The 288,358-nt window shown below is 46.6% G+C and overlaps 1 protein-coding gene across 1 annotated transcript; it reads right to left on the reverse strand.

Moving 5' to 3' along the window:
- Nucleotides 1-29,946: 29,946 nt before the first annotated feature.
- CYB5B (cytochrome b5 type B) lies at nt 29,947-233,401 on the reverse strand. The gene is made up of 5 exons (XM_085636934.1): nt 233,111-233,401; nt 89,197-89,325; nt 88,524-88,550; nt 70,737-70,771; nt 29,947-30,632 (listed from the first exon to the last, which is right to left on the reverse strand). The coding sequence occupies exons 1-5, from the start codon at nt 233,258-233,260 to the stop codon at nt 30,542-30,544; spliced, it is 432 nt and encodes a 143-aa protein (XP_085493060.1). The 5' UTR covers nt 233,261-233,401; the 3' UTR covers nt 29,947-30,541.
- Nucleotides 233,402-288,358: the final 54,957 nt, after the last annotated feature.

Consider the following 288,358-nt stretch of genomic DNA (forward strand, 5'->3'; position numbering starts at 1 on the left):
CCGGCTCTCGCAGGACGCGGGGAGCCGGCAGGGACCATGGGGGCATTGGGGCTCCCCCCACGGTCCCCAACGAATAAATGGCCTGAGGAGGGGGGCCACGCAGCCCCCCTCAATAATAAAAAAAATATTGGGCCATGCCCCGGGAGATGGGGTCCCCGGGGCCCGGAATTGGCCACAGGAGGGGGGCCCACGCTGCCCCTTTCCTATATATATATATATATATATATATATATATATTTTTTTAAATGGGGGTCAGGCCCTGGTGGATGGGGTCCCCAGGGCCCAAAAAAGTAAATGAAGGGGGGCCACACAGCCCTCCTTCCAAGAAAATTATTTTTAAAAACCCAGGAGCGTGCCGGAGGCCCCGCCCCCTCCCAGCAACACTCTGCAAACGCGCCCTTTGGAGCGTTTTAGGTTGGGGAATTAATTCACCTTCAATACTGGGGGTCCCTGGGGGTCAACTAGCCCACCAGGTGCCTCCAGTAAGCGCCACAGGGCTGCGTTGCAAAGAGGTGGTCCAGGCCACGCCCCTTTTTACACCTCTCTGGAATGCAGCTCTGTGGCGCTTACTGGAGGTACCTGGTGGGCTAGTTGGACCCCAGGGACCCTCAGGATTCAAGGGGACTTAATCCCCCAACTTAAAACGCACTACTGGGCGAGTTTGCACAGTGGTGAAGGGCGGGGCCTGAGGTGACATGTGTGCAAACACGCCCTGTGGCGCGTTTTAAGTTGGGGAATTAATTCCTCTTCAATCCTGAGGGTCTCTGGGGTCCAACTAGCCCACCACGTACCTCCAGTAAGCGCCACAGTGCTGCGTTGCAGAGTGGTGTAAAAAGGGTCAGGGCCTGGGCCACCTCCCTGCACCGCAGCGCAGTGGCGCTTACTGGCGGTACGTGGTGGGCTAGTTGGCCCCCAGGAACCCTCAGGATTGAAAGGTAATTAATTCCCCAACTTAAAACGCGCCACAGGGCGTGTTTGCACACATGTCACCTCAGGCCCCGCCCCCTCCCTTCACCACTGTGCAAACGCGCCCCCAGGCACGTTGTAAGTTAGGGAATTAATTCCCCTTGAATACTGAGGGTCCCTGGGTGCCAACTAGCCCACCAGATACCTCCAGTATGCGCCAGGGAGCTGCGTTGCAGAGAGGTGTTCAGAGGTCACGCCCCTTTTTACACCTCTCTGCAACGCCTCTGTGGCGCTTACTGGAGGTACCTTGTGGGCTAATTGGACCCCAGGGACCTTCCGGATTCAAGGGGACTTAAACCCCAACTTAAAACGCGCCACTAAACTGTGTGAATGTCTGTATCCGTCTGTCTGTTGGTGTGTAAGCGGCTGCATGGGTTTGTGAATACCTACATGAGTGTCTATATGAGTTATTGATTGGTTGTCAGAGTATCTGTATGGGTGCCTGAGTGTTTGTGTGGGTGGGGTGTGTGTGACTGTGCATAGATGTGTGAGTGGGTGATTCACTGGGTGCATGGTTTCAAGAGTGCATCTGTGATGGACTGTATGGGTGGGTGAGTGTGTGTGTGTGTGTAAGGGTGTGTTAGTGAGTGAATGTATATCTCAGTGGTACATGTGTGAGTAACTACATATGTGAAAGGCAGAATATATGTGTGTTTTAGAGTATATAAATGGTTATAAGAGAGAGTGTGTGTGATTGTGAGAGTGGCTGTATGGATGAGTGTGTGCTTGTATCAGTAATTGTATAAGAGCGTAAGAATTTGCTAGTATTTGTATGAGTAAGTGAGCTGGTGTGTGTATAACTGTATAGGTGAGTAAATAGGACTGCGATTAATTATTTGCATGACTGACTAGGTGTGTGAGTACCTCTATGGATGAGTGGCAGTGTGTGAGTGTCTATATAGGTGTATGAGTGCATATGATAGTCCAGTACTGAGAGACCGTAAGTATGAGTGACTGTATGGGTGAGTGAGTGGATGTGTGTGTAGACCCAAGAATTGGTGAGGGGTATGTAGTTATTGGTATTGGAGTGTCTATGGTTTTTAGAATGGTAGTCTGTAATTTAGAGTGGGTGTATCAAAAGTTATATTATGGTGTGAGAAGATGCATAAAATTATCACATGGATGATGTCATCAGTGATGTAATTTGAGATGTCACCAGTGATGTTATCAGTGATGTCACTGACCATGTCATGAGTGATGTAATATGTGACGTCATCAGCAGTGCATTGCGGGGGCGCGAGTTATAGTTAGCTGAACTTACTATAACAGGGGAATTTCTCTGGTTTTGTACAAGTGAAATGCCCAACTAACTATAACTTTCCCTAAAACCTATGTTTTTTTCAGTGAATTTCTAAGGTTTGTTAAATGCTAATTTCTAACTATAACATGCCTGAAACCTATAGTTTTTTCAGTGAGTAAATATATATATATATATATATATATATATATATATATATATATATATATTGCAAAGGAAATATTTCACAGCACTCCAGAGGTTGTGTGGTTTAAGATAGCTTTTATTAAAGCATAGTTACCACCACCAATACCACCACCAAACGTTTCGACCAAGAAATGGTCTTTTTCACGGTTACGTGAGTCCCTCTTTGCTTTCACCCTTTATAGTGTTATTTTGCGAGCCCAGTTCTGATGCATTCTGGGACTTGCAGTTCACAGTAAGTCACAGTAGATAAATTAACATGATATTTAGTTCTTTTGTTGTGGTTGGCACTATAACCATATTTACAATACACTCAGTGGTGATGATGAATCTATCAATTCTCAATTCATTATTTTTCAATTCCAATTAAGCAAACTTGTTTCGCCATTTGTTTACATTTCAATATTATCCTAAATCACAAATGAACACTATAAAGGGTGAAAGCAAATAGGGACTCACGTAACCGTGATAAAGACCATTTCTTGGTCGAAACGTTTGGTGGTGGTAATGGTGGTGGTAACTATGATTTAATAAAAGCTATCTTAAACCAAATGACTGCTGGAGTGCTGTGAAATATTTTCTTTGCGAGATAACTGCGAGGTATGGTCTAACCACGACACAAGCACCAGCGGGACAAAGCGTGCACCGATTGCGAACTGTTTGTTTCAGAAAATTAATTATATCGGCAGCGCCCGGCATTTGAAAGTCTACTTCCTAAATACGAGTGAGCGGCAGGTTTGGCACAAAGCCTCGGAGAGCAGAAGAATCCAGGAACTATCAAGCGCTCGTACGGCACACTTGAGAAAAGAGTGGTGAGCTGTGCATTCAAGAATAGGAAGAACACGGCGGACCAACAAAAGGGAAAGGGGCGCCCGTACAGCAGAACTCTAAACCTGGAGCGGGAGCACCAGGAAAGCGGAGCCGGAGGACACCGCCTGATCGGGAGACTCACCAGGTAAGGAGCCAGCTGAGGACGCTCAATAAACATACACTGTATAACGCCGCTGCGAGGATTGTTGTGCACACACAGACACAGTGCACAAAAGACTTAGAAGTCGTTATAAGCAAGCATACACCACGAATTTGAATGAATTACTGCTTAAAGTGAGATAAGTAATTGTAAATCATAATCATTAAAAGAATGGAAGCACGAGTTGCAAAAAGAACATCAAAAGGAGAAACCTTATTCAAGAGTGGAATGGGGGGGGAACACACTTGTGATAATGAAATTAGAGGAAAAGATATGTGACAAAAAAGCATTAAACAACTGTTCTTCCAGTAAGAAAAACTGCTCAAAAAGGAAATATCTAAAACCTAGGAAATAATATTAGAAAAGTATATCGAATTTGAACGTATTCCCAGAAGTCTCCAAATTTTCACCTTGCCCAACCATCCAGACACGAGACCAGAGATGCTCGAGGAGTGGGCAAAAAACAGCATGCAGTGTTCTAGGAACATGGTACTCAATTATTAAATATGCCAAACAAGACATAGAAGAACTTCACAAGGAAATAAAAATATTGGAAGAAAAGATCTCAGCTTCAAAACTAGAAGAGGAAAGCAATAAACTACATAAAGAAATGGAAAAAAACCTGGACAAATATGAAGAAGTGGAATTACGCAAACAAACAATATTCAAGCGTGAGGAATATGATTACGAGTCAGGATCTATTCTAACATTTGCGAAGCGCTTTGATGGTCTAAAGACACAACTACATGAAGGCAAATTAACACTAACTGAACTAGAAAAAACACTGGTTAGTGAATCCGAATCAGACCTCAGCGAAGAACAGACTATGAGAATTGGTGGTCGAACAACTTTTTTTGAAGAAATGAAGTTGATCTATCTAGATCGAAAGACCCGGAGGGAAAGAGGAAGAGGACGGGGTCACGGGAGAAGAAGAGGGAACAGCCAAACAGCCGCCCAAAACGAAGGAGAAAAAACACGAAGAGGCAAAGGAAAGAACAAGAGTGTATCCCCTACGCAACAGAATATCGAGAAAGTGAATGGGATAGGAACACAACAAAAAGACTATTTAATAATTAATCTCTCTGAATATACCCTGACAAAGGCGGAAACAAGTGTCCTCAACAAGGGCTTAACATTCTGCCCAGAGCAACATCAGGACCATGTAGAAACAAGAATCGATCTATACAAATACATCAGAAAATTCTAACTTAAAAAGTTCTTCACAAAGAAAACATGCGTAGAAAACCAAGATCCAAACAGTGCACAAGAAAAGGACAACCTGACCGTGGAAGATGCCACCAATTTGAAAACAGCTTATGATTTACTATTAAATCAAAATGGTGAAGAGATGACAGAAACACAGATACGGTGATTTACCACAACTACCTCAAGGCGGTGTTGAATCTGGCTCTGAGCGTGGGCTGGTGAAGCCTTGATGTTTGCCTAAAAATCAGTAATACCACAGTTTTTAATGGTTCCCTGGTGTATCGGCTATCCGGTCCAAAAGATAACTTTGCATCATCTGTGAGGATTTTTATGGAGTCCTGCATTGAGTTCCCAAACTTCACCCTATTTAGGGACTTTAATTTTCATTTGGAGCTCTGAGAAAATACACACAGGACACTTGATTGACTGTTTTCACAATTCTGATCTTAAACAGACAGTGAAGGAACCAACTCACAAGGCCAAACATACGTTTGATGGGATTTTTACAAATAACCCTGCATTGAGCTTTGTTGAAGCCATACCATTAGTCTGGACACATCACAGAGCAGTTTTCTTGAAACTTGCTATCCTAGATAAGAAATCTTGCTATTCTAATCCTCCTAAAGCTATAAAGGTTCGCCCTGGCAGAAGATAGATTGTCACGAGCTCGAGAGCATGTTGAAAAATCACATTACAGATTTAGATAACACCAACGAAAGTGCTACAGCGAACTTTACTAACTGTATAGATGCTGCTCTGGCAAGGCTAGCACCTGAAAAACACAAACACTCATAGAAAAAATCCCTCTGCTCCTTGGTATTTTCCAGAATTGAAAAAACGTAAACAAAAATGTAGAGCGCAACAACGGAGATGAAAAGAGATTACTGCTCGAAAGAGAAATACAAATTAGTTATTGTAGAATAGAAAAAGCGAATTAATTTAGAACAAATTAAGTACTTTACAGAAAAGATCAATGATGCTAAAGACTCAACAAAACTCTTTAAACATGTTTACCTCTCTTTTAAACTGCAATAACAATCATACTTATTCACCACATCAAGCCTTCTGTAATAAGTTGGTCGAGTTCTTTCAAGAAAAGGTGAATAGCATATATGAAGAATTTAACTCCAACAGAAATGTCATCTGTTCTGGCACTCCCCTACGCTCCCCTATATCGGGGGGGGGGGAATAATGATGGATTGGTACAAAATATCATGGATAGTTTCACTCCCTTAACTAAAGACAGAGTAACTAGGCTTTTGGAGACCACTAACTCTGGTTTTCCCACGGATCCATGTCCATCTTATGTGCTTCAAATGGTTCCCACCACGGTTTACAAGCACCTTACGATACTACTTAATAAGGTTCTGATATCAGGTGAGTTTCCGGTAGCTTGGAAAAAGGAGTCACTGCACTCTTTACTAAAAAAAAAAACCCTCTCTAGAACCAGATGAGACAAAAAATTACTAACCTATATCTAGATTACCAGTACCTCAATTAAGTCTGGAAAAGGCAGTAAATGAAGATTTTATATCATTTCTTGATGCTAATGACATCTTGAATTTCTCGAAGCATGGTTTTTAGACCACAGCATTGCACTAAATCAGCCTTAGTAGTAGCTACTGAGGAAATTCGAATGCAGGTAGATACAGGAGGTAGGGCTACACTGATTCTTATTGATCTCTGCCACGTTTGATACTGTGAACCACTCTATGCACATCAACCGGCTAGAGAGCATCAGAATCGGAGGCGCAGCCCTTACCATCCTTAGCGCCTTTCTCTCTAATAGAGAACAGACTGTTGTCTTTGGAGATTTTGTCTTAAATCCTTTTTAGTGACCTCAAGGTTCTTCTTTATCCCCCACACTGTTCAATATCTATGGAATCCCCTTGGCAAAAAGTATTCAGTCTCATGGCAGAATCATATGTAGACGACACACAAATAGTGGTGTCTATTTCATCTGCCACTGAAGAGATCGCTAGTAAGTTTATTTGGATGCAGGAAAACTGCCTTAAATTGAAATCTGGAAAGACCGAGGAAATCCTTTTTGGCAATAATGTAACTTTCTGGAATTCTTCTTGGTGGCCTTCTAATCTTAGCCCTCTTCCTTGTCCTATCCAGAAAGTAAAAAAATCTGGGAGTCATATTTGACTAACAGCTTTGTTTTTCTAGTCCAAATCAATCAATTTACCTAATCATGCTTTCACCTTCTCAGGGTTTTAAAGAACGTGTTTCCATTCATTCCTTTAAATCTACAGAAAATGGTCATCGGGGCTCTTGTGATATCCAGGATAGATTATTCCAAGAGGTATATCTAAGAATCCAGTAAATGCTTGCAATTAAAACCTCAGTCTCTCAAAAATGTGGCACCTCATGTGCTACTGAAAATACCCAAATTAAATTCTATCTCAAAAAGCATTGTCATTTGGATTGGCGACCTGTTAGTGAGAGTCAAATGTAAGGCTGTGTGTAAGCTCCAATAAGGCCTTACACAATGTGGGTCCAAACTATTTGCAGAAGACTTTTTTCTGGCATGCTCCCAATCCAAATCTTAGATCGGGCAATGCCAAATTAGTGGGAATCCCAAAAATAAAGAAAGCCAGATGGGGATGGAGAGGTTTCTCCTTACTAGCATGTGCGCTTTGGAAAACTAAGCCTCTTTCCTTGAGACCCCAATCAAACAGAGTATTTCAGGACAATGCTAATAACCTGTCTTTTTTCCATCCATACTAAATAGATATCTCTGCCCACTCATTCAGACATTAGTACTAAGATGCTTCGGCAGTTGCGTGCTCTACAAACGTTTTACTTACTTAGTGACAAAGAAGCAGCAGTACGCCTCTTTCCATAGCACTTTTTGACACTTCCTTTTGCATTTCTGTTCAGAAAGATTCAGATATTTCATAAGATTATTGTAAAGAAGTCTACTCAATCTCGAATTTAAAGGTGCAACATTCAGTCATTTCTAATTTTCATTGAAGATCTATCATAAAAGTTAAGCAGTGGTGTTCCATTGGTTCATCGTGTTTTTCCCACATGGGAACATGATGTGGGTGGGTGGTGGTGTGCAGTGTGTGGTGGGATGGGAATATGGCTTTCCTCTATCTCAAGGAATCCTTTTCTGCCTCCCGTGGTACTGAGATTTGTGTTGCTGTTGAGACGATACCTCTCCTCCTGAGCTCCTTCTGCACTGTGGCTTAGTAATATCAGGTATGGGGTCAGTTCCTTCTTTCATTTCCATCAGAGTAAATTTTTTTTTTTTTTTTTTTTTATCACATATATTTTTTTATTTTCAAGCAACCTTTTTATTGATTTAATTATTTTTAAAGTTAATTACATGCAATTTTTCGAATTATCCAAGCATTGACATTTAAAAAAATGTGTACAATAGCCTTTGCTCAAAACAAAAACCCCATAGAATTGCATGCAGAACGTGATTGAAAATTATGAAAAAAATAAGATAAAAAACAATTGCAAACTGGATCCTGATAATTGACTTATCCATTGCCCCACCTCCTATTACCTTAAAGTTTTCACAAAACATATTGGACGTGGACCTTTTTGCAGGGTTATCCCCAAGCTTTTTGCGTTCCTCCTGTATTTTTTCTGACCTGTTTTTGTTGGTTTTATGACTCTAGGAACAATGCCACTGCTGATAAGTGCTAAAGTGCATTTTCTCTCTCTTGTAAACTTGGTAAGATCGGTCTACACTTGTTTGCATATTTAATCTACCTGTAAGGCCCTTGTACAGCAATATCCCATATTCCCAGAACCTGTAAATTAAATGCTACGCTGCTTGCGCCACCCACAGAAGTAGCCTTTCAAACCTGTCTCAAGCCACTGTCACTGAGGGCCTGCCTGAGCAGTTTACTGCTGCAGTGATGTGACCTTTAAAGTGTTTGCCATGTCTGAAACTCCCCTTTTACTACATATAGATCACCCCTATGATAGGTCTTAGATATCCCAATGGGCAGAGTGCATGTAAGTAAAAAGTAGGACATGTGCCTGTGCTGTGTGGCATGTCATGGTAGTGACAAACAGCCTATTTGGTTTCTCACTGCTTTGAGGCTGCACCTCTATAGGGTTGTGCCTTCCTTTCACAATGCTTTCTCCGCCCCCTGTTGTGTGTATGGAACCAGTGCTGGGTTTTGAATGGGATTTTGTGCACTTCTAAGGTGGTATGAAGTGCCTCCAGAACAAAGACTTTAGGGATACAAGTACAGGAGCTGTGACCCCATGATGTAAGAAAGAGGGTGGACTTTTAACCAGACGCTGCTGGCTCTACAGAGGACTATTAGGACTGTCAAGGAAAACCTCCACTTTGACTTGGCTTTGCCGTGCTGACCAGCTAAAGAAGGACTGCGTCTACACCTTCCAAGGACCCTGTGTGTTGGCTGTCTGCACCTCTGGCTGTGTGACCCAGTGATCTTGCAGGGTTTGGTAACCTCCCCTGTGTTGCTGGAGCCAGCACGTGGTTAGCACTGTCAGTATCGATCCCCCCAGCATGTGCTGAGAACTGCAACCTGGTCCCTGGATAGGGGAGCATGTGGAGTACGGCTCCCTGCATTTCTCTTGGACCTATTACATGGTAAGCATGTTGTCTCTCCTTCCAGAGCACGCAGCTTACATGCAAGTGTCATTACCAGAACGCTTGTCAGAGTCCCCCTTGAGCGCACGCTCTCTTCCCTGGGTAAAGGGAGACTTGAGGCGTATGAGGATGGGTTGTGTGTGGACCGGCATGGAGCCAAACTTACCCATGTCCATGCAGGTGCCTCTACACAACTTCATTGCGGTCAGCATGGACCCGAGAGGACCCCATATGACTGCATTCCATGCAGGGACCAGCTCCCCGATAACAGGTGCCGCAGCAGCTGCGCCGCATGATCACGGGCAGCTACCTTTAAATGTTAACAAAATCGTCCCGCAGCACTGAAGTAAGTGTGTGCCCGCTCCGTGTTGGCACATTAATGGGGGGGATTGACCAGTGTCAGGTGACAAGGTGAAGCCTCAGCGGAGGTCTCAGGCCATCGATAGTGAGGATTTCCTTTTAATTTACCGTATTTGACAAAGTGTGCGTATTTGACAGAGTAAGGGCGCAGGAATGTCTGCAGGAATGTCTGCGGCCTACGTGGTGGGCAGGAATGTCTGCGGCCTACATGGTGGGTAGGAACACATCCCACAAACCTAAACTAAAGTAGACTAGAGTACGTACCCGGACACTGTTGTCTGGAAAGCTGGTGTTTCGTGGTCCAAGGTCCCAGAGGTGCTTAGGGAAATTGTTTGTAGTTTAGTGCCATGGAGGATGCTGGTTGTTTCATATGGGTTCCTGTACTCTGCCCTGAGAACCAGTACTTTCCGCATTGTACCAAATAGGACGGAGCCCAGGAGTGAGTTGCCCCATTGGCTGATAAGGAGGTTGATGGTAGTAATATGCATATGGTGATGATTTGGTGACACCTGTCTGCCTCCTTCCTAACCGCTTCATATTTTTTTTTTTTTTTTTTTTTATTGTAAGAGTTTTATTGCACTTTGTTAACACACATCCAACATGTCGAGAATCATTTATACTGCACTTGCCTACATCCACCTCGGGCCGGCTACATGCAATTACAGTTTTGCGCTACAATGCTAGTTGTACACAGCCCTTCAGCCGACATCCAGCGGACCGGCGGCGTGGTAACCTACATCATGCAGGTGTGTGTCAGTGCTCCGCTCGCTGTCTGGTACATCTGTAGTCTTACATTTTAACAGTTTTTGGTGTATTGTACGTGCATTTTCGTTTTTAACTGAAACTTATCTTAACATTACCTTCCCCAACTTATAGGTCTCCCCCTGCAACCTCCCCTCTGCGTCACGGCATCCTCCCTCCCAAGCGTCGGCACTGCATAACTGAGCACCCTGTATTGACATTTGTAGTTTTTCAGCTCACACAATTGCCGTGTCTGTGTCTGACTTGTCATGTTCAAGCAAATAGGCTCGCAAGTACCCCCAATAGTCTTTGGGCTTAGAGCCGCCCGGCAACTCCTCTTCATACGTGACTAGCGTATCTTGACAGTACACCATGTCTTCAAGCCAGCGTTTTACTTCTGGCGCTCTTTTACTCTGCCAGTGAAGCGACACCCTTCTTTTAGCCAGCAGCAGCGCCACAGCACAGAATCTACGCCTCAAAGCTTTCAGATGTGGAGTAATACCCAGCAGACAGACCTTCGCCTCGCACTTCACTGCAACCCCCAACATCTCACTCAAAACCTCTACGACCCGTTCCCAATATCCCGCCACTCTACGACAGTGCCATGCTAGATGCATGAAATCTGCATCCTCCTGACCGCACCTACAACATTTTGAATCATCTCGTAAGCCATGTTTGTGAAGCCTCTGAGGTGTGTGGTACACTTGATGCAAATACTTGTAATGTATAATTTTCAGGTTTCCGTTGGGAGTTAGCATTCCCGTGAGCATGCAAGCGGAATCCCACTCCACATCCGTCAGGGGTTCTGTTAGTCCCGCGCTCCATCTGTCCCTGGCCTTGTGCGTGTTGGTCCCTACCGCCCCTTGTATACTCGCATATAGTTTGGAGACCAGGTGAGATGCCCTTGGTGTAGTCAGGAGTAGTTGTAGAGGTTCCAGGGTAGGTGGTTCCTCCGGATGTGACGGGTAGTGTTCCCGTAGTGCCCTCTGCAGTCTATAGAAGTTAAAACTGAACAGTGGGGTTGGATTGCTGATGTATCGCAGCTTATCAAGTGTCTGGAATTCGCCATTTGTGTACAGGTCCCCCAACGTGTCTATTCCGGCCCGCCGGAACAGATCAATGCCAACCTTTTCTTGCGTTACCGAGAGGGCTGGGTGATGCGCTAGCGGGAGCGTGGGTGCATATAGCGGTAAGCAGCCTGCTTCCCTGCCCAGGAGTCTCCATGCTTCTGCGGTCGTGTTAACTGGGTTAATATCGCGATCGTGTAGCCTGGTGCGCCTATGCGTGAGCATACTGGGTAAAGGGACCGGATCGGCGTCTCCTGCCTCCACGGCCACGTGTGTCAGGAAGGGCACTTCGTGGTACCAGAAGTGCGCGTACTGCGCCTGAGCGCATAGGTAGTATAGGTAGAAGTCTGGGACCTTGAACCCCCCCCTCGCGTATGGCAGTGTCATTGTGCGTAATTCCATCCTCGCCTGTTTGCCTGCCCATAGCAAACTAAGGACTAGCGCCTTGATGTTGCGGAAGACAGCAGCGGGCGGTTTTATAGGGATATTGTTAAACGAATAGAGGAATTTCGGCAGCAGTACCATTTTCACGATCGCTGCCCTGTCCGCCAAGGACAGTGGAAGCCTGTTCCATTTTTTAATTTTGTCTTCCAGTGTTGCAATCGCCCGCCCGTAGTTCGTCCTGATTACCAATTCGGGGTCTCTATGGAACCATATGCCCAGATATTTGGTGGGTTCCTCATGCCACTCCAGGGGATAATCTAATGTGGTCGGTTTTGTGCTGTCTGTTAGCGCCAATACCAGGGACTTAGCCCAGTTTATCTGCAAACCTGCCTGGTGACCAAACTTTATATATTCTCTCAGAAGCGGATTCAGGTGCTGATCTGGGTGTTTAACATATAACACCATGTCATCCGCGTAGAGTGAGATGTGGATGGGTCGAGAGGGCATTTGAATCGCCGAGTGATGATAATGCTGCCGGATTTTGCAGGCTAGGGGCTCCAGCACTAAAGCGAAAAGCATCGGCGAGAGCGGGCACCCCTGCCGAGTGCCTCTGCAAATTTGTATGGGGTCCGAAATGTATCTGTTTACTCTGATGCGTGCTGTCAAGTTTGTGTACAGCATAGCTATCCATCTTTGAAAGATCCACGGGAAGCCCATACGGACCAGCACTGCGTGGATAAAGGGCCAACCAATCGTGTCGAACGCTTTAGCGGCGTCAAGGAGCACCGCCACAGCCTTCGTCTCCGGATCCAAATAGTGTGCTAATGCGAACAGCGTGCGCGAGTTATGTGTGGTGGCCCTGTCCGGGATAAAACCCGACTGGTCAGGTCTGATTAATAGCGGCATAAGCGGTTTAAGCCTGTCTGCCAGTAGACTAGCTATGATTTTCGTGTCTACATTTAACAATGACAGAGGACGGTATGAGTCGCATTTATCTATTTCTTTGCCCGGTTTCAGTAATGCAATGAGCAAGGCTTCCCTCATTGATGCCGGTAGTGTTTGGGCTTCATGTGCCGCCCCGTACAGGTTCACCAAATGCGGGGCAAGTAGGTCAGCGTATGCCTTATAGAATTCTGCTACAAAGCCATCCGGCCCTGGTGCTTTATTGTTAGGTAGGCGCCTAATGGTGTCTGTGACTTCTTCTACAGTAACCGGGCGTTCCAAGTACTTCCTATGTCCGTCAGCCAGCCATGCCAGCTCTATGTCTTCCATGTATTTCAGTAACTCAGCCTGTGACGGTGAGGGGTGCGCCTTGTATAGTGTGCCGTATGCGTTCATGAATTCCTGCAGTATACCCTTGGTGTCTGATATCACCTCCCCGGTGTCAGTGGTTATGGACGTGATATTTTGTGGTGTTTTGCCTGCGCATATCTTTGATGCTAGTTCCCTGCCAGGCCTACCTCCTTCCCCATATCTTCTCGCTGTAGCTCGCTTGGACACGTATTGCAGCTCTTCAGTAGCAAGTTTAGCATGTTCTGTCAGTAGTACCTGGATTTCCCCCAAGAGTTTGGTGTCTCCCGTCTGGGTATATGACTGTTCCAGTGTGCGAATGGCCTGTTCGCGTGTGTGCAGTTGTCGTCGCAGCGCTCTGAGGATGCCCGAGGTTGTACTGAGGCAGACTCCTCTGATTGTAGCCTTGAAGGCCTCCCATAACAAACCCGGGTCTTCCGTTGTCGGGCCGTTAAGGTCAAAGTAGTCACCTATCGCCTCCTGTATGGTATGAGCGTAGACAGGGTCATTTAGCGCCGCTGCGTTAAAACGCCAGGCGAACGGCGGTGGGTCATAGTACGGGACCTCAACCTCCAAAAGCACCGGGTTGTGGTCCGATAGTGTTCGGGGTAAGTGAACAACGTCGAGCACCCATGTGAGTACATTCTGCGTGCCCAGCCAGTAGTCTATCCTGGACCAACTGTTATTAGCCGCGTTTACGTGTGTCGCTGTCGTTACTCCTGAGTTACGCGCCCTCCACAGATCTACCATGTTTAGGTCTTCCATTGCATCCCGTAGCATTGTTCTGGCGTTCCCATGCTGTTCCGCAGTGTGTGCCGCTCTATCTAGCGCATCCTGTAACGTGACATTGAAATCCCCTCCCCAAATAACATGAGGCGCCTGCATGTTCGCGATGGTTCCCCATACCTTTCTAAAAAACCCCGGATCATCCACATTGGGGCCATATGTGTTTACTAATAGAATCTGTTGCCTTCGAATCTTGCCAGCTATCGCCACGCACCTCCCCGCCGTGTCCCTATGAATGTCGGTAATGTCAAAGCCCGTACCTTTCCTAATCAATATACTCACTCCCCTGGAGTAAGTGGAGTAGTTAGAGTGAGTGACCGATTCAGCCCACTTAACCCCCAGTGTGGAAGCACCGTTTTGACCCAAATGAGTCTCCTGCAAGAAAACAATGTTAATTCGCAGCCTGTCAAAGTAAGCAAACAGTTGCCTAATTTTCTTAGGGTTGCCCAGCCCTCTTACGTTCCAAGTGATTAATTTCAGCGAGTCCCTACGTGACATGCGTTTGTATAGGGTGATGAATGATCAACGCTAGCTGTTCAGTCAGAGTTCCAGAATGTGAGTGCACTGGTGTATACCCCATGGTAGGTGAATGTGACAGCGGCATACCTTGGGTGCAATCATTATACATGCGATAGTACCTTGCCAAGGAGTTCGCCATGCCTCTCAGACACAGAGGTTGTAGTCAGTTGGAGTCCAAATCCCCCACCCTCCCCCCACCCACTTTAGCCCCCGAACTTTGCCAAAGCCATCCCAAAAATAACTGTAACTTGAACTGTAGTGTAATTAGCTTCGAAATGGGGCGCACCCTCCGGGGGGTGTCGCCAGGTTCACACATCGCCATCCACTTAGTGGATGTGGGCAGAAGTTTGAGGCATGAGTATTGATTCACTTACATGTAACCTTCTACCCCCTCCCCCACCCCATATACTTTCGCAATCATGACCTCCGGCCCGGCCGTCTATGCATAAGTACGCCATATCTTAATGGTCCAACATCCCGGTGTACCCCTGCAAGTTCGCTTTACCTCCGGGTTGTGTTTTCTTGTTATTGGTGGGTCGCCACTTCCCAAGAGACTAGCGCCACCAGTGTCTCGCGCCATTGCGCCAGCAATCCACTTGTGCGTGTGCGTCGTGGTCCCCATCTTACCCGTAAGTCTATGACCACCACTCTCCACATTCCCAATGCGCTTACTGTACTCACTGCGATAGGGAACTCCTCCGGCCCAACCGATCTACTGTTCCAGGCAGGGAGTATATCATCAGTTCTTACTCCCACACTCAGTGGGAGAGCCGGGTCTCCCGGCTTCGCACTGGACCTCCAGCTCCATATCAATCGCAGCCTGCCCTGTGGAGCTCGACAGTCAGAGTACACCTAGATCCGGGTGTAGAGTAGATCTTACATTCGCCATCTCACGTGGTCCAGCGTGACCAGTAGTCATTCAACGTCGCTGGTTCTATCGGCCCTTCCCTGCGATTCCATCCTTTTTCCCAGCTTCTTGATATATTCCTGCGCCGCCTGCACTGTTGGGAGTATTATCGGCTTACCCGCTGACATGATCTTCAGTTTTGCTGGGTACAGCATCGCATACTCTAGTCCCAAGTCTCGTAATTTTTTCTTCACGGGGGTAAATTCTTTGCGGGCCATCTGTACCGCCACAGTGTGGTCTGGGTAAAATTCCAGGTTATTTCCTTGATGCGTGATTTTGCCCATTTCCCTGGCCATCCCGAGTGCTGTGTCCCTATCCCTGTAATTCAGCATTCTCGCTATTATCATGCGCGGGGGAGCGCCCGGTTTAGGCGTCGGCGCCAGTGACCTATGGGCCCGCTCAACAAGGAAGACAGGCGAGAATTTATCGGCCCCGAAGAGTTCTTTTAGTAATGTCTCCACATAGGTCTCCATCTTCCCAGTGTTTGTGGACTCTGGGAGGCCAGAAATGCGTATGTTGTTCCTCCTGGATCTAGCTTCCTGGTCCTCCACCTTCGCTCGCAGGGTCTCGAGCGCCTTATCGTGACCACTGCACATTTTCAACATAGCCATGGAGTCGTCTTCCGCTTTGGAGATCCTGTGCTCCGCCTCCGTCAGCCGCCCATCATGCTTCTCCAGCTTTGCCGCCATGGTGTCGACCCTCAGCATCACGTTGTCCAGTTTGTTGTTCATTTCTTGTAGGCTCTGCTGGATCGCCTTTAGTACAGCCTCCATTCCCGAGCCTTCAGACATGTCATAATCTCCCTCAGTTTCTTGGGTGGTCGCGCTGTTTTTGCCTTGTTTGCGGGTCTCGAACTGCAGCTTGGATTGGTGCTTATCCGTTTTACCCATGGTAGTCTCCAGTGTCCTGGTGTTGCGGGTCTGTGGGTCAGCGTGGTACTTGGCTATCTTCACGATTGGGGCCCGGCAGGTAGGCGGACGGGGCAGCCAGATCACCCAATATCTATCTCGCGGCTGTCTATAGGTGCGTCACCTCTTCCAACCTCGCTAACTTCGGCCACCGCCGCCAGTGTGTCTCGATTACTGCGACAAACGTAGGTGCATTGACCAGCGGTGGAACACCCCAGTCCGAGGTCGGCGCGGCAATAACCAGCTTTGCGGCGCTATGGGGTATCGCTCCAGGGGGGTCAGGCCGCACATCCCTCACCAGCCAGCATCTGCCCTCCAGCCTCGTCGTTGTCGCTGCTGTCCCTCCCCCGCCGCTGAATCCGCCGCATAACCGCGCTAGTGTGCGCGTTCCCGGGTATTGTCCGTGTCATAACCCGCCATTGGCCATCCGTCGTGCGTCTGTTGGGCCCGATAGAGCGATGGTCATGCGGTTCCCGTCCTTACTCTGTCTCGGGCCCGCAAGTAAGCTCCACCGCCATTTTGTGGTCGCCAGCTCACACGCTATGTGTCCGTACTTTTTATGCGCTTCAGGGCTCACCTTCAATTCCCACCAGCTCTTCGTTGGCGGCGGTCCGCTGTGTACACCATGGCGGATCCAGGCAGCCGCGGGCCGGGCGTCAGTCTTTCAGAGGCGGCGGCAGAGGCGGCGGCAGTCCCCGGCTGCGGGCGCGGCCATCTTGTATCGGCTCATCGGTTCCGTCCACTTTTTCGCTGGAAATACCTTGCTGCGTCGCCGGGGCAGCCCCGCAATCTCATTTCCTTAGGCACCGAGGCTTCCCACATCCATATCTGCCATTTTCGTTATCATATGGGTGGTTTGTGGGGGTGAAAGTCCGCGAATTGTCTTCCGCCCGGCGGAGCTGTCTTTCTCAGCCAGCCATACCGCAGTGCGCCCTCTCCATCAGAGTAAATTTCTGTTAAAAAGACAGTCAGAGAAGGGAAAAACCCAGGTACCTTTGGCTGAGCAAATAAGCAGAGTCCTAAAAGATGCAGGTTGAGTGGGCACTGACAAGAAAGGCCATTAGGTGAATAGCATGCCCATCCACAGACCCACTCAATACTTAATTGTTAATTCCCAATCTATTTACCATCCTCAAACTGCCTACCCAGGATTACCCTAGCACAGCCACAACAAACATTCTGCCCAACGGCATAATCTGTCCTGCAAGGCTGTGAAAGAAAAGCATACTTCCTGTGCACCACAAGACTATCGGAGCCTGAGAGTGGGTCACTTCCTAGAATTATAGGGTGTTGATGCAGGGCTAAAAATCACAAGTCTGTATTTAAAAGGCTTTGCTAAGGTGAGAGATAGGAAGGACTCCACACAAATTGTAATTAAATCCTGTTCGTTAATTACTGAAGGTGTCCGATAGTAGGGATTCAAAAATGGATCCCTGGACCTGTACTGCCAAAGTAAAAATTACGATCCTGAAGCTCTCATTAGAACAACATTAAATAATTTATCGATCTGACTCATTTTATGCCTTAGAATGCAAAAAGAGCTGAGAAGCTAATATGATCTATGCTTTCTTGGAGGAGCCTGCCACACTGGAGTACAATTTACACAAGACATACAGGTTCTTCTTCTGAAGCATATGTAGTAAGACCAAAGTCTGGGATAATGCTCTTTATAGTCTGTGGGGTGTAAACTTGTTCCAATGAAGGTAATCTAAAGTGAGAACAAGAGCAGGTCCATCAGGTTATGTTGGTGCCATCTGCATCTTTTTTTGGTCCAGCCACGCTGATTTCCTGAACTGGGAAGGATATGTTAACATTACAAATCTGAATGGCGAGTCCCATCATGCACTCAGATGAAGACCCCCAATATGGACCCAAAGCTTCACCCTGCTTCCCCATCGCCTACATCGAGGTGCCTACCATGTTCACTGGACCTCTCACGAAAGTTAAGCGGTCCTCCTGAGGAAAACGAGGGGTTGTCAGAATAGGTCAATGAAGGTGCAAGGTAAGGATTGGGTCATAACACTCCTCAACCTTTTATCGAGGCCCGAAAGCAATGAGGAACTATGGTTCTGGAGCGTTTTGTGACAAACTGGGCATCTGATCATGGTGTCCATGGATAATTAAGGACAGTTTCATCTTAAATGTAATTTTTCTGCAAGAATCAAACTAACGGCAAAAATGCGCCCATGTAGCTGAAAGAACACCTAGAAATAATAACACAACATAAGAAAAACACTGAAAAATAAACTTTACATCAACTTAGTGTTGCACATAAGTAAATCCTTAAAGATGTTGCTCAAGACCCAGAAACACAAAAATAGGTGCAAGAAACAAGGTCCATCTTTTAGGGTTGCTTTTGCCATGCAGTGAAAAAAATTAATTAAGGCTGAATGGTCACTGCAGGACATTGCGAGTGCTATATCAACACGATGTCCATATCAAAGACTGAAATCTCTACATTATGAAATTTCCATGTCTCCACTAGAAAAGAAACAACATAAAAGGAATGCACGTAAAAACAAATTGGCATTTGCCTATTACACAAATGAGTTCAGAAAGACGAGAGTAGGAGATGTTTCTAAGGTTCCTCACCAATGATCCACAATGGTGGCACAAGGTAGAGGAAAGAGAAGCCTCCATATGTACATTTTTGGATATGTGGAATCTTGGAGGGATTAAGATTGCAGGATCACAATGCATGAGCCAGAAGTAAAGAGAGACAGTCTAGATGAAAGAAAATTGTCAGCCATTTTATTCAGCGTGTGATATACTATGCAAAGTGTTTTGAAGGATGCTCTTTTTTTTTTTAACATTTCATTGAGATTTCCAACTTTTTAAACCACTAAAGTAAAACATTACCACCACAACATTTCGCTTTTCCCCACAAGCATTGTGCCCTCAGGTCCTAGCCTTGCTAGGGTATAGAGCCAGGTGCTACCTACTATCCGCCATCTCCTATATGCTTCAACTATCTTTAACTTGCATCATCTATCTACGTCTAGTCTATTGAGATTCCTTTCCCTCTGGTCTATTTTGGTGTTTGTGTAGACATCCCCTTAGTTTATACACTGATTGATTGATTGAGGTACTTATAGAGCGCAGCTATCACCCTACGGGCATCTTGGCGCTTGCATTGGGAACCCGTCCTGGTTTTTCCCTGTAAGATAACCCGTACTGGGCATCCCCAAGGTGAAAGCCAGGCATCCCGCCGCGGGGGGCCGTTGTGGAGATTAAGCAGGCTTGTTGCCCAGAGCTGCATAGTGTGAACTCGTGCTTAGAGTGGGCACCGAAGCGAGAATTATCGAGTCCGTGGACAGTTGGGTTCTGGACCCTGCCGCGTCGGGAATCGAACCCAGGTCCCGGGTCTGATCTCTGCTTCAGGGTATGCCTCCTCTAACCAGTGAGCTACACTGCTTCTTCAACAATCCATTCCTTTTATCCACTTTGAAATTGGAGGGGCTGCCGCTCATCTCTAGTGACTTGCTATAGCCCTCTTTACCAGCCTCCACTCTATTGCAATTAGCAATTTTTGTCCTCGGTTCCCATCCCACCCAGGAACACCCCGAGCACTGCCAGTTTTGGGTCTCGGTCTATCGGGATTCCCACCATTACCTCCAGCGTTTCGATTCACTGTATCTTTGGTTAACCGGGCACTCCCACTCTACATGTAACAGGGTGTCCCTAGACAGCCCCTAGCGGAAGCATTCCAGCCTACATCCTCTAGGCATCGACTACAATCTGTCTGGGGTGAAGTATATACTCTGTGGAAATGCTTACAACTGGCTCAACCTCAGCCAAGAAGGGATAACCAACACTGTAGCCACCTCTGTCCACTCCTCCTTGTCCAGCAGCCCCAGGTTGGACTCACACCTCTAACTTAGTTTTGTCATTGGGTCGGGACATTGATCACCATTGTTTTGTATAAACTTAAGATACCCTTTGCCCCAGTAGCGGACACAGTGAGTTTGACTTCTAGCAGACTATACTCTGGAAGTGCAGCGGTGAAGGCCTTATAAGTGTTCAGCGCATGTCTTTGCTATGTCAATAAATGTTACTTGCAGTTCCCTCTGGTAGGGGGCCCAGCTCCCAGGTCCCCCTACGGTGATAGTCAGTGCTATGCTAGGAAGAAGACTCAAGGCATTAAGGCCATTCTTGTCAATTGCCGCTCTATAAAGAAGCATGCACCTTTTATCCAGGATCTACTACTAGATGAACAGCACAATCTTTTATTTTTTACAGAGACATGGCTATCGGATGCCTCAAATCCCACAATTGCCGAGGCCATGCACATGGGCTATCATATCCTTAGAAAGGATCGTGTCAATGAAAGGGGAGGGGGGTTGCCATAATTTATAAGCATACCCTAGCCTGTTACCTCATCTTGACTGAAACCATTGAGAACACAGAGCACCTGGCCTCCCCGCTGTATTTTAACACCTCAACAAAGCATTGCAGGCGTGGTAATTTACAGACCTCCGGGTCCTATTAAAAATGTTATCACATCTTTAACTTCTGCCATGTCCTCTCTTGTCCTAAAATACAACGACTGTCTTATCCTTGGAGATTTCAACTTACGTATGGAGAATAGGAATGATCCCCAGACCACTTCTCTGCTGGAGTCGATGCTGACTTTTAAGATGTCCACATCTATCGTTTCAGCCACCCATGAGAAAGGGCACACCCTTGACCAAATCTTTCATAATTTTGTTATATCAGTCAGCCCTCCTCTGCCAATTACTTGGTCTGACCATTTTCTTCTCAAGTTTAATATCCCTCACTCGGCCTCGACTTTTCGGAGGTGGGCAGGGCCAAAGGCCTCCTGCTATAAAGCCTTCCATAAAATTCCTATCCCTAAGCTGGTTGATGCCCTTGACCGCTCCCGACCTGAGCTGTCAAACATCCCGGATGCAGATGCCCCCTTAATTGACTCTTGGCTTCGGTCCAACATTGAGGCTTTAGTTCCGACCGTTTCCTTTCCTCAAAGAGGACAACCGCTCCGGCCCCCTGGTTCAACGATCTCCTCAGACCCAGTAAAAGGAACTGTAGAAAAAAGGAAAGGAAATGGCGCAAGCTTTACCTGCCTGAAGACAGGAAAGCGTAAAAAGATTTAAAAATCTCACTATGCCATGCTAAAAACAGCCAAATCCAATTTCTTTCAATCAAAGATTGATACAGCCAGAAACGGAAGCAAAGAAATTTTCGGTATAGTTAAATCCTTCAATTCACCGAAGGCAGGCTCAAATGAAGGGCCACGCACAGAAGCATGGGCCAAGCAGTTCGCTGAATTCTTTCACAAAAAAATCTCCGTGATTCAACAAGCTTTCAGTAACACCTCAGAAGAGGAATTATCTTTCTATCATAATGCCAATCGCAAATTCCATCATTTGGATCCTCCATACCTATATGTCTTCCCGGAGCTCCAGTCTAGAGCCTTGCTCCGTAGCATTAAGTCAGGCTCTCCGTCTGATCCTTGCCCAGCCAACATCCTGACATCACTGGCTTCCACCATTCACTCTTCAGTTCATCAGCTCTTTAATGCCTCCCTCTCCACTGGCATCATGCCTAAACTATGGAAGCAGGCAAAAATACTCCCTCTGATAAAAAAGGCCAACGCCATCGTAACAGATCCAGCGATTATAGGCCAATCTCTTTGCTTCCGGGTCTCTCAAAGGCATTGGAAAAGCATGTAAACAAAGCCTTGCAAAGTCATATCGAAGGGGGGGAGGGGGGTGGGGCTTCTCCATGAATCCCAATCTGGATTTAGGGCAAATTTCAGTACGGAGTTTGCCCTGCTGGAGGCGACAGACTCCATCAGGGGCATACTGGACCAGGGAGGAAAGGCCGTTCTGATATTGCTCGATCTGTCGGCGGCCTTTGATACGGTCCCACATGAGAGACTCTTAACCAGGCTCAAAAGACATCGGCTCAAAAGACATCGGCCTATGTGGGACCGCCCAAGCTTGGATGTCCTCTTTGTTGGCTGACAGATCTCAGGATATTTGGCTCCCTCCGTTTACATCTCCGGTGCCTACCTCTGCTGTGGGTGTCCCACAGTGCTCCGTTCTCAGCCCTACCCTTTTCAACATTTATTTATCCCCTCTTGCATTCATGGAAGAGGGTGAAGGGGCAAAAATTCTCTTACGCTGTTGGGGCCTGTCTCACAAAGTTGTTTAACTGGTTCAAGATAAACCAGCAAAAATGCAATTTGGACAAAACAGAAGTGGTTTTCTTCGGAAACTCGGTAATGGTCGATTGGCGCTCCTGGTGGCTGCGGACTTCCCGCCGCCACCCGCAGAAAAGGTGAAGGCCAAATATTTAGGATTTATGATAGATAAAACTCTCTCTATGCGCCTACGTATGCTAAAAGAATTCCTGCCACTGCTTCTGCTTGAAAGTAGGAAGATCGTAGTGCAGGCTATGGTAGCCTCAAAACTTGACTATGTCAACAGCCTGTACCTCGGTCTTCCCAAATCCTTGATACAGCGCCTACAGGTGGTTCAAAACGCGACAGCCAGAGCCATTTGCAAACCGAAATTCAGATCTAACATCAACTCCGATTCTGAAATATTTACACCGGCTCCGCATCAAGAACCGGATAGATTTCAAAGTCCTGACCATCTTTTTTAAAGCATTCCACAATGTTGGAGCGGTCTATTTAAAGAAGCGGGTCAATAAATACACAACTCTGAGGCCGCTTCGTTCCTCCAAAGGCAACCTGGTCAACATGCCCAGGATACGTCTGGCCAGCACAGGCGGCAGATCCTTCGGCTTCCAAGGCGCAAAACTGTGGAATAGCCTTCCAGCGCCATTGAAGCTTAATTCCAACCTACTCTCCTTCAGGGAAAATTTGAAAACTTAGCTATTTAATCACCAGGCTGGGGCTTTCTCATTCCTTCCTCCCGCTGGTTACGGTGCCAGGACACTCTAGCTTGAGTAGCTGTGCGCCTAATACAAATACCTTCTTTCATTTCATAAGTACAGGAAGAACTGGGATTTATGCTAGTAATATTCTGCAGATGGTCGGTCACAGGATAACATATTATCAGTCTCCCAGACATCCCCTAGTTTGGGAGTGCCTAACCTGTCCCAAAGCTTAAAGCCTTTCAGCCATGCGGTTTCGGACAACGAGGTACCCATCCACAGCGGTGTTTCTTTAGTGAGCATCATATACTTGCCCATCAACTGCAGGGCCTCTCTTTAGCTTTCTATCGGGACAGCTATAATTGACGAATTCTCAACGGGGCCTCCAGCCATACAGCCAGGACCATGGTGTTGGCCTGGCAAAGGATGCCCATTCGAGTCTTGTCGCAGGGTCCTCTCGGTCTCCAAATATCCAATCATTGATTGGGAGCAACTGGGAAGACCGGTAGTACAGCCTCACGTTAAGTGCCCGAGCCCTCCCATCAAATGTTGATTCCATACATTTTTTGTGTGAAACTCTCGAACCAGTCCCTCCCCAAACATAGCTGTTCACACTCACTTGCTTATTTGGGAACCACCACAGAGGAATATTATATGGGTAATTATGTAAAACATACAGCATTTGCAGCAGAGCCAGAATTTTAAATATGGTGATTCACCCCAGCAGCTTTATTGACGCGGTGTTCCGGTGTGCCATCTATCCCCTGATTTTGGGGGTGAAAGGCGTGAGGTTCCTGTCCCAGTGCTCCTCAGGGTTCTAGAGATGTACATGCCCGTGTATTTAAATGCTCCTAGTTCTCATCAAATTGTGGGAGACCCCGGGGCAGAGACAGGGGAGGCCCCACCAACGAAAGAACAGTCAACTTCCCCCAATACATGCTCAAGCCGGCCGCCACTCCATATATCTCAAGCATGTGGATCAGCCTTGGGATGGCTAAGTCAGGGCACTTTACATATGTAGAGTGGCACCCGCACACAGAGAGATGCGGTCACTCTTAAGTTAATAGAAAGTCAGTGTATCTAAGTATGGTATTTGCTTCAATGTACTTCGTGTGAGGTGATCAAATGGGCACTTGATTTTGAAGAGCCTGAAAGGGCTGCATGAGGGACTTATTTATGATAAGATTAACTGTATGTATGTAATCTAAACATGACCACACACATTGCTATGAAAGAGTCACAGCCTTCCAGATTACTGAAAGGCAGGATCCTGAGAGTTTTCCAGTACTTGAAGGTGAAGGATGGCACATCTTAGTCAACACCTGAGTGAAATAATTTAGCCGATTACCAATGTTTTTTACTCACAAGCTTTTCATCACTAGGGTAGCAATGGAATTTTGTTAGATTTAATCAGGCCAGAGCAGGTTTGTATTTCTGCCTGCCACCAGCTTCTCGTTTTTATGGTCTGGCTTGACTGCGCAGCTATCACCAGTCAATTATGTGAGCATCACCAGGAGAGGGGCTTTGGCTCCACACACATATTGGGAGACAAGAGTACATGTTTTGATTGAGCAGAAGTTATGTGCTTCCACAAAAAAGTGATTGCCTACACACAGTTGTGATTATTTTGTTTATTTGTCCAGCTGCTTGAGCTGGAACTTTCAAGGGCACACACATGGGCATTGTAATGTTATTACATTAAGTTTAGCTAACTAGATACTTTATGTTGTTTTTCTATGGCAGCAGCGCAGATGGGGGAAGAGCAGTCATTAACCTACCTGGATTTTTATGTATGGGTTGACAGTGAAACTATCATATGACCTTTTAACCTACACCAATATTATTCTGAAGTTCTTGGCTTCCACACAAATACAAATGCATTGCCCTGCTAATTTCTTGTAATGCTGCACATTACCATACAACATTACTTTGAAGCCAGACCTAGTGGCATTGCCAATGCTGGTCTATCAATTTTGAGTATAAACTCCTTGCTTCCCACCTAGTTCCCAATCTCGAACAAACGACATAACATAGTGAAATCGGCAGTGGCATGGCCACTGAGACAAAACAGTAGGGTATTGTCTGTATAGGCGTACAGTTGGAAAACATAAGGGATGAGCGAGGAAGCGATTCACGTAAAGGCTAAACAAATAAGGCAACCGGGTGGAACCTTAGGAGCACCACATGTAATTGAAGAAAAGAATGCCTACATCAACACTGAGTGCAGGCTTAGAGAAAAGAAGAGAACCAGGTTTGAACCTGGCTGCCTAGTCCAGTCTATAGTAATTAAGAGGCAGTGGTTGAGAGTATCAAATGCTGGGGACAGATCTAACAATATGCGAGTACCTTCCCTGCTCCAATATGTCCATATATATATATATATATATATATATATATATATATAAATAAGAAAGGGGAAAAAAAGCCTGCTTCCCACTACCAGGCCGAGTACTATGGCTCAGGTAGAATCAGGCTTAAACACCATTAAGAGGGTTGGTGGCTTCAGGATAAGAGCAGATTGTTCTGGCAAGTGATGTTCAAAAAGCTTTTTAACTGATCATACAAGTGGGATAGGTCTACAGTTAGAAAGGGGTGAAGGTTTGAGGCCTTATTTCATTATTAGGGGTACAACCACCTCTGTTTTGAGCATGGTAGACTAGAAAAGCACCTGCTAAATGAGAAGTGTTCCAAATAGAGTCAAGAAGAGAGAAGATTGGGACCAATCTTATGTAAAAACATAATGCGAACTGTGTCCCACAGAGTTCTGAATTTATAGTAAATTAGAACCATCATAGGTTCTGTGGAAGAAGGCAAAGAAAGCTAGTTATGTTTTGATTGCGATAGAGAAAAGGAGAGCCAGTGTAGAATGTCTTTACGCTATGTCTCAGATTAATGAGATCTTTTTGATCGAGTAGCAAACAGCAACAAAAATGAGGAGGCGGAGGAAAACTGGAAATTGGGAACAGGAAGAATCGGTTAGTTCCGACACTATGTAATGAATTTCTTTGTTGCTGGAAGATTAGCTCGTTTAACAGGATCATATCCTTGGCACCAATTTATTTCTGCTTTCCAAGTAAGTCATTAGGTTTCGCCTACACAGCGCATGGCTGCCCTGCAAGACATATTGTTTACAATTTAGTGGGCTTACAACCTGCCCACAGCATACCATTTGTTTTTTATGTTGTCATTCTCAATTGAAATCTTCGATTACATAGTTACCATAGGCTTCCCTTCCTTTCTTGTGTTAGCTCCTCTCTGGAGGATGGACCAAGTATGTGTTTTTTCTTGTCTTTTTGTAAATTTTTTAAATACAACGGTTTGTGTATTATTCCTGGATGTGCAATGTGCTTTACCACTTTTAACATAGGCACACAACTTTTTATTTATGTTTCTTTCACCTTATCTGTCATCTCTATCAACACTTTAGTTACTTACACCCGCAACTGTACTACTCTACACCACACTATTCTATGCCATCCTACATCACTCCATCCCACTCTACTCTGCTGTACACCACAACACTAAAGTTTAGCCATGTTAAACAGCAGCTATGCTGTTATACAACATGGATAAAGGACATTGGTAAAGCCAATAACTCACATAGGCGAGACCTATTGGTTTTTTAAATGCTTGTTTTAGCAATTGGAGCTATTTCAATAACCAAGAAGTAGCTGTAGACTTATGCTTTTTAACGTATACTGGTAACAAGATAAATGGAATCTAAAGTCCATTAAATCCAAGTGCTGAAATTAGAGCAGTGGTTGCTGGCATTGTTTAGATTGTATGGAGGAGGAACAGCATAATGAATGTTGCTGTAAACCTCTTTTTCAAATTCCTAGATGCTTTCTCTGAGCTATACTAAGAAAGATGATAAGCAGAGATAGGAATAAATAATTGTAATGTGGTTTGACCTACCCACCCGAGAAGCTGACATGGAATGAACAGTTTTGGAGGGGCAAAAAGAAAACTGAGGGTGTGTCCAGCTACTTGAGCTGTTCTCCGCTAGTCCTCCATCGACACAGGAAGTGACATGTTGCATTTACCATCATTCCTCTGCACACAAAGGTACATCAAAGGTTGCCCGCCAAAAAGGTCTTTAAAAAAAGAAGCCAAGCAAGACACTTCATTTCCCATCATCCAGCTGCACACTGCCAATAGCCCCCAGCGCTCCTCACCACTCCCAGGCCCTACATAACAGCAGCCGCAGTGTGGGCGCATGCAGCGGATGTACCGCTGGCACACCAAAAGTGCGCCCAAGGCAAAACCCGTCTATGCCTGGATCGCTTCAAGTGCCAGGAAACCTGGTCCTTCCTTTACTCTCTGCTACTTTGTTGCACTTCTCTGTGCTCTTAACCCCAGCCGCAGCTCTGTGCAAGCTGCTACACTGCACTATACAACACGGAAGGTGCATTCACCTGCACCTCCTGATAGTTTCCATACACTCTACCATACCCACTATTCCCCCACCAACAGCACCCATCACCCCACTTGCTCACTCACAAACCAGCCACCTGCTCACACAGACCAGCCACCACCCACACAACACACCACATGCCCATGCATGCTCCTGAACACCAGCCCACTCATCCAAACACACCTCGGAGATAGGGGAGCTGTTGCACAACCACGCTCCAGGCCAGCTCTCCCTCAGAAACAAGGCTAAACCCAACATCTGCACCGGACATTACTGCATCCATTCTTGCCGTCACCATCATTTATTCAAAGACACCATCAGTTGCATCACCTAAACGGACAACCCCCACCAGCTATAAGGAACAGTTAATGTTAACAGTCAACTTATTACTAGGTGAAGCCCTCATATCAGACCACCAGGTCCCTGCACACATTTCGCCAACATCACGGACTTCGTTGCATGCCTCATCATCAACGCCAGCATCTTCATCCTCCTTGGAGACCTTAACTTTCACCTATAAGACTGCACTGACTCAAAACTACACAGCCCTTCTAGAAAACCTCAGTATCACCCAGCACGTTACTGAACCTACCCAACACTGCCAGACACCTATTTGACCTGATTCTCAACACAATTAGATACATCACAGTCGACAAGCCAGAAACTATGACATGGGTAGACCAAAAAATCACATACTTCTTTAGCCGGCTACATCTCTCCTCCGCTTCTCTTCCGACGAGTCCCGGAATGGAAGCAGGAAACAAAAAGGCTCCCCTAAGCCAATCACAGCACTGCTGTCACCAGCATATGACAGCAGTGTCGCGACTGGTCTGATCACCGTGGTTTGGCGCTCAAACAGGGACTATGAGCCTGTGAATATTCTCCACCCAGGCTGTACAATGCAGCCGGTGAAGAACATGCAAAGTGCGCGTGATGGTTTGGCTGGCCCAAGACGGCAGGCCAAACTGTATGCGTAGTTAGAAAGGGCCCCAACCACTCACCCCTTCCTCCCCCCCGATCTAGAAGCAGCCTAGCCCTGCCTACAAAACTACCACAGCCGCGAAAAATAAAATGATAACATTGCGTTATCATGATTTTATTTTTCCTTTTCAGCTTGCAGTGGGGCGACACTCCTCCTTAGCAGAGAAGCTGATGCTGACTAACACCCATCCTCAGCGCCTCCATCGACTTAGCCACATTACTGGACAGCTAGAAACATGCCATCGCCACGCCGCTCCTCAAGAAACTATTGCGGACCCACCCTCTCCAACTACAGACCAATCTACCTTCTACCATGCCTGACCAAGATCTCAGAGAAACTAATCAACTGATTCCTCACCGACCATCTCATCTGTGGAGTGCATCAAGGTTCCTCACCCAGCGCCACACTCTTCAATGCATACTTGATTCCCTTGGCCAAAATCAGTGCATATGACATTAACATCCTCTCCTACACCAATGACACAACTCAAACTCTCCCTCTCTGACAAAACCCCCAACACAAGAAACAAGTTCACTGCCTGCATAACCAAAGTCGCTAACTGGATGAAAGCCAATTGTCACAAGCTCAACATAGACAAGACAGCAATGTTGATATTTGGCAAGAACACCTCACCATTGGACTCCAACTAGTGGCCGGACAAACTCTGACCCACACCAAGAACCCATGCCTGGAACCTCAGAATCAGACAGCAAACTGGACATAAGTGCACAAGTCAATGCAGTCATTGCATTCTGCTTCCATACCCTGGAGATGCTGAGGAAGATCTTCAAATGGCTGCCAAGTAACACTAGGAAAACTGCCTCGCCCTAGTCACCAGCAAGTTGGACTACGAGAACGCCCACAATGCCGGAATCAACTAGCAATTCATCAGAAGACTACAAACTATCCAGAACTCGGCAGTCAGACATCCTCAAACTTCTACACCGAACTCACATCGCACCGCTCCTCAGGAAGCTCCATTGGCTCCCGATACACAATTGCACTCATTTCAAACTTCACCCAGACACCACACTTGCATTATTTAATCCTTCAGAAACAACTGAAAGAGAACTGTGGGAGGGTCAAAAAGAACGAAAAAGCACTATTTTAATGTTAAACGGTGAGCTGATAACATGGCAGGACACTTGCAGCCATTACCTCTGTTAACTTTTTAAAGAAGGAGTAATTTAGAACATTCAATGCCCAGATATTTGAAAGTCATTCAATTTCAAGTCTAAATACTTCCGAATTTTAAATGTTGGAAGTAAGTATCTTGCATGACAAGGAAAAAGGTTGTCAATAGGACAGATGCCGAGCAGAATCTAGTCCTAATTTGGACATAGGAAATGGAGTTGGGGATTCGGGGGAGAAAGTGCCTGCCAGACAGTGCAGGAAAACCAGTCTTCAAAAGTAAATGCAGAATACTCTCTGGAAGTCTGACTTTGGATGGTTTACTGGTAACACCCAAAATGGCTTAACTGAAGCATTGGTTCGGGAATGGAAAACTGCAAAAGGCTGGTTTACAGAATCACACAACACAGACAGCCGCCAGAAAATTCCATTAATCCAAACATCGTTTAATATTTGACAGCTTTCACTGATTACTTCCATAAAATAAAAGACATTGTTAACAGAGGCAGAAAGTACATTTCCTTTGCTTGGTACATGGGAAGGAGGTCAAAGGGAAGGGTGATATTCGATGACAATTTCAGCCACTTTCAAAACAATCTGAAGCTCAGAAAGTATGTAGCTAGCATCGTCATACACCTCTGTGAGAGTACAGAAAAGCAGCATATTGGAGATCAACATTTATAAGAACAATAGCATGATACAGTATTCATGGGGAAAGTGGCTAGAAAGTTCTACACATAACGGATGACAGCTTGAGGAATGTGTAGCAAGAAAAGTGTCCTGTGGAACAGATTAAAAAGAAAGGGGTAGGTGTCCACTGAAGGGAAGTAGATTCACTGCCCACAATCCGCTCATTGGCCACGACTGGTGCCATCAATCAAGTGTCAGGCACAGAATGAGCTCGTGTGTTGTGTTGGACACAGTGAATAAACAGTAACCAGCTGATTCCCATCCTCTTTTGCACACTTTGAATTGTTGGCCAATTTGCAGCTCCAGAGAGAGAGGGTGTGAAAGGCAGGTTCAGGACGATTTGCTCTCCAGAGTATAATAGCGGTACATGAATCCTAAGAGCAGCACTGCGATGGCAGGGATGAACCAGTTGGACCAATAGCTAGAGAAGAAAAAGAGGACAAGTAGTTAGAGACCCTTTCATCAAATCAGGAGTTCGACATTTCCACACAAAACACCAACCATGGGCATGTCCTTTGCACAATGAAAGTCCTTATCGCAGCCACAAACTCTTGTAACTACTAATTCAGTTGTAAGGTTCTTGAATTCATGATCAAAATACTTAGATCAATGCTCTCAGCAAATAAGTGTGTTTTGGAAACATGTTTGCTTTCTATCTATTAGAGGTTGACATACATATTTATGGTGTTATTATGGTCGCTGCCATACCATTATGGATGCTTAGAGTTAAAGCTGACAGGCTTCTATTTAATTATAGGGGCACATTATCTACATGTAAATCGAGAGGATACATTTATCGCTTTACTTGATTTGTCTGGGTGAGACTTGTCTCTCCAAGTGCAGTTTATTTTATAAAAATTAAAATCAGAGATCAGATACTACAAAAACCAAGTTATCGGACCATACATTGGTGTAGCTTTGGGCTCGGACATTCAAGCCTGAGATTACACCAGTTTGCAGAGATAGCCAACCTCGGTCGGGCCCCCTTCAGAGAGTTGTGCAGAGAACTGGCCTTCGGCCTGGCACTGCTTATCATTTCCAGGCCTGCGCTGTAACTGTGACAGAGACTAGCTAAACAGCTATTTCTTTTATTAACGAGAGAAGGTATGTTGTGCGAGCCATCGTAAGACACTCGATTTACAGGCTTGCTATTTTCTGCTTCTGCTCAAATTTAGCACATTTAGAAGTAGCGATTAGGATGCTAGGAACTTGTTAAATATGTTAGGAATGTTCTTATTATTTTCGCTGGCCATGTCACGCAGTGCTGCGTTTATTTTCTTTTTCTGTGTGGTTACTGTTCATATTTTATGCACTAGACTTTGGTTTTAATAATAAAGATTTTAAAATGCAGACCCTGTTTTTTAGAGCTATTTGAGTGTGTCATTCATGGACGAAAGAGGTTCTGGCGTTCCACTGTGTCCCTGAACTCATCTATTGAGACTGATTGTACCCAAAAAACACTTCTTTACACAACCCACTGAGCAGGACTGTGTAAGGTCGCAGTCCAACTGGGGGGGGGGGGCGCTCATATCATGACAAGTAAGGTCCTGTCTCGACCAGCATTAAAACAGGCATCCTAAAACTTTGGAAAATTCTTAGAGGGTCCTTGAAAACTCCCCCTCTCGATTTACATTCAATGGGGTATACATTCTGTAGGATCAATCGATAGCCACATTACAATTTCCACAATCTAAAAAAGTCACAATATCGAATGTGAAATTTGACACTTCTCTTTATTATTATTTTTATGGAATAAGTGAATCTTGTGAAAGTAAACACTACTGCAAATAATTTGTTTCGACTTCGAACCCTGTGGAGGCAGCTTAAGCACACTCATTTTAAATCCCAAAATGTTTTATTCATGTATACGTGCCTGTAGGAAAGGTATGGAAGTGCGACTACGAGAAAGATCGAAGAATAAATCAAAGATCACAAAAGCATCAATAGTAGAGTTTTCTTAATACATAATTGATTTGCCACTGCAGTATAATGATACAGAATATCTTAAATGTTACCCGACAAAAACATTGCGTCATACATAGTCTTCGCAAAAATATTGCCCCATTATGGGTAACATATCTACAGCCAATTGAGCCATATTTTTATAAACGGACAACAATATTCTGACAAGCAACAACTACAACAGTTGCCAACATGGTCTGAATGTTATGCAGACTACACGGCTCTGCAGTCTCTGCTATGTACAGTAATGGTCAACACTGAAAGTATACTGATGAAGCTGCAAACCAATCCTCTGACACAGAGTATAAAATAATAGTCAATGATTTAGGTAACCAAAGCTTACAAAAGCCTACAAGCCCAGGCTAACAGCAGTGGAGAGGAACTGGCACATTCTCTGGGTATGTTCTGCGTATATCCCTTCAGAAGGCTCCTAGATAATGCCCCAGGCACAATGGACTCATGATCTGGCCCCTGGGAAGGGACTCATGAGTAAGGACAGCGTGTGAGCTTATGTTTATGGCTACAAAACGAGACGGCCAGCTTATTGCAAGCAGCTTCTATTTTTTCACAGATTTCTGTGCCCTGCTCTCTTTTAGGCCCCTATAACATATTTTTGTAATTGTATTCCTGTAGGGCTTTTATCCCTGACGAAGCGTTGAAATGCTTTTCAGCGAGTAGCATCCTACTCCGGAACCCAAAGCATTCTTATTCTTAAAGAATTCTAGAAAGAATTCTAGGCCCCTAGAAAATGCGTTCCTCAGTGCTGCCATATAGGAAGGCTAGGAGGTGGGGTACTGGTAGCGTCATTGAGCCCTGGTATCAGAGAGCATCGGGGCCTACCCATTACGCCTCTCACAGAGGTCGTTCTCACACAAGCACAGGTTGTTTCGTAAGGAAGCTGCTACTCATACCACCAGCTCTTTCTCCTTCCAACCGTCGCTCTCCTAGTCGGGACTCTGTATGCAGATGTACTTACTGACAAGAGTAGTGAGTAGGAAGCCCTGCCTGTCCCTGTGGCTTTCCAGGACTACTTTCAGGATAAGAAAAAAATTGGAACAGGGAAACAGCATTAAGTGAAACACTCGCTCGTGACAGACAGGACAGGAAGCCTCAACTACTGTGAGGCTCTGATCACAGACAACTATCGCTGGCTCTGGTCGCAGGCAGCACCAGTGATCTCACAACTATTGGAGGCAGCAGAGCAATAAATATTGCAAGCCTACTAATGTCTCACTCAGTGCAAACAGCTGAACTACCTCCACTTATCACAGAAAACAGAGCTGTGCTTCTCTAACCAAAGACGACAGGGTCATCCTCTATAAAACTGAGTGATTCCTGTCTCACTTGACACAGACAATGCAGCTATGTCGGTGCTATTGATTTATCTCTGGCTAGGGGCAGATGTTTGTAACTCACCTGACAACCAACCCATCTATCTAGCCATCTCACCATGTTTCAATATCTATCCATCAATCCATGCCAACCACCCCAAGGGTGATTGTTGTCATGGTCTGAATCTCAGGAGTCAGTGAGGAAGGGAACAAGGACGCTTGTGGAAACAGAACTTCAGTGAGGACCACTCTGACGGGACAGGGAAATGAGGGACATTGGGCAGAGAGGCATAAGAACTCATATCGATGGACATTTGGTCAGGGAATACCAGACATAGTCAATGGTCTTCAGAACATCAGAAACTGGGCAAGAGGAGGGCAGATCTGTCTTAAGTACAACAAGTCATGAAAACAAAAAGCAAGAACAACATTTGTCTGTGAGAACCTCGCTAAGGAACAATACACCCTAGACAAGAAATAGAATAGTCCCATACTTTAATAGAACAGGTATGGCACCTTCTCACTTAGATCATATCGGAGAGCACAAGATTTGTCACCCATCTAGAGATCACTTAGGACTCTAAAATTGAAAGGTAGCTCTACCATAGTGAACATGGTTTTGCTGTAGAACTACAAGACCTAAAGCCTGCCTTTGGATGACACTGCTAGGATAGCCCACGACACAACACTCACTTCTCACTCAAATGGGTTAACAAGAAGGACCAGAAGACATACCTCTGCCAATAAACACAGACCGTCGCTGTACGAAAAAAACCACCTACAAACCCCAAACATCACACTTACTCTGTCCATAACAATGTTTAATGTTTGCCCCTCCACAGAGACCCTCCAATAGGTAAACTCATTTTGTTTCCAAGCAACTAATGCACCAATTAGCCAATGCACTGGCAAACACTGTCCTATACGAGAACTATGCAAGTGAAAATAACAAACCTAACACTACCAGTTTGATATGCCATAAGGCATAATTCAAATCTCAGAAGTGTTAAAAATACCAAGTGGGTATTTTGCAACCATGTTCAACTGGGATTTTGTCCCAGTTATGGTACCTGCAGAACGGTACCATAACTAGAGCATAAATGCTCAGAAAAGCATATACCTACATCCTTTTGGAAATTCAAAACCTGGCAAAGTTGGATATATGGCCTACATCATTTCTATTTGTCAAGACACAGCCATAAAAAAGGGCTGGCCTAATGTGCTATTATGTACTCTGCGTTGGAAATTTACAAATCTGGCCAAATAGTTTTTCCCCTCTCTCTTTACTTCATTTTTTTTTAAAACAAATACAAAAAAACTTGAAAGCAACCCATATACGTCCTCAAGTGTCCAATAAGGAAATTGACAGTAAGAAGCAATCCTATTGGGCAATGCTCAACAGTCCAGTCCTCCAAGGGGCTTTCCCAAATAAAATCCCTTGTACCACAGCTTAAGCTGGGGAATAGGTCACAATTTACACCACAGCATAGTCAAAAGAGAGGGAGATAAAGAGCATGAAGGACCAAACAAAGAGAAATCATTGATGACTATTAAGCATCCATAACTGGATCAGGGGAACGAGTTTGAATGAGAATCATGAGATTTTCCAGGAAAAGGAACTAGCTACTAAATCTTTAGACTTATTCAAATGTCATGGTCAGGAAGCAAAACGACAAGGGAAGTGTTCATCTGGTGTTTGTTCTAGGCTTGTTCAAACATTGGATAAAGTGTCTGGCACAGCAATGCGCTGACTCCCCAAAAGCGGAGGAGTTGAATCTAAATCAGTCATGTAGGAAAACCTAAAAACATCCATTGTAAGCCCACACATGTCCATTACAGAAATTGACGAAGCGGTCAGCCTGCAGAGCTACCTCCTATATTACATTCCTCAAAAGTTTTCCCATAAAGAATCCCAGGATCACCCTGGGTAACATTAAGCAAGGAAATGTGTCACAATTTGCACAACTTCATAGAGATCAAGAACTTCAAAGTACAAACATAGCGAAATTGTTAATGACCATTAAGCAGTCATAACAATCAAAATTGGATCAGTGCACTAAGAAGTAATGGTGAACAGAAACTGCCCAAAAGAATAAAGGGTGAAACTAATCAAACTTCAATGCACAAGGGAAATCGTACATGGATTAAAAAAATGGGACAGAGTCACCCTTAAATGACTGTCGTTCCCGTATTCAAACCAGTAGCAGTAACTAGTAAGCCATGTGATAAACCGGAATCTCCACTAGTCCACAATGCTAATGCAAGGCAGCAGGATTAATCAGTTGAGGAACCAGTCTATTCTTCTGCACAGTGAGGATGGGCCGCACTCACAGATTTGAGCTGGAGTATTCAGCATCAAAGTTCTTGTCCTAATCAGCATTCGAGCAGGATATTGTATCCACTATTGGTTGTTTTGCCGGTTTCAAAAATAAAAATCTATCTCCAAAACCGCGATCTGCTCCGGGTGCAGTTGCAATCAAGACTGAATCTAACTCTAGTGCAGTAACTTGGTGAGAAGTTGCAAAAGTAGTTTTAGGTTCAGGCTGGTCTACCGATCAGTCTTCACAGACTTTGAACACTAGGTAAAGGTGGGTTCCTTCCAATGCACTCGAGAGGGGGGTTCATTAAGAGGTCAGAAATGTAAAACATTATGTTCAAAGTGGAATAAGTGGATTTGCATGCATTTAACACGATTTTCCTATTTAGAGAAAAGTAGTACCACCAAAATGGCACGATACATCGTCCTTACAAAAAGTATATTTTACTGTTGGCATATGGAAATGCATCCAAAGCATTTGGCTGTACTATGAGAGAAAAAGACTAATTTTAATTTTGAACCAGAGACGACACAGAAAAATTAACCTATTGAGGGGGAAGAGTCTGAGGTGGAGGATTTGTTGGCAGTTTTAGTTCAAACTGATTTACGGCATGGACAGTCCCAAAGCAAGGGTAGGTTGAGGAAACCTTGATTGTTAGAAGAGGCACAGCAAATGTCAATAGTATGCTCCCCTGATGGGTGGCCTATTTACCACTTACTTGCGCCAAAGGCTTAGTTTAAGATCAAACACGTTCTGAGCAGGACTAGTTGAGTTAGCATCTTAATACAGACTACAGTCACCAAGCGCACACACACATTTAGGAAACTGATGGCTATACATCCAACTAACTTAGTTTTTCAAGGCAAAGGACTGGGGAAGAGGGTGGCCTGCAGACCAGCAGAATACAAACAGTACACAAGGCTGATAGTGAAAGCTGACATACTAGGAGTTCCTTTAGTCTCCTGCTCAGAGTGGGGTCAGCCATCGTATTCAGATGAGACTTGAAAATCACAGTGACTGCTCCTCCCATGCACTCCTTTCTATCTCGATGTATCGTATTAGAACCCAAGGGAAGTGCCTAAGCAATATCTGGCCCTGCCATTTCCTGCCCCCTTGTCTGAATCATACACAACATGTATATATAGGTATCTTGTAGCAGAGGATAGATTTCCTCCTTAGGCTTGAGTAGCAACCTTATATTAAGTGATGCTGCCTTAAGAGGACCTTAATACGACTGTGATTAAGCCTTTCTCGCTTATGGTGAAATATCCTGTAATCTTTTTTCTAACTCGTTTATCTTGGCCAAAATATTACGTTGAAAAGGACACCTAATATTGGTGTTCATGATCTTTGGCTTTTTCTTCTTGTGAATTTCCGCTATTAGGTGAGATAATAGCAATGTATCTGTAACTTCGAATTAAGGGTAGGATATCCTTCAATAAGCTGAAGAGGCCAAGAGGTCAGTCACGGTGTATGATGCATGCCATTTTGAAATGAATGTGAACCTCCAAGGGTATCTCAAAAAGAAGGGGGAAAGAGAGGTTTTTTACGGTTAGGTTCACCCTCCCATTGTATGTATAATTAAATAAATAATCTGAGTCGTCAGATTATGAGAACCTAACCAAAGGGTGTGAGGAAAGCACTTGTTTCCTGAAAAACCCAGGCAAAAGAAAGAAAGGGCAATTCCTTTCTTTAGTCCCCTCACTCACCAGGGTTTCCCCACGGTGACATGCTTCATCATTGGGGTCCTCTCAGTCCTCTACGGGCTGAGGCGTGCTGCGACTTGCGGATTTACGTAGGAGCACTGAACAAGACTATGTGTGGTGCAAGTGTTGTGGTGTGGAGTGGTTTAAAGTGAGTTAAAATAATTAACTAGTGGGCCAATCTAATTTTATTGTTGCTCCTAGCTAATTAATTAAAAAAGTGGGTAATGTGCTAGAGATAACTACTATAATGGGTAAGTGTACCTAGCATCCGTTGTCGACTAGTTTCAAGCTTCCCAAGCTCTTCATCAGGACTACACTGGGACCAGCCCAGTGTGAATACCACTCCTAGAAGACCTAAATTGGTGCATGAAATAAGTGAAAAAAACGAAAAACGCTGTGCAAATTTAGCATGCGTTACTCAAAATACATACGTAATGTACGTCTCATGGAATTCTGTAGGATGGAAAACAGACATTAAGGGAGAAAAGGCAGATTATGCATTATTGTCTTAGGATAAAAAAGTGAAAAACACTATGCACCAGTGTCGCAATGCTCATTATTCACAAATTATAATTGTGCCACTGTATAGTACTCCCGACAGTACATCTTTCATGCTGGCGTCTAGCTATATTGTGAATAAAGGTGATCGTGAATGCACGAAGTGCACATTTAATAACACACACAGAGTCAAGAAAAACATGCGTCTGACAACATAAATTACACACAAGACAGACAAAATTACGAAAATACATACATTTTAAAAGGCAAAACTGAGCCTCATGGTCGACTGAGGGGGGGTTGGACACTCGTACACCTAGGATAAAGGTATAAGCCATAAAGAAACAAAGTACTTCGAGCGCTGTCCTGTTAGGAATTCCAGCGCAGAATGAAGAGAGTAAGAATGAAGAACCATTTAGATTACGAAGGGGCAAAGGCAACCCCCTGCTGCGTGGTTACTCACTTGTACTCGTCAGGCCACCCGCCGGAAACACCTACTAGTGCACTGCCTCGCCGACCGCATACTGACTGGATGCGAGCCGGGTGCCTAGATATCTACCTGGTGGGGGGTGTGTGTGAAGAGGAAGAAAGGACTCGCCGGTTGCGGTCGTGTTCCATAGCCGCCATCTTGGAACTGGCAAAAATATCGTAAACATAAGGATTAAGAATAATTCAAAAAAGAAGTTAATTGTTAACAGGAACGCAAGGGATTAGCCATCCGCTGTGTGTTTCTAAGAAAACGGATGAGGAAACCTTCGCTGGTTGTGGTTCCCCTCGAACGCCGCCATCTTAGAGCAGGCACCAGTTGTCAAAGTTACTAAGACATAAAAAATTAATTTTAGGCATTGTCATAAGGGTTAAGTTCATCTGCTCCGTTCAGTGCATAAAAAACGGAGAAGGCTAAAGAGCCTTAGGGTGTCAGATCTCGTAACTTAAATTGGTTCGGCCATCTTAGGTAGGGGAGAACGAGTAAAACAAGGGTTACCAAACAGTGCCACACTAATTCTTTGGAAGTCAATGAGTTCAAAGCCCATAGAATGGGAAAGTAGTTGTCCCATTAGTTCCTCCATGATAGGTTTTGAACAAACCTCCATGCTAGGTTCTACACAAACCCATTAACACCTCTCATGGGTGAAATGAAAAAATAGTTACCTCAGTTGTAATCGTGATTGTAAGGACCACTTGTAAGATACCTCAGATTCTAGAGGATAGTTATATATCTCGTGTTATTAGACCCAATAAAACGCAATGGCGAGCTCGAATTGCCAAATATAATTTTTTAGGCTGATATATTTAGGGTGCTAAAATCAAAGTGGTTGGATAGCAAGAGGTTGCTGACAGATAACTCAGTTTGTAGTGAAATGGCCCCATGGTATATCATCATTAAGGCCGTGGTCGTCTGAACGCAGTTTAAACACCCAACGTTGTTCTTTTTCGTGTAGATTCTTCTCACTGTTGGGATAGTTACTGACATGTTCAAGAATGACCCAGCTGAAGTCATTTGGTGTATGTTGTTTTTCCAAGAAATGCGTCGTCATTTTGGTGTTATTATGTTTGCATCTGAAGTTACTGCGGTGTTCGACCATTCTCGTGCTCACTTTCCTTGTGGTCATTCCCACGTAGTGAAGATTACATACGCATGTAATGAGGTATACTACCCCGGTAGTGTTGCAATTCGTAAAGGATCGCAGATTCCACGTCATGCCATTGTTGCAGGTGACAGTCTTAGTTGCTGTGGTTAGGTGACATACACTGCAGTTGGCACAGGGGTAATGTCCCTCTGGGAGTGGGTGTAGTAGGCGTACTGGACCAACCGTCCTTGTTGAATTAGGTCTGGTGTGTACCAAGTAGTTCTTGATGTTTTTTGCTTTTTTATGGCTAAACATTGGTAGTTGCAGATTAAGACCCCCACTGTTGAGGATTCGCCAATGTCTTTTAATGATCTTGGTCACCTGATCTGATGCGGTGTTGAAAGTTGTGATGCAGATTTGTCGTTTCACATTCTTATCCGATGTTTTTTCAGGTTTAGGTTCCAGAAGCGCATCACGGTTGTTGTTGGATGCTCGTTTTTGTGCCTTGGAAACAAGATGTGGTGGGTAATGTCGTTGCATCAATTTTTTGGATAGATCTTGAGCTTGCCTTTTGTAGTCCTCTCTCGTGGTGCAGTTGCGTCTTAGACGTAAGAATTGCCCGAAGGGTAAATTATCTTTGAGACTTCTCGGGTGGAAACTCTCATATACCAAAAGGCAGTTTCTTGCCGTGGGTTTAAAATGTGTGGTCGTAATCAGGCGGCCATCGCGCGCCGATATGTTGAGGTCAAGAAAGACCAAATCTGATCTGCTCATGGTGAAGGTGAACTTTAGAAATGGATCTTGTTGGTTAAGCCAGAAAAAAAAGGATTCAAAATCCGTCTCGTTACCCTCCCAGATGAGGAACACATCGTCGATGTATCTCTTCCATAACTTGATATTGTTGATGTGTGGGTTGTTGTTATGGAGGATCTTGTGTCGTTCCAAATGGTGTACGTAGAGCCCAGCCAGGCTCGGCGCAAAGGTGCTTCCCATGCTCGTACCGTGGGTCTGTTTGAACAAAGAATCATTAAATTGAAAGAAATTTTCTGTGAGAGCTAGTCGACAGCATTCCAACACCACATGCCTGGGTGTGTGGTAAGCCCAATCATTTTCGAAGAGTACTTCCTCAAGGATGTCCAGTGTATCCTTGTGTGGTAAACTGGTGTACAAGCTTTCCACATCGAGGCTGATTAAGATGCTGGTTGTAGGATTGAAGTCTAGATTTTGGATTAGACACAGAACAGCTTTAGTGTCTTGTAGATACGTGTCGGTCGCTTGGACTAGTGGTCTCAGAAAAGCGTCGGCGAATTTTGACAGGGGTTCCAGAATAGAACCAATTCCTGAAACTATAGGCCTGCCAGGTGGTTTCACCATAGACTTGTGTATCTTAGGGATAGTGTAAAAGTAGGGGATGACTGGTTGCTTGTTTTCAAGAAATTCCGCCTCTTTTCTACTAATCCAGTCATTGATAAGGGATTCTTCAACCAAGTTCGCAATCTCAATCCTCAGCCGCTCAGTTGGGTTGGTTGGTATGGCTAGGTAGTTTCTTCTGTCGTCCAGCAGTCTGAGACATTCAGTTTGGTAATCCGATGTCTCTTGGAGGACTATGGCTCCCCCCTTGTCAGCTGGTTTAATAGTGACAGTTTCGTCTTTGGAGAGTTGGTGAATCGCCTCTTGTTCAATTTTACTCGTGTTATGGAAGACTCTTATGGATTTAGGGTCCAATTCCCTAATCTCCTTAATTACTGCTTTTTCGAATGCTAGTAATTCAATAGGAAGGGTATTGGGAGGAGGTGTGAAATTTGATTTTTTGTGCAGTCCTGTGTCCGTCTTAGATGTAAGGTCTGGTTCTTTGTCTTTGAAAAATACTTCCAACTTGATTCTGCGTATAAATTCTTTCAATTCGCAGATCAGTTTAAATTTATCCAAGGTTGCTGTGGGTACAAACCCTAAACCCTTCTCCAACACATTTTTTTGAATAGGTGTTAAAGAGTGGTTAGATAGGTTGACTATCAAGCTGGGTTGTTGCTCGTAGAGGGCAGATTCGGTGGGCCCATGCTCCGTGTGTGACTCCTCACTGATTCCAGTGGCTGCGCCCATTGGACTTGCTGGCCGCGTCTGTTTCTTCCTCTTGGGGGATTTTTGCCTCTCCCTAAAAAAGGCTGGTTGGATTCTTGATTCTGGGGTTCCCAATAAGGGTAAGGTTGTGGAGGATATGGCTGTTGAAAAGGTGGGGGTCCATAGAAGAATTGTGGGGGTGGAGGTCCATAGTGTGGGGCATTCTGGAACGGGGACCAGCCAAACTTTGCTCCGCCTCTATTCCTAGGGCGTCCTCCCCTTGATCTTCTGTTTCGGTTCGTGGGGATGTAATTACCACCAGGGTCTGAAAAATCAGAGCCAGTATCCGAGCCATCGCTGTCCGTGTTGTAACCGGGGTTGCGGTTGGATGGAGTATAGTCGTCCCTGGTATAGGGATACATTTTCTCTTGGGAGAAATTCTTTTGGTCTTTTTTTAGTTTTATGTACTTGGCGTCTTTCAAACCAATTTCAAATTCGGCCATGCTTTTGTTGAGTTCTTCCAATCGTTTTTTTAACTCCGCTGTAGTTTGGTAGGTCTTCAGACGAATCTCAAGATCATGGATTCCTATTTTCATTTCCTCAGATAAACGAGTGGCTGTTTTTATAATTAGCACTAACCAATCCCTGGTGCAGTGCCATGATATTAGAGACCAGTCTTTCTTGAATAGTTTATCATTTTGAAAAATGAAGGGTTCATTCCTGACAATTAACCCACGTGGCGCGATGTTGGCTCTCACGTACTCTGTCATCATAATACCATGTATTAGTGTTTTTATCTGTTCCCGCTTCAATTCGGTCAATTCGTCCCAGCATTGGCTTGCTTCGGATGTATCTCTGGTGTTAGTTCCTGCTAGAGGTAGCATAGACGCTATGATTCTGTCTACCTCTTCTTGTGAGTAAGTGAGGCCCGTCACTTCAGCCATGGTTGGTAAAAGTGTGAGTGTGGTGTGCAATGTTGGATGTCAGACTGAGACTCTGTGATCAAGGTACAAAATCCCTCAGCTGTAAGCTGTAATCAAGTATATCAAAAAGAAGGGGGAAAGAGAGGTTTTTTACGGTTAGGTTCACCCTCCCATTGTATGTATAATTAAATAAATAATCTGAGTCGTCAGATTATGAGAACCTAACCAAAGGGTGTGAGGAAAGCACTTGTTTCCTGAAAAACCCAGGCAAAAGAAAGAAAGGGCAATTCCTTTCTTTAGTCCCCTCACTCACCAGGGTTTCCCCACGGTGACATGCTTCATCATTGGGGTCCTCTCAGTCCTCTACGGGCTGAGGCGTGCTGCGACTTGCGGATTTACGTAGGAGCACTGAACAAGACTATGTGTGGTGCAAGTGTTGTGGTGTGGAGTGGTTTAAAGTGAGTTAAAATAATTAACTAGTGGGCCAATCTAATTTTATTGTTGCTCCTAGCTAATTAATTAAAAAAGTGGGTAATGTGCTAGAGATAACTACTATAATGGGTAAGTGTACCTAGCATCCGTTGTCGACTAGTTTCAAGCTTCCCAAGCTCTTCATCAGGACTACACTGGGACCAGCCCAGTGTGAATACCACTCCTAGAAGACCTAAATTGGTGCATGAAATAAGTGAAAAAAACGAAAAACGCTGTGCAAATTTAGCATGCGTTACTCAAAATACATACGTAATGTACGTCTCATGGAATTCTGTAGGATGGAAAACAGACATTAAGGGAGAAAAGGCAGATTATGCATTATTGTCTTAGGATAAAAAAGTGAAAAACACTATGCACCAGTGTCGCAATGCTCATTATTCACAAATTATAATTGTGCCACTGTATAGTACTCCCGACAGTACATCTTTCATGCTGGCGTCTAGCTATATTGTGAATAAAGGTGATCGTGAATGCACGAAGTGCACATTTAATAACACACACAGAGTCAAGAAAAACATGCGTCTGACAACATAAATTACACACAAGACAGACAAAATTACGAAAATACATACATTTTAAAAGGCAAAACTGAGCCTCATGGTCGACTGAGGGGGGGTTGGACACTCGTACACCTAGGATAAAGGTATAAGCCATAAAGAAACAAAGTACTTCGAGCGCTGTCCTGTTAGGAATTCCAGCGCAGAATGAAGAGAGTAAGAATGAAGAACCATTTAGATTACGAAGGGGCAAAGGCAACCCCCTGCTGCGTGGTTACTCACTTGTACTCGTCAGGCCACCCGCCGGAAACACCTACTAGTGCACTGCCTCGCCGACCGCATACTGACTGGATGCGAGCCGGGTGCCTAGATATCTACCTGGTGGGGGGTGTGTGTGAAGAGGAAGAAAGGACTCGCCGGTTGCGGTCGTGTTCCATAGCCGCCATCTTGGAACTGGCAAAAATATCGTAAACATAAGGATTAAGAATAATTCAAAAAAGAAGTTAATTGTTAACAGGAACGCAAGGGATTAGCCATCCGCTGTGTGTTTCTAAGAAAACGGATGAGGAAACCTTCGCTGGTTGTGGTTCCCCTCGAACGCCGCCATCTTAGAGCAGGCACCAGTTGTCAAAGTTACTAAGACATAAAAAATTAATTTTAGGCATTGTCATAAGGGTTAAGTTCATCTGCTCCGTTCAGTGCATAAAAAACGGAGAAGGCTAAAGAGCCTTAGGGTGTCAGATCTCGTAACTTAAATTGGTTCGGCCATCTTAGGTAGGGGAGAACGAGTAAAACAAGGGTTACCAAACAGTGCCACACTAATTCTTTGGAAGTCAATGAGTTCAAAGCCCATAGAATGGGAAAGTAGTTGTCCCATTAGTTCCTCCATGATAGGTTTTGAACAAACCTCCATGCTAGGTTCTACACAAACCCATTAACACCTCTCATGGGTGAAATGAAAAAATAGTTACCTCAGTTGTAATCGTGATTGTAAGGACCACTTGTAAGATACCTCAGATTCTAGAGGATAGTTATATATCTCGTGTTATTAGACCCAATAAAACGCAATGGCGAGCTCGAAATGCCAAATATAATTTTTTAGGCTGATATATTTAGGGTGCTAAAATCAAAGTGGTTGGATAGCAAGAGGTTGCTGACAGATAACTCAGTTTGTAGTGAAATGGCCCCATGGTATATCATCATTAAGGCCGTGGTCGTCTGAACGCAGTTTAAACACCCAACGTTGTTCTTTTTCGTGTAGATTCTTCTCACTGTTGGGATAGTTACTGACATGTTCAAGAATGACCCAGCTGAAGTCATTTGGTGTATGTTGTTTTTCCAAGAAATGCGTCGTCATTTTGGTGTTATTATGTTTGCATCTGAAGTTACTGCGGTGTTCGACCATTCTCGTGCTCACTTTCCTTGTGGTCATTCCCACGTAGTGAAGATTACATACGCATGTAATGAGGTATACTACCCCGGTAGTGTTGCAATTCGTAAAGGATCGCAGATTCCACGTCATGCCATTGTTGCAGGTGACAGTCTTAGTTGCTGTGGTTAGGTGACATACACTGCAGTTGGCACAGGGGTAATGTCCCTCTGGGAGTGGGTGTAGTAGGCGTACTGGACCAACCGTCCTTGTTGAATTAGGTCTGGTGTGTACCAAGTAGTTCTTGATGTTTTTTGCTTTTTTATGGCTAAACATTGGTAGTTGCAGATTAAGACCCCCACTGTTGAGGATTCGCCAATGTCTTTTAATGATCTTGGTCACCTGATCTGATGCGGTGTTGAAAGTTGTGATGCAGATTTGTCGTTTCACATTCTTATCCGATGTTTTTTCAGGTTTAGGTTCCAGAAGCGCATCACGGTTGTTGTTGGATGCTCGTTTTTGTGCCTTGGAAACAAGATGTGGTGGGTAATGTCGTTGCATCAATTTTTTGGATAGATCTTGAGCTTGCCTTTTGTAGTCCTCTCTCGTGGTGCAGTTGCGTCTTAGACGTAAGAATTGCCCGAAGGGTAAATTATCTTTGAGACTTCTCGGGTGGAAACTCTCATATACCAAAAGGCAGTTTCTTGCCGTGGGTTTAAAATGTGTGGTCGTAATCAGGCGGCCATCGCGCGCCGATAAAGTCTCAAAGATAATTTACCCTTCGGGCAATTCTTACGTCTAAGACGCAACTGCACCACGAGAGAGGACTACAAAAGGCAAGCTCAAGATCTATCCAAAAAATTGATGCAACGACATTACCCACCACATCTTGTTTCCAAGGCACAAAAACGAGCATCCAACAACAACCGTGATGCGCTTCTGGAACCTAAACCTGAAAAAACATCGGATAAGAATGTGAAACGACAAATCTGCATCACAACTTTCAACACCGCATCAGATCAGGTGACCAAGATCATTAAAAGACATTGGCGAATCCTCAACAGTGGGGGTCTTAATCTGCAACTACCAATGTTTAGCCATAAAAAAGCAAAAAACATCAAGAACTACTTGGTACACACCAGACCTAATTCAACAAGGACGGTTGGTCCAGTACGCCTACTACACCCACTCCCAGAGGGACATTACCCCTGTGCCAACTGCAGTGTATGTCACCTAACCACAGCAACTAAGACTGTCACCTGCAACAATGGCATGACGTGGAATCTGCGATCCTTTACGAATTGCAACACTACCGGGGTAGTATACCTCATTACATGCGTATGTAATCTTCACTACGTGGGAATGACCACAAGGAAAGTGAGCACGAGAATGGTCGAACACCGCAGTAACTTCAGATGCAAACATAATAACACCAAAATGACGACGCATTTCTTGGAAAAACAACATACACCAAATGACTTCAGCTGGGTCATTCTTGAACATGTCAGTAACTATCCCAACAGTGAGAAGAATCTACACGAAAAAGAACAACGTTGGGTGTTTAAACTGCGTTCAGACGACCACGGCCTTAATGATGATATACCATGGGGCCATTTCACTACAAACTGAGTTATCTGTCAGCAACCTCTTGCTATCCAACCACTTTGATTTTAGCACCCTAAATATATCAGCCTAAAAAATTATATTTGGCAATTCGAGCTCGCCATTGCGTTTTATTGGGTCTAATAACACGAGATATATAACTATCCTCTAGAATCTGAGGTATCTTACAAGTGGTCCTTACAATCACGATTACAACTGAGGTAACTATTTTTTCATTTCACCCATGAGAGGTGTTAATGGGTTTGTGTAGAACCTAGCATGGAGGTTTGTTCAAAACCTATCATGGAGGAACTAATGGGACAACTACTTTCCCATTCTATGGGCTTTGAACTCATTGACTTCCAAAGAATTAGTGTGGCACTGTTTGGTAACCCTTGTTTTACTCGTTCTCCCCTACCTAAGATGGCCGAACCAATTTAAGTTACGAGATCTGACACCCTAAGGCTCTTTAGCCTTCTCCGTTTTTTATGCACTGAACGGAGCAGATGAACTTAACCCTTATGACAATGCCTAAAATTAATTTTTTATGTCTTAGTAACTTTGACAACTGGTGCCTGCTCTAAGATGGCGGCGTTCGAGGGGAACCACAACCAGCGAAGGTTTCCTCATCCGTTTTCTTAGAAACACACAGCGGATGGCTAATCCCTTGCGTTCCTGTTAACAATTAACTTCTTTTTTGAATTATTCTTAATCCTTATGTTTACGATATTTTTGCCAGTTCCAAGATGGCGGCTATGGAACACGACCGCAACCGGCGAGTCCTTTCTTCCTCTTCACACACACCCCCCACCAGGTAGATATCTAGGCACCCGGCTCGCATCCAGTCAGTATGCGGTCGGCGAGGCAGTGCACTAGTAGGTGTTTCCGGCGGGTGGCCTGACGAGTACAAGTGAGTAACCACGCAGCAGGGGGTTGCCTTTGCCCCTTCGTAATCTAAATGGTTCTTCATTCTTACTCTCTTCATTCTGCGCTGGAATTCCTAACAGGACAGCGCTCGAAGTACTTTGTTTCTTTATGGCTTATACCTTTATCCTAGGTGTACGAGTGTCCAACCCCCCCTCAGTCGACCATGAGGCTCAGTTTTGCCTTTTAAAATGTATGTATTTTCGTAATTTTGTCTGTCTTGTGTGTAATTTATGTTGTCAGACGCATGTTTTTCTTGACTCTGTGTGTGTTATTAAATGTGCACTTCGTGCATTCACGATCACCTTTATTCACAATATAGCTAGACGCCAGCATGAAAGATGTACTGTCGGGAGTACTATACAGTGGCACAATTATAATTTGTGAATAATGAGCATTGCGACACTGGTGCATAGTGTTTTCCACTTTTTTATCCTAAGACAATAATGCATAATCTGCCTTTTCTCCCTTAATGTCTGTTTTCCATCCTACAGAATTCCATGAGACGTACATTACGTATGTATTTTGAGTAACGCATGCTAAATTTGCACAGCGTTTTTCGTTTTTTTCACTTATTTCATGCACCAATTTAGGTCTTCTAGGAGTGGTATTCACACTGGGCTGGTCCCAGTGTAGTCCTGATGAAGAGCTTGGGAAGCTTGAAACTAGTCGACAACGGATGCTAGGTACACTTACCCATTATAGTAGTTATCTCTAGCACATTACCCACTTTTTTAATTAATTAGCTAGGAGCAACAATAAAATTAGATTGGCCCACTAGTTAATTATTTTAACTCACTTTAAACCACTCCACACCACAACACTTGCACCACACATAGTCTTGTTCAGTGCTCCTACGTAAATCCGCAAGTCGCAGCACGCCTCAGCCCGTAGAGGACTGAGAGGACCCCAATGATGAAGCATGTCACCGTGGGGAAACCCTGGTGAGTGAGGGGACTAAAGAAAGGAATTGCCCTTTCTTTCTTTTGCCTGGGTTTTTCAGGAAACAAGTGCTTTCCTCACACCCTTTGGTTAGGTTCTCATAATCTGACGACTCAGATTATTTATTTAATTATACATACAATGGGAGGGTGAACCTAACCGTAAAAAACCTCTCTTTCCCCCTTCTTTTTGATATACTTGATTACAGCTTACAGCTGAGGGATTTTGTACCTTGATCACAGAGTCTCAGTCTGACATCCAACATTGCACACCACACTCACACTTTTACCAACCATGGCTGAAGTGACGGGCCTCACTTACTCACAAGAAGAGGTAGACAGAATCATAGCGTCTATGCTACCTCTAGCAGGAACTAACACCAGAGATACATCCGAAGCAAGCCAATGCTGGGACGAATTGACCGAATTGAAGCGGGAACAGATAAAAACACTAATACATGGTATTATGATGACAGAGTACGTGAGAGCCAACATCGCGCCACGTGGGTTAATTGTCAGGAATGAACCCTTCATTTTTCAAAATGATAAACTATTCAAGAAAGACTGGTCTCTAATATCATGGCACTGCACCAGGGATTGGTTAGTGCTAATTATAAAAACAGCCACTCGTTTATCTGAGGAAATGAAAATAGGAATCCATGATCTTGAGATTCGTCTGAAGACCTACCAAACTACAGCGGAGTTAAAAAAACGATTGGAAGAACTCAACAAAAGCATGGCCGAATTTGAAATTGGTTTGAAAGACGCCAAGTACATAAAACTAAAAAAAGACCAAAAGAATTTCTCCCAAGAGAAAATGTATCCCTATACCAGGGACGACTATACTCCATCCAACCGCAACCCCGGTTACAACACGGACAGCGATGGCTCGGATACTGGCTCTGATTTTTCAGACCCTGGTGGTAATTACATCCCCACGAACCGAAACAGAAGATCAAGGGGAGGACGCCCTAGGAATAGAGGCGGAGCAAAGTTTGGCTGGTCCCCGTTCCAGAATGCCCCACACTATGGACCTCCACCCCCACAATTCTTCTATGGACCCCCACCTTTTCAACAGCCATATCCTCCACAACCTTACCCTTATTGGGAACCCCAGAATCAAGAATCCAACCAGCCTTTTTTAGGGAGAGGCAAAAATCCCCCAAGAGGAAGAAACAGACGCGGCCAGCAAGTCCAATGGGCGCAGCCACTGGAATCAGTGAGGAGTCACACACGGAGCATGGGCCCACCGAATCTGCCCTCTACGAGCAACAACCCAGCTTGATAGTCAACCTATCTAACCACTCTTTAACACCTATTCAAAAAAATGTGTTGGAGAAGGGTTTAGGGTTTGTACCCACAGCAACCTTGGATAAATTTAAACTGATCTGCGAATTGAAAGAATTTATACGCAGAATCAAGTTGGAAGTATTTTTCAAAGACAAAGAACCAGACCTTACATCTAAGACGGACACAGGACTGCACAAAAAATCAAATTTCACACCTCCTCCCAATACCCTTCCTATTGAATTACTAGCATTCGAAAAAGCAGTAATTAAGGAGATTAGGGAATTGGACCCTAAATCCATAAGAGTCTTCCATAACACGAGTAAAATTGAACAAGAGGCGATTCACCAACTCTCCAAAGACGAAACTGTCACTATTAAACCAGCTGACAAGGGGGGAGCCATAGTCCTCCAAGAGACATCGGATTACCAAACTGAATGTCTCAGACTGCTGGACGACAGAAGAAACTACCTAGCCATACCAACCAACCCAACTGAGCGGCTGAGGATTGAGATTGCGAACTTGGTTGAAGAATCCCTTATCAATGACTGGATTAGTAGAAAAGAGGCGGAATTTCTTGAAAACAAGCAACCAGTCATCCCCTACTTTTACACTATCCCTAAGATACACAAGTCTATGGTGAAACCACCTGGCAGGCCTATAGTTTCAGGAATTGGTTCTATTCTGGAACCCCTGTCAAAATTCGCCGACGCTTTTCTGAGACCACTAGTCCAAGCGACCGACACGTATCTACAAGACACTAAAGCTGTTCTGTGTCTAATCCAAAATCTAGACTTCAATCCTACAACCAGCATCTTAATCAGCCTCGATGTGGAAAGCTTGTACACCAGTTTACCACACAAGGATACACTGGACATCCTTGAGGAAGTACTCTTCGAAAATGATTGGGCTTACCACACACCCAGGCATGTGGTGTTGGAATGCTGTCGACTAGCTCTCACAGAAAATTTCTTTCAATTTAATGATTCTTTGTTCAAACAGACCCACGGTACGAGCATGGGAAGCACCTTTGCGCCGAGCCTGGCTGGGCTCTACGTACACCATTTGGAACGACACAAGATCCTCCATAACAACAACCCACACATCAACAATATCAAGTTATGGAAGAGATACATCGACGATGTGTTCCTCATCTGGGAGGGTAACGAGACGGATTTTGAATCCTTTTTTTTCTGGCTTAACCAACAAGATCCATTTCTAAAGTTCACCTTCACCATGAGCAGATCAGATTTGGTCTTTCTTGACCTCAACATATCGGCGCGCGATGGCCGCCTGATTACGACCACACATTTTAAACCCACGGCAAGAAACTGCCTTTTGGTATATGAGAGTTTCCACCCGAGAAGTCTCAAAGATAATTTACCCTTCGGGCAATTCTTACGTCTAAGACGCAACTGCACCACGAGAGAGGACTACAAAAGGCAAGCTCAAGATCTATCCAAAAAATTGATGCAACGACATTACCCACCACATCTTGTTTCCAAGGCACAAAAACGAGCATCCAACAACAACCGTGATGCGCTTCTGGAACCTAAACCTGAAAAAACATCGGATAAGAATGTGAAACGACAAATCTGCATCACAACTTTCAACACCGCATCAGATCAGGTGACCAAGATCATTAAAAGACATTGGCGAATCCTCAACAGTGGGGGTCTTAATCTGCAACTACCAATGTTTAGCCATAAAAAAGCAAAAAACATCAAGAACTACTTGGTACACACCAGACCTAATTCAACAAGGACGGTTGGTCCAGTACGCCTACTACACCCACTCCCAGAGGGACATTACCCCTGTGCCAACTGCAGTGTATGTCACCTAACCACAGCAACTAAGACTGTCACCTGCAACAATGGCATGACGTGGAATCTGCGATCCTTTACGAATTGCAACACTACCGGGGTAGTATACCTCATTACATGCGTATGTAATCTTCACTACGTGGGAATGACCACAAGGAAAGTGAGCACGAGAATGGTCGAACACCGCAGTAACTTCAGATGCAAACATAATAACACCAAAATGACGACGCATTTCTTGGAAAAACAACATACACCAAATGACTTCAGCTGGGTCATTCTTGAACATGTCAGTAACTATCCCAACAGTGAGAAGAATCTACACGAAAAAGAACAACGTTGGGTGTTTAAACTGCGTTCAGACGACCACGGCCTTAATGATGATATACCATGGGGCCATTTCACTACAAACTGAGTTATCTGTCAGCAACCTCTTGCTATCCAACCACTTTGATTTTAGCACCCTAAATATATCAGCCTAAAAAATTATATTTGGCAATTCGAGCTCGCCATTGCGTTTTATTGGGTCTAATAACACGAGATATATAACTATCCTCTAGAATCTGAGGTATCTTACAAGTGGTCCTTACAATCACGATTACAACTGAGGTAACTATTTTTTCATTTCACCCATGAGAGGTGTTAATGGGTTTGTGTAGAACCTAGCATGGAGGTTTGTTCAAAACCTATCATGGAGGAACTAATGGGACAACTACTTTCCCATTCTATGGGCTTTGAACTCATTGACTTCCAAAGAATTAGTGTGGCACTGTTTGGTAACCCTTGTTTTACTCGTTCTCCCCTACCTAAGATGGCCGAACCAATTTAAGTTACGAGATCTGACACCCTAAGGCTCTTTAGCCTTCTCCGTTTTTTATGCACTGAACGGAGCAGATGAACTTAACCCTTATGACAATGCCTAAAATTAATTTTTTATGTCTTAGTAACTTTGACAACTGGTGCCTGCTCTAAGATGGCGGCGTTCGAGGGGAACCACAACCAGCGAAGGTTTCCTCATCCGTTTTCTTAGAAACACACAGCGGATGGCTAATCCCTTGCGTTCCTGTTAACAATTAACTTCTTTTTTGAATTATTCTTAATCCTTATGTTTACGATATTTTTGCCAGTTCCAAGATGGCGGCTATGGAACACGACCGCAACCGGCGAGTCCTTTCTTCCTCTTCACACACACCCCCCACCAGGTAGATATCTAGGCACCCGGCTCGCATCCAGTCAGTATGCGGTCGGCGAGGCAGTGCACTAGTAGGTGTTTCCGGCGGGTGGCCTGACGAGTACAAGTGAGTAACCACGCAGCAGGGGGTTGCCTTTGCCCCTTCGTAATCTAAATGGTTCTTCATTCTTACTCTCTTCATTCTGCGCTGGAATTCCTAACAGGACAGCGCTCGAAGTACTTTGTTTCTTTATGGCTTATACCTTTATCCTAGGTGTACGAGTGTCCAACCCCCCCTCAGTCGACCATGAGGCTCAGTTTTGCCTTTTAAAATGTATGTATTTTCGTAATTTTGTCTGTCTTGTGTGTAATTTATGTTGTCAGACGCATGTTTTTCTTGACTCTGTGTGTGTTATTAAATGTGCACTTCGTGCATTCACGATCACCTTTATTCACAATATAGCTAGACGCCAGCATGAAAGATGTACTGTCGGGAGTACTATACAGTGGCACAATTATAATTTGTGAATAATGAGCATTGCGACACTGGTGCATAGTGTTTTTCACTTTTTTATCCTAAGACAATAATGCATAATCTGCCTTTTCTCCCTTAATGTCTGTTTTCCATCCTACAGAATTCCATGAGACGTACATTACGTATGTATTTTGAGTAACGCATGCTAAATTTGCACAGCGTTTTTCGTTTTTTTCACTTATTTCATGCACCAATTTAGGTCTTCTAGGAGTGGTATTCACACTGGGCTGGTCCCAGTGTAGTCCTGATGAAGAGCTTGGGAAGCTTGAAACTAGTCGACAACGGATGCTAGGTACACTTACCCATTATAGTAGTTATCTCTAGCACATTACCCACTTTTTTAATTAATTAGCTAGGAGCAACAATAAAATTAGATTGGCCCACTAGTTAATTATTTTAACTCACTTTAAACCACTCCACACCACAACACTTGCACCACACATAGTCTTGTTCAGTGCTCCTACGTAAATCCGCAAGTCGCAGCACGCCTCAGCCCGTAGAGGACTGAGAGGACCCCAATGATGAAGCATGTCACCGTGGGGAAACCCTGGTGAGTGAGGGGACTAAAGAAAGGAATTGCCCTTTCTTTCTTTTGCCTGGGTTTTTCAGGAAACAAGTGCTTTCCTCACACCCTTTGGTTAGGTTCTCATAATTTAACCTCCAAGGGTAGTCAGTAGAGGTCAATAAGGCATAGGTATGATATTGTGCGATTCGTTGATGCCTGTAACAAGGTGATCAGCCATTCAAAGTATGGCCATAAGAATTGCAAGGCTGATTTAGAAAGGCCAGTAAGCAGCTAGATGTGAAAGAGCCAGTGTCTGAATCACTGTTTTTAAATCTGCTGGAAAATTGGATGGTTTCATCTTCCTCAGAAGGAGGAATTGAAAGGAACCTGTTCTGTTAATATTGGAGATATGACGAGATATATTTAGTATTGGGTTGCTCTGAATTTGAAGGTGACCTATGCGCACACCCCAACCTGAGAGGGACACATTGGGTCACTATTGTCTGGGATGGAACATACTGATGACAATCCATTCCATTGAAGAGGTTATCTAGGTGGTACAACCACTTGAGAGACTGTGCTGCATAGAGAGAAAGAATGATCCTGTCCTTCCATTTACTTCAGAACACACACCATTGGTCTTCCGGACATTCCTGTAATGTCTCTTGTGGAGGCAGCGTTCAGAACAAGAAACCTGTAGGATGCAATAGAACTCAGTAGTGATATAACCTAACTCGCACTATTGAATGGGTTGCTTTCAGCAGATTACGACCTTTCAGGTGTATAGATGAGGGTCTCTTTTCCGAAGATACAATTTTGCTTTTAAAGGACCCTGAAAAGCTACTCGATAGTGAAAAGACTGCACTGGGGATGAAGTCAATTTCTCGTAATTAACATACAGTCCTAAACGATTAAGAGTAGAGACTGTCATCTTGAAATGCTGACTCGCTTGCAAAGATGTTGATACCATGATCAGAAAGTCAATATTAGCCATTCTTTTGTGATGGAACTCCTCTCTTCCAGGTAGTTGCAAATGCTTCCTTCCACTGGAGAGGGTAATGGAAGAAGGGGGAAGTACAGATTCACTATTTTGTCCATGCAGGATGTTGCCCATTGTAGTAGACTGGTGACCTGCTCTAACTTTTGGTTGGCACCTTTGTTGGTGGAATGGATTATGTTACTGTTGTCGATGAACTTGACGCCACTGAGGCGTCTGAACCCTCTGTGGGTAATATCACTGATCATAAAGTCTGTTGGAGTGCTTCTTCTGTTCTTTCTTTTTCTCCAGATCAACCGCCTTTAACCCCTTGTGTGCCACGCCCTTTCCCCGCGCTGTGCCGGCCGTTACATTAGCGGGCGGGGTTCATGACGAGCTGGACTCGTCATGGGCACAGCGCAACCGCGGCCCATGACGAGTCCAGCTCGTCATGGGCACACAAGGGGTTAAAGTTACCATGTTGGCTTTCATACAGACTGTTTCGTCATTGCACAATTCCTTACTCAGGATCAACCCTCCCATTTTTACAAATAAAAATTATTATATATATGATATTTTCTTGGCTCTCTCCAAGGCAATCCAAAAACCCTTAGAATCCCAACTTGTGAGAAAAAAAGAGCCAAATTTGGCCTGGGTAACTTGTGGGGAAAAAATATTAAGGCTTAAGCTAGAATTGCCCCAACATAAAAAAATTAAATCTTAGGGGGTGAGATGTGTGTTAGGGTGGGTGCCTCAGTTTCTAAATGGTTAAAGCTAGGATTGAATTAGTTTGTTTTTTTTAAATTAGTTTTATTAATAAAAATCAGATGTGTCCTTTCCTTGAGGTAAAACTCACATACACCATTTAAGGAGCCAGCTAAAAAAAAAAAAAAAAACTGCAATTTTTCCTTCAAAGAAATTGGATTTGAAAAAGCAGTACTCAAAGATTTATAATTTTAGATGCACCAAAAATATCTGAGTAACTTTTGAAAATCTATCCAAAAAATCAAGTCACTTACCTTCCATTACGCCTCATCTGGTAGAGACTAATAAGCAGCAAAGGTAGGTAACTTGATCATCCGATGGTGGCTTCTAGCCGCAGATTCCTTACCTTAAAATAGATACCCAAGCAGTACCTGTCCTGAAGTGGGTCAGCAAACATAATAGAGAAAAATGTACTGCAGGACCGAAAGGGCAAAATGCCCGTAATGATGCACCTGATCGTCCAGGCAGTAGTGCTTGGTAAACGTGTGTAAAGACGCTCACATTGCTGTCACACTGAGATTCAGGACAGGTACTCCACAAGCTAATGCAATGGTTGCAGCCTTGACTCCGGTGGAATGAGCGCGAAAGCCCGCAGGAAGTTTCTTCTTGAAAAGCGTAGCAGATTTTCATGCAGAGCACAATCTATCATGAGATGGTCCGTTTCTGAACAGCCTTGCCTTTCTTTGCCCAGACATACCCAACGAAAAGTTGATTGTCCAGTTGATTGAAGGATTCTGGTTCAATCAATATAGAACAACTACACTCTTTTTGGGTCCAGACAGTGGAGTCTCATCTCTTCTTTAGAAGGGCAAGTTGGAGAAACAAAAGTAGGCAGGTGATATCTTGGCCTACATTGAAGGGTGTCTCCACATTCGGAGGCCTGGGTTTTCAGAACCAGTTTGCTTGGGTAGAGTGTTGTGTACGGAGGGTACACCGAGAGGGCCTGTAGTTCGCTGAACCTGTTGGCCGATCTTATGGCCACCAGAAAAGCACTTGTGCAGTGGCTCAAAGTGTGAACACATGAGGAAGGTTAAGATCACATAAAGGTCCCATTGGAGCATGATGAATGGTCGTGGGGCAAATAGATGTTGAAGTCCCTTAACAAATTGAGTCACAACAGTTGCCTTGAACAGGGAAGGTTGGTCCGGCAACCATAAGAAAGCAGAGATGGCGACAAGTATCCTTTAACAGTGCCCAAGGCAGAGGCTTGCTGGAAAAAAACAAAAAAAGACAAAACTTAGGATAAGGAAGCAGAAAGAAGGTCAATATTCTGGGATGCACACCATGTTATAAACTTGTCCCAACAGCAGGCGTATAACGGTCTTGGTGGAGAGACGCCTGGCTGCCAGAGTAACGTCAAACTTTAGGAGGAAGATCAAAGGCAGTCAACTGCCACCGCTCAATTTCCATACATGAAGGCGAAGGGTGCACAGGTTCGGGTGCAAGTCATGACCTTGCTGCTGTAACGGAAGATCCTGCCAAAAGGGTAGCCTGATCGGAAGGCTGATACTCGGCGGGTTGTTTCTGATCTTCTTGAGAACTCTCGAAAGGAGTGGAATCGGCAGAAAGGCGTGCAGGAGGCCTGAGCTCCACTTAAGATGAAAGAGCCTCTGAACCAGAGCCTCTTTGGAAACTCCAGCACGCAGAACTGCAGATATTGCTCGTTCTCAGCGGTGGCAAACAGATCTGACCAAGGTTCGCCCCAATCTCGGAAGAGCCCTTGCACTACCTTCGGATGTAGACTTAATTCATGATAAGCTAGACATTGACAGCGGAGTTTGCCCCCACTGGAGCTCAGAGAGCCTGCCAGATTTTGAACCACCAGAAAAACGCCCTGGCTTTCCAGCCATGTCCAGAGACACAGGCCCTTTTGACACAGAGTCCAAGGCCCCACTCCGCGCCCCGTTTGTTGCAGTACCACATGGCAGTGGTGTTGTCCGTGAAAACCTGATCTAGCCTTCCATTGATCAAAGGAAGAATCGCCCACAGCTCCAGCAGGTTGATGAGGAGTTGGGACTTCTCCCCAACCGAGGAGTGATATGCATCTGTCACTACAGACATCTCTGTGTGGGGAGGGGATAAGGGTCTGCCGCTTATCAAATCACGGTTTGTCTGCCACCAATCCAGGTCTTTTGCAGTTCCCTCTGAGATCTGGACCATGCCGGAAATATTTTGGTGATGCTGTGCTTACTAGGATTTGAAGTTTCACTGCAGAGCCTGCATATGACAACGGGCATGAGTAACCAGCAAGAAGCTATTAGGCCAAACAGCCTCAGCCTCACTGACATCCAGGATAGAGGCTGGAATCATAGCTTGGACTCGCCATTTGGGAGGTATAGGCCCAAAACTGCACTGTGTCCAGACCAGCTTCAATGAAAGGGAGCATCTGAGAGGGAGTCGAGTGTGACTTTAGTACATTGATAGTGAACCTCACTGAGCGCATGAGGTCCGCTGTAGTCTTGAGGTGGGAGACGACTGCCTGGGGAGCCCACCTTCAACAGCCAATCGTCAAAGTAAAGGAAAGTAGAAACTCCTGACCTCGGCAGATGTGCTGCAACCACCACCATCACTTTGGTGAACACCCAAGACGTGCAGGTAAGGCCAAAGGGGAGCACAGCAACCTTAAAGTGCTCGTGGCTCACCTTGAACCGCAGGCAACACCTGTGGGCAGGCAGGACAGTGATGTGGAATTAGGCGTCCCGCAAGTCCATTGCTACCATCAAGTCTCCCAGGTCGAGGGCCGACAGGACCTGAGCTAGCGTGAGCATCTTGAAATTCTCCTTCTTAAGGAAGAAGTTGAGAAGATGCAGGTCTAGAATAGGACAGAGGCCTCTATCATTTTTGAGCACCCGAAAGTAGCGAGAAGAGCAACCACGACCTATTTCTAAATCCATCACCCGCCTGATGGCTCCTTTGGCCAAAAGAGCCAGTACTTCCTGATGGAGCAAGGAGAGATGGTCCTCCATCATCCAGCCGTGAGGAGGTGACATGGGTAGGAGGGGGTCTCTAGAAAGGGGATGAGTAACCTCGCTGCACGATTTGAAGAACCCAATTGTCCGGTATTATGGACTGCCAGTGGGGCAGGTTAAGGCAAATCCGGCCTCCCACTGGGCGCTTTTGCTGGTATGAAGGCAAACTAAAGGGGTGCGGCTGCTGGGGAGGCGGTAGACTGGGCCAGGCTCTGGATGGTGGTCCCACATGGTTTGTGGAAACATCATCCTTGGCCAAGAAAAGGCTGGGAAGCCTGCTGGTCATGGCGGCTGGGTGGGATAGGACGCGGGTGGTAGCCCCTACCATAGCTACCGAAGGGGCGAAAGGCAAACTGGGGTTGACAGAAAGCCATGGATAGGAACAAAGATCTGGAAGTAGCCATGCTATCTTTAAAGCGCTCCAGTGCAGAGTCTGCCTTTTCGATAAAGAAAACATGAGCCATCACCGTGCTTGACGCTTCATCGATCTCAGAGCTAGGCAGGCAAAATAGAACATCCTCTTGCCAAAGGTGTCCAGTCTTTTGGATTTCCTATACAGTGTATTGGTAGGGAATGCTCCACAGTTGATTCGGGAAGAGGAGGCTAGGACCACCAAGCTCTTGGGGCGGGGTGAGGAAACTGGGATCACCAGGAGCAGGGCGATGCCAGTGGGCAATTGTGCTGTACACAGGAGCCCTTGTGAAAGGCTTGGACCAACCCCCAAATAGATCATCAGTAAGGGTTTCATTGAAAGGGAGTAGAGGTTTGGAGAGGGTAACTCCCAGCTGAAGCACCTCCTTCAAGATGTTAGTCTTGACTGCCACTGAGGGAAACTGAAGGTCCAGGATCTCAGCTGCCCTCTGTACTACCACTGGAAAGGAGGCTCCCTCCTCTGTAGCCACGGCAGGAGGAGACCAAACGTGTTTCCGGTGAAGTTTCTAACCCACTGGCATCCACCAGTTCCCATTAGCAGTTGTCCTTTGATTTATCTACTGGCTGGTGGTATGCATAAGGGTCCTCAAACAACCCTGAATAGTCTCCCCTCTCCAGGCCTATCAAAAGAAAAAGGCACTGGCTCAGACTCCAAAGGCATGGTATCGGCGATGCCGAACTAGCTCCGGATCATAGTTTGGAATGACGATGGGGTTGGCGCTGCTGTGGAGCATCGGGAAAAATGGCACTGGAGCAGGCGCTGTGAAAGGTCGCAGTTTCTCAGGTGGAGTTTCTACAGATACAACACTGGATCCATGGTGCTCGACTGTTGCCAATGCCAGACCCGCTGGCAGAAATCCAATAGGGCTCCCTCCTGAACCCATGGGGCCCGAAGGCACTCCAGAGGGGTTGGACCACGATGGCGGAAATCCAATAGGGCTCTGTCCCGATCCCGTGGGGCCCAAAGGCGCTCCAGAGGGGTTGGGCCACCCAAATATGAGGTACAAGACTTCCTAAAACTCCTTGGGCAAGGGTTGTTCCAACAAAGTCTGGGAGCGAGGCCTCAGCTGTGCTGTTGTTCCCGCACCTTGTTCAAGCACTTGAACTGGCATGGCGAGGTCGAAGAATGTTCCAACTTTTTTAACTTCTTTTGCTCGTTGGACTTGCCAGATGATTTTGGCTTTGTGAAGATCCTCGGGAGCGGTTGTTCAAACGGTCCTGTGACAGAGAGCATTGCGGGATAGTCCGATGTAAGGCAGCAAGGAGCTTCAGGGAACATTTCCTCAGCACTTTTGGGTTCATGGTGTGGCAGTCTGAGTTGTAGTCCCACTCCAAGCAGCTCAAACCAACCAAGTGTGGGTCTGTCACAGACATCTGCCTGTGACGGGCACCACAGGGTTCAAAAACTGCTGGTTTTTTTGGGGTGACATCCCTCGCACACCAGGAGAAAGACTTTTGGGGAAAATCCTTCGGGAAGAAGTCGAAAAAAGCTCAGTCAAAAAGTGACTGGGGTATCTTTTCCAGATCTGCCCTGACTGGCGAGAAAAGAAAATAATTGATGTCAGCACACTTGGGTGCTGGCTATATAGGCATCGTGCACATCACTTCTGACGTGGACAATGCAACCGCAGAGTCAAACAACGCCACCTAAGGGTATTGCTTAAGAATGACCACATATCCAGTCTGTCACCTAGGGATAATTCCAAGGTAAGGAATCTGCGGCTAGAAGTCTCGATCAGATAACAGAATGCAAATCCCAGAAGGAACTCTAAAAACGCTAAGACATCACTATCAAACAGACAGATAAAGATGGTGCAATAGTAGTACATGACATCACTGTCTATATTGGGGAATGTCCTAGACTGCTTTTAGAGTAGAGTATTTACCAATGACTATCAGGGACCCTACCAGTTCTGTTAAAATAATTTCAGAATCATTGTGTAAGAAGCAACTATGGACCCCCATATGGATTTCCAAACAAGAAGCTGATTTTCTAACAACGGATAACACAGTGACTCCCCCAAAAAACACAAGAACAAATTGCCACCACTGGGAAGGACCATGTTAGCAGGGATTGGTTCACTATTAGAACTGCAGACAATGCAGTGTATTTAGACACACAAAATCAAGTATAAGTATAGACTTTGGACTACAGTCCCAAAGGGAGGGAGGGGAAAAGGGAGACAGACAGACATACAGACACAAACGCAATATACAGTTACTTGGCCACGTGAAATATGTTAGACAGGCATGACCACTAGAAACCTTTTATTGACTATACATACATGAGAATAAGAGTACTATGTAATTGGCAAAATTGATTACTAAATTAGTAAAACATTATAAGCAGTAGGGTGACAAAGACAATAACACTACTTGGACAATTACTAAAAACAACATTTGCAGCCTAGACTGTCTCACTGTTTCTCAGATCTTGGTAAGAAAGAGTCAACACTCAATTTTTAGACAGACGTTTGAATGATTAAATGAATGGTGTCACTTTGGCACTTGAAATAAAAATATATTGCCTCCTATGGGCAAGTTAGGATCGCAAAATCATATTTTTCAAGACTACTTGAACATACTTTGATACCCAGCAAGGAAGCAACTTCTGAATGTAGCTAAACATCATAACAATGTCTGAGTGAAGGATCACATTGAGAAAACACTTTAACAATGAGTGTCACATGAAGGCCTATTACTCCCCCCCCACCTTTACTTATCTGATCATTTAGTATAATTATTAGCAGCACAATCCACACCTAGCGCACTATAAGTCTGATCATAACCCACCACATCCAACAATGTTTGGTGGCACCACGCTGTGAGCGACACCAATTTAAGAATCTTACTTACGGCAGCCCTGCTGACCTTTAAGGCAGGCAGGCTGCTGACTTGACTACACCAACAGGCATAGTTTAGCAGCAGCTCTTGTGTTTTAGAATGACTTGCATCACATCCTTGACTAAAAAAACAACAATTGTTTTTGCATCATTTTAGGTTATCCCGAAAGTGAACTGCTATTTTGCTTTCCCCATTCCTTATGGGATACCTATAATTTTACTTTCATAAGCTATTTATGTAGGCACAGCGGGGCAACGATTGAGATAGCGGAACCCTACCCCGAGCCCCACTGGTGGGCTTAATTTGTCCTTATAAAGTCGTATATGGCCACAGCACCCACCGGAGGGTAAAACATTAGGTAAACTAACTACAACCCAGCATGCAATAAAAATGGAACCCATTGCGGAAGGCACACCAGAGGCCTATAAATGAATGAGCAAGCAGAGGGGAGTGTCTAAACTAACATCAGAGTGCCTTTCCGAAATGCCATTAAGGAAGAAGAGAGTAACTTCGAAACGCGTCAGGCATGGGGACTGCAAAGGTCGGAGTGGGATTGCGCATTCATATGCAAATAAAGGGTTTCCCTACCTGCTGCGGAGTGCGCTCTCGAGAAAGGAAAAACTTTTGAAACTATATATATATATATATATATATATATATATATATATATATATATATATATATATATATACACACACACACACACACACACACACACACACCACACACACACACACACACACACACATCCGGGCCAAACATGAGCAGTCCGAAGGCTACACATGCCATAAACCCGCTCCTGAGACACTGTGTGAAATCATACGTGCAAAGCGCCCGAGCGAGCGACAGAAATCGCTATGGCGAGGGTCCAACCCCTGGTAGCGGAGTGGGAGGGTGACTGCCGCCCCCCCCCCCCAGGCAGAAACAGAGGAACAAAGCAAATATGGTGGCTCTTATTTTGCAGACCAGAGGTACAGGCATCACCGTCCATAGGTAGCTCAGATGCGTGACCGCTGTCCAGGGTGCGTCTACTGCCTCGGAACTCACCACGTCAATTGGAGGTGCTGTCGCTCCCCAGGACCGAGTGTGCTGGGAGCAGCTGGTGGCATCACATTGAATCAGTTGTGGGTCGGACGACACGCGACTGCCTGGGCACAGCGGAATGGACATTGCTGCGGCTGTGCCGTTGAAGAATGCTCCCTCCGGCTGGGTCTAGGGTACTGCGCACGCTGCTGCACGGGGGCCAGGGGAGAAAGCCGCTTGGTGACGCAGATATGAGCCTCTACAGCGAGACAGGACAAGTGAGGACAGAGCGAGTCGGTCAAGGTGCGACCCCCATGGGGGCGCTTGTGCATATAACGTAATCACTGGTGCCCCCCCGCTGGGTGTGGGATTGGTGGTCACTCCCCCCTGCGCTAACAGACTGTGGCAGGAACTCACGAAGGGGAGACCTGGAGGATTGCCCCCCTGGGAAGAAAAGGAGAAGCCCTACTAATTGCGGGCAAAGAGTCCACCAAGAATATATAATGGGGAAAACAGACAGGCAGCAATCCTGCCTTACCTTTGAGGCGACGAAGGTGCCCAAGCCAACAAGAGACGCCGCCCCAGGTGGGGGCGTCCCTGGAGGCGACCCTACTAGCCATGCAGCAGTGCCTGCAGTCAACAGACGGCAAGATAGACGCATTAAACACAAGTATGGATAATATGGACTCCAAGCTGGATAAACATGCTGCGCGCCTCACCGCAGTAGAGCAACGCATTATGGGAGCCGAAAAGGATATACAAGAGCTCAACTAGAAACAACTAAACATGGACAAGATTTTGGTCATCATTAAAGCCAAACATTAGGAACTGGAGGTGCGCTCGCGACGCAATAACCTGCGTATAATGGGCGTCCCGGAGCCCACAAACACAGGCCCCCTAGAAAACTATGTGGAAGAAATGCTAAGAGGATTGTTCGGAAGCAAAGAGCTGTCGACAGGTGCAAACAGTTGAGCACGCTCACAGATCATTGCTGGGGGGCCCGCCTCCCGGGACTCCCCCCCCCCCCCCCCCCCCACTCGCCTAATGCCAATCATTGCGAAGCTCCTGAATTGTAGAGATCTGGACACAGTGCTATGCCTCGCCCGTGAAAAGGGTGGCACACAATATAATGGAATGAAAGTGGCCTTTTACCCCGATTTTACCTTCGCAGTGCAGCCGGCGCGACGAGAGTTTGCCCAGAGAAGAAGAAACTACAGTTCCCGGGTCTCAAATACGTGATGCTGTATCCAGCTCGTCTGATAGTGGATCACGACGGCCGCCAAACCATATTCACCTTCCTCAAAGCAGCTATGGAGCGCCCTCACAATGTCTCCCTGCCAAACGACAAGGCCACTGTTGACGCTGGGGAATAATGGAACTGACCTGTACCAGTGGACTGCCTCCACAGATAAGTTCCATTCAGAGATATAATGATTTGTAATTTGGGGACTCGCCTTTTGTAATGCACTTTGCAGTAATAGATGTCAATAGATATCGGCAGTAAACGCTCAACGCAGCCGGGCGAGATCCCAGCTGGATGCCCAGAAAGAGAGCCCACCTTGTTGGGGCATCTTACACAATTACATATTACGCTCATGTGTGGCAGATGGTGTGTCACCTTAACCTGAATTTCTGTACGGCCCGATAACATTTTAAGTTCTCCCAGCCTCCTCTGGTCATTGGAGGGCAGCTGGCTTGAGGGTAAATACCACTGGAACTAAATGTATTATACCATGTGTTTTGATCCTCTTGGACCATGATGTTTTGTACGAGTATTTTGTAATTTTTTACAGTATTGGGCATAGCGTAGGCAGGTTTCTATCGTTGAAGTGAGAGGGGGTGGGTTTGTTAATGTTGGTCTGTTATTGACACTCTGATTGCATGCTACCCGATAAACATCCACATAGCTAAGCTCCCTACCCAACGACCCCACATACATTGCTATAGCATAACGTGAAGAAAATGAGTACCAGAAACGGCAACCTCAACCTGCTCATGTGGAACGTGCGCAGGTTGAATAACCCTAGAAAGCTTAGGCAAGTATTTACGTATCTAGATAGTCATCGGGTGCACACTGCATTTATACAAGAAACGCACCTCACCACCCAAGCTGTGACTAACTTGGACATACTGTGGGCACATACGAAACTGGCTTCCTCCTATTCTAGAGGGGTCCTTATCCTGGTCCATAGAGGCACCCCCTTCACCACATTGCACTCTGAAACGGATGACCAAGGGAGATATGTCAAATAGCAGGAGTTGTGGGGGGAGGGGAGGGGGGGGCACAACACTGACCCTAATCAATGTGTATGGTCCTGATCCCGAATTCTACACCACTCTCTATGCCCAGGTATATAAATTACAACCCTCTATTATCTGGGGTGGAGACTTCAACTTTTCATTGGATCCGGACAAGGATAGATCTGCGACACCACCTGGACAGACTAAGCAGCTGAACAGGGTGCTCAGGGAGGAGATGGTAGACTGGGAACTGACTGACATATGGTGGATCCAGAACCCAAAAAAACGGGAGGGCACGTTCGTCTTGACGGCACACAATATGTGGTCATGACTAGATGACTGGCTAGTGACTTGTGAGGTTAGCACCTGGACGCCTGACATGAGGCATCTACCCCGTACGTTGTCGGATCACTCCCCTGTGCTGCGGTCTCTGGCACTGCCGTCCAGGGCCCACCCGTCTCTTTCAATGGAAGCTCCAGGCTTCCACCCCGACAGATGCGGGCTTCAGGGACGGAGTTAAGACCACTATTATTCAATATTTTGACGAAAATAAAGGTTCTGTGGAGACGGCCGGGGTGCTATGGGAGGCCTTTAAGGCTACGATTCGGAAGAGATGTATAGGGTTCAGAGCGGGAGTAGTGCAGTCTCATCTGACTCATCTTGAAAACACACTTCTAACACTCGAGAGGAAGTACGAAGTCACCTCAGAGCCTAAGACGCTGGCAGACATTAGAACACATTTGTCACAGTACGCCGAGATGGCGGACCAAGAGATCTGCTACTTATCGAAGTGTTAGGTGGGGCAGGCATATGGTGAGGGAAGACAACCTGGGCGCAGTTTAGCAACTAAAATTACCCCCCCCCCCTACAAGACATACTCAGACTTGCTAATACCACACCTCCTTGAAATATACCATGAGCCATATGACAGCCAATCCCCCCCGCCACCCCCCCCCCAATCTCCAGGAGGTGCGGTTAATTACGCTATTGAAATTGGGGGAAGTGCCCGAACAAGTAGACTCATACTGTCCGCTTTCACTAATTAGTACTGATGTAAACATTTTCCGCTGCTACAATCCTTAGTATTGCCGGATCAGGCGGGCTTTGTTCCCTCTAGGTCCACCATACATAATCTCTGCTCCCTATTTGCCATCATTCATCAGCTGAATCCCTCGTTGCCATCCAAGTTCCATGATGCATTTGAATTATGGCTTAATCAATAAAGTTTTTTCACAATTATGGTTCTCCCTTCTAATCTTCTCAATGCATTTCGGGCAAACTGCCCTTCATCTGGGGGAAAAATCTGTAAACATAATACGAGGACTAATTAACACGAGGAAAATGACGCTTATTGCTATGCTGGTGTGAATGATCAAAAACCTTTATCGTGATCCAAATTTTAAAAAATCAAACGTGAAAGAGGGGTGTCATGCTTCTGCGGCGTGAAAACACTATTTATTAAGCCATAATTCAAATGCATCATGGAAGTTGGATGCTTCGTGAATGAAGTCAATTCATGTAACAATGGCTACAAATATATCAGATGAACCTACCTCTTGTTGAACTATTGTTATTCTTTAAAAAAAAAAAAGGATTTTTAAAAAGGATTTAAAGCTTCAGCAGAGGATCTTTGGTGCCTAGGGGGAAAATTCCCCTGGGCGGGGGGTGCAACTCTAATTAAAACTAAGGCACTGCCATATCGAAGCTGCGCGATCAGATGACCCGATGGATTTGACTCCCCTTTCACAAGCAGACAGACTGGCAATCATGAAGACGGTCGTGCTGCCTATGTTTCTATAATTGTTTGTTAACATTCCCATCCCCCTAACACAAGAGTTCTTTAAGACAACTAAAATATTGCATGATGTCTCTCACCTGGGCGGGCAAGCAGCCTAGAATAAGTTGGTAGCCACTCATGCACCCTTATCTACAAGGAGGGTTCGCCACCCCAGATCTCTATCTATATTAACTGTGCGGCCATGCTCACTAATGGTACCACCCCCACCGCTAAATGGCTCACATCGCTGTTGAGCATGATGAAGCCTACTCAGTCCCCCTTAACGCGATTCTGCCACATACGCAGCCCTACTGATACCCTCAATTATGTCAGTCCACTAAACAGTACACATATGCATGGCAGGCACTCGCCACACATGCACACAAGACTCCACTATACGCTTGGCAGGATCTCGCCACACGTGCACACTAGACTCCACTATACGCTACAAAACTACCATTACTTCACCATCCCTCCCTCTCAGTCACAAGGGAGGCAGGAGCATTAACTATATCACAGGAGGCGGAAGTGAGAACCATGGGTGACTCTTTCCCCGCTGGATCCTTTCTCCCACCCGCAGAGTTTATGGGGAACTGGAATTGTACTTTGATGCAGAGTTTTGTATACTATAGGCTAAGGGTAGCAATTAAAGCGTTATACCCCTGCTTTCCCCAAGAACCGCATGCGCTGCGTTCCCTACAGAACCTACTTACATAAGCTAATCGGAAAAAACTCATTACCAAACTGTACGACTCCTCTCAGATGGAACAATGCGGATCCATGGACACAGCTAAAGAGTGATGGAGCGTGATCCTAGATGCCCCACTTACACAAGCTTCTCAGGAATTGTGTTGTGTGCTTCTAGGCAAGCTTACGTCCAATTGCAATCTCAAAATAATACATTTCAAATATTTGCAACAAGACTATTATTCCCCTCTCCAGCTTCATAAATGCGGGTTGCAAACAGAGCCGACATGCATCAGGTGCGGGACTGCGGAGGTGGATTTCCTACACTTAGCATGGACCTGTGGCCCGGTGGCCCTGTACTGGACACAAGTTACATAGACCATATCCAAAAGGGTGCAAATACAGATAGATTGCTCTCCCACAGTATGCCTTTTGGGTCTTATTAAATCACTTGCACATGCGACTCGTAAAATTGTAGCAGTATCTTTATTAATGGCTAAACGCAGAGTGTCAATAGGTAGGGGAGGGAGGAGAGCACCAGGGCATGCCGAAAGGCTACACAATTTCGCATAGTTTAAAGCTCAACTGGAAACATATGCTGAAGAACGGCCTTCGTCATCGAGACCAAGACACTTTTGGGCCCCATACCTAGCCTATATGCTGTATGTAACTGGGGAATAGAGTGACTCGCCGGACTATGCTTGAAGTACTATGTGGGAAAGGCTGGGAAGAGATGGGGAGCAAAGTCAATGTTTATATCTTTTTTACTTGTGTGTGGAGTTGCTATGCTGGAGTCTCCTGTTTTTCTTTTTGTTTGTTCTTTGAATTATTGTACAGATGTATGCCTATGCTATGAATAAAACTTTTACTAAAAACACACTTTTCAACCTATCAAATATATAATTATGAGCTTATAGAGCATCACTGTATACAAACCCTAACATTTAAAACACACAGAGGTTTGTAGTACTTTTTTTACCTCTTATTTCCTCTTCTTCGATAATCGAATTCTCCTGCATTGGTGGGCTATCCACAATTCTTACTGCCCACTATTCATGTAGAAAAATTGATCCTAAAGCGTCTGCGATAACACAAACTTGCAACTAGACTATTTAAAAAGAGCAAAGTACACACAAAAAACAGTCTATGGTACCTAAATTTGCAATATTTTCATCCAGAGTAATAATTGTTCTTCCCAGTTGGTGGGCTATCTCATTCTAACTCCACACTACTCACATCAAGAGATTTTCAAAACCACCTATAGTCAGAAATAATCCCAACAATAATCATCAAGGCTATTTAAAAATGTCAACTAAACAGTCTGTTTATAAAATGTTATTCCACTTGTTTATCACTGGTTTTAAAAACGTCTGTCTCCCTCGAGAATCCAGGTTCATATAAAAAGATAAACGCTAAATCTCATGCTTTATTCATAGGGGAAATCATCAGGTAATAGAACTCATCTGATGCTAAACCATGTCCCTTAAGGAATCTAGACTGTTATTAACACCACAAGTAGCAACCTTCCAGGCATCAGGAAACAATGACAAAGGAGACACTTATATTGAACCATGGAAGCCCATGCATACAGCCACCATCTTGGACTGATGTATGACTAAACTAAATAGAATCAAATTCGACTGCCCTATACATTTCATGGCAAAATATTTACAAAAATAGATTTCACACATGCAAGTTGATTTATGTGGAAGATTCAAAATGTATGTCCTGAATTAGGTGGTCTGAATCATTTTTTAATATTGATGTATAATTGTGTAATATTTTAACAACTAATGTAGTTTTGTATGTTATTGTAACTTTGTGTTTTTGCAAATGTTACATGGTCTATTTGTAAGAACTTAGTTAGTGAACTGAGTCACAGAGGAGTTTTGAATTTTTTTCTGACATGGCAGAAACACACACAGTAAGGTTTCAATAGCCAAAGTATTTTTTTCTCCACTTATTACTATATGTAAGGGAGTTGAGAATAAAAACGAATGAAGCACCTTCAATTGCACGATTTCAGTTCTGACTACCTTGTGTAGCAAACCTTGCGCACTTCTCACCAGACTGTGTTAAAAAGCATAGCAAGCTGGTCACAATAAATTAAAGTGCTAAACAAGAGCTCACAGTGGGCATGTACCCACATTTGAGAGCCAGCTCGGTTATGAAACATGCCACATTATGTGGGTGAAATTCCACAATCCTCTTCGGAACCCTATACAAGAGCTTCAGACATGTACAAGACTGTACCCCTGAAAAGGGCAGCGTACTCTGTGGTCATTTAAATTCTACCGGGGAGGATGTTCCCATGTCCTTTAAAAAAAAAATCCTCTCAAAATAAGTCTGGCCGAACCGAGGCCCTGACAGCCTTTGTTGTGTAGCCCATAACCGTAGAGTTGGTAAAAAAAAATTCCATAAAAACAGGACTGCATAACTTTGCATCTATGGTTATTACCCTCATTGCAAGCAGCTGTACAGCAACCGCATACCCTAGGGATTGCCGAATGCTTATTATTACCTACCAGGTGGATTTACTAAGGACCCTTGAACACCATACGCTCATGACAAAATTAAATCCTTCAAGAGTAGCACACTAGACTGTGCGGAATAAAACGAAGGACTTTACTGGCTATTCAAGTATACAGGGATGTTTTGTAGTTTATGTTGGCACCTAATATGCAAAACCGTGCTCACTTATTTTTTTTTAAATACGCTTTAACACTGAGGTGTGCTTGGAAATAAATTCAACTTGTAGTTAAAAAGAACAAATCATGAAATAACATATACACACAGCAACGATAGATAGCTTTGGGATAAAGTATACACCCAGCAACAATGGATAGCTTTGGGATAAAGTAATTGCTTCTGGGAGGAACTCGGATGTCAAACAGCAGCATACTCAACATTCCCAACAGAAATGGTGTCATGGGACTTCTAAACCGGTAATGAAAACAGTTGGTTAATCAACAGCAGTAAGTGAGAAAAACAGAACAAAGGATAATGTTAAAGGATTATAAATCCCATTGTGCAGAGATGCATTCTATGGAAAAACGGCAAGCATGATGCTTCTCGCTGGTCAGACAGTTATAAGGATAATGCACCTGCTACAAATGTATACATTAAGTAAACGAGTCACAAAGTCAAATGCAAAGGAGAATTTCAGAAGTCGGTAAAAAGTGGGCCATGGAGTAAGGAGACTATCGTCAATTCATAAGAGCATTTACAAGCCTACAAAAGGTTCATTCAGTCATTACTTTGTACAAACTTCAGGCGCTGCGCAAACAAAGGAACACTGTACCTGGAAGTATTGGATGACGTGCTGATGAGAACATTCTGCAAAATAAAATAAATATTTTTAGTAGTTCTTGGCAAGGAATACAATTTGCCGTTGGTTTTTGCAATGAAAAGGTACAGTCAATGTTTTGAAAGTGAAATATGCCCAGTTTTTCTATTTCCATTGGTGCTCCTAAATCGAGTGCCTCTTTACAAATAAATATTGCACAGTGATAAGGAGTGGAGAGGTTCTTTAAATAATTTGAAAAACATCTGCACGCATGGCTTCCCTTGGTTGGTAAATACATTTGGTACCCCAAAGATCCAGTCTAAGGAAATGTGCACAATCTAGAAGACACAAAAACACGACTCGAGGAATCACAACAGCAAGGAAATGCAAGCCATGATCCAAAGATTCCAAAGAACCGGGTATGGGGTCCCTTAGTCCTGGACACTATTATCACCACAGGCAGAGAGGAGCAGGAGCAAGATTAAATTCCCGCGGATGCGAGGAGAAAATCCCACAGCTCTTCGGTCATTAAACATGTGAACCATTTCAGCAGACTAAATGATTGCAGTACTTGAAACAAAAACCAGAACGACATTTGCCCGGCTGATGTGAAAATCTGAATGAAGCGAATACACTTCTGCATCATCTTCGTAACGCGTATATGGTTATGAAACATGAGCACATCCGCATTTCACTGACTTTCTTGAGAGAACTACGTAGTGTTGAATAACAATGACCCTTCTAAAGGCAAAACCCTGTAATCACTGAAAAGATTTGTTAACATGGTAAAACACGCATTGGAAAAACAATATCTGGTATTGGCAAGCATGCATTTTTTCTCAAATGTTTTTTTTTTTTTAAGTATATACAATGAATAGAAAGTAAAAGATAAAAACTAATAATGCCACTGTACAAAACGTACCATAGCAGCACTGGGCCAATGAACAGTGGTGCTTAAGCAACTTGGTTTCAAACGGGATGTGCAACTGTGGTCAGGCAAAATGCCACCCCTTTAAGTGAAATACAGCCAATGGCTAATGTGGGCTGACCCAATGGCTATGCTGTTGCGCATGTGAATGACACCTGAGCAGAACAATGGATGAAAATGCTCGACCCAAATCGCATCATGTATGCATTTTTGTTATTTAGGATATTCTTTTTATTACATGACGATGGCATGAAACCTAAAGCAGTTTGTAAGCCAGATCTAAGAACTTTAACTGTGGTTCCATTTCACGATGGGACATGTACAAGACGATAAAACTTATTTTCTGCTGCACTGAAACGGGTACAACTCTTCTGGAATAATTTGGTAGATTCTAAACGCTTTCATTCGGTTCAAAGTGATAAACTGTTTACCAAATCACGTTTAAACTACATTGCAAATTGTGTGTTAAAAGGCAATTTGAGCTCATGTGGTTTATTATAAGAGCGAATGTTCGATCTTCGTCCATGCACTCTTGGGCCGAGATCTGGTTGACACACCGCAATCTGCTGGAAACCTCAAATTAGGCTAGCTTGGCAAAAGACCCTTCACAAACATGTGTTGTCAACTCAGCAATAGAATGTTGCTTAGAGTACTTTCTTCCGTAACTGTGATAAGAGGAGACGGGTAAACATTCCTGGGCGGTGGAAAAGTAAAACATCTTGTATGCTCGGACTGAGACTATTAGAATCATCAAAATATATAAGCTTGAAACCAATTTTCAGTATTGTTTTATAGATTAACAAACGGTGGAAATCTGGAAGAAATCCTGAAGTAGTAATGAAATCTGGCGAGAACTTTGCGCAACCAAAACTCACACAGTTTGCACTTGGAGTTGTGTCTTGGGTTTATAGAAAAGGTGAGGGATAGCAAGTGATAAATGGCTACGGAGAAATTCTGTAGTGTGACATTATGGCGGCTGGTAGCTCTTTGTTCTACTTTGTTGTCAGGTAAACCGTTTCAAAGGAGATGTGATGTAAAGCTCACTTAAGTGTTTTACAGGGCTAAAGAATGCGAATAAGTACCACCAATCTTACTCCTGTAGAATAGGTCAGTGGTGGAATTGTGATATTCCGTAATCATCTTCTTGTGGAGAGGTCAAAAAAAGATTTTAAGGCGAAGAAGACAAAGCTTCAACTGAACGTCATCATCCTACATGGATTGGATCCTCTGGGAAGAAGATTAGGACTCCTTTAACCAGCTACAAAGAGTCTTAGAGCCATCAACACACTGGAGTTTAAAAGTAAAGATGTCTGAAGAGGTACATTTTTAATGTGCGCACAGATATAGATGTGTGGAATTCAAATTCTTAGGTTGTGAACTTATCTTTTGAGTCCCTCTGAGTTAAGGCTTGTATCTTAAATGCTCGACCTGTCCTGCAGAATGTGTACACAGAGAAGAACAAGATACATACTGTCTTTATAGCCACAAAGCACACTTTAGCACACAAATCTGAACATGGCTGTTTCATTGTTTGTTATGATTCTTTTTGGAAGGAAGGAAGGAAGGAAATAATGATTTCCACTCATTATTGAAGAGAATATGAAAATAGTAGGCTAAACCATGGCTCACTGCTTAAGAGCTGCTGGTTGTGGAGCATGTTTAGGACTGCATGAAAGTTGTATACCCTGTGCCCGTACAAGTAGTTGTGTGGCGAGACTAACACATACACACTTTCTTCTTCTTCTTCTCTCTCTTACCAGAAAATGTATGTCTGGTATGTCCCTCGACACGATCTAAGATCTTCCAATGCTCGGCTGGTGGTCATCGCTAGGGTGAGGAAGGTCAAGTGGGGTGGTAGATGCCTCTCCTACTTGGCGGGCAAACTATGGAATTCCTTGCCTTCCTATCTAAGGTCTCGACCGAATAGGCTCCATTTTAGAAAATCTCTCAAGACCTGGCTCTTTGCCCCTATGTTCAAGTAAGTCTCTTCTTCCCTAGATCAGCGGCAGCATTGTTTTAGTGCTAAGACGCCTTGGCACTTGCGTTTTAGAAACACTTTACTCACTTACTTAATATTACTCGTGCCTTCACTCTTCCCTAAACATCGCAAATCATTACAAATGTTGCTCCAGCTAGTACATTTGATCCAGGGCCCTTCTGGTGTTTCTCTGGAGGGATGGTCACCTAGTGGTAGCCTCTCTTTTGAATCATGGAACTAATGATGTGGCACAACTCACCATCTTGGCCCTCTAACATGAAGCATTTCAACCACCTAGCAAGGAGGCCATCGGGAATCTTTCCCTCTATAGTCATATAAGGTGGCACTGTCCCCTAAGAAGCAGCTGATTAACTCTAGATGTTAGTTTCCCTTGAGATTGAAAGGCTGCATTTAGATGTCCGGAGGGACCCTCTCAATACGTGCAAAATGTGAATGACATTGGAACAGACCAATGGAAGAAGAGGGATAAGTGAAAAACCCTAGTGTGTGTGTGTATATATATATCAATTTTTGGGTACTATTTCTTAGCAACAGTTCTACGGCAGTGCCATGTGGCTTCAACTCCAATTCCAGTCACCTGATGTGGCAATATCCACGTTTATTAGGCACCAACTGGCACTCTAGTATCAGTTTTTATATTTTGTCCACATCCCATCTAAGCATGCACAGAGAAAGACAAAAATCAATGACAAATACAAAACATGACATGACTGTATATCTTGGGATCTTATTTTTTTACTACACTAATTCATCGAGCCAGGATGGAGGGTGGTAACAAATCTGTAAGAAGATTAAGAGCAAGGATTGGTCCCAGACCATAGTCCTTAATGGAGACCAGAGAGTAAAAGGAATAAAATCCTGAGCCTCTTTCTTTCAGGTTGTCCAACTTTATGGCCCCAGTGTGAAGGGTGCATCAAGTGTATTTCAGGGTCAGATGGGACAGGTCTGTCGCATCCTGATAATTGTCTGCTGAGTGTTAGAACTGAAAACGGCTTATTCCATGCTGCCATAACAGAATCCAGCAAATCATTGTGACTGAGCAAGTGTAGTTCTGAAGCAAACACATGGGGCTGCAGCGTAGTTCTGAAGGAAACACTTGAGGCTGCAGAATGTCAGCTAATACATTCAACTTGACAGCTGAAACAGGCAATAACATTACTAACATCTCCGACTACTCCCCAACAATGGGCATTGCCAGGTAGGCAGTGTCTCCGGTGACGTTTTAAGGCGGATACCATTCTGCAGATCTAAGAACACATCAGAATCAGTTGACAGAGAAGGAAACAAGTTATCCTTCGAATTATCATTCTCTGTACAAGCAGATATACCCCAAACATCAACACAAGCATATCCAGTTGGTTCTGAATGCAACTCAAATAAATCTTCTAGTAAGCAAAATTCTGGAACCTTTGGAGGCCTGTGCGTTCCTCTGGGCAGATGATGCAATTTGTTGAGTTGGAGACACACACTGAAGCATTACAGCCAACAGCTGAGATCAACTTCATCACAGAGACAGAAAAAAAGCGCCATAGAATGAGTTTATCCCAGTGAGGCAGGACCATATTACCTATACAGCTTGCCACGAGGGCAACTGGCACCTGAGCTGCTGAAGTCTGGGGTTCTGAAGCCATCTTGTGAACAGATTGAAAGCTTCTAGCATGGGGTAAAGGGGGGAGTGGGAGGTGAGCCAGCAATCAGAAAAGACCAAACATTGATCGCCTAAAGGTATTGATTTGTGAGGAATTAGTGGAGAGTTCTGGAAATTCCAGATACAATTTCTCAAGGATAGGAACTAGCTGAGAGAACAGTAAAGCCTCGGCTATTGAGACATCGTCCCAGACAGATTTATCCAGAGAACGGAATCGTTAGGAGAAGCTAAAGTAGACCTCGATTACTTGTGCTTCTTCTTAAGATTCTCGTCTTGAGGAAGGAATCCGCAGAGGAATGCTTCCAATTTGGAGACTTGCATGGAGTAGGTGGAGAATGGGACGGTATGCAATAGCAGGCCTGGATTCAAACAGCTTGGACTCCTGTTTACTAACTGCTTTGGGATGCATCAAGGTGAATTTGTCGCAGTATGCAGAGTATTGCTGAATGCCTGGGCACCATACACAGATGTCATGGTGATTGGAGAGAGACATACGCTTCCAGGAGGACTCGCAATACCCCCAAAAATTGAGTGGAGACATTCCTAGAGAGTACTTGAATATGACGAAATTCGAAAAGTAAACCACAAAAGGGAGGAGTAAACCCCTGGAATCATGTTGAAAAAGTGGAAAAAATGAAGATCTGACTCCATCATGCAGAGGGGTTCCTTGTATAGAGCTTGTGTCGACATTCCCAGAGACAGTGTGGAGCTGCAGCTTGAGTCGCATGTGGCAACACTGAAGGGCATTGTTGTGAAGTTTTCTGATTCAGTCTGGCAGCTATAGATATTCAAAAAGTGAGGAAAAGGAGGGATAGAAGCGGCCAGTAAAATTACTGTTTCACTATTATGGCTTTGCAGAATGCATTTTTAAAATCCCAAAAAATAAACAGAAGCCAGATTAAAGAGATTAGAAAATGTTGCCTTTTATAGGAGTGTTTAAATTTTGACTTGAACATTTAAACTACTTAAAGCGTACAAGGACCAATGGCTGTGGAAATATTTTACTGTCTATGGATAGCACAGAGTATCTAAGATAGGCCTCACTTAAATTCTCAACCAAAGGAGGTAAAAGAAAGTTAAAAATACATCCAAGGCAAAGAAGAAGGGTTATTGTATAGAATCCAGTTTAAAAACCTTACCCTATTGCTCTTGGGTTGGGCTCGAATACATGTTCTCCTGGCAGCACGTGACTGGGTATCGGGTGTCTGTGCCAGAAGGTCAAAGGTTAGACTCTTGGGTGCTAGGAGGCTAACTTGAGCAGTGAAGCACCTGCCTCTCCTGCTGTTAAAAGTGATCCACAGGGGGTGAAGAGCAGTTTCCACGGACACATTAATGAGTCTGAAATTTCAAATTGTTTAGCTACTGAAGTACCCTAATTATCATTGAGCATTCAGTCGGTCTCCCAATAAGAATATTACCTTGGGAACTAGAGGGAGGCAGGAAAATGTATACAGAGCGAACACAAGAAAGGGCCTGCCCTTCAGAAAGTGAAGGGAGTACATTTGAGTACTGATTGAAAGCAAAAACATCCACTGCTGGGGTCCCTATTAAGTAAACTAAAGGGAGCTAGCCAGGTTATTCAGCTCCCACTTGTTTAGAGTGGAAGCTAAACTGCTCACAAAGTCTGCCTCAGAAAGGTCCCATTTCACATGAAAAGGATATAGGGTATAAGAACCCAACGCCAAAGAAGATTCATCAATAACCCCAGGCAGACCTGCCATCGTAAGATTATTTTTCACTGTGTGAATTTACAGGAAGAAGGGGGCAGGGCAATGTTGAGTGAGCTTTATACTCATTGCTTTGCCTAAACAACCAAAACTCTCTTACCCCTCCCCCATAAGGAACTGATCATGCACAATCTTCCATTTCCCAAGGAAGTTTTAACTGGGGTCCAGCTGTTTAGACCATTCACACTAGAGCTTGAAACCACTTCTGGGCAAGGGTTGCCAGCTCCCTGTGTGATTGTACCGCTTTACCATATGGCCATGTGATGATACATGAAACCGCGTGTCACATGGTGGCACCATGTGAGTTCTCAAACTTACAGTGCATCACCCACAAATTCAAGTTGAAGGTCCACCAGTGATTTTCTAGCTTCTTCAAAGGGTGGTCCAAAATGGAACATGTGCACATGAATGTAACCCACATCTGTAGCTAGCAAGGATTCTACCTCAAGAAATATCTTCAGGGAAGACCTTTTGTCCACGCTATCTGGGGCATTACCATGGGCAAAATTGAGGCAAAGGAATTAACATGCTCTTCCAATTCTTGGCCACTGGGCTAACTCTTTTAAAGGGGCGGATGCCACTGATCCACATGGGGTTTGGTCCCATAAGGAGGACTGAAATTTGCCTGGCAACTCATCACAAGCCATTTTGCAGCAGACTGTATGTATCAGACACAGCTGGAACAGAGAAAAGCGGACCTTTGTACTTTTTTTCCAGATAGGTTTGTTGGCCAATGCGGTCTTGAACCATCCTAATATACATCACACCAAGGAAGTGATTTCGAGGCTGTAGAATGTAGGGCCAAGCATTAAATATGCAGCTCATGCCTCTAAGGGCTAGCATATTGTGTGTGGATTGGACTGTAGCTTGCCAAAGTCTTCCACCGCATCATCAACTGAAGCAGAGGCCAATCACATTCTGGCTCAAGCAATGGCAACTTTCCATTTGTCTGTGGTGTCTTGTTATTATTGGCTGTATCAAAGGGGATGATGGATGGAGCGTTTGTGCAAATCAAACACTCACCCCCAGTCAACTGATCTGGGTTTAATCCATCATCATTCTTTAGCTCACCCCACCACCCCAGTTCAGACATGTCCATATGCAAATCAGTCTGACGCTGTGCCTCATGGGAACAGTCCAGCCCGAACTGCCAAGCCAGGTCTTCCCTGGACCGGAAACCAGCATCCTGGAACCGGTTTCGGGTTCATAACCCTCATCAGCCAGGCTATCTTGAATCCAGTGGCAAAGTGAGCAAGGGACCCACGTCTGGGCATACCCTGCCAACTTAGGGCGAATAAAGCGATACCAAAGGGGATGATGGACGGAGCGTTTGAGCAAATCAAACACTCCCAGTCAACTGATCTGGGTTTAATCCATCATCATGAATGTGTGACATTGTTCTGCATTCTGTCCATCAACTGTTGTTTTTGCATTTGTCACCCCCAGCGGGAAGGGTATGCCCAGACGTTGGTCCCGTGCTCTCCATGCCACTGGAATCAAGCTATCCTGGCTGAAGAGGGGTGAAACCCCGAAACCGGTCCTAGGATGCTTGTTTCCAGTCCAGGGAGGACCTGGCTTGGCAGTTCGGGCTAGACTGTACCCATTGGGCACAGGGTCAAGACTGATTTGCATATGGCTGGGTTCAAACTGGAACGGCATGCTGAGCAAAAAAACAATGGATTTAGGCTCAGATCTCTGTACTGGGGTGAATGTAGGACATTGTTTTGCATTCTGTCCATCAACTGTTGTTTTTGCATTTGTCACCCCGAGTGGGAAGGGTATGCCCAGACGTGGGTCCCGTGCTCTCCATGCCACTGGAATCAAGCTATCCTGGCTGAAGAGGGGTGAAACCCCGAAACCGGTCCTAGGATGCTTGTTTCCAGTCCAGGGAGGACCTGGCTTGGCAGTTCGGGCTGGACTGTACCCATGCGGCACAGGGTCAAGACTGATTTGCATATGGCTGGGTTCAAGCTGGAACGGCATGCTGAGCAAAAAAACAATGGATTTAGGCCCAGATCTCTGTACTGGAGTGAATGTATGACATTGTTCTGCATTCTGTCCATCAACTGTTGTTTTTGCGTACTGGTATTATTAGCCTGTGTTGTTGGGTGGGGGAAGGGGGGGGGGGGGGTTAATTACAAGTTATTCCAATACAATTAGGCCAGGAATGTAATTCAATGCGAGTCCTCAGAAAGCTTAGTTAGTCCAGTTTTTTTTTTTTTTTTAAACAGCCTTTATGGGACATTTTTGAGCTAATTTTTCATGCCACCACAAAGCTGCTTTAAATAGTTCCACATACATCTATTTATGGGAAAATCACTAAGAAAGCAATAGTTTATTGAACGAAATACAGTAGTAATGTAATGAGTAATTAAAAGAAGTACAGGAAAAATCCAGGTCCAGAAATATACACCACGAAAAACCTACTAAACAGCAAGACGGCAAACAGCAGTACAAGTACTTACAGGAATCATTACACGGCTTTGAGTCTCTAACTACAGGAATGGCTTTCCACAGCGCCTGCGGGTCAAGCGTAACCATCCATGGGCTTTATTTCAACTTTACACTTGCAAAATCAATTACTGAAATGCAGCCCTGCACAGCACGGCATTTGTCCTTTTCATGTGTGAGCGAGGAAAGCCTTGTCGGAGACCTTGAGCTTGGTTCAAGGTCATTCCCAGAGAGCCAAGAACAAGAAACACTGATCACAAAGTAGTGAGAGGGGCCCCACATCAGTCACTCGGCTGACAGGTCTCACTCCGTTCAAGGTAATGCCAGGAAATCGCCGGGCTTCTCAGGACAGCTAGTGCCGCCTGTCCATCAGGTTCAGCCCTGAAACTTATGAGCACGGCTATGTACGTCCGCGAAGGTCGTCCACCTTCCATGCAGCGGAGACAGACAGACCGAGAGAGTGAGAAACAGAAGGAGAGAGACAGATGGGGAGAGAGAGAGCAAGAGAAGCAGAGAGATGAGACCGCGAACTAGAGTGACAAACACATGGAGGGGCATAGAGTAATCTAAAGGCGGGGAGAGACAAGGGGGGCACAGACCAGAAGAGAGAGGCACTCAGAGAGACACATTTTCATATAGAGAAACAGCGTACACGCGTGCGTGCGCGTGCGTGCGTGCGCGTGCGTACACACACACACACACACACACACACACACACACACACACACACGCGCACGCGCGCACACACACACACACGCACACAGGCACACACGCACCCCCCCCCCTCCACCTTGAACAGCTATGTATTAAATACACCTATCTGCTCTTCCCTGCCTGCCTATCTCCTCTTCATCCGCAGCCTCTTTTCCTCCTCTCGGTGGAAACCCAGCTGGCCGCCGTGATTGGCAAAAAACATATACAAGCACGAAGAAGGTACAAATGTGCCATAAGAACAGAGCCTGTTGTGGATGGAATAAAGCAGCAGAAGTTAATCAGTTTAGTAAGAAATGCAAGCACACCAATGCACAGGACCTTTCACTGCTGCACTAGCCCGCAGGTCAAGCCCTTTTCACATTCCACTGTTATGCCTCTCACAGGCATTTACTGGCTCCCAGAATCCCCTCCGACTTCAAGGTAAACCTCACTGCTGGTCTGACAGGTATCTGGAGGCAGGCGGAGGGGAAGGAGAAAGTTCAGTGACAGAAACTGGCACACAGTGATTCAAAGGCGGAGATGAATATAAACATATAAAACAAAGGTAAGGACAGAAATGCCAATAATGGAAGCCAGCAAAGCTGTAGCTGAAGTTTGTTGGGGCAGAAACCGGCCGAGCGATACAAAGGTGAAGATAAATATAGACAAAGGAAAGCAGAAAAATGCCCAGCATGGAAGCCAGCAAAGCTCTGAGATTTGATGGGACAGTAGCGGATAGACTCATACACATGTGAAGAGAAATATAGACAGATAAAGCATAGGTAGGGACAGCAATGCCCAGCATTGAAGCCAGCAAAGCTCTGAGGTGGGACAGTAGCCGATAGACTCGTACACGAGTGAAGATAAATATAGACAAATTAAGGACAGAAATGCCCAGCATTGAAGCCAGCAAAGCTCTGAGATTTGATGGGACAGTAGCGGATAGACTCATACACATGTGAAGAGAAATATAGACAGATAAAGCATAGGTAGGGACAGCAATGCCCAGCATTGAAGCCAGCAAAGCTCTGAGGTGGGACAGTAGCCGATAGACTCGTACACGAGTGAAGATAAATATAGACAAATTAAGGACAGAAATGCCCAGCATTGAAGCCAGCAAAGCTCTGAGATTTGATGGGACAGTAGCGGATAGACTCATACACGCGTGAGGATAAATATAGACAAATTAAACAAAGGTAAGGACAGAAATGCCCAGCATGGAAGCAAGTAAAGCTCTGAGGTTTGATGGGACAGTAGCGTATACACTCATACACGTGCGAGGATAAATATAGACAAATTAAACAAAGGTAAGGACAGAAATGCCCAGCATGGAAGCAAGCAAAGCACTGAGGTTTGATGGGACAATAGCGGATAGACTCTTACACGTGCGAGGATAAATATAGACAAATTAAACAAAGGTAAGGACAGAAATGACCAGCATGGAAGCCAGCAAAGCTCTGAGGTTTGATGGGACAGTAGCGGATAGACTCATACACGTGTGAAGATAAATATAGACAAATTAAACAAAGGTAAGGACAGAAATGCCAATAATGGAAGCCAACAAAGCTTTAGCTGAAGTTTGTTGGGGCAGAAACCGGCCGAGTGATGCAAAGGTGAAGCTAAATATAGACAGATAAAACAATAAGCTAAACAGAGAAACGTCCAGAGAGGAAGCCAGCAGTGCTCTCACTGAGGTTTGTTGGACAAACTTTGGACACGTGCGAATGATTGCACACATGCCAATGCCTTTGCTGAAGCTGTATCCTGTGCTTTCCTAGGGATACTCTGTGGTATTGTAGATGTACGCAACATGAGATTTGCGGTCGTCATTGCGATATGTTCCTGCCACTTTCCAAAATGCTTCAATTCTTTAATAAATAAGTACATGGTCCAGCATCGCAGAACCTCCTCGCCACCCACTGGCCCTACTGTGGTAAAGTGTCATTTCTAAAAGGTGGGATGCCCTTATCCCACCAATACCTATATTCTACCATAGGAATGGATCTTCTGTAGGTCAATGTACTCCAACTTCGCTTGAGGAAGTATTACTAGGCCCCTGTTTTGTACCCTGAGGCACCACATTTCAACTACTATGGACTTGGACTTACTCTGTGGAACAAATTGAACCTCAGAGTAAACATCTGAAGCTCAGACTGGAACGGTGTTCTTCACATAAGAGTATCCTGCTATACAGTTTAGGTTTGCATCAAACCCCATAGTCAAAAGCCCTTCATGGCATGGTGAACTATCAATTCAGTTTGTTTTGTGCATTCTGTCTGACCCAATGTCTTGTGGACTTGAATCTTGAACCCACTGGAAAGCTGTCTGCATGTTTTCTCTGACTGCTCCATTTTGCAGCATAGCCAAAGAGTACTCTTTTCCTTATAGGAGGGTGATTCCTCCTCCCACACGTCTCCTGGCCCAAGCGGTAAAATCTGATCAGTCTCGGACCACAGTTTTCTTCCCCGAGTGGCATGTGGTGTGCGGGCCTGCGATTCTTTCAGGTAACACTGTTGCTGCTATCCTTTTAGAAAGACACAGCAACTACGACTACAAATTGAGGAGCCACCTGTATTTTGAAAGTGGCAGCTTCCTTCATAGGAGACTGGTTTTCCATACAAAGCCCACGACTGCACCCCTGAGCCAGCTGCTCAAATTCTCTTTGAGATCTACAAAACCCCTCAGCACTCACATTGAGAAAGGCATTGATCAGTTGTAGGCCTAGACCACAGGTACGCCCTCAATTTCCATAGTTTGTGAGGAAAAAGAGGAGGTGAACTGCCCTGCAAGGAGAAAACGCGACTTGACTTCATGACTAGACTTGTGGTCCAAGTGACAGATGTGCTGAGCTGATCTGACAAGAGAGGGGAAAACGGCTGCCCAAATCCAGCGGATCATCTACCCAGGGTGAACCATAGGGGCTCTGCTCTCTGCTTGTATATCTATCTTTGACAATCTAGTGCTAGTCTTGGAGGTGTGCCAACATGGACTGCGGAAAGCAGGATTCTCCACCTAGTCTCCTCGGTGTAGAATCATTTATTACTCTTTCGTGGATCCTCAGAACCCTTGGCCATCTGCCCCAGATTACTAGGATGACAAACCCTCTTCACTTCCAGGAGTGGCCCGTACAGGTAAGAGCGTTGGGGCGGGGGGACTCGACAGATGAGGACGAGGGAACATTTATTACATTTTTCCTCATAGTCGTCTGTCTAGTTCACCCCCCAGCCCCATCGCTCTTGCCTACACAGACCGCTTCTGTTCACTTCAACCACTTGGAGTACAGGCAGTTTGAGATACAGCTACTTCGAGGTTTCTAGGCACTGGAATAGGCTAATCTCACAATACCTTTTAGATAAACATTATTTGCCAAAAATCCTTTAGCAAACATAAACCAAGAGGTTTCTGCGATTCTTTTAAGTGGAAGTCGGGGTGTTTCCAAACATGAAGCAAAGCAGAGCTGACCTTGGCTACCGAGGAACAAGTTGGCTGGAACTGGCAGAGATAGCGCTGTAGCTGAGCTGCTGAGATAAATGATCTTTTTGTTACAAGGGATGTACATGAACTTGGGATACTTTCTCTGGTATGTGCGTGAAATGCTGTGTTGAGATTACTTGTGTAAATCGGAGTGCAGCATGAGCCCGCTGGAGCACTGCCGACAACCTTATGATCACAATTTCTCTATAGTTTTCATGGAACAAGAGCTCAATGTTTACATTAAGGCAGCAGTGCTGTAACAACATTTAGGAATAAACCTCAGCCCTACAAAACGGTATGGAATACTGGCTTGTTTGGTTGAGTGCAGTTTTTACTGTTCTGTTAATCTAGATTTTATATGAAATACCTGTGGTTTCTGAACTAAGGTTCTGGCTGACCAGTGACTTTCCTTGAGTGTCATTTGATTGTCATACCGTATCTAAGTTTCTGATAACCACCCCCCTGATAGGGTATTCCTTCTTCTGACGTCGGGAAGTTAATATGCTAACAGGAATACTTTTGAGTGGTGCAAGGGTACCCAAGATGCTGAGACACAAATGGTAAACACCAGTTAGTCACGTGAGAAGTGCCCATAGTAACTAGTGGTTGCTGTAGGACCTGGTGAAGAGACCTGATAACATTTTACTGGACTTCACTGACAAAGCCAAGCTTCGACCCGCACTGCTGTTAATGTGTTTGTGAGACAACAGCACCTATTTACAAAAAGCAGCAAGCACAAAGCAAAAACCTGCAATAAGAAGGCGGACACTGGGACAGTGAAGTGCCATACAAAAAAAAAACTTGCTGTTTGCGAAAGGTAAACCAGTCAACATAACAGAAAGCATTTCTTCTGCCTTTCAGACTCACAAAGGATATGTGGCAGAGAAAGCAGTCTACGCCGAGGGATGAATTCATAATCCTTCTCAAAGGACTACCAGCTCAATGTAAAACAGACGCGCACAATGACATCAGCAGGCCCCATAGTGCTTTTCTAGCCCTGCAGAAGATTAGGCTTAAGGTATCAATGTAAGGTGACAGGGATTATCCATTCCCATTTCAGCGCTCTCTTCTAGGAGGGGCTTGTCCACTACCGTGAACTACAAATCACTGGGTTTGAATGTACAGCGAATCCACTCGTTGTTAGAGCTTTTTGGATACCTTGGTTTTTAAAAGTGTCATTCTTATTATGCTGCCTTTCTGCTATCTTTGGACTTTGGCTGATTGATTCGCGTGCCAGAACTTTGTAAACACTCCTGAGGCGGAAGCCGGGAGGTCTGTTTATTATTGCTTTTAAAACTTTGTTTTCGTTGTGTTTTAACTGAGCACTTACACCCTGAGCACCCACTGACCTGCTAGCCCTGGGAATTCGCGAAGCTCTGCTCTGCTGTCCCTAGCGTTGCTGCAGGGAGGAAACGCGCTGATACCTTCGCGCGCCCGATACCGCAGACACGCCCACTTGGGAGGCCACGCCTTTCCGCCCTCTATCAATGTGCCCTTTCCGGACGCGCAGCGGGCGAGCGCAGCGGGCGTGCCGGCATCGCGCCGAAGTCGAGCCAAAGTCAAGCCCGTCTGCGCCCGTCCGCGATCGTACGCGGTCCAGGGCCATACCCCATGCCCCCCGGAACGACCACATACGATGGAGCAAGCAGGATTTACTTGCCTTACGTCGTACGCTCACCGTGTCAGGCATGCACAAGCTACATGTAGAAAACACTGCAGGTTGTGAACACTGCCAATTCCACTATGTCCTTGACAAGAACCCGAACACCAGCGACCACATTATACACTGTGGACTACTCAACGTGCGTTCACTAAGGAAACATAAGTTGGACCTACATGATCTTCTCTCTGAGACTAATTGGGACCTTATGTTCCTTACAGAAACATGGCTAGATAATGAGTCTACAGCCGATGCCCTTGAGGCATTACCAGTGGGATTCACTATATATAGACAAGATAGACCCACTGGTAGAGGAGGAGGCATCGCAATTATTGGCCGTGAAAGTCTGCAATGCCAATTTGAAAGTGCCCCTATCCTGGACAGCGAGGCTGGGAAATTCACCATTAAAGTGAACAACAGCTACACGCTAAAGGGCATGCTAATTTACAGACCCCCTGGTCCCATTGCCAAGTTTGAGGAAAGCCTAATAGAAGGTATCATGGAGACTGCTTTATGCAACAATAAATTTCTGGTACTTGGTGATCTCAACTTGCATCTTAACAACCCATCAAACAGTACAAGCACGAACTTCAGCCAAGCATTAGGTGCTCTCCAGCTGACTCAAATAGTGAACGGCCCTACACATCAGTTGGGTCATCTTTTGGACCCCATATTTGCAAATTGGGAGGAAGTAGAATCTAAACCCCCTATTCCTATCCCCTGGTCGGATCATTATCTAGTTCCCTTTACCATTCGGATCCCTGGATATAGACCTCCGCAGCCGGCTTTGCTATATCATCTTAGGCGTAACTGGGCCACCTTTTCCCAGCGTAAATTCTGCGAGGCACTGGTTAATGGGGGAAGCCCGGGGGGAGCTGACGCAGATTCAGCCAACACTAATCTGTGCACACGTATCACCGAGGCACTTGATTGCACGGCTCCTCTTCAAAAAATCAAAAAAACTAATTCCGGGGGCCGTGTACAAAAAACAGCTCCATGGTTCAATGATGAACTTAGATCCTTGAAATCTGCACTGAAGAAACTCGAAAGAGAATGGCGCAAGACCTTCTCTAAAGAATCTAGAGCCACCTACCTAACCGAGAGGCGACTACCACGGTCAAATTAGAAAGTGCAAAACTGCATACTACACGCTTAGAGTTAGTGAAGCCAGTAACTCTACTAAAGAGCTGTTCTCGCTTTACAAAACCCTTTCGAGCGGGAAATCATCCAGTGTCCCAGATGACTGTTCCCCCGACGCTTGCAACAGAATCACCAATTTTTTCTCCGAGAAAATAGCAACAATATACGCAGCGTTCCCAACACAACCTAGAGCGGGTGCAGAATTCATCGAAAGCCCCAGGGAATGGAGCAACAGAATTAGACTGACCCACTTTGCTATCCCTTCACCCGAAGACCTTGTAAAGATCTGCAAATCAGTGAAGTCGGGTTCTCCTCGAGACCCCACTACACCTAAGCGCCTGGCAGACAGCCTAGTGGTATTAGAACCCTATATCAGGCACCTACTTAATACATCTTTTAGTAGCTCCACTGTACCTAAAGATTGGAAAAAGGCGGTGGTCCTACCCCTTAGGAAAAAACCGACCATCAGTTTCGAGAAACTTGAGAATCTTCGCCCTATTTCTCTTCTCCCCTACTTGGCCAAAGTAGCCGAAAAATTGGTCAACTCACAACTGATGGACTTCGTCGAAAAAGCGGCATTACTGCACAAGACACAATTCGGTTTCCGTCCCCGTCATTCCACAGAATCTGCTCTCTAAACTGCAGCGGAGGCTCTTCGTCAGGGGGCGGATGAGGGTCATACTATGGCTCTCATCCTATTGGACTTGAGTGCAGCATTCGACACTGTAGCTCATGCCAACTTGCTACAGTGTTTAAATGATGGGGGAATATCTGAAGCTGCACTCTTATGGATCCAATCCTTCCTGACTGGAAGAAGCTTCCAAGTCCGTCTGGGCGACCATTACTCGAGAGCCATGGGTCTGGGACAGGGCGTTCCCCAAGGATCGTCCCTGAGCCCAACCCTATTCAATCTTTACATCTCCCCAGTGGCTTCGATTGCCGCGAGTCATGGCCTGGAAATCGTGTCATACGCAGACGACACGCAACTGGTCATCTCCCTATCGCGAGAACCCGGACTTGCTTCAAGTAGTTTTAAGGCCTGCATGCAAGATCTTGCTACATGGATGTCTACCAACTGCCTTAAACTAAACGGAAGCAAGACAGAGGTGCTCGTGGTGGGGGGGAGCCCCTCCGCTTGGTCGTCTGCGTGGTGGCCCCCTTGCCTGGGGGAGGCTCCGGTGCCTCGTCAGGAGGTCAAGAACCTTGGTATATGGTTTGATGCTGATATGTCTTTTGGTCCCCAAATAAACCGGGTAGCGGGTGTTTGTTTCAGCGTCTTAAAAATCTTACACAAGGTCCTTGCCCTCCTCCCCATGTCCGCCCGGAAAACGCTGGTACATGCCCTTGTGACATCACGCCTGGACTATGGCAACCTACTTTATTTAGGTGCCACCTGTAAGGCAGTAAAACGCCTCCAGGTATTACAGAATGCGGCAGCCCGCCTCATCTTAAAACTCCCCAAAAGATCAGACTCCAAAGCTGCTCTTCATAGCCTTCACTGGCTACCTGTAAGACGCAGAGTGGAATTCAAGGCCCTCTGTACATGTCATCGCATTCTTGCACGGAAAGCGCCGGCACCGCTCCACAACCTTGCCATCAAGCATGTACCCTCGCGTGCTTTGCGTTCCTCTCACGGAGGTCTATTGGTGGTCCCTAGAATCAGAAAGGCTCGCATGGGTGGACGCTCTTTCCGTCACCTGGCAGCTAAATGCTGGAATGCTCTGCCTCTTAATCTCCGCCTAGACCCCTCGGAATCCAGTTTCCGCAAGAACCTAAAAACTCACCTCTTTTCAAAGTAACCGAACCCCTCCTCTCCTCTGCTCTGAGTTTTTGCAAATGTAGCGCGGGGACACGCTTCTGCGTAACCATGCGCTTTATAAACTTTCCTAATAATAATAATAATAATACTAACACCTCAAATACATACCTTAGCCTATTAAGTAGAGGTTTAGATTCACAGTCATCTCTGCCGTGACTCCCATATTCAGCATCAAGACAGAACTGCTGCACCCACCTGCCTCTCAGTCTTTGCAGGACAATATTACAGTTCAAAATATATGTAATGACAAATGGCATCCTTACCTTCGATCCTTTCCCCGTACGGTCATTCTGTGAAAAGAAAGAACATTTATTTGCACGCATGTTTGCTAAGAAAATCTTCAAATTACAACACAGAGAAGCAAACATTTGAGCTAAGTGATAACCAGTTCCATATCACCAGTCCTGTACTTCACAGGAAGTGTGCACAGACCTGCCCAAAGGGAAGGCGGGCAGCCATGCCAATACCAGACCCATACTAAAACCCAATCCAAACCAAGCTCCCCTTGCGCTTAACCAAAGCAAGAAATGAAAGCCCCAGTTTCCCCAAACCACGCGTGCTCAGCAACATGTCCCAAGCAAGCAAAAGCAGGTCTCCCAACATCCAGAACAACAGCACCCGTGATTCTGGACGAGCAAACTGTACACAGATTGATTCCCAACTCCGGTCCAAAATAAGTTCATCCAGGCATTGTCCATCACAACCAAATCAAGCAAAGACATAGGCCACCAATCCCACTAAAACCAAGCAAATCAATGCCCAAAGAGAGCAAGGCAAACCAGCTCTGAGCACTGATGACTAGAAACCACCGACCCTAAAGTCTGAGCAGCACGTCGTAAGAAAAAGTACACAAAATAGACACTGGCTGACGTTTCATACAGATTCAATACCAGTTGTAAGATTGGAAAATGTGTTTAAGTCCACAGCTGCACTTACCGGATGGACCTCTCCTATAAAATACTGCTTCAGCATTTCTCTAGCATCTATGGAATGACCAACATCTTCAAAGCTTTCTGTGGCATCTCCACCAGCCTGCTCAAATAGCACCTCTTCGCCACCTGGGTGCTGGAAAAGAGATATTCTATAATTAGCCAAAGAATGACAAAACAACCATCAATAATACTTCGTGGAAGAATGGAATTGATCATTAACGACCCACTAAGAATGGAGTTTGATTACCGATGCCCTACTCCACTACTGAGCTAATTATCTCTACTGAAATGCTCCGAAATGGCCACAAAGGGTCTCATTGGATCATTCCGAGATAGTTGCCAAAAGTGGGGCGGCACATGACAAATTGTTTTTGATCATTTTAGGATTATATAAATATTATATAAATCAAAAGAAACAAAATAAATAAAATGCCCAGTCATTTTTACAGGTGGTGAAGATTAACTTCCGTTTAGAGTGAAGGAAGGTGAAGATAATCTGGCAACTCAAAACACATGAACCAGACCAAAATCCCACTTGTTTTTTCAAGTATACACCACTTAAGCAGACGTGTAAGGATAGAGAACATGGAGCCATATTGTACAAAACATTTTTTTTGAGGTTGCAAACAGCCCGATTTACAGAATCGCGCCTTTTGCTACCGCAAAAAAAGATTTTTCATATATACAAAGTACAAATTGCGATTTGGTAACATGTTATCGAATCGCAATTTGAGTTTAGCAATTCGGTATTTGGACGGGGCGTATTTAGGGCGTCCCTTCCAAATACCAAATTGCAGTGCTATGTATGAATGTTTCGTGACCGAATTACGGAAGCAAAACATTAATTTTTTACCGACACCTCTAGGGTAGTAGTAACCATTCGCAAATAGGAAGGAGTTCCTATGGGACCCCTTCCCCTTTGTAAACGTTGAAACAAATATTTTGTAATAGCAGGCAGTGCTCCAAGGAACCACTACCTACGCTTTAAAAATGTTTAAACTTAAACGTTTCATTTCATTTTCTGAAACGCTTTCTGTTTTCCTTTAAACAAAAACAGGTTGCATTATAAAAAAAAAAAAAATATATATATATATATATATATATATATATATATATTTAAAAATGAAGATTGTTTTATTAGAAAAATCAATCACATACATGGTAGTCTATTGACCTCAACAGGCCAACGTCCCTGTGATGGCTGCAGTTCCTAATGGATCGCAAATTGAAAGCTAGCTCATTAATTTTTATGAGGCAGGTCATATTTGTGACCCCATTAGGAATCTCTTTCTGAAGTTTGTAAGTTTTCTTACATTAGGAATTACGGTTTCCCAATTGCTATTCCGTAGACATCGCAATTCCTATTTTTGTGCATATGGCTCCTAGTTCTAAAGTTTCAGGATAATGCTGTCCACATCAAAATCATCAACTTGTTATCTGTATTTCATTGCTGTCCCTTTAAGCAAGGCCAGACGTTTGCAGTTGAACATTTCACTCTTAATCAAAGTTCAATGTATGCTAGGCATACACTGATGCTAATTCTGATCTCATTCATCTCCAGTCTGACAGTAGATGAATATATTATGAAAAGTAAACTTAGAAATGGTAAAAAAATAAAAAAATAAAGTAAGGCTGTTGTCAAAGAATGTAACAAATCAGAGGGATTTCCTGGGGCACGTGGATGCAGTTTGACTGGAGATTCGTATTCCCCAACAGTGTTTGGCATGATTAGGAGAATAGACTGACTAGCATTTAAAATGTTAGAGTCAGTATGGAGCAGGTTGGCTGGCACGAATATTGCTTACTGATTGGTTCTATGGGTTTCCTCAATTTCCATTGTAGAAGCGATTGGGTGCTGTAGACCGCAGAGCCTAGATTATATGTACAAGTATAGTAGTACAGCTAGAACAGTTTAAGACTCTGGATTACTTCAGCAGAAGAGTAATGTTGCTGAAAAGAAAGGTAACCCATTTTTTTTATCCCCCGATGTGTCGAAATAGATATTGCAATAAATTGTGTGGGGAGAAAGGGTTATCAATTCACCACCATAGAGCGGCTAAAAAAAAAGCTAACCAGCACTTATTTGTTTTTAAGGTATCACAGTGGAAGAAGATATTACCTGGAATTCTGGATTTGCCAGACTTGTGACAATGTACATTTATTGGACCTCTAGATGACTTACATAAGCATTGCAGCCTGACCGGGCACTGATGTGCTTTGAATAGGCTTTTTCTCACACTGAGTATACAGTAAAAGCCATCAGAAAACAAGCAATGGCAAAGTCAATAGGTTTCACATATACAAGAGCTATTGAGTGTCAATTTTTTTTAGCCACGTTGATCAGCAGTGTGGTTGCTGTGCAGCATGGCTGAAAGTAAAGAAAAAATCGTTATGATGCAATCAGCGCAGAGAGGATTGGAAGGGTGGCAGGGGGCAAGCCCCAACATGGAGTAGAATAGGTGGGTGGGAGAGGCAACCAATAACATGGAGTGGGACAGGAGGGTGAGAGAGGGCAAGCGATAAAATGGAGTGGAATAGAGTGCGGGGGAGGGGGCAAGCAATAACTTGGAGTGGTACAGGAGAGTGGGATGGGGTTAGCAATAACAGAGCGGGAGGGATAGAAAGATGGGAATAATTCTTATTGAGTGCTATAACTAAAAGAAAAAAAGTTGACCAGGCCCAAAAGTGCAAACAGAGGAAGGGTACAAACTGGGCAAGGAAGTAGTACATCGTCCAGGGAAGGTACAAACACATGAAGAGGAGGTGAAGCTGGCACACGCTGACCAAAGTGAAGCAAGGAAATGGAATGCGAGTGACGTTGAAGTGAACCAATGGTAAGCAATGGGAGGGCTCCAAGTCCCCTTTAAGCTAACAAAATGTCTTGCAAGCAACAGCGCATGCGCCTTCTATGGCATGTTATGTTAATTTATTTTAATAATGCATACAGCTACCCAAAAAGGGTTTCCCAGCGCAGAGCTAGAAGGAGACTACTCTTAGAAGAAATCATAACGGAGTGAAATATGTTATTGATTAAATAGCCAAGTTTTTAGCTGTTTACGGAAATTTAAATACAAAGATTCCTTTCGCATCAAGAGAGGAAGAGAGTTCCACAATCGTGGGCCAAGATAGGAGAAGGAGCGACCGCCCATTCTTGCCAGCCTGATTCTGGGGATCTCGATTACTTCCTGAGTAGACAAGCGCAATGAACGGGCGGGTTGATAAAGGCGTACCAGATTTTTCAGATATTTAGGTGCAGTGCCATTCTTGATTTTAAACATATAGCTCAGGGCCTTGAACTGTGTTCGATTTTCCACCCTGAGCCAATGCAGATCTCTCACGGCATTAGAGATGGAAGACATTCAAGGAATTCTGCAAAGTAGTCTCGATGCAGAATTCTGTACCATCTGAAGCTTGCGCATCACATCCTTGTTGATACCCAAAAAAAGAAGGATTCCATAATCCAGTCGTGAAGTTACCAGTGCCTGGACTACAGTCTTTTGGGTAATAGCAGGGAGCATCCAAATGATTTTTCTTAACCATCGAAGAATAGTAAAACAGGTGGCTGCAGTTTTTACTGCATGTTGTCTCATTGAAAACTTTTTGTCTATGATGAAGCCAAGATTGCGAACCTGAGAAGAGGGCACAGGTAGATGCCCCATTTCAACAGGCCAATGTTGCGAGCCCCAGGGATCAGTGTTTTTTCCCAGAATGAGGACCTCCGTTTTTTCCCCGTTGAGCTTGAGCAAATTAGATTGCATCCAAGATACAATATTGCGCAGGCCCACTTGCAGGGTAGACGGTCCAGAACTCTTTTCAGCCGATAAGGAAAAGATGATCTGAGTATCATCGGTATAAGAAAAGAGCGACAGCCCCGCTTCTTCAGCAATCACTGCCAGAGGTTGTACATAATATTGAAAAGAAGTGAGCTTAAAACTGAACCTTGTAGTACCCCATAGGACGAGGGATACATCTTCGAGGAAGCCCTAGAAGAAAATACTTGAAAAGTGCGGTTGTCTAAAAAAGAGGACAACCAACCAAGTGCCAATCCCGAGATACCTAGGGATCGTAAAGACTTAATTAATACGTTGTGGGAAACCGTGTCAAATGCAGCACTTAGGTCAAGCAATATCAATGCCACTGCATTTCCTGCATCCAAACGTTGACGCAGCATTTCAGTTACGCCAAGAAGGGTTGTCTCCGTTGAGAACCCTGCTCTGAAACCAGACTGAGAGGGGTGTAAAAATTTCGAAGTTTCAACAATCAGAGACAGCTGGGTGTTTACATGTTTTTCCAGAACTTTAGAGAATACTGGAAGAAGAGAGATAGGCCTAAACTTAGCAGGCTGGGAAGGATCTGCATTAGCCTTTTTTAACAAGAGAAGGACCATTGCATGTTTCCAAATCGGCGGCATCAATTCCTCGCCAAGCGAGGCATTAAGTAATTCCATAACAAGATTCAAAGATGGCTGTTTAAATTAAAGAAGCACAGAAGCCGGAAGAGGGTCAGAAGGAGAACATCCTCAACAAAGGGATCAGAGACAGAAGTAACCTGAATAGGGGACGCAAGCTTAGTTCCCTCTAGCGTCAGGTAAATTTGTTCCACTTTATTTATAAAGAAGTTAGCAAGAGTGTTGCATTGCAATTCATCCAAAACAGGAGAGCAAGGTTGCGTATCCGAGCCTGTTAGCTTCTTGACCATAGAGAACAAGGTACGAGGGCAATTCTGTGCCCTCGAAATAGAGGAGGCAACATACTCTGCTCGAGCAGTTGTGCGTAGAGTTTGGTATCTTTTTAATGCAATTTTATAAGTGCATTTAGATTCAGGGGAGTAGTTCTTCCTCCACTGTCTTTCCATGACCTTGCACTTACTTTTTTCAATAGCTCAGTAAACCAAGGAGCAGGGGGTCGGTGTTTTTTCATTTTTTTAATAGAAAGTGGGAGACAAGCGTTAGCTGCCTCTGTAATCCAATTATAAATATTTTCCACGGATGTGAGTGAGTCAAAATAAGGGGCACTATTAGACAATATTAAATTACATTTTTCAATGTCCAGTTTTCCCCAATTCCTAGATTGGCCATGTGTGCCTATTGGCGGTAGGTTCGGGATTACTAAAGTTGCAAATTCAAATTTAACAGCAAAATGATCTGACCAACATAAGGGGAGTGCAGGAGGGCAATTAATTTAAGACAAGTTTGAAAAAATGGGGTCCAAAAAATGTCCGGCTATATGAGCGGGGCCACTATTACAAAGAAGTAAATTCATTGCAGAGAAGTCCGCAATCAGAGTCCTACTTGCAATACATTCATCATTTTCCAGATGAAGATTTAAGTCACCCAAAACTGAGAAATTAGCCATTTTGAGTAAGAAATGAGCTATCAAGTCAGGGAGTAAAGACACCCAGAAAAAGTGACCTGGGCTGTAAGAGTAAGTTTGAAGAGCGCAGCTTCACAATCCACCAGAGGAAAATCCTCAAATTTACAAGAATAATTAAAAAAAAAAATATTGCTATTCCTCCTTCTTTCCTAATAGTTCTATCTTTTCTAACTATAGCATAATTATCGGGTAGAGCAATAGCCACATCCGGTCCTGAACTTTCATTTAGCCAGGTTTCTGTTAAAAATTTGCATCCGGCTTTTCACTGTTCAGCAAATCAAACATATCCTCCTTATGTTTAGGGAGGAACAACAATTAACGACAATTAATATTCCCAAAATTATAGCTTTTATTTTTGCTTGAGGCGTGACCAGCTTTTCGTTGTAAATTGGGACAATCATTGGTAGAGCTACTGTGACACCTCAGCTCCAAAGTACTGAAACAGTACTTGCAACACACACATGTTGCACACACACGCACGACCTAAAAACAAATTCACATCCCATGCTTGACTAAAAGGCAACTTCGCTTGAACACTAGACTAACGGAAAGGAAGGTAAATCAAGGCTCACCCCAGCGTACATGTTGAAGCAATCTTACAAGACCAGCCTGGACTGTCGATAACTAGATTCTCTGGTGTGGAGACAGCAAACATTTGAGGAGCTTAAAATATCAGCAGTAGGAGCGCTGGAAGTGTATAGAACACTATAGTGACTGAAAAGGCGAACATTTTACAGCTCATATAAACTGCAATCCATATTTTTCTGACAGAGCAAAAGCCATACAATATATTAGTTGAATGCTGGCATCACAATGCATTATTTATATACTGTCACAGTCACACACACAGTCTCACAGTCACACACACACACACACAGTCAGTCACACAGTCAGTCACACAGTCAGTCACACAGTCAGTCACACACACACCCCCCCCCCCCCCCCCCCCTTATTGGGGTAGGTGGGCACAACAGAAAACATTCATATACTTGGTATCAGTTTATTCAATATGATTACTGGCTGATAGGGAGTTTCCTCATGGAGTGCCCCACAGTATTCTATAATTAAAACCCCTCCTCACCCCTGCAGAGCCGCTGTTGCAGACAATTGCAATAGGCACAGAGTCAAAAGCATAATCTAAGGCACTACATCAGACTGTGTTGTGCTCCACTCATTGGCCATCAAACACTAGTCTTGCTCATTACAGCGGTGAGATCAACCAGATGGAGATAGGATCAGGTGGATGTTGACTCCCCGGGAGGTCGGGGTAGGGAGGGGATGGGAGGGGATGGGAGGGGGGGGGGGCAAACACATGTAATGTAGTATATTTTTGCAGCGCCCAGGAACCCGGCAAATTGGGAAGATCATGAGCAGCCTCAAATGTGGTGGAGCACAGATCAGCAAACTGGAGTTACACAGATTTTAAAGAGGTGCACTGATACCCAGGTGGATGAGCACTCATGGCATGCATGACCGTGCATGAAGATACAGCACGCTTCTTTCTGGGTGGAGTGTAAGCCTGATGCTACATCGTAAGAGGCAGCACTCCCAATCTGCAGGGACCACTGCTCGATCAGGCCTTAGCTCCATGGAAAACTTGAGTGCTTAATGGAGGCAACCATGTTGGGGAAGTTGTGCACAAAAGATTAGACAGCAGCACAGGGTAAAGTCTCACACACAATTTAGCCTCAAATCTCACATTTTTATCAATAAATAGCCATTTCAATTATTAACAAGTGACCATATCATTTTTAACAAGTGACAATATCATTTTTAACAAGTGGCCATATCAAGCGTAGGGAAACGAAGATATGTATTCGATTTCATGTATTCCAAATCACCAGCCACTGGAATAAACAATAGAAAGTTTCAGCATCATTTCAACTGAGCTAGGTGAAGAACTGCTTTAACCCTAACAGACCAACAAAGTACAGAATTGCCAGCTTTTGAAACGTGTTACTGTTCCACAAGTTCTTCAGTAAAGTGAAGTCAACAAAGAAGCAATAAAAATCCAAGCTTACTCTATCAACAGGTTTCTTCTCAAACCCATGCGGCTGTATCCACACTGGACCTAATTTTAATTTCCACCCGTGCACTTCTAACACAAACTTTGAACGCAGTCGCACAGAAGGGACCTCCCTTTAGTCACACAACCACCAGTTAGAGAAAGGTTGTTGATCCAAACGGGTTTCACAAAGACTTAATTTCATGCGATAAAACATCCTCCTTACTTCATAACAGGCAGCTATCTCAGCAGGCGTGTCAAAGAAAGAAATACAGAAGGTCAAGCAGCCAGACTATGTTTTAGTTTACAGAAATTTTCTCAGATCACACCAGGCCTTTAAAGACCTACATGGACTTCTGCAGCACAGAAACTAAAGTTTAGAGTATCTTGCATAGTCTTCAAAGCTCACAGAGGAATCGGCCATAAATATGTCCAGTCGCTGTTCATCATCTATACCCTGAAGGGAATTCTGAGATCCAGCAACCTGCTTTTTCAGGTCAGATTCAACATAAAGTCCTATGTTGGCGAATAGGCAATCAGTGTCATGGCTATCCAGCACTGGAGCAGTTTAGACCGAAAGCAGAAAATCGACCCAATGTGGCAACGTTTTAGAGAAAAAAAAAAACCTTTAAACAAACCAGCTGTTTGGAATATGACCCATTATTTCGCATGCCATTAATCTGCGGTTATTACTTAGCATTAACTGTTACTACGCAGGTTTTTAGTTCACATACCATTACATTGAAAGTGTTAATGTATACGAAGTAAAAACTTGCCTAGAAATAAAAATGGTATGCGGAATAACCCATTTTTAAAAAACTTTTAAAACACAACACTACAATAAATAACAAATAGAAATACAGTACCCTACACATCTAAAAATGGAAAACACTATCAAAACACTCAAACACTACACTACCCTACACCACTACACTACCCTAAACCCTAAATCACTACCCCCTGCACGAACATATGCATTACCCCACTCCGGTCCCTACACTCATTCACTACCCATCACAACCCCCCGACACTACACTAAACACTAAAACAGTAACCTACACTAACACCACAACACTACCCTAAAACACTACCCCCAGCACAATAAAAAGTATTGCACCGGGCAAAGCGGCGGGCCCAGACGGCCTTCCAGGAGATTTGCTTTTGCATGATCCATCACCCTGGGCATCGTTTATTTACGCCATAATGAATGCTATAGTTAGGGGTTCCACAGTACCAGAGTCCTGGAAAGCCGCAGTAGTGATTCCAATGTATAAAAAGGGCAACAAAGAGGACCCTGCCAACTACAGACCTATTAGTCTAATAGATGTGATCCAGAAGGTGGTTGGCAGGGTCCTACTCATGACATTGAAGCTGTGGATTGAGAACAAGAATATTTTATCCCATCTTCAAGCAGGTTTTAGACAAAAGGTAGGCACAATGGATCAAGTTTTTAGATTTTATATGATTTATTGGAAAGTGGTAGTTTTAGGAAAAGGCACTTTATATTTGGCTTTTATAGATCTTAAGTCTGCGTTTGACCTGATCCCGCGCCAAAGGCTATGGCAGGTTTTATCTGAATTAGGTGTTCCCCCAGAGATTCTCGCTTTTTTAATGCTTTTACATGAGGATAATCACGCCAAGATTAGATGGGGTGTTCAGGGACAGCTCACAGAAAGTGTCACGGTGAACAGGGGGGTCCGCCAGGGCTGTGTATTAGCCCCCACCCTGTTTTCTTTATACATCAATGGGGTGGTGGATCTTCTTAGAGAGGACCCAGCTGATGCTCCAGCCCTGGCTGGTGAAAAAATCCCTACCCTCCTGTTCGCCGATGACACTCTTCTGATCTCAAAATCCCCAGGTGGCCTGCAAAAGATTTTAAATAGGTTTAGCACTTTTTGTAGGTCTTATGACTTGATTATAAATACTGAGAAAACCAAATTAATGGTAATTAACCCTACAAGACGTTTTTTACTTTGGATGGCAACCTGCTAGATATTGTGGACTCCTTTGATTATTTGGGTGTCCGGATTGCGAAGGGGATGAAGTGGAGCTCTCACTTAACTAAGATGCTCTTATGCCACAAGAGGGCTTCTGGTGCCATCATTAGAGAACAACATTGCTCTACGAGTAGACCAGTGGACCTGGCCCTTGTGGTATATGAGGCAAAAGCACTATCTTGCTCAATGTATGGAGCTGAAATTTGGGGCTATGAAAACATCCCTGAGCTAGTTAAGTCTGAGAATAAGTTTATGAGGGACCTTATCTCTCTTCCGACATCAACCCCATTAAAACCATTGTTCTATGATTTGGGTAGACATTCTATCCAAGACATCGTACGACTTCGCCCTTTACTATTCTGGGCAAGACTACGAAGGACACCGGAGCTCGCTAAGTATGCTGCAGCCCTAAGTGAACTTACATTAGCTGATACTGGGAACAAGATAAAATGGATCACTAATGTAAGACAATTGTTGAGAGAAATAGGATATGCAGACTGTTGGGAATCCCAGTTACCTCCCCCAAAATTGGATCTTAAGAAGGCCTATTGGAGATGGGTCAAAGAGAGAGAGTTAAGGAATCCTAATGTGGGGAAGCTGACTGAGTCTTAATTTGAGCACAAGACACTTTGTAAATTGGAACCATACCTTGATTTTATCCAGATTCCACAAGATAGGTCATTGTATATAAGATTCAGACTAGGAACCTTACCACTTAACTCCGTTACGGCTGGTTGGAAGGGTCACATACACACATTAACTGGTTGTCCAAGTTGTGCATCCCTGAAGGAGTCTATTCCTCACTTTCTCTTTGCCTGTCATACCTATGGAAGAGCGAGATCCAAGTGGCTGAGACCAATTTGTAGAATCCTGGGCTCTAGAGATTATGCAACTGTGTTACGTATTTTAAAAACAGATACATCATCTCTTTTTGTGGTATGTGGACTGGCAAAGTACCTGGGATGTGCTTGGCTGTTGAGGGGAAAAAAACTCGCCACACTTGTGCACTGAAATGTTGTCGAGGCTCGGCTGCACAACCCTTTTTATCCTTCTTCTACCAATCTTCTTATAATGAATTTCCTGTTTTTATTGTACATAGTATGTTATTATATCATGTGATGTAGTGTATTTCAGCCATAATCATGATAGCTGATCCTTTTTAACTTTTATTGTATGTTGTGCTTTTATGATATTTTTATCGAATAAAGCTATACCTACCTACCCCAAGCACTACCCTGCCCTGTGCCCCAGTCCTGTCCCTACTCCCAAACACTACCATGCAGGACACCCGACACTACCCTAAACCCTACAATAGTACCCTACACTACATAAACACTACAACACTACCCTAAACCCTAAAACACCACCACCAGCACGACCCTACCCCTACTCCCAGTCCGTTCCCTTCACTTAAACATTACCCTGCACGACCCCCTGACACTACCCTAAACCCTAAAACACTACCCTACACAAACACTACTACACTACCCTTAATCCTAAAACACTAACCCCAGCACGACCATGCCCCTACCCCGAGTCCATCCCCTACACTGAAACACTACCCTGTACAACCCCCAGACACTACCCTAAACCACTACCCTACACAAACAATACAACACTAACCTAAACCAAAACCCCAAGCACGACCCTTCCCCTACCCCCAATCTGCTCCCTACACTTAAACACTACCCTACACGACCCCCCCAACACTACCCAACACAAACAACACAACACTACACTAATCCCTAAAACACTCACCCCTGCACGACCCTCCCCATCCCCCACTCCTGGAACTACACACAAACACTACCCTACACGACCCACAACACTACTGCTCAAACACAAACCCTTCAAAATTAAATAGTCCCTCTTACCTCTCTCCTCTCAGCGAGTGCCCGGAGCCCCTCGTGCCCCTCCTTGGATGCTGTTGTCACCTGTTCTCATTCCACCACGCCGTATTTCTTGCCTCCACCTCACTGCAATTCGTCATCGCTGCCTCCTCGACTCCCCATCATCCATACATGCATTACAACGCATGCGTTGTAACAGCGCATGTGAGGTAATAACATGCGTAGTAAAGGCTACGCGTTATTACAGCGCATGCGTTGTAACGCTTGCGTAGTAATGGTACGCGGTGTAATGACCACGTACAAAAGGATGTTTACCGCGGTTTCATCCATGCATGAAAACATTGGTACTGCCTCCCACTCCCTTCTAAAATAGTATGTGGCCACTCTGGAAGCAGATAAAGACTGGATAAAACCTCAAAGTTGGTGTGAGGGTAGGGAATGTGGCCAGGACCGCAAGACAGTAGATATGTTGCTCTAGAGTTCCCCACACTACCTCTGGGGAACCACCGACCTTCTGGTGCGAAAGTGATGTACCCTGCTCTCAAAAGAGCATGAGAAACTGACAGACGGTACAGAGTGACAAAAAATTATCACAATTACTGGACAGGACCGCAATCACAGAGCACCTCCCATTCTTCAGCAGTGCAGAACTTTAGGAGTCCTAAAAAAGGCGGATCACTGGGACTGGCATTCCAGAAACCTAGAATACTGCAGCAGTGGCCATGGTGGTGCAGATGGGACACCTGCCACTCAGGAGGCAGCTAGTGCATGGGTTTCTGAGAACAATACAGACACGCATTGTCGCTAGAAAGTGTGGGAGCGGCTCTAGAAGTGTGGATTGTAAGAACCGATCAGAGCAAACTGTCAGAACGTGTGACTGAAACTGAATCCATCTTATTTATGTCTCTAGGGCGTGCCCGAAGAAATGGGCACACATATGGGGCCTTGGAATACATTTCGGGGGGATATATGTGAACCTCCAAGGAGCCGTGACGAAAATGGTGCTGAAGTTTGATAGTATGAGACTCCCGATGATATTCACAATGTGTTGTGATAGTGAGCTCTTGATGTTTTATCTTAATGTGTTTTACGGAATAACTGAACAATGCTGTGCTTTAATTGTTTACATGTCTATCTTCAATAAAAAGAGTTATAAAAAAAAAGATACTGAATCCATCCTTTCTACAATGAAACCATTATTTCTGGACACACAGAAGCAACTGTCTGAACTTAAATAGTGCTAGACAATACAACGGAAAGCCGAAAACAGAGGAGGACGCTCGTTACTTTACAACATATGCATCATGGGTATCCCAGAAAGGGCAGGAGGAGTGCTTAATGTTTCACTGAAAAGTTACATTGGTTGGAGACATTTCAGTTGTCTAAAAGACAAGAGGGAGTTGGATAAAGTTGTGAAATGGTTTGAAAATCAAACACCGACACACAGGGAAAATATAACGAAGATAAGCCTGGAATCTAGTGCAGAAGAAATGGGGCCACATTGGCTACAGGTAATCTGTGATAAGCCGAGATGTTTCGTAAATTTAACATACGGCTACAACAGTGGCAAAGAAAGAAACACACCCTGACATATAGGAGTACTAACTTTCCTGCTCAGTTCATGAGATCGGCACTTGATTAGACATGTTCACAGGCACTACAGACGCATGCAGTAAAGTAGTCGCTTCTGAAGATCTATGATGGACCAAATAGCATTATATTACATCATCGATGAAGATCGAATGATGCGTAAACACCCCAATCATACCAAAGTTTTGCCTACAGAAAGAAGCCCTCCAGGAGACCAGTTCACAGAAGCACCTCAATGAAACATATTGACTACTATTTTCAGGAAAATGAGGGAACGACAAAACACAGCAACCAAGTGGAAAGTCTTCAAGGCAGTACTAAGGGATTAAGCAAGTACTCTAACAAGAATTATTACACTCAGATCGACAGAGTCAATAATAAGAAAAATAGTCCTAAAATGATCAACAGGTGGAAGTTATGCTCTTGGAACGTACCAGATGCCTAAATTATAAAGAATACAGGACCAGGCAAAGCGTAAAAAAATTGTAGGTCAAGTAAGATGATGGCTTGGCTCTTCAAATCCAAGAATCCTAAAACCTAAATCATGAAATATGCACTGATGATGGACAAGTGTTGTATACAGCTTTTTCGGTTATCACACATTTAAACCTTGCTCCACTAATTTGGGATGGAACCCAGATACAAACATACTTAAACTCCAAATACCTACCTCGCACAACATCACAACAGATAAAATTCCTGAAGGAGATTTTCATGCTTAATAAAATTAAACTAGCCATAGATCAAGAGGCTAAACTCCCATGTAACCTCCAGAATAGTTCTATATTGGGCCGCAACACATTCTCCAATCTTAGAAGACTTCCATGCGATGAATGCGACGTCCAAAGATTGGACTTGTGCCCGTAGCAGTCTTATTAAATATACAAAAGGAATTGGACATTCTACTCTGGCCACATCTCTTCAAAGTTTATAAATACTGGAAACAAGGACAGAGTTTTAAAAAATGAATAGGTTTCCTATATGATGGGCTGATGACAAGGGTGAATATCTGTACAGTGGCCCACAGGCAGAGGAACCAGAAAGAGGGGTGCTCGCAATCCACACAATCGTTTTGTTCGCTCTGGCCATGGAGTCGCTAGCAAGTGTCCTCAGAGGCAACGGTCCAGACCTAACAAATACTGAAAGTAAGTGTTCTCTATATGCTAATGGACTGCTTTTCCTGAGGGACCCAGAGTAGAGTATAGAATAACTTATGGGTATTCTGGATGAGATGGAAACAGAATTGAGTTAAATCGGAAAAATCCTGTATATTCCCATTGAGGCAGATAAAGGGCTGGGAGTGAATCGAATTTCCCATAACCCCACTTTGTTGGAAAAGGGAGACATTCAAGTACCTTGTGGTGCGACATTACCATGATCTGGACAATATGAGTGCTGGAATCTAGAGTGGCGACTGGTGATAATATTGTTGTGACTTCTGTACTATTTTGAGGCACTGCCAATTAGTTTACACAGGAAATCCTTTAAGAAACTTCAAACTCCACTGGTTTAAGTAATATGGGGCACAGAATAGAAAAGAATGCCAAAATGTAAATACAAAGATTCATTGAGGAAGGGGAAGTGGGGCTCCTTACTTCAAAATATATTCCTTAGCAGTGCAACTTCCATTATCAAAGAGAAAGCTTGGGGGCAAGAATGACCTGAAAGAGATGTTATACAAGCTAAGCTACCCACTAAAAGAATACAGGAAGCAGTCCTGGGAAATGTGAAATTGACTGCCCACCCAAGACTGTTGATACCGACCCTTGGCTATAATATGAATGTACAATTTAGTATTTAACACATAATACAGACATCACATCACTGAATGTGAGAGGCAAACTGGGCATCATATTGTCTGGCCTCGAAAAATCCACTCGCAATTGCGAGTGAGATTTTATCAGGTCAAGCTATTTTCAGCATTTACTTATCCGTGCTGGCAAGTTAACTTAAGCTGAAAGCAACAGGTGTTCTGTTCATTCAAAAAGTGAATGAACAATAAAAACAGCTTTAAATCTTTGTCTTCACAAATTTGCGGTCTGTTCAAGGATAGGGTAAAATGTCAGTTTGTCTCTTTACTAATCTGTTCCTGGAAAATGGTGTTTAATTTTCTATTTCTTATTATAGTTAGTGCTTTTTGTCAAGTAAGTTATCTGACAATAATTGTGAAACAAAAGGCTGTAAAATGTCAGTTTTTTTTAGAACACAACATTTAAACAGCTTGCAAATGAATAGTACAAGTATTGAAAAATATATCAACAATTATGAAAGAACTTTGTTTTGTAATTCAGAAGTGAGATGCAAACGAAGATTTACATAGGAGCAAAACAAATCGGAACACTTTACTTTTGGTGATTTGCAAATGACAAATAATTGCAGAAACTATATTTCCAGACATTGTCCACTATATAGTTTTAAAATCACGTGAAAAGAAATTCTGTGGCATTTCAGTGTAAAATCTGATGATTGAAAATGACAGTACTGCTGTTTTATGCTTTAGTTTTGCTTTTATTAAAAGGCATTTTTTAAACATGATTTGAGAAACATTCCTGCCCCCGCACTTATGACAATGCATTTAATGAACTAAGGCAAGCCAGCGGTCATGTGTATCCTATATGTGGCTAGATTTGTATTATATATTGAGCAAATGATTAGTCTATTAAATCAAACAAAAGAGTTTTCTGTAAAGCGTATTTGAAGGTGCTTTCACGTGATAAAGAAGAAAATGGCATCTCAGTGAATTAAAATACTTGCCCAGGATGGATCACATAATTTGAAACCAGTTTATGGGTCAAGAGCATTATAATTAAGTCGAGTAGATTATTTAAGTCGCTAGACCTGAAGGTCTAGTAACATTTTTAGGATTTTTCAAGGCCAGATTGTGAACTACTGAAAAACAGCAGTTGCTCTGTTCTCGGAATCGACAGACATAGGGTGCACCCCGACTGCGTGCCTGCAAGGACAGATACCCAGATCCAAAAATCTGAAGGCAACAAGTAGGTCTATCGACTTATGCTATGTGTTAGCTACACAGAGTATAGCTATGGCTTGGAAAGCATCATAAGCTCCTTTCCATAAAGTATGGCTGAAAGATCTGGAACAATAGGCCCATGCAGAAAATGACACTCAGCAGACTACAAAAGATATGCTATCCTAATAATACTCTCCATGAAAAAGGATGAGTTACTCCGGAAAAGGAATGGAACTTCTGAAGCAGTAAGAGATTAAATTAACGCAACAAGTAGCCCAAAAGGAGGCAAGCTATGCACACACTTAATACATGTTTAACCATGCACACGTCGGAACCTTTTTTGCATTATAAAGCTAAGGGGGAAGCAGTGACTTTCAGTGCATTGAGGGTACGGCAGGTGCCTATTTTAAGTAAGAAGTTGGGCGAACCCAACAATAGTTCCACTGTAATACGATAAGTCAGATCAGATAGCGAATAATGTTTCATTTACTTTTGATGTGTTTAAATGTGGATATAATTACTGTAATGGCTCAAGATAATGCTTTAGGGAACCCCAATTGGATACAGGGTCTATCTAAAAAGAAAAAAAGAAAAAAAAGCCCACTGAATGAATTTTGAAAATGTTTAAAAACCCGAATGAGAGCAAAAAAAAAAAAAAAAAGAAAGTGTGTCTGTGTCTGCGTGTGTGTGCGCGTGTGTGCGCGTGTGTGCGCGTGTGTGCGCGTGTGTGCATTTGTTCAGGAGCTGGGAGATTGTAGATTTATCCTTTTGGCTCTTGATTACAGGAGGAGACTTGAACTTGGTAAAAACTGCACAGCAGGAAAGGACCTAACAACGCATAGGTGGAATATTCAAAATCTCAGTGGAAGGGAAACAATAGATTTTGTTCTTGTGAGTGTGCAATAGTCACAGCTTAGCAGTAAGGTATTCTCACTTCTCGGAGGCTAAACTGACATATGCCTGAAATGATGACTTATTTACAAATAAAATGCCTATTAAGTGCATTATACAGGATTGTTCAGAACCTGCAAACAGTGTCTGATCATGTTCTTCTTATAGTGACATAGTCCTATTACTCACTTAAGAATCCAAACCCTAAAGGGACATTGTGGCTGAATGAATCACTCTTAGTGGCCCGGATGGTTATTAACACAATCAAATAGTGGACCTCAAAATACAAAAGAATACAGGGGAGGTTTACAAGGAATCGTATGAGATGCCCTGAAGGAGATAATTTGGGACTCCTTCATACAACAGGCCATCCACCTTAATGCAATGAGGAATGCACTCTTACCTAAACTTGCACTGGAGTTTCTGCGCCTACAGAAGAGGCATAAAACAAACCTGTTAATAAAAATATGGCGATTGGTAAGACATGTTGGGGAACAGATATTCTCCACAGAGAATGACAAAGCTAGCCATATACTTGCAAAGATGGGTGCATACTTTCACTGTGAAGACAACGGGGCCTGTAGAAGTCTAGGAAACAGGCTACTGGGATGACAAGCATGCAGCTATATAGCATAGGTCTTATATGAGAGGGGATAAATCAGTGGGTCAAAGGGGAAACTATGGTAATGCCAGGATTTCCACCAGACCCTGTACATGGTAGACCCATCTAACATGCTAGCTTGGTGTGCATATCTGAATTTTGTGTCGCTGCCCAGACTTGGGAGATCAGAGGCAGAGAGTCTGGATGGACCAAGAATGAAGTTTTATAGGCAACAGGAAGCTTGAAGAGGGCTTAGGCCCGTGGCCCTGATGATTTAGCTGCAATGTTCTTGTCCACCCCACGGGCATTTAAACAAGCATTGTCATAGCCAATAGGTCTCGCCTTTGGGACCTTATACGTGTTTAGCCATGCAACAGTTGCATAACTAAATAGTTATAAGGTCCCAAAAGCGAGACCTATTGGCTATGCCACGCGGCCGTGCGGCCACGAAAGTGATCGCGATCAAACATCAAAGCGGCCGTGAAAGTAATCGCGGTAAAACGCGGCGCGCACGCCCACACATGCACTGTAGCTCTAGGCTGGCCTGGTAGCACTTTTTGGAGCCCTCTCAATAAGTCTCGCCAGACCAGCGCATGCGATGGGTCAGGCGAGACCTACAAATATGTGGCTAGTAGCAGCCTTTTTGCAGACAAAAATTATATGTTTGGTGATCTATCTCGATGACACTGCCCTTGTGACTCAGACTACAGGTTTTTTTCTCAGGGATACATGCTAATGACAGTGGGTCATTTGAACGTGTGCGATTTACTACAGAACTACAATAATTCAGACAGCTCTCCAGAAAGGCTGATGGATTTTCTGGGGTTTGTAAATGATCCTTACTCCTGCAGGAGAAGCTGCATCATATTAAAGATTATATGGAGGCAACTGTTACCAGACTGGTGATCAGAGGCGCAACCATCATTACTGTCGAAAAGGTGCTCCTTGAAATATGGGTCTTAAGCTACTTTCTGAACTGCACAAGTGACATTGCACGTATAGAGGGATCTTATTCCAGATACTCAAAACATATCCGGAATTGAAATTTACAAATTTAAAAGAATGAAAAATAGGAGTTAAAATACCTCCCTCTATGCACTGTCTTTCTTAGTCAAGCTACCCACCAGAGTGACTTAATATTTCAGTTTAAAAAACAGCTGGTGCACCAATTCTTGCTTCTGGTGGTGATCCACAAGGTTTGTCGTGGATGTGAAGTTCGAGGAGCAGCCAATGAAGATGCTTCAATGTGGCAGCAATTGGTTGTACTTTTTCAGTCATTTGACAAGTTGAGAAGCAGCGTGTAGCACACTCTTCTAAGAAATTAGAGTTAAGAGGAGTGAGCAATTAAGAATGTTTTTTCCCCAATCAGGTGATGAAAGAAGAATGATAGGAAGGTCATACTGAAGTCTACTTCAGAAAGTCAGTATTTTACCCCCTGTAGAATTAAGAGGTGGCACCAGGATTTCTTACTTCTATTGGCAATATGTACGTAAATTGCAAGCGCAAATACTTTGGATTTGGCTTATGTGCAAATTAGTGGAGGGACGGATGCATTCAGTTTCATGTGCAAAAGCCACTGCTGGCTGGACAAGAGCGTGTCTGCTGCAGCTTAGAATGAAAAGAATTTAGTCATGGGTGCATTCAAATTAAGGCAGGTGTCCAGTTCTCTGTGAAGGCCTGTCAGGTACTGAACCAGTCGAACTCACAGGAGAAAGTTACTTTTAGCCATCTCTTTCAGTCAATGGCATGACAAGTAATAAAACGATTTTTCATAGGGCCTACTGTTCGCATAATGTACTCTGGACACATGCTGAAGCAATAACCATCATTGGCCAAGCAGGTAGTTTTCTCGAGTTACCGTCTAAGCCTGGGGTATGATATCTAGGATGATCTAGGCAGATGTACACAACATTTTAGGAGGCATGGCTCTGTATTCAAAGACAAGACAGCACAGTGGAAAACGATGCATCAAGATGCAGCACAATTAGGAACACATTTAAAGGGAGCGTGACTTCTGGAACAACACGTCCGGGTTCTGGCTGTCTGCTAGTTACCTCACATTTATGAGCACACAAGTCACACTGTTCTATTGATCTTGTGAGGGGTTACAGAGAAACAAAATAATCACTGTACACCATTGCTCAAAGTGTCACACCAGGATATGCAGTACAAATTGTAAATGTTTGGCACATAAAGAGGAGGAACACGCACATAGGATTTCTTCCATCTGAGCTGGGTGCCACCCTTTATGAAAAGGGTTGATGTTCATAGTTCTACATCAATTTCATTTTTCGTCAGGAGTGGAACTGAAAATCTGTGTGTTGTACGAGAGAATGGCGGTATGAAAACATGAGGCAGTGACTGCTTCATATCTTTGCAGCACTGCAAAAAAATGGGTGTAAAAGGCTTCTACTACTGAACAGTAGGTATATCCGAATGAAAAGTAATCCCGCGAGTTTCTTGCGCTCTATTAGACCACAGCGTTTCTTTTCCCAGACTTGGCAGGGCCAGCTTCATACAGAGCCTGGAATGACGACAGAAGGTCCCGAAGTGGAATCTGGAGGAGTACAGCGGCCTTATCAAACACAACAATATTAACGTCCTTCGAGCGGAGGGTTACAATTTATTTTCTATAAGAAACGCCTCACTGGAACACAAACTTGCCAAGATTAGATTGTTTGCCTCTTTTACTTCAAGCAGGACAGCAGTCTTCTTAATCCTTCTACAGCGGTCAAGCATGAATATAGTCCGCAGCCCTAGAAAACGTGCATGTTTGTAAGGGATAAATTACACTATGCCATGCATTAGAAGGATACAGCAAGTCACCAAGGGGCCCCTCAAGCATACAGAGCAGCGAGGCTGAAGGCCAGGCTCCTTCATAAAGCCAAGGAAGTCCAAGTTGCAATAGTCTTAAAACCTACAGCAGAGAGCACTACATTCTACATACGTGCTGGTGCCACCCTGCTAACAAAAAGTCTACTGCAAGTTACTTCAAAAACAGCTATAGCTCATAATTTGTGCTAAGGTGCTAAGTAAGAGATTACTGCTTTCGTGTAATGGACTGTGGCTGGGCTTTTTTTTGCTAATGACCTAATATCAGAAATACAGATCAGAAGAGTGAAAATCTAGCGCCGATTCATTCCATGATGGTGTAAACACAAGTTCTACTTTTGCTCTTTGAGCCACGATGCAGCTTTGGCAGGAGGCACTAACATTTCACACTTCAAGTCTAAAAGGTCATTATAGTTGATCAGTTACGTCATTGCTTATTACAGGAAGCTAGTAATGACAAGAATATTGAAATAAGAAAAGTAGAATCAGATTTTTATACAGGGATTGCAGGCGCCTATATATTATTACCGTGTAATACATCTACTCAACGTTTTCACTCTAAGTGCATGGTCATTTTCAGGAGCCTAATGGGCACAGTATAGTTGTGCATTCACAATTAATCCAGGCCAATAAATACTCAACACAAAACGATTTCCTGGCCTCGATATAAAGCCCCATGATTTACTGCTACATCAAGGCTGGTTTATGAAAGTTTACTGTAAGCTTAGCAATAATTAAATAAAAGTCAGTATATTGGCAACTAATAATGGCTTATTGTTCAATTGTTGCAATACACCTTATTAAAAGGTCACATAACTGGCCCACTGTCTCAACTGACTGACGCCAGCCGGAAGGCCCATGGGTGGAGTTGGGCACGTTGCAACACAAGGACACACAGATGCTTACAGCAAATACAGTAGCTGCCCTCCATTGGTAAATCTGAGATTGAAGCACTTTACAGATCTCAAAATAAGAACATTATATGTGCGCCATTTTATCTCATTACACACTACATCAAATCGTGTGGCTATGCTCTGGATTACCAAAAATACAGCAAGTTCACAGGAGGTCTTTAGTCTTTTTCACAGGAGGTTTTGAGCCTTTTCCAAAGGCAGGCGGTCCTCCTAGGTGTCTGGAGTAAACAACAGCAGGACTAGTCGACTATGGCACAGTTTTCAGTGAGGGATGCAGACAGGTCGGCAGGGTTGGTAGCAGGTCAGCTGTTTCTTCCCTTCTCTCTGCCTCTGCAGCTCTTCGGTGTCCTCTCTTTTTAGGTAATCAGGATCCACTTCTCTGGTGCCAGGGACTCCCCTAAATTTAGAATTTTGGGGCGTTAGGGAAGTGTAGGGTAGTAGCCAATGGGCTACTGACCCTTGGGGTCATAACGCCCCTTATATAACCACTTCCTGTGGGAAGAGGACATAACCCTGACCCAGATTTGCTAACTTCTGAAAATCGTATCGACTTCTCAGTAGCCCACCTTATGGGTAGTACTAGCCTGGAGGTGACATGCCTACTTGAGTAGCTAATTTTCCCGCTTTTCCAGGGTCCAAGGGGGCCCTGGACAAATGGGCCAGCTTACTCTCCTGTGAGGGGGAGTCAGATTCACATTTCAAAGGCGGCAGCCCTGTGAGGCTTGCTGTCCAAGGAAGGCTAATCAGCAAGACATCCTGTGCAAAGGAGTGGTACACCCTCTTCCCGGACAGGCTTTTGTTCAGAGTCTCCTGAGAGCAGAGGCTCTCAGTCTAGGAGGTTAGAACAGTCTCTCAGGTGGCAGGCTGACAGAAACCAGTCAGAAACCAGTCAGAAACCAGTCAGAAAGGACAAAAGAGGCTGGCAGATATTCAGGGGACACCTAACAAGGTGCCCTCTGGGTGCATGTATTGATAAACCAGTGTGGGTTTACCAATACAAGATGCTTGATACCAAACATACTTATTCTCAGTGAAGCCATCATGTAGCTGAGGAACTCGTGTTCACCAGTGTCTAGCATGTTTTAAAATGACTTCCCTGGTCACTTGTACTGGGAGTAATAGGACTGACCAGCACAGGGGAATATCTGCTCATGCAGGGATGCTCTCACATGTAATATTCAGCACCCTGCCTTAGGGCTGCCAGGCCTGGTGTAGAGTTGACTTACAAATATTACCTGCAGTGTTACGGGACATGGCACACAGGGATGTTTGACATGTCATGGTTTCACTTTTGTCTGAACTAAGACACACAACCTGCAATAGAAGCCATGCATGTGCTTGGTGAGAAGTCCCTTAGGGTGCCACAATTTGTGCTGCTGCCCTTGGGGACCCTCGAAGTGCCTCAGGCCCTAGGTACCAGGGGTACCATTTACTAGGGACTTACAGAGGGGACTAAAGGTATTGACAATTGGAGGAAACAATTGAACGTTTTTAGGGAAAGAACACTGGCCCTAGTTAGCAAGAACCCAGTACACTTCAGTCAAAGTTGCATCACATACCAGGCAAAAAGTTGGGGTATACTGCAACAAAAACCCAGTTTCCTACACTTGTACAGAGGTAATTACAATAGTCAATTAAAGGATTGGCAAAGTCTCCAATCACAAAAGCAAGACAGAACATCATGCAACCAATATTTCTTTATTATTATGAAATCTGTTTATTGGCATTTCGTAGATATAATCACAGTACCCAGTACATTGGAGCAGCCGGACGGCTAATAATTGAAAAAAGACCAATGATACATCGATGGGCATGAGCATAGTGACAAACAGGATCAGGTGCTACACGCACCCATTAGGGAAAATGAACAGTACGGGCCTCCCAACCAGCCCCATTATCTCAGTAACTCCCTCTGCTCTCACATCGCTGGGTGGCTGCCCCTAGAGGAGCCACTCGTGATGCACCCGTACTTCCCCTTTGCATTGCAATAAACAGTTCCCTTAAACAATAAGAAGAGAGGGCAAAACAACAAGTGCCTCTATCTAACAACAGCAGCAGCTACAGCATTCACTGGAACATCCCCGTGTTCCGCCCCCCAGCCTGACCCCCTCCCTGCAATCCCGCATCCCCTCGTGCAGACAGCGTTATTGAACATGTCTTGCCACACTCCGGTACCACACCTAGTCATCTAAGGCCTTTTGAGACATCTGTCATGCCTGACTCCCTGTCCGACCTTCATCTCCCTCCTCCACAATAGGTGGATCACCAGCGTGTGTCCCATTGGAACCCAAGGTGTCCCCGTCTAGTTGTGTCAGGGTCTGTAAGAGTGTGTTCCACTGGGCCGCTATGGGCGTCGGCCTGAGGCCCACCGTTTCTTCTCTCAATAGGGCCACGCCCTCCGCTCCCGCCCACACCAGCATTGATCTTCGCCAAGCCCGTGCTCGGAGGGGTTCCTCCGCCTTCCAACGTTTGGTAAGCAACCACTTCGCCACCACCAGGCCCAGGTCGAAAAAGCGAGAGGTGACCTTCGTGGGAGTGGTGCGGCGAAACAGGTGTAGCAGGCAGACCAACCACTCCAGCGGCGCAAGCCGACCCGTGCAGGTACTCAATGCTTCGTGCACCGCCCGCCAGTACACGTCCAACGCAGGGCAGCTCCACAACATGTGGACCAGTCCAGCATCCAGCAGCGCGGACAACTCGCGTCTGTACGATGAAAATACCGATTGATAGAGTTGGGTGTAAGATACGCCCTGTGCAGAATAAAGTATTGATTTGGCGGACCCGCATGTTCCTGGGAATCCGCGTGGGGCCTTGCAGCGTCCTACTCCATTCCTTGTCAGCCATTGGACCGGCCAAGTCCGCCTCCCATTTACCGCGCAGCGGAGACAAGTCGGTCGCCGTATGCGTGCGCAAGGAAGCCGCGAACCAGCGTATCAGATGCTGCCCCCGCCCCGTGACATGCAGATATTGTATCGTAAGGTGCTGTTCCGGCTCCTCTTTGAGATCTCCCCACCTACTCGCCAGCGTCGCAATAAGCGACCGGTGACACAGAAATTGGCCTGCCGGTAACCCCATCTCTTCCGCCAACAAGGTGAATGGGATAAGAGCACCATCTTGGTAGAGGTCCCCCAATGTGTGGATATCCGCCGCGTGCCAGTCCACAAGCTCGGCCCGGCACAGAATCCTCCGCCCACTAGGAGAGCCTTCTATCAGCATGGCAGGGCGTAAGGGATACATTTCCTGGTTAGGTAGAGAGCACGACGATAGCATTTATAGGCCACTTCGACAAGGAGGGGCCGCGGTTTAAGCGCCCTGGCAGTCGGATGGAACGATGCAATGATGTCAGCTAAGGAAATGGGGGGGGGTTCCGCGGATGCCGTGTCATCCCGCTCCCTGTCCGCCAGCCATCGGGCCACCCATTGTAGTTGCGCTGCCAGATAATAATGCGCGAAGCACGGCATCGCGAGACCCTCCTGACCCGTGGGGAGGTATAACTTGGGCAGTGCCACCCTGTGGCGCACATTGCCCCACACAAAGTCCCGAAGCGAGCGTTCTAAGGGTGCAAAGAAGGATGCCGGAATATAGAACGGCAGGTTAGCAAAATAATATAAGAGCCGAGGCAGAGCCACCATTTTAACTAATGCGATGCGCCCCGTGACCGTGAGGGGAAGGGTACTCCAAAACCGCATCTGGGAACGGACCGCTGCTACAGCCTTACCCAAATTGCCCTCAACTAGTTCAGCTGGCTGCCTGTTTATTTGGACGCCCAAATAACGGAAGGTGTCGGATTGCCACTTAACTGGCACCCCCCCTAGGCGGAACTGTGGGTCCGGGGTATCCGCCCGGAACGCATAAAGGCACGACTTTACCCGTAGTCCGGAGAGCGCAGCGAAATCAGTCAGGACACGCTCCAGATCCCCAGGGATGTTCGCCACATCCTCAATGAAGACCAGGAGGTCATCCGCATAGAGGGAAACCCGATGGGTCGAGTCACCCATGAGAATGCCATTCGCCAATACCCTCCGCAGGGTAGCGGCTAGAGGCTCTATTGCGAGCGCGAAGAGGAGAGGCGAGAGGGGACACCCCTGTCTGGTACCACGACCCACCGGGATGGCGTCAGAAATGTAGGGACCGGTTTTCACCCGCACCACCGGATTTTTATAGAGGAGCGCCGCCATTTGGAGGAACCCGAGGCCCAACCCGTAATGCGACAGTGCTGCCACCAAATAGCTCCATTCAAGGCAATCGAAGGCCTTTTCGAGGTCCAACAGCATACAGCCTGCCCTTGGCCAACGTTGCGCCCCCTCCATGGCCACCCGGAAAAATCGTCTCAGTTTAAGAGAGGTGCTGCGCTTTGGCACGAACCCGTTTTGGTCCTTGTGCACCAACAGTGGCACCGTCGGGGTCAGCCGCTCCGCCAACATCTTGGCTAGAATTTTGTAATCACTGTTGAGAAGGGCGAGGGGGCGGTAGGACCCCAAATTGGTGGGATCACGTCCCGGCTTAAGTAAGGAGATCAGGAAGGCCTCTCTCATAGAGGCTGGCAGGGTGGCCTCCTCAAGGGCCGTGAGATATAGCGCATGCAGTCTGGGCACTAGGGACTCCCGGTAGGCCTTATAATACTCCGCTGGAAGCCCGTCTGGTTCTGGCGCCTTTCCAGAGGCCAGCGAAGTTACCGCCTCCCCTATCTCTTCCAACGTGAGGGGGGCCTCCAGCGTCTCCTGGTGGGCATCCGGGACCGCAGGTAGACAGGCAGCCTCCAGACACTGATCCAGATCCTGTGCCTGTCTGCGCCCAGTTGAGGCGTATAGGGATGCATAATGCGCTGTCAGTATTCGGTGGATCTCTCGCTGCGTGTGTACTAGCGTCCCGTCCGGCTCGCGAATAGATTCTATTGGAGCATGGACCGCCTCCTCTCTAATCAGCCAGGCCAACAACCGTCCCGCCCTATCGGATGTAGCATGGACCCGAGCCGAGTGAGCCGTGTATTTGTGGCATCGTAGACGCTCTATCAGCTCAGCGTGTCTCGTCCGAAGCCACGCCGAGTCCCGCCCTCCTCCTTCGCCATGGCGTTCACACGACAGCAGGCGCGACTCCAGGGAAGCGAGCGATAGCATGAGCTGCTTACGGATATTTCCCGTCGCACCCAGGCAATGTCCCCGCATGGTGGACTTGTGCGCGTCCCATTCTGTCAGCGCATTACCTGCCGTGCCCTCGTTGAGGTGGAAGAACTGCTCAATCGCCGTGCCTAGAGAGGCACGAAACTCTGCGTCTTCTAGAGCGGCCGGCTGCAGTCGCCATGTCGGAACGGGGGGCCTACCCGGGTCCCAGGATAGTCGCAGCCGAAGCGGATTATGGTCCGAATGAGTCCGGCCCAGGTATTCTGCCTGAGTTATCAAAGGAGTCAGTGAGGGAGAGCTCACCACCCAAGGACAAAATTATTAGCATTCAGGAGACATTTTGACCTTCAATGAAGTCGGCTAGTCCTGAGCAAGTCCCCATCCTGCCTAGGGCTTTTTCGATCAGTAGCTTCTCAGAGTTCTGTCCGATTGATTTGTCCAGCTCCCTCAAAATTTAAAGCCCTCAAGTCTGGCTCGCCGAACAATCCGTGCGCTGCCAGATTACTCTCGGACGTGGCAGATACCGCCAACACTGAGGTTAATTTCTTGGTCAACCAATCACTTAGGGAAGCACATGTACCCAGGGCATGGAAACATGCTTTAATTTTGCAACTTCTTAAAAAGCCATCCCTTGATCCGCTGCGCCCAGAAAACTATCGACCTATCTCGCTTTTGCCTAGTTTGGCCAAAGTTTGTGAGAAGGCGGTCACGTTCCAACTGACTAATTTTGTAGAGGCGGCTGGTGTTCTTCATCCGGCGCAGTCTGGCTTCCGTGCCACCTACAGTACCGAATCCGCTCTGTTGGAGGTTTCGGAATCCATTCGAGAGTGTCTGGACGCCGGCGGGAAAGCAGCATTAATACTGCTTGATCTCTCGGCGGCGTTCGACACGGTGCCTCACGCCATGCTCCTCGACCGCCTCTCTGACATCGGAGTATCTGGGAAAGCTCTGCTTTGGATCAGCTCTTTTTTGGAGGGTTGGATGCAGCAGGTTTGGCTTCCCCCATGTGCCGCGGTCCCTTTGAGGGTTACTACAGGGGTACCGCAGGGGTCATCACTTAGCCCTCTGCTTTTAACATCTATATGACTCCGCTGGTCTCTCTGGCGGAGTCTCTGGGGGCTAAAGTGATGGCCTACGCAGATGATACCCAATTGCTGTTTACTTGGAAGAGGGTGGACGACTCGGTGGTTAGACCTCATCAATGTCTATCTTCCGTCTTTCAGTGGCTGGCCAATGCACAGCTGAAATGTAATGAGGCAAAGTCAGAAGTCTTGCTATTCGGCTCTTTTTCCTCTGAGTTTAGATCAAGACTCTGGCCCTCCGGCTTTCCTTGTCCTCCGGCGATCAATGGAGCTGTTAAAAATCTTGGCGTCTGGTTCGACGAAAACCTGAACTTTGCCTCTCACATAAAAAAACTTGCTGGCACTTGTTTTGGGCTTCTGAGGAGTCTTAAGAAGTTTCTACCCTTGCTACCAGTTAGGGACAGGGAGACGGTGGTGCGTGCTTTGCTTCTCTCCCGCCTCGATTATGCTAATGCCCTCCTGGTAGGATGCCCGGGCTACCTTGTAATGAAACTGCAGGTGGTCCAAAATTCGGCAGCCAGACTTCTGGGCGGCCTGTCCCCCTGGCAAAGCGCTCGGGCTCAACTTCGGACACTTCATTGGCTCCCCGTTGAATCTCGTCTTAAATTCAAAATGCTTTCCATTGTTAAACAGGCCCTTTATGGTCTGGGCCCCAAGTATCTGCAGGACAGATTCTCCTTTTATATTCCTAGGAGACAGTTGAGGTCATCCTCTTTGCTGCTTATGGAGACCTCTACATTTAAGCGTGTACGTATGGGGGGCAATTCGTTTGCTCGCAGAGCCTGCCTCGCCTGGAACTCTCTTCCCTTGTCTTTGAGGGCTATTTGTGATCCGCACTTGTTTCGAAAATCCCTGAAGACATTGCTATTTTGCTGGATATCTGTAGTTTGGCCGCCTTGTTTGTTGTTAGCGCCAGGACACTTCCGAGTAGCTGTGCGCTCAATAAATTAAAATAACATAACATAACATAACCACCCTGTCCAGGCGGACATGAAGGTCATGCACCGCAGAATAGTATGAATAGAGACGATCACTAGGGTGTAGGGAACGCCATACATTATATAATGCCCAGCGTGCCAACCAGTCTGTGAGACTCCTCGCGTTCGAGACTGCCGGTGTGCTAAGAAGCGGGGGGTATGATCGGTCGAGGTGCGTGTCGAGCACTGCATTAAAGTCCCCACCCAGTAACCATGGAAGACCCACATACGGCGTTCACGCTACCGAAAGCTGGTTCAAGAACGATGGTTGGTCGACGTTCGGGGCATAGAGTGAGCCCAGGAGTATGGGTTGTCCATTGAGTTTCCCCTGAACCAACGTGTATCGTCCAGCGGGATCAACCACCGAGTCAATGCATGTAAAAGGTGTACCCGCTCGTACCCAGATCAGCGTGCCACGTGCATGTGCAGAGTATGTGGTCCCGAAAAGTTGCCCCCTCCATCGAGCACGCAGCCTATCTAGTTCTGGTTGGGTCAGATGGGTTTCTTGGAGAAGAGCGATGGCCACCCCATGCCATTGCAGGTAGGCGAAAACTGAGTAGCGGCGCGCTGGTGTGTGCATACCCCTTATGTTCCAGGTAACCAACCTAGTGTCCACCATCGAGAATGAGCGGGAACTATATGGGTCTCAAGGCCACGAGCGGGCCATCCAAGGAGAGGGGGGGGGGGGGGAATTGCCATTACGGGTGTCATGGCGGTCTGCTGCAAGAACATAAGAAACAAAGAACTACGGTGCATTGCCGAGTGCACTGAACCAAAATCAAAAAGAGAGAACTGTCGAACTATGAGGGCAAACCCCAGAACGGGTATTCGTCCAAACTTATAACTCAGTCGCCTATGAGATACTAGGCCAGGTGTTTGCTAGTGGGTGCTAAGGGCTGAGAGACGGGCCCCAAGTGATTAGAGCCCAATGTTACCCCGGTCTATGCCTTGTGTGCCGTCTGAGCGGAGTGCTGTGCCAAACCCCCACCAGGAGCGCAACTGTGCTGTGGAAGCGTGGGCCGCGACAAACATTCACCAGAGGTGCGGATGTGCGCCCCTCTGCAGGCCATCGCCTATCAACAGAAGCATGTGTATTGCCCAACTCCCAATCCTAATGCAGAGAGCTCCCCTCTGGTCCCCAGTCCCCAGGCCATCAGTTACGCCCCAGCCAGCCCGCATGCACCAGCACAAAGAAGAGTCCACAATCCCCCTCCCAGAGGCATCTGGCAATATGCACTCCACCTCCCCACAGTGTCCATACTCATCACTGTCCCTCCGAGCCAATGATCACACAATAGTGTCAGCTGTTTGGGGCGTCACCACTGGCATCATACGGTCATCTGAAAGCATGGTATGCGAAGAGGAAGATCCATCAGTCTCAGCATCGCTATGGTCACGGGCCGCCACGTCCCCTTGACTGCACACAGATCCCAGGGAGGCCACCGCCTCAAGGGCTTCCTGGCGTTCCAGTCGTATCTTCTCTGGGCTGGGGGCCGCGGGTGGGCTCGACCCTGCCCCTTCACGTCTTCTCCCTTGCCGCCGACGTCTCAACCGCTTCCCTCTTCGCCCTCCGACTCCCGTGTCCGAGGGCCTTGGACCATTGTGTTGCCCAGTTTCCTCCAGCCAGTCCCAAACATCAGACAGGGCGTCGAAGAAGCGTGTCCCTTCCTTCATGACCACTCGGAGGCACGAGGGGAACAACAGCGAGTACGGGATCTGTAAGTCACGGAGCCGGCGCTTCACCTCCAGATAATTGCTTCGCCTCTTCTGAACCGTCGCCGTATAGTCCGGAAACAGCATCACCGTGCCACCCCGTACCGTCAGGGCACTCATTTTCCTCGTTGTATCACGTCCCTGTCATGATAGTTGAGGAGCTTGAACAGGAAGGGACGTGGGCGCGCTCCAGACACAGGCCTCCGCGCCAGCACCCTGTGTGGCCGCTCCACGACGAACTACGGGGAGAGCACCCCCGGGGGGGGGAGTATGTCGCGCAACCACCCTTCGACGAACTGCTCCGGGTGACGACCCTCTTCGCCTTCCGATAGGCCCACCACACGTATGTTCTGGCGCCGAGAGCGGCCCTCCGCATCCTCAGCACGATCTTCCAGAGTGTGAGCTCGGTCTATCAAGTCCTGTAATGTGGCAGAGTGGCTGCGCATTATCGGCTGAACCTCTTGGAGTGCCTGGCACTGGCTAGCAACAGTGTCCGCCAGTTTACGATGGTCAGCATGAAGTAAAGTGAAATCTACCGTGACTTTGTCGATACGGGATTCCAATGAGGTTCTGGTTTGTTCCAAAGTGTTGCCCAGCCGGTCCACCGCCGCCAGCATGGCATCCATCTTGGCTTCCAGCGTGGACACCGGCGGATTCGCATCTCCAGCAGAGCATCTGGATGCCGGGTCAGGACCCTCCACCCTCAGCCGGCCCTCGTTCTGCTTGGTCCGCAGCCGCCCCATGGCCAGTTGTTGAGCTGACGGCATTCAGAAACACCAGTGGTGCGCTGCAGATAGGTGTGACCCTGGACACCACCGCGCCCAGACAGCAAGGGGCCAAACACCCACCGCCACTTTCGGCTTCAGGACAGGAGAGGAGGCGCAGAGTGTTGCACACAGTTCCTAATGAACACCTCACGAGGAGGATTCGCCCATGGACTGACCCTCCCTGGCCCCAACAACTGTGCCACTCGCCGGTCGGGTCCGATGGTGTTCCACCGTAGCCGTCAGTGTCCAGCGTGTAGGAGTCGACACCAGGCGTGCCACCGACCGTGTGGCCGCTCTGATACCGCAGTCCGGGTAGACCTCAGAAAACGCAGAACGTGCTCCAGCAATCTGCCGCCTGTTTCCAGAATCGCTTCTCTACTCCCCGTCGGGTTTGGCCGGTCCTCGCGGACCTGCGCTGGTTGGGTCACGGCTGCCCCACCATTTCCTGTAGGCGCCGGGCGGGAAGAGAATTGGGGGGCCCCAGCCACCAATAGACTACCCCCCGGGGGCCGAAACTCAAGGCAGTCCCACAGGCGTAGTAATGTTCGCAGCTCCCCACGCCTCCACCGCCAGTCAGTCCGAGGGCTGCCTTCGTGCACCAGAGCCCGAGCCACCAAGACCGCGGCACCCGGGTCACAGCAGCACCATCAGTAAGGCGCGGACAGCCGGCCTCCTCCACTGTACACTCAAGAGTGTCCGGTCAGATCGCTCCCCCAGCACTACACGCAGGGCCACACTCCGCGCCCCAGGGCGCACCCTCACAGTCTCTTCGGTACCTCTTACTCCTGATGGCGATCTCCCACTGCTCATCCGGTCAGTCCGCCAGGCGATCGCTGGAGCCCCATCCAATGGAGCACAGTCGAGGTGGAGGCTCTCGCTAATGCAGTCCGCCAGGCGATGGCTGAAGCCTCATCCAGTGGAGCACAGACGAAGCGGAGGCCCTCGCTGATGCAGCCGCCAGCCGCCGGATGCCTTCTCCCCCGCCACCAGTGCTGTTATCCGCAATGCCCTCCGTCGCGTTCCGGGAAGAACAGCGGCCGCGGCAGGCCCCTCAGGCACAAAGTTCGTCACATGTGGTATCAGTTCCGCCGAGCCCTGTGCTCGACCAGGTGTGCAGCAAAGCCCCAGCGGGACACCAGCCAGACGGCGGGCGTCCGCAGCGTGCGATGTGCGCGGCCTGGGCCCTTCGTGGCAGGCCGCGGTCTGTAGTGGGCCTCGCGGCCAGCCGCCACCTCCAGCGCGCTCCGCGCGTCAGACCGAGGGAGCCGCCGGTGGCAAAAGATCCGACCAGGAGCTGGCTTCGCCCCCAAAGTTTCTCCCCCAGGGCCGCCGGAGACTCTTAACCGGCAGTGGGCAGCAGCAGCAGCACCGGGACTGGACACAGGCAGGAGAATTGCCGGATAACGGCTCTAGGTTACGGGAGCCCCACGTAGTTGCAGCCATCTTGTCCGTGCGCCCTCTAGCGCCCCCATGCAACCAATATTTCTTTAAACCAATGCAGCTGAAAGAACAAAGACAGTATCTGTGGGTTGAATTCTAGGGCCCTCAATAAAATGGTAAAAATGACTTCTGTTTTTGCAACACTGAACTGCAGCCAGCTGCTTCTCATACGTTTCTCTACAGCACCAACCAAAACTGCAGCACTGCATGCTGGCCTAGAGTCCCAACCAGCATGATGAACAATTCAGTGTTATTGACACAGGAAGTGCAACTAGGCCGAATAAACATGTGATGTAGCAGAGATTGCATATTTGTCAAATAGGATACAAAATAATGGTGACCAAGGCAGAAATACACCCTCGAACCTGCTTGCAGTAGAACTAAATGCTCTTTGGCAACTAACTGGATTACACCTTTCAAAAATGAGGGGGGAAAGTTCAGCGCCTGAGATCTTCCTGCAGCAACCTCTGAACACTACAAAATCTTAAATTCAGCAGTGGTGAAAGTTTCCAAAAAGCCCAAAGGACAAGTGCATCATTCATTGCAGATTCTAGAAATGGCAGGACATTATCCGACACTTCAGTTAAACAAGTTTCCCCCCCACCCCATTATTAGCGTGGACTAAATATTGTTTACAAAAATATTGCACAACTGAAGTTAATAATTGAAACCCTACACATGATGGGACAATCTTTTGAAAACTGTAGTGAAGGAATGACACTCATGTCACTAAATAGTTTTGTCAAAGAAACTCCAACGTACAAACATTCCAGTATTGTTCAATAATTCTTACTTTAAAAGAAATGGTCCACCTCCTTCCTGAGAGAGTCAATCAAAGATGTTTAATAAATGGAAGGCTTGGGGGGAGGGAGGGTGCAGACTTTAGGAACCAATCTAAAGATCTAGTCGATCCGAGTTTTATTAGGAGCCAATATTCTAAAAAGGATTAGTTCTTTAATGGTTGTCTAAAATAGAGTCAAAGGACGTAATGAGTCCTCTACAATAGACTCCAGAGAAAGAGATTGGGAAGCACAACTGCACAAGAGCAGGCTTGGAGATCAAAAGTATCAGTGTCAAGTAATACTATTAGGGCGGAGTCCTGCTTACATCCAGAACGATCTTATCAGATATTTCTCAAAATACAGACACCTCTCTGCTATCAGACTGTTCTTTTGAAGGTAGAAGATCATTATTCAAAACACAGGGATGTCAAAAAAGTAAATCCACAAGAGTCTATATATATTTTCTTTACATATCTAACATTCATCTAGTCCTACTCAAGTCCGAACAGTAGATTAATGTATCTTCATATGACACAAAAACACACACACACACACACTTCACTTTGTCATTATTCATTAAACAGGTAAAATCAGCCAATATCCAGTAGCCTTACGTGACGAAGTAAGAGTAAACTGAAATTCAGTAACACAGTAAATAGCCTTTAACCAGGAATAAACTGGGAGTACATCTGGCCCAATCCTCCTGGCTAAATTGCCAAAACTCAGTGATGTTTGTACAGCTCTCAGAGTCTCACAATAGCATCTCAAAGGGTTAGACGTTTGGACTTCGACATTTCAAAATGAATAATCTTTTAAGCTCCTCACTTTTAAATTTTAAGATGACAGTATCTAGAGTTACAGAATTGTGGTAGCATTTTTTGATAATCAAGTAATTGTATGCAATTGTTTAGAGGCAACCGATTCCAAATACCTTTTTAACTGCTATGGAAGCAGTAAGGGTGCACTTCCTTTTTCAAAATAGATTGCCGACAGTTGGCTGATTTTTTGTTTTATACACGATAAAGTGGAATCTATGGGCTTAATTTGTTACAAAGTGAGACTCATCTACTGTTAGGAACATGTGAGGCCAGAAGATGTATGCCCTAAAATGTAAAACAAAAAAATACCAAGAGGGTGTATTTTCTTTATGGAATCCCCATTTATGGCATTAAGAAATCCTGAAAAGTGGGGGTATCTTTCAAGGTTGGTTCTAAGCTATTGCAATGATAATCTACCACAATCTACTCTACTTTATAGAACAGACAAGGTTGAAAACATAAGCATATTTTACTTCTAATTCTTACTTCTTGGTTTCTGAAATCTTTTGTTGTCCTTTTTAAGACTCGTCTACACAGCGCATGCGCTGTGAGACATATTGTTTACTAATCGGAGGCCTTACAACCCGACCACAGCATGCCACTGGCTGTTTTCGTTGTCACTCTCATTTGCAATCTTTCAACTGGTTAGCTCCTGAAGACTGAAAACAAAAATGTAATATATGGGTTCATCCTGTATAAAACAGATGATCACCATGAACAATAACAAATGTTTTCAGCTTAATGCCTTCAGGACGTCTCCTAACAAGTGGCCTGATAAAACAGACCAAAATGCAATTGTGTCACAGAAATAGGGCTTTCAGGGATAAACTAAAAACGGACAAAAAACGACTTACCAAAGGGCAAATGTTGAACAGCTGTTTAGATCTGCTACAAAGAAGCACAAATTCCAAACAAATGGGAACAGCAGAGGGGAAGAAGGCGAGAATAAAAAGAAAGACCATGTACTTTCGACAAGGGGGGTGGTGCACTGAAAGCTCAAAAGAGCTTCCCTCTCCCTTAGATCACCCCTTTGGGCTAACCCGAGTCCATCCGCAAGACCTGGTTAGCCAAACTTACAGCCAGTGTTGGCTTAATGTGGGTAAGGGAGCAAGAAACACTGTCAGCCTCCTATCAAAAGACTACCTCAGAAATGAGAAGCAACCGTCCAGACCTTTTCAAGAAGCCAAAAAATCTGGCAGTATCTAAGAGACCATGACACCTCGTTCTTTCAGAAGACTCACCTCCTGGTTCAAGATCAGTTTAGAATGTGCCACAAACTGGAACCTGGACATTTTTGAGTGTCTGCAGACTCCAAAATATCGGGGAGTAGCCATTCCGCTTAAGTATGCACTAATGGGTAATGTTTCTGATGTAGCCAGGGACTAAGAGGTGCGTTTTATTAGACTGCATGTACAAATGGCCACTGCAAATATCACGCTTATAAACATATACTTACCCAATACCATGCGAGATACATTTTTAGCATTTATTGCAGAAGTGCAAGGGGAAATGCAATAGTGGGGGGCAGAGTGGGGGAACTCTGACCTGGCTTTGGACTCACACTGGGACATCAAATAATAGACATCCTAATAGATCTGGGCAAATGGAGAAAACTATTTATATCCTCGCCGGGTAGGATAAACATATTAAAAATGAATATATTATCCAGGCTGCTATATTTATTTCAAGCCTTGCAAGTGCCAATTATGATGCCACACCTAGAGACGTTGCAGGTAAAGTTGATTGGCTTTGTCTGGGCAGGAGGAAGAACCAGAATTAAACACAGATTAATGGCTGAGAAAAAGATGGCCTAGCACGTTCAAGTATTATACAATACTACCATCTCAAAATAATAATAGCGTGGACTACTTGGGAATCAGATTTAAAATGGCTCTTAATGGCGCGAGCAGCTGCAAGGCAATCATTATGGAACTAAACATGGATAGCACAGAAACAGTAACTCCTGAACAAATACATATGCAGACATATTCCTACATTCCTAGAACTCTGGGACAAACTGACAAGGAAGGGACACTCGACCAATTTTACATCCCCCAACACCCCCCAAAAAAACACTCACTTTTCACAACGTCTACACTAGGAGAAGTTCAAGAAACGGCAGTCAGAAAATTGCACAACTATTTCTGACCAATTCCATAAAATACAAAAGAAAATGATTTGTGCAATGCAAGGTGGAATTCCACCTAAATGAAGCTTACAGATGAAAATATTTCAGGGGTTCGAAATGTATTAAAATATCTACATGTCCATGAGACAGGTTGCTTCATAAATCGACTAGTCCTGTTAACAAATCCACTTGTCCCTTTGGTGCCACGTAGTGCGGTGATAAATTATGGCAGCAATCTCACTATATAAGAGCTCTGGCAATAGCCGCTCTAATTATGCCAGGGCCAATACTATAGTAGGGTTTGAATTCTAGCAATTCCCATATTTTGACACCTTTCCACAGATCTATAACTGGTGCTGGAAGTAGTGTTAAGCAATAGTTCCAGGGCTGGAATGCACTTTTGAGTCTTTGCAAACCTACTAACTTGCATGTTTTAGGGGTTTTCACTAGCTTTTCTTTAATCTTTCCCCATACTGAGAAAGGTTGGAAATTTACTCCAGACATGGAGCATAAGCAAAATTTCTTCCAGAGTTGGGAAAAAAGTGGTTGGAGAGAAAGTCAACTTGTAAACGCTCAACAGATTTTCGCATGAGCAAATCTACACAGGAATATTTGCTCGAGCTAAAATGCAGTTTGCAAATATTTTCTAGGAGTATAATTTCCTGGCCTATACTGTAAAGTATTGTGAATTCATGAAAGACGTAAATCTGTACTACTGCAAGGACATATACTAATGGTGCACTTTTGTAACTTCATTTGAGAATTTGGTCCCTAATTAGGTCTTGAGTTAACGAAGACCTTTTGTTTTCATTAAAATATGTCTCCCTCTACCCGTTTGTAGGCTGGGTTCACTGTGAGTGACAGCATTCTGTTCGTTCACAAGGAGCATATCGGCACAAACAGAAGTTTTGGTCAACTTCAGGGACTAGCGTGGCAATGTGTACTTTTTGAGACCAAAAAATGTGATTGCTTTTTTACCAATGTTTGTTATAAAGGGAAGGGCGTGGCAGCTTCTACAAGAACAACGTTTTACAAAAACCATGTTGAAACAAGACATGCATTGAAAAACCAAAAGGCTGACCACCAATTTCAAACCTACTGGCTTTTCCAATGATTGTTTATTTTCCATGTTTCCCACAGTCGTCTTGAAACTGGTTGCACTGACAATCCATTCTGAATATTTTTTGGCAATACTAGCATGCATCAACATATTTTAATGGATGATGCTTCAAAGAAATGGTACGTAAAATTTCACAATAGTTTAGCAAAACGTTTTATTTCCAGGTTGCATTTTGTGAACTTTTTATTTTGAAAGCAAAGACTCATCAATCTTGCTTTCAAGCATCCACAAATATTTGCATCTAATCAGAGAGCATTCTGGGAGCACTTTAAGTAGCCTCATATACTTTGCAAACGTGTGTACACATTTTTATACTGGGCCTCTGTCAGCAGTGCAGTCCGAGTTTACAACATTTCCTTGGAGCACTCGCACTAATAATAAAGGCTTTGCATTAACAAACATGGAGGATTAGTACCCAGGATACACAGCAGTCAAGCAAAAGTTGAAATATCAATCCGACTGGAGTAACATACTCCAGAGGGAGGTGACAGATAAGGAAAGGGAGACACTGTGGAGCGATAGCTACAAACATTACATGGCAACTGGACCTAAGGAATCCATCAACAAGACAGTATATCATTACTACCAGAGACCTGAGAAACTAAGATGCGTTTACTCAGCTGCAATAGACAAATCTTGGAGGTCTGGGCGAAAGTCGAGGACGGGTGCTGTACATTTGGTGAAGCTCTATCAACATATTTTGGAAACAAATTATAAGTAACATTAAGGAGAAGTAGGTCTACCAAGTCCTGACGAAGCTGGCTTGGTATTATCAGAACTCTGTGGTGTAGACCAGTGGCAGCAGTTTCCCTTGAGAATGGTGGAGCATACATAGGATACATTTTTTCATATCACAAGGCCATCAGAAGCATACAGCTGCTACAAGGCTATTGTTTTTCCCCCCATTTTTACATAGTGCGAACTCGATCTCTCACAATAGGGGAGCGCTTAACATGAGCACTAGTTACGTTTACATTACACAGATGTAAATGTAACTAGTGCTCATTAAACAGGATTCAAACTATAAAAAAATAAAATTAAATTAAATCACCTTATCTCCTTTTCCACACCACGGGCCGACCCTTAAATCCACCGTGCTGTCTGCTGAACTGATGAACTCTGCATGTTGTGCATGAGGAAACTAGCACCATACACCTCCGCCAATGAAAGCAATGCTCTCCTGCTGTTTATAATGGTTAACAGCATAAGAGCACTGCGAGGATTGGCTGGGACAGACAAACACAGCGCTCAGTCCGAGACTAATGGGTCTGTGTGTCTGGTTCCCCATCTCAAACACTGAGATAGCCTGAAGTGAGCATGTCAGATTGGCCACAAACCAAATACTAGCCAAACTGACATGCAAAGTTCAGATACACAGCCCCAGCTGGTCACGGCAGTAAACTACGTCTCCAGCCATACATCTCATGTCTGCCGGCATAATGTGCGCAATATAATCACTGGCAGGCAGGGGTCAACGCCCCATTGCCCTTATGGGGAAACCACTCCTCGTGTAGGCATGGATGTAACAGCCATGCAGCACAGGGCAGTGTTCTTGCAGATGGCTGCTTAAATCCTAACAGTCATCATTTGGAAAAAGAAACAACCTCCAAATTTTATCCACTGGTTTCACAGGCTCTGGGGTCGCCTAGCCATGTAGAAATCCGTCTGCAATCTTAAGACTGAGGCACAGATATTTAGGAGAAAATGGACACCATACTTAAATATGGCCCAGTCATGCAAGCACTACAGCTCTTTGAAGACTAAGGAACACTCACCAATGTAAGCACAGAGATACTATGCCACAATATATAACTATGCTCAAAGCATATGCATAACCACCTTCTAAGGCGAAGGACCTATGGCAAAGATGGCTACTTAAGGAGCCACAGCTAATTACTTATTTCGTCTTTGCTGGCTGGGGGCTAGTGGCGGGCTGGGGGGAGGAAGGAGGTTGGATGACTGGGTGGGGGAAGAGGGTTGGAAGGGAAACTGAACAAGCATTCCTAATTGGGAATATCAAGTAATACATAACATCATGTGTATTGTACACTGCTCCCATGTTATGAAATTCAATAAAGAGAATGATTTAACAACTCTACACTCTCCAGAAACAAATCAGCCAACTCATGAAGGACACTACTCTCGTTATGCCATACAAATGACCAGTAATGAGTAATGTAAACATCAATAGTCAGTCACAACATGCAATACTAAGGTCACCTCCCGGTTCCTAGATCTGGGCATAGCCACGGCCAAACGACTAATTACAAAATGATGGAAAGCGTCAGATCCCCCACAAGTACAGGCTTGGAAACGTTCCACCATTGCGTGGGCCAGAGCAGAAGGCATAGCGATCAAGCAGGAAGAAATAGTACCTATAGCTGAAAACTGGGATATGATCCTGGCAACACTACAGCAATCCACAGACCTGCCAACCCAGTCCCTTCAGGCACCTGACCTAAACAGCCAACACCGCGCACGCGACCCTCACTCATAGACCGCATTTCCGCAACCGATCATGTGCCACAAGCTAAAAGATCCTACTTTGATGCACTTGCGCATCATAACCTTATGGCAATGGCATTGTTAAGGGGCACCCTCGGAGGCATAAATACAGCATTCTACATACTCCAACCTACGAGAGCATTCCAACCCTACTCCAAGTTCAACACCCCATGTACACAGTTATTGCCACATGAACAACTTAACCAATCTATCTGAATCGAATTGACTATTTAAACATAACCAGCTCCACAACATGTGCATATACACTAGATGTATTGGTTGTGGGAAAATACTGTACTATAAGTAACCGTACGTTAAAATACTGTGTCGAAAACAGCTTTTGAAACCTCACTGTTGTATTAAATGTATATTGATGTCCAGTGACGCACATCATCTAATGTCGCTACACACTGCAGAAAAGATGAAACAACTGCTCATGTATTTGTTTACTAAATGCGAATAAAAACAGATTTAAAAAAAAAAAAAAAAGTCAGTCACACCATTTTTGACTGAATGTACAGATGCTGAGAAAGTATGGACAGTCACACAGCCAACTATGAATAGGCTAAACTTCTAGATCATGGTAAGAATTTCTAAAGAGGTGTAACAATGGGAGTATCATTTATGGAGTGTCATAATTGGATATAAAGAAAGAACATGATAAAGTATTGTACCTTTTTGACATATGCTTTTAATGTGATTTACATGTCATTATAAAGGCCACCTGGTCCCAAGTCTCCCCCTTTTATCTAGTCGGTGTCATATACTCAATAAGCATGACATCCTAAGAGGATTTCTTTGGTTATTCCTCCTTCAAGGGATGGTCAACTTTTCCACCCTTGCCATATTCATGCTTTAAAGCACCAGTCATCTCCTTCTATTGGCACCAAACCAGACAGCATACTACCTAATCCCTGTACACATTCCTTACCACTGATGATTAAAGCATTACTGCACCCCCCACAACCAAACTAAGGCAACATCCCGGCTACTCCACATTCGGACACTTCCACAGCCTTTCTAAACAAATCTGCTCTACCTTCACATTTCAGATCTTCCAACCTGCTGGCTTTCCACCACTGGAATGCCTGCTCCTTGAACATTAGAACCTAAATCATCACCAGCATATTCAAGAACCTTCTGCAGCTGCCCCTCCCCCCTCTGAACCAAGGGCCATCCTGTAGTAAAAGTGCAACATTAAGTCATTGCTACTATTCCCATTCTACGACTCCCAACTCCTATGGCCAGTGATTCTCGGATTCTATGTTCGCATGGTAACCTTTAAATAGCACATATATCCTCTTTGTCAGGTGCTGAAATGCTTAGCATTTGCAGAACATTCTACACCAGTTGGGTATGTGGTTCAAAGTGTGTTGTCTTGGTTAGAATATATGTGGACAGTTTTTTCGTGTTATGAGTGATCAACCAGAGAGGTGAGCTTATCTTGCCTTGGGATTGAGTGCTTAACAATATGATGACATTAGCAGAGTCGGCCCCCGAAAATTTGACAAGGTGTGGGGGCAGTGGAGGTCCTACCATGGTTTGTTGGATGATAATATGGTGGAATTGGTTGGGGAACGCATGCCGCGAGATAATGGGGAGGATGAGGATGGACAGGCAGGGGTGCGAGGGGATCTTCGGGGTCTGGGTGTGTGCACATTTCTTGTTATTGTATTGTTTTGATGACAGAAAACAAATAAATATATTTTATTTAAAAAAACATGTGATGATTTTGAATGTAAGAGATGGATGCGCAGGGTAAAACTGTTGGCTGGTGGCACCCATTAGCTCCGCAGATCCTTAGAAGTTACAACTTTCTTTTCGGTTGCTTTCTACGCTGGCTGTAGCAGAAGGGTGACAAATCAAGTTATGGTGGTGCAGCAGTGTAAACCAGTTATAGGAGGGAGGACACTTGGAGATCTGTCTAGATGACTCAAATTACTGTCACCTTAGAGGTTAGAAACGGCAGCTTCAGAATGGGTCTGGATCTGCAGGGATGAAGATGGGATTACAGCCCTCCATTTAATAAAATAGACGGCGGTTCTCAACCACTACGAATAGCTGCAAGCCTACAACTTGAGTGTTTATATAAATTGGCTCTTAGTAGAAGATGGTACAGAAGCGATAATCCCCATTAAGCCAGTGGAGGGTAATAACTGGGCATTATAATTCCAGAAATCCAGGAGCCGATATAACCCACTAGAAAAGTTGGTGTTGAGTAATACCCAAGAGCAGTACATTTACATTTATTGCAAGTTAGTCAAAGCCATTAATATTTAGAGTAAATCGATACAAATTTGCAGCACTAAATCAGGTCATAAAACTAAGAATTCATTTGTCAAATAGTAAAATAGAAATCCATGCAAACTTCTGGGAGACAAATTTGTTTTCACCTTCAATCTTCAGATGCATTTTAATTTGGTCCTCAGTAATGAGGTATAAAATAATTTAAAATTATCCAATATATTGAACTAGCAAGAATGGAACACTTCTGGTGTTGGAACTGTCTGTAGCCACTTGCTCAACCCACTCAGCTAACTTGGTGAAACCCCCACGATTATAAACTATGCCAAGCAGAAATGTGTGCTTGGAACGCAGCCTCTTTCCCCATCTCCCTGGTTTCATTAAGGCATCTATTTGAATGCAGCAATGTTAAGAGTGACAGTGCTGTTTATTTGCCTTCTGCTATTTGTTATGCTAACTTTTTAGGCTGTATAAAGTGGGCTCCATACCTCTATATGTTTGTTGTATAACTGGTAGCGAGGCTACAAAGAATATCACTTAACTCGGCTTTGAGAGCCCTGGCGATCCCTGCATTAAGTACGTAAATAAACAAATATTCGAGGTGCTGGCTGTCTGGAGGAGCTTCTCTGGGACGAATGCGATGACTTCAGCGGGAAAATGCGGCAAAGTCTTTCCCACAATGAACACTACAGTAACTGTCTACAATATGACGTCACCTCATTCACCACGATGCGCTGTTAATAATACCTATTAAATGCAATGCAATGCAGACGGTGATCTCGGTTGAGACGACCCCAGGACGCCTGTATTCCCTGGCAGTGCATGGCTCGGAGAACGCAACGCTGCGCCTTTCAATCTGCATTAATCTTGACGAGATTACGCGCAGTAAATGTTCCCTGTTTCCTGACATTGGACATTGGGAAGCGCCATCTGAAAGGCTGCCCGCTTTGAGAGCAGCACCTCCGCACATATTAATTCTCCTTATTTATTGGACGTGTGCAGAGCTGCAGCCGGGCTTGTGCGCCCATGGGTGGCGTGGCCAGACGGTGTACTCTTCAGGGTTCAATGGGGACGGGGTTCAATGGCTTCCTATGCCACTCGTTGTGGAGAGGCCTTCCTGGGAGAGCCAGGCCCAGGGTGCGACAGCCCAGCTTCAGGCACACACACACAAGCACAGCACCGCGCGCTCACGCACAGCACATTGCACCAAGGGCACTTAAAAGCGACGGAAGAGTCCAGCACAATCACACATGACACACTGCACCAAGGACAAATAAGCACTTGCAGGGTGAGTGGCACGTTGGCATACACTCATATATCATACTGCACAAACAGGTACGCATAGGTATAGTGACACAATCGCAGACAGAGGTTATGTTCTGGATAATGCCGCTGCAGCAGTTTCTCACCAAGATTGTGTTTGCCCTTCTTCCTGTACATAAACAAGCATGGCGCGTACTGTACTTTGACAGAGGAATAGGTAATGAAATATGCCATAGTGAAGCCTGCAGCATGAGCACTATTGAATTATACAGTCAAACTGAGCTGCAAACAGTGCCCACTCACTTGCCAAATGCTACTGCATGCTGAGCTGAGGCAGACAACCAAAGCGACAGGTCAGGGGGACGGCCGAAAAGCAGAGGAAAGAGCTGGAGATAATGGCTTTTCAAAGCTAACATTTGCTTCATAGCTAAGAAATGTCAAAACGAATAAAGCACGGAATCAACTACTGTAGAAAACAAATTGATTTTGACCTTTTCCCATCTTTGATGATGCATTGTTTCCCAAACTGAAAGATCTGTAAACTTAAATGCAAATTACTGGGTAATGGAAACACACATTAAGTCTGTGTTTGACATGAACAGTGTGTTTTCATGAAATACATGCTTCCTTTGGTGTGTCAAGTGGAACGTCCAATCACAAACTTAACAAAAACTAGAATGTATCTTCATGATGCTCTAGTTTCAGGACTCGCAAACTCTCTCCAGTTTTTTTTTCGTGCTCTCGTCATCGCTTTTATTATTTCCTTCCCTCCTCTCTCCTTCCTACTCCCCAACACCTTCTGCACTTTCTTCTGGAATGATCCACAACACACAAACGGCTCGAACTAGCCAGCCTCTGAACAGCGCCTAGAAGCCAAGTCACTTGTCAAGAGTGCGCCATGCAAAATAAATGTCAAATATAAACTTTCACTATGATGACAAGACCAAGCGTGATGCTAATAGTGAACTGTAGTAGAGAGTGTGTATATTTTCGATTCTTTTTATTTCTACTCTCCGTCGATAAATAAATGATCGTGGTTTTAGAGATGAATTTAACTTACATTTTCTATGTGCCCAGCGCATCTGTACAACCTCCACGCTCCAGATAGGTGAAAGTGTTCAGGAGAGGGCAGCAAGGGGTAGGCCTTGCTAATCAGAGAGGTCTCTTTGAGCATCGAGCTGTTTACTCTGTATTTCAATTATTCTGAGATGAAAGGAGGTCGGCCTCTTTCATCAGATGCTGGACGCTTCCTATTTTCTTGGGGTGACTTCTGCTGCCCTGGTCAGCGCGTGCCAGCTTTGTGAAGGTGTGCTCTGTGCCAATCAACCCCTCTCACACGCCCTTCCCACAGCTCCTCAACCAGGAATTTCACCCAGAACAGCACCTTTACCACACATTACATTGTATGTCACACAGTGGAGTAGCCCCCCTACCTGTTCTGAAAGCGGTGCCGTGTGCTCCATCTTCTCTTCAAGGCTGGGCTCGCTTGGTTGGTTTCACAGCTGTCCCCACGCTATTTAAATATTGTTGGCAGCAGGGAAGGCCTGCACTGCTGCCAAGCCCTTGGGTAGGCACATCTCGGGGTCCACCAAGTGGCGTGCCAAGTGAACCTGGGCATCTGTGGGCTGTACCACCCTGGAGGATAGAGGTAAACACAATAGAAAACATCGAAGCCGATTCTGGCAGCAGCGGGCCGCCAGGGTGGCTTCTACTACCTTGTGTTTTTTTTGCAGAGTTTTATATAGCGCGAACTTGACCCGAATCCAATCAGGTATCAGAGCGCTTTACATAGCACCAGTTACGTTACATGAGGACACACATTCATTTTTTATTTTTTTTTATTAGGCACGGGGAGATTAAGTGATTTGCCCAGAATCACAGGATGTTAGGCGTCATTACCGAGACTCGAACCCTGTTCCCCCTGGTCCGAGGTCCAGCGCCCGCCCCTAACCCTTAGGCCAATGGTTAAATGACCATTCAACTCCATGTTACATGCGATGCCAGTCTGGCCACGTGACCTGGAGTCTGTGGAGTCATCCACTTAACTGTTGGGTGCGGCTATACAACGAGAACTACGGGCATCACTGGGCAGCCACAATGGCGCTTGTAGATGTCTTCGACTTGACGACTTCCCTGGCAAGGCGGTTCATCTGGGCACATATGTACTCGGCTAGTTCACGTGAATTCGCACATAGAGCTAGAGATCAAACTAAAAGCCCATGCATTTTAAATATCCAAATGTACTTTCATATTGCTTGCAAGGTTCTTTTTTGATGATTTTAAGGGGACACGTGCGTGTACACAGATATGTTCTTTAATGTAAGCCTTTCTTTAGTACTGCCGGCCTGTGCAAGTTTCTGTTTTCCTCTGGACTTAGCACTGTGGTCATTTGAAAGTGTCAGTTCCAGATCCCTCTCTTTAGATGTTACATGAAGTGTTGCCTGATGCGGTTACTTTTTGCGAGGATGAGAATAAGCTGAATTTCTGTTGGTTTTTGTAGTGTGTGTGGCTCGTCCCAGGAAGGCATGAGAGGACCTCTGAGTCTGTGGCTGCCGGCAGAGTGGAGTGTCGTCGGTCCGCTGCAGGGTAGTTTAACCTGAGCTTTGCTTTATTCAATAAAGTTTATTGTTGCATGTGTGTGAGAGAGAGAGTGTGGGACGGAATAGTGTTTATCAGGTGTGTTTATGACGCTCTGCCTGAGGTGCAACTTGTTTGCAATATTGGGTAAAACACAAATTATTTCCCTTAACAATCTCCTCTGAAGCAGTCGCGGCTCGCGAGGGGAGAAGAGGGGGGGGGGGGGTGTCACGCGGGAGAGGGGGCTGGGGGAGGGAGTTTTAAAATAAAATCAATCCTACCTGACCAGGTCCGCGCCTCCGGCCTCGGTCCGTTCTGGCGCCAACAGTGGAACAGCCGCATCACTGCTTGGAAGTAGCAAACCCCTCTCAGCCAATCCTGGCGCTGTAGCAGCACCAGGATTGACTTAGAGCAGGCCAGGGCAGTGTTACGCTTTGCCCGCCTGCCCATTAGGAGACCGAGGTTCGCTCTCCTAATGGGCATGCGCCAGCCTGAGCAGGCACCACTGCGCATGACTGGGCATGGTGAAAAATTCGTCTACCATCCCCACTCATGCGCACTTGTGCTTGTGCTGCTGCCTGCCCCTGACAATCATGACTGTCAGTCAACATGACGCCAGACCGTCCACCCCCTTCAGACTCTGAAGGGGGTGGGCGGTCCGACGTCATGCTGACTGACAGTCATGATTGTCAGTTCTCCCTTGGAGCCGCTGCGGCTGAAGAACTTAAATAAACTAAGAGTTTACGGTGCGGGCGGGGGGAACAACGCCCCAACGCCCCCAATGGACGCACCGCCACTGGACACGTATTAGGTGTGTCCTTTTGTCCAAAGGTTTCCAACATGGTGTAATTTCTACCCGACTACTTTGAAAAAACTATCAAGACTTCTTTTCACTTTTACACACAGACCTCCTACTTGCCATTTCAAATTCTGCTACAGAAACTGCATTAGTGCCGGTGTTTTCCAACTGAAACAGTGCTCAAGAGATGCATCTATCCGACGTTTGATCAGAACTCGTTTACACCACTTCTGGCAGAACAAATAAAATTACAGACACAAAATTGGGAAATATTCCACTAGTTCAACAATTTTTGATCACAAGAGCATTAAAGTGATCCTATAGGCAAATAGGCTAAAACCTCGGTTTTAGAGCAACACAACTGGATTCCCCAGTTGTAACTGCAAATTTCAAGTTAAAATCTTTCATGGACAATTCATCAAGATATGCTTCTAATTCCCAGTTCCTCTGATGAGCAATGTATAAATTTGATATGGAATTGCTAACAGTGACTCAATTTATTTTCCTATACTCTCGCTTCAGGTTTGTGGTTGCATATTCATTTGTGAAATGTCATGGTATTCAATCAAAGGCTAATACAAACATTTTGGAAACAGCAGAAGTAAAAAAAAAAAAGCCACCTTATTCCAAGTGTGGTGGCTTGTTAAGGGGTAACTGTGCCCAGGGACACTGCAACGTCATACTGGCTGAGAAGTTCAACACAACAGAGAGAACAATGCTGCCACCTCTGGTTGAGAAGGTAAGAGGCACACACTTCAGATGCTGAAGAAAATAGGAAATACGAGTATGTCCAAAGATTAAATTGAGTGCTCCGTTTAGAATTCGGTTATCCAATGTCAAATCAGTGCACAAATAAACAATAATAAAAAGGGGCAAAAGACAAAGTAATTGGCTATACATTACAACATTAAAAAAATAATAAAACAAAACAGATTTGAATATAAAGCAAGTGTATTTAATCTGAAAATCGAAAGCAGTTTCCGGAAACTGCATTCTGATTTGTAAATAGAGACCTACACACCCCGCCCACCACGCCTCACTAATGAGCAGGGAAGAGCAATTGTCAGAGCAAGGGGGAGCAGTTTCCCTCCTGAGACTGAATCTGGTCTCAAGGTGGACGGCGGGCGAGACTCGGGCATGTCATCCATAATTGATGACTGCAGCAGTCACATTCCGAAAACGTGCATCATGAGCTGCACCCAGAGAGGGACAAGAGGGTTGTGCACATTCTCATGGCAGGTTTCAACACTAACAAGCAAACATCTGCTGAAAAACAGGAGGAACTAAACTAAAAACAACCTTTTCTGCTGGCATCGGATGCGATGGCAGGGTAGTTATAGGTGCAGAGATTTGTGTCCAGCTATACATTTCCCCTCCTTTCCATTATTGCCATCCATTTTTAATAAAATTATCCTTAATAGACTTTCTATCAGTAAAATACCAGTATCAATGTCCAGAAATCTCACTATGCTAACGAAAAATCAAGGACAGTCGTCTCTCCCTCAAGGGAAATGTGTACCGTTTCCAACTTTTCTTATAACAGCCAAAATGGCCTGAACCAAAAAAGGGGAGGCTATTTTTATGGGGAAAAGCCTATTCTAAAGCGTGAATACACACTAGTAAGCAGAATTCAATTACGAACCACACGGGCCACCAGATCACCTAGGGATTGCGTTACACTCCTCCACCTTCTACCCCAATTGGCTTTGAAAACCGGTCACCCTCAGTAAAATGCAGGATGAGCTGAGAAGTCCGTGGCAGGGCACCAAGAGACCTTATGAACTGGTGATGTCCTAAGAAACAGCCCTTCTGAAGGGGAAATATTTGGTGTCTCTGCTAAAGCATTCATGGGTCGCCCCCACTAATATATATATCGCTGTTTGCAGCACTACAAGGATCAGAAATTGTAGCGTTAGGACTAGAGATGCGCTGCTGTAATCAATGTAGTTTATTACTTTTAGTTGTCAATGCCTGCTTTGGAACAGCCATCCTTTTAGGCAATTTATTTTAATTTGAAAATCCTACCCAACATGTTTTGCACAATGATGGAAGTGCGTGACTGAAAACTTTAGAGACTGATGATTGGGTCAATCTCAATTTTTTACAAGCATTGGCAAAGCCAACTGGTCTTGCCTATGAAAGATCTATTCGCTTTGTCAATGTTTTTTAGCCAGTGCAGCATGGCTGAAAGTAAAAATAAAAACAGGCGCTACGACGCAGTCAAAGCTGGCCGTGTTATAGAGATTGTTTTGCTTTACTTTCAGGCATGTTGCATCATGGCTAAGAAACATTGGCAGCAATAGATCTGACGTAGGCGAGACCCGTTAGCTTTGCCAATGCTTTTTAAGTATTGTAGTCCTGGTTTGTGCATATCCCGTTTTGGCGGGCAAGAGTCTTTCTGACACGTGTAGGTCTTTATCGCTAGGCCAGGGCACCTCCCTCGAGGATGAGAGAATGCATATGCATCGCTGTCTCTAAATCGCAGTTCAGGATGTGTTGCCACAATCTTTTCAAGCGCCTAAATTTATGTGTAGACATTTTTGACACAATTCGTGTTCGCTGTAGTACGGACACATCTCAGAAAAGGGACGCGGGCAGAAATGGTCTTCATGATGATTTATAGCGCCTCCCGAAATGTGTAACGTTCAACCTAATTCGCGGAGTTTTACATTAGCATTAAATTTTAGTTACGTGGGTTTCACTATAATGAACTTCTGTATGTTATCTGTGTAGGGCCTGGACTGTAAGCACTGCATTTGCTTACATTTTGGAGTTTTGTGCTCTCCCGCCCTCCTCTCCCCTACTCCCTTCTGTTGCTTCCCATTAAGTCAAGAGGAGTCGCCAAGCTCTTTTGCAGTCCTAGTTCCACAGCGCTCCTTCTGAGATTCCTCTTCCAGCTCCTCACTGCACCCCTGCTCCCCTCGGTTGCAGGAGGTGAAAGGTCTGGCAGGCTACCCTGTGTGAGGTGGGCATGAGTGAAGCATGAGTGCGAGCGTCTGAAGGCGGAGAAAGGACCGGAGGCAGCGGTGCTGCACTCATGCAAGACCACAGGTACACTCCTGTGGGAGGGGCAGAGAGAGGCATGGATAGACTTACACTGGGACCTGGACACACAGTTACAGTAAAAAGCACGGACAGAGGGACATTGGGACTTAGACAAACCGATATAGTAACATGCACGGAAAGACTAAACCTGGGACTTGGACAGTAACAGGCGCGGACTTAGACACCGAGGCACGGCGAGAGGCCGGAATAGACTGGCACTTGGACACAGGTACAGTAACCGGCGCGGATGCATGGACACTGGTACTTAGACATGCAGGTACAGTAACAGGCACTTCCACGCACCTACAGTAATGTGCATGGATAAACTGATATTAGGACTTGGATACACAGGTACCGTATCAGGCATGGATCGTCTGGCACTTGAACTTAGACAAATGTATAGTAATAGGCATGGATAGACCGATATTGGGACTTAAATACACGGGTACCGTAACAAGCACAGATTGATTGGCACTTGGACTTCGACACACAGGTACTTAACAGGCAAGGATAGACCGACTCTTAGACCTAGACACACAGGTAAATTAACAGGCACGGATAGACCGACTCTTAGACCTAGATACACAGGTAAATTAACAGGCACGGATAGGCCGACACTGGCATTTAGAACCACAAGTACAGTTACAGGCACGGATGTACAGGCACAGGAATTTAGAGGCAGACACAGGGGCAAAAGGACTTGACAGACTGCCACTAGAAGTTAATGCAGACACAGGACAGTGATACCAACACGTGGGGGAAGGCAATGAGGCATAAAGACATGGGCAGATTGGCACAGACAATTACAAATACAGAGGCTGAAAGGCATAAGGACCCGGAAACTTATAGTGTCAGACAAAGGGGAGAAAGTCATTGAGCAGCTGACATCAGTATGTAGCTCTAGGAAATGTGTCAAAGACACAGACAGAAGGATTTAGACACACACATCCCACCACAGACAGACACTGGATTGTAGAGAATTAAACATATGAGCAGGCAGAGACACAGACACCAAAACTAGAGCGGTTCTGGGAAGAAAGACGTGTAGACATGGACAGCAGAGTGAAAAGACAAAGAAATAGGGCACAAAGACGTGGTGGATAAGCTTGAACTAGAATTAAAGAGAAAGGCACGATGGCAGAAACAATTGATAGACTGGCAATGAATTTAAAGACACCGACACAAGGACAGCAAGACACATATGTACGGACTTTGAAAGTTAGAGACACTGGCGTGTGGTAGAGGGGTACAAAGCACTGACACCGAGGAGGGCAGAGATGAGGGTATGGGCCGAAAGACGAGCACACTGAGAAGGGAAGCTTCATCCTTCTAAGTCAGGCTTCTCCAACGAGGAGCTCATGAGCTACTTGTAGCTCTCCAGCTGCCTGTAAGTAACTCTCCTGTGTGCATCCCAGCCTACAAATAGGAACCTCATTTTTGGTTGAATAAATGTATGTGTAGTAAAATTGTGTATTCAATACAAAAATGCGTGTACTTTCAGCAGGATTCATGAGCTGATGTTTGGAAAAAAATGGCTGAATCTCCAAAATACATTTAAAGCTGATTTTTGAGTGATAAATTATGTGGCGAGACATTACTGTTTTCGTTACTTTAGTGCCAGAAGTATTGCAGCTGTGACTGCTTTACATTATTCATTAAGTGGCATTCCAAACCAACAAAGCCTTTTTTACATTACTGCTGGCAACCATGTCTGATGCACTGAAGTAATCACTGCTAGTAATTTTAAATATGATAGCCACTAATGTAATCTTGCCTGATGTGGTGAATATTGCAACATTAATATTAGTAGCTTTCAATGATTTTCACTGAACACAAATGGATCTTATTACACGAAAGGTTGGAGAACCCGGTTTTAAGCAGAGTCCACTCTTCAGCAAACGCCACAATCCGGCGGCAGTGCACAGTCCATATAGCCACAGCACTTTGAGGATGAGCGTCATGTTCCAAGCCACTGACATCAGATGCCCTTGGTGCGGACTTTTCAGATATGTTATGGGGTTGCCCAGTCAAGAGTACTTTTGGGCACAGATGGCGACAGACCTGGAGCGTACTCTCTTTCGTCCACAACTCTGTACAGCGGAGCTATGCCTGGTTAGATGGACAGAGATACAAGTAGGCGATAGGTACCTATACCTGGTTCTGGGACTAGCTTGTAGAAACATAGCATGCCACTAGACATCACCACATGGCCCACCTCAAATACCATGGTTGATAGAGGTAGGAACATGAGCTGCAACAGAAGGGGCTGAACCGTGGGATGAAGAATCCAGGGGTCTTTGCAGAAAACCAATTGCGGAGCTAGCTTCTTGTACTAAGACACTCAGGTCAAGCCGAACACGGACAGGGCAGTGTGAACGTGAGGGTGTGAATGAGGATTGCTGCCCTTCCCATCAGGAACCACTGGGGTCCCCCGCACTTCCTGGGCCCATCAAGGGAAATAGGATATTGCTGCTCTGGTTAGAGATATTTGTAGCCCGGACGACTTTCACTGAGCAATTTGATCTTTCTTAAAATGTTATACTCTTGTTAAAAGACACATGTTGGAATGCCCATTACTTTCTCTATGTACGGTAGGCATGGGGACAAGGGAAAACGATTAGTACCACTGAGACGGAATGTCGCCAATACAGCAGTGAAGGTTATGCAGGGCTGATCATAACAAACCCTTGGATAACAAGTGCATTTTACAAGTAAATGTTGAGTTTCCTTGTAATGCGATTGCAATAATGCCTACTGCTGTAATGTTCTCTTGTTCAAAACTCAATAAATAAATTAAATATATTTATATCAGAAGCAAGCCTTTTAGGAATTAACTAAAACCTCATGGCGCTGCAGTAACCGGTAGGAGCAAGAACAAAAAAAACGGAGGAAGCTACTACTAGACTTGGAGCAACAGGATACATACACCAAAATGTCTGATGAAGTGACATGCAAATCTAATCACTATGGAAATAATGCTGGACATGGAGACAAACCCCACGATGAAAACAACTACATACTAAAATCACTCCGATCCAGTTTATTACATGATGTATCAAAGCATGCAACACAAACTGCCACATTCTGTAAAAGACTGGTATCTCCATGAAACAGCTGAATGACACTAACACAGCATTAGGAAAACAGGCCCTGCATACATGGGGTGGCAATGCATTATTAAGAAGAACACGAACAACAAAAAGCCACCAACTAGAAATGGAAAGAGAGAAGCCTCGTCTGGAGGAAAGAAAGCATTTGGAGAAACAGACTTGCAATGTATGTACCTTAGGCCCACATAAATAAATTCAAACTGTGCTTATTGTGCATTGCTTGCTATGTCTGCTCCTTGATGCTACCTCCGAGATACATAAATACCCTCCATAAAACATGTGCATTCTGCAAAGGATATCCAATATTGCACACTATTTTTAGTTCTTACTAGGGTTGTAAACGTTTTACTATCCATTTAACTATACATTCAAACCAGGTGGTGCAAAGGTGGGGGCCCTGTCTACAGCAGGATCTCCGCTGTCATACGGTAAGTTCTGCCTGCGTCACAAAGGTTGCAACATAATCTGTTGAATCCACATCTGGACAGTGGAACATTATATCTTGGGAAAAACTGATCACTAGTAGCCAGGCACACGACAGAATGTGGGAATTTATTTTCATAATGGACTTAAAAGTCAAACACAGATTATAAAGTAACAAAATCGCTGCCTTTCTGGCCTCAACTCTTTCACAACCTTTTTTCATAGACACGTCTGTAGGATGGAATCTGGATCTCAACCCCAAGACTGAAAAAAAGAGCAACAGTCAATATCACTTTAAAAACAAATCTAGGGAAAGTTCAGCAAAGTAGTGAAATTTACAGGTACTGCCCCATGTTCAATTTAAATCCATGCCGTACTAGGTCGTTGAGGATTTATATTGATGTTCAACAGAGGAATTGCACATATTACACAAGCATAATAATGTACAAGGAGGCAAGACGTTCAATTTCTTAGATGTGTACAACAATGGTGAACTTTACAACATAGAACTCAATATGGGGTTACGCCTATTGAATATCTGACCTAAATAGTAAAGAAAAGACATGGGTGACGCTGGGAACAATAGTTGCCAAGCGGAACATTGCCAGATTGTGGGGATTTCAAGAAACCCAGGCAATTGTTGCATGCAAGAGGGACATGGACTGGTGCAGGTTAGTGAAAAGACCATATATGAATCAATATCGTGTCCCAGGAAGTGGTCGCAGATATAGGGTAAATGGAATGAATATAGGGGGGGGGGTATTTGTGAGCCTCCACGTGTGGTACAGTGTCAAGACATGCCATACTGTGAGTAAAACTGGTCAGATATGATGTTAATGATTAAACGGCATGAGCTTTGGTTTATGACTGCGTGTTCCGGCAAAGATGTACTCCACAATGTTTATATCTGTAATATGTTTGCAAAGTGTGAGGCTGTCATTAATAAAAAATAAAAATTTTTTTTTAAAAAAAACAACAATGGAGATCTTTAGTTCACAGAGGGCTGTCAAAGATATCCCATGGAGGGCCTATTCAAAGTGTCAACCGTTTAAGGCAACGCCCTTAGGTGGGAACATGGACTGGCAGAGTTAAGGTTAAGTTGAAGATTTGGCAGAAGGGGGCTATGGTAAAGCAGGGATACATATAGGTAAAACCTCATCAGGCTAGGTGTGACAGTCCAGTCAACTCATCTTGCAAATATCCATTTAGCCAACAGCAACAATGCCTCTAGGGCCACTTCCCTGATAATTCAGGGATTTATCACTGCATCTGAACACCGACCTCCCATTTTCTCATTACAACTTACTGACTTCATCAGTACAGACAATTTAATACATGAATGCTTTGCTAGCAAGACTACACACAGACGTGTAAGCAAAACTGAAGCATGCCTGACACCCATTGTGTTGCAACATTTCTCACCCTCAGTCAGTGATGAAAAAAACAGGCCCAATTTTTTTTTTTTTTTCAGAGCTCCACCGTCAGAGCACATTGAGAGAGAAAACAGCACGAGTTCTGAAACTGGGCTGCCGCATCATCCAGACCAGCTTACTAGTGGCATCCAAGTCTACTATTGATGGAAAATAGTGCAACATGGAGTCGAGAAATTACCCACACGGTCACCAGACATGGAAAAGCATCTTTATAACAGTTATCGGACTACAAGTTTTGCCTCTGGCAAATCATAATGTTGGATGTTAGCAACTGTTTAACATGTACCTCAGAAAATCTGTCCTAGAATCATGTACCCCATATAAAATAATCGGATTACACAGTAGGCCTTCAACCTGCTCCATTGCTAGAGCTTTCTCAAACAGTTACATTAAGAGCATATTACAAGATGATATCTCGCTATTCCATAACAAAAACAAGTTACTTATGAATTTTAGTACCAAATCATTATTTAATAAATGAATGGGTAAAAATGGAAAACAAAAGTGCACTGGGAAAAGAAAATAGCAAAAGCAATTGGTAGAAATGACAAGGAATTAAGCCATGTAATTCTTAAACCAATCTAGTTGTCTGCAAGAGCGGGATGGAAATAGGAGCACCCTGGATTGTGGAATCACAAGGCGACCTACACAGCTGCTGACATTGATACGCTACTGAAGGGTGAAGTTTTAATCCCAACGCACTGTAGAATGGACCACTTACTAGATATCTCACTTTGGATGGCAGGGACCTTGAGGCCAGGACACGCCACCTCAGCAGGCTCGCACTAATCTGGAGCCGCTACTCACAAAGTGAATCAGCACGACAGCTCAAATCACTGGGTCATAAATCTGAAGACTAAGCCCAGCCTGGACGGATCACCAGCAACGTAGCATACCCATACCTGGGTCGAAGAGAACAAGCTAAAGGTGTCACTCTAAAATCAAGGAAAAGGGGAACACAATACGCCCTGGCGAGAGCATCTTCCCTGAACACAATGCACAAGCAGACACCATGGCCGAAGATAAAGAAACTAAACAACAGAAGCAAGGCAAGATAGAGAGATTTACCAAAACGATGGGCCCACGTGCAGGCCCGTTCGAGGAGGCAGCCTCCCTGCCAGACAATGCGGTACTACTACAGGCGATCCAGGCCTCCAGGGAGACCCTAAAAGGACAAAAAGGAGAGGTCCGCTTTTGAAATCTCCCTCCTGTGCCAAGACCTTCAAAACGTATCATAGAGAGTAAACGAGGCAGAAGGTAGAATTTTTGAGGTTGAAGATCTAACCCAACCCCTACGCAAGGACGTCACAGATTTGTGAACTACCCTAAAAGACGTAGCCTGAAGGGTGAACGACAGAACTGTGCCATGTAGAAATAATTTTCACTTTGTAGGTTTTCCTGAAGGGTCGGTGGGATCAGATGCAGGGGCCTTCCTGGAACGATGGCCGAGAGCCTCCTTCCCTGCGCGGGGTTCCCCTCTTGCTTTGCGATTGAGAGGGCACACAGGGCTCTCGATGCTAAGCCACCAGGCTGGCACACACCCATTTCCTTTCATAGCATGCTTTCTCAACAACCAAGACGGACTTGATTCTAAGGGAAGGAAAGAGGATGAAAGATTTGTCACAAACATGTGAAAATAATGATCTTCCCAGACTATTCGCGCAAAGTAACAAACCAAAGACGCACTATTAACTCTGTAAAAATGAAGCTTTGTGCAATACTTTTACAATATATGCTACAGTTCCCGTAAAACTCAAGATCATGTTCCAGGGAAAGACTGCCTTTTTCCAAACCTGGGCGGAGGCCTGGTCTTGAGTAGAGGAGCGGCCTCCGCTGCACCCAGAAGGCACCACCAGAAGCAGTTATCATCAGAGTCTGCAGCAGAGGGAGAGACTGAAAACGAAAAAGATCAACAGGACACACCGGGAAATACCTCCTTCCGACCAGAGCAAGGATACCCCCCACCCTGCCAATCGGCAACTCCACAAACTGGGCATGTCTTCTGATACGGAGGGAGAGGTCAGGCATAGAGGAGGGGGGGACTGAAGGAGATGAGCAGAGAGGACACAACTACAGACCCATCTGACTATGTACATTCCAGGGACTCTGAACACCCATTGATGATGTCCATAACTAACATGGAACTGGAGCTGTAAACCTCTGCTGTTCCAGACCCAAACATGAATATGCCATTAGATAAGAAAGTAACAGAAACGCACCAACTGGCTCAGCGGGGCCTGGACGGAGGAGATGAGGCTTTATTGCCCAATTGCCATACCCTTGCTGAAAATTTACATTAGTTTAAAGTGTTTGATAATTCTTTTATTTTGCCTTTTCCCCTTTTTCGGTATCTATTTTTACTGGTTCATCTTCTAGTTACAGTGGGGGCTATTAAAGTTAAGGCAAGGACGGAGGGATACTTTAGATACAGGGGAGGGGTGGGTGACCGACTTCTCCAACCTACCCACGACACAGTTGTCATGTTGACAATACACAGTAAACGGGTGGGAGGCGTGGGGGAGGGAGCAGAGTTTAAATGTTGGGTAGGGAGGGTTGGACATGGATGCGACTGGAGTACCACAGACAGTGCTTTGTCTTTTTTTATTTTTATCAATCATAGTTGGCTCTGTGTCAATGTGCCTGTCACACCACCCAAATGAATGAGAATAGCAGGACGGAACAGGACAGATACTCAATGATGTCTTGGAATGTTAACGGATTTGGAAATGGGAGCAACCGGGGTCTAGTGGCCACGTACGTAAAGCGTTTACAATCAGACATACTACTCCTACAACAGACACACTTAAGGGGAACAAATAGATTCCTAGGAAGAGAGACCTATAAGACCCTTGCCCATGCAGGGCTCAGAACAGACTCTTGCGGAGTAGCAATCCTGGCTAGGAAAATACTGCCATTCTAGGTTGAGAGGACATGGCTAGATCCTAATGGGGCCTACGTGGCAGTTAAAGGACACTGGAGATGAAAATATATCATCCTAGCCAGTGTTTATGCCCCCCCCCCCACGACTACAGAAACCAACTCTAGATAAACTGATGTAAATAATAACTGAAGCAGACTCTCAATGCCACATAATTGGAGGAGATTTTAACAACTTAGTTGACTCAGCCCTAGATCGCATCTTTAGGACAACCCTGGGACTCTCTGATCTACGGCATCAGTGTCATCCACTGTCACGAGTCTACTCCTATTACTCAAGAGAACATAAGGTGTTGTCCTGACCTGATTACATGCTAGCCCCAGTGGGAGAGGTAGAAAACGGAGGGCAAAATACTTAGCCAGGGATCTCTTGGATCACTCACCCTTGTGGCTCACCTTGGGGTGGTGTTCCCAAAAGCCAGGAACAGGTTGGAAACTTAATACCTGCGATTTGGGAAATGAGGAGGTGACCAGAGTTGAGAGTTGACGTGCAACTTTATTTTCAAGAAAATAAGAACTTTGTGCCCTCTGCAGTCACACTATGAAAGGCGTACAAAACAGTTTTGAGAGACAGGGCGCAAAACATAATATCACACAAGATAAAGAGGGAAACTAGGGATATTGAAGAGCTTACAACAAAACTAGTATGGTTAAAGGGGCAGCCAGGGGCACAAGAAGACCCTCTGTGCTATGCAACATTGAAATCCTCAGAAGAGAGTATCAGCATTGGCACAACAAGAGACTAATGCCACATTCTAACCATGCAAGGGTGCAATTTTGACACTGGCATGGCTGAGCAGGCGAGAAACAGAAGCGAGATGTGTGGATGCTACACTAGGAGACAGTGGATTCGCCTAGTTCACAGCTGGGGACATAGCTAAAGAATTTGTCAAATACTATGCTGAGTTCTACAGAACATGTGCACTAGCAGCGGCTTCCCAGATAGAAGCGCATTTGGGAGAAGTGGACATCCCCACCCTTATGATAGATGCCTTGCAGGAATTAGAGGAAGATATTGCACTTGGGGAAGTGCTGACGGCGAAAAGCGATCTAAAGACTGGGAAACGCCAGGTCCTAATGGCATACCGGCAGAATTATTTAAGAGGAATGCTGGGCTGCTGAGTCCCCTACCATTTAAAATGTTTACGGAGGCAAAAGAAAGCGGAATCCTTCCACAAGACCTCCGTACTGCCTCAATAGTGGTAATACACAAGCTGGGCAAGCCCAAGTTAAGCTGCACCTCCTATCGCGCGATCTCCCTCTTAAACATAGAGACCAAAATCCTAGCCGCCATCGTTGCCACGAGGCTCCTGAAGGTTATTACCACCCTTAATAGCCACGATCAATCAGGCTTCATGTCCAACAGATCAACAAGGTTTAACCTCAAGAGGCTACACAACTGGCTTGACACCAAACAGAGTAGGAAAGACCCGCACATGCTACTATAACAAGATGTTGGAAAGGAATTTGATGCTCTAGACTAGCCCTTCCTCAGACAAGTTCTAATAAAGTACGGGTTTGGGTGGCCCTTCTATATAAAGACCAGACGGCCTAAGAGAGTAAATGGAGAGCTCTCGGCTGAATTCCCAATTGAGAGAGGGCACATGTCAGAGGTGCCCCTTGTCACCACTATTGTTTTTCCTTGCTACTGGAGCCGCTAGTGTGCATCATACGAGCACACCCAGGGATTCCAGGTTTCCAGGTTTCCAGGAAAGGGGAAAGGGGAAATGCTTTGGGAGATGAAAGGATATCTCTATATGCAGATGATATCTTGCTGTATATCATGAACCCACAACAGATGCAACCAGAACTTTTACATTTTTAGGACCTATGGGGCACTAGCAGGATATAATATTAACTGGAATAAATCCAGCCAATACGCAGTGGGCAGATATCTGGATGAGTGAGATGTCCCGTGACAACTATGGGTAGACAATGAGGGATTCGGCTACTTAGGCATTTGTGTGACCACATATAAAGAGGTGAACCTAAACCATAATTCCCGCTAAGTCCTTGCAGACTTCCAAGAGGCTGTACAGAGGTGGAGAATGCTGCTGCTGACAACACTGGGCAAGGCCACCATGTATAAGATGATCACATTCCCAAAAACTGCTATATATACTCCAAAATACAAATCACAAAATCCTGACAGACATCTTTGCCAAAATAGACGGGCCTCGATTTTGGCTTTCCTGGAGGGGATGCCCTGCGGGGGGCGACGGAGGACGCAGCGGCGCCCCGAGTGACCTGGCTGCACCGGAGAGACGTGCGACCAGAGGTACGAGGTGGGAAGCGCAGTGGACCCCCCCTCCACCGGATGTCCGACTGGACGGAGGCGCGGCAGCCCGGGGCTAGTGGCGGCGAGTGGACAGTGTCCTGGGCCAGTGAAGGAGGACGATTGCCTGTGGGGCCTGAGACTCCCCCTGGAGGGGTGCGACAAGGGTGAGACGAGCCCCCGAGAGGGGGGTGCAGTACCGCACTGTAGCCTGACGCGCTGGGTCCGGCTGCCCGGACGCCGGTAGGGGCCCATAGCGCTGCGGAGAGGCCGTTCCCCGGGCCTGCTATATAGACGCTACCCAGGGTGCCAGCGTAGGACTCCTTGCCTAGGCCCCGATAGACGCCGCTGCACCTGTGGCGCCCGGGAAGGCGTTGCCTCGGCGTGTGAAGGAGTAGACGGTTCCCGAGAGGCTCCAGGGTACTCTGAACGGGTGCTGGCCCGGGGATATACGAGGCGCTGGGGCGCAGCGAGTGGGCGCCAGAGTGACAACCTGCGCAATTGCTGGAGGGGGCAAGCGGGCGACCCAAGAAGGAACTGGCTACATAGCTGGAGACACGCGGCGGGCACTCGGGGATGGGGCGGTCCGACCCCCACACAAACTTGCTCACCAAGGACCGGTGAAACCGACAGGCCGCGCGTGGGAACACCCCCGTGGTAGGCAGCGGCGATAGCCGGGTCTCATCCATATTAAGGACTTTTGGAGGGGTTGGACCCCGCCCCCGCCTCTTGGATAAGATGGGGAGCAAGGGGCAGCGTTCGTCATCCCACAACAAGCTGGAAAAATACGCGTATCACAGAGGGCGCACCGAGACGCCGCCTCCGCAGGGCACGGCTGGCTCGGGCCCGTCGCCTGAGACGCCGCTGAAGATTACACTCAAAGATGTGATGGCTGCACTAGCGCAGATAAATGGTACTATGGGGACGATCTCGACTGATGTGGGGCTGCTTCGTGCAGACATCTCCAAAATGAAAGAGCGAGTCAAGGAGGTAGACGCAACCACAGAGACTTTGACCAAGGACGCTGCAGTCTTCAAAAGCCAGATACATGCACTGGAACAGATGCAGAAACAAATGTTGGACAAGCTGGAGGATCAGGAGGGACGGTCGAGACGGAACAACATACGCCTAGTGGGTGTACCAGAGAGCGTCCGGGGCCCGGCCCTAGATCTCTTAGTCGAGAAGCTGATTTTGGATCAACTGCAGCCTCGTGGTCTATCCAATTTCTTTTCCGTGGAGCGGGCGCACCGAGTACCTGGGGGCAGGCCCCGGCCGGGCGCCCCGCCGCGGCCGATCCTGGCCAGAATATTTAACTTTCGAGATCGGGACGCTATCCTGCAGCGGGCACGCGCCGCCCCCCCACTAAGGCTGGATAACTGTACCATCCAACTATACCCAGACTACACGGCTGCGGTGACCAAACAACGTAGAGACTTCCTGAACGTGAAAAGGGAGCTGCGTAGTCGTGAACTCAAATACGCAATGCTCTATCCCGCAAAATTGCATGTTGAAGCGGATAGGAAGACGTGGTTCTTCAACACGCCTGAAGAGGCCTCTGACTGGCTAGAAGGCTGGCGACCCGCACGAGATGTCCGGCGTGCAGATCCGGCACGCGTGTTGCGGCAGCAGACATCGTTGCCCTCAGGTGACAACAGTCCGGAACTAGAGGACGCGGCACTGACGCAAGAAGTCCACACAGCGGACTGAAGGGGTACGGCTGATGCGTGGGCATCAGCTACGAGCGATGCCGCTACTGGACCGATGTGTGGCTCAGCATACGCTGGGCTGTATAAGACTCATGGATTTTTGGACTCTCAGACTCTTGCAACGAATCGTGCTACAACTCGGCGGCGGCGGAGTGGCATGAAGAGACTCTTTCCCCCCTACGCAAGTATACAGTTATGGGAATCAAGCACTCTGCTGAGTTGGGGTGGCGGGTAGTTCGAAATCCGCCGGGCAGGGGAGCAGGGAGGGGGGGTGGAGGGGAGGGCACAGTTCTTAAAAAGTTACTATTGGTTTGCTTGGAAGTGTTGTTGTGACGCATAGGATTCTACTGTATGGCACCCACAGCGCTGCAGCGACTGGGGCGACAAACACCTTGGGCGGATTCGGGGTGGTGGGAGGCAGATGGGTTGCGATTGTGGACCCCAATGGCTGAGACAGGGGAAATTGTACAGACTCCCCATGCGCCCGCCTCACGGTGCTGTCCTGGAATGTCAATGGGCTGGGCGATAAAACTAAGCGAGGACTGGTACTGCAGTATATCAAGCGCAGAGGTCTGGCAGTTGCACTGCTCCAGGAATCGCATTTGACAGGCTTGACCAGTAAGGCCCTAGATAGATGGGGCTACAAAATGATGATACATTCCGACTTCACCACGGGTTCGCGGGGAGTGGGGATATTAGTGAACAAGCGCTTCCCGCTGATAGTCACTGACTCCCGGAAAGACGACCAGGGATGTTTTGCGGCAGTCACCTGCCAATGGGAAGGGAAGACTTACAACATAGTGGCAGTCTACATCCCTCCCACATTGCATCAAACCGCTCTACGTGCGCTGGGGGAGTTTCTCCTCTCCCTTCCACATGGCGACTTAATAGGGGGAGACTTCAACGCTACCATGGACACGTCCCTTGATAGGCAGCCCTTTAGGGGGCCCAATGCAGCCAGTCTTCAGCTGCTGGAATTCACGGAGGCTCTTGGGCTCGTAGATATATGGAGACTTCGACACCCCACTCAAAGACAGTATACATTCCATTCCGGGGTACACAACAGCCTTTCTAGACTGGACTATATTTTTACACTAGCGACTGGGACGAGGGGGGGTACAGAGGTGACGCACCTCCCTAGAGGCATATCTGACCACTCTCCAGTCCTCCTCACGTACACAGCGGTGGCCCCTCGGGGCGTAGGGTCTTCCCACTGTCTCCTGGGTATCTCAAAGTCCCGAAAATCGCCAAGGGGCTTCTCTTGACCACGAAACATTACTTTGCGGAAAACAAAAACACGGTTCCATTCCCGACGACATTGTGGGAGGCCTATAAAACGGTCCTACGAGGGCAGGAGGCCTATAAAACGGTCCTACGAGGGAAGGCTATCTCGCTAGTAGCAGATCACAAAAAGTCCCAGAAAAAGGAGGTTGAGGGGCTGGAACAGAAGGTGTCCCGGGCTGAAGCAGCGCATGCGCTACAGGTCGATGAGCACACGACACATCAGATGCATCTGGCGCAGCAGGAATATAAATCATATGTCTGGGGGATGGCGCACACTAGGCTCACAGAAACACGGCACACTGTATGCGAAGTGGGCGATAAAGCAGGTAAATTGTTAGCATGGCTAGACCGCAGGGAACGAGCCACTAGATGGGTGGCACAGATCCAACTAGCTGACGGCACGTCTACGACAGAGCCACAGCAGATAGCGGAGGCATTTGCATTACATTATCGTGGAATTTATACCCCGAAAGCCACAAATACCGTGGGCGACAACTTGGCCTTCCTCCGAGACATACATATGCCAGCCCTGGCCCCTACGGCAGTGGCTGCCCTAGAAAACGACCTGACCCCTGAGGAGCTTACGGCGGCGATAGCTGCACTACACACGGGGAAAGCGCTGGGACCGAATGGCCTACCTGTAGAATTCTATAAAAAGGCAGCGCCGCAGATTGTGCCCCACTTGTTGAGTATGTACACAGACAGCCTGGAGAGGGGGGCCCTGCCACGGGACCAGAGGTTGGCCACGATAGTGACTATCCACAAACCCCAAAAATCTCAGCACGAGTGTACCTCCTACAGGCCGATCTCCTTGATCAATGCGGAAGCAAAGATTTTGGCAAAAGTGTTGGCCACCAGGTTGCAGGTATATCTAGCCACCATAATACATCCGGATCAATCTGGCTTCATGCCTAACAGGAACACCGCCCTGAATCTACGGCGTCTCCATGGGGTCCTTGCGCGTCAGCTCACTATTGAGGAAGAGGCTGTTATTCTGTCACTTGATGCCAAAATGTCATTTGACCTAGTGGAGTGGCCCTTTCTTTTTGCTGTTCTTCAGCATGTGGGGTTCGGTCCCAAGTTCTGTGCATGGGTCCAATTACTCTACACACGCCCCCTAGCACAGGTTGTAGTGAACGGCCACGTATCGACCACTTTTCCGCTGGGACGTGGAACGCGGCAGGGGTGCCCCCTCTCGCCGCTTCTTTTCGCGCTGGTGCTGGAGCCGTTGGCGGCCTGGATTCGGCAGGACCAGGCTATCCGGGGTCTCAAATGGGCAAGGGGATGGGAGGATCGCATATCCCTATATGCAGATGATATCCTGCTCTATCTGGCGTCGCCGGCGAGCTCCATTAATTGTCTCCTGGACATCTGCACGTCCTATGGCCGAGTGCCCGGGTATACCATTAACTGGGAAAAATCGTGTCTCTATGTGCTCCGGGGCCCCCCACCGCGGCTTCCACAGGGATGTGGGATGCAGATAACGGAGGAGGGTTTCAAATATCTGGGAATATAGGTCACCACTGACAGGGCACAATTCGTCGCAAAGAACCTCGTGCAGCCCCTTATGCGGCTTCGCCGTGATGTCAGGCATTAGCGCTCCTTGCCGCTGACGCTGCTGGGAAGAGCGGCCCTCTTCAAAATGATGGCTCTCCCCCGTTTCTTGTATGCCCTACAAAAAACGCCCTTTCCGGTCTCACACACGTATTTTGCGACAATAAATGCTGAGGTTACCAGCTTATTATGGGAGGGGAAGGCACCACGAATAGCGATGCGTAAATTGACGAAAGGCAGCTATGATGGCGGCACCGCCCTCCAAGATATAAAAATGTACTACTGGGCTGCGCAGCTTGCGGTTGTAAACCAGTGGCTACACGCGCCAGGTGATGAACCACCGTACCGCATGGACCGGCATCTGCTGGGAGAGGGCGGGGTCCTGGGGGCATTATATAACAAAACTAAGAGACACACTCTTACAGGCCCGACGGCGCACACTGTTAAGGTATGGCATGAGGCGCAGAAAAACCTGGGTTGGGACGGAAAGATAACACAGGCCATGCAGCTGTGGGACATGCGGAGGCTGGGTAGACTGCGTAATACTAAAGGATTTCGACAGTGGGACCTGATAGGGATCTCACGAGTGGGGGACCTCTGGAGGAAGGGAGAGGTGATACCATTCGAGCAGTTGCAGACTGAGTATGACATGGACGATGCCAAAAGATTCAGGTATATCCAAGTCAGACATGCGCTCATGGCACAGATAGCGCCGGGCACACAGCTGGCGGAAGCCTCGCCCTTGGAGGATAGACTCCTCACGGACCACCTTACCAAACTAGCCATATCCCAGACATATCGCAAAATCATAAATAATCAACCGGACCCTTTGATGGCCCTGAAAGCGAGATGGGAGGGAGAGCTCGGTGACTTTGACGAGACGGAATGGCAGGGGGGCATAGCTTCCCCCAGGGAGGTAGCGATACCATCCAAACTCAAGCTCATACAGTTGAAAATACTACACCGCACATACTATACACGAACTCTCCTTTACAAACTCAAGCAGACAGATTCACCCCTCTGTCTTCGACGGTGCGGGCAGGAGGGGACCCTCTTTCATACCCTGTGGACATGCCCCATAGTGAGCCAATACTGGAGGGCGGTCATGCGTACACTTTCGCAGGCGACACACATCACGACGCTCCCGGAGCCCAGGAGGTGTCTCCTCAATATATGGGAATCCACTGATCTTAAGCGCGCAATGCAAACATGGGTAACAATAGGCATGATGGTTGCAAAACGAAACATAGCGCAGAAGTGGGGGTCCAGCCAGTCCCCTACCCTCCCCCAGTGGTGTAGAGACATGGATTTCATCATGGTTGCTGAAAAGGCAGTATATATCCATAGGGGATGCCCCAAGAAATGGGCACAGATATGGGGGACATGGAACAGTTACCGAGGAGACCTATGCGAGCCCCCGAGGGAGAACTCGGATTCAGAACTTAGTGAATAGGCATACGGGGGGACGGACTGGGAGATGGGTAGGCGCCGCTGTGGTCCTGGCTGGAGTGCTTACACGTAAAGCAGAGATACTGTACCTGACAATGATTGTAATGCTGTTTTTGATGTGGAATGATACTACGTATACTGATGTAATGATTCTCAAGGTATGCAATGTCACAGATTGTTCTTTACGTTATAAGAAAACCAATAAAAAGTTTTTTTTTTTTTTTTAAACATTCCTCTGCAGCATGCCTGGGCAATAGAGGGACTCCTCGAGCTTGAAAACATGCCGCAGTATGCACCCCTAGAAGGGAGACTGCTAACGGGGGAAATCCCAGAACAGGCAGTTTTGTGGACATACAGGACTATCACAAATAATAGACCTGACACCCTAGTGCACCTCAGAGCCCGCAAGGAAAGGGAAGTGTGTGAACTTGATGATCTGGACTGGGAGGCTGCTTTAAAACATCCTAAAGAATTTGCCATTAAATTACGGGTCTGACTAATAAAATGTAAAGTCCTACACAGGGTATATTTTGATAGGGCTGGACTACATATTTTCGGGAAATCTGAATCGCCTACTTGCCTATGCTGCCGGGCAGAAATGGGTCCTTCATCCATACAGTATGGGAATGCCCTACGATTCAGAAATACTAGACGGACATTGTTGAGGAACTGTCTGAAGTGTTGGGGAAAACAGTATCGATGGACCCCAAGTATATAATATTAAGTGGACCTCCCCAGAGCTCAGCTGCTACTTAGTAACTTAGGCCTGGCCGTGGTTAAGCTGGACGTGGCCAAACACTGGTGTGCACCCAAAACCCCCACAATCAACAAAGGGAAATCCGGGATGAACATGTATATGACCGCTGAGAAAGTCACATTTAAGGCCAGCGGGTGTCACAGAAAATTCACTTAAATATGGGGTCCCTGGTTAGGGTATTATGATATTGATATGGGAGATGGTGAAGGACCACCCAGTCCTACACAGCCGAATACTGAATGAATGTCTTATGAGGGTATATCGTATTTTAACTACTTGTCCATCAAATGTCTAAAGTCATAACAGAGTGTCTGTGTGCAATACGAAGAATGGTGTATGTCTTCTTCCATACCCATGGGCGTCTTTACCTTTCTGGTTATTAGACTCATTTGAATTCTGTCACAGAAAATTCTAATAAAAAAAAAATATATATATATATATATATATATATTTTTTTTGAAGGTTGGTTTGCCAAGATCTGGTGGCAGTCTGTAAGTTACCTATGGATAATACCATTGCAGTACTCTGTCCACATCAAAGCCATCAGCTAAGAGGAAGGCCCATGAAGTGTGTGTGTGGCATGTTGCAGAACATGCTACTTGCAGATTAGCAAAAAAGGCCCTGGCCAAGATGCCACATCTGAGGTCTGGGAGGCCTCAGAGGAGCCCAAACATTCTCAACCTAGGGTGAGCGAGCACCCTTCGGATAATAGAGTGTCTGTCTCTTACTTTGAGGAGACTCCAAGCTATTCAGTTAAGGCTCCCAGCCACTCGAGGGATTAACTGCCTAGTGGCCTCTCATCAAGTTGTTCTCAAAGATAACCCCTTTTCCAGGGGACAAGCAGTGGGCGGATTTTGCAGGTCTCCTTGTGAGATAGCAAAACAACTCATTAAACAAGTGAATGAGATTAACGTTGGAAAGACTGATGTCCTAAAGATACTTCACTGGCTTCGAAGAGATGAACAGAAGGACCTAGAACCGAGGACAAGCTTTAGTTATTTTTATCTGGGTGAGAAAAAAAGGCACCCACCCTGCCCAGCTTCTCCTATACCATCCCCAACTCAGAAGGGCACAATCCTTGGACACTATCCACTGGCTGTGTGAACAGTGCTCTTCTTTTAACAAAAGGTAGCGAAAATCTGTTATGGGGAACTGACTGCATGCTGGGCTTCGCCTACATCTCCCAATGCCCCCTCTGTAATAGGTATTAGGGGGAGAGACCGTGACAACAGAAAGCCAGAACTGAAGCCATCTCAAAGTAGAGAGTTCATTGTCCCACCACCAACCGTGGAGCGACATGGCTCAGTGAGCTGAGCTTGGTAAGGAATCTTGTGTGAGGCACTTGAAGGGCAGAAACCTGGCCTGACTGACGTGTTAAAAGTGACAGCTCAGTACAATCGCCAAGAACACTTGCCATTCCAGATCTCCATTTTTCAGCAAGAAGAATGTATGAACTTGCCATGCAAACAAGGGTGGCCTTTGAGAGTTCTGTGAGCGTCACCTCCCACGAGTCCATTGCTGAAGGTTGCTGGCTAGCGACAGGGATTCTTGTTTGTGGTAGATACATACTCGCCGAGGGCTACCAAGTCCCTTCGATAAGTCTAGTAGTCTCAATGATGAGTTTTCTCCCTCCCCTTTTAACCGTGCGCGAGTTCCTCGACTTTGTCTCTCAATATTACAATTAAAACATAATATGAGCGTGTTAAGATGGCGGATGTGCCCAGGACAGAAAATAGTTTAACCCCGCATAATGGGCATCGGTCTTTGAGGGCATTACCCCAGCTTTAGTTTAGGAGTTATGTTGTGGCTACAACGTCTGAACTTGGGGAGGAGCTCTTCTGTGTAGATCCGCTGAGCATCCAGCTCCAAATCCGGTTCTGTACGGAGGGTGGATTTGAGTGATGAAAGTCTGTGAACAACTTAAAATTCTTGAACATTCCTTATCTGCTAAAGTCTTTGCCTTCGGCAACCTTACTTGATGTGAAAGCAGTAAACTAGAGCGACAGTGACATCTTGAGGTATTAAAGAGAATCGCATTTAAGAACTGCAAACATCACGAGGGTGACAGTCTCGGTTATACAAAGTACGAAAAAAAAACGCGTGTTATTTTGTAAAATACACAAGGTAAAGGTTATTCAGGACGCGAAAACGAACCCGTCTCTTGAAATCGGATGCACTCCCATGATAAGTCACTTGATTTGCACTACACAATCTGCTCCTTGGTGGTTCTGCCCGCACTTTTTAGCACGTCAAGCGTCCACTAACCCCGCACTGCAATGTTTTCCAGCGTCACAGTGAAGCCCCTTCTCCCCCGTTCCACAACAGTGAGAAGTTCAAACTCCTAAACATTAACCAGATGGGAAGGTGGCGCTTTTGTGCAATCACTGTTGAGATAGCCGAGAAGCAGGCAACAAACAGTTTGACCTTGGCCAGTCCAAAGGCTCCCTGCTAAGCTTCCATTGCACGATTAAAAAAATAATAATACTACAGAGTGTATCATCTGTTTAAGGTCCTTTCCTGGGTGAAACTGGAGCACTTATGACACCATGCAGTCCCAGGTGATTATGGATAAAAGCAACTTTCTCACCATCAACTTCACCCCTCCCAGAACAACCACCACCATCACTCTCACCCGTCGCTGCTTCCACCTCTTGGCAATAAAAGCGGCTGCTATCTAACTTTTAGACTCTTACCTCCTTCATAAACAATCCTCCCCTACACACACTAGTGGATAAGAAGCACAATTCGGAAGGGCCGTGCTGGGGAAATGTCACAACAATTAAAACAAGCATTGGCATAGCCATTAGGTCTTGGCTTTGGGACGTTATAAGTGTTTAGCCATGCATCACATTATCCTGGGTGCTGTGCCTCCAGGGATTGAATAGCTATACAGTTGCTACACAGTGGGTCATGCAGTGTGATACTACTGGGAAGTGTGTGTTAAATGCAACTTTTAAAATGCCCTCTATCTCTCTTTTGATAGAGACATTGGTCTTTAAAAAGTAGGTGCTTAATACCATTGCAAAACCACGTTTCTGGGCTAGAAGTTGTTTGTTTTCCCACAAGAGTAGGAGTGTCAGACCACTAACCTTTTCAAGCCGGATACAGCGGGAGCAAGGGTTGTTGCGTGGTAACCCTATCCCCTTCACGGAGCAGCCTGGGAGGAGGAATAGCTGTCACTCAACAGACTGCTCCATAACCGGGGAAAGGGGAAAAAAGGGATGAAAGGAAACAAAAACGCGCAGCTGCAAAATCACAGCCAACGGAGGGAGGGAGATGCGTGGCATGGACCTCGGTTCTGTTCGGGACGTCCAAGTGTCTACCCCCTGTGCCCTGCAGTGAAACAAAGAGACACAACACACTTAACCTGGCAACCCCTCTGGAAACAGCGTGTTTATCAGGCATACAGGAAGGCACACTTACATGACAAGTCCGCAGCACCCCTTGATTATGCCAGACATACTGGCGGTGAGAGAAGCCATGAGAGCCATATATCAGGAAGGCACAGTAAATGACCATAGGGCACACAAACAGGAATTACACTTAGCTGAGGGAGGTCCTTGGTGCTGGAGACAGTTTCCTGGGTTGCGCGGAAACTCCGAGTAGTCAGAATGCTCCAAAGTTATGCCCCCTAGGTTTCTCCCTTCTGGTGGGGGGTGGTAGCGTTGCGAGGGTGAGTCCCCAGTCCTCGTGTGTCTCAAGGACGTTCCCAGAGAAGCAGCAGCTGAAGCACTCCTTCCGGAACAACAAAAACGGAAAACACTGTTAAACGTATCCGAGCCTTTCAGGCGGCTCTCCGACTAGCATTGGCTCGCTAAAACTACGGAGTCTCTACACTGGACGGAAGTCCTGAATATCAGGCAGGGGAGAGCGTTGTCTCACCATTGCGCTCCTCTGGGTCGGGGGAACGCGCGCAACGGTTTAACGCTCTCCCAGGGAAAGGAGCAGTCTTACGGCGTCGTCACTGAAAGAAAAAGGAATTGAGCGTTGGCGGCACTCGCAGAGTGCCCGACCCTGTTCTCGCTGGAAAGAAGGAGCGCGGTCCTCTGAGCACACAGCCGATCCGCCGGACCGGCGATCCGGAAGTACTTGATTAGCAAGCACAGAGTAGCCTGTGGGCGGTGCTTAAGAATGGTCCCATTGTCATTGCAATGACGCGGCCCACAGGCTCATGGGAAAGGTAGTCCACAGCGCAAATACACACCCCACATTCACACCTCCTGTGCTCCTCCCGCTACCTACGCAGGGACGTGACAGAACCCCCTCTCAACAGCCGGCGTTTCGACGGACCGCCAGGCTTTGCGGGGTATCTTGTGTGTAAACGTCTGAGTATATCAGGGAAGTGTAGGTGGGCCTTGGGTTCCCAGGATCGGTCTTCCGGCCCATATCCCTTCCAATCAATGAGGTAATACACTCTAAACCCCTTACTTGTTTGGATTCGAGAATGCGCTTTACTTCGTATTCCTCTTCCCCGTCTACATCTATAGGCGGGGGCCTACGGGGTAGTCTGGTCTGGGGGAGGCAAGGCCGTACCAATGATACATGAAACACCGGGTGTATACGCCAGGAAGAGGGAAGTTGTAATCTAATGGCCACAGGGTTGACTATCTTGTTGATAAGGTAAGGCCCTATACACTTGGGTTTCAGTCGTGTGTTCCCCTTCAGTTTTAAATGTGTAGTGTCAAGCCATACCCTGTCTCCCACCCTGTACGCTGGCTCTGAGGTGCGCTTTTTATCAGCATATGTCTTATCTCGGGTTTGAGCCTTGCCTAACTGTGTTTTGGCTTCTTGTAGCACCTTGCGGAGATGAGCATGATGGTCTTGGATAGTAGGGTGAGTGGAGGAAGCAGGCCACTCAAAGGGCAACATGTTTGGGTGGTAACCCATTAAGCAGAAAAACGGGGAGCAGCCCAATGCGGCGTGTTCAGCGTTGTTGTACGCAAATTCTGCACTCCAAAGAAGTGTACTCCATTCTTCTTCGTGTTGCAAGGAGAAGCATCAGAGGTATTGCTCGAGCGTTTGGTTCAGCCTTTCGGTTTTGCCGTCGGTCTGCGGGTGGTAGCTAGTCGACAGGTGGGCATCCACCTTCATGATTCGACAGAGAGCTTTCCAAAATCGTGAAGTGAACTGGGAGCCTCTATCGGTAATAAGCACTGCCGGGATTCCATGAAGGCGTACCACTTGCTGCAGGAATACTTGGGCTAACTCCACCGATGATGGTAGCTTGGTTAGGGCTATAAAGTGACCCATTCTGGTCTGGTGATCTACGACCACCAATATAGTGTTATAACCCACACTGGGTGGCATATCCACAATAAAGTCCATGGACAGCGTATGCCACGGTGTGGGGGGTATGGGAATCGGCTGCAGTAGTCCACTTGGCTTCCTATGTTGGGCCTTCCCTTGAGTGCAGATGAAGCATTCAGAGACGTATGCAGCGGTGTCGGTAGGTAGAGAGTCCCACCAGAAATGTCTTTTCATAGTTTGGATGGTTTTACGTGTTCCAAGATGCCCACCCAGCGGGGAGTCATGTACCTACTCCAGCACTTGACGTTGTAAGGAATTCCCAGGTACAAACAGCCTGTGGCCGTGATACAGCAGATTGTTGTGGGTCGAGCGGGTCGTAGGGTCTTTGTCTATCCAAGCCTGGATATCAACTTGTTCTATGTTTCTGCGTACGTCGTTCAAAAAGTCTTGGGTGGTCGTTGGAGCCAAGACCATTTCTGGAAAGGACGCGTTATGTAATATTACAGGTGGTTCTTCTGTTGGACTCTGCTCGATATCTGGAACGGAAACCGGCCTCGACAAGGCATCGGCCTTCCCGTTTTGGGGTCCCGGTCGGTACTTGATAGTAAAGTCAAAGTCCGAGAAGAACAGCGACCAACGCAATTGTCTCTGCGTTAGGACTCTGGCTGTTTTTAGAAACAGGAGATTGCAATGGTCCGTGTAGATCTCCACGGTGTGTTTGGCCCCTAACAGGTAGTGTCTCCACTCTTCGCACGCCCTTTTAATAGCCAGCAGGTCTTTGTCCGTAATACTGTAGTTTACTTCGCATGATGTTAGCTTTTTCGAGAAGTAGGCCACTGGATGCAGTTGTCCTGTACTAGGATGGCGTTGGAAGAGTATGCCTCCTATGGCGTAATGAGACGCATCCATCTCCACTACAAAGGTAAGAGCAGTGTCTGGGTGCCTTAACACTGGTGCTTGAGTGAAGCGTGTTTTGAGGCACTGGAAGGCTTGTTCTGCTGCGTCAGTCCAGAGGAATGGGGCGCCTTTTCTTAGTAGGTGTGTCAGGGGTTGTATGATGCAAGAGAATTCCTTAATGAATCTCCGATAAAAGTTTGCGAACCCCAGGAAACTCTGTAGGGCCTTAACGTTAGCGGGTGATTGCCACTGTACGATGGCTTGTATCTTCTTGGTGTCCATACAGAGGCCATTCGGTCCGATTATGTATCCTAGAACATCGATTTTGGTGGCGTGGAACACACACACTTTTCCAGCTTAGCGTATAAGGCGAACTGTTGCAGTCGTTCCAGAACAGTGGACACATGTTGGATGTGTTCTTCCACTGAAGTGGAGTAGATAAGGATGTCATCTATATAGACCATGCAATACACATCCAACAGCCCTCGTAAGACCTCATCCATGAAGAACTGGAAGGCGGCGGGTGCGTTGCAAAGTCCGAAGGCCATGACCTGGTACTCAAATAGACCGAACTTCTTCCGGAAGGCGGTCTTCTATTCATCCCCTTGACGCACCCGCACTAGATGGTAAGCCCCCCTTAGATCTAGATAGTGAAGATTTTGGCTACCTTCAATTGGTCCAGGAACACAGGTATCAGGGGTAACGGGTACCGGTTTCTGATGGTCACCCTGTTGATGGCTCTATAGTCAATGCAGGCCCTTAAGCCTCCCTCCTTCTTAGGTATAAAGAAGAGCGGCGAAGAAGCCGGGGAGAGTGATGGACATATAAAGCCGCTGAACAGCAAGTCCTTCAAGTACTGCCGTAAATACAGGGTTTCTGCCTTTGTCAGAGCGTACACGTGGCTGCAGGGTATAAGGGCTCCTGGTTCGAGATCGATCACGCAATCGTAAGGCCGATGCGGAGGCAACTGTCCTGCTTCTTGCTTGCTGAAGACGGAACGGTACTGGCAGTAAATGTCAGGCAGGAAAGAGGCGCAACAGACAATTTTGTTGCAAGCCCCCATGGTAAGCAGGCTCACAGGCCTCCCTACTGGTTCCGTGACTTCCACTATGTCTTTGGTGCAGTGTTCGGTACAGAAACTAGTGTTCAGAGAGACGGTACGAGCGGACCATTGCACCAAAGGGTTATCGTGAGCCATGGCATCCCCAGTATTAGCTTGAAGTGGGGGGCGTCTATGAGGTCGAACTGGATATACTCGAAGTGATGCACACCCACTTGCATGAAAAAAAGGTAAGGTGTGGAAACGTATCAGGCCAGATGTCAAGCAGAACCGTCCACTGCCTTCACTGGTTCGGGCACGTCCTTCTTGAATCATGGGATGCATAACTCCCGTGCGTACTGCTGATCCATGGAATTACCAGTAGCCCCGGAGTCCAACAAAGCGTGGGCTGTGATGCTTCCACCTGAGGGAAGTTCCAAGGACACACAAATATTAAGGTGGGCCACTGCGGTCTGGATCGTGTTGGTCACTGCTGAAGAGACCTCCTCTTCTCGGGGCCTCAAAACAAGGGGTCTCCTTGTTTGAGAACATCAGTTTCCCCGAGTCCCCGGCGGAGTACCCAACTGCTGGCAGGTCTTGGACCCCCGGGTTTGGTTTGCTTCCGAGACGAGAACGCATCTTGCATTCTTTAATGAAATGTCCCGGTTTGCCACAATAGAAGCACAGCCTCTGTTTGCGTCTCTTCTCTCGTTCTTCTGGGCTCAAGGGGCCACGTACCCCGCTAATCTGCAGGGGTTCCGTTGCATCGCTGGCTGGTGACCGTTCTTCTGAAGCCTGTTTGGGACGCGAGTAGTAAGGTTTCACTTCTGCTCGGTATCCCGGTCGCCTTTTCGTTCTTGGAGCCGACGGTCCAACTGGACTGTGAGGTTAATCAACTCCTCACACGTGTCTGGCATGTGCACAACTTGTGCCAACACGTCTTTCAGCTCCCCTTTGAGTCCCTGATAGAACATGGAAGCACGTTTATCCACTGGCCAATTCGTTTCTACAAGCAGCCGGTTGAAGCTCGTAATATAGGTAAGGAGGTCCTGCGAGCCCTGTTTAAGGGTGAGGAACTCACGGTCTAAGGACAGGTGATGCGCCTTTCTGTCGAACAGCGTACGCATTTCGGAACAGAAATCCGGGTAACTGTACAAGACTGGGTCATCGCTTTCGATCAAAGGAAAGGACCAACTAGCGGCGTTACCCCCAGAGGTAGGACATTATAAAGGCCGTTTTGGCCTGGTCGTTGGGAAATACGGCAGGTTTGCACATGAAGTGCAACCGGCACGGACTTAAGAAGATTCCGAACTTCTTTGGATCCCCAAAGAACCTTTCGGGGGAGCAGGGAGCAACTGCATAGGTTTTATCAGGTGCATTGAGGGCAGTATCGTGTCTGGTGTGCTCCCACCCAGTGTATGGTTTGTTCGTCTAGGGTCGGTACCATGGTGTGTTGCAGGAGGAGGTAGGGTCCATCCCCTAATGTATGAGCCATTTCCCCTGCCCCCCGTAGGACCTTCTCGGGATAAACCAGCCACCTCCCGTCTCACAGAGCTAAGCTCATTCCGTAACTCCAGGCTCTCCCCACGGAAGGCATCTACATCCAGGTGTAAAGCAGTCAGTGCCTCTAACACCGACGTGAGTATGGTGGAGGTCTCCATCGCTCAGGCTGTAGGTAATCGTGGGCTTGCTAATCTGTCAGACCACTAACATTTTCAAGCCTGATACAGCAGGAGCGAGGGTTGTTGCGTGGTAACCCTATCCCCTTCACGGAGCAGCCTGGGAGGAGGAATAGCTGTCACTCAACAGACTGCTCCATAACCGGGGAAAGGGGAAAAAAAGGGATGAAAGGAAACAAAAATGTGCAGCTGCGAAATCACACCCAACGGAGGGAGGGAGAAGCGTGGCATGGACCTCGGTTCTGTTCGGGACGTCCAAGTGTCTACCCCCTGCAGTGAAACAAAGAGACAACACACTTAACCTGGCAACCCCTCTGGAAATAGCGTGTTTATCAGGCATACAGGAAGGCACACTTACATGGCACAGTAAATAACCATAGGACACACAAACACACAAATGATGAAATCCTAGAAAAAGGAGAACAAAAATCTATCATGGCTTAACCCCCCATTTGTTTCGTAAATATAAGGTGGATATATCTCATAAGGGCCTTATCCACAGGAATGTGCATCCCTAACCAATGATCAACTGGTACTGACGACCAACACACGGCTCGACACATTTAGCCCAAGACAAATGGTAAAAAATACATATGTTGATCCCAACACATCAAAGGATCAAAGGTAATTCAGCCAAAAAATCCAAAAGGATTATCTGAATGAAAATGGCTTTACTTTATCGCTTGATCCCATGGAATTGACAAATTCAATCCCCCGATAGCTGTACCCAGAGTAAAAAATCCAGTACACTTCTCTGAATTTTCTAATATTGTCCATATTAGTTCCTACTTTCTTGCCGAAACATTAGGGGGTTAAGCCATGATAGATTTTTGTTCTCCTTTTTCTAGGATTTCATCCTTTTATGTCCTATTATGCAGTAGTGGTTTGTTGCAGTAATTCTGATGCGTACTTCACGCACAACACTCCACTCCAAGATGGCCGCGAAATCCGTGATCGTAATGCTTTCCTAGTAACTTTTACATGTACCTTAAAAATATTGTTCCATTCTAATATGGTTATGAATTTGGTGTTTTGAAGTTGTGTTTAGACATAGTCGCGGCACATTATGTGGAATGAGTTCTGTTTTTTGGGAGCTTTTGCATGTAGCTCTTATACGTTATTCCATTCAAATATGGCCGCGAAATTGGTGCCTTAAAACCGCAGCTATATACACACGCGCCCTCTAAATACGTCATTAACAAGGTCGATTGTATCGCCCCCCTCATATAAAAGACATCGCAGTACGCGCGTTCACCTCCGCATGGTGACACAGTGGAATCAGTTACGTACATCTTTGCCGTGATCCCGGTATGTATTAACAGTTAGACCCTCGTTGATTTGACTAGTTAGTCACTGTAGGCGTCTCTCCTTTGTGTATGACTATGACTTGGTCATGTAGTTTATAGATGACGGTTATAATGACGCCATTACTTGAGCTAAGGGTAGATTTATAGTTGGTTTTTCGTAAGTTTCAGTTCGTTTTCAATTTATAATTATCATTGCAGACATTTCACTTTAAATACAGAGGTAATTTTATGACATTTACCAGTAAAACTTAAAGAACATTATGCGAGATAGTTCTTATTAGGTACAGATGAAGTTTTAGCGGGAAACCTAAAATAGAACTACGGGCCAATCTGTGCTAGTTGCTAGGGGCTTAGGTCCTTGAATACGTCACCTTTTTTCATTATGGATAATTGAGGCTTCATTATATTTTACTTTATCCTAAATCTTGAATTTTATGTTTTGATTGCAGAAACATTCGTGATTGCCCTTTGAACCCCAGGATATCGACTGTGGTTATTATCTATATAATCATTGATCATCAATACGTAATATGACTCCATAATCATTAATTATGCTAGGGATGTGAAAAATTTGAGTATCTCTTTGAATATAACAGAGAACCCACAGATTATCAATATCCATTATCAAATATACGGGGTAAGTATGATTAGTTAGGTGATGCTTATAAAAAGGATTCTGAATTAACATACCGCATTGGTTAATTTAGAAACACTAGGGTAACAGCGTTAATGAGGATTTTCATTTCCTCATCTTTTTCAGGCTTCATATGTAGTGGATAAGAGTCAGGTGTTCTCTCACTTAGACTTACAACGGCCATCGAGTTTTGTCGCAATTTACTTTAATCTGGTAAGAGCTTGCATCATCCCCCTTTCTACCTCTGATTTGCGGGATCCAAATGATCCTATTCTATGCAGTAGAGCTAACCAGAATTACATATTCCTGCATTTTTCTTTGAAGATTATTGTTGACCGCTAGCTGGCTTCTGTATCAAGGAATTTTCTGCTTCTTGAACGAATAACCAACTATCCCATAGGTAGGAGACATATCAATTCTTTCCTATTCTGTAGGATCATTTTTTAGTTCTCTTTTTTTCACCTTTTTTCTTTTTCACAATGGATATTTGTGGTTGTGCTTTGTATTATTCATTAGTTACCTATCTGTACGTTTTCATTTCACAACACTACTTGGGTGTGGGTTCCCAGACGTGTACAGTGGCTCATACTGTTTTTAACATTTATAATGACCTAGTTGGAATTGAGTCATTCGACTCTTTGATTTGTCGTCAACGAAACTCGGTAACTTCAGAGTGAAATTATGTATATCAAAATTTTGTCGGCAAATTGTGTTTTTTTTTTTATATATATTTTATGTAAAGCAACAAAAAGAAAGAATTCCTTGTTTTTTACAGTAATCACTGACAAGAATATTCTGAAGAAGGCTTGGCCGAAACGCGTCATTTCACATTTCTTTGTTCAGTGTTTTATAATCTTACAATTTCGTGTATTCACTTATTGTTCTCATGTCATTGAATGGATTATTAATCAATTGAATTATTTCATTTATTTTTGTGATATGTCTAATGGTTGATTATTGATTGTCTTATGTGTGTGTTTTTTGTAACAATCTATTTTTGGATGTAAATCACAATAATCCTGTATATACAAGCATTTATTATGAACATCAACATGGTAATGAACACACAAAAAAAAGATTAAAATAAAAATATTATTCCTAAATGATTATTGTCACACAATTGTGCTGATTTTTGTTGTGCCTCTGAAGTTGCCACGTTTTGTGTCATTTTATCTTTGCACTTAGCCTGGTGCAACTGCTATTCTTCTATTCATTGTACTTCCCTGCTAAGGCTTATCCTTTTCGCAGGGGACCCCGTGTGTTTTCCAAATACTTATAAGAAAAGATGCCATATTTAGACTTAAACAGCTGTTTAAGGCTTTTTACTCAAATTCCTTTTTTTTTTTAACCCCCTTTGCCCGTTTAATCTGACCAGCTATTGGCCTTGCAGTCATGGTTGATAGCATTTAGAATCACTCAAAAACAACCAATTTCATCCACATTTAAAAATAAATACAGACAGGAAGGGAATCTTCTTCCGTCTGTATTTATCTGTAAAAATCAGAAAACGGAAAACAGGGAGCCTGAGTTATAATCACCGCAAAACACAAGAGGGGAATGATACCTAACACTGGGAATGTTAATCACGCATGGTTGCAGGTTTGACAACATCTACAACACCGTGGGAAGATATTTAGAAATCTTCGCAATGCGATATCAAAGGCAAACCGAACTGTGCGATGTAGAAAAAAAGGTGCGTGTGTTGAAGCATGGTGCTTGCTCCTCAACTTTAAGGTTTAAGTGGCACAGTTTATAAATAAATAAAAGCACTTAAAATCATGAACAATTACCAACAAATACTTCCCAAGCGACAAGGAGGCGGTGTTGGGGGAAGATTCAGAATGATTATGGGAACTAGGTCTGGAGGCAGTGCCGTGCACCCACGATTTGCGAGGAGAGGCACAAAGAATAAGTAGTACACTAAAAGAAAACATATGGGCACTAGTGAAAGGATCAAAGTAGCAGGGGCGGTCACCAGGGCAGTAACAAAACAAACACAAGGCAGGACAAGAGAACACTGTTTAAAAAATAAAAGGAATGGAATTTGTAAAGGTAGACCGAGCAACAAATCAAAAAGCAGGGGTGTGTTCAAACTCTACAGATAGATTACAGAATGCCACGCAGAGCAGCGCATGAGCACAGACTCTAGGTTTGACCTAAAAAGGCGAAGCACCCACAGCAGGTACAAGGGAAAAGAGAAGGGAACGAGAGCCAACTGCACCAATATTACTCCTGCTGTGTATTTAATTTACCATGCTGCTGTTTGCAATATATAGAATTATAGATGGGTATCGGAGAATAATAACAGATGTTTTCCTTGAGGGGTTCAGACTACATCAAATAGACAAGAGCGAAGCTGGAGTTGTCACTAAAATCCCAAAGTGAAAAACATCCCAGTTATTCGCTTTTTACGCATCTATAATTTTATGCTAGCAATGGTCCCCAAAATCTTCTGCCTTCAAGTGCTTCGCAGGGGCAGAGGAGTAATAGGGGGTCATACATTACATGGCTTCTCCTTCCTGTCTCGAAATGTAAAATAAAATCACTTGTCTCCACTCAACCCATCACCCTCTTTACCATCCCACCCCCATCTCGAAGCGGAGTCCCTCGCTTCCCAAGAGAGCAGAGAGCCAGCACTATGCTAACAGGCTCTCACAGAGCAATCAAGAATTTTAAGACGTTGAAACAGTGTGTTACCGCACAGAAGTAATTAACCATATTCAGAATCCAGGGCGTGACCTAGCAAGAAGTCTGGGGGGGTGGGTGGGAGACACAGTTTCTCGAGGCCCCTGTCTGACCGCAAATAAATCCTGTATCATACTGCAGCTACCTTCCGGAAAAGAAGGCGCTTGACTGTCCGCCGAGCTGAGCTGGAGCCCTTGGGTGCCTGTGTCTCCTGAAATTAAGGTGGGGGCCCGAACAGCTGCCAACTGAAGCACGGACAGGGCGATATGATTGCGAGGACCAGACAGGGCCTGCCAGCTGTGCTCGCGGATGCTTTCCCGGCCACCTGGGGCCAGATTCGGAAGGGGATTCCATTCTGCTCGCTTGGTGCTTCAACCTCCTGTGACTTGGAGGTAGTGGCAGGTGTCCAAGCCACGATCGGCAAAAGCAGTGAGCCTTTGGCAATGGAGGCCAGGAGCAGAGAAGCACCCTCAGCTGGCCGCCTCCCAAAAGGCGACGGGGACTCTGGCATGGACATGGAGGCTGCAACCCCCTGGGAAGGCATCCGGAGCAGCGGAGGCCTCTGTGGCTTGTGCTTTACAGGCCCCATGACAGATGTGGCTGGGTAGTTGCCCCGCACAGGGAAAAACAGCCAGAAGGAGAAGATCAGCGGCAGAGCCCGTGCAGGTGGGCATGCCCATTGAAGACAGAGTGAACGGGAGCTTTGGACAGCATAGGATTCACAGGGGGCACACCGAGGGTGAGTGGCAAAGTAGTGGCTGTGGAGGCTTCCTTCTCCCCCTTCCTCCCTCCAGACTGGAGGGTGTTTGACTTTGGTGCCGAGGTCCCATGGTGTCTTAGGGTGTAGATCGAGACATTCAGAGTATTGACTTGATCGAGGCCTTGTGGGGCAACAGCTGATTTAGGGGTGCTGGGGAAGACCAAACCTCGGCTGCTGGAGGTCTGAAGCATGAGGAAATATTAGAAGGCCTGCAGGGCACAGTTTCGGGTCTGAATCAGACTACTTTACACCGGCATTAGTGCCCTGTTTTGGGGGAGGGGGGGGGGGGAGGTCTCGATCTGATAGCTGGAGACTTGGCAGGGAGACTCGGCGGGGTTGTCCTTTGTCACCTCCAGTATGGGCTTGCCGGGAAGTGCATGAGTGGGGCATAGAGCTGGGAGCGGCACAGCACATCACATCACTATATGCAGATGATGCCCGGTTTTACCTTTGAGCTCCCAGGGGATCCCTCGGAATTTTGCTGAAACTGCTGGACAACTTCTGGGCCATGTCCAGTCTGCGGATTAACCATAAGAAATCTCTATTTTTCCCCACTGACTGCACTGGTCAGTACTCGGTGGAGAACTGTATGCAATTGACCAGAGGTGGGAGATGGACCACTTCCGATATCTGGGAGTGATGGTCACGCACACCAAGGAGAAACAGTTCCTGCTCAAGGTCGAGAAAGTGATTGGCTCGCTGCGTTCGTCGGTGTCCTTCTGGAATACACTACCGCTCTCACTAATGGGCAGAATAGCCATTTCTAAGATGGTGCTCCTGCCAAGATGTTTGTACACCATTCACAACTCCTTGTGCTCCTTGCCCTCGAAGTTGTTCAAGCAGCAAGGCACTATACTCACATCACTGATCTGGTTTGCCAGGCGCGCAAGGGTGGCCCGCATCACCTAATGGGTAGGTACGAGGATGGTGACTTGGAGGTGCCGAGCTTAGAGTTTTATTATTTTGCTGCTATGATGCAGCACACAGCCTGTTTGATGGCAGATGGCAACCACTGGGAGGAAAGACTACTGGCAGGGTTGGTGAACAGTGTCAAACTACTAGAGCTGTTATGGAGGGGCGGACATATCAACCGCTTTACCATATGTGGTCAGAAATAGCGCACAAGTGTGGAAGCGACTGGTGATGGTGTTTCTCCGGAGGGCGCCCTTCGACGTGTATTTGCCAGTGGAATTCTCGTTCAGACCGGACAGTCTAGCATGTCCTTCCAGACCTGGCGGGATGGGGTTTGTAGACTGCTAGGGCACTTGTACGCTAATGAACACTTAATTTCCTTTGAAGACGCGTAGGCGGAGTTGGGGTCTGGTCATTTTCTGCACTACGCTAGTCTGGCTAACCTCGCCAGGTGGATTTGGATGATGTTTCCCGTAGCTCCTGTGACATCAGACACGTTGGGGAGCTTTCTGACTTACATGTCGGGACGACATTTGGTATTGCAACTATACAAAGCAATGGCAATGGAAGTTGCCAGGTGGCCTGTACACACTATGTTACCCTACAAAAATGACTTAGACGCTTCTCTGACGGATGCAGAATGGGCTAGAGTGTGTGCCCCGGCGAGAACTGTATCTAGTAAAGCCCATTTCAGACTGGTCTATTTTAACTTCCTTCATCGCACCTACGTGACTCCTATAGCTTTTCACAGATCTGATCGGATGCATGCCCATGCTGTGGGTTTCTGGCGGCCGGAAGCTTGCATATGGCCTGGGGATGCCCACTGGTGCAGAGCTTCTGAGTCCAGGTGGTTGTTAGGCTCACACGTGCCACCAGACTGTGGGGTACCCTTGCATCCCAGGTATTGTTTGCAGGGTAATGTTAGCTGACCCAAGGGACGTAGGATGATGTATAAATACTTGCAACTGGAACTGGTGTTGGCCTGAACAGTGGCAAAAACAAAGATGGGGAGACTGGATAAGGGACCTGATGGAATGGTCTCTGGCAGAAGAACTTCATATGAAACTCAGCAGGAGGGATGACAGGATGGAGGATGACCTGGTAGCCGGAGGGCCCTGGAGGGAAGATTTGTGGCCACCAGGGCATGTCATCGATTGAGGAGAGTACGGACGTAACTGACTGAGGTCCTACATATTTTGTGTGATGGAGGAGGAAAGTCGGGGTGTCTTAGATGTTCCACCGTTGTGTTGCTGGTCGTTTGACATCTGTTCATTAATTGCTCCTCTATGGTTATGGGCCTCCATCTGCTCACAGTGTACTGTAACTGGTGTGTCGTGATTATTAATTTAAAGCTGAATAAATATAGTTTATAAAAAAATGTAGCATCTGGCATTTATGTTAGTGGCTCTCAATGAAAGCCAAACATAACAGTATAAACAGTGCATTGTAGCACATTTCTGCCACTGCTAGGCGCTGAAAAGTACAGGTGTCATTGTTACTCGGAAAAATGTTAATCAATTTAGCAACTTCAGAGGAATAGAAGAGAGTCTAATTTGAAGAGTAGAAGCACCATATCAGGCATAGGAGACCGCCCCAACAAGAGAGAAAACGGGGAGACGCAACATTCACTCTAATACTGAATACTATGCAAGTAAATCCTTTGTGTGCCAGAGAGAATGCAGACAGTCAGCAGATTATCAGTCTTGGACATTTCAACTGCCTTACAAAGTTCTAGCTAGATTAATCAATCAGTCCATGGATCTTCCAAGTTTACCTCAAGGGGTCCCTGTGTTGACCTGAAGAAAATAAGAATATTTTCAAACATAGCCTGACAACAGCCAAATCACCAAGGCCCTACCATATACTAAACTTGCCACAAATTTGCCTAAAATGTTTTATGATTTTGTAAACCATACTGCAAACTACTAGGTCGGTTCGAAAATTAAAGATTCGGAATGGGTCACAGTTCGCCTTTTCTCATCAATATGCAGGATATAGGTTGCATATCACACCAATTGGACACCCTCAAAAAGAGGTGGCTTGGTAGGGTCACCAGACCACCATGTCTGTGATTACCTTTCAATAAACATGTGTAAAAATATAATGCAGCCTATATTTCCTTAAGGAAACTAAGCTGTGTTACTTCCTTCTCATCCTGCGCTTCAAAATGTAATCATAAGAGATCTCAGATTAGCATGGAAATGACATGGTAGTTGATGAGGAACATTGAGGGATAGGTATAGCAGTTTGGAGAGCACCACCATTTTCATCAAAGCAACTCGCCCACAAATGATCACACTAAGCAAATACAGCAAGCTATTGGTTCAGTTATTTTGGAGAATGCCACACCAATATTATCCCTGACAACTTGATCCACATCACAATGAATCTGAATTCCCAAATATTTGATAGAAGACTCCCAACAATGTAGCACAAACGCCACATCACACATTTCAGGGTTAGAGGGTCGAAGATAAAATTATTGATTTCACAGAGTTCATCAAAATGCCCGACAGTCTATCAAAGCGCATGAATTCATAGGTGATGGGAGCTCGATTGGTAGCCTGGGTTCTAACGAAAAGTTAGAATGTTATCTACAAAACTGAATAACAGTAGTTAGCATGACTTTAAGAGTATAACAGGCAGAGCGATGCTGATGCAACATGCACCCCAGCAGATCAATGTTGGCAGAAAAAAAAAAAAAGTGGCCACACTTTAAAGTAACAAACCACCTTAAATTTACCAGTTGTAGTGATCTCAAGCAACTAGAACTTGTGCCCTAAAGTAACTATAACTAGAGTCCTCACCATGCAGTGTTGTTATCAGTGATGTCATTAGCAGTGTTATCAATTTATCCATTGCTCCTGTCTTGAGTGATGCAATATATGAGGGTACACGCACTGCATGGAGAAATTGTCTTAAAGTAAAATAGTCATATAAGACCCAAACATACCATCACTTTAGCCTTTGTTTTTTTCAGCGAATTTGTGAGTTTTCCCAGTTCTCCAAAAATGTAAGTTCTGCCGAACCCACGAGTCGTGGCACACTACAGGGTTTTTCACCCCATTATATGGTGGAACACCACCCCTTTTTGTAATAATGTTTTACTAAAGATCTGCAGTACGGTTTAAAAACAAATTCAAGCATTTTTTGCACCAGGTATCAACCACCCTCTCCCCTCCTCCCCACCAGGACAAGGTAAGCCCTTTTCCTACTGTGCCCCCACATGTTTTCTTTTTGTAAAGACAAAGGACTGAGTTTGTAAATCCTAAAATGGCTGCTGCAACATCTTTGTTGATATTGTGGCAGCCAATCACATCTTATCTTTTGAACTGATGGGTCCACGGTTCATAAGTGGTGTAAATATGCATACATTTTAAACCTTAATACCACAGAAAACAAGTTTTCTGGGTCAAGATCTAGGTGTAATTCTGTCCCATTGTTTTGGCTGTAGCTGTGTTTAATTTTACTGTGGAAAATTGAATGGGAAAAAAACACCAGGCTTCTAGGCCCCACATGTGACAGATCACCCAGATTACTTTCCAGGAAGGAGCAGAGGTGAAGGAAACTTCTTTTTGGAAAATTTCGTGAAAATTGGTAAAAAAAAAAAGCCAAATTTGTTACCAAACCCAAAAAAATCAAGTTCTTATTGAAACGTGGTTCTAGCTGTAACTACCCAGTCACCTCATGGCTGGGATAGGTATAGATATCTTTCACTGGCACCAATTGCTAGTGAGTGTCACTCCCCCACCCAACCCCATAGGATAACTGTGCCATTGTGTGAAATTGCAGCAAAAGTAAACAGATATTATGGTAGACAGGGAAACAACAAGCAGTGTGCAAAGTGACTCTTGCTCAGAGCAAATTCAAACTGTGCACCAATCAACATTAAAAAGGCTTACATTGGGATTGGGTTGAAACTATTTCAACATGTAAATGAGGAATATATTAGTTGTGGTTGAAAGCTTGAACAGTTATTTGAACTATAGGATATAACAACAGTGCAGTTAAAGTAACTATCTGCAGTATCAGCTCCTCAGACAGAATGATACCAATCATTACCCATCCCTGAAGATCATTTACCATATCATATACTGCTAACAAGGTTAGGTGTAATCATCAAAAAGACCTCCCAAAAGCCAGAAAAAACTGAGAAACAAGATCAACAACACTAGAATAGTAGAAATGATTCTCCTGTGTCAGTGTGGCCTGAGGAGCCCTCGTGGTTCCATTCAACTGCTACACCGGGCACTCCTCCCACATGAGTTTTAAGGAAGGCAACTTCCTGCCAGAGATCAGTCAAGAGATGGGGCATGATTTTTAGGTACAAAACATGGGTTATGGCTTACAGGATATTGTTTTGGCTTGAGTTTTCCTGAAGGTTATTAATGCTCAACTTCCCTGCTGGACCAACAATGTCTGGAGAAATGGATGACCATTGGTACGACGGCTTACACTTTTCTCATGATAGCCTCAGAATAGTATCCCAAACTCTGTTTCGCAGACACACTATTATGGGTCTAGTATGGGCAACCGGTGGAGGTCTAGGTAACTAGGAGTAATGAGCACGACTGTACTATAAACAGCGGTTCTAGAACAACAATTTGTAAAATACATCAGCAACCAGGGTTTCCATAAATGAATCAATTACATACACCATTTCTTCTTGAACAAGCCTCTAGGTCCTCATTCTTAGCTTTTAATAAATGTAAAATGTTCACCATCTGGAAGCCTTTTTCATTTCGTAGGGTTGCATCATCCTCAACATCCTAGATCCAGTGCTCAGTCATATCTTTGAGAGAATTATTTTTGTCTACCCACTCTTTCTATGGGCTGTGAGCATAGTAATCAAGTCTATATGGCTATTCGTGCTGGTGAGGTTTTGCTGTATGTTTAGCTGTAATAGTTTCACATCTACTTTGTCTGTCACTGACCAGTGTGTCACTGCATACCCACCTGGGACTGCTGCTCTCAATACCCTGACTTAGCGGATCATCATGGGTCAAAGAAGAGCTTGGACTGTTTTTGTCCTCCTTGACCATGGCCATCAAAACGAAGGAACAAGCCAATGGTGACAACGTTAAAATTTACTTGCTGGAAATCACATTTCAGCTATCAATATGATTTGTTGTTTAACCATTGAGGGTCTTCTAACACTCAGATCCAACCTTAAGGGTGCAGTAAATCAGAAATCTGATCTCTTAGACTGTCCCAAGTGAGCCCCTCCCCAAGAGTCAACTCAGATTAGTTGGCCAAAGCCATCAAGCCAGGGATGATTCCCATAACCTCACGTTGGGCACTCCTCGCTATATTTTCAAAGTCACCAATGACACCAGTAGTCGGGGCCTCCGAAGGTCTGTGCCAATGTCCGGTGGGGGACAACCACAAGACTCAAGTGCCTATGTGCCAGTTAGCAAATATGTTTTTGGTGTTAGGCCTGCCTTTTGTATGAACTGGCTATCCCCACGTGTGCACAAGCGGACCACTAAGATACTCAATCGTAACCTGAGAGCTCCTTGTTTGTGGGACCAACACAAAAAACAATAACCCAAGAAGCCTAATTCAACATACCAATATGTGAAAGTAACAGTTACGGTTTTTGTTTCAAAGACTGCTTGATCCCAAGTGATAGACATGTCCATCAAATCACCTGGTTGCCTTAAATCTGACAAAAGCTGGTAGGGTGGGTTTCCAGCCGATTTAAGTAAAAAGAGAAAACAATAGCAAATGCTTGATTGCCAATGCTAAGTGAAGCGGTGCCTCGTACTGCTGACCTGTTGGACATTCCCACCTTGTCTGTTTCCAAAGCAGGGGCTGCCCCAATAAGTGGGACAAGGCATGGGGCGATTGGCACGCCTATAAAGACTAGTTCTGTATCATCCTGTCCTTCTGTTTGACACCAAGTGAGTTTCTGTATAATTTGCTGGTCTCACGCATCCTGTGCTCTATTTCTATGTTTGCATGTATGTCTATTCAATATCACATGTATGATCTGCACCTACCGATGGAGTGTTCTGTGCTAAGCTAACGTTTAAAAAACAAACAAAAAAGAGATAGAACCCAGTTGTAAGCACTTGCTGTCCTACTAGTGCTCTTGCAATAATAGAAGGCAAGCAGCCTCTGGGCGTTATGTCAAAATGTCAAACACATTGGCAGGGCAACAGATACACAACTTCATGTGCTAGGGACGTCCCCAGCAAAGGCAGTGCATGCTCAGAGCCAATGCTGATCACATATCCCCTCTGCTCCATTTTCATGCCAACCAAGTCATGAAACACAATGTTCTGAGTCTGAAATTCAATGGACCCCAGAATCACAACAGGTATCTTAAGTCTGGCACTTGTCAAACCCGGAGCATTGGTAAACCCAAGGAACACAAAATTTCTATTTACTGAAGTACAGCAATTAAACAGTTTTAAAAGTTTTGCAGCCCTCGTATTTGATGGCTATCCACATAAGTACTTGACAAAAGGCATAGAAAGGAGAAAAATAGGAGGCCGATTTACAAAGGCATTTAGGAGCATGTGAAGAGTACTCCTGTAGGACTATTTTACATACTTCTGAGTGTTTTGGGAATTAAAAGGAGTTTTCAACTTGGAAAAAAAGGGGGAAAATGCAGAATCAGAGTGCAACAGGGCAGTTTAAATGTAAGGAGGTAGTGACCAAGAAGTGAGGTTGTGCTTGGGTGGTCCAGTTGTGTACCCCAAGCCCACCCTCAGTCAAGATGCGATCAGGCCTTTTAGGTGGTTATTCTTTTTAGTTTGTATGTTCTTGTCACACACAAGGGTTTTCCAGTACTCTTGATACCACTTAAGGGGGTCTGGGTAGTCTCGAACTATCAAGGTCAAATGTCCTCTCCTCGGTCTCTTCTTCCTGTGGTCTTCTTCATTATCAGGGTACGGTCTTCAGGAGGGATGCAGAAACCCAAAAGAAAAAAAACAAAGAGGGTTCAGAACTTTGCTTTCCTGAATTAAGGGGGTGGGGGGGGGGGGGGGGTGGAATTGTGCTCCTCCACCCGTGAGGTGCCGAGGTGCAGGAGATAATGGTGCTCAAGGCGGCATGGCCCTCAACCCCGCCCACCAACCCCTTAATGAGAAAGAACATGCAGTGGGCACTTGCCTGAGCCCACGACCCTCCTGGGCCATGGGGATGGGAGATCCAGCCTCCTCATCCCTCCCGGGAGTACTGGTCTCTATAGCAGTGCTTTGCAAGAGTGCCTGGACTCCTGGGTCTTCCTCCTCTCGCGAGACGTCCACTACCTCCTGTGGCTCTTCTCCTGTTTCTTCAAAGGCTCTGGTCCTCGCGTTTTCCTCCGGTCCGTTTCTTTTGTGACGCTCATCCTCTCCTTCGTTCGCTGACAACAACGCTCACGCAGTCGCCCTTCTTCCTCCTTCTTGATTCGGTGACGCTTCCACAACGCATTTGGACATCTAAACGGAGTCCCTAACTTCCGGGTTGGTCCATGACCGGTGCCATGTTGGAATTGCTGCTATACACGTGGGGTTCATGACTGGGCTTCTCACCGAGGTCTACATACACAACAGCGGAGGAGCCCTCACAGTATTATGACTAATACACTACCGTTAGCCACAGTCTTCTTCCTGCCAAGTAAATTGTGTAGAGACTTCAGCCTGAATGATAAGACACAGCATGCGTTGGATATTGTTATATTACATGCAATTTATGCTGTCTTACGTGCCGAAAATCTAACCCAACACCATCTCCTTGACAAAGCCTTGAACTACTGTGCTTTGTAATCCGTTATCAGTCCAAAGTAGTACAGGCCCCAGGGCAGCAGATGCCAGAGACTCCAATTACATTTGGATCCCAGTAGACCCTACCTGCCCCATGGCCCCGAATCAGTTCAGACAAAGGGGAATAGTTTATTTGGTAGGTAGAACGAGAAAGAAATAATCTATTTTATCCAGGAAAGGAAAGAATGCACCCTTATTGGGGGAAGCGAGGAAAGAAGAACATAGAAGGAGAAATGGCCTGTTTTCCTATTTTCCTAATTTTGGGAATATCTAGATTGAGAGGAGCAATTGGATGGTCTCGCCACATCACATTAATCCATATCCTGTAACAACATACCATAGCTCATGTTACTTTAAACCCAAAAAATATATCTATCATAATTGGTATTTGCTTTATTTCTGCATAAACGTTAGGGATACATGGGAAGCAACATTAACAGATGCATTCAGTAGTCAGTTTCGGATCATCAGTACAGTATAAGTACCTAGTACAGGATATACATCTGGAATATTAACTAAATCCGAATAAATCGAGCCTCCTTTGAGAGCAATTACTAGCCCATGAGTCCAAACAGCGTCTTCCCATAAAGTGTTGCACAGCAAGTGTGTCTCAAACATCTAAAGATTAAGAACAAAACATTGTAACTTCCAACCTAGACCTACCCAGCATTTCCTATAGCATCAGTTAACCTCTGCTGAAGCAGTTTCTACTAGCAGTCAAAGGTTCGGGGCACCTAGGTGCAGGGTAGACGAGCTAGAGGACAAGGGGGCTCAATGCCATTCAGTCACTCCTCTAATACCTCAAGAACATAGGCACCCTCCAGACATACAACTCAGCCAGGCCCAGCTCTGACATTATTCACTAGTGAGCTTGTGGTAGCAAAAGGCCGCCTAGTCCAAATAAGTTGTAGGTTAATGCTTGAGCTCTAGGAAGTTATCGGCCACCTCCCCCCATAAGTCCGCTTATCGTGGTTTGAATAGTCCTCTGTAGTCTTCAGCGCACAGTGTCTCAACCTCAGCTGCCGCCCAGGCTCTCACGCAAGCCAGTTATGGGGTAAGCCATAGGGAGTATTTTAGTGGCGGGCAATAGCTCTATGCGCTACCCCCAATGCCAAGTCTAAGAATCTGTTACCCACTTTCCGCTCAGATCACCCCTTATACAGCCTAAGAAGGCAGATTAATGCTGTATGTAACGGCTCACAATTGAAGTGCATTCTAGGTCCCCTGTGACTTGCAACCAGAAGCACATTATACTTGGGCACCTCCAGCCAATGTGGAGAAAATCCAAATCAGTTCATGTTGAATCGCAAGGTGTGAGATACATACAGTGCAGATAATTAAAATGTGTGTATTTGAAATTAGTGCTACTAGTGGAGGAGAAGGTGCGTTAAAGAGTGCGGGCCCATTTCTTTGCACAGAAGGGCCTGTCTATATTGGCCTCCCATCTAGTCTTCATAGTCGACGCTCCTCATGATCAGTGCGGATTTATACAGCCAGGAGACCAGGTGCCTACCTCCGTCAAACATCAGCATGGTCTGTAAGAGGTCGTACGTAGGTGTCTCCAGGTAAGGGGCCATATAAGTGGCTCACAGCGAGGGTTATCCCCCTATGAGTCAGGAACTAAGTTCCAAGCAAGCTGTACTCAGTCATTAAATGCCTCCAATGACCGGAAGGAGCCCTCTGATTAACTGTCCCTCACTGTTTCTACTCCAGCTTCTGTCCAAGGCAACATTCACCGAGCAGTGACATATCCATGTCAGGTGGTCAGCCAATTCACCACCATTATTGCTGGGAGATAGAAGATGGTCATCACCGCCCGGTGACAAATTACGCCCCCCCCCCACTCCTCCCTGAACACCTAAGGGCGATGAGGAGGGGTCTGTGTTTACGAGTCGGTGTGACTTTAACCCCCCCCCCAACCCACATTAGCAGACCCAGTAGCACCCATTCTTTGTTCAACAGACAACCGACCTCCTTCCTCAAAAAGAACAACATACTGGACCCGTCCCAATCTGGATTCCGCAGCAACCACAGCACCAAAACAGCCCTCATCGCCGCCACCGACATCACGGCCACGATGGACAACGGAGAAACCGGGGCACTCATCCTCCTGGACCTTTCGGCCACCTTCGACACGTCTGTCACCACACCCTCCACACACGCCTCCACAACGCAGGGATCCGCGACAAAGCCCTGGACTGGACCTCCTCCTTCCTCACCGGCAGAACCCAGAGTGTCCGCCTCACCCCATTCCGCTCCAAAGACACCAAGGTCATCTGTGGCATACACAGAGGATCGTCCCTCAGCCAGACACTCTTCAACATCTACATGGCACCGCTCGCCAACATTGCCCGATCGCACAACCTCAACATCATCTCAAACGCCGACGACACCCAGATGATCCTCTCGCTCACCAAGGCCCCCACCACCGCCAAGTCCAACCTCCACGAAGGGATGAAGGCCATCGCCGAATGGATGATGAACAGCCGCCTGAAACTGAACTCGGACAAGACGGAGATCCTCATCATCAGCTCCACCCCCTCCGCTTGGGACGACTTGTGGTGGCCGGCCACACTGGGAGCAGCACCGACGCCCACTGACCACACAAGCAACCTGGGAGTCATCCTGGACTCCGCACTGCCTATGACCCAGCAAGTAAACGCCATCTCCTCCTCCTGTTTCCACACCCTCCGCAAGATCTACAGATGGATCCCCACTGGAACGAGAAGGATGGTCACCCAGGCCCTCATCAGCAGCAGACTGGACTATGGCAATGCTCTATACGAAGGAACCTCGGCCAAACTCCAGAAACGAGAACGCATACAGAACGCCTCTGCACGCCTCATCCTCGACTCTGTAGTGTGCACAGTGAGGGCGTTGGCCTTCCATCTCGCTTCTCTGAGGAGTGCATCGAGGAATATGAACCAGGCCATCTAGGTCCAAATTAGAAGATTTACGAAGAAGTTAAGGACTCTGGGTATTAGCACCATTTTGATCAACGCTGTGCGTGCCAGGATGGGGAGTTGCAATGTCCACCAAAAAGCCCCACTACTCTGCAGGCCATGCATTACGCCCCTGAGGTTGCCCTCCCTTATGTCAGCACCAGTGTGGCATACCTAGGCTCTATAGTATTTAAGGACTTTGGGCTCCCATTAGATCCTGGAAGCGCAACTGACGCCTGCTGCCTCTCAAGCTCCACTGACACAGGGAAAGCGTACAATTTCTGCTAATTCATACAGAATCCAGACACTCGCCGGAAGTACTCCAAAAAGGGTAACGTTCCAGTCTCTCAGAAAAATAAGCGTAGTGCCCACATACAGCAAGACCACACATTCTTTGTCAAGTAGCAGGATTTTCTTACGGTGGTCCTACTGACGTAGCGCACAAGTAAACATCTCAATTGCCAGCGCTAACAACATTGTGAAAAAGGGGCAGCCCTGTTGTGTGCCCCAGCCAATCTCAAAGGGTTCAGAGATAGATCGGCTTGTACATACTAGTGCCCCCGCATATAGCAGAGTGACCCTTTATTCCAATTGTCTACCAGAACATCTTAGCCATGACCACCTGTAAGTATTCCAAGTGAAGGGTATCAAATGTCTATCAAATGTCTTTCGTATATCAATGATAGAGCATAGCTCGTTTCATCACACCAAACCATAACATATCACATTTCCAGACATTGTAACAGCTTACTACACCATCCAACATGTGACAACATCACATTATACCATATCATATCATATCCAGCAAAACAATCTCACAACAAAGCTCACCACAAGGTACACAACCACATTTAGCAGTCTAACTGCACACCATCCATTCCAAACTACGGCTTCATGATCGGACACCTTACCAAACGACACATCAACATACCTGCTATGACACCAAACGATGCAACATATCACCTTCATATCATACACCACTATAACATACTAGAACATCAAGCAACACCAGATCACAACACACCACTGTACTAATGCAGACACCACGATACATCACACTGCCCCTACAACACATCACACAACATACCCAACACATCACTCTACATTATCATAACCATCCCATTGAACAATAGATCATTTCACACCACACCACATCTAAAACACACCATTCCATACCACCTCAAACCATATAATACCCACTGTGCATGTGGCTACATTGCACCAGGGAGGCAGTTCAGCACTGTGTATTCACTATTGGCGGCATGAAGAGGATTTTATAAGTAAGGCAAACATCTCATATTACAAAGCTTCATACCTAAAACAGGAAAGGATAGAAACAAATAGAATACGTTTTTACAAAATAGTTGTGTGCAAATGGCAAACAAATTGTTAAAAACTCAACAATATTAAAGAGTGAGACCAATCAAACTTCGGTAGTTAGTCTCCAATATTTGAAAACACCGGGTCTGTGAGGATGACATAGGTTTTGGCGAAGGGAATATATGCATTTTTAGTTTTCATGGTTCAAAGACTTGACCCATGAGAATTTTGTTGATGAGTGGTCACAAGCAGGCAGGGAAGATATTGGAGTGTAGCTGTTTACTTCTATCCTCATTACTATTTTGCAGCGTTTTTGCATTTTCTGGCGTCTTTATGTTTTTAGTACGCCATAAGACTATAAACTGTCCAGTTTTGAGCCCCGGAACATAAGTGACGCGGGACAGATGAATCTTTACCAAGGTATTGGGTGATAAGTTACAATATTTATGTGGTTTAAATGAGATAATTGAGGTGAACTTCGCCACTGCATATCCACAGAAAATCAAAAGATTCAACGGTTGCTCACAGTGTATAAGGAGAGCACAGACCTTGAAGTGCATTTATAACCAGGAATACAATACTGCAAATGTATCTGTGCCCAGGGCATTAGCTTCTGTTTAATTTGTGGCACCAGGTAGGTATGACGTTTAACCTGGACAGTGTACTTCCATGACATTATCAACTGTGGGGGCTACTGAAATATATACATAATCTGACACCTGCTCGCAGGCCAAGGTCACTAAAAAAAAAGTATTGGACGGGTGATGGGGACAGCGGAGAGAAGAGTCTGCGTAACAACTGCTTCTTTCAAGATACAAATCCTTGAGTCAGGTAGCAATTGGCCATCCTTGAGGTGCCCCTTAAATTTCACTAAGGCTGGCCAACATGTGAAATGTACAAAGGCCTTGTGCCAATCAAGGAAGCCCTGACGGATGTGGGCTCCTCTGAACCAAAAGAGCTGCAGAGGCCGTAGTTGGTCTTCAGGCAAACGTGACAGGATTGTGTCACACATAGCAGTTGCTCTTCGGTCCTGCATCAATGTTACCAATTCTGGCCACAGTAAAAAATTTGTTTTTTATTGGGGCTGAAGTTACTGCTATAACAATCCAGGCACAAATGAGAAATAGTTAAGAAAGGCAGTCCTGCCCCCTCATGCATCTGGAGATGATTTTATACAAATGTTAGAAAAAGACAGAAGTACACAGGCAGTGAGTAATGCACAATGAGTGCCTATTGCCATATACCAAGTACTTTCTACATCAAAAACTCAGCTTGCAAAACCTGCAGGAATCTCTATTAAGGACACGAAATGAAGTATACCTAATGGCAGTCACCCTGGACAGCCATTGCAAACAAAATGTTGCCCCAAAATCTCTGGCTTCAACCTAAAAGCCCCCCAAAAAACACACACAAGACTGCTGCTTTACGTTCTATATTTTAGTGTTGGTTCTGCTGAGTGGTCAATGAGCCTACAATCCTGTATTCAATAAGCGCCATTACATACAAACAGTAATAATTTATGTTTCAGCTATTAAAAATTAAAAAAAACAAAAAACAGGATAATTCAATTATAAGCACATATGAGCTAGTTGTTGTTCTTTTAAAGCTCCTGGACTTTGGGGACAGCCTTCATTTGGACTATATGCAATAAAGAATTATTCTTCCACTCTGTAGCTATAGTTAGGTCAAAGTTTCCATGGGAAGAGCAATTTTTGTTTTGCTGATAACTTTGGAGCCATCGAACAAATCTGCACAAAACTTTTCAATCAATCCACCTCGGATCCTTCATGGCCAAGAAAAAGGGGACAGGGTCCCAAAACTTTGCTTTCACTTGTTGAGTTACATAGGATACTTTGCTCTCAAATACAGAAAATAGCTGAATAAAACTGCACCAAATTTGTCGAAAAGTTATAACTTTTCTCAGAAAGCATGCATTTGTGATTGGGTGTAAATTCATAGAGTAGTTTTTAAGAAATTTGCATTTAAAGAGGTGCTCAAGTGTAGCTTGAATGGGTAAAAAAAAAAAAAAATTCAAGCACATCTGAATGGTAGGTCCAGTGGCCGTCCCACAGTAACAAAATTTTCAATAAATTGTACCCTTTGATCTCCCAAGGGAGCTTTTTTTCCCCGTCTGCCAATTTGGTACTGCACGACCAGGATGAGTTCCGCAGTAGGGAACGATCTGAATGGCTGGCCACAACAGAGAAGAAAATGTTGTCACTGGAGGACCCGAGGACTCAGTCCCAGTTTCTAGAAAATGTTTTAAAAAAAATAGGGTATTAGGGTTAATAGTAGGGACCCCCGGACTTGAGAAGGGGCCCAAAGAATCTCCCCAGAGGCCAAAATATGAAGGAAAAAAAAAATGTGCCATTGGTACCTTCGTACTCCCATGGCCCCCCTGGGAGGTACCGCAATACTCCAGCAGGATGTGCCACTCAAGCATGTTACCTCAGTACCTTGGGGGTGTACTAGAAGTGACTTGTACTGTGGTACTTGCAAAATTCAAATAAACAAAATGTGGGCTGGGTGTCCCCAGGTGGGATGGGTGTTTGCCGAAAGCGGAGCACAACGGGAGGTTGGCCGCCAGCTGCAGAGTTGGCTCGAAGGAATCAGGGTTTGGCTTATTATCATGAAAAAGACCCAGAAATTAACCCCAAAAAAACTAAATGTTAGAGTGACGTTATAGTTAGGCATGGTAATAATATCTTAACATTTATTTTTTTTTAAACACGAGGAATTCACTGAAAAAGACCCAAGGTTTAAGTGACGTTATAGTTCGGTTTTGAAATAAAACAGAAAACTAAACTAAAGCTTAAAAAAACTCTGCAATTAATCAGTCATAGTTTAATGGGCTAAAAAGTAACTTGCGTCTTCACCATGCACTAATTATGACCTCACATCATTCATGTCATGTCAGAAATTATATTGTTTGACATCATACAAATCATCATGACAACGTACTAAAGGATTTGTGAACTAGAACCGATTCAAGATGCTTTCTATTCACCTTAATGGGATTACCCTCTCAACAACTTTACATGACTCACAATCAAGATGTTGACAAGTATACATTTGCCACTGAAAAGACCTTCTGCAAGGCCCCAAGGGCAACACTCACTTGACTAATCAAGGTGGGGCACCTCCATTCTATATTCAACAGTCAAAACTACGGGGTGTGGCCAAGTGAGCAGACGTGATTTGTGGTCCCTCCAATCCGATCCTGGCGATTTAGCCCGCAGCTTTGGCACCTGAGTGCAAATAAGTGCCTGCTAGGTCCTGGGGGTGCCGAGGAGTCCACTGGATCGGTGCAGACAAGAGGAGGATTACGGAGTGCGGAGACACCATGACGGAGCACCCCCCTCAGTGAGCCCAGGCCACGACGCAGGCCGTAAGACGAGCTGAAGCTGCGGAACGACACAACGGACTAAGGGTTGGGGGGCGTTGGCCATCCCCTGACAAGACCTCTCCCAACGGGCGATCGGCCCCGCAGACAATTTACCCCCCGTCTTGTGGCGCCCTGAGCGGGCTGGGTACTGGCTGTTGTGGGGCGGCCTGCGGGCTCGCTAGCAAAGACTAGCGAGCCCAGAGGCCTAATATGCAGTGAGGACGGCAGCGGGAGTAGGTCCACGCTGTAAATCCGGGCCATGGATTGCCTGCAGCGGTGAAGGACCCACAGGGAGTGGCTACTTTGGGGGCTGCCCTCTTTGCCCCTTGGATTTCGTACAGCTGAGATCTTCGGCGGGAGACGTCTGTGGCAGCAAAGCCAGGTCAGGTTGGCTGTCCCAAGGGCCTGAGCAGCATAGTCAGGTACAGAGTGGCGACATGGCGGAGCCAGCGCAGGTGAGCGCCAGAACCCGCTCTGAGGAGGACCCAAGAAACTCAGCGAGTGAGCTACAGAAGGGGGGGTCACGAGGCTGGCAGGACATGCCGGGGCCCCCTCCATTGCCCCTGGGACCAGCCTGGACTTGATGCTGGAGCTGCAAGGGATACAAAAGAGGTGTCGGAGCTGGGAGACAAAGTGGACACCCTGGAACAACACAAGGGCACCAGAGACTAGGACACTGAAGAGCTTCGGCAGGAACTCCTTCGACTTACAGACCAGCAAATCTATCTCCATGCCCATGCCGAAGACCTTAAATATAGGTCGAGGCACAACAATATTAGAAGGACATAGGAGAATTCGTATTGGCCCTCTTTGCGCAGATTCTAGGGGATACACAGGTGGAGGACATACGGCTGGACAGAGTACATAGAGTAGGCCTCTCTAGATTGCAAATATGCCATCCTTAGACATTCTGGCGTGCATTCACAGCTTTCACCTGAAGGAGCGGATCCTCTGCAATGCCAGGGACACCAACCAAGTACAATTTCGAGGTCATCAACTTCAGCTGTTCCAGGACCTCTCTGCAATCACGCTGCAGAAAAGACGAATTCCGCCCATTGACTTCCTTTCTCGGTGTCAAAAATATCACATACATCTGGGGCCATCCCCTTCGCGTGGTCTTTACTTGGGAGGGGAAGCTCCACCAGATCCACTCTCTTTGGGCAGCCTGTGATCTGTTGCAAATCTATGCTCTTGATGGCTCCTCCCTCGGTGCAGCGATGAGTGGTCCTGGGACTAGAAGACACTCGCGCTGGAAGAAGAAACTCTGCGGCACGGGGTTCACAAGGCCCAACCTCACCACGATAGCTTAGGAAAGGAAGACCGTTCTGGAGAGTCTTACGTGGATCAGGTGTCACAAAATAGCACCTTAGGTGATGAGGTGCCTCCCCTGGCAGTATTGCATACATCCACAAAGCTGGACGGGGCGGGAGAGGGGGGGTCCCCACACTGGAGACTGGCCAACCATGGACCCACTCTCTTTTTTTCCTGGATTGATGGGGATGCTGTTGGATGCCTTGTCACTTACAGGAACTCTGTTTAGATGAAGTTTTCTTCTAGTTCGGTTTCTCGTTGGGGATGTTCAGAGGGTACCAATATCCTTAGCTTCTAGGATATACATGATGAGGTTTACCCACATAGGGAGGCACTCCCGCGCTAGTTCATACAACTGGATGAAACAGGCTTGGGCCTTGGAATTTCACGCTAGAATGCATCTGCCCCTAGATGTCAAGTGACCTGTTGGTGATTTCCCTGAACATGAAGGGGCTTAACAATCCTGTTTTTGCATGCCTGGAGCATACTGGGGTAGATATCTGCCTTCTCCAGGAGACCCACCCAATCGCAGAGGACTGGCACAGGTTGAAATCTAGAGCATTCCCTCACCAATTTTTCTCTTCTACAGGTCGAAAGAGCTGGGGTGGCCATCCTGGTTTCACGTACATTTAAGGGAAAGGTTGGACATAAATTGATGGAGCTCAAAGGGCGCCTCCTGACATTTTGTTCAGTTAAGCACCCAGACACTCACCCTGGGCTCCTTGTATGCCCCCAATAAAGGGCAGGAACTCTTTCTACAGACAGCCATAGCAGTCATCCTTACCTTACAGGACTGAATAGTCTTCGTAGGGGGAGACTTTAACCTGGCATTCAACCTAGATCGCACAGCTAACAGAGAGGGAGGGGTGGGGGCCCTTACAAGGGAGAGCACAGCCTGGTTCTGTTAGATGGGCTTGATAAACTTGTGGAGAGAACATCATCATACTCATACACGTGACTACACTTTCTACTCAAATAAGTCTAGTGCCCGCCTAGATCATTTCCTGGGCTCCAGGGAACTCCAGAGGCTAGTCAAGTCCGTGGAGATTGAGCAGAGATCTCTCTCTGATCACTCTGTTTTCATTCTGCAGCTGCATTCTCTATGGGTAGGAGACGCTCCTCGACAGTGGAGACTCTAGGAGACGCTGCTTCAGATGCCTGAGGTGGTGAGCCAGATTAGGAAGGCCATTGTTAACGATTTTAAACTCAATGATCCACCCAACATGTCTGTGCCACACTCTGGGAAGTCCTGAAGGCAGTTATTAGAGGTGAGTTTATTGCGCTGGCAGAGGCAGAGAATAAGCTGCAGAAGGCCGAGAGGACTGAACTCCAAAGGCAGGTGCACAAACTTTAATATTTCCATCACAGTACCGTGGCCTCGAAGATATGGTGCAAGCTGGAAATGGCCAGAAAACAGCTGGCAGAGTTGGACTTAGTTATTGCAGAGTACTCTTTCCTTAGACTAAAGCGCTCCTTTTACGTGGGGGGGGGGGGAATAAATGTGGGAGGCTCCACGCAAACAAGTTAGAGCCCAGAGACAGTCGGCGAGGGTTGATTCCCTGCGGAATACTGAGGTGGCGCTTGTCAAGGGAGACAAGCTGATTTCATCTCAGTTCAGAGAGTTCTACAACGCCTTATATTCAGAGCAGTTCCTCCTCCTAGAAAATCCGTCCCGTTACCTCCAAACCACGACTGGGCTGAATGAAGCACAAGGGGCCTCACTGGACTCTCCAATACGCATAGAGTAGGTCATAGCTGCTACCTTCAGACAGAAACCTCTGAAGTCCCCAGGCCCAGACGGCTTCCCAACATGCTTTTATAAAATCTTTTGCCCTGAACTAGCGCCTAATCTCACGAGGCTTAATTCAATAACGGATGCAGCCACACTCACGCTCACGCTCACCCTAGATGCAGGAGGTGACCATTGTCAAAATTCCTAAGCCTGGAAAAGATGGCCGGCTTTGTGTGAACTAACGCCCCATTTCTCTCTTGAACGTTGATGTGAAACTATTCACCGGTGTCCTAGCAGTCCGTCTTAATCCCTTTATGCAGGATCTTATAGCTCCTGATCAGACAGGCTTCATTCCACAGAGGCAGTGCACGGATAACACAAAGCGACTCCATGTCATAGATAATGCCAACAGGGTCTACAGCGAAATAATGCGGTGATCGGTCAACTGAGTGCACTGGCCTTATCTGGAGGCGACATTGGCCCATTTTGGCATGGGGGCACAATTGCGCTCCAGGGTCCTCAGCAACTACGGAACTCCTCATGCCTCGGTGCAAGTCAATTGGTGAAACTCTGCGCGCTTTTCCAATCAGAAGGGGCACAAGGCAGGGGCGGCCCTTGTCACCCCTTCTATTTGCGCTCTACATGGAGCCATTTGCGCAAGGGGTGAGAGATTATACTCCCATTAAAGGAGTTCTCTTTGGCAGGAAGGAGCATCTGATCAGTCTCTATGCTGACTATGTCATGGTGATGTTAAACAATCCCCGCAAGTCTCTACCCCACTTCTTAGAGGAGCTGAGGGAATTTGGGGAGACCTCAGGGTTCCATATGAACCTCAATATGTCACAGGCCCTCAACGTATTTGTTTTGCCCACCAGGCTGGCTGTATTGAACCAGAAGTACTCATTGCAACGTTCGACACACTCCATTCCCTAGCTGGGAGAGAAAACAAAAATCCTTAATTATCGAAAATAACAGAGAGAGAGTGCGGGCTGACCTAGCTCCCTGGAGACACTATACGGTATCGCTGCTAGCTCGCATTGCTGCCCTGAAGAAGACAACCCTCCCCAAGATTCTCTTCCTCTTCCAGACTCTTCCCCTGACCCCGCCGACAGGCACGATCTCCGCCCTACAAGCTTTGTTACACCATTTTATCTGGGCGGGTAAAAGCCCCCGAATGCGAAAGGACTTGAGCTGGCATCCATCGGCTGAGGGAGGACTTGGAGTGCTGAGCTTACTCCATTACTACCGGACAGCCCAGCTTTGCTATCTGGTTAAGTGGTCCAGAGTTGAATCTGAGAAGCTGTGGTTGTTTATGGATCGAAATCTAGCTGGGACTTCACTGGGGAAAGTCCTGTTCCTTCTTCGCGCAAACAGAGCCCCCAGTCTCTACATGTCACCGATTATGAGCTCCCTGTGAGAGTGTGGAACACTTGTGCCATTAAGGGGACCCTCAACTTTTTCTCCTCACCTCTGAAGTCAGTTGTCGACAATCAGGCATTCACACCGGGTATGGAGCCCACCTTTCGAATGTGGCAGGAGGCCAGGTGTCAGGCGATTGGGCTCTTTTTTCATCAGGAGGGTCCCATTCCTTTCGAAACCCTATGGGTGAATTCCTGAGGAGGAGCATTTTCGCTATCTTCAGATTATACACCGGATCTTAACTTCATCTGTTAGGCAGGGGGCACAGAGGCCACTAACAAAATTAGAAAAATGGCTGCTTGCTATAAGGTCAGTAAAAGCACCTTATCACAGAATTATACACTTTCCTTCTCCCAGTAAGGTCTGTGGACAAATCACCGGCCCAATCACGTTGGGAGATGGAACTGGGAAGACAGCTCATCCATAAAGAGTAGCAAAACATCTTTTACAGAATGAAGCATACTGCACACAACACATCTGGCACAGAAACAGAAGTAAACATTGCTACCTCTTAGTACTTGATCCCCAGTGGGCTACACAGAGATAACTTGAAAATTCAATGGGAGAGCAAGGGTTTTGGGGCGCGTCCTGTTCCCCAGAAGCGTACTATACTTAAACAAAGTGGACGGGCCCACTATGTGTATGTAATTACTTTAGTCACTGTTTGTAGCATGAGCTTGGACCCATTAGGTGTGGTTAAAAGACCCCTCACACACTAACCTAGTTGGTGTCAAGCTTCATCATTGGGGTCCAAACCGGGCGGCCGAATGCCCCCCGGTTGTGCTACGACGCCCGATTACAGCGGAGCTGGTGTTGGTGAGCAAGTGTGATGTGATGTGATATTCTACAGTTAAAAATACCTATGAGAATCCTTGCCTTTATTTTTAATGTTGGCGGCTCCGGATATAGTTAAAATGTGTGGTGCAACTATTTAAGGAGCAATTACCTTTAAGTTGGCTTATGTGTGGCGGTCTACATGTTTCAGCCCCCGCTGTGTGATTAACGGGGCTTTCTTCAGGACCAGAAACGTGATAAGTGAGTGGCGAAAGGTGAAAGATGCCACGTGAAAAACCAGTGTGGTACCTACAACGCGCTAAGGTGTGTGGTTGAAAAAATGTCAGCGCACTCACAGACACTTTAAAATAGCAAAAAAATTCAAGACTAAGGAGTTTTTGGCAGTAATCAGGGCTCGAGGGAGGAGGCTCATCCCAGATCCAATTTGGTGAAGACGAGGGCTCCACTGCAAACCTAATTATGGTCCCCCGTAGTCCCGGCTGGTGTGCCGGGACTAAGGGGGACCATAATTAGGTTCACCAAATTGGATCTGGGATGAGCCTCCTCCCTCGAGCCCCGATTACTGCCAAAAACTCCTTAGCATTGACATTTTTTGCTATTTTAAAGCGTCTGTGAGTACGCTGACATTTTTTCAACCACACTCCTTAGCGCGCGTGTAGGCACCACACTGGTTTTTAACGTGGCATCTTTCACCTTTCGCCACTCACTTATCACGTTTCTGGTCCTGAAGAAAGCCCCGTTAATCACACAGCGGGGGCTGAAACATGTAGACCGCCACACATAAGCCAACTTAAAGGTAATTACTCCTTAAATAGTTGCACCACACATTTTAACTATATCCTGAGCCCCCAACATTTAAAAAAAAAGAAATGGCAAGGACTCTCAGAGGTATTTTTAACTGTAGAATATCGCATCACATCACACTCACGCACCAACACCAGCTCCGCTGTAATCAGGCGTCATAGCACAACCGGGGGGCATTCGGCCGCCCGGTTGCGACCCCAATGATGAAGCATGACACCAACTAGGTTGGAGAGTGAGGGGTCTTTTAACTACACAGAGATAACCCTGCCCGTAGAAATAAATGTTGGTGACAAGGGGCTATGGGAGCACTTACCCACATCCTCTGGGACTGCCCAAAGGTGACTTCATTTTGTGAATCCGTGTTGGATGACTTGGATACCTACCTGCACACCCAGCTCCCAAGATTTCCATTATATATCTTGTTGGGACTCCCCAATGTCCTCACATACCCACTCACATCACATAGAGGGCGTCACATCAGTGTAGCTCTGGTGGCGGCCTACCAAGCTATCTTAGCACTTTAGGGCACTAGTACGATACCGACGCACCTAGGGTGGCTTTAGTGCCTTTGGTGTGCTCTTGGGGTGGAAAAGTTGACCCTCGCCCTTTCCACACAAGCCGACACATCGAAAACCCTTTGGCTACCATTTAAAGCCATCTTGTCTCAAGAGTTCAGAGAACTAACCTTCCCCTGCTATTTGTGACTACTAAGTCTCGCAGACACTGCCTCAACAAGGGATACAGGTGGGGAGAGGGTGCTGGGATGGGGTTTGGGATACTTGAAAAGTTATGTTCTATGACTGAAATTTGATCTAAAATGGCTAGCCCACCATGCCATGTTCGCTGGCTGGGTAAGCAGATAAAGCTGTAACAATAAAAACAAATTTAAACTCGTCATAAAATACTTTGGAACATACCTTTGCAACCCACATCAGCGGTGCTCACCTTTTATCTTGTTTAACATGGAGTGATACTTGGAGCCCAACCTTTAGTGATTTGTAAACGGTGCACCATAGAACTAGCAACATGCACAACCACACTTGCCTCCAGGGCTTAAACAACTTTCATGCCATAGACCCACACTCAGTAACTCTATGTTGTGTAGGACTTTGTTGGTATCAGTGATGTCATCAATGATGTAATTTAAAATGACATTAGTGACGTAATATATGAGTTAGTAAGTAATGCATGGCAGGAGCGGAAGTTGTGTTAGGTGTTTACCTTATTTTAACACAGAACTATAATTTCCATTCGTTTTTTTCTGTGAATTTCAAATTTTCCTTAATTTAAGTCAAGATTTTATTACCATATACAACTAGAACATCAATTTAACCTTTACTTTATTTCCAGTGAGAATATGTGTATTGTATCCTCCTCTTTTCAAAGCCACAGCATTCAATTTGATGTTCTGCTCTTCATTTGCACCACATTAACCAGCGATGCAAATTCTCCGAGCTAACCCGAGCATTGCTCACAATAGAGACTGTCAGTTACTCTCACATTTTAAGTTGCCCACAATCCCCAAGAAAGAGATTTGAACATTTTCAGAAAAAAAATAAAAACTGAAGAAATACTATCATTTACATATCAAGTTGCCACTTCGATAATAATTGTAAGATTTCTTCTTAAAATGTTTTAGATACATTTTGCCTGGGTAGACTGATCAAATGGGCAGCCTATAGCGGAATAAGAGGAAAATACAGAGGGGCAGAGATAAAAGCAAACAAACTTTGATTATGATAGACCAAGGGTTTAAGTGTTTAAATTAATTAGGAAATTAAAATTACAGAATTTCACATGCAGTGGATAGAAATAACGACAATCCCCAATTCTCTAATCAGAAAAGCTTGGCTAACAGAAGAAGCAAACGAGGTACTATCCCCTGTTTGACAATGGGCAAATTACAGGCCAGTTGAGTAACGAAACCTGAAGGGGCCTCCTTGCAAAGTACATGCACCCCCACTGTCAGAAGTAGGCGCACCCAAAGCCTACTGTAACCATACTACTTGTTTCATGTACTTGTAAGTAGCAAGATCTAAAAATTACAAGATTTCCCAGAGTCACAATAAAGCACCACTACACCAATTACAAAATATATCAAGCAGATGACCTTCAGTCTTATACTGCAGAAATAGCTGTGCGATAGGTACAATTATTGGTGTTATTAAACTGCAAGTTAGCCACTGAGCCAATACCTGGGTGTTTTATTACTTATTTTGAACCTGAAAAGGAACATCCAAGTAATTGGCATGTGTCCCGGCAGTGAGAGCCAACTCAAAGATAAAGAGAAGTAACTTTACATCAGTATTAAATCAAGAAAAACACATAACCTCTGTGCCAGGAACAGGCTTGTTTTGAAGTACACTGTGTTGTCAACACTGCAGCGAGGTGGCAATGAATACAACAGGACACAGCCAAGTCTGTATAAACGACCATACAATGTATGTTTCTTCGTTAATGGGGTACTTTGGGTGAAGTTTATATTTTATAAGAATGACCAACCATATTTGGAAGTGGAACACATTTTTATGAATAAAAACATGCTTAAAAACTCTAGGTACTGTTAACTGCAAGGATGGACAAATCTTTGTGGCATCTCCATTTTGAATAATGGGACTGTCCTGCACAATGCCACTGTGGTTTGTGTTCACAATGTAAGCCATTCAGTCACATAAAATATAAAATAGTGACTGAATCTTTTACTTGAAAACAACAGAATGTCAAGATTATCCCCTTTTTAGTCTTAACAGTTAATTTAATTTGTATAGAGGGTTGGACAAACGGTTTCTAGACACAAAAAATATCCTGTGCCCACAGTATAATGTTTCGCAGTTACGCTACTGAATGGCAGCCATACAATTGTTTACATTCTGTTTATCCACTTCAATGCCCATCCTTGGTTACTCAATTTAAGCAATACGTCATCTCAAAATTAACAGCTGTGTTTTTTCCTGGAAAATGTCTTACTTAAAGAGTAGTTTGTGTTAGGGTCAGCCTACCAATATCGCAGTAATTAGGAGGAACGATTCCCTTGGGTACCTATGCCAGCTGAGGGTCCCATTCTGGGTTTTACTCAGTTGCTCAATAGCTCTCTGCATTCCCAAACCTTCACAGCAAACTATTACAATAAGCTTCTTGTTTTACTGGGCCAGTTTACAGTGCTCCATAGTCCTATCACTAGAATTTGCATTTGCTTGATAGGACTCTGAACAGCAAAAGTGAAAGAAAAAAACCATGCACAGGAGTAAAGTACACCGGAAGTAGGAGCACCAGAGACAGCAGACAGAAGCAATAAGACCATCAATACCTGGGTGAAAGCGGCACAACTTGGAGCACAGTCTCACTGACAACAGTTTCAGTTCTTTGAGCGTAATCTCACCCATTGTGTTTAAGCTTTAATTGTTGGGGCACAGCTTCACTATTTTTTTTTTTTAAGACCTTGCTGCTCAGTTTCTCTCTCTGCATCATCCTGGAGAGAAAGCGGGCCATGAAGTCCCAGATCAACGCAAACTCCTCTGCTTGCTTCTTCCCTGTGCGCATGCTACGCAAAATTTCAAATTGCTTTACCAGAGCACAAGACGCACCATCCCACAAGCCCCACCTTTCACCTCTGAATGCAAGGAGGTCATCTGCGGTGTTCCCCAGGGATTATCCCTCAGCCCCACTTTCTTCAACACCTACATGACACCTTGGTCAACATCGTGAGATCTCACGGACTCAACAGAACATCAAACGCAGATGACACTAAACTTATCTTCTCCGAAGACACCACCAGAACCAGCTTCCACAGGTTCATGACGAGGGTCGGCAACTGGATGATTGAAAACTGCCTGAAGCTCAAAACTGACAAAACATAAGCTGTGATCTTCATCAACAACACTACTCTCTGGAACGCTTTCTGGTGGCCCTCGGAGCTAGGACCTTCACCCACCCAGTCAGACCACGCCAGAAACTTCAACATCATCCTGGACAGCAAGCTGACCATGTAGTCTCAGATCAATGCAGTCTCCTCTACCTGCTTCTTCACTCTGGTATTCTAAGCAAAATCTTCAAATGGCTTCCCTAGAGCAAAAGATGCAACATCACAAAGTCTCTCATCACCAGCCAATTGGACTACAGCAATGCTCTCTATTCAGGGATCGGCGCACACCTCCTCCAGAGACTACAGACCATACAGAACACCACAGCCAGACTAGTCCCTGACCTCCTCCTACTAACCCATAGCACCCCAAACCTCAAAGAACTCCACTGGCTACCAGTACAGTAGAGATATCAATTCACGCTGTGGACCCACACATACATGGTCCTACACAACCAAGAACTTGCCTACATCAACCACTGTCTGAACTTCCAACACCCAGCCAGACCTATAAGCTCCACGTCCCTCTCATTTGCCCACACACCCCACATCAACCGAATCGGGGGCGGAGGACGCTACTTTTCCCACCTTGCAATGAACACATGGAATGAACTCCCCCTGCAGCTTTGGACCTGTGATTCTCTACTAGAATTCCAAAGAGCACTCAAGACCTGCCATTTGACGGAGTCCCTCGGACTCTGCAAGCACCTGGATACCCAATAAGGTGATAAGCAGTGCTTTACAAATCAACTGATTGATTGAGGATTGACAACTAGTATGATTTTAATTGGGGACAAAGCTAGCCTGGCTCCAAGATGGCCGCAATAGAGTAAAGCTCCGGCAGCCCAGCCGCTAGTCTACAGGAATCCTGGCACCACAGCATGAAAAATGAAATACTGACAAGAACTCAGTACAGCAAAATAACCAGCTATCCAATCGAGGTGCTGAAGTCTTTTCGGCGGTGTCCGTGAAGCACATTCCAAAACAACCGGACCTAAGGGTGCCGCCGCAGCTGAATGTGTCGCCAGAGTCGAGCCTGCTGAGGCAAGCGAGATGAACAAAATGGGAACAGACGGAGATTCCAGTCCATGACCCGAAATTATGATGGCCTGCGTAGGCGAAAGCGAGCGTAGCTGAATGCGGAGCGAGTAACACGGACACTCGTAGGCCTGTACGTGGCGATGAGAAGGTGGCACAGCAAGATCCCAAGTAAGCAGACTGGAAACATTGGGAATCTCACCAGTACAGTGAGTAACGAGGCCAAGTGGTCCTAAGACCCGAAAAAACAGAGCAATGCGCACATGAGTCACCATATTTACATGTATGCAAAGGAGTGTGCATCCACAGAGAGACCAAAGAAGCACATCTGAGTTCACTGAAAACACAGGGTCTGGATAAGACCTACAAAATACGGGAAGCGGAGGCCAGTTGCGAAGGGCGAGAAGACCTGCCCGGTTCCAGCCCTGTAGTTCCCATCGGCGAGGGCAACACTCCTCAGGCATCGGGATAAGAATCGGACAGTCACTGGACATGGAAACAGCCTAGAAATCACCAAATAGGCCTGCTCCTGGCTCTGGTGCACTTAAAAGGCTGCAAGGTGCTGGTCACTCAAACTTGTGCGGACGGTGCGGAAGACGACCCCTTGGTACTGGGAGGGGATGTGAAGACTGAATCGGGACCAGTGGTGGGTGGACACCTAGGGGCTCACACACCCAACACCGACAAGGAGCCACCTTGCAAGTGGAGCCTGGAAATATCCCACAGGTTTGCAATACTGGCCAGGGAGGGCCCAGAGGGTTGCTTTGATATAGTAACTACTGTGCATAGCAGAGACGCTCCATCTGGGCTATAGCACACCACTTACACACTCACAAGGCACCATGGGGAAAATGTATAAAACCCATCCCAAACTCCAATTTGAGGGGTGTTAGACCCCCCCCCCCAGCTTGAGAGAAGCCGACAAACAATGCAGAGCCAGATTCAGAAGCAGCAGACCCAGCAGCGGACACTGAACTCAAACCGATTCTTGCAGCAATGCAGCACAGCCTAACAAAAATCGATTGAAAGATAGATGCTCTGACATTCAGAATGGACAGAATGACAGAAAGGTAAGACAAGCATACGGATAGGCTGGACATGGTGGAGAGAAGGGTATCAGAAGCCGAAGATGTTATATCAGCAGAATCAGCTGAACATAAAAAGATAGACAAAATACTTCACACCCCAAGAGCAAAAGCTGAAGATTTAGAAGCACGCTCCCGGAGGAACAATCTGCGCATTGGGATCCGGAATCCACCCACATAAGCACATGGAACTCTTTGTGGAAAGCCTCCTGACCACTATTTGGGTAGAGATACATTCTCTGAGATCTTCGTTGTAGAGCAAGCGCATCGTTCTCTGGCACCCAAATCCGCCCCAGGAGCGACCCCTCATCCCATTATAGCACGTTTCCTTAATTATCTGGATCGGATGCTGCACTCCGCAAGGCGTGTGAACTATGGACCCTGCCATATAAAGGTATGGAGTTATCCCAGTATCCTGATTTCATGCAACAGGTCCAAGAGACGAGGCGACTGTTCATCCCGGTCAAAAGGAAGCTTTGTGAACTCCAGCTAGAATATAATATGCTGTACCCAGCTAAGTTGCACATCATGGCAGAGGGGAAGGCACACTATTTCACAGACCCAGAGCAAGTATTCCTCTTCCCAAATCAAAGAGGGGGAACCGGTTACAGACGCAGTTCGATGAGTGGGAATCCTGGAGAAGCCTGAGAAGCACTGGATGCGGAGGAACAATAGAAGACAATATATAGCCTGGTATGAAGAGATAGTCAGTTACCCCATGATGAAGGTCTAAATGCTACTTGAGACTTGCTCTGGTCCCTTCTTTCCCTTTTTCTTATTTTTTTAATGCTCTCATTTGGACCGGAAGCAGCATTGCAGTCGACAGACCCTGAAGGAGGGATCCCCGTTAGCGTCCCTGGACCAGAGTGCATAGGTAAGACTTTTGTGATGGTGTAGAGCGGAACCTCTCCAACGCCCGAGTGCAAACATAGACTATGCTCGTAGGGTGCCATTCCCCGTGAACTGGGAGACTGTAACTGCTAACTATGCTATAGTCATCCTGAAAGGGAAGAACTCGTGGAGGGGTTTCGGGAAGACACAGGGATAGAGTCCCGGGTTGAACTCTTTTCCTATATTCTGATTCCATTAGAACACGCTGTGGGTGAGATCATATATGTTGTATTACATTTGCCGGTCGTTACTTTGGACAATTAGACACTTACTCAGCCGGCAACACCCACCCCTATCTGTCCACCACTACATGCAAGTTGTAGAATTGGAATGTTTTTTGATGGGGGGCGGGGAAGAATACTGGGAAGGGAGGGGGTGGGAGATGTTAATGCTATGCAAAGTTGGGAGATACATAGAGTGGGAGGGGGGGGGGGGATTGTACATTTTTTGTTATTGCTAAAAAAAGGTGAAACATGTTGCAAGATAGAACATGACAGAATTAGGAGTATAATGGAAGTGGTATTGGGGACCTAAATCAAGGAGTGATGGACCACCCGGAAGTGCCATGTATACGGTTCCTCACTTGGAACATACATGGTCTTAATAATCCCAGGAAAATCTGTAAAGTGGTAGCCTATCTTAAACGACAAAGTGGATGTAGCTGTATTGCAGGAAACGCATTTAGCTCCCGATAACACGGTATAAACACGGCAGCGGATGCTAGGCCATTGCTACACCGCGGACTTCACATCTCATGCATGCGGGGTTCTTATATGGACGGACAATAGATCAAGGGTACAACTGACAGGTATGCAACTGGATGCAGGTGGTAGATTTACAATAGCTGTCTGTCGTAAAGATGACTTGGAGGCAGTATTGGTGGGGATATATAGACCCAACCATGATGACCCACAGTTTTATCATTCACTCAGCGCTCGTCTACTGCAATGGGGAGATCTCCCGTAAATATGGGGTGGAGGGGAGAGATTTTAATTGTGTACTGAACCCAGATTTGGACCTCTCTAAGGGCCAGACCTGTTGCACATCTGCAGCGGCTAAGGCACTGCTGGACATAGCGGATAACACAGGCCTTGTGGACATATGGACACATTACAGCCCTGAAGATGCAGGATACACACACTACTCCTCTATTTGCGACATTCATACACTTATTGACTACTGGCTGATATCCAGGAGTCTGGTCTCTCGTATAGCTGGATGCCAACCACTCCCACGTACTTACTACGACCAATTCCCTGTGATACTGGATGTAAAACTCAGGGCACTGCGGATCACCCCATTTACGTGGCGCTTCCCTCCCTACTTTCTGCTGGACTCATTCTTTAAGGCAGAGCTGGCACAGGCGATAGAAGAATTCTTCACTAATAACGTGGGCTCAGTGTTCAACTTTGCCACAATCTGGGAAACTTTCAATGTATACATCAGAGGGATCCTAAAATCTCTGAGGAACAGACTATCACATCTGGAAGGAGAGATAGCAGGCTTGGAATCAAAACAGACATTCGGGGGACACCAGAGTATTAAAGAAAATTAAAACTAAAATGGTGGAATACCAGGACACAGCCAATGACAAGGTACAACACTTAGGCAAATACTCCATAGCGAGAACATATGGGGAGGGGGTGCACCCGGGAGCCACTCGGCAACACTTTTGCATCCAAATAGGGAACATACAGCAATCATAGGTATATGAGATGAAGAGGGAAAACTGATTTTGGATACGGATTAACTCGGACAGATTTTGTCATTATTACGCCAAGCTATACCACACTTGAGTCAAACCTGATAAAGCAGCTATAACAGACTACTTCAGGGCACATAGTGATGACATGGCTTCCAACAAAACATTGGGAGCATTTGATGGCACCCTCCACAGATAAAGGCTGCACTAGCTAGAATGCCGGCCAGAAAAGCTCCGGGAATGGATGGCCTCACAGAGGCCTAATACAAGGCTTTCATGATCTCCTTATCCCACATCTAGTCACACTTTATGAAGAAATGGTAGAGATAGGCATTATGCCCCCTCAATGAAGGCTTTAATAATCACACTCCTAAAATCAGGTAAGAGCGCCGATAACTGCTCCTTGTACAGGCCACTGTCCTTATTCAATGTGGACACTACAAAAAATATACGCTAAAGTGTTAGCTTACAGGTTGGCTCCCCTGCTACTGGGGGTAGTACGACATGAACAGGCAGTATTTGTCCCAGGCCGTAGCTTAACGTATAATCTCGGCACACTATTCAGTGCCATACTGTATAAAACCCAGAGGTGAGAGACGCTGCTGTGTTCTTAGATGCAGAAAAAGCATTAGATTCGGTAGTGGGCCTTTTTAAGAGCAGTTTTTCGTAGAATTGGAGTGGGAGACATATACCTCAGGTTGATAGAGGTCCTATATAATAGACTAACTGCCAGAATATGAGTGGGAAATGCTGTGACAACCCCGATCGAGATCACTAGGGGCAATAGACAGGAATGACCGCTATCACTATTGCTGTATGCTATTGTGACAGAACCCTTGGCTTGCACTTTGAGGGAGTATCATAGACACAGAGGCCTGCAAATCCCTGGCTACAGATTTATAATTTCAGCATATGCCGACGACACATTATTGTATATTTGTGACCCCGCGAGGAGCCTCTCCCCAGTATTGCGGGAGGTGTAGTGATTCGGAAGTCTTTCGGGTCTCCAAATCAACTAGGACAAATACATCATATTTCCAATCACCCCTGCTAGTAGTGCTTCCTAGATTTTTATTTCGGTTTCAGAACATCAATCCTCAATCAGGCATTTGTTAAGCGCAACTACTCACCCGTAAGGGTCTCAAAGTGCTGGGGGAGGGGGGGGGGGGGTTAGCAGGCTCCAGTCCATCAAGGGGGGGGGGGGTCTGTCGAAGAGCCAGGTTTTGAGGTTTCCTGCGAAGATGGGGAGCGATGTTGTCTGTCTGAGGTGGAGCGGCAGGGCGTTCCAGGCTCGGGCTGCGAGGAAGGAGAAGGACCGGCCTCCCGATCTGGTCTTTCTGGTGCGGGGGACCACAGCGTAGGAGAGATGGCCAGATAGTAGGGTCCTCTGGGGTGCGTGGAATTTGAGTCGGCTGTTCAGGTATGCTGGTCCGGTGTCATGGAGGGCCTTGTGGGCGTGGGTGAGCATCTTGAAGGTGACTCTAGCTTCGATGGGGAGCCAGTGGAGTGTGAGCAGGTGCTGGGAGATGTGGCAGTGTCTTGGCAGGTCGAGGACCAGTCTTAAAGCAGCGTTCTGGATGTTGTGTAGCTTGCGGGTGAGGTTTTTGTTTATTCAGGCGTAGAGTGCGTTGCTGTAGTCGAGTCTGCTGGTGAGCAGGGCGTGAGTGACAGTTTTTCTGTGTTCGAGGGGGATCCATTTGAAGGTCTTACGTACGAGGCGGAGGATGTGGAAGCAGGACGACGAGACGGAGTTGACCTTGTGGTCCATTTTGAGCTCGGGTCCAGGATGATTCCCAGGTTGCGTCCGTGGGGGTGGGCGGGGGGGGGGGGTCCACCAGGTGTCGTTCCATGCCTTGGGGTTTGGGCCCATGATGAGTACTTCTGTTTTGTTGGTATTTAGTTGTAGGCAGCTGTGTTTCATCATTTGGCGACGGCTTCCATGCCTTCTCGAAAATTGTGTCTGGCGGTATTGGGTTCATTGGATAGGGAGAGGATGAGTTTGGTGTCGCCTGCGTATGACACAATGTTGAGTCCGTAGGTTCTGACGATGGGGGCGACTAGAGCCATGTAGACGTTGAAGAGTGTAGGGCTGAGGAAGGACCCCTGGGGGACTCCGCAGGTGGTAGGTGTAGGGTCGCAGAGGAAAGGGGGGTGGGGTGGGGGGGGGGGGGTGGTCTGACCTGCTGCGTTCTGCCGAAGAGGAAGGAGCAGATCCAGTTGAGGGCCTTGTCTTGGATCCCTGCGTCATGGAGTCTGCGTATTAGGGTGTGGTGAGAGACTGTGTTGAACGCCGCTGAGAGGTCGAGGAGGATGAGGGCTACTGTTTCTCCTTTGTACAGTAGGGTGCGGATGTCGTCTGTTGCAGCGAGGAGGGCGGTTTCCGTACTGTTGTTTTTTCTGAAGCCGGATTGGGAGGAATCGAGGATGTTGTGCTCTTCGATGAATGTGGCGAGTTGGCTGTTGATGGTTTTCTCAATGACTTTAGCTGGGAACGGGAGCAGGGAGATGGGTCTGTAGTTTCTGAGGTTGGTGGGGTCCACCGAGGGTTTCTTCAGGAGGGGGTTGACCTCGGCGTGTTTCCAGTCATCGGGGAATGTGGCGGTTGCCAGGGAGCGGTTGATGGTGTGGCAGAGCATGGGTGCAATGGTGTCTGCGGCTCTGTTGAAAATGTGGTGGGGGCCCCGGAGTGGATTGACTTCATCGTCTTCAGTGTGTCTTCGGTGGTGAGGGCTGTCCAGTTGTCGATCGCTGTCTTCAGGGTGTCGGGGGTAGTTGGTGAGGGTTCAGTGTGTTGGTTGTATTCGTCGTAGTGGTTGTAGATGCTCTTGATTTTGTGGTGGGAAAAGGTGCAGAGTTTGTCGCAGAGGTTTTGTGAGGGAGGGATGTCGGTGGACTCGCTGGTGGGTTGGGCGACCTCATTGATGATGTTGAAGATTTCTTTGCTGTTGTGTGCGTGAGTGGAGATTCTGTCTTCAATCGCTTTTTTCCTCTTTTTCTGATGAGTTGGCGGTGAGCGTTGGTGGCGGCTCTGAAGTTGTTGTAGGCTTCTGTGGATTTGGTGTTCCTCCAGGCATTTTCGAGGCGGCGGCAAGTGCGTCTGGACTCTCGAAGTTCGGTGGTAAACCATCTGGCTTTCTTGGCGTGGGTGTTCTTATTTTTCTTGAGGGGGGCTATGGTGTTGGCGCTGTCTGAGATCCATCTGTGCAGGGTTCGGGCTGTGGTGTTGGGGTCATCGTTTCCCGCGATGGTTGGGGTGGAGTTGCTGAGTGATGAGGTTAGCTGGTCGTCGGTGATTCTGGTCCAGTTTCTTCGCGGGAGCAGGTGCAGGTGTCTGTGGATGGTGGGTGTTCTGAAGGTTAAGTGAATGCATCGTTGGTCAGTCCATGGGAGTTCGGTGGTGTGGCTGAAGGTGGTGAAGTTACCTGTTGTGAAGAGGGGGTCGAGGGTGTGTCCTGCTGAGTGCATGGGTTCGGTCACGAGTCCAATGTTGTGGAGGTTGTCCAGGGGGGGGGGATGTGGTGCTGGGGTCTAGTTGGTTGTCGAGGTGGAAGTTGAGGTCTCCCAGTAGGGTGTAGTTGGTGGACCCGATGGCATGCGGGGAGATGATGTCCGTGATGGAGTTGGCGAAATGTTTGCGGTGTTGGTAGATGAGGGTTCCTCGGAGGGTGGGGGTAGGGCTGGCCAGTAGCTTGAAGTGAAGGTGTTCCATCAGGTCTGTGGGCTCGTCAGGGAGTGTGCTCAGGCGGAGGTTGGATTTGTGGACGATGGCGATTCCTCCCGGGTGGGTGGGGCTGTCCTTCCTTGAGATCTTGTATCCTTGGGGAATGGCGATGGCAATGTCCGGTCCCAAGGTGGTGTTGGTCCATGTTTCGGTGAAGAACGCTACGTTCGGGGTGGTGCTATCGAGAGGTCCCAGATTTCGGTGGCGTGTTTGTGGAGGGATCGGACGTTGATGAGGATGCATTGCAGAGGCTTCGGTTGGGTTGTGGTCTTGCGGGCTGGTTGCGCCGGGTCCGTGGTCTTGGCAGTGCTGCAGGTGTGCCGGCAGTGGTGACAGCTGAAGGGTCCGTGGGTGTCGGCTGGTGATGCTAGCTTGCAGTTGTTATTGCGTCCTGGGTTGAGAGCGTGGAGTGCCGCTGGGTCGTAGCGTTGGCGAGGTCCTGGGTTCTTGGCGCTGGTCGCTAACGGGCGCAGACGGGCCTGCCTTTGGTGCGCCTTTGGCGTGCCAGCGGCGCGCCCGCTGCCCGCATCCACCGGTCTCGTTGGTCATGCTGGGGGAGAGGGGAAGCGGGGGTGGCAGGGAAAAACGGGCAGAAAAGGCAAAAAGAGAGGAAAGAGTGAAAATGAGGTAGTGAAAGCTGCAAGAAAAGTGGGGGAAAGACACAGAAGGAGAGTGAGGGGAAGATTAAATCAGTGAAAAACGAATGAAAACGGAGGAAAGACACAGAAGGGGAGTGAAAGGGGGGGAGATTGAAATCCGTGAAAAACAAGAGAAAACGGAGGAAAGACACAGAAGGAGATTAAAGGGGGATATTGAAATCCATGAAAAACAAGTGAAAACGGAGAGAAAGCGCAGAGCGAGAGAAAGGAGACCGAGGTCCACTGGACCACCAGGGATGAGGCGCAGGTAAAACCTGTGGGTGGAGGAGGGCCTTGAACACCAGCACTTGAGTGCAGGGGCTCATTTTTCCATACACTGAGATCACTACTACTTCGGTAAGCCTGGGCGGGAAACAACCTATGGTGAAATGAAGGTCCTTGTTCCGCCATATGACATTGGGGGGGTGCTCCCAATTCGGAATTATACTATAAAGCTGCACAGAGTATTCTGGCATATTATTGGCTCCATGGCCCGAATGATCTACCACATCTACATATTGAAAGAGATACTGCAAAGTCGCCCTAAATAAATCACTGGGGCCCATTCCAGATGTATCTCATGGGGAAGGCGACAGGAGAGGCAAAGGGAGAGCAGGAAGCAGTTAAGTGCCTGACACACACTGGGGCTGCATGGGAGGGTAGACAAGAACAGACTGGGAAGACAGTGTTAGCAAATGAACGAATGGCGATAGGGATGCCACCAGAAACGGATATGGTTCTTCAGTTATCGTTCCAACATAAGATATATATCAAGATTGCAAATATGGGAGTAATGCAAATGGGACAAGGCGCACCCAAATACTAGGAATATGGTTTGTATTACTGTGAAGGATTGTAATGGATGCTACGCGATAACTCAGCCACCGTCATGTTGTATCATCATAATTATCTGATCAATGTGTTTCATCAAAATAAATAATATTAAAAAAAGTTTGATTTGTATTCCCAGGTCAGCTCTGTAGCTGAGGCTTGCTTTGGTGTATTACGATCAACCCGGAAAATGTATAGATCTTCTCCCTTTATCTGCCTGCAAGGCAGCTGCCCATGCCTTAATTATGGCCAGGCTGGACAGTAGGAATATATAGTTTAACTGGGGATACTGGACAAATGAGTCAAAAGATTGAAAACTGTACAAAAGGCGGCAGCTCACCTAATTCTGCGCATTCACAGATGGGACTCGGTGACAAGACACCTATAATCTACATTGGCTCCCTATTAAGAATAATATCATCTTTAAAGCTCTGGTTTTAATGTGGGACATCTAGCAGGTGGATGCCTAATTCTTGAGGTGCACACTTGCCCAGCCCAAATAATAATCCACTTTCCTACAGATATAGTTTCATACCACTGTTTAAACTGTTCTTCCATCAATTCCACTAAATTATTAACCAGTATTTAAAAGGAGGACTGCATATGTAGTCTTGGAAAGTTTAGGCTCATATTAAGCAAAGTAAGAAATGCTCATTATTATTATTGGTTTAGTGATGTTTGGTAATGTGTCAAATATGTAAGATGAGTTAATAAGAAAGAAAAAATGAAGTGGAGCTTTTTTGTACAGGTGCATATGATAATTGAGACACTGTTTACACACTCACTTACACGATTCTTAATGCACAGAGAACAAACATCACGGGTTGAAGACTGAAATTAGAAAGAATATATTTGGATTATGCAACTATTGCTAGTTCTTTTTAACAACACGTTTCTTGAAATATTGTTTCTAATGTTTCGGTTTCCATGTCTGTAGCCTTAGTGTCATAATGATTTGACTATGAGAACTCTCTGCTGTATAGCTAGCATTAGTCAATTATATCATTTCCAGCTGTACACTGTTCAAGAGTTAATCAAGATCATTAGGATCTTGCCAGTTTTTAATGTTATGCTTTATAAGGCACTTTTTCCTCCTTTGGGGGATCTGTATATAACATTAGAAATATATGACAGGGGTTGTGTTATTAGATCGTATTGCGGATTTGTCCTTCTCACAAATAATAAAGTGACTGTTGATCTTTTTGGAGGCCTTGGCTGCTTCGACATCAGACTATGATATGGAGTTTGTACAATAAAAGGTGCTCACTTAATTGACAAGGATTTGCTTGACATGGGAGGCTCTTGTTAGGAGAGATCTGCAGTAAGGACCGATAAATAGGATTGTCTGTTATATCTGTTGTATTTAAAAAGCAAACAGACATCGTGGTCTACACAGTGGGACTGATGAGAGGTCGTCAGAGGCCACGCCCCCATTCTCCACCAGTCTACAAACATGCCTCCTGGCGCACTACTGGTTGGGGGATGAAGTCTCCTTGGCTGCTGTGGGTCCGTGTAGGCCAACAAGCCTTCCTGTTACCTCCAGTAAATCCCATACAGCGGGATTACTGAGAGGTCTTCGCAGGCCACCCCCCCTTTCTCCATCACTCTACAAACGTAACTAATAGTTAAAAAAAATAGAAATTCATTAAAAAAGTTAGGCTGACATTTGACTCATACAACAGCAGTTATAGTTAGTGATGTCATTTGAGAGGTCATCAGTGATGTAACTGACCATGTCATGAGTGATGTAATATGTGAAGTCATAAGCAGTGCATTGCAGGGGCGTAAGTGATAGTTATCTAACTATAACTGCTGAATTTCTCTGGTTCTGTATATGTCAAGTGTCAGCCTAACTCCAACATTCCTGTAAACTTTGTTTTTTTCAGTGAATTTCAAAGGTTTTTTTCCATTCTATTTCCTCATTATAACATTCCTGTAACCTGTAACCTTTGTTTTTTTCTGTAAAAAATAAATATATAGATGAAATGCCCCCCCCCACCCAAAAAAAAGATATAAACGTTTGAATGAAATTTATCTCATGGCAGTGACATTTTGGCAACGATTCTTTTGATAGTGAGTAAAAATTAACATATTGGACTCCCAGTATAGATATGGTCTCTTAGAAAAGAAAAAAAAAAATACATGAAGTTTATATGAACTGTTAGGTTATCTCAATTCAAAGACAGTTATCAAAAATCAAGAATTTGTTCCTCCAATTTTACCAAAATTTAGGAATGAATCATTTTTATTATTATTGCGTGGCCACAAGAAAGCAAATACACAGCTTGACTGCCTACATCAGAGCGCCGGCAGAGCAAAAACTGCAGAGAAAGACGCAGCGTATAGGTCTACATCCCTGAGGGCGACCTCGCAATGAAAGTAAGCCATAGTGAGCCAGTTAGGCGCAGAGTGAAAGGGCCACTTTTATATAAAAAAACAGGCACAAAGAAACAAGCTCCCGCCACCCACCCTCCGCATCAGTTCATATCTGGTAAAGCCGTCGTTCATGTCTCCGTACATGGGTCACCTAACTAGTAAGTCAATTCATAGATGCGCCCGGTGCTTCTAGAGGTATGAGGTGCAAAATTTGCAGATATTTCGGGCACGTGACTTCTCTCATATCTTTGGTGAGGATCTGCAAAAAGGGAGCCCACAGTTTTGGAAAGTCCGTGCCTTACCCCTCCACACTCAGGGATAACCGCTCCATATCTAAGAACTGCCAAAGCTTCTGAATCCAGTCTCGAGGATCTGGAATCGTCAGCGATCCCCAGTGCGCTGAAAGCACCTGTCGCGCTGCCAGCAATGCCATGACTATTTGCTTACCTTTCAGCGACTTCAGCGGAAAAAACTTAGGATGGGGGAGACCTAGCAAGGTGTGCTCGGGAATACACGTCAAAGTGATCTGGAAAGCTGCATCAATATCATCAATTATTGCTGTCCAATAGCGCACCGGTTTGGGGCAGCGCCAAAGCAGATGCACCAGAGTGCCAACAGAACCGCAACCCCGCCAGCAGAGGGCTGACTTGGAGGTGTCCCAACTCTTAATGCGCACTGGGGTATAATACCAGTGAGTAACCACCTTATAGGCAGATTCGGCCCCTGCTGTGTTAGAAGCAGTATGGTGTGCCCTGTAAAAAATGTGGTCCAACTCTTTGTGAGACAAGGGCCTCCCTAGGTCAGTTTCCCATCGTACCTGCGCTTTGGTGCGGCGCCTCTGCGTTTGTGATGTGATTAGGGCATAAAGTTCAGAGATGAGTTTACGATCGTCCGTTTTACACCCCAGCCATTTTTCGAAGGACGTCAGGGGGCGGGACATTGGCGCGAAATTCTACGGTCGCGTGACCCAGTGTACGACCTGCGAGTAGTGAAAGGCATCGGCCTCCATCAAATCATAATCCCTACGCAACTGAGGAAAGGGAATCACACCCCGTGATCAAACAGGGCACCTACCCACTTGCAACCGTCCTCTCGCAATCGTTGGAAGATCTGGGATGCATAACCTGGCGGAAAGTCTGGGTTATCGACTATGGGGGACAGAGGAGAAGGAAACTACGTCCACCCTTTTGGACCTGCAAATCGATCCCAAACTTTAAGAGTCGGGGAAGTAATCGGAGAAGAGTATAGCCCCCACGCTCTGTGCCGACGCGGTAGCCACAAATCCCTCCATATGTTCCGGCCGGCCACCGTCTGATCCATAAAATTCCAATGTTAACTGGAAAGAGGCCTGTTCCACTCCGTGATGAAGCGAAGGCATGTTGCCTGATAATAGGCGTGCACGGTCGGGAAGCCGAGCCCTCCCTGCGCCTTCGGGGAAGTCACATGCTCAAGCGCAAGGCGTGGTTTCTTATTGTCCCACAGGAACTTATTAAGCAGTCCCTGGCGTTTGCGGAGGGCGCCTGGCGGCGGGCTCAAAGAGAGCATTTGGAAGATATAGAGGATGCGCGGTAAAACTGTCATCTTCACTGCCGCCAGCCTGCCATACCATGCCAGCTTGAGACGAGACCAGGCCACCAGAGCCTTGGCCAGGGAATAATTAAGAGCGGCCGTTTTAGCAATAGAAGGGGTCAGAAGAATGCAGAGGTAGGCAATATCCATGGACACCCACTGGAAGTAATAATCTTGTTGGAGATCCCGCACCTCAGTCTCCGGGATAGAAATATTAAGAATTTGCGACTTTGAGAAGTTGACCTTAAACCCCGCCAACTCTCCAAAAGGTAGAGAGCTCCGTAGTCAAGTACCGCAGAGTCGTCCGGGGGTTGAGTGAGGGAGAGGATGACGTCATCAGCATACATACTAATTTTATGAACATCAGCTCCAAACTTCAGACCCACAACATCAAGGTTGGAACGGATGTGCTGAGCAAAAGGCTCCATGTAGAGCGCAAATAAGAGGGGGGATAAGGGGCAGCCCTGCCGCGTGCCCTGGGCAATAGGGAACATGGCTGATTTGCAGCCATTAACCCACACCGCCGCCCTGGGGGAGGCGTATAGACAGCGCACCCAACGGATGAAATTATCCCCAAACCCAAATGTACGGAGCACCGCAAATAAGTATTCCCAGTCCACCCGATCAAAGGCCTTCTCCGCATCTATTGACAACAGAAAGGCCCGAGTATGCGACCGATGAATAACATCAAGGAGGTGCAACAATCTTTTGGTGTTATCCCCTCCTTGTCTTGAAGGTATAAAGCCTGCCTGGTCCGGATCTATGATGGCATTTATGAGGGGGTTAAGGCGGGAAGCTAACACACCCGCGAACAACTTCGCGTCAATATTAAGGAGCGAGATCGGCCTGTACGACCCACACTCCTTTGGATCCTTCCCAGGTTTGAGAATTACAGAGATGGCCGCCTCCGACATGGAAGGAGTCACCTCCCCAGTGTCTAGGAAGGAGTTAAAAAGCTTAGTTAAAAGGGGAGCCAGCTCCACACAAAACTGTTTATAGAACAGGGCTGAAAAGTCATCAGGGCCCGGCGACTTAGCCACTTTGAGCCACGCAATTGCCGATATCACCTCCTCGAGACGAATAGGGGAGTCCAGATCATCAGCGACGATTTGAGTAAGGGGGTGATATTACTGGAGGACAAATAGTCCCCTGGGTCAGGCAAAGGGGGGGGGTGATATTACTGCGAGGACAAATAGTCCCCTGGGTCAGGCAAAGGGGTATCTCCCATTGAATAAAGGCGCTGGTAAAACGGACGGAAGGTATCAGCAATCAGGGCATCCGTGGTATGTTCCACTGCATTCGGACCCCTGCATTCGGACCCCGTATGACAGGAAATGCGGACATCTGTGCCTGCGCCCGTAATCTGTGCACCAGCATGCTTCCACACTTATCTCAACTGAGGTAGAATTTATGCCGAAGCCGCAGGAGCGCATGCTCAGCCCTTTACAGATGCTTCAGCATACGGCGCCGTGTTTCCAACTCCCTCCATACCCCCCGTGCACTTGTGAACCGCTTCCAGTTCACCAACCGCTTCCAGTTCACCAACCGCTGCCTCCAGCTCCAGCTCCAGCTCCAGCTCCAGCTCCAGCTCCAGCTCCGCGCGTTTCTCTTTGCAGAGTCGTGTGAAAGACGCAGCAACCGCGATAAATTCCCCCCCCGAACTATGAGTTTCAAGGCTTTCCAAACAGACGGAAGGGACGTGTCGTCCTGAGCATTCTCAGAGATATAGTGCTTAATAACGGTGCGAACCCTTTGAGTGACGTCATCAGAATGAAGAAGGGAATCCCGAAGGCACCAGCCCAGAGGAGTAGAACGCGCACAGCGCGCCGGGAGCTGGACTGAGAGGGAGCGAGGAGTAATATCCGCAGCGTGCAAGTGAGGGAGAAGAGATGTAGAGGCCAGAAAGTGGTCAAGACGCGTGTATGTTTTGTGTGCTGCTGAAAAATAGGTATAGTCGCGCTCTTTCGGGTGCTGTATTCGCCACATCACACAGACCGCAGTCAGTGAGCCACTGTTTCCCAGCACTTGACAATGCCCCCGTCTGATTAGACCATAGCCCCGACCTATCAACCTCCGGGTCCATTACTAGATTTAAGTCTCCCCCAATCAGAAGTGCTGAATCCGTGGAAGCAAGAGCCTCAGATAGGGCAGAGCCTAAGGAGGGTTCCTTCTGCTCATTCGGGGCATATAAGGACCCGACCGTAAAATGCATGTCCCCCCATTGCACCCTGACTGCCAGGAACCGCCCAATCACCGCCGCTATCGTAGAAACCAGCTTGCGCTGCCACGTGCGCTAAAGAGGATCACCACCCCATTGTGTTTGGACTGGCCAGAGGACAAAAACTGTTGTGGGAAGCGCCTATCCTGCATACGCTTGGTATCTTTAGGCAAAAGGTGGGTTTCTTGCAGTAAACAGATATCCCCCCCCAGCATTCTCTAGAAGGGACAGTATGGCTAACCGCTTGACCGGGTTATTCAGCCCCGTACATTCAAGCTAACAATGTTCAGGTCCCTACTCATCGAAACAGTGAAGAAGGGAGCATCTATGCACCGACCCCAACCCCCCCCCCAGGATCAATTTGAATGGGGGGTCAGCCTCACCATTTGGGCTACTAGCCTATCTCGGCCATGAACTGATGCGGAGCCCCAGAAAAAACACCCTATAATATCCCCTGTCAATGACATAAAAAATCCCTGAGCAAAATATAACAGAAACAAGGCAAGAAAAACACAAAACAGTGAGCACATAAGGAAACAGGACTAAAGGTAGTCTCCCCAAAAAAACCCCAGCCCACCAATAAGAAAAAACCCCTGAGCAAAAGGGCAAAAACTGGAAGTCGAAAGAAATGACAACAGTTCGTCTCACTGGTCAAATGTTCAAGGGGGCGCGGCTCACCCCTAGTCCGAACCATGTTGTACATAACAAATCCCCGGCACGTCAGGGAGCAGAGGAAGTGCGCGCCGTCTGGCTACTCCCCCCTCCAGCGCCAGCAACTGAGCCCAGAAGGATGCCAAGGTCATGTGAATTAAGGGATGTCAGTGTTGTCGGTCACCTGTGACACAGACGAAAGGACTGCCTCTCTCTCCATCCGTCTGGCAGATGCTTCAAGTTTAGAGCTAGACGATGGACCCCCAACCCGCTGCCACTCCGAGGAGCGCCTGCGTCGCAGAGGGCGACATGAGCAGGCTCAGGAGGAGTAGAAAGTCGGTCCAGGCTTAGAGCGGAGCAGGCGTCCTCAAGGGAGTGGAGCTGCAGGAGTTTGCCATTGAGCTTGAAGACGAGACAGAATGGATGAGCCCAAGAATAAGGTATGCCCCGCTCTCGGAGATGATTGGTGACAGACTTAAACTCTCTGCGTTTAGCCAGCGTGGAGGCCGCCAAGTCCTGGAAGAGAGCAGGCTGATGACCTCGGAACTGCACCGGGTGACGGTCTCTAGCTTTGCGGAGGATTTGTTCCTTAAGTTGGAAATCATGCACACAGACAAGGATATCCGGAGGGGGAGCCTCATCACCGCGCGGGAGACCCAATCGGTGGACTCGGTCTAGCTGGATCTCTCGATCCCCCTCATCTCCCAGGATCTGCTGAAACAGGGTACTGATGTAGGCACGGCGGTAGTCTCCCTCTTCCTTCCACGGAACCGCCCGAATGCGGATGTTGTTACGTCTGGAGCGGTTCTTCAAATCCTCCGCATGCGCCTGCAGATCCAGATTCTGTTCTTTGAGCCGAATCATCTCTTGCTGAAGTTGTTGCAAGTCGTCCTCCCTACCCACGTCATGTTCCTCCAAAGTCGCGACCAGCTCTCCTATGGCGTCGACATCCCGCCTGACATCCCTGAGATCCGAGGAGAGTTGGGAGCGCAGCTCTTGAATGTCTTCTTTAATGGAGGAGAACAGCTCAACCATAAAAGCTTTGGTCGCTGGCGCATCATCCATTGGAGGTGACCTGGCGTCAGGTTGAGAGGCGGGCTGGCCAGAGGCGGCCTGCAAAGGGCCCTTCAGGGTCTTGTCTCTTTTACCCTTATTGGACGACATGGTGCAATAAAGTGGCGGCGGATTGCTGCAAGGTACCCCAGACTAAAGCAAGGAGAGGAAGCCGCTCCAGCCCCAGACAGGACCCCCACCAGGCGAGCCGCTTCAGGAGCAAGTTAGGAGGAAGGGGAAGAAGGAAGTCAGCGCTGCAACGCAGCGTATAGTCAACGATAAGGAACTAGACTAGTGCAGATGTGCCCCCACTAAGACTCCTCTTCTGGTAATTGAGCTGCGTAAGGATGGGGCAGCCCGCAGCCGAGAAGTCCCAGCCAGCAAAGGAGCCGCCACCCCAGTACCGCAGCGCCAGTGGGCAAGCAAATGTAGCCCAAGGAGGAGGCACCCCTGAAAAATGCACTATGTTGTGGCAACAGCCAGACCAGGCCCACAAAGTCCTACTAGTGGGGCCCATGCCACCAGCGAGCAAAAGGCAGCCCACGGCCCGCTGAACCACCTCCGCCCGCCGAATCACGGGCCGACTACAGGCCTCACTGGAGTGCGGCAAGTCATGAGCCCCAGGTCGCAGCAGACGTTTCTGGCAGGCCTCGCTAGCGAATCTGCATGCCCACCAGCACAGAGTCAGAATTAATATGGGTAAGGCCCTGTGGAAACAAGAGATAGAGGCCGAGCGCCTCACTCCAGGAGCTGTCCCCGGCACGCAGTCCCAGACTCAGCCGGCACTATCATTCTAGGCAAGCAGGGGAAGGGGGGGCCCTCAGGAGCCGACAGCCCCCACCCGCACCCGCAACCAGCGCTAACGCCGTCCGCCGATATGCAGACCGAGCCCCACCACAGGCGGCAACTCACTGCCCCGCTCCGCCACACCCGCTCTCCTCACCTCCACCAGTATCGTGGCAAGGCGAGAGCCCTCGCTGCAATCAGGGCCGCAGGCCGAGTGCCGCACTCCACTCTCTGTCCCCGGCACTTGGCCCCAGACGCAGCAGGAACCAAAACACGGGGAGGGGAGGACCCGCAGAAGCCGACAATACCCACCCCGCACCCGCCACCAGCGCACACGCCGTCCGCCGGTCTGCGGACCGAGCACCGCCACGGGCGCTAGTTCACCGCCCCTCCTCTCCTCACCTCAACCGCACCAGCGCGGGTGCTACAAGGCTCCGCCAACAGCGTTAGTAGGCCTCCGCTTCACCCGGAGAGCTTCTCAGCCCGAGGGCCTGCCGCCATCATGGAGTAGCAGAGCCACAGGTTAATCAGAAAATGGCGGGCACCGCACAACTCTCCACCACTGCACCACCGGGCCTCGCCAGGATCCGCCACCGGCCGGTGCCTCAAGAGCAGGGCAGCACAGGAAGGACCCGACAGTCCGATGCCCCCTCAGAGGCCTCCAAGCGAAGCGGCATCCAGACTCACCGCCGCAGGGTCCACCCAGGGTCTGCCGGGCTGCAGCAAGGCCGGGGCCGGGCAGACCGGTTCACGAGGATAGACACCGGTAGAGAAAGAAACGAGCCCACCACTGACGCCAGGATAACAGCAGGCAACAGTCCAACCACTGGTAAGCGCGGATGGGCACGATTAAGGGCGATAAACAAGGCTAATGTCGGACGGCACTGGAGGGTTAGGAAAACACGTCCTATCTCTCCGCCATCTTGGCCACGCCCCCCCCATTTTACCAAAATTTAAAGTGTAAAACGGTTAAATAATTATTATTAACAGAAGCTTTTGTATAAAATAAAGAAATAATTTATGTTTGTGGTAGACTCCTTTCATTGTGAGTGTATGAACTAGTGTGGTAATTGCTCCTTCAACTATACATGTATTGAAGGTTATGTTGTTATTCTATTAACCTACTGGAGTTACCAGGCTGACCCTGGGAAAATGTGGCAGCTGAATCTCAACTCATTTCTCTTCCATACAAATTAAGTGAAGTTACTGAAAGTGAACAGCAGTTGAACCCTTTTGGAGAACAGTTACTCCTCGGCAAGGATCCATTTTCTCATACTTTTAAAAGGGTACTGCAGGCTGTTTAGCGCTTTATCCACTGACGGGCATTGTAATTATTTCTCTTTGAGTATACTCTCAAGATTGTCAAAAGGCCCAGGGAAATCACTGTTTCTCCCTGAAGTGCCAGATTCTGCAGACTCAGACTGCTTTATTGTATTTGTTTGAACTTATAATGAGTGAAGGTTACCCATGCCTATCTTCTTGAGTGACCAACTGTATGGGCTTATCAGCTCTTGGTATTCTTGCACTTCCTTCAATGTGCAGCAGACCTCACCAGCCTGACAGTAATTGGGTATTTTGATGCACCACCTAGTCATGCTGCTCCTTTCATCTTGTCCTCAGTGAATAGGAGACCTGTGTTGTTCACACAGCACTTCCAGAAGTATTTATCTGCAGCACCACCCAATGGCACTTAAGGACACTTGCAATCTGTGACATTACACTTGCTGCACTTCAATGACAGAGGCTAAATGTCAAGCTGTTTTCTGAGAAATAGTTTAAAATAATATGGGCACTGGTTTTTTTCCCCCCCGACGCTCCCGCACACAGAATTGCTGAGGCTAGACGCGACTGGCAGCGCCACTGGGGGTGACAGAAACCTGCAGAGCCCAACACCCGGGGGAGAGAGAGATTACTCATACTTCTCTGCCCTACACGAGTTACATGTCCGCTTAGACTCGAGTCTGTGCTACCCGGACGTCCGTGGAGGGATCAATCTGAGTGTAAACTTAACTAGGACAATATCGGATCATAATCCTCTAATGGTGTCCCTGGAGTGGGTACGGATTAGGACTGCGATACCTAGCTGGCATCTAAGGCCGGAAGCTTTGGATGATCCGGTGTTTCGGGCAACGATAAGCGCCGCTATTGAGGATTATTTCCTCACTAATACCAATACAGCGACAAGCCCACTCATCGAATGGGATGCCTTTAAAATCATTATTATGGGGTCATTGCATTGGAGAAGAAGTGGGGGTGCGGAGGGTTCTTCTCCGTGAAGTGCAGGATGCGGAACAACGACTTAGGGAAATAGAGAAGGATAAACCGGAGAGAATAGATAAGCAGGATAAACTCCTCGCTGCCAGGGAAACATTGGCAACACAAGTGGAAAAGCTGCGCTGTTTTGACTATAGGGCCTATATTGCGCGGGCGCACGATGAGATGGATAAGTCAGGAGCTTTGCTGGTCTGGCTGGCTAACCCGGCACGTAGAGGGACGACGATACTGGAATTGCGAGGGCACGAATGTGTGGCTTCTTACAACCAGCGGGATATTAATCTTCCATTTTTGGAGTATTAGACTGAGTTGTACCAGAGCAGGCTTGATCCGGCAGGGCTTGAAGACGAGGGGTTTCTAGAAAGTTTAGAACTTCCCAAGATTGATGCTGAAGCTGCAGAGGCCCTGGGTAGGAAAGTTGAAATTGGGGAAGTTGGGAGCACCATCAAACATATGGCCAGAAATAAAACACCGGGAACTGATGGGCTCCCGATCGAGGTTTATTCGGCGTACGTGGACATACTGACTCCCCAGCTGGTTACCCCGTCTAATAGAGCAAAATGGGACGGCTATCTCCCCGCTTCAACGAGGGAAGCAGCAATTATTCCGCTCTTAAAACCTGGCAAACCACCCTGGGACCGCACCGCGTATCGGCCCCTGGCCATGCTCAACTTGGACTATAAGATACTAAGTCGTATATTAGCAAGCCGACTACTAAGCCACATGTTGACGCTTGTCCATGTAGAGCAGGCAAGCTTTATTCCGACTAGGAATACAGCAATGAATATACGTAGACTACTACGAATCCTGGACGCGAACACATACAATAAAGAAGAGGCATGCATTTTATCAGTCGATATTGAGAAGGCTTATGATGGCCTCGAGTGGCCATATCTTTTTAGGGTCCTGAGAGCGTTCGGACTAGGGGACAGTTTTGTGGCTTGGAAAGCTATTCTATATAAGGATTCCACCGCTAGAGTTAGAACAGGGGGGGGGTTGATCTCGGCGGCCTGCCTGGTGAGCAGACGAACGAGACAAGGCTGCCCATTGTCGCCCCTCTTGTTTGCATTGGCGGTGGAGCCTTTGGCCGTGCGCACTAGATCGGGCCACATCTACCAGGGCCTGGAGGTGATGGGGCAATCCCAATATATAGCACTGTATGCGGATGACCTCTTGATGTTCCTCGCTAACTCTGGAGACGCTTTAAGAGGAGCCAAAGATCTGCTGAGTAGGTTGGGAAGGGTGGCGAGTCTCAAGGTAAATTGGACCAAGACGTGCCTTTTCTCTGCTATTGAGGAGAGGTTTTGCCCACCGGAAACAGCCTGCGTGCTGTGGGAAACCAGATGTCTGACTTATTTGGGAGGTAAAATATATCACAATCCCGGTAACTTACTGGAGGGCAATGTAGGGAGGGCGATACGGAGCACCAAGAGGAATTTCGAGCTCTGGGGGTCCCTCCCGCTATCAGTGGCAGGAAGAGTAGCACTATTAAAGATGGTCACGCTGCCGAGGCTGCTCTACTATTTTGGGTCACTATCGCTCTGGATCCCACACAAGACTCTTCACTCAGTTCAACACCATGATCAAGGGGTTCTTGTGGGGCACCGGAAGACGGAGAGTGGCGCTTTTCACCATGATGAGGCACAGGGCAGATAGGGGATTCGCAGTGCCAGATTTCAAAGCCTATTATCATGCAGCTCATTTGCAATGGTTCACGAAATAGATGGCGGGCCGCCTCCGGAACATGGAGGGCCCTGGTGTCTCAGACCCAAGTTTGCAACTCCTCTCCCGTGTGCTGTTGCGCCTTCCCTTGAGGGATAGAGCGGCTCCCGCAGATGTACAGGCAATGCGCCGGTGCTGGAATCGGTGCTGTAGACGGGCGCAGATAAAATTCCCCTATGCGCAAGAAATTCCATTGCTAGTCTGCGAAACACTGCCCCATGGCAGGAACTGGCATAGACTGCAAACATGGGAGGAAGCGGGGATCACCACTATCGGAGATCTATACGAGGACAATACCTTGCTCCCTTTTAATGATCTATCGGAACGGTACGACCTGCCCGAAGGAGACTTCCTTCGACATGCTGCCCTGACGACAGCTATCCGACAACACTGGCGGGAGGGACTGGTGGAACCACAGACCTCACTAGGATGTCAGTATATAGTGATGGCTGCTGGGACGATAAAAGCGGTCACCTTCCTCTACCGACGCATCACTCGGGAGACACGACAGCCCCAGCCCCTGACAGCCCTGCGCCTCAAATGGGAAGCGGACTTGGGCGAGACCATAGACAAAAAGCTCTGGGCGGAGCTAGTGGAAAGGGCCTGGAAAAGCTCTAGGAACGCGCGTTTTCAACTGATCCACTTCTTTGTCCTTCACAGAGCGTACCTTACCCCACAAAAGATTACTGAATATTTTGGGGCCCAGTCCGCTTGCCTGAGATGTAACCTTGAAGGTGCAGGGTTTTTTTTTTTTTTTTTTTAAAAACCTTTATTCGTGCATATTAAAAGAACAAATACGGGCCTACAACCTTCAGGCCGGCCACGATACGGTTAAGCACTGATACAAACATTACGACCCCTGTGCTTCAACGGTCAAGATTAGCAACGATTTATGAATTACACACTGGAGAGATCCTTGACACCAGGGGGAGGAGAAGTGAAAGTTAACTTTAAAGTTTTTCAAAATAATTTTATCAGGGAAAAAGTCAGTGAAGAATAAGAACAAAGGAGATTCGAGTCCGCACGATATCTGCACCACACGGGAGAGCAGCAGCATCATTAAAACAGCAATGGAAGTAAAATCTCAGGCAGTGGGGCAATGCAGTTATATAACAGGATAGTCTCATAAGCAATTACGCACCCCTCCAGTGCCGCCCCCATTCAGTCAACCCCACACCCGGACCCAGAATCGAGACAAATATAGCGCAGAAACAGAGAAAGAGAAAAGGCCCATAGAACTAATTAGAAACAGTAAATACCTCCCCACCCTACACCAATGCGGAGGCTACGGCCTGCCCCCCCCCCCCAGCATAGTGCCTGTCGCCCAAGAAACCCGAAATATAGACAAGAAAGAGAGTAAGAATAGAGTAAAGAAAGATAAGAAAACATTACACCTATAATAAAGGGGGTGAGAAAAGAATAGAACCATTCTAATCTAAACTCCCAGAAAGAAGAAAGTGGGGAGGAGCCTACATATCATCAGAGCGCCCTGAACCATCGGCCATCTATGGCTTCCACACACTGAGAACCCACTACACCAAGAGCGGTCGTGTGAAAATGAATTGCCACAACAATTTAAATGAAGGAAGACAGATCGCGACGAGTGCGCACAACATATACATACAGTTCCAGTCCCAGTCCAGCCCATCCGTGAAACCATGGCGATATTAATCAGTCTAGCCCTGGCCCGATCGTGGGCTTGAGATTAAGCCAGCCCCTACATGGAGGCCCCGCACCCCGTGCAGACAAAGACAATATGGCCGCTTGGGAGAAGATGGTGAAGTAGGATCACAAAATGGCCGCCGACCATCCGTAGAGGTCCCTTTGTGCACCACATAAAGTCCAGACATGGCATGTAAAGTACCGGAGTTCCACAGAAAAGAAGCAGTAGGCCACCGTGAACGATTCCTCGAGGACGTTAGGTGTTGCTCAGCTGGATACTCTTGCAGACGCGGTGAGGCAGGCAACAATGAAGCAGGCAGCAATGAATGGGGAAACGAAGAATCCGCTGTTGAGCTGGAGAGCAATCGTTCCTGGGTGCCGGGAAAGCCAGTTGCAGGCACCAGTGTAGCACGTTCACACACAGCCGTTGCGTCCCCGCAAGAGGACATAAGCACTGGCAGACCCACACCGTGTTGATGACAAACGGAGCGCTCACGACCCGCAGCCGACAGGATGGAGTCAAACTGCTCACTCAGCGCCTGCAAGCCAGCACACATTTGTAGACGAAAGTCCCGCAGGACAGCCAGAACGGAGCCGCATGTCAGCGGAAGCTGCACCCCCACATCGGCAGCAATCCTGGACGGCACTGTGGAGCTGGTGTCTGGTGGAGGGAGGGCGAAGCGAGCAGCGGGCAAGACCGGAATATCACCCCCCAGCCGCGAGCAGGCCAACAACACCATGTTTTACCGCCGGACGGTACAATGGCCAGGGGGGGGGGGGGTCGTAGCAAGGAGTCGGTTCCCCTCAGGTCTGCGCCGCAACAGGGAAAGCCAACAGTCGCCTCCCTTCCCTCGGGTTCTCTTTGCAACCGACTAAGCAATAGAAGAAGGGGGTCGGCAGCCTCCCACAGCGCGGTCCACAGATCGGGGCAGGAGAGCCGCCGCACCGGGGCTTACCTTACAGCCCCAGCCCTTCAGGCGCAGGGTGCAGGAGGTGTCTGGCCGTCCCTCCCCAGGCCCAGCTGGCGACAGTCCGTGGTGTGAGGTGAGTCCGGGACCGCGCGGCTCGGGTTTGCGCTAGCGGGTCCGGTGACTGCAGAGCCTCCAGGGGGCCGGCAAGGGCAACAATGGAGCAGGGATCCAGGGCGGAGAACAAAAGCACCAAGAACTCCGGCATCCGGGCGGGCTGAGACTTCGGGGAAGCGGCGGCGTGGACAGCGCGTCGTCGCACACGTTTCACCTCGGGAATCGGCGAGGATAGGAATCAGGATGATAGTCCGAGGCCAAGGGCCGACGGAGCCGGGCGCTCAAGCGTCTGCTCCGGTCGCCATCTTGGCTCCTCCCCGGTGCAGGGTTTTTACACATGTTTTGGGACTGCCCGCTCCTGAGAGAGTTCTGGAGAGTGGTGACGACCAGGTTGGCGGACACGATGGAGTGTGAGATAGCGCTGACACCAGGGTGCTGTCTCCTACACTGGTTCTCCCACACAGCCAGGAATAAGGTCAATAGCAAGTTTATAGACCTGGGTTTGGTGTTGGCCAAAAGGAAACTCACAAGCCATTGGAAAGCGAAACATGCCCCCAACGTACTGAGATGGGAGAGGGAACTTGTAAAATTGGAAGACTGTTAAGGGATCTTTAGACTACAAATGGCCCAATGAACTGGGAGCGAAAAGGCATTGGAGATGGCGAGGGCATGGGTGGCATTAGTGGACATACTGCATCAGCCAAGTGACGACACTGACGTATCCCCTGACAGTGAGGGCCCTGGGTTGGATGATTGAGGGCAGGGGTTGCTGGGCAACCCGGACTGACGCTCGGTGCGCTGACTGCCAAAATGAGCTCCTGAACAGCAAGACCCGCTGTGGAACTACAGCATTGAGAATGGGCTGCCCGGTGCGCTATTGCACTACCCAGCATTACCATGCAGGACATCCGATGAATGAGCGACATGACTGGGGGATGGGGACGGTGGGAATTTTGAGGGGGGGGGGTTCTCCTTTTGGTTTGTTAGCGGATACACTGCCATTTTTTCATCACGTTGGTATGAGAATAATACCCTCCTGCGGACTAGTAGCCTGAAAATTGTATGTATAATATGCCACGTAGTAAATGGGGTCAGATTGTACCTGTAATCCTGTCTTTGTGATGCTATTGTTTATAATATCAAATAAATAAAAATCTGTTTAAAAAAAAAAAAATTTAAAATAAAAGAAGGGGGGACTGGTGTTTTCAAACTCCTCTCACTTTGCAGTGAAAATCAAGTTCATTATGTGACACTCTTCCTGTGGTACAGAGAGAGCTAAAGGAAAGGATGTAATTTTGTAACACACAACAAAATGTAAATACCTGTAAATTATCTGTACACATTCAGTAGTTCGGAGAGACAAAATGAAGAACATTTTTGTAATTCTTAAGTTTGATGGAAACAAATAATAGGATCAATACACATCAAGATACTTTTTCTTGGTGATGCGCAAATGATAACTATTTACTGAAACCTAATTTACACACATTATTATATGTGTGCAATATCATTTTTATCAGTAAAACTGTATATGTGTGCAAATGTAGTTGCCATTTTATTGGAAATTGTGCGGTCTATAAATATAACAGTGCGCTACCACATAATGCTTTAGTTACATAAAAGAAAAGAAAAAATTGCATGCCTCACGCCCATTAAAGCTAGGTGGGTTGCGAAAGTTTGTCATGCTAAAAAGTCGGTAATAGTTCTAAAGGGTTTGGGAATTTAGGGAGCATCGGTCTAGCCGCTGCTGCACAAGATGTCCACACCACTGTTATGAGCTACTGGTCCATTATTAAACTGTGATTTTTGAATTTTCTGATAACCACAGAGATAGGCACACTATTAGCTAATCTGCACTATTTTCTTCACAACTACTGCAATTGGCAAGCTTTTGTCAATCTGCACAAGTTCTATTTTGTTTTCCTCTCAACTGTGAGAAATGTATGTGACATACCAATTATGTGTTTCCATTAAGGAGTGTATAAAAATGTACACTAATTATTGAACGCCATTGCCCCCTCCTACCCCCTCCAGCCCGCCACCCTCCTCTTTCTCGCAATTGCCTTGACCCCCACTATTTGGAACCACAAGCAATGCGACTCTTTTCCCCAGTTTCGCTCTATCTCTCCTTGCCACCTTGTCTTAGCTCTCTTTCTCCTTCTTGGTTCTTCTATCCTCTCATCACTCTATTCGTTAACTTCCCTCTGCCCTCTCTTACAGGCTCTTCGCCTCCTTTTTTCCCCTTTTCCTTGTTATGGTAATACTCATGTTGAATATAGGTCTTGAAACTCCTCCTCATTGCAGTCTTATGCTGTGTCTTGTAGGGTTGTAGGCGACTTGCTGTGTAACACTTGCATAGATATTCGTCACCAAAGTCTCCAATGCCTCCCCTAAACAACGCGGCCGGCCCTACATAGGGTTGTGGGCCATAGACTGTGTATGTATAGACCCTCTCTATGGTTTCCTTGCGAAAATAAAAACAGATTTATAACCATTACATTATTATTTTATAATGCTACTATCCTTGTTTTTTCCCTCCTTTAGACACACTTTTTTCACATATAGGTGTTCATCTAAGCAGTCTGCAGCACAGCCTGCATGCTTTCTCCAGGAACCACAAGCACCCTTTGAAACGGCACCTATGGACCCACCCATGTGATGCATATCTGGGCACTATAAATGGTCAGAGATTCAGACCCAACAGGAAAAAAACACCTATTATTACTTTGGTATTAAAGAGTAGAATGTTTTCGATTTCCTACCCGCTTATGGACCAGCACATGAGGTTTTAGATGAATAGCATATTGCAGTTAAATAACTTGAAATTTATATTGAAGTAAAAAAAAAAAAAAGAATAATAAAGAATAGAGCTTAGTAGTCCATCGTTATCCATTTTTCAAAAGGGAGATAGGTCCCAATGAGACTATAGACTCAAAACATAGATGTAGCTGTTTTAGCATCCCATCGCAAATTTGAAGGGTTTACTCCCTAACTAATACTACATCCATTAGTGTCTAAATGTTACGACCAAAGAGTTCTAAAGAATTTTCTTGCAAAATCCTTCTTTAGACAGAGCTGTAGATATCGTAAAGAGTCTAAAGAATTTACAGGAGGATGCTAAAAAGGTTGGAAGCTTCTTGTTCTGCTGTACAGGTAGCTAAAATAACCTCTTCTAGCAGTGTGCAAGCCACTCAACCTAATTTGCTCAATGGTAGAAGGAGATTACTTGGACATTCCTTCAGGACCAAATACTTTAGGTGTGGTTCTCTTTCACACGTGTCCAATTTTACGAATTGTCCTGCGATAGGTCAAAAGTGTTGGGCGTGTAACAAGGCTGGGCATTTCAGTAAAGTGTGTAAAGGCACCAGATACATTAACATAATAAATGGGGCAGATCAAGAGGTTTCTCCCGATTTACATATAGATTATTTTTTGGTCCCCACATCTCAGGTTGCTCACATCCACGAGATTAAACATCTGGCTAGGGGTATCTCTGACCATTCACCAGTCTGACTTCACGTAGTTCTTAACTATAAACAGATGGGACGGGTGGCCCCCATCAACCCGTGGTATTTCAGAGATCCCAAAATTCGCAAAGCACTCCTCACATCAATAGATAACAACTTTATTGATAATGAGGGATCCGTGGACTCTTCGCAGGTGCTATGGGAAGCCTTCAAAACGGTGATTCGGGGTCAAGCCCTATTCCTAATCTCGGGCAAGAAGAAAGATCACCATAGAGAGATAGTGGCCATTGAGGCAGACCTTAGCCAATTAGAAACTGACCTGGAATCGGAGGTCACACCAGATAAACTCCACTATTTAAAACTCCGACAGCATGAATATAGAGCACTGGCGACTGACCAGGCAAAGGCCTTGGGAAGAGCTGTGCAGGGACGGATATATGAGGTAGGCCACAAAGTCGGGAAATTGTTAGCGTGGTTGGACAAAAAGGAATGGGCAAGCAGTTTAGTTCCGGAACTCAGAGGGGAGGGAGGTAGCCCCATTACAGACCCACAAGACATTGTTGACAAGTTCGCTGCACAGTTCTGCGCTGTCTACTCATCGGCAGCTCCTTATTCCGTAGAGGACTCCCGCCTGATGCTAGCGGACATAACGCTGCCCAAGCTCTTGGCAGAGGAACGTGATTTTTTAGACAGTAACATATCCAATGAAGAAATAGCGAAGGTAAACTTGAGGACGATCTTGCAAGGTGGGTTGAGGTCAACGGTGTTACAGAACCCACTACAAAAAATGTTTTACATTTCTTTTTAGACGTCTATGCACGGGATGGTGTACCCAACAAGATCTTTACATATAATGGTGTTCAGTTCACATCATTGGCTATGAAAGAATTGTTGGGTAAATGTGGGGCAAAACACTTACATACACCACTTTATCATCCCCAAGCCAATGGCAACGTAGAGACATGTAGCTAAAAGTGTTAGTTGAGACTGTGTTGGTGCTATTAGATACATGCTATGGTCCTACAGGACTACTCTGCAATTAATCACTGCGAAAGTTCCTTTTGCGGTTAGAAGACGAAGGAACATTGTGTCAAAGTGTATCCATTTTGGATGGTCAAGTTGTGGATAGGATGTGTGATATGAATGAGTTGTGCAATGAAGCTAAACGAGTTGTATACGCTGTGAGCTTAAGAACCGGAAAAGAAGAACGTAGCTGTCTTCCATGATTGCTGTTGGGCAGGGGGATATGTATTAACGATCGTTTGTTGCTGAAGAAGGGGCTGTCCAAGTTTAGGAATCCTGTGCAGGTCATGAAAATGTGAGGAAATCTTGTCTGGGTTGCTAATAGAGGAATGTGAAGAGTTGGACGGTCCAGCTGAAGTTGCATCTCGTGTTTGCAAGGATTTAGCTTACAAATTGGTCCAAATAAAACTACGTCTAAAAGGTCTCGAATGAACAATGTTGCAGCACACTCTTCGAGTCAAGAGGATTACTTGCTGGTTCAAGGACTAAATAAAGGATTCACAGTTTTTAGGTTTTGCATCTATTTATTTTGGTGTTGTGTTTATTTTGTGGTTTCTATCTTTTTGGGGTGTTTATCATTGTGTGGCTAGGGAGGTGTGTGGCATCAGCATGCAGAGCTGTTATGCTGTGTGGGTATATTCTTATTGTTAGTCTATATGTTCTTGTATAAAATGTTATGTTGTTGATCTATGAACCCAGTGGAAGTTATCAGATTGATTCTGGAAGCAGCTCCAGCTCCGCCAACATTTCTTCAATAAATTGTTGGTGTATACAGGGCACAATGATGCCCACCTAAGCATGACAGGGTATGGAGACAACAGAAAGCCTCAATGTAATGATGGCAGCCAATCGCCTGAGTGACAACATCATTTTATAAGCCCCGGAAACAAGATCCCCACGTCCCCTTCATGCTCACCAGCCCTATTCCCCTCAGGGTTCTACTAACTATCACTTCTCCACAAACTACTGCATTGACCTAATAAAGACTGATGTCACATTCTCTTTAATTCCTGTTGTTGATAAATGTGTACAACGAGTTAAGCTATTTTTTGTTATTCAAAATAATAAGAACGTTTGGAAAAATAATAAAGCTTTGTTGAAGTTATTAGAATTGGACAGTAGTTTATTTGTCAAAGTTGCATTATGCATAGTATTGCTTAATTCTATTACCATATATGTTCAAGGGCTTTTGTGCTTGTACTCATTTGCAACCCAGTTCTCTTGTGGACAAACCCCACTTGTAAGACCAACTGTGTCACACACAAGTCACTTCTTTATCGCATTTATATATTCTTGATGTTTCTACATGTATTCTGATTTTGGTAATACCGGCTACATCCTAGGTTGAACTCGACGTATATATGTATCTCGTATTGCATAATGTTATCTGCAAGGTCATGTCTGCTAGTTGATGCACGGTTACCAATTATCCATTTGTTCTGTAATCCTCAAACCAGCGGCATAGCTTAGTTAAATTTGGGGGTTGTGAATCTCAAATTTCCCAACTAAAAAAAAAGCGGTGGACCGCAGGGTGGAGGGGAGAGATGACCAAGGTTTGGGATGGACTGTTTCTATGAGGATAGTGGGCAAAAAACAATAGGTTGGAATGCTAACCTGCACGACTGCAAGTGGTTAGTCTATTTGCAAGCATTAATCCTAGCACCTTTTGGTTGTTTGATTGGCCTTAGTATGCCTAGAAACCTGAAATGGGCACAGCTTTCCAAGCACACTACTGCCAATGTTCCTGAACTCAAACAAATAATACATTTGCACCCATTCCATGAGTACTTCAGTTGGTGCAGATTTACTACTTTTTTGGGAAATTGGAAATAATACTTGGTTCTAAAACACCTTACCACAAGGTCTGCTTCTAGATGGAAAAACAAAGCGGCCACCCTCATTTTGACCTATGATCGCCTAAACAAAAACTGACATAACGCAAAAACCTCTTCTACCACTCGCCATCAACAGCCTCCAGAGTGTGAATGAGGCAGTTACCCCACACTTGGCCTTTTCAGTTGGGTCATACTCTTTGCTCGCATTGGCCACTCTGAAAAGTGTGACCCACTCTTTCGGTTGAGCTTCAAACGTTTGCCAAAGGGGTGACCTGGGTGCGATTGGCTTCTTGGCGCCATTCTGCTGCCCCCTCTCTTTGTTCCTTGGTCTTCCTCCCCTCTGTGCTCCATCTGCCAGGTGGCGATGGAGGACAGACGGGGCGCAATCCTTGAGCTTTTCTAGCCTACTTGCCGACAAGCACTACATGCTCAGACTTTAAGAGCCTGCTATGCTGGCCATGCCTGCACTCAAAACCTCTTGGAGAAAGGAGGCCGACAAGAAGACCAGGCCTCGACAAGAAGACCAGGCCTGGGCAAACATTTTATTACGCAAGAGTAACTGGTGTATTTTTGGTCATTTTCAGTAAGAAAATCTATGCAAGGTTAGTGAGATTATGCCAGTACCCGCATCATGTAATTTTGGGGGGGAAAGTTTAACGCGAGAAGTACTGTTTAGGTATAATTTGAAAGAGAGTGGTATTTCATGTGGATTTTTTACACAAGCTGACATTAAGTAATTTTTTTTTTTATTTAGAGATAGTTCATCAATGCTTAATACAATAATAAATTAATACAATACCCTACTTTTCCACATGATTGAGCAAAAATTAAAGCCACATACAATAGAACAACGAGCTTTGTATAGTACATTACTCCAGAGCAGCAATCGTACAATCAGATTTACAATCATAAATATTATATAAATAAATGCATCTAATCCAACAACGTAGCAGCCCCATACTATATTTTAACTCGAACCCTCCCATAAAGTCCTAAACTTCCTATTGGAGCCTGATCTTAGAGCATATTAAAAATTTTAATTTGCACTTGAATATTAGGTTTTAGAAAAAGGGCAATGTCATCGGTATAAAGTTTGATGTTAGTCAAATCGAGCATTAGAGATGTTGAACTGCTGATAGAGCGAATGGCTATGGCAAGGGGCTCTATAAAGCATGCAAAAAGCAGAGGAGACAGAGGACATCCCTGTCTTGTCCCTCTAACTACTCTGCAAATGCCCACCTTGTTGGCATTTAAAATGATATGAGCCGTAGCTCCCTCATAGAATTTAGAAATTATTGCAAACAACTCTGGGAGAAATCCAAATTTAGGAAGTGTATAGTACAGGCTTTCCCAGCACACAAGGTCAAAAGCCTTCTCAGCGTCTAAATACATAATTTAAGTTCGGATATTATTTGAATAAAATAATCCAGGGCCTCAACTAAAAATGTAGTGTTAAAAGATAGTTGTTGTCCTGTGACAAATCCGCATTGATCTTTATGGATAATTGACCCAGTTCAGTTGCTCATTCTATTTCATAGTAATTTAGCTATGATTTTGTAGTCTGTATTCAACAGGCGGATGGGTCTCTAAGAATTTATGTCCTCCTGATCTTTATTCTTTTTTTTTTTTTTTTTAAACTGACTACCACAGCTGTTCGAAAGGAGGGTGGTATTCCCCAACCTTGTAAAATATGATTAGCTGTCAAAACAAGTTAATTTTTTAGGCTTGCACTAAAAAAATGTTGGAATGCCATCTTGCCCGCATGCTTTACCATTAGCCATAGATTGAACCACTGCTTCGATTTCTTGTATTGTAATTAGTCGTTAATTTTATACATTGATTGGGAGTAATTTTAGAATTCGCAATCCATTAAAAAAAAATGATTCTAATTTCAGACTGTCCACCTCTTGCCTGACAGAATAAATAGATTCATAATGTTTTTAAAACGCACCTTGAATTGCCTTTTCATTTGTAATACGGATTTTAGTAAAGTTATTGGTCAGTGCCTGGACTCTGTTCTGGGCCGGTCTATCTTTTTTTTTGCCAAGCTAAAAATGTAACAGTAAACTCCCTTTCTTCATAAACTCTCTGAAGGTAGGTGGAATTGGCTGTATATACTTTAGTATAATAGTAATCTTGCATCTCTTGTCGGGCTGACACTAAAGCAGATTTATTCTTACTCTTTTTATCCCTTGAATATTGTTCATTAGTATACTTAACTTTAAATTCAAGGTGGTTTCTCTCTAAGTTTTGAGCGCGTCTAATTACGATGTGCTTAGATGATATGACGCCACGAATTGTGACTTTAAAGGCCTCCCAGACATTCTCTACCGAGGCCGTATCCCTATTTATCTTTAAAAAAAACTTTCAATCTCCTTTGGATTTCCTTGCACCACTCTTCATCTTCTAGCAGTATTCTATTAAATGACCATTTTGGGGTATTTTTGCCCCTCCCAATTCCAGATAATGCAAGTTTTACTAAAGCATGGTCTGAAAAGCTATTTTGTGTATAGGTACAATTACCCAGATTTAATCCCCTAGAGATTAAAAAATAGTAAAGTATGGCGGCCGAGTTGTATTATGCTGAAAAACACAAATACTCTTTTTTTGGGGGAAATCTTGTCCGCCAGCTGTCTATTAGGTTTTGATTTACCATACATTCATTTAATGCCGCACCTAACCATGGTTTAGTTTGTTTTTGGACCCCTGAAGATGAATCTAAAGCAAGGATTTGTAAATAATTAAAATCCCCACCTAAAATAACCATTCTGGGAAGTAGCAGCAGTGCACGATCCAGATCCAGAAGAGGTGCAGGACTATCCTCTATTGGGGCATACATCGTGGTCATAGTGAACCTGGTATTATTGATTGAACCATTCACTAATCCGCATCTGCCCTCTTTATCCACCTGGGAATATATAGTCTGGAAGGGAAAAAATGTGTTTAAAAAGATTGCTACCCCTGTTTGAGCTGTACCTGCGGATGAAAGATGGCTACTGCCTACCCACTGCTGGAACATGTTGAATGGGAGTTTCCTCTTAGCAACATAGTGGGTTTCCTGTATCAATATGATATCTGGGGAGTTGCCTTTCAATCATTCTTCCACAACCCGAGCTTTAATTTTGTTATTCAAACAATTCGCATTAAAGGAGAGAATTCTAACAGATTCTTTAGCTTGCTGTTGATAAGACATCATCAATGGTTACAAAACGTTTTCATGGTGCATTGTGCGTGTGAGTCACGTAAACCAGGAACGACGATTACGTTGATGCACTCGATCTGCAACTATGGCAGCTCCTCGAGACCGCGGCCAGCCGATGCTTCCAACAGTAAGTGCGCGTGTTGTCCACACGTTGTCCGTTTTGCCTTTTCAAACAACAACACTATCGAAGATTGTCCGATGCAACTCCAACTACATCAAACACATTTCCGATATAGCTCCGATCACACTAAGTGCCATATCAAGCATACTGCATCCCTGCGCCGTCGTCTCTTCACCAATAACCAGCTTGTAAATAATGAATTTTGTGAAATCTTATGCGGCCACCTCAATCCACGACCATACACACATCTTGACTGATTTCGCAGCGTACCAGGTTTCACACTAAGCCGCGCCGCAAACACTGTATAACTTGAGCTACGTTTCGTGATACTTCACATTCGGTGCGCATTAGAGTCTGCACAGAGAAACTAGCTTCCCTCTTTTCCACTTTAACTGGCGTATTCTCGTCACTATTCTCACAATATACGAATCCACTCTCAATCGGAACGTTCTCACCATCAGACGTCCTTGAAATTTCAGCAGCAGGGATCGTAATGCTGGTCGTAAGGTGCTCTCACACCTTCTTCTGGGGGTCGTTGATTCGCACTTCTTCTCACATGGTCTGCTTCAAAATGTATCCCATCCTCATCGCCACTTTTATGACCAAGCAGATCGTGGTTTTGTATAAATACGTTTATTGAAGTACAATGGTAATGACCCCCAGATACATCCTTCTTCCACAACTGCCAGCCTTCCTCTGCCCCAACCAAGCCCACAATCTACTACCATGGATACAGTAGAACAACACACGTTCCATTGCTACGGTAACATTAGACTACCCTTCATTAAGATATAACAGCTTGTAACTGCATATTTTAACACAATAAAATGTCAAGTCATTTTTGAGCGTAGAACTACAAATTTGAACGCAAAAGGCTGCGTTTGGAGTGCAAGTAGAAGTTCCTTTAATGTAGATGGTCAAAAAGCATTTCAGGTATATTTTTGCACCGAGCGGACCGTTCGGGTACTTTTTTTAAACACAAAACTGCATATACGATTGTGAGCTGCAGTGTTTTGAACACAGGTAACCAGAAATCAACTCAAAATTACATTTATACGTTGAATTTTTAACCATACGGACTGTTTGAATAATTTTTTTCTGTGTGAGATGCATTTTGCGTAATTATGTCTAATTTTTCAGTAATTTAGCGAAATTACACTACCTGAAATTACGCAACTACACACAACCCCAAGAGTAAACCCAATAAAGACATGGTAGACCGGGCTCAGGACCCCAGATCCAGCAACCAACCCAAGAAATTATTTATTTGGGGGATGATCGGGGGGGGGGGGTTTCACACCCCAACCATGCCCTCTGAAGCTACGTCCAAACATGCACTCAAACAAAAAGGTGCATTGTAAGTTATATTTGTTCAGCTATGCCTAGGGTGACCAACCATCCCAGATTTTCCCCGACAGTCCTGGATTTTCAAAGACTGTCCCGGCATCCCAACACTTTTTGCTGCGACAAATCGTCCCGGTTTTTTAAAAATCAGCGTGCACATTAATCAGTGTGGTGCAGGCTCCTTCCTACAATCGACTCTATATACCAGGGACATAAATTGAGGGGTTTAAAAAGAGCTCTCTCTGCACACCACTGAAAGTTCATTTTTTCAAAAGAGCTGCCTACTAGTTCTGCCTCGCCTCAATCATGCAGCCCAGCAGGAGTTAATGAGGGATGAAGCCACGTCCCATCACCCCAACAGGTGCTCCTGGGTCACAGCACACAAGGAGGAAGGAACATATATATATATATATATATTCAAACAGGATTATTCCATCTGAAAAACAACCATCCATATGTATGTATATAGCATTTTAAGTTCAGTCCTTCTGTGGCCACTATACAGCCTCCTATTTTTATGTCTATGGCCGTCCCGGTTTTTCATTTGGAATACCTGGTTAACCGAATTATGACGCCAATCACCGCGATTGATTTCTGCATGGTGTTTTCACATCCCACTACGTCAAACAATCTGAATCCCCTAGGATGAAGCCCGGCCTATATAAAACCACAAATAAATAAATAAAAAGTTCCGTCTTGTATTTGATAAACTTAGCCCTTCGATATCTCCTAAATCGGTTGCCATCAAAACCTAAACACCTGCCTAAGGTCCTGCCCACCTCCTTCCTCTTCGGGTCTAAGGTCCAACCTACTACCAGCCTAGCATTTTCCGCATCACCTGTTGTCCCACCTTCTCACTCTGTCAAGCTCACCTCCTCCACAAAGCGTGTCACGTCGTAAACCCGATCGTGGATGACCAGCCAGGCCTCCTTAGATGTGCTGCGTTTATTAACCTCTTCAAGAGTAAAGTATTTGACCTGACACTCTGGGGACGCCTCTTTTCCACTCGCCTCCTTCTCCATGTTGTTGCTGCCCAAGAAGGGCTCGTCAAACCTGTACGCTCTGCTCCAGGCCCCAAACACCCCGTGCAGACTGAAAGCCACACAATTCTGAACACATTCAGCTTCCGTACTCCAGTCCTCAAAGGCTCACGACGCAAAGTGGTATCTCTAAGCAACAGCCAATCCCAGCTTTACGCTATACGTCCACAACGCTTGATAGGCGAATCCGCTGTGGACTCTCGTTACACGTGATTAAGAAGTTTCATTTGTCGTAGCTTCTCAGTAGCTCATTTGTGCAAAGGATCACGGGGAATGGTCAATCCTATGCGCAGTACGATCGTAAATATAGGACTGTCACGTGCTTTGTCAAGGCCGAGTAAGCACCTGTCTAATGCCGCTAATGAACAACTTTCATAGAAACTATGAATGGTAATAATTAGCTGTTAAAATGCTTATAAAGTACCGGAACTGGTTTATCGAGCAGGGCTGCCAAGTTTTCTGATTACTTGTGTGTGACATTTCAAAATGTTAGAGTTTGTGTCTTTTGCAAGTCATGTGTGACATTTTGAGTGGCACCTAACTGCTAGCTGCTATTAATTTGACAACGTTTTGTTTTCAGTGCAAGGGTCCAGTGCTTTAAATTGCTGTGATATCTGCTGTGATCTGTCTCTAATGTGTGTTGTAAGTGCAGCAAGTAGTGCCAAGTTAGTGTAGTAGCCAGGCGCGCAACGCCCATTAGGCTGAAAGGACTTTAGCTAGGGTGACCAGAATGTTAAAGCCAAAACCAGGACATTTCATAAAAATAGAAGAAGGACTGCAATTTTACTTCAAGCAAGCACACAGAATGACAGCGCTCCTCAGCAGAGAATTACAGAACAGGCGGTTAGAACATACATAAAATGCAATTTTTAAACCCAGTAGCTTGCCTGTTAATTAAATTGGCTTGCCTGTTAATTAAATTGCTTTCTTGATACAACTACTAACTATCCCTGCTTTGTAAAACATAAAAAAGCTCCTTCCGCCGTTTTCAGTCGACCCTCTCTAAAAACCAGGACATGAGCTAAATTTCCTGAAATCTGCTGGGACAGCTGGTGAAAAACCAGGACCGTCCTGACAAATCCGGGACGCCTGGTCACCCTAGCTTTAGCTCAACTCTCTCCCCCACGCCCCGTCTTCTGTAGCCAGGACAGAAGTGGTTCTTGACCTGTCTTGGACTGACACATCATTTAATAGGCCTTTAAAAGACCATTGATCAAGTAACAAGTTGTTGTGTTTTCACTTCTCCTATGTCCCCTGCCGCCCAACTCTTGTAAAGGGCTGTTGCTGCCACAACTCAAAAATGTATTTCAATGACAATGTGCAGACGGGCATGCAGAATATTAATCTATATGGCTTGTTTCCAAGCACCATAACACAAACCAAGCCCTCTGCATGGTATGTAAATCGTCATGTAAAAATGTGCTATAGACTCTTCAAAATTCAAAAAGAATATTTCTTTAATGTGAAAGTGTTTCACTTTAGAAATGTGAACGTGTTTCACTTTAGAACACTAGAATTTATTGGTGCAATGACAATTACCAGAAGTTTCAGGAGCAGATTTACAAACATTCTGTGCCAGGTTTGCATCACAAAAGTGAGGCAATCTGGCGTATAATGTTTATTTGGAATTACTTTGCAGCTTTCCAAAGTTCCCTTAAAGTAACACAAAGCAGTTTTGCTTCAATGGGTCGTACCAAGGGCAGTGAATTGTTGTTCCAAGGTTCCATAGTTTTTTATGTAAAGCTCTATCTACTAACTGCAGTAGTTAGTTTCACCCCAAATAAATAACACCTCTTGGAGTCAGGTGCTAAAAAGGAGAAAAATATTTATTTCTCAAAATGTTTCCGACTTTGCATGTGTGTTGCACCGTAGAGCATACATCCAAAGTAGGTTTTAAAGTTTATCTAGGCATAGTATTTTGTACTGGAATGATACCCTTCCAGTAGTAAACTTATGCTAGACAGGGCACAAACATCTTTGCTCTATTGTGCAAAAGTGTGTGTGGCGCTAAACAGCCTAATTGTGCACCAGTGCTAGGGAAAAAGAAGGAAAGCTACATATCTTAATAGAGGGACCTGTCCTGCTCTCTCCCTCTCATACTGCACATAAACTTTGGTTGCTGTCTTGCGTTGCATATGTTTTTAGTAAATCTACCTCATAGTTTCTAAACATAAGCCTAGAAACATTCATGTCTTTGATGACAATGCTATTAATAAACGAAGATAGAAGTTGGTAGGGTTTTAATAACCTATGAAGCAACATTTGAGGTTTCTGTAGAACACACACATCCTAAAGTGAGGGTTTTTTAAGGTTGTCACAAATGTGATACGAAAAGGAAGCACAGTAAAATAAGGTAACACCATTTTGTCAAGCAGGTAAACTAATGCCAATGTATTCTGGTTTCACCTTGCACAATTTAGGCACTAGATGAAGAGACAGAGAGCTTGGTGATTGACAGAAGGGGGTGGACGGCAGAAGCCTTAGGAAGACATGGGTCAAGGTTCCAAGAATACATCTTTCGAGTGAGTGCTCAGCACCTGACTCTGGCCTTCAGTAGCTTCCCACCTCTAGAGAAGTAACTTTAGACATGTCCAAAAGGCTGACATTTTGTGGCAGGATTAGCTGATAATGTATTTTCTCCTCCGCAAGTCCCTGATTGATGTCACAATAACCCCAGGTTAAATTGCACCCAAAACCCCACTAAACAACCTTCAATGATATAGTGAGTTACCCAGAGTGTCTAGGAATACATTATCCTACATTCACACAACTCAAACTCCTCCCCATACACTGGATTCCACTCTCCCATTACTAAGCTTTCCTTTGGCTAACATGGGCCCACAGGTCACACAGCTCTTACGTGGGCACACCACTCACCCAGCACTAGCATGGGCACATTTATCTCTCAACACTTACACCACTAACCATGCACTCACACCACTCAGTCACCCCTCTCACACATCACGTTCTATTACACAACACTTGTGAACATGCACATATGTCTACAAATGCACACCCAGAATATTTGCTCTTTTTGTAGTACTAGATGCCTATTCAGTTTAATCTGCAACTAAGCTGGAGCAAGAGGGAAGAGTGTACTGATACTGTGAGATGGTACAGGGAGGGAGTTTGGGCTGAGACTGTGGGGGCTGGTGTGGAAGGCAAGATCAGCCTCAGACTGGGGATAAGCTAGGCGGCAGTGGGTATGTGGTACAGGAGGGGAACGCAGGTGAAGGCTGCAGGAGGGGGAACAAGCACAACAGGCTACGGGTGAAGCACTGCATTTGAGGCTGTAGGCTAGTGTAAGAAATGAGTGGGGACTGCAGCCTATGGGTGCGGTGTGGGCAGGCACAGGCTACAGAAGTACCATATATTAATGGCAATCACAGGTTCCGACCATGATAAGCCCGGAACTTTCCCAACAACATCGCACAAGGAGGCAGTAGTGGGCCGCGGTTACGGGCTTATCATGGTCGGAACCTGTGATTGCCCTTAATATACGGTCCACCTTACAATTGTTTGACCGGTTAAATAGTCTTATCTGGACTTACCTTGATTCTGGCCTTTCTCACTTACGTGAAGCGTACTTCGCTCACATATTAATTAGAGTGGACGAGAATTTTGCCACAACCACTGTTGATCTTATCCATCACGGACACTCTGACATTATATATTAGGAGTGCTTCATCAATGCCCTGAAGAAGTCCTTTTGTTTGGACGAAACGTGTCGGCTGTACATAAACGAAGAAATTGAAGAAACAACTCTGAACATGGATCTGATAATTTTATGTGTGTTAACTTACCTTTTAGTGGTCACTTTTTGTCCTTAGAAGTTGGTAATTCCAGTATTGGATTGCACCGTGACAGTGGGTGCGCTAACTGTGTGCACACACTACCTTGGGTACTTCCCAATATATGCATAATAAATAGGGATTGTAGGTCAGGTGCTAGTTCTGTGTAGGGTTCCACTGTCTAAGCATTCATTACAGGCTACAGATGTACTTGTTGACCATGCACCCGATCCCTGTTGGCCATCATAATGTCTGCTGTGAAGGAATGGGATGGTGGGGATTACCTGTGGCCAGACATGTTTTTGCTGGAACGCATAACGGTAGTGCACTGCAGGGACTGCTACTGGAAGGGAGAGTGTGCAGAGGCTCTTCGACTGGTGCAGTAGAGGAGAGCTGATTGTGTAGGAGCCGGTGCAGTTGGGAAGAATGAACTGAGGATGTGGTTGGTGCGGGAGCAGGGATTGGCAAGAAGCTTTTGGGGCATGGGACCACAGACTATGATGCAGCAGCCACCACATCCGTTGGAGGGTCTGAAGGGGTGGGATTGTTTTCTGCACATCACAAATGCAAGGGGGGAAGAAAAACATAAACAGGCCTAACACCACTGTATCATCATGCTGGATAGGGCAGCTTTTTTGGATGAGGGGGAAACCTTTATTGGCAAGCTCCATTCATCATATCTTCAGCCAGTCATACTGCATCTAGCTAATGGAGCAATACTCTTAGTCAATACAATCACATCGTGATTGAGGGGTCTTCACCTTCAACATTGCCAGGTCTTTACATTTTAATAGGTCAGCCATGTTAGGTATGGGAACACCCCTCAGGAGCCAACAGTAGTGCAACAAGCAGTCTTTCTTGGCAGCAGCACACAACTTCTACTCAATCAAGTGCTGTATTCAAGGTAAAAAACATGGGCAGAACTAATGCGCTTTCTCAGTTGTACCCCTACAAGCTTTTTTTCTGTTGATAATGCAAGCTCTGGTGACAGTTGCACTTTTAAAACAGACCTAAACAGTAAGTATCAAAAGTATTGAAATACAGGAGCTCAAAAAAGTTTTGAAGCACTATTCTTGTATATTAACTATTCAAGAATAACACATGGAGTAATGTCATGTTCTGGAGTAATGGTAACTATCCAGGATCATTGAAGTGGTTTTTAGAACACTGTTTGTTCACAATCACCTTGTTTTCACTGCTTTGTTATAATCCCTTTAGTGTCAAGGAAAATACATTATCAGCCCTGAATGTGCCTTTACCTCCCATTGAAAAATTTGTCTTAAGTGAATGTAAGTATAAATAAATAAATAAATATATATAATTGTATTTATTTATTTATTTTTTCTGATCCCGGTGAACTAATCGGTGATGACTTTGAAACATTAATGGCCATACAATCCTTGGCACAAACAAATTACATTTCAAACTCTATTAAAGGCCTAGCGGTGGCAGGTGTTCCACAACAAAGGGAGACGAGTAATCTCAAGAGAAAGTCCAGGATACGGCCACAAACTCCCTATGATGCGGTGGATGTCTTTAATGTAGCCGTCCTCATGGACTTACAAAAACTGGCAAGAACATCTAAACAACAAGAGATAGAAAATTCTAATATCTCGAGAAAGGAGTGGGAAGCCATCAAATCCCTTAAAAGTGATTCCACTATTGAAATAAAACCTTCGGACAAAGGAGGAAACGTGGTGGTGTTCAACAAGGAACATTATAAACAGGAAGCAATGAGACAACTCATGGATGGGGAATGTTATGAGACCATACAAAGAACAGAATATGTGAAATGTACCTTAGAGTACCAAAAGCTTTTGGAGGGGTGGAGGGACCAAGGAATGCTGAACAAAGAGGAATTTTTATTCTTACAATGTGAAGCCAGTTATCCCTACCTTCTACCACCTTCCTAAAATTTATAAAGACTCTAAGAATCCTCCCGGGAGACCAATAGTTTCGTCTATTGGTAGTCTCCTGGAGAACACCTCTAGATTCATTGATACTTATTTGGCACCACTAGTAAGAGATTTATCATCTTATGTGAGGGACACTCAGGACTTCTTGAGATTGATAAATGATATCATATGGGAACCAGACATGCTCTTGATAACACTAGATGTTACAAATTTGTATACATGTATAAACCACAAGGATGGCATATCAGCCATAAAATGGTTTCTGAACAAAAAACCTTTGAAATTTCGCCAACATAATCAGATGCCCATGACAACGGTTGAGTTCTGTCTTCATAATAACATCTTCCTGTTCTCAGGCAAATTGTACAGACAAATACGTGGAACAGCCATGGGCACGTGCTTCTCCCCCAGCTACGCAAATATCTTTGTGGGCTGGTGGGAGAAACACGTGGCCTGGGGCGAGGCCAATGAAGGTTGGATGGATAAGATTATGATGTGGGCAAGATACATCGATGATCTCTTTGTCGTGCGGCGTGGCGACCGAGCCTCGGCGGAGGAGAACGTCGCCGCGCTTAACGACAATGAGTTCAACTTGAGATTCACTAGTACCATAAGTAAGACCTTGGTTAATTATTTGGGTTTAGAGGTCTATGTGATTGACAACACTCTGAAGACACAGCTTTATAGAAAGCCTACAGCAGGAAATGCTGTATTACATGCAGCCAGACACTACCCAAGAAGCCTTGTACGTAACATACCCTTTAGAGAACTCCTCCGCCTGAGACGCAATTGTTCGGATGAAGGGGACTTCAAAAAAGCAAAAAATTAAGCTATAACAAGATTCCAGGACAGGGGATACTCTGATACAATTTTGAGTGATGCTGTAGGAAGGGTACAAAAAATAGATAGGAAAGATTTATTGGTGGACAATATCAAACTGGAGGTAGAAGTCCCTACACGAATGATCACTAATTTTAACATCCGATCAAGAGAGTTAGTGCACGTGTTTAATAAAAACTGGCACATTTTAAAAACAGACGCCACCTTAAGGAAACATCTTCCAGAACGCCCTTCTATTACATAAAGACGTTGTCAGTCACTAGGTGACCATCTTGTCCACAGCCATTTTGAAAACCCTTAAAAAACTCCTGTTATGAAAAATGTAAAGGGTTTTTATCCTTGCTTTCGCTGTAAGGCCTGCAAACACAGCAAAAAGAAACTCAGCTTTAAAGGGAGACTTGATGAGCCACGCCCAATAAGGGAAATAACGAAGATCCTCAACTGTAACTCGGACTTTACGGTGTACTGTGTGGAGTGTCCATGCGCAATAACAAATAAGGACGAGACATACCCAGTAGCGCGCCACTTTGAAATATATCATAAAAGTGATGGGGACCTTTTAACCTTTTACTGTCTAGATCAGGTTGACAGAAAAGAGAGAGGAGGAGACAGAGTGAAAGCACTCAGGATGCTGGTATCAAAATACATCATCGACCTCCAGACTAAGGCCCCTATAGGGTTAAACAATGATGAAGAGTTATGGGTTCATTTGTAGAGGGATAACAGTTATGAAAAAGATATGGGAGATAGCGAGTTACAGAAAGGATATGTGTTAACATCAAAAACAGATTAAAACTAAGATGATGTTTCTTTCCCTCCCTTCTGTCTATGGGCTGCTTTATCTAATACGTAGATATTGATGTGAGAAATGTTCTCATATTGTATTCATCAACACATGAGAAAGCCCATACAGGGCGGGATGTAACAAATGGGTAAAGCTAGTGATGTGTGTAAATCACTGGGCACACAGAAAATTGAGCCAATCATGAGGTATGCCATTTAGATGCCATTATTGATTTGTGCTATAGATTGTACTGTATATAAGTAAGATTATCTATATGATATAGATTTCTGCTGCAGAAAAAAGCAAACAGTGATGTCACACACACGTTATTCAATATGTGTATCCTTCTTTACCCATGGAATGTTTTTAATGTCACTTAATGCACTTGCACTTTATTTTTAATCAAACTTTCTTATGAATTATGTCCGATTGGTAAAATGTCTTAAGATGACTGCCAATGTGGCAATGAATAATGAATTCCACTTTCACTGTATACCAGGACCCCGTGAGGTTTCACGGTAAGAAATGGCCGAGTTCTTTGCACAGTAGCTGACACTGACGAAGCCGAGTGGCGAAACGCGTTTGTTAGAGGGGTAGGGAGTCTGCAATAAAACCACTTTGAAACCGGATACCTGTGTGCTTTCCTTTTCAACGCAGAAAGAGACGTTGACATTTTTCTTTTATATATATATATATATCACCTACTGGCGGTCGCCAGTAGGTAGTTATAGTTAGGACCTATTATCCATAGACTGAATAACTTTTATTTGCGTGGTTACTCAAAACCATTACAATAGAAAAGAATAGCACTACATTTAAAAGAAGGTCTAAAAAGAGATAAATCTATGTATGCGGCAATTGGTAAAAGTTTTACATGCTTCAATTAATTTTTGTTTTTTTTGAAATCTGTTTTTATTGTTTTAAAGTAAACAAAAAACATTCTTTGGTATGTGACACAATAGGCAAGCAGAGAGTTGATAGCATAGGCAAGGGAGCGCCCCGCAATAGAACCCCCAACCCCTGCGCCAGGACTTGCAATCAGTCTTGCGTGCAAGCGCCGCCCTCAGCGGAGCCAACCACAGTCTCGTTGACAGTCTCGTATTGGTCACAATAGGAGTAACAGCATTAACCGTACCTCAACTGGGTTCCGTGACTATGCGTGGGCGCTACCCGCCTCATTCAGACAGTGAAGAACAGGCAAAATACCCGCCAGGCCCAAAGATTATACAAAACAAAACCTCAACAATGGCAGCATAAACTGTACAGACAGGCCCAGTACCCTCCCGGTTGTCGTCTAGTCCCCCCGCCCCTCCACACCCCCCCCTGGGAACCCCCGTGTGTGTGTGTGTGTGTGTGTGTGTGTGTGTGTGTGCGCCCCGGTTGCGATCGGCGTTATGCAAATGTGGGTGTCGTGGCGCCAAGAGAGGCAGGAAGTAGCCGGGGCATGTCAGCACTGCAGGGGGGTATCCCCGGTTCCACCCCCACCCGCGCCAGCGCCGTCCGCCGCCCCCTGCGACTCCGCATCGCCCTCCGCACCCAGATGCCTGAGCTTCCCCAGCAGCTGCTTCCAGCGGTCCGCCATGGGTTCCCTCCGCAGGCCTAATGTTTCCTCCCTCTGGATGGCGGTCCCCTCAGCCCCGGCCCATGCCTGAAACGAGGCGATCCAAGCCTGCACGCGCGGCGGGTCATGCGCTTTCCACCGTTTCGTGATGAGTCGCGCCGCCACCACCAGCCCCAGGTCAATGAACCGCGACGCCACCTTATCTTTGCGCGGTCGCTTAAAGTGGGGCAATATGTGTTCGGGCCAGTCAAATGGAATGCTACGACCCACACTCTCTAGTAGCAGCCCACTGACCGATCTCCAGTAGACACCCAACCGTGTGCAGCTCCACAGCATGTGCAGGAAACCCGCCCCCGGCTCTCCACACCTAGGGCACACCGCATCTGTGCGGTGAAAGTACCGATTGATTAACTCCGGCGTGAGGTAAGCTCTGTGCACGATAAATAACTGGATTTGGCGGAATCGCAAGTTTCGGGGTATACGCACTGGGCCCTTGAGTATCCTTTCCCACTCCTTGTTCTCTAGCGGTCTACCCAGGTCCAGATCCCACTTAGCGCGGAGGCGGTCCAGGCTGACGGACGTCAGCTCCCTCAGTGAGGCTGCGAACCAGCGTATCAAGTGCCCTCCTCTCCCCATGACATGCAGGTATTGCATGGTCAGATGCAGGGCGGGTTCCGAGGTCATATCTCCCCACTGGGCAGTCATTCCCGCCATCAGCGAGCGGTGTTGCAGGAACCCCCCGGGCGGGAGCCCGTCCTCCGATACCAGGGTCTCGTATGGTACCAGCTCACCCTCCCGGTAGAGGTCTCCCAACGTGCGCACATCGGCCCCCCACCAGTCCGCCAGCATGTGAGCCGTGAGCACCCCTCCTCCACCAGGGGAGCCCTCAAGTGGTATCGCCGGCGCATACGGGATAACAGCACGCGTGAGGAACAAGGCCCTCCGAAAACACCTGTGCGCCACCTCCAGGAGGAGCGGCAGCGGGCGCGCGACCCTGTGAAGGGGATGGAAGGTCCTCGTTAAGTGTTCCAGTGTGCAGGGTGCCAACCCCGAGGCCGTGTCATCCCTGCCTTTATCAGCGAGCCAGCGGGCGACCCATTGTAGTTGAGCGGCCAGATAGTAGTGCTCGAAGCAAGGGGCGGCTAGACCACCTCTGTCTGTTGGTAAGTACAATTTTGCGAGCGCCAGCCTGTGCCGGGCACTACCCCAGACAAAGTCCCGCAGCAGCTGACTAAGCTTGCCAAAAAATGCGGGGGAGATGTACATCAGGAGGTTGGCGAAGTAATACAGGAGGCGGGGGAGCATGACCATTTTGGCCAGCGCCACTCTGCCCGTTATCGTCAATGGGAGCGCGCTCCAGAATCGTATCTGCGACCTGAGCGCCGTGACCGCCCTCCCCAGGTTCCCATCAAAGAGGTCGGCTGGGCAGCGGTAGATTTGGATCCCCAGGTAGCGGAAGGTGTCTGCCTTCCATTGGACCAGTGTGCCATCCAGGCAGTATCGCGGGTCGTCAATGCCGGCGTTAAAGGCATACAGGCATGACTTGGCGGCGTTCACACGTAACCCCGAAATGGCGGCGAACGTCCGCAGCAGCCGCGGCAGCTCCTCCGGGACGCGCCCCACATCTTGTACATAGACCAGCAGGTCATCGGCATAGAGCGACACGTGGTGGACTGCGTCCCCCAACTGTAAGCCATCTCCCAGTGTCGCCCTCAGAGCCACAGCCAAGGGCTCAATCGCCAGGGCGAACAAGAGCGGGGAGAGCGGGCACCCCTGTCGTGTGCCCCGGCCCACCGGTATCGCCTCCGAGACGTGAGGGCCCAGACGGACGCGGACCGTGGGTCGCCTGTACAACAGGTCGACCATCTGCAGAAATTCCCGGTCCAACCCGTATCGTAGCAGCACCTCGGCTAAGTAACCCCACTCTAGGCTGTCGAATGCCTTCTCTAAGTCCAGGATAAGGCACCCTGCCCTGGGCCACCTGTGCACTGCCTCAGTCGCCACCCTGAAGTATCGCCGGAGGTTCAGGGACGTTGACCGTGCCGGGAAAAAGCCATTTTGGTCGGTGTGCACCAGGTGGGGGACCACCGGCGCCAGCCGCTCCGCCAGTACTTTGGCGAGGATTTTATAATCCACATTCAGCATCGCTAAGGGTCGGTAGGAGCCTAGCTCCGTGTGGTCCCTGTCAGGTTTGGGCAGGGAGACCAGGAACGCCTCCCGCATAGAAGGCGGGAGCGACCCTACCTCCAGCGCCGTGTTATAGAGCTCTCTCAGCACTGGCGCTAGGGACTCGCGGTACGCTTTATAATATTCCGTGGGCAGGCCATCCGGCCCCGGCGTCTTCCCAGAGGCTATCGATCGGATCGCCTCCCCTATTTCCTCCAAAGAGGGGGGTCCGGCAAGATCCTCATTGTGTGCCGCCGTGACCTCAGGGAGCTGGATAGAGGCCAGAAAGTCCCCAAGAAGCTGCGGGGGGCCAGTCCCCCTCGCTGCGTACAACTGCCTGTAGTGGTCAGTGAAGGCCCGGTGTATTTCACGCTGTGTGTGGACTAGTGTGCCATCCGCTCTGCGGATCGATCCGATGGGGGCACGCCGGTCCTCCTGTCGTATGAGCCAGGCCAGAAGGCGGCCCGCCCTATCCGCTCCAGCATGCGTCCTGGCCGTGTGCGCAGCGTAGTTGTGGCACCGGAGCCGCTCCAGAAGGTCCGCGTGCCTTTCCCGAAGGTCTGCCAGGGTGTGTGAGTGACGACCCCCTCCCTCTCCCTCCCTCTCATGCCGCAGGAGGTCATTCTCCAAGCGCGTCAGAGAGTCCGTGAGGCCCCTTCGTATGTTCCAGGTAGCCCCCAGACAGTGGCCGCGGATGGTCGCCTTATGGGCTTCCCACTCCACCAGCGCATCGCTCGCAGTTCCTTCATTCGCTTCAAAGTATGCCAGAATGGCCGTGCCCAGGGAAGATCTAAATTCCGGATCCTCGAGCGCGTTCGGCTGGAGCCGCCAGGTGGGCACCGGCTGCCACTCCACCACCCAGCTAAGCTGGAGCCACAGGGGATTATGGTCGGAGTGCGTGCGGCCCAGATATTCAGAGCGGGCTATGAGTGGGAGTAGCGACTGCGAGCCCACCAACCTGTCCAGCCGGACGTGGAGATCGTGCACCGCCGAATAATAAGAGTATATCTTGTCTCTCGGATGGAGGGTGCGCCATAAGTCCTGCAGCGCCCAATGCGCAAGCCAGTCCCCCAGCGTCCTAGCGTTAGACTCCACCACCGCAGCGCGCAGAGGAGGGAAGGATCTGTCCAGTTGAACATCTAGCACCATGTTGAAGTCCCCTCCCAGTAGCCAGGGGAGCCCCACATAGGGGTGCAGGGCTTGTGTCAGGCGTTCCAGGAAGGACGGCTGATCTACGTTGGGCGCGTATATCGACCCCAGCAAGATCTCCTGCCCGTTCAATTTGCCCCGCACCAGCGTGTACCTGCCCTCGCCGTCTACCACCGCCTCCTCGCATCGGAAGGGGACCCCCGCTCGCACCCATATCAATGTGCCGCGCGCGTGCGCCGAATAAACGGTCCCAAATGTGTGCCCCCTCCACCGCTTGGCAAGCCTGTCCAGTTCTGGCCCTGACATATGCGTCTCCTGCAGGAGAGCGATCCCGACAGAGTGACGCTGTAAGTAGGCGAAGATGGAGTAGCGCTTGGACGGTGTGTGCATGCCCCGTATGTTCCAAGTCATCACATTAGTGTGCGCCATCGTGAAGGTAGGAAAACCAGCCGGGCTGGAGGTAGGACATCCGTACCTGGGGAGGGGGACGAGGGGCCAGCCACCCAACCCAGGGGAGCATATAATTGCGCTGCCATATGAACAGTGTAACTGCCGTGAACAATAGAACAAAGGAACAAAGAGGGGCGTATTCCCAACGGGGCATCCGTCCAAACGTCAAAGGAACCAATTAACTATGCAATGTGTCAGTACAGTGCCTGATGGGGTACGCGCAAGAGTGTCGACTAGCTGGCGCAATGTCCCCCCTCCCCTATCACCGCTAAGGGAAGGGAAAAGCAGCAGCATATCGTATCAGGAAACTGTCGCGCTGTCCGGGCTCTAGTACGCGGTAGTAGGGACCCCCCACTAGACCGTTCAGCGGTGCGCGCCACGGTCGGGCCTTCCTGTACTACCAGGCGCCCCCCACGCTAAGCCCGCGCCCCCCACGGGAGGACCCCCCCACCCTCCAGGCCCCGTCCTCCCTCCAGGTGCCCAGTTGCAGGCCAATCGCGTGGGCATACCCTCCCCCGCATGGCGCCCACCTCAGCGCGGTGCAGCAGTGTTCCATCACGTAATCAAGTCAGCAGTCTGTGGGGTCACCACCGGTAAGGCCAGGTCCTCCGATATCATCGTGGATGGGGACGAGGCACCACTAGTCCCCGGGGCGCTGCTCGCGCCAATCTCCATGCAGTCTCCACCAGGCGGCGTCCCCAGAGTCGCCACCGCGTCAAGGACCTCCTGCCGCTCCACTCTGATCCTCTCCGGACTAGGCGCTGTCAGCCCCATCCTCAACTGCTGTCGAGCCCCCCGCCTCCTGCGCCTCCGGGGCCCTCTCTCCGGGCGGCCATCAGGCGCCGTGCCCACGGGTCTCTCCCCCTTCCATTGCCCCGTCTCCTCCAGCCAGTTCCAGACATCCTCCGGGGAGTCGAAGAAGCGGGTCCCCTCCTGTGCCACCACACGCAGGCGGGCCGGGAACAGCAGGGAGTAGGGCAGCGCCAGCTCCCGAAGCTGCCTCTTTACTGCCAGGTAGTTGCTCCTGCGCCGTTGCACCGCCGCCGTGTAGTCGGGAAAGAACATGACACGGCTACTGCCAACCGTCGGGTCACCAGACTTGCGCGTCTCCCTCAGGACCGCATCGCGGTCGCGATAGTTCAGGAGCTTGAAGAGGAACGGGCGGGGCCGGGCTCCCGGCTTGGGTTGCTGTGCTGGCACCCTGTGTGCGCGCTCCACCACAAAGTGCTGGGATAGTGCCCCCTGCGGCAAGAGGTCCGTCAGCCAGCGCTCGATATACTGCTCCGGGTTCCTGCCTTCGACGCCCTCTGGAAGGCCCACGACACGTACATTATTGCGACGGGAGCGCCCTTCTGCTTCGTCAACCCGGTCTTCCAATGCATTAACCCTGTCCAACACATCCTGCAGCGCAGCCCCATGGCTGTGGGTGATTGGCTGGAGCTCCCGAAGCGTCTGGCCCTGGACTGTGACCTTCTCCGCCAGCTTGCGGTGATCTGCATGAAGCAGCGTGAAGTCGGAGGTGACCTTGTCGATCCTGACTTCTAAGGACTCCCTCGTCTGCTCCAGACTGGCGCCGAGTTTCTCCACCGCCGCGAGCATAGCGTCCATCTTGGCCGACAGGGCTGCAGATTGTGGCTCCGCGTCTCCCCCTGGACGGGATTGCGTGTCCACGCTCCCTGCGCGGGACTGTCCCTGCTGTGATTTGTCCCGGAGCCGGCCCATCGCGTATTGTTGGGCCGTCGGCATCCGCAGGCCGGATCTCGGTGTCACAGGCGCAGCTCGGTGGCTGCTGCTCCACTCCTGCACTGCGCGTCCCTCCGTGCGGGCGCCGGTACGGGCAAGCGGCAGACTCCGAAGTCCTCAGGGCTCCTGGGCCAGTGTGTCGTGCCCCTCTCCCCTGGTCTGCGCTCCTTACCGGGGTGTGCCAGCCGACAGGGCACTCCGTGGCTCCCCTCACCGGTGCCGTCCACGGCCAGCCAGGCCTCCGACCTACACCCTCCAACCGCTCCAGGCGCGCCCGACCGGCGCCCTCAGCCCCCCGCTGCGGCTCCGGCTGCGCGGAGGCAGGCGCTCCGTCTGACGTCGCCGGGTACACCCGATCAGTGCCCGCCGGCAGTCCGCTATGTGCGTAGAGTGGCTCCGGTCCGACGTTTCAGCCACCAGGGGCGGCCGGGGGTCCTCCCGCTTCCAGCACGCCTCGCTCAGCCGCTCAGGGGCGCCCCTACCACCCTGGCGCCAGGGCCGCACTACTGTCCTCCTCAGCGAGAACCTTCTCCCAGGGGTGCGCTGCCGGCCCACCTAAGATGGCGGCCCTCGCAACGTGGCGCCCGCAGCTGCCCGCATCCATCCACTGGCCCCCGGCAGTAGGCGTCCTCCAACCGCCGGGTCCGCCAGGCCGTCCGATCGCCGTAGCACTCTGCCCCCGCAGCCGTGAGCCTGTCACTCCGCTCCACCTCTCTCAGGGCGCACCTGCCCAGGCGCGAGCACAGGCCGCCGCTCTCCCCACAGCAAGGGCGCAGACCGTCTCGCGGGCCCCGCAGCCCCCAGCCACTCACTATTCGTCGGGCGTTTCAGCAATCGCCGCCTCCTCAGGGCCCGCAGCGACCCATGGCACCTTGTTTCGTGCCCTCCGCAGGCCGCACCGCTCACGGGCCGCCCAGGCTAGCTCCCCCGGGGCACAACTCCGCCTGCTGTCGTCCTCGGTGTCTTCGCGGGTCGCGCGGCGCGGCCCAGGCCACCGCCTCCACTCCTCCGCGCCTCGGCGCACCAGGCACCCCGCAGGCTCCGACGGGAGGCCTCCGCCGCATTCACTCCGGGCCTCCCTGAGCTCTCCGTCCCCCGCTCGCCGGGCACGCCCTCAAGCCGGCGACCGCCGCTAGCGAGCAGCTTCGCCTCGTAGGCTGCCTCGCGGATTGCGGTCAGGGGCGATCGCCTCGCAGCTCCCAGACTTCAGGAGTTGTCCCCGCCGTCGTCCTGCGCCCGACCAGCGCTATTTGGGTCGGAACTGCCCACTTCCCAGGATAACTAGCAGGATAAACGGGGGTAACGGCCGGAGCCTCAAGGACTTGCGGCCGCCATGTTCGCCAGTTGGCCACGCCCCCTACATGCTTCAATTAAACTAGTCAGGTAATAGGAGATGATAGGCAGCCTCCGCACGGGTGCCTGTCTGATTGCTTAAGGGGTAGTGTCCATCAACTTTGTGCGGGTATATTGTACAAATTTGCCAAACGTAACCATATGCTTCACTGTGGCCAATGTATAAAGTCGATTGACTGCCTCCTTTGCGGTACGAGTGACCAATTGTAGCAAGATAGGCTTGAGGTAGATTCTGCGGGCTAAATGCAGAGCCGGGCAGCAAAGTAAGATGTGGACCAAAGACTCGCGTTTATATTTACAAAGCCGGCACTCCATAATCACTGGTCTTGCTGACCCGATAGGGTATAATTCTTTAAGGGGGAGAGGATGTAGTCTGACTGCTAAGATCTTGTGTGAGATGAAGTTTGAGGTTGTACTCTGTATGTGGGAGGCTTTGAGACCCATGGAATCCTCTTGTTGACAGGGATTCCATGTCCAAGGTATGGGAGCATAGACGTACTTGTTTTTTTATTGTGCTTTTGATAGCAGCATACTTGACTACCCTGGGGTCCCAGTTCTCTATTGCAAGTTGCAAGAGATCTTTGGCGGAGACGAGACCAGCTGACCAAGGATTGCCGGATTATAAGAAAATACTTTTTATAGCCGCCTTCATTGTGTTCTCCGGTGCCGCCATTGTTAGGTAGAAGTATTTGCTTAGAGCGGCCATCTCTTCCAGTTTTTGTTGGTTGAGATTGAATTCCAACCAAATCAGATTGTTCCTAGTACAAGCAGGTAGATGAAATAGCTTTTTATAAGCTGTGTAATGGATTTTTTCTAGATCTTTCGCGAATTTTCCTGGGAATGCCTGTTGTGCGTAATTAAGAGATGGTATTAATTTCGCCTTCAGAACTCTTTGAATAGCCGTTATTGTAGGACTATGTAAGGTAGCGTATAGTTTACAGAGGGCGTAGATAATGCTTTACCCTTTCATCTGCATTTTGTTGAGATGGACTCCTGGGCGGCCTGTTTCACTAAACCAAACCCCCAGGTAGTTATAGTGATGTATGCAGTCCAAAGTCAGCTGACCCAGCCTCCATTATGCCTGTTTTTTTTTAACGGTAGTGCCCAAAAATCACTGTTTTGGACTTTGTTGGGTTGGCAACCAGCTTGTTTTTGGCATTGTAAATTGCAAGGGCCGTGAGTGCTTTTTGTAAGCCAATTTTTGTGTGATCTAAGAGCACCAGGTCATCAGCATATTGCATCAGTTGGATCTTGGTACACCCAATCCTGGGTGTGGCTAGTGTGGCTCCAATCAAGGCTTGGCCCATGTCTGCGGTGTATAGATTAAAAAGCATCGGGCCAGGACGCAGCCTTGCATTAGCCCGCAGTCCGTGTCAATTTTCTCTGTAGCAAATTTGCTCGAAAGTTTGATTCTTACCCAAGTTCGTGAGTACAACGATCTGATCGCTTGTAGTAAAGATGGATTGATGTTCCAGCGTGCCAGCTTCTGCCAGAGGATGGTACGGTCTACCCCATCGAAAGCTGCAGAGTAGTCAATAAAACAGGCGGAGAGCGGCAGGCTTTGGTGAGTCACGGCTTGTTGGGCTAGATATGACAGGGCAATTATGTTGTCCACCGTCGATGCCCCAGGTCTGAACCCTGTTTGAAAAAAGGGCAGAAAGCCTTCAGTGCTGGCCCAGTCTGATAGTTCCGCCAGAAGGGTGCTTGCGTAGGCCTTGCCCTCGATATTCAGCAGGGCGATCATACGGTAGTTTTTTGGGTCGGATTTTGGCCCTTTCTTATATATTGGATGCAATAACGATCCTCTCCAGGAGTCTGGAACGTCCCCCAAGAACCTGCATTCGGCATATAGCTGGGTCAGATTGTCCGTCCAGAAGTCTGTGTCTGCCCTGAAAAGGGAGCCAGGCAGGCCATTGGGACCCGGTGCCCCATTGTGTAGAATTTTTTTAACATTGTGCGAACTAAAGTTTTACCTGGAGGAGTTGGGTCATCCGATGTTTTCGATGCGGCTGTAGTACTATCTGTTCCTTCCCTTGCAATAAGGGACTTATTTAAAGAAGTTGTACTTTGATCATCTTTATACAAAGTTTTCACGTGGGCAACCCAGGCATCTGCATCGAGTGAATTCTCTCTGATAGTGGCGCCTTGGATTAAATTGTTTAAGTATCGCCAGAACTCTTACTCTTGGGATTTACATGGTCTCAGCAAGTCGAAGATCTTCAGCCATTTAGCCTCTATGCATTCGCCCAGAGCTGCTTCGAATGGCTTTTTGCAGCTTCTTTGAGTAGCCTTTTGGCAGATGCTGATCCAGTTTTCCGATGAGCCCTGCGTTTGGCATTTAATTGTTTGGCACTTTCCTTGATTGCTGGGACAAGTCCTAAAGTATATGATGAATCTAAGGGGGTTCTGCGTGTTGTACTCCCCCGAAGCAGTGAGGCTAATTTGTTGGCGAACTGATCCCATTCATCTATTACACCCCTGTTGTTTGCACCAAATTGCCAACCTGCCCACGTTTGTTTCCATTTATCGAACTTGTTAATTGGCGTTGGCCCCCATTTAATTCTTCTTAATAGTTTGTGCCGTTCTTCTCCATTGGATGCCCCAATGCAGCGTGGAAAGTGGCGTATATCTGCTGTGAGATTTAACTGAATCAGTAAGGCGGCGTGATCGCTTTCGCTTCGTGAGTGCACTGTATAATTTACCATGAGTTTTTGTATTCTCTTGCTTAATAAAATGTAGTCTATTGTCGTTTGATTGTTGTATGTAGGAGCAAAGAATGCCCCTGGCTTGTTCCTTAAAAACAGGGATGGTGCTGTTGTCAGATTATAAGCCTGCATTAAGGCATTAAAAATTCCTGTGGGGGTGGAGCCAGGCCGGCGGCCAAGATGGCCGCCCGGGCTCCCGGCTCCGTCGACTCTCTCCCCTTGCTACTGGATCTAGCTGTCGGGGCAGCTCTGCTGACACTTTCCTGGATGTCGGAGAAGGACCTGTCCCACCGAGAGTTACTCCGGAGGCTCTCCGAGCTTCAGGGACGGAGATATGCTTCCCGGTCGGTGTGGCCTGCGCGGGTCCCGGAGCCGGGACCTCACGTGATACTGTAGCCGGCCGTGAGTGGAACAACAACGGCCGGGAAAAAACGGTCACCCGCGGGGGCGCTCGAACCCACCCTGAACAACAACCTAGCGTCCGTTGCTGAGTGCCGTCCCCTCATGCCGGACGGGCCCCCCCCCACCCACCCGAATGCTGCCTTGCTAAATGTGGACGTGTGACGCAGCTCTTTGTCTCTCTGCTGGAGATTGGTACGACCCGCTTGCTGCTGTCTGTATCCCGCGATTCGGCTGATCGGGGCCGATTGCTGCATGGCGATTTGGAGTCGTTCGGACGCACGGGGTGGCGCAGATGAGACCTTCCGGGGGGCAGTTTGAGATGGCTATCACAACGTGTGCAACCGGGGAGACGTCCGGATGGCACAAATGATGGCGGCTCTGGTGTGAACTCCGGTGGCATTTATGCTGTGCGCCCCATTTGGTAGTGATACCCTCACGGAACCCTGCCCACCCGAGGCGATGGCGATGCGCATTTCAAAAGGAGTGCGGAGTTCGGAAGCCCCCTCCCGTGTTTTGGCAGCACAGCGTGTGGGTTTGGTTCGCGTGGCGATTAGACCCCGGCATAAGTGGAAGTATGAGAGAGCCTGATGCGATATTTTCACCGTGTGCCTTTGTCCAGTGACTCCCTCTACAATCTGTGGTATGGCCCGGATGGGTGTCTTTACGGGACCCTACATGTTGCTGATGAGTGGACGTTGGTGCGTGGGGTCTCCTCGATCGTTGCAAAGGGCATCGTCGGAATGGAACTTGGTCCATGGACACATGGAGTGTTCGGGGATTCCATCGGATGTGAGGCTTGTGGGGACTCCTTTATTGCCCTCTCCCTTGTGGCTGACATCGTCGCGCAACCTAGATAAATTGAACTGCTCACTCTTCCTGAACCAGACTATGTCTTGCTGCGTGGGAGGCGGTCGTGGGCTGTGAACGGCTGTGAAATGTGTCGTGTCCTGGTGTATTGCAAGAACTCCTACTCTTCTTTGGATATCCTTGTCTATTGTACTCTTGGTGTTTTGTTGGCTACGCTTTGTGCGGACTGGGACACGTTTCTGATAAAGGCCGGGTGGGTCTGGGTTACAAAATGGTGATTGTTTTCCTCAGATGCTGAAAGGGGGGTGACTGGGTGGGCTGGCGGGGCGACTACTGTTCTGACTCGATGGGTTCCTCGGATATTTTGCAACAGCGCTGATATACTTGTAAGCTACGGGGGGGCCGGGAGCCTGTACTGGGGGACCCCCCAATATGTCTTTTTCTTTTATATTTCCTTCTTTTATATTTCCCCTTTCTTCTATATTTCGGGTTCCGTACACCGGGCGACAGGCACGCTGTTAAGGGGGAGGCCGTAGCCATTGGCAGAGGTGCAGGGTGGGGGGTTAGGGGAGGGGTACTATTGTTCTTTCCTTTAATGTTCCTAGGGCCTCTTTCTTATTCTTTGTGTCTCTTGGACTTTTTTTTTCATTTCTCCTCTTTTTTACTTCTTTTGGGAATTGTTTAATAGGTTCCTCTCTATACGTCCTGGTGGTACAGATTATAGGGGTGGATGTTTCTATAACGTTTTTATGTTGCAGCGGGCATAAATCTGTATTGGGGGGCGAATTGTATTGCTCATTGTTTACCCTCCTTAAGGTGCGTCAACGCCAACGTCCCGCCTGCAGTAGTCCTGCCTGTGAATATCCTGAGCTATGGTAACCCCTTGCTTTTGTATTATTGGATTGTATGGCATCAGATCCTGTTCCTTCCTAAAATTCTAAAAGAAACCTCTTTCATCCTGGTGCCGATATGGTACCGATAATATCCTGAGTTACGACGGGGCATTTGGGAGGCGGGTTGTTGCACTCTTATGGCTTGATTGATTTGCTTTGACCGACTCTGTACTACTGGCCGGCTGTGATGGTTTCAGGCCCGGGTTTGTAACTGCTTTATGTACCAATAAAGGTTTACAAAAAAAAAAAATTCCTGTGGGCCCTGAGTGGTGGCTCTTTGGTGCAATATCCCCTATATTGTGTGTATTAAGATCCCCAAGGATGATAGATTCCATAGATGCAAACTGTAAGACCCTAGTTTCTATCTGATTTATCAGCCAGTCAGCTTGTCCTTGGCACCCGGCTCATAGGAATTATAGTAAACGTTGATTAGAAGGATTGAGAGTGGGCCATCAACCGTGGAAAGGCCTTTCAAGGTGCCCGCCAGAAACATATTTGATGGGGTTTTTATTTTTGTGAAGTGTATTTTCAGAGAGTGCTTAATGTATATGGAGATCCCACCTGATGGTCTTCCAAATATGTTGCTTTTGATTGCTGGCTTACAGTATTCCGCGTATCCTCTTATTGATATAGGTTTAGTTGCCGATGTCTCTTGAGTGCAAATTAAGTCGGCACCTTCAATGAATGTTAGTGCCAATGGGTTTTGCACGAGCTTTGAAATCCCTGCAACGTTCCAGGTCATAATATTTAATCTTCGAGTGTTGTCCAAAGGGTCTCTGTACTTGGGTAAGCCGTTTTTCGGAGGGTGCCGAACCTTAGATGACGCGATCTCCTTGCTTATGGGGGAGCTGGTATTAGGGGCTAGGATTTAAGGCCCGTGGGAGCCAAGACCAGTCCTTGCTGATATTCCCCCTAATCGAACAAGAGCGGGTGCCCCCTCCCAAGCATGTTGTTATTTTAATTAGGCTGTCGTTAGTAAGATTTATTTTTGGGCCACTTTTGGTACCATGGAGGATGGACTCAGCTGGAGGTGCTGGGCGGGTCGAGTCAGTCATAGGTGGCTTTTTCTGGTTAGTCTGTTTTTGGGGACCTGGCAGTTCCTTCAGGTCTCTATTTTTCAAGATCATTGGATACTTTATCTCAGGCTGGGTCATGATTTTTATGCCCCAGTTTTCAAATTGCTTGTTTCCTTTCAGGGCCTCGGCCATAGCCAGATTGGTGAATATTAACTTTGTTGTCTCATTGATCTCATTTAATCCTGGGGCAAGAAAGGAAACACTCTCGATGTCGGTTGTTTTTATCTTTTCTAGTCCCGGAATATTTGCGCAGAGTTTCAGGAGATTGCTGCGATTGAGAATATCCCATTTCCCCTGTGAGATGTATTCAGGATACAGCAATATTTTAGGTTCATCTTGGTCTTTGGATGGCAGATTTTGTTGGAGGATTGCCTCCTGCGCATCATGGGCCTCGATAGAGTTTGGAGATGTCTTTGCATGGGTGTCCAGATAGTCCCCTGCCTGATTTTTTTTTTTTTAGTCCCCTACCTGATTTAAATTAGCCACCGTCTGCTCAGCTTTGCTCTTGATCATTGGTCGAGTTTGAATGGGTTTCATCTCTTTATTATCGCTAAATTCAATTTTGCCTTGAGATGCCCTGTGGCCTGGTGCTGGCGTGGTAGTGTATTTGCTTGTTTTGAGTGTTCCTTGGTTCGTGCTGTTCGAGGTTATATTATTAGCTGGTTTGGTCGGTGGTGGACTCTTTAAGTTGAATTCCAGATCTTTATTTCCTTCCCCAGCTTTTTGTCCTTGTGAGTTGTTAAAACACCAGCTTTGTTTTTGTTCCCTCATAACCGCGGGCTTTAACAGATGGGCCGTAGGGTGTTCCACGAAGTTATCGGGCATAGTTTCAATATTGATTTTGTCTCGTGCTTGTGAGCCTGCAGTGTTTTTATTTAGGCTCTGACTGTGTGGTGAGATATTAATCTCATGTTGATCTTTAATATGAACCTGTGTCTCCTGCTTTTTGGGCAGCAGCCACTGCCGGATGGAGTCTTTATTGTTAGATTTGTTTTTTTCCAGTTTGTTTATTTTTTTTTATTTTTTCTTGTTTTTTCGAGATAGATGATGGATGTCTGGGGTTGCCAGCTTTGGCTTATTTTCAGTTCCGTATTCGTTGTCTGGATCGTGGCTAGTTCTTATTACGATTACTTCCACCCTGTTTTGATAGTCAGCCGTGGCCCCTGTCATTTCTTGCGAGGATCCTTTGTCATTGGTTTGTGAGTCTTTCGTGCTTGTGAACTCCTTTGTATTTTGTTGGGAGTGTGAGATGTTCGGCTGCCTACTAACTTCTTTCTTAAGATACTCGACTAGCGTGTTCATTATCTCAGGAAGCTTTTTTAAGTTGTGCAATATTGGGCTACAGCCGCAGGCCTCTTGTTTGACTGTTAAAGCTATATTGGCCTGGGCTCTGTGTATCAGTGAGTTCAAATGTTCCAGTTTAGAGTCTATCCCTGAAATCAGACCTATTATCCATAGGAAATCTGCAACATTCTATTTGGAATAACTTTGGCGCCGGTTGACGAATCTTCGCGAAATTTTCAAAACTGGTGGTGCGCTCCGCTCCGCTCCTATCCTTAAAGTCTCGGGGTGATTCGTCAAGCGGGGGCCGAGAAAAAAGGGGGGTTCCAAAACGTGTTTTCCCCATGCAATTTTCCGTAGGAACCTTTAATCGCAGCTACAGCCCGAACTGCTGAACGGGATTACACCAAATTTGGCAAAAAGGTAGCCCTTGGTTCAGAGTCGTGTCTTTTGGTTAAATGGTGTAAATCTGTTTAGTAGTTCCTGAGAAAGTCAAAAGTAAAATCGCATATATATCTGGGCAGAGCCTAACCACACATCTCATCGTGAGATCTGATTGGCTGTCAGCACTTCATCCAAGAAGTGTTGGCAGCCATCTTGGGACCAATATACATGATAGCACCTCATTAAAAAGCATTGCAGTTAATAGAAGGTTTTAAGACTTTAGTTACATTATAAATCATTTGTTGATGGTACCATACTCATGTTAGGAATTGTGGTGTGATCTAAGGTGATTTTACCATGTGAAAAAGCCTTCTGCTGGGATATCATGAATCATGTTTGAGAGAAAACTAATTTCTCATGCTTTTCCCATAGAGGTTTGGAAGCTGATATAAGCTAAACTGAGAGCATATTTTCTGTAAATTCACATTATTTTTCTCAGTCATGTGCGAATGAAGTCTAACATTCTCAGTAAAACATGGACATCCAACAAGGGCAGAGACTGTCAGTTGATTCCGTTGTGTTCTACTGCAGCTTCCCAGAGTGTTCTAAAGAACAACTAGAGCGCTAACAGACCTACTTATGACAAACGTATTGCACACCTGAAGCCATCTTGATTGGAATAAAGTGGTAACTCTTAAAACGTTTAATTTAAAAAGGAACAAAATGAGGGGGTTCATTTTGCCATAGAAAGTATGATTAGTGCTGCAGAAAGAAAAATTAGGGTACATTTTGACTTCTTAAATCCTCTTCTATTTCATTAAAAAATTCTGACATGCAGACTGAAACATGCACTTTGAATACCAGTAGCAGACTTCCCTGGTGAGCAGTAGCTTTACTACAGTGATCTAATGAGCAACTAGAGTGCTAACATTCAGAATTTATGGCAAATGTGTGACACATCTGAATACCTTCTTGATGGAACCAAAGTAAAAAACTAAAAGTATTTCCTACTGAGAAGACTCTAGTAAATGAGGAAATTAGGAAACTTCATAACAAATAAGTCTATCAAGATGGCCACCAGAGACAAAAGAGCCCAAGTGTAGCACAAACATCACTGAGATGTAGCCCAAGTATAGCCCAATGACAGAATGTCCCAGAGAGTTCTAAAGAACAACTAGAGCGCTAACAGTCTTACTTATGACAAAAGTATGGCACACCTGAAGCCATCTTGAATGGAATAAAGTGGTAAAACTTAAAACATTTAATTTGCAAAGGAACACAATTAGGGGGTTCATTTTGCCATAGAAATTATGATTAGTGTTGCAGAAAGAAAAATTAGGGCACATTTTGACTTCTTAAATCCTCTTCTATTTCATAAAAAAATTCTGACATGCAGACTGAAACATGCACTTTGAATACCAGAAGCAGACTTCCCTGGTGAGCAGTAGCTTTACTACAGTGATCTAATATGCAACTAGAGTGCTAACATTCAGAATTTATGGCAAATGTGTGACATATCTGAATGCCTTCTTGATGGAACCAAAGTAAAAAACTGAAAGTATTTCCTACTGAGGAGACTGCAGTAAATGAAGACATTAGGAAACTTTATAACAAATAAGTCTACCAAGATGGCCACCAGAGACAAAAGAGCCCAAATGTAGCACAAATGTCACCCAGACGTAGCCCAAGTATAGCCCAATGACAGAATGTTCCAGAGTGTTCTTAAGAACAACTAGAGCGCTTACTGTCTTACTTATGACAAAAGTATGGCACACCTGAAGCCATCTTGATTGGAATAAAGTGGTAACACTTAAAACATTTAATTTGCAAAGGAACAAAATTAGGGGGTTCATTTTGCCATAGAAATTATGATTAGTGCTGCAGAAAGAAAAATTAGGGCACATTTTGAGTGACTTCTCGAATCCTTTTCTATTTCATTAAAAAATTCTGACATGCAGACTGAAGCATGCACTTTTAATACCAGCAGCAGACTTCCGTGGTGAGCAGTAGCTTTACTACAGTGATCTAATGAGCAACTAGAGTGCTAACATTCAGAATTTATGGCAAATGTGTGACATGTCTGAATACCTTCTTGATGGCATCAAAGTAAAAAACTGAAAGCATTTCCTACTGAGGAGACTGCAGTAAATAAGGAAATTAGGAAACTTCATAACAAACAAATCTCCCTAGATGGCCACCAGAGACAAAAGAGCCCAAATGCAGCACAAACATCACCCAGATGTAGCCCAATGACAGAAGTGTGCAAAACACTTTTTATTTTTTGTGTTTTTGCAGTTTTCTATAGTGCAGACTTGTCAGGTATTGGAGTGCTTTACATGAGCATGGTTACATCACACAAGAACAAATTCATTATGGTTGTAGACATGGGGAGATTAAGTGATTTGACCAGAATCACAGAATGTCGAGCTGAAGCAGAAACTCCAACCTGGTTCCCCAGTTGCAAAGTCTGCAGCTCTGGAAGTAACACCACATTCTCTCCCCTAAGTGCAACATTTAATCAAGTGGTCAACTGGATAAAAAAACATAAAAGAGAACAAATAATTTAAAAGTGCTTTGTCGTTTAAGTATCTGGGTATCCACGTCACGGCAAACACCGCGGACTTTCTAAAACTGAATCTGCAACCCCCACTAGACCGTCTCAAGTGCGATGCGCGCCACTGGGGTACGCTGCCGCTCACGTTGCTGGGGAAAGCTGCCCTATTTAAAATGATGGCCCTGCCTCGATTCGTATATATACTGGAAAACACACCGTGTCGCATACCGCCGGATTACTTCCGCGCAATAGCGGCACAGGTGACTACCCTTCTGTGGGGTGGCAGACCACCGCGTATAGCGCAGTCCAAATTAACTCGCGGCTGGTATGACGGAGGGATAGCGCTTCCAGACATTCAGCTTTATTATTGGGCAGCGCAGCTAAAAGTAATTAACCAGTGGCTCCATGTCCCGCATACAGACCCGGCATTCAAAGCAGATATGGACCTACTGGGAGAGCGAGGTGTGTTGACAACCCTGTACGATGGTAAACTGACTCCTGCGCTCATCGGCCCTCTTAGACAGACTGTTGCCATTTGGCATGCGGCGCAGGCCAAGTTAGGGTGGCGCGGGGTCTTGACCAAACTCACACCTCTGTGGGACACCAAACAACTTGGGAAGCTCAGAAACAGCAGGGGCTTTGATAAGTGGGACACTATCGGGATCTCTACGATTGGCGACATGTGGTACAAGAACGACATTATTGCATTTGAACGTCTCCAACAGCAATATGAGCTGGCGCCCACCGAGTGGTTCCGATACACGCAAATTAAACACGCCTTGCTGGCACGGTTAACACCAGGTGTGGCGGTACCAGAGGCATCGCCCTTGGAGGACCGGTTATTAACGGACTATATGCCGAAAAGGGCCACATCGTTTACATACCGCAAGCTGATCAACAACCTGCCAGACCCAATGGGCCCTCTCCGTGAGAAATGGTGCCGTGATGTGGGGGAATTTGATGACCCGGAGTGGCGGGAGGCGTTGGCTTCGCCGCGGGAGGCGGGTATACCATCGAGGCTCCTGCTGGTGCAGCTCCGCATCCTACACCGCTCTTACTACACCAGGCACACGCTGCACAGTATAGGCAGCGCGGCTGCGGGAGGTGGGAAACTTCTTCCATACCATATGGGAATGCCCCATACTCCAGGAGTACTGGAAGGGGGTGATGCATATGCTGTCACAGTCGGGCGGAGTCCCGCTGGTGCCAGAACCCAGACGCTGCCTGTTGAATATATGGGAACCTAATGACCTCTCGCGCCTGGCGCAGGGCTGGGCCACGCTAGGGATAATGATAGCCAAACGCAGCATAGCTCAAAAATGGGGGACAGGGGAATTGCCGCGACTCACTACATGGGGAACGGACATGGACGAGGCCATGTTTGCTGAGAGGTCGGCCTTTATTAGACGGGGCTGTCCTAGTAAATGGAGTAAAGTATGGGGGGCGTGGATTAACTACAGAGGTGGCATCTGTGACCCGCCTTCAGATCCTGAAGATGATGCCTCGGACTCAGACTAAAGTGGGGGGGGCCCAGAGGTATGGGAGCGGGGTGGTGGATATTGAAGATGTGTACTGTTGTGGAACTGTTGTCTGCAAATTTGTCTTTATCAGTGGCTACTGAATTGCTCGTCATTATGGAAAACTGCGTGTTCGATTGCTGTGTTGTACTGCTGCTAATGAATAAAATAAAAACAAGTTTAAAAAAAAAAAAAAAGTGCTTTGTCGCTATTTGAAAACTCAGAAAATATGTCCTCATTTTAGTTTTTTAGAGCACTAACCATAATTTTTTTTTTTTTTTTTTTTTTTTTTTTTTTAAAAACCTTTATTTCGGTAAATGCACAATACACAGCGTCTGCCTACAACCCCTCGGGCCGGCCGCTACGACATTGTAGAACATAGAACAATAATGTCAGGATAAGAAAAGGTTTTAATTTTATGATTTCGTCGAGTACAATGTAGTGAACTACGAAAAGAGTCGAAGCTGACATTGACCAGGAGAGACATACCGTTCACGGGGCTCCCAGAAGGAGGCGTTATATAGGAAAGCATTTGTAAGAAAACAGGTGGCCACCATCCGGGAACTAAGAGCAAACACTATACCACAGAATGATAGAACACAATAAACTCCCTACTAACACTGAACCCCGACCCCAAAGAAACAAAGAAACATAAAAGAGAAAGAAACCGAAGAAGAAGAGAGAAAGAAAGAAAGAAAGAGAAAGAGGGCCATAGAGACGAAGAAAAGACATAGAACACATCCCATCCCCCCACCCTGCATACCAGCGGAAGGCCACGGCCCACCCCCCCCCAATAGGCATGCCTGTCGCCCCAAATGAACCCCAAGTAGGAAAGAGAGTCTGGAGAGTGGGAAAGAACATCCCAGTCTCCGACTCCCAGAGAAGGCAGGAGGAGGAAATTTTACATACTCCCGGTCACCACAGCCCCATAAGCATCCCCCACCCTGAATATCATCAGCACAACTGAAGTAGCAAGCAAAGCAGCAGGTGGGGAGACTCCATTCCAAATGTGCGAATAAATCAGATAATTAGCAGTCCCGTCCTAGTCCCCGCCCGCCAAGACGTACAGCAAACTAAAGGGAATCGCCCAGCCCTGGCCCGATCCTAAGTGGCCCCACAGATCCACCCCCGCAATCAACAATAGCAAATTACACACATGCGGCACAGCAAATACATAGACAAATATTCTAGTCCGGGTCATGCCAGGCGGTCAGGCAGGATCATCAAGGGAGACAACATCAGCCCTGGCCAGAACGCTGAGACCCCACCAAGCATGGCCACCGCTGGAAGTGTACCTCAGGCAGAACAAAGGAGCAAGATGGCCGCTCCCGGCATAGAAGACGCAGAGGGAGAGGAAGCGAGAGTTCCCAATCATAAACCATCACCACAGCGATAGTGACCAACACAGTTTTCCCCACAGAACGGCACACACTCCGGCGATGTTGAGGAAGCCGTGGCAACACTTGCAGAGGCAGAGTCTCAGCTTGTAAAGTGGAAGGGAGCTTTGTATCTGCAACTTTGTCATTAAAAGAACACTCGACACTGTAGCCAGGGAGAGGACGTTCCACAGTATCCCCCTGTCGCCACATTGTATCCGCCTCGAAGGGAATGAGAGGCATTGGGGGGTCAGACAACCGCAGTAGTTCCCTGGATGGCATAGCAGCATCGATCTTCCGCTCCAGTTCTCGAGTGTTTTGGCACCATGTCGCCCTCAAGTCTTCCAGGGCTAGAAGGATATCACCATAGGTCAGGTCTGCTCCTCGCTTCCGCATGTCGACAGTATGTAAAGGCGCCACCGGGACACCCTCCAGCTCGACCGTAGGCAGGGAAGCTTGCGTCAGGGATATGGAGGCTTCCGTCTTTCCGGCGAGGTAGACCGGCACCGCCACCATTTTTGCAGTTAGCCCACATCGGAGGGGTGAGGGCGACTCCATAGGACGGAGGAATAGTAGTTAAGGCAAGAAGAGTTACTGCTCGCTACACGGGGCTCACACGATGGGAGAGCCCTCGGCTGTATTGCAATGCGGGTGGTGGGCGCTCTAAAACGGATACCGCTCTGACCGCTGATAGCAGGACAAAGGAAGGTTCGCCAGCCCGGACCCAATCATACAGGAATTCTCTCCGTCGCGAAGAAGGCTCCGCCAAGCCGCCCACTCCCCATCCGGTCACATTTCCCCAGGCGCAGGTCCAGCCCCAGGTCGTCTCACCGTACGTGATAAGCGGTGTCCGGTGACGGTGGTCGGGCCAGGGTGCGTGGGCAAGGTCCGAAGTCGGCAAACTCTATGAATCCTCGACCAAAAAAGCCGGCGGGGACATCGGAGGAATGCGGAAAGTATCAGCGCATTCGTGGTTACATTTGCTCGCGCCGTAGGCAGGATTAAAGATCAGGATGTCATGTAAACAGCAGACGGGCTGCGGAGCCGGGAGCTCAGACGTCCTGTCCGTCCGCCATCTTGGCTCCTCCCCCCCACTAACCATAATTTTGATGCATATAGGACCCTCTCATATATGTAATTTCTAAAGGAAATACTCTAGGTATTACAGTTTTGTTTACATCAAGATGAGGTCAGGCGTTCCACACTTTTGTAATTAATATAGAATGTTAGCAATCTAGTTGTTCATTAGGATACTGTTGAGAGGCAGAGGCCAGGGGCAAGGACTCTGAAAATTGAAGGCAGGTAGGAGGGTGCAGAAGCAACAATTTGACCACACTGGGCAGGCAGGAAGGGCAGTGGCAGCACAACAGACTATGGAGGGCAGTGGAAAGGGGGGCAGGGGCAACAAACCAACAATACAGGACTGGCAAGAGAGGCTGTGGCAATATAATAGACCATTGTGGGCAGAAGGAAGAGGCAGTGGTAGTACAACCATACATGCCAACAGACCCGATTCAGCCAGGAAACGTCCAATGTTTTTAAGCTCAAATGGGCTTTGTTTAATCTGTCTACAATCTCCTCTTTTTCAATGTAACTCAAAGGGGAAAATCAATACCCCAGTTTTTTTCCAAAATCTCCCTCTTACCAAGTTCAAAATGTTCGCAAGTATGGTACATTGGATTATGGAAGGCAGAAGGAATTGGGGTAGGGACATGGACTCAGATAACAGAGGACAGGAGGGACGTGGAGAGATGCACAAAACTGACCCTACAGGGCAGGCATCAGGGTTTGCAGCAGCACAATACACCACACAGGGCATGCGGGACGGGAGTGCAGCACAACAATCCATAGAAAGCAATAGGGAGGGGACAGGACCATGCACATGGACAACAGAGAACAGAGGGGAAAGAGGCAATGGTAGCTAGCTGACCATAATGGACAGACAGGAGAGAAAGCTGCAGCATAACAGACCATAAAGGGCAGGAGGGACGGATCAGGGGCATTACAATGGAACAGACAAGCCGGGAGGGAGGGAATAGGGGTCTGCACATGGAAACAGAGGGCTGGGGGCAAGGGGGCAGGGCAGGAGCAGCAAGATGACCATGGTGGTCAGGCATGATGGGCACTAGAAGCAAGACACACCATGGAGAGCAACAGTGAGACTATGATGGCATACACACAGACCATGGAGGGAAGGTGGGAGGGGGTCAGGGGCAGCTAGCTGACCACACAGAGAAGGTGGGAGGGCCGTGGCAGCACAGAAGACCATGCATGGCAAGCAGGAGGGTTGGTGGCAGCACAATGGCTATGATGGGCAAGAAGGAGGGTGCAGGGGCATGCACAAAGGACCATGGAGGATAGAAGGGAGGGTCTGGATCTGGGCACAGACAAGAGAGTTCAGGGAAAGGGGCCTCACAACAGACCACGCGGGGCAGGGAGGAGGAGCAGTTGCAGCACAACAGACCAGGGAGGGCAGAAGGGTGTGGCAGTAAAATGGACCATGAAGGATAGGAGGAAGGGGATAGGGGCATGGAATGTGGACAGGCAGGGTGGAGTTGACAGGGGCAGGTTACAGTCATCTGACAATGCTAGGCAGGTGGGAGAGGAGTGGCAGCTCAACAGAACACTCAGAGTAGATAGGAGTGGCAGGTCCATGGAACACGGTGGGCAAAAAGGATGGAGCAGGGGCATGCACAAAGACATAGGAGGGCAGGGGGGAGGAGAATAGGGGCAGCAAGCTAAGCACAGAGGCTAAGCAGGAGGTCAATGATGGGCCATAGAATTGGGCAATGGAGGGCAGGAGGAGTGGACTGGTACATCATGCTAAATGGAGGGCAGTGGCAGCACATCAGACCATGCATGGCAGGAGGGAGGAGGCTAGTCCATGGATTCAGACAACAGAGGATAGGGAGGAGGTGGATGGGGCAGCAAGCTAACTGTTAAGAGAAGGCGGGAAGGCCAGTGGCAGAACAACGGCCACACAGGGCTGTAATAAGGGAACAGGGACATGGACTTGGACAATGGATGGCTAGGAGGAGGGAAAGCAGGAGCAGCAAGCTTGGGTGGGGGAAGCACAATGCCAGGCCCTGCATCCAACCCCCCACCATCCATTTTGATATGCATCTTACTTAACGTTAAAAAAACAATAGAAATTTGCTGAAAAAAACAAAGATTACAGGGAAGGTATAGTTAACTCAGATTTCACTCATACACAACCAGTGAAATTCAGCAGTTATAGTTACCTGAGCTAACTATAACTTACGCCACCGCAATGTACTGCTAATGACCTCAGACATTACATCATTCATGACATGGTAAGTTACATTACTGATGACATCACTCAGGACATCTCTAATGAGCTGTGAATGGAATGGAACTATAATCGCTAGAACTTTATTTAGGGATAGTGTGTGTATATTAACACCCCTTTTTTTCCTTTTCTTTCGTGTAAGAACCATTATAATACGCAGCGTGCCCAGATTAATATGGCCGATAGCCTTTCACTTTAAAGTAATGTGTAGTCCATTGTTTATGTTGATGTTTGCAATTCTAAGAATGTTTATTATGAATAAGTCACGTTGACGAACATACAGGTATGGCGGTCACGGGGCAAGATATGCTGAAATGACATTGTGTGCATATTAACACTTGTTTTCTTTTCTTTATTGTATCAATTCCTGAATTTTCTCATCGTGACCAGGCCAATATGGCTGCCAGCTTTTTGGATAAAAGTAATGCACTGCTGATGATGTCACATATTACATCACTGATGACATGGTCAGTGACATCACTGATGACATCCTCTACGTGATCATCTGATGCATCTCCTCACAACCTAAAATACAGACTACCATTCTCGAAACCATAGACACACCAATACTAGTAGAGCTACAATATTCTGTGCACTATGCATGCAGACCTCTAATCAGCTACATAGCTTTGATACAGTCTTTTAAATACTCAGTTAGTACCTATGCAGTCTAGAAACCCTTCTGTCTGTCCCATGCACTTCTCCATTCAACCATCCAGCACTATCTACGTATCCTATCACTCTGCCAAAACCTAAGCACTAATAAATGTAGCATGCACTCTCTTTGCAGCACTGAAATTACTCCAGTTATTAGTCATATACTTAAGGAATGGCCTAGCCACTAACACAAGTGCAGGTACAATATTTTGTACACTTTGCATGTAGACCTCTAACCAGCTACATACTATTGATACGCTCTTCTAAATACCCAGTTAGTACCTATGCAGTCTAGGAATCCATCTGTCTGTCCCATGCACTTCTCCATTCACCCATCCAGCACTATCTACGTATCCTATCACTCCACCAATACCTAAGTACTTATAAATTCAGCATGTACTTTCTTTGCAACACTGAAATTTCTCCAGTTATTAGTCATATACGTAAGGAATGGCGTAGTCAAAAACACAAGTGCAGGTACAATATTTTGTACACTATGCATGCATACCTCTAACTAGCTACATACTATTGATACACTCTTCTAAATACCCAGTTAGTACTCATGCAGTGTAGGAATCGTCCAGTCTGTCCCATGCACTTCTTTCATCACTTACCTACCACTATACTTATCCTATCACTCCACCAATACATAAGCACTTATACATTAAGTGTTCACTCTGTTTGCAGCACTGTCATCATTCCAGTTACTAGTGGTATTCTTATAAAATGACCTAGGCACCAACACAGGTACACATAAAGTATTCTGTGCATAATCCCTACAAATCTCTAAGCAGATACATACTATTGGTCCACTCCATTAAATACTGAAGTAGTACCCATGCAGCGTAGGATACCTCCTGTCACTCTCATGCAATTCTTCAATCACCCAGCCAGCACTATGTTCTTATTGTATCAGTCTGCCAATACCTAAGCACTTATGGGGCACATTTACAAGCACCCTGCGCCACCAGTACGTCACTTTTTGTAACGTAGTGATGGCGCCAGACACTCCTTCATATTAACAAGGAGAGGAAAGGGGCGCCACGTATAGCTCTCCAGAAGCTTACCTTGGGGTGGTACGACGGGGGCATAGCCCTGCCAGACATCCGCAAATATTACTGGGCGGCGCATCTCTCAGCCATCAACCAGGGCACGTACAGTAGTGGGGACGACCCGGGGTACGGGATGGACAGATGGCTCCTCCCCAGAGGGAACTTTGAGGCGGCACTCTATTCGCGCCCTGGGAAATTTCCCCTAACGGGACCTACGCAACACTCGGTCCAACTGTGGCATAATGTGAACCGAAAGCTGAGCTGGACTGATAAATTGACGAAGGCTACCCCACTCTGGGTGTCGGAGAAGCTCGGGTTACTGGGGCGCACCAAGGGATTCCGCAGTTGGGATCTAATCGGTATCTCCCGTGTCGGGGACCTTTGGGGGGCTGAGGGTGTGCTGTCCTTCGCCGCCCTACAACAGTCACACGAATTAGCACAGAAAGAATATTTCCGTTATTTGCAGGTCCGCCACTCACTCACAACCAACATCCCATCGGGGACGCCTCTCCCGGAATCCTCCCCTCTAGAGGACAGACTGCTAGACGGTCACTTGCCGGAAAGGGCGATATCCCTCACCTACAAAAAACTTGTGCACCACTCCCCGGATCCAGGGGGGGCCCTCAGGGGGAGGTGGGAGGCAGATGGCCTGGAAATTGATGAGGAGGAGTGGAGGGAAGCGCTCTCCTCCCCTAAGGAGGTGGCGATCTCGGCCAAACTGCGCCTGATCCAACTTAAAATACTACATCGGGCATAGGTCTCCGTCACTAGGCTGGAATTGATGGGGAGGAGCGTGGATGGGCTCTGTCGGAGGCGGTGTGGGGACAGGGGGACATTTCTTCATGTGTTATGGGAATGCCCACAGGTCCAAGCATACTGGGCAAAGATACATGACTGTATAAGTGAGGTGTGGGGAATTCGGTTACGACCCGAAGCGAAGAGATGCCTCTTAAACATCTGGGAGCCCATGGACCTGCCAGTGAGGGGCAAAAAGTGGGCAACGCTGGGGCTTACAGTGGCGAAACGTAACATTGCCCGCTTGTGGGGGGCGGAGGCACCACCACGGCTTGGAGTATGGAAAAAAGACATGGACTGGTGCATGCTGCAGGAAAAGACAGTCTATATCTCGAGAGGTTGCCCCAAGAGTTAGGTGTCGATATGGTCTCCCTGGAACGCCTACCGAGGCCATATCTGTGAGCCCCCAATCTCCCCACCCCTTGAAGCACTGTTGTCCCAATGAAATTATGAATGAGAACCTGCTCTCTTTTACTCTCTTATATATATTGCGTTGCATATCCGCCAATCGATTGATGGCTGTACCATTGTATTTCTACTGCTCTGAAATGTGAAAGTGACCGTTTTGTTCCACTTTTGTTAATAAAAAGAATTTATTTTTTTTAAAAACAAGGAGGAAAAGCCACCCTGCGTGGATTTTCCTCTCCTTGTAAATACGACCCCTTCATACACAGAACTTTGCGTTGAAGGGGCGTCCCATAGGTGTTCCTGTGGGTGTTCCCACGCAACACCCATAGAACAAGACACATCTCCAGAGAAATTTTAAATCTGGAGATGTGTGTGAATGCTGTGCCATCCTAGAGTTGGTGTAGCAAGGTGCAACGAGAAGAATTGTTTTCATTTCTCCTCATTTTTTCCTCTTTCAATGCATGCTGAATTCCACAGCATACATTGAAAGAGGAAAATGCCTTTACTGATTGTTTTTGTGCAGGAAGGGACACCTTCCTGCACAAAAACAATCACCACACGACACAGACATCCTTGCACCATGGTGCAAGGGTGCCTGTGTCACCGCATGGCTGCAGTTTGTGCAGCAGTGCAGAGGGAAGCACAGAGTTGCAACATATTCATGTACATATGTCACATCCCTGTGCTTCGGAACTGCCACAGTGCAGTGCAGCTAAAGAGCTTGCAGTGTCACGCTGCAGTACTTCCTCATAAATCTTCACCTATAAATTCACCATACACTACTGCATTCTTTCAGTCAATCATGCTGTATACATATATTCAACCAAACTTTCACACATTACCTTGCAGATATAGTTATTTCTTTAACCAGATAAGGTAGTTCTGATAAGATCTTTTTTTTTCTTTTGTATTTTTTTTTTTTTAACAATTTTGTATTTTTGGGGTTTTTCAAAAAATGAACAAACAAAAAATAACGAATACAACAGGAAACATTTGGAATTACTTATCATTCCAAAAACAAAAAAACAAAAAAATTAATAACGATGGTTGCGTTGCGCACCACAAACTGCATCCACCGACTGCTCACCGAAGCATATAAGTTTCTTACACTTCACGCAGTGTTGCTCAAGAAAGGCGAATTATGGCCTAATGTCCATTGCAGGAGTTCCTGAGGACGCTCCAGATGTACTTGCCACAGCAGGTGAGGGGTTCAAAGCAGCTCGCCTCATTTCCTCCCGAGCACAGGGCAGTGCCACAAAAGTATTTTTTTTCACTACCTCTTGAAAGGACTCGGTCACAAATTTTGCACGTCACCTTTCTCGCATTTACTTTCTTCTCTCCAAGTGGAAAAGTGAAGCATTTCCACACGACAGATTCCGGCCTCTGTTGACGTGGTGCCTCCTGCAAGAATTCTTCTTCAGAAGATACTTCCTCCTGCTGCTGTCCAGATGCCATTTTGTTTGATATTTGTTTAAAAACACCCAAAAAAAACAAGCAAAAAGTGTTCTTGTAGGAAAAGAGATGTCTCTCTAAAGATGCTCCAACAAGAATGATTAAAATGGGTGGGGTCCTTCAATAGTTACAGTGGGAAATGTTATTAACCAATGAAATCTTTTTTTTGAGGTCACATGGGATCCGCGCACTCTGCCCTCATGAAGCACGCACCCGACGCGACTTCGCAAAAATATATTTAAAAATAATATAAGTTTATTATAACTACAAAGATATTATTTTTATGAATATCTTAGATAGTCTCTTGCCCTAATATGTATATTAAACACACATACATATCATTTTAGAACATAACATTATTTTGCGGGTGTCGCGCACCCAGCGCGCCCCAGCACGTATATGACGTCACGCGAGACCCGCCACCGCGCAAGCATCATGTACCGTAATGCGCATGTGTCGTAAATGCGCTGGAGCAGGAGTCGCGTACTGGTCGCATACCAATCGCGCACATGACATAATATTAAATGTATATGATGTAACTGAAAAACAGCCGCACACCGTACGCGGATCCTTCACGACGTTTCTAAAATGGTGGCTAGAATCCGCGCACCCACCGTGATGTGTATGCTTTGGGTGCGCGACTCCAAATTTTTTTTGAAAAACATTGTTTTTAAAAAGAAAATAATATAAATATATTAAAATAAAACAAAAAAATTAAACAATATTTTAGGTTTTTTTTACATAATTTATGACATGGTCAGTGACATCACTGATGACATCTCTAATGACATCACTGATTATATCACTGATGACATCATCCACGTGACAATCTGATACACCTCATCATACACTAGTATAACCTTTCATCACTCACTGTAAAAACAGAGTACCATATTTGAAACCATTGACACACCAATACCAGTTACTATGGACCCACTCACTGATTCCTAAATCTACACACACAACTACCCATTCAACAACAGAATCACTTATACATGCAGTCACTAATTAATAAAACACTATCAAATGCACTTATACACATATATAGACATTGACACATCAGCAGTCATCTTAGTCGGTTATGCAGTCATCCTACTCACTCATGAAAAAAATTAATCACACCTACATTTACTCACACAATTATACACACAACACCTCATTTATTCAAACACATAGTAACTCATAGTTAATATGTTAAAAAAATTACCATTACAATTATACACTCATTCATATAGTTACTCTCACAATCACTGACTCTTATATATACTTATTTATATACACCAACTCTCACATACAATACCTTTTATTCTTTTACTTTGTTGAAGATGTACAACTAAAACATATATTCGCCCACCAGCACACAAATAAATACACTCAGTCACCCAAACAACTGTTTCCACATGCACTCTTAAACCTATACACCTAGTCAATCAACCATTCACACATCTATGCATAGAGTTACACACACCCCATCCAACCACACACAAACTCAGTGTCTCATACAAATACTCACCCAACTAATCAATAACTAATATACACACTCATGTAGTTAGTGACCAACTGATGCAGCATCTTATATAACAGCAGAGACAGTGATGCACACATTCACATAGTTTAGTTACTAATCCATGTATTAAGTAAGACACTTTTAATTACTCACTTAAACAGAAAGTCAGACAGCTACTAAATCCTCCATCCAGACAGTTATATATCCACTCAATCTTCAATACAGATTGGTATATATATATATATATATATATATAATACATATTTAAATTTCAAACTAAACCACATTCACTGGATGATGTCATCAGTGATGTCATTGACCATGTCATGACTGATGTAATATGTGACATCATCAGCAATGCATTGTTTGCCTCTTATGAACGGGACTCCATCCTACTGTGGCTCTGCAAACTGGGGCAAATACAACCTCTTCAGAACCTGAGTCTTATTTGTAGCGATGGGGAGCAGTCATAGGCTTTTCAGGGAAATTGAGTGGGGGTGCAAAAACTCGGAACTCAGTCAGCCAGCAGCACAAAATCTGTTTGCCCAGCACAGTGCTTTACTTGGATAAGAAGAGTACTTTAATATGCACAGTTAAAATGGAGTACCAGTATGGGTAATGGTTGCAGGTACAATAATATACAATGACAATTGGACTACTGCACCTTGGGATAACGCCTTCTCTTTCCCTGGATTCCCTCTTCTTGTGAGTCGAGGCAGGTCTCCGTTAGGTTAGAGACTTTTGTGCAACATGATTCAGGAGTAGATACCCCAGTTCATCAATGCTTGCAATCAGTTCAATACAGACCCCTTGATTCAGTCTCACCACAACGTAGGTCTCCATGTTCTTTCGACAGCATGCGTCTCTCCCACCTCTGGGATGAGACATGGTGGTTGCAGAAGCAGCACTCAATCTGGGTAGTCTGCAGTAGGATGGACAGCCAGAGAGGCAGCCTGAAGTCCTTTGTCACATGTAGATTCTGGCACGGGTGGGGGCCACGGAAGGTATTGAACCCACTTCTGGGTCACTTGGTGTTGAGTAGCAGATGGGTTGCCTTATAAACGGGGATGCAGCGTCCTGCTGACAGCCATGGTGTGCACTTTGGAAATGCAGCAGTGGTGACTGGCAAAGGTTTTGGCTTCGATGGCGACAAACATCATGTGCACAGATTTTCACTTTGATGGCTTGGTCTGCACCAATTTTTATTGTCGTTCTTATTGCATTGAGGTTAGCCACTGATCTATGATTCTTACGTGACACCACAATTTTGAAGCGATTGAGCCCATTCTTTCAATCTAGCCAGACACTCTTTGCAGTTTCCCTTCCCCTGATTGACCCTCAGCACTTGGGTCTTGCTGTTTCTGGCACTCCCTGACTGTCATACCTCCTGTAGGATTGACAAGATCTTACTCTATCTCAACAGACAGGCAAGTTGGCTTCCAGGTGCTTCAGGTTAGATACCGCTCTTCCAGCAAGGCAATTCTTCAGGTGATATTTCCTCGTCTGGGTTACCAAGCTGCTGACCGAGTTGGCTGAGTAGCATTGAAGCTCCACTGGCCTCCTCACGGTCCTAGCCATATACTAATCATCATTTGGCATCCTAGCTCGGAAAAACCTATGTAGTAAGCTGCTACAGCAGACGATATCCCATTGTGAGCAGAAGGGGCGCGAACGAGGCCAGAACCAACTAACTAGCCAGCATGCAAGTGGAACCTCGCTGCACTCCCCCGCGGACAAGCGGGCCTACCCTGGAGGTGCGGCCTTCACTGAGGCGGACGGAAGGGCTGCTGGAACACATCGCTGTGCACCAAATAGGAAACAGAGGACCCGACGGATTGGAACAACTGGTGCAGGGACCACATGCAGAAGAAACACTTGCCGATGCAGGACGAGAATCCGATGGGAGCCTGGGGGAGCTGTTAGCGGCCACGGAGGAAGTGACCTGGCGAGGGGCTCCACCAAGTTTGGGCGCATTTGGAAACCAGGTAAGAAAGGCCCACACGTCTCCCGGAGGACCCGTTTTGACAGGGTCCACGGGCAAGCCTGGGGGTCGGCCATCAGGCTGAGCTGGGCCGGCCTGAAGCTGCATGCACCCCCCCACCTCTCCGTTCCTTTTATCATCTGACGCACTGCTTTCACCGTTTGGGGCCTGCACACAAGGACCGGGAGATAGTGGTGGCCTGTGGAGCCAGTCTTGTAGCCTGAGGAGAAGCAGCACGAATGGACCAAAGGGCCCATATCTTTTTGGGGTCTGACCTCCTGTGGCTAACAGGGCCCCAGTGCATCTGAGTGACCAGTGAGGCCAGTCCTGTGGAGGTCGGGCTGGTGAGAAGCTAGCAGTCCTGACCCACTGGATTGTTGAAGTCACCACTGCTGCATAGTCATCACCCCAGTGCCTATGGCCACACCGTGAGTGGCAGCATCGCCGTGCAAAGGGGGTGCAACATGCACATCTACTGCACTCGGCCCCCGCTGGAAGCAGACTACTGCCTTACTGGGACTTAGGACAGTTGGACTGGCTGCTCTGTACCTCTTCCCTGGTCAGCAAAAAGACACTGCTGTCCATATGCCATGCATCCATTTCAAATACAAGCTCCGTACTTAATACCTCTAGACTGTGGCGGGTATAACCCCCCTGCCGATGGTGATACCAATCTGGGGGAGAGCAGTGCTCCATCCCCAAACACACACAGAGCCTGGACTGAAGTGCCGCTCCTGCCCTGGGCTGTCGGCAACCGTGATCTCACTCATCTACAGGCTATGGCCCGGGGTGACAGAAAGCAACGCCGGCTAACTTTCGACAAGACGAAGCCTAATGGGGGTCGGTCTGGCCCGGCGATGGCGGAGGGAGGGGGTACGCTGGAAGTCCTCGCTGTGGCACTGGCCGGTGCTGATACCCTCATGGTGGAGCTCAGGGCAGGCTGTAAGGCCCTGGGCAGCCACTTTGATGCACTATACAAGCGCCTAGACATGAGGGGGGTGCGCCTGGACCACCACGAAAGGAGACTCGACACAGTGGAGAGCAGGGTTACGGATCTGGAGGATGGGGCAGCCCAGTCGGCCATGAAGATAGATCGCATGGAAAAGCTCCTAAAGACAGTTGCAATGAAAAATAAAGATCTGGAGGCAATAATGAGGCACAACAACATCCGCATCCTGGGAATCTCATAATCCATGAACACCGTCCACCTCAATCCGTTTGTGGAGCAGCTCCTGGTCAATCTGTTTGGCACAGACTCCTTCACTTCCACATTCCTAGATGAGAGGGCTCACCGCTCCCTTGAGCCGCGCCCGAACCTCGGATGCCCACTGCGACCTGTAACGCCCTGAACGTCTCAGGATCGTTTAACAGACACGACAATGAGGACGCAACCACTTGTGAAGGGTTAGTTCTTTTAATGAAGGCAAATAAAATACAAAGAACAAACAAAAGTTATAGTCACTGGAATCCTCCAGGCTAAGTACGTTACCAGCCCACAGCACGGATGGTCCTAACCGTCCTCTGCATATACGCCGATCCCGGCGTATGCCAACAGAGGGCAGAAATGAAATGGCCGACAATGCCAATCGGTAGGCTGTGAGGGGCACGAAGAGTGTTGGGGAGAATCGAGGAGTCAGGGAAACACCCAGCCGGGGTCTCTACCTGAAGGGAGCAGCCGCTCAACCTCTTCCTCAGACTGCACCGGGACGCGGAGTCACCTCCTGGTGATGCGTCACCGATACCCCAATCACAAGCAAGAAGACTGAACCGAGAGCAGCCGCTCGATCGATCCTGTGGACTTCCGAGTCTGTAACGCGGCAAACACCTCCTGGTGTGCGTTACAGCTGGCAGTCCCTGTGTCTCTGGTCGGGCTGGGAGTTACGACTCCAACCAGCAAAAGCGCCACTGCGCTTGGACTCAGCCGAGTCAAAAAGCGAAGCTCAATGGTTGACCGGTAGAGCTTCCGGGTCCTTCACAGGTGACGATGGGGCAAGACACGGCCCAGGGAGTAACGACTCGACCTACCTCCGTTCTTGCCTTACTGGAGCACCACTCCGGAACACTGCTCTTCACGAAGCAGGTACGTCGGTGTAAACACAATATCCGACAGCCTTGTACCTCCCGGTTCCTCCCTTTATAGGGCGTGTTTTCCTTGAGTTATGTAACAGCTCTCCTGTTTACATAAGGGCGTGTTTCCCTTGAGTTATGTAACAGCTCTCCTGTTTACATAAGGGCGTGTTTCCCTTGAGTTATGTAACAGCTCTCCTGTTTACATAAGGGCGTGTTTCCCTTGAGTTATGTAACAGCTCTCCTGTTTACATAAGGGCGTGTTTCCCTTGTATGACAGGAATTCTTGACACGACCACTCATCGCCCGCCTGTTAAATTTCCTGGATCGACACACTGCCTTGTGCCTGGCTAGAGAAAAAGGGCCACTCAACTGGCAGGGTTCATCTTTGTTTTTTTTTTTGTTCTTGTTTTTTCAACCTTTATTTTTTTTTTTCATAAAAATCAAGGTACAGACATTACATATTGAGCACAATAACAACATGGTGTGCAGCAGCATAGGCATGTTTTAACATTTTTCATTTCTACAGTTAACATGTACGGTAGAGAGGCTGTACTCCAGCAGTGCTACTAGAAGACAACAAAAAAATATGTTCAGAATACACTTTCATCATGTCTTTTCATTTCAATGATGTGGGTACAGGTCACTCACACTTCACTCCTGGCGGGTGTATTTCGCTCCCTTATCATATCAGGATTGACCAGCAAGTAGGCACATAGGGGGTCCCATATATCTTTCGGTTTTGAGGATGGGGGGAGTAACTCCGCATAGTTTAAAGTTTGCTCTTCCCAGAAAAGGAGATCTTGCACCCATTCCTTATATTTGGGCACCCCCCCAACCCCATCTACATGCCAGTCTACACTTGGCCAGCAGTATTTCCAGCTCCACAAACCTTCTGCATGTAGGTGGGAGTTCTTCTGAATAGCCCAGCAGTGCCATGATGGGTGATGCCAATAATGGCACCAAAATAATTTGCCCTAATGCCTTAAATATCTGGCGCCAGTACTGTTGGACGGGCACGTAGTCCCAGGCTAGATGTAGGAAACTCACTTCCTCCCGGCCACAGCAGTCACATGTATCATTATCTCATAACTTGAATGTGTGTAGTGTGGTAGGTGTGTAGTATAGCCTGTGCAGGAACTTATAATGTATAATTCGGAGGCGACTGCTAGCCGATACACACCCAGTTTGGCTGCAGCAGTACTTCCATTGCTTATCGGTTATAGGTTCCTCCAATTCAGCTTCCCAATGTACGCAGGAGCGCACTGTGCTTTGAGTTTGTGAGATCTTTGTGTTGTGGTATAGGAGGGAGACTGCACGCGCAGGTGTAGTGTTTTGTAACAGTTGGTGTAGTGGAGGTAGCTCGGTGGTACGTGGGGGAATGTGGGCTTAGCAGCTTTTACACTTTGCCTTAGCCTGATGTATATAAATAGTTCCATTGGTGTGGGGTTTACATTTTAAAAAGAAATGCTCTCTCGATCGGAAAGTCCCGTCAGTATACAGGTCTCCCCAGGTCTGGACATTGACCCAATGTGGCAGTTGGCAACATCATAGCTCCTGGGTCACTTCTAAATCATGGTGATGTGCAAGGGGGAGTAGGGGCGAGTATAACAGTGACATATCGAGTCTGTTAGCAATTTTCTGCCAGGCAATTACAGTGCATGACGCTGTGGTGGGATTGGCGGTATTGGCTCTATATAACATTACTCCACCACAAGATGTGGCATATAAGGAGGGAGTTTGAACCAGTACACTGCAAAGTGTGCTTGCGCACACAAGTAGTATAGTTCAAAATTTGGTGCTTCAAAACCTCCATGTGAGAAAGGCAATGTTATTATTTTCCATTTCAGTCTACGCTGAATACCACCCCAAGCCAGTCTTATCATTTTGGATTTCAAGTCTTTCAAGGGTGTGAAGGTTGTGCAAAGTCGTGCTGGTCTAGCAACACAAGCGATTCCACGAGGAGACTGAGTCTGTTGGACAGTATTTTAGCTAGAATTTTAATATCACAATTAATTAAGGAAAGTGGTCTATATGACTCACATTTGGTGGCTGATTTTCCAGTTTTCAGTAGTGAAATAATGGTAACTTCTCTCATGTTTAGCGGGAGGATTCCGGTTTCTTTGGCCTTCTCATATACTCTCTTCAAAATAGGGGCAACATATTCTACATATGCTTTATAGAATTCGGCCAGTAGATCGTCAGGTCCAGAAGCTCAGCCCGATCCAAGCTGCATTATTGCAACTCTGATCTCCTCCTCCTCTATCTCAGCAGATAGAAACTCTCTTTATGCCTACCCCAGCCAGCCTAAGGCCACATGTTCCAGATAAGGTAAGATTGCAATCAGGCGTAGTCTCTTTGTGGTATAAAGGCCAGAGTATAAGTTGCAAACAAATGTAATATATCAGGCGTGTCTCTAAGGATCTCACGCCTGGCTTTTGAATTTCCAAAACATAATTAGAAATCCGGGGCTTACGCACTTGATCTGCTAATACCTTCCCTGGACGTTCCCCCTTGCCATATCTACGCACCTGAAAATATTTCCCACAAAACAGACACTCGCGTTCCGCAATGCACCGTTTTCAGACATTTTGCGGCTAAGCTTAAGTCGGGTTGAGGCATTTGGGGAGTGGGTGAGCTCTTGTTCCAGTTATTGAATATCTATTTCCAACCGGGCGAGTGTTGAGTGCAGATCCCTCAAGATCCCTCCCCCTTTAGCAATGCAAATTCCTCTCATGGTGACTTTAAAAGCCTCCCAAACTGTAGCTAGTTGGTCAACAAAATCTATGTTACGCAGAAAAAAGTCCTGTATCTCTTGCCCCAGTTTAGTGCGGAACACAGTGTCAAGTAATGCTGTTGGGTTCAATCACCATGTCGGGTACGTGGTATGCGAGATCGGGAGTGCTAAGCTCAGTTCCACAAGGGAGTGGTCTGAAAGTGTACGAGCAAGATTGTCGATACTGGAAAGCCAGGGGCCCATCCCGTTGGACACTAGCCAATAGTCAAGGCGTGGCCACGTAGAGTGCACTGCAGAATAATGTGTTCCTTCCTTTCGCCCCGGGTGTAAGTGTTTCCAGGCACCCAGAAGACAGTTTGTTGTAATGATATCTTTTACTTGACGCTGGGTGGTAATATAGTGGTGCAGCTGGGGTGTAACCTATCAACTGTGGGTATTAATGCTGTGTTAAAATCTCCCCCCAAATCACATACATAGATCCAGTGGTCATTAGTTTACCCCATAGTGTGGCAAAGAAGGCTGAGTCTTCTGTATTGGGTCCGTAGCAGCAGACTAACGTAACAGAATAGGAAGCTAATTTCCCCCTATCCTATGGCTAAATATGGTGTGTTCTTTTTGATCAGGATTGCTGTGCCCCTGGAGTAAGTAGAGTATGCTGAAAAATATATATGCACTGCCCATCTCGCCGCAAAATTGGGAGGCGTACCATGGTGAAGGTGTGTCTCCTGCAGCTTATCTATTTGGATATCAGGACTATCTAAATAAGCAAGAACTTGCCTACGTTTGTGTGGATTTCCCAACCATTCCAGATCATACAGCATATATTTAATAGTATATGATCTGTCATACGAGTATCAAGAGAGGGTAATTGTGGGACCTAATTCCCAATAACGTGCCTCCATGCGTACATGCTCTTATAACATTGATGCATTTTTTAACTTTGCTGTACACTGTGTGTTAAAATAAATCCCATCACTCACCACCCTCCAACCACAACGACAACCCAAAATTGTCAGAGCCATGCTTCCCGCCCCCACCCCAGAAATGTCAGGTAACAGCCTGATAAATAATTATCTCAACATTCGTTCCCTGGTATAAATAACCAGTGAGGTTGGTGTCAATAAGAGCAGGAGGGTAAGAGAGAGAGGAAAAAAGGAGAGAATAGCGAGGAGAAAAGAACAAGGGGTAGAGAAGGAAATAAGAAGATGGGGTAAGATAGGTATGTGGAGGAGAGGGTAACAATAAGAGTAATGAGGGATCTCCTTACGAGGTCTCACTAGAGGGCGTCGCAACCTCCATCCTCCCAAGCTGGAGTCAACAGCAAGGGAGGGGGTGACTGGGCTTAACATTTTAATACCCAGTAAATTGTATAAAGTCATAATCGGTTACATGTGGACATTAATGAAAGACTTCATGTCCGCAGTGGCACACTTGCCCACTAATTCACCTGCCTCGCCAGTTAATTCTCGACATTCTGCATGTTATCTTCTGAGGTGCTCACCATCAATCTCCATAGTATGCTGCGATTCTATGTCAGGACCGGAGGCTCCGATTATGCTTCTCAATCTTTACTAGGAAGCTCACAGCAGCCAATAAAAACAAAGATAAAACCACGTGACAACCATAGAGTCTCGTCCATAAAAGGTCCCTGTCAGCACATAGAGTCCTCTTTCTTTGCTGCTCCGCAGCCAGTTAAGTACCTTATGCATTTTTCTCTCTTACAGTGTGATATTACTTCAGTGTTGGTTTATTGAAAGTTCATACGCTGTAATTGTTGTTTATTACGAAGCGCTGCTTTGTTGCGCGATTTGTTCGTTGTTATTGATTGATTATTACGAAGCGCTGCTTTGTTGCGCGATTTGTTCGTTGTTATTGATTGATTTATTGCTTATTTTGAGGCGCTGCCTTTGATGCGCGTTCGCAGTCAGTGCGAGTTGTGTGGACGGAGGTCTTAGCCTCATCGAGTGTGTATGTTGATTGCTTTTCCTTTTCAGTAGTGCGAAGCGCTGCAGGCGTTTCCGTATCCCGTCGGTGAGTTTGTCTCACGTCATTCGGGTTTGTGGAGCGGGAGGTAGGGGAGCGAGGACGCGCGTCTGTCTGACGCGCAGTCCTCTTTTACTATCTGTACGAGCCTGAGCCAGCGCGCATGCGCGGCGGCCATTTTGCCCGCGAAAATTAGTCGGGCTTGAATCGAACACAGAGCAGTGTGTTTTAACTGCTTAAGACCCGTATTTGTACCGTTTTTTCGGCGGAAAAGGCTCGTTTTGGCTCCCCAGACGCCCTTCTGTTTCTACAGTCAGTGGGGCTGTATAATTCAGCATAGGCTTTGCCTAGAGTGGGATTGGTGATTTGTGTTGTGCAAGCCCTCCCTCCCTCCACATCTAAACTTTATCAGTCGGTGTCTTCATTGGTGCCTGTATTGGGGGCTTGCCTGGGGTTACCACTCCCCCTGATCTCCTGTGTGAGAATATTGATTGTGAATTTTGACGGACTTCACAAATAATCCTCAGGGTCGTTAATTGCTCACTGTGTGGCAACTATGTCTGAATATTATGAAGAGGATTATTATTATTATGATGACGAAGACCCTTCAGGGTCTATGGAATATGACCTCGTTGAGGCATTGGACGCAGGTGTGCAGCAGTCTGTCAATTCCGCATTGGTGAGGGCGATTGCGCCATTGAAGCGCCATCTTTGCTCTTACGCAAAGAAACAAGGCTGGGTTCCATCCTCAGCTTCCCGTCCTACACCTGGGGGTAAGGTAAGAACGAATCCCCATGCTGCAGATTTCGCTAGGCTCGCACGCTCGATGGCGGAGCAGGAACGTTCTTCTCCTAGAGAAGCGACAATTACTGAGATCTCCCAGGAGGATGATGGCCAAGATACCACACCTGATCCTACAACGGACGAGGAAGAATCTCCTCGCCCTTCCAAGAAAACACGGAAGGAGAAGCACTCTGGCCCGTCCGCATCACCTAAAGTGCTCACGTTCGAACCAGCGGACATTATCCACCCTAACTCATCTTCCTGGCTACCACCGCAAGAGGTAGCAGATTATGTTCAAACCCATCTACGTCAAGCATTTGATACGGACGTACGGGCACGACTACGGTCGGAATGCCCGCGACCGGAGCTAGCAGACAAGGTGGCGGCTACCCCGGAGGTGGACCCGTCCATGTTGACGTACTTGAAAAAGTACTCAAAAGATCCTAAGAAAGGTTTGGACAGGTCCTGGCGATCCTGCCAGGATAAACTACTAGACGTCATAGGCCCCCTGACCAAGATTCTCGAGATCGGCTTTAGGGCCAAAGAATCCTCCATTGCAATTAGCCCTGATGAGTTGATCGGCTGGGCACAGCGGGCAGTGTGCCAGCTGGGCAATGCTAATTGTGCATTGTCGACGGAACGACGCAGGTCCATTCTCCTAAAGTTAGATCCCAGGCTGGCCGAATTATCTACGTCGGAGTCGGGCCCACTAGCCCAAGGCCTCCTGTTTGGTCAACCCTTTCTCAAGGAGCTCACCAAGTTTGTTGCCACATTTAGTGGGCTTGACAAGGCCCAGGGTTCTTTAAAGCGGGCTTTCCGCCCGGTTTTTGGCAGGGCCGGACGCTTCCGGGGGCGCTCGTTCGGCCGGGGATATAACCAAGGCACCCAACGTGGACAGCAGAGAGGTGGTTATCAGGACAACTCAGCCAACACCTCCAATTTTTACCCCTCGCGACGTTCCAGGAACAGGTTCCGCAAAGGTGGCAGATTTGGAGGAAACTCCAACAACCAGCATGATGCCGGAAATTCAGGTGAGCCTCATTCCCTTCTCGGAGGTGACATTGGGGGGCAGAGTGGCATGTTTTCTAGACAAATGGCGCAAAATTTCGCAAGATGCATGGGTGTTGCAGACGGTGCAGGGGTACAGGCTGGAGATGTACGCCTCCCCTGTGCAACACTCCCGCCCCCCCCCTCTGTATTTTTCCCGACAAGATCAGAGCTTTATCACAGCAGAAATCAATTCCTTGCTACAGAAGGGCGCAGTGGCGCCCTCCGAGGTTCACCCTCACGGTTTCGTGAGTACTGTCTTTCTCGTAGACAAGAAAGGGGGCGGTTCCCGCTTGGTGCTAAACCTCAAAGAATTCAACTCGTGGATTGTTTACAGGCACTTCAAGATGGAAGGGATCCATCTACTGCGCGACCTTCTCCAGGAAGGAGACTGGATGGTCCGTTTGGACCTGAAGGACGCGTATCTCTCCATTCCCATTTTTCCACCTCACAGGAGGTTCCTGCAGTTTGTCTGGGGAAAGGTATGCTACGAGTACAAGGTCCTCCCGTTCGGTCTGTCGTCAGCACCGTGGTGCTTCACGAAGCTTCTGAGACCGGTGGTGGAAACTCTCAGGGCCCGGGGAGTCCGCCTCATTATATACCTGGACGACATAATTATTTTGGCATCCTCCCCTCAAACGGTACAAACGCACCTCAATTGGGCGATCAAACTATTGCAGAGCTTGGGGTTCATTGTCAACCCGCAGAAATCAGTGTTAATCCCCTCTCAATCCATCGAATTTCTGGGGTTTACGATCAATTCAGTGACGTGTCAACTCTTACTGCCGATGACAAAGGTCAGGGCAATCAAGAAAGAGTTGCGGGGGGGGAGGAGCCAAGATGGCGACCGGGACGGCAGCGTAGGCTCCCGGCTCCGTGAACCTCCGCACCCTGCACAGATATCCTGCACGAGATCCTTAGCCTGCGCTATCTACCCGTGTTGGTGAACGCGAGCGGCAACCGGCCGTGTGACCCCGAAGTTTCTGGCAGCGGTACCGTCGGAGAAATGTCCGTCTGAAGTTTGCGGCCTGTGCAGCCCCGGAGCCAGGATCTCGAGTGAACGCCGTGGCCGGGCGGCAGTGCAACAACAACGGCCTTTGGTGACTGGGTGGGGTCGGACTGCCGGAGTGGTGCGAATGTCGGACTGCGCTTCGCCGTGGTCGCTCCTACCACTAAGCGTAGCTGAACGAGTGCGTGCCTGAGGTGGCAACTACAGGACTCTTCGGTGATTGCTTCAGCCTTCGCCGGTGAGCTGCCCGGACGCCGCCCGTAACTTTTCCCGATTCTTGCGGGCTGCTCCCGGATTTTCGCGGGCGCTGGTCCGTAGTGGGGACGACTGTGGCCCGTGACCACACACCGGACACATTGCTTGCCTGCCCTCGGAACCCAGTTACCGGTGCCATGGAACCCGAGGCGCTTGTGTCTGAGCCCCGGTCCCGATCTGGGATGGACCTACCCAGCGGCCATTTTGGTATGCCAGAGTCCACCATCCTGTACACTGGGTTGCAGCAGGATTGGGAGGGTGTGACTCTGAGGAGCGTAGCGGAGCGAGCGCCGGGAGCTGTACTGGGGTATGGTGACCTTCTCGAGGCTCTCGGTGCCCTTCACTCCACCCTGATTCACGGAGCCTGGGTGTTGGGGAGCAAGCTCGATGGAGTGACATCAGCGTCGGAACAGTTGCCGCCTGCCTATCCCCAGGTACACTGGGACTTCTCACGCCGCGCACGGGGGGACAGTGTCGTGGCCGCCCCTGTGAATAGTGCACACCTGGACTCTCCGGACAGTATATCAACGTGCGATCAGCTGGCTGTGGATTTGGTCTGTTCCGGAGGTTTCGGATCTGAGCGGGGGGTGGTGGCCTTGTCCCGTGCGCGGTCTCCGACGACCCAGGCAACGTCCAAGCAACGGTCGCCCGCCCTGGCTGATTCCGCCTTCCTGGGCCTGGTGTGCAGTGTAAATCCTGGCTCGGCATCGGGAAAGACGATCCTCCCTAGAGCTGACTGTGTCGATCTTCAGAGCCCTCTACCCTACCTGTGTGTGTCGCTTCCTGAGTTTTATTGGACACTTCTCTTCCTGGTAACATTGGACATGGCACTGGGACGAGGGGTATGCATGGGTGGGTTTGCAAAGAGTGGCCAAGGATGATGCTGACCCTTCCGAGGTGGTCACCTACTAGGCGGGCGGGCTCGGGAGTTGTGTGCTCTCATGGCATAATTGTTAGTGTACCAAGTGCGTAATCCTCCTTACTCCTCTTTGACAGGGTCGATTTTGTGTTCTTTATTGTATGCTTTATGGGAAACCGTGTGGTGCGGGAGGGAGAAACCGGGGGCGTGTTTTGCAGGCCCTCCTCCAGTTTATTAATACTCTCTCTACCCCCCCGTCTGGTGGGGGCTCCTTTCCCACTTCTTTTCTCTGTTCTTCTATATTTCGGGTCTGGTTCCGGGGCGACAGGCACACTGCTGGGGGGGGGGGCCGTACTCATCTGCAGAGGTGCAGGGTGGGGGGTTGGGGGGGGGGGATCCTTTAGTCTTTCACCTCCTTTTTCTATGGCCTCCTTTTCTTCTCTTATTCTTCTTTGTCTTTTTCTGGGATCAGCATGGTAGTACTCCTTTGTTGTTAATCACTGCTGTTTCCGGAGTGCCATAATTTCCGTGGAGTTTCCTGGGTCTTGGGGCAGGGGGTTGCAGGCGCAAATGGCCGTGTCATTCCTCCACATCCTGAACTTACTGTTTCAGCGCCATTGCTTAGATAGACTGCTGTGTATTGTTTACGTTCATCGTTCTGCCTGCCATTTTTCGCTGCTGGGAAACTGTTTGGCACCTGATCCTTCCATCCTTTTCTATTATAAAATGTAAACCTTTATTATCCTGGTCTCCTACCTGGGCTGTTCAGAGACTGGGAGTATGCTAGTGTCGAGATTTTGCTCCCCGAGGTACTGATTGTGATAGACCTGCTTTCTGTTATTCTGATTGTTTAGCGGCCGGCCCCGGGGGTTGTAGGCCCATATGTGTAATTGCTTGAAATGTCAATAAAGGTTTTCAAAAAAAAAAAAAGAAAAAAAAAAAAAAAAAAAAAGAAAGAGTTGCGGTCCATCCTACTCAGGCAGACGACGTCCTTGAGATCTTTAGCCCGCATAGTGGGGCTCCTGGCTTCTTCCATCCAAGCGATCTTCCCGGGCCCCCTTCATTATCGGGCCCTTCAGAGGCTCAAGATCCGCCATCTTCGGAAAGGTCTCAGTTATTCAGAACAGATACCTCTCTCAGAGGAGGCGAGACTGGAGATGGATTGGTGGTTAAACCACATGGAGGCCTGGAACGGCCGAGCGCTATTCGGATCGACCCCGGATGTGGTGATCGAATCAGATGCCAGCCGGTGGGGTTGGGGAGCCCGGTGCGGCACGTTGTCCACGGGTGGTCGCTGGTCGCCAGACGAACTTCATTTGCATATCAATTGCTTGGAACTGTTGGCTGGTTCCTTTGCGATCAGATGTCTGTCACCGCAGAAAGCAGATTGTTGTATACTCCTTCGGATGGACAATATCTCGGCGGTACGTTACGTCAACAAGCTGGGCGGTACCAGGTCGCGGATGTTGGCGGAGATCGCCAAGGACTTCTGGCACTTCTGTCTGCAACACAGAATTTCGGTGGTTGCGGAATATCTGCCCGGTTCCAGCAACCAAGTGGCCGATTGGAATTCCCGCCACCTACAGGACTCCAGCGATTGGAGGCTGTTGCCCACAGTGTTTCGACACCTAACCCACCTTTGGGGCCCTTGCCAGATAGACCTTTTTGCGTCTCGACTGAACAGTCAGGTTCCCCAGTTTTTCAGTTGGAGGCCGGACCCGGAGGCGTTAGCCACAGATGCATTCCTGCAGGTATGGCCGAAGTCCCTCTGTTACGCGTTTCCCCCGTTTCTCATGATCCCACGGGTTCTAGCACGAACAAGAACTTTTCAGACGGAACTCATTTTGATCACTCCTCTATGGAGGGCTCAAGCTTGGTTTCCGGTGTTACTGGACATGTGTTGCGAGATTCCGATCCTCCTTCCTCAGTTGCAGAACCTATTGCTGGACCCTCTTCAGAATCCCCATCCTTTGGTGGCCTCGGGCCAACTTCCTCTCGTTGCTTGGCGGGTTTCAGGGACAGGTGGAGTGTCCCGGGCCTTTTGCGAGAAGCTAGTAACTTCATCAAAGAAGCTTGGTCGGCCAATACTCACAAGCGATACGCCTCATCTTGGAAAAGGTGGTGTGATTGGTGCACTCAACGGGACGTGGATCCCGCTAAGGCACATGTGTCTTTAATGGTCAACTTTTTGGCTTCTATGGCGTCCTCCGGGTTGGCCTACAGGACGGTCAACAACTTTCGGTCCGCCATATCGGCGGGGCATTTACCTGTAGAAGGTAAGCCCATTGGGGAACATCCTTTAGTTTGTAAATTACTGAGGGGAGTCAGGATGGTGAAACCCCCTTGCCCAAAGTACTCTCATCTGTGGGATGTTTCTCTTGTCCTCCGATTCCTGGAATCTTGGCCATCCAATAGGTTCTTGTCTCGTAAACAACTCTCAGCTAAGCTGACTATGCTTTTGTGTCTCGTTTCTTGCAAACGGGTTTCTGACGTCCGAGCTCTGGATTTAGCGGGGCGTAGATTTACCCCGGAAGGGGTGTCTTTCACCTTGTCCATGAGAACGAAGTGTAACACTACTTCAATCACATACCCGGTTTTTCCTAACAATCCTAAACTGTGCGTGGTGCAATGTATTAAGGATTACGAGGTGAGTACTGAGGAGTTTCGTGCTGATATGCAGGGGCAACTACTTATTGCTTTGCAAAAGCCTTTTCGCCCAGTGACGCCAGCTACCTTATCGCGGTGGATGCGCTGGCTCATGAGCGAGGCAGGGATTGATATCTCCAAGTTTCGGGCTCACTCTGCGCGCGGAGCCATGGCTTCCAAAGCATTTGTAACGGGTGTAAGCCTAGTGGATATCATGAGTGCAGCTGACTGGTCTAATGAAAGTACTTTTAAAACGTTTTACTATAAGCCGATTGTCAATGTTGCTTCAATGGTGGTGGCTCAGCTTTGAACAAGCATAATCGGAGCCTCCGGTCCTGACATAGAATTAAAAATTTGCGAACATTCGTGACAAGAATTTTCAATTCTATTAAGGACAACGGAGGCGAGGATTATCCCGCCCAGAAATACATTGTCTAACGTACTGCTATTGACTGCATATTTGCTTTCAAGATTATGATACTGTATGTATTGGATCATGCTATTTTGCATTGCTGTGTATTTTTCCCCACCCAAATCTCTCGTGATGTAATGCTGTTAATTTTACAACCTCAAACGGTTTTTACGGGCTGTTTCCTTTCTTTCAGGAACTGACAACAAGTAAACCTGATTGTGGTCTATCGGCGATGGAACGCTTCGCAGTTTGTTGTTTCGCTCTCAAGCAAGTTGTCTGGACCGGGATCCAGTGCGACGTTCGGCCCCGTTGGGCGCACAGTTCGTTGGTGGGAGAAGACCCTAGCTGTCGGTGATCCTCAGGAACAGGTCGTGCATGGACTTATGTACTGTTACAAAGAAAGAGGACTCTATGTGCTGAAAGGGACCTTTTATGGACGAGACTCTATGGTTGTCACGTGGTTTTATCTTTGTTTTTATTGGCTGCTGTGAGCTTCCTAGTAAAGATTGAGAAGCATAATCCTCGCCTCCGTTGTCCTTAATAGAATTGAAAATTCTTGTCACGAATGTTAGCAAATTTTTAATTCAACCTCCGACATCGAAGATGGTGAGTGATCTTGCTGGTTGCATGTACCTCAGTTGATTGATTGTTGTTTGATGCGCTCAGGAAATCTTCTACTTGTTGCGGATTGGTGAAAAAATGTTGCTTCCCTTGACGGGTGACTCTAAGGCGCGCTGGGTACATCATCGCATAGTCTATTGGGTAAGGCTCTACAGGTGCCGTGGCTCCCTCTTCAGTGCCCCACCTTCACTCCCTAAAATAACCCAGACTCGCAATTTAGGGCTCAGACTCCTTGTAGTTGCACTCAGCCTCTTACTTGTTGCAGCTGCAGAGGGGAGTAGGTTATCATGGGTTCCGCGCCGCTGTGTAGATCGACGCCCGACTGGCCAGCTACGTCAGAGGGGGTGCCGTCTGCTCCTCCAGTCACGTTGGGAGTTTCAAGGCAGGATCGGACCAGGCCTCCAGCAAGTTCAGCGACGTCCCCGGGTGCCTTGGTTCCCCCAGGCCGCTGCTTCCTTGGCGGGCAGGGCCGCAAGCAATTCTTCACCCCCACGGCGCACAGGGGGATCGACCAACCCCGCAGCTCCGGGGCAGAAGGTAGGTCTTGATACTCAACTGTATGTGGTGCAGGGGGAGGGTGGCGCAGTATCCGCAACTCTTTTGTGCCGCAGCTATTTATTGTCTCTGGCGACAGCCAATACAGTTGCCGTTACAATCACGTACTTGGCCGCGGGGGCCGAGTGCGACCGCTTCAGCCAGGCAATTATCTGCCAGTTACCACACCTTGCAGGTCCACCGCATATCGCCACAT

The sequence above is a fragment of the Triturus cristatus genome, chromosome 12, assembly GCF_964204655.1.
Source record: "Triturus cristatus chromosome 12, aTriCri1.1, whole genome shotgun sequence".
Taxonomy (NCBI): Eukaryota; Metazoa; Chordata; class Amphibia; order Caudata; family Salamandridae; genus Triturus; species Triturus cristatus.

Bases quoted from the DNA above. Each gene is read 5' to 3' on its own strand.
- CYB5B (XM_085636934.1), bottom strand. From the start codon at position 233,260: ATGGAGAAGGAGGCGAGTGGAAAAGAGGCGTCCCCAGAGTGTCAGGTC. The intron at 89,326-233,110 runs GTGAGCTTGACA...TCTCTTTTCCAG, and splicing joins TGACACGCTTTGTGGAGGAG to CACCCAGGTGGCGAAGAGGT. The intron at 30,633-70,736 runs GTACAGTGTTCC...TTTCTTCTCTAG, and splicing joins ACGTCATCCAATACTTCCAG to CTATTGGTCCAACTGGTTCA.